The 288,358-nt window shown below is 42.5% G+C and overlaps 1 protein-coding gene and 1 long non-coding RNA gene across 2 annotated transcripts; both read left to right on the forward strand.

The window, feature by feature from the left end:
• The first annotated feature begins 54,348 nt into the window (after nt 1-54,348).
• Nucleotides 54,349-165,828, forward strand: LOC137344471 (uncharacterized). Its single transcript, XR_010968367.1, has 5 exons — nt 54,349-54,431; nt 102,573-102,614; nt 125,473-125,548; nt 163,237-163,290; nt 165,785-165,828. It is a non-coding gene; the product is annotated as an uncharacterized lncRNA (long non-coding RNA).
• A 32,836-nt stretch (nt 165,829-198,664) lies between these two features.
• On the forward strand, nt 198,665-273,135 carry LOC137344469 (copine-8-like). Its single transcript, XM_068007458.1, has 6 exons — nt 198,665-198,841; nt 213,754-213,881; nt 223,811-223,913; nt 267,532-267,589; nt 269,872-269,945; nt 271,759-273,135. Exons 1-6 carry the CDS (start codon nt 198,692-198,694, stop codon nt 271,945-271,947), a joined length of 702 nt encoding a protein of 233 aa, XP_067863559.1. The 5' UTR covers nt 198,665-198,691; the 3' UTR covers nt 271,948-273,135.
• Nucleotides 273,136-288,358: the final 15,223 nt, after the last annotated feature.

The following is a 288,358-nucleotide window of genomic DNA, read 5'->3' on the forward strand; positions in this document are numbered from 1 at the left end:
GCCTGCTGCTCTTGTCCTTCCAGGTGGTAGAGGTCGTGGGTTTGGGAGGTGCTGTCGAAGAAGCCTTGGCGAGTTGCTGCAGTGCATCCTGTGGATGGTACACCCTGCAGCCACAGTGCGCCGGTGGTGAAGGGAGTGAATGTTTAGGGTGGTGGAAGGGGTGCCAATCAAGCGGGCTGCTTTATCTTGGATGGTGTCGAGCTTCTTGAGTGTTGTTGGAGCTGCATTCATCCAAGCAAGTGGAGAGTATTCCATCACATTCCTGACTTGTGCCTTGTAGATGGTGGAAAGGCTTTGGGGAGTCAGGAGGTGAGTCACTCGCCGCAGAATACCCAGCCTCTGACGTGCTGTCGTAGCCACGGTATTTATATGGCTGGTCCAGTTAAGTTTCTGGTCAATGGTGACCCCCAGGATGTTGATGGTGGGGGATTCGGTGATAGTAATGCCGTTGAATGTCAGGGGGAGGTGGTTAGACTGTCTCTTGTTGGAGATGGTCATTGCCTGGCACTTATCTGGCGCGAATGTTACTTGCCACTTATGAGCCCAAGCCTGGATGTTGTCCAGGTCTTGCTGCATGCGGGCTCGGACTGCATCATTATTTGAGGGGTTGCGAATGGAACTGAACACTGTGCAGTCATCAGCGAACATCCCCATTTCTGACCTTATGATGGAGGGAAGGTCATTGATGAAGCAGCTGAAGATGGTTGGGCCTAGAGTTCCGGAAGAGAGTTCCAAACTTCTACAACCCTTTGTGTGTAGAAATGTTTTCTAATCTCGCTCCTGAAAGGCCTGGCTCTAATTTTTAGACTGTGCCCCCTACTCCTAAAATCCCCAACCAGCGGAAATAGTTTCTCTCTATCCACCCTATCCGTTCCCCTTAATATCTTATAAACTTCGATCAGATCACCCCTTAACCTTCTAAACTCCAGAGAATACAACCCCAATTGTGTAATCTCTCCTCGTAACTTAAACCTTGAAGTCCGGTATCATTCTAGTAAACCTACGCTGCACTCCCTCCAAGGCCAATATGTCCTTCCAAAGGTGCGATGCCCAGAATTGCTCACAGTACTCCAGGTGCGGTCCAACCAGGGTTTTGTATAGCTGCAGCATAATTTCTGCCCCCTTGTACTCCAGTCCTCTAGATATAAAGGCCAGCAATCCATTAGCCTTCTTGATTATTTTCTGCACCTGTTCATGACACTTCAATGATCTATGTACCTGAACCCCTAAGTCCCTTTAGACATCCACTGTTTTTAACTTTTTACCATTTAGAAAGTACCCCGTTCTATCCTTTTTTGATCCAAAGTGGATGACCTCACATTTGTCTACATTGAATTCCATTTGCCACAGTTTTGCCCATTCACCTAATCTATCAATATCCCTTTGTAATTTTATGTTTTCATCTACACTGCTTACAATGCCACCAATCTATGTGTCATCGGCAAACTTAGATATGAGACTTTCTATGCCTTCATCTAAGTCGTTAATAAATATTGTGAATAATTGAGGCCCCAAGACCGATCCCTGCGGGACTCCACTAGTCACATCCTGCCAATGTGAGTACCTACCCATTATCCCTACTCTCTATCGCCTTTCGCTCAGCCAACTTCCTAACCAAGTCCGTACTTTTCCCTCGATTACATGGGCTTCTATCTTAACTAACAGTCTCTTATGTGGGACCTTATCAAATGCCTTCTGGAAGTCCATATAAATAACATCCATTGACATTCCCCTGTCCACTACTTTAGTCACCTCTTCAAAAAATTCAATCAGGTTTGTCAGGCACGACCTACCTTTCACAAATCTATGCTGGCTCTCTCTGATTAACTGAAAATTCTCAAGGTGTTCAGTCACCCTATTCTTAATTATAGACTCCAGCATTTTCCCCACAACAGATGTTAGGCTAACTGGTCTGTAATTCCCCGGTTTCCCTCTCTCTCCCTTCTTAAAAAGCGGAGTGACATGTGCAATTTTCCAATCTGGAGGGACAGTCCCTGAATCTAGAGAACTTTGAAAGATTATAGTTAGGGCATCTGCAATGTGCTCACCTACTTCCTTTAAAACCCTGGGATGGAAACCATCTGGTCCTGGGGATTTGTCACTCTTTGGTGCTGTTATTTTCTTCATTACTGTTGCTTTACTTATGTTAATTTTATCGAGTCCCTGTCCCCGATTCAATATTAGTTTTCTTGGGATTTTCGACTGTAAATACTGATGCAAAGTAATTGTTCAACATGTCCGCCATTTCCCCATTATCAATGACAATATCCCCACTTTCAGTTTTTAAGGGGCCAACACTGCTCCTGACCACCCTCTTTTTCCTAGTATAACTATAAAAGTTCTTCGTATTGGTTTTGATATCCCTTGCGAGTTTCTTTTCATACTCTCTTTGTGTAGCTCTTACTATCTGCTTTGTGACCCTTTGTTGATCTTTGTATCTTTCCCATTCGCCAGGATCTGTGCCATTTTTTGCCTTTTTGTATGCCCTTTCCTTATGTCTCATACTGTCCCTTACCTCTTTAGTTGTCCATGGCTGTTTTTTTTGGCAAGTAGAATTCTTGCCCCTGAGGGGAATAAACCGATTCTGTATCGCGTTAAATGTTTCTTTAAACATTTCCCACTGATCATCAGTTGTTTTACCCATTAACAGATTTGTCCAGTTTACTGCGGACAGTCTCTGTCTCATCCCATTGAAATCGGCCTTACCCAAGTCTAGAATCTTAGCAGCTGATTCACTTTTTTCCCTTTCAAACACTACATTGAACTCGATCATGTTATGATCGCTATTGGATAGATGTTCACGCACAGTTAAGCCGTTAACTAAATCTGGTTCATTATTCATTGCTAAATCTAGTATGGCTTGCCCCCTTGTTGCCTCTAGGGCATACTGCTGTAGAAAACTATCCCGGACACACTCAAGAAATTCACTACCTTTCTGACAGTTGCTAGTCTGCTTTTCCCAATCTGTATGAAGATTAAAGTCTCCCATTAAGACCACTATGCCTTTGCTACACGCTTGTCTAATCTCTGCATTTATACAATCTAGCACTTCAGAGCTGCTGCCAGGAGTCCTATATACAACTCCCACTATAGTCTTAGATCCTTTCCTATTTCTCAATTCAACCCATAAGGTCTCTGTTGGCTGCTTACCTCTCTTTATATCCTCCTTTATCATTGAGGTGATTTCATCTCTAATCACTAAGGCTTTACAAATCAAGACAAAAGGATAAGCAGTTAACGCATTCAGATAGTTCCAGCTTGCGTTAACACGTGGTATATTGAAATCCCCGTTTTGCCTGTGAGCACATCATGGGTTCTCTGACTAAAATCTACTCTTCGAAGAGCAGTGCTGAATTAATTGACACCCTACTGACCAGCCCCTTGACAAGGGAGGGGTCGGAAGTAGAGCCACCTGACTTCTTGTGGACACAGATGACAAAAGAAAGTAAGAACCACATGGCTTAGGTCAGCCCAGTTAGGTTTGGGAAGGGATCCTGGCCTAGTGAGGGAGAACTCACTCGTCTTAAATTAAGAGGTGGTCAGAACCAAAAGGCTAACCACCTCTTAACCACCTCTTATCCCACAGTCTCAGGATACAGGGTGGCACATTTATGACTGAGATGAGGAGAAATTTCTTCACTTAGAGGGTGGTGAACCTGTGGAATTCTCTACCACAGAAAGCTGTGGAGGCCAAGTCACTGAATATATTTAAGAAGGAGCTAGATAGATTTCTAGACACAAAAGGCATCAAGGGGTATGGGGAGAGTGCAGGAATATGGTATTGAGATAGAGGATCAGCCATGATTATGTTGAATGGCGGAGCAGGCTCGAAGGGCCGAATAGCCTATTCCTGCTCCTATTTTCTATGTTTCACAGAAACGCTGTTAGTCCACTAACGTGGTTTAATGTAGTGTGGTTCATTTTATTAATATTCATAAGGAGAAGTTAAATGAAGTAAATGGATTTTGATTTAACTGTCACTTTGTAATGAGTTTTGATTTAACTGTCACTTTGCCTTCTGTAAAACAAAGGAGCTTAACAATTCATAGCTGGCTGCATCTCACTCAATGTTTTCGGTCTGCCGACTGAAAGTTTGGAGAAGTGCCCGTGTGAATGACTCGATATCCAGTTTAGATCACAAGGGAGTCCTATTGTGACACCCTTGGGTTATACTATGTATGATTAGATATTGGGCAGTGTGGGCACACTACTGAACATAAGATCTGGGGATTACAGGAGTGACCACAACCACTGAACATAAGAGAATATCTAAGGCAAACTCAAAATTCTTAATGAAGCCATATTGCAAAATGGGGGGAGGTGGTGGCAGCACAGTATTGAAAACTGCCTCCATTACTAAGTGTACAAGACGAGCAGCATTCAGCAACAAGTTCTGAAGCAGCAAAATAATTTTTATTCAAAACGCCAAAGACTAAGTCCTTTCTTGACAATACCAGTCTGTCACTTTAAGCCTGAAAGCACCAAAGCAGCAGCTCAGTGTAGCAATAATATTTATCTAAAACAATGAGCTGATACCAACTAGATGTTTGGTGGATAAACATCCTACTTGGTGGATTTTGATACATCAGCTCTATTTCTTTGTATGCTAAAGATTATCCATCATTTTTCTTATCTTGAGGTTTTTTTTAATTCATTCTTAGGATGTGGGCGTCGCTGGTAAGGCTGGCATTTATTGCCCCTCCCTAGTTGCCCTTGAGAAGATGGTGGTGAGCCACCTTCTTGAACCGCTGCAGTCCATGTGGTGAAGGTGCTCCCATTTTTCTTATCTTGAGGGGAGTTACTTTCAGATGTTTTGATCCATTATCTTAGAACTTCATTGGCCATAGTTAATGATCAGTCAAGAAAAACCCATTCTGCATTTCTGTGAGGTGCAAGTTAAATCCCTTATTGAAAGGTTTTCTACATCGTTCATTTCTGGGACGTTTAAAATTGATATGATAGTGATCACAATCAAGTCTGTGATCATGACTCAAATACTTCACAACAAAAACAGGCAGTTTAACACCTCTGCCCGCCAATCAAATGTTTAATTAACACCTCTCAAAAATGTAATTACATGGTGGGGTGAGAAGCTTCTAAGCGTACAACCTGGTGTCTTAAATTTTTCTCTGGCTGCTGAAAGTTCAAGATAATGGCATTGAAAATCCATGGACCAGTGAGCCCAGCACTTATGCCAGTGTTATGCCCACCACAAACTTCTACCACTGACCTCAAAGAACTTTTTGGGTCAGGGGAGATTACCTGATTAGCTTGCAAGTGATGGATGCCTGTGCTACTAGAGATGCATCGAGAGTGCCTGCCATATGAAAGAATCAAGAAAGTCTAGCATAACTTCCCAGGCTGGTGGTGGGGGTGGGGGCGAGAAGGTGTGGGAGGGGGTTGTCAGTGAGGTGACAGGGGGTGGGGGTGAAGGTGTGGGACGGGGGTTGTCACAGAGGTGGGGTGGGGGAGGGTTTGTTGGGGTTCCCCCGGAACCAAGTTGCAGGTGGTCTCAGGGCCCCCTTTGAAAGGGAGCTGCTGAAATATTCTTTTAAAAGTTGACAAGTTCTTTGGGGTCCTGGCCATGATCTTGGCCTAGACCCTTAGTGGGACCCACAACCACCGATGGGTTGGCTGATCTGACCAAGCAGACTTTCGCCTACCATGTGTCTGGTTCCCATGAAGGCCCAGGATGTGGGAACATTGAGGTTCAGAGTCCCTGCCCCTCTTATGAAGATGGCTTTGTAAGAGGTGGGTAGAGGCTTTATTCCCACAAAGCCATCTCAAAAACTTGGGGCAATGCAACCTTCTAACTTTTGATGTTTTTTCTTGCTGTTTACACCTCTCAGTTGTTATGATGCACTCATACAATAGAATTTTTCCATAAAAGCAGAGTGAAAACTATAAGTTCCACATCATATGTGTCTGTCTCTCTTTCTCTCTCACACACACACACACACACACACACACACAGACACGGAATTTGCTCACAACAAGTGAAAATCCCTCGGACTGAAGGACGAGGTGAAATTTCCAACTCTCAATTTGAGACCCCTGTCCGAGGCATGTGGGCTCAGACCATGAGAGAGGATGGTGAGAAAATTTTGCAGGCACTTCTAACAATAAATGACTACAATTTTATGAATAATTTCAGTGAAGGAAGGAAACGGCAGCCAAAAGCAGTATGAAGAAAATATTTGAGCAGTTTGGCTCATTTTATGGTGGTTTTGGTTCCAGAATCCTACTTTTGAAAAAATTAGTCATTTGGTTGGTGATTTTTTGGTGCATGCTTGTTGCTGATTGAAAGCTTTCCTACTTGTCTAGTGAGTGGAATTGGTATTTGATAGCTTTCCATTGAGTTAAAGGTTATTTGAGCCAATCAGCATGGCTAACGTAACAGATGGTTATTTGAGTTGATCACTTTTGTTTTGGTTTACTAAAGGGAGTCTCTTTTGAGTTTTTTTTTATTCATTCACGGGATGTGGGCGTCGCTGGCAAGGCCAGCATTTATTGCCCACCCCTGATTGCCCTTGAGAAGGTGGTGGTGAGCTGCCTTCTTGAACTGCTGCAATCCGTGTGGTGAAGGTTCTCCCGCAGTGCTGTCAGGTAGGGAGTTCCAGGATTTTGACCCAGCGACGTTGAAGGAATGGTGATATATTTCCAAGTCAGGATGGTGTGTGACTTGGAAGGGAATGTGCAGGTGGTGTTATTTCCATGTACCTGCTGGCCTTGAACTTCTAGGTGGTAGAGGTTGTGGGTTTGGGAGGTGCTGTCGAAGAAGCCTGGGCGAGGTGCTGCAGTGCATCTTGTAGACGGTACACATTGCAGCCACATAAATCCTGTGGCTACAAGAGCAGGTCAGAGGCTGGGTGTTCTACGCTGGTGGTAGAGGGAGTGAATATTTAAGGTGGTGGATGGGGTCCCAATCAAGCTGGCTGCTTCGTCGTGGATGGTGTTGAGTTTCTTGAGTATTGTTGGAGCTGCACTCATCCAGGCAAGAGGAGAATATTCCATCACACTCCTGACTTGTGTCTTCTAGATGGTGGAAAGGCTTTGGGGAGTCAGAAGATGAGTCACTTGCCGCAGAATACCCAGCCTCTGACCTGCTCTTGTAGCCACAGGATTTATGTGGCTGGTGTAGTTAAGTTTCTGGTCAATGGTGACCCCCAGGATGTTGATGATGGGGGATTTATAGAATCATAGAAGTTTACAACATGGAAACAGGCCCTTCGGCCCAACATGTCCATGTCGCCCAGTTTATACCACTAAGCTAGTCCCAATTGCCTGCACTTGGCCCATATCCCTCTATACCCATCTTACCCATGTAACTGTCCAAATGCTTTTTAAAAGACAAAATTGTACCCGCCTCCACTACTGCCTCTGGCAGCTCGTTCCAGACACTCACCACCCTTTGAGTGAAAAAATTGCCGCTCTGGACCCTTTTGTATCTCTCCCCTCTCACCTTAAATCTATGCCCCCTCGTTATAGACTCCCCTACCTTTGGGAAAAGATTTTGACTATCTACCTTATCTGTGCCCCTCATTATTTTATAGACTTCTATCAGATCACCCCTAAACCTCCTACTCTCCAGGGAAAAAAGTCTCAGTCTATCCAACCTCTCCCTATAAGTCAAACCATCAAGTCCCGGTAGCATCCTTTCTGCAAATCTTTTCTGCATTGCGGTAAATCTTTTCTGCATTCTTTCTAGTTTAATAATATCCTTTCTATAATAGGGTGACCAGAACTGTACACAGTATTCCAAGTGTGGCCTTACTAATATCTTGTACAACTTCAACAAGACATCCCAACTCCCGTATTCAGTGTTCTGACCAATGAAACCAAGCATGCTGAATGCCTTCTTCACTACCCTATCCACCTGTGACTCCACTTTCAAGGAGCTATGAACCTGTACTCCTAGATCTCTTTGTTCTATAACTCTCCCCAACGCCCTACCATTAACGGAGTAGGTCCTGGCCCGCTTCGATCTACCAAAATGCATCACCTCACATTTATCTAAATTAAACTCCATCTGCCATTCATCGGCCCACTGGCCCAATTTATCAAGATCCCGTTGCAATCCTAGATAACCTTCTTCACTGTCCACAATGCCACCAATCTTGGTGTCATCTGCAAACTTACTAACCATGCCTCCTAAATTCTTATCCAAATCATTAATATAAATAACAAATAACAGCGGACCCAGCACCGATCCCTGAGGCACACCGCTGATCACAGGCCTCCAGTTTGAAAAACAACCCTCTACAACCAACCTCTGTCTTCTGTCATCAATCCAATTTTGTATCCAATTGGCTACCTCACCTTGGATCCCGTGAGATTTAACCTTATGTAACAACCTACCATGCGGTACCTTGTCAAAGGCTTTGCTAAAGTCCATGTAGACCACGTCTACTGCACAGCCCTCATCTATCTTCTTGGTTACCCCTTCAAAAAACTCAATCAAATTCGTGAGGCATGATTTTCCTCTCACAAAACCATGCTGACTGTTCCTAATCAGTCCCTGCCTCTCCAAATGCCTATAGATCCTGTCTCTCAGAATACCCTCTAACAACTTACCCACTACAGACGTCAGGCTCACCGGTCTGTAGTTCCCAGGCTTTTCCCTGCCGCCCTTCTTAAACAAAGGCACAACATTTGCTACCCTCCAATCTTCAGGCACCTCACCTGTAGTTGTCGATGATTCAAATATCTCTGCTAGGGGACCCGCAATTTCCTCCCTAACCTCCCATAACGTCCTGGGATACATTTCATCAGGGCCATTTCATCAGATACATTTCATTGGCGATGGTAATGTCGTTGAATGTCAAGGGTGGGGGTGGTTAGACTTTCTCTTGTTGGAGATGGTCATTGCCTGGCACTTGTCTGGCGCGAATGTTACTTGCCACTTATGAGCCCAAGCCTGGACGTTGTCCAGGTTTGACTGCATGCAGGTACGGACTACTTCATTATCTGAGGGGTTGCGAATGGAACTGAACCCTGTGCAACCATTAGCGAACATCCCCACTTCTAATCTTATGATGAAGGGAAGGTCATTGTTGAAGCAGCTGAAGATGGTTGGGCCTAGGACACTGCCCTGAAGAACACCTGCAGCAATGTCCTGGGGCTGAGATGATTGGCCTCCAACAACCACTACCATCTTCCTTTGTGCTCGGTATGACTCCAGCCACTGGAGAGTTTTCCCCCTGATTCCCATTGACTCCAACTTACCAGGGCTCCTTGATACCACACTCGTTCAAATGCTGCCTTGATGTCAAGGGCAGTCACTGTCACCTCACCTCTGGAATTCAGCTCTTTTGTCCATGTTTGGACCAAGGCTGTAATGAGGTCTGGAGCCGACTGGTCCTGGCGGAACCCAAACTGAGCGTCGGTGAGCAGGTTGTTGGTGAGTAAGTGCCGCTAGATAGCACTATCAACAACACCTACCATCACTTTGCTGATGATTCAGAGTAGACTGATGGGGCCATAATTGGCTGGATTGGATTTGTCCTGCTTTTTGTGGACAGGGCATACCCTTGCAATTTTCCACTTGGTCGGGTAGATGCCAGTATTGTAGCTGCACTGGAACAGCTTGGCTAGATGCGCGGCTAGTTCTGAAACACAAGTCTTCTGCACTACAGCCAAGTTGGGACCCATAGCCTTTGCTGTATCCAGTGCACTCAGTCGTTTCTTGATATCATGTGGAGTGAATTGAATTGGCTGAAGACTGTCTTCTGTGATGGTGGGAATGTCAGGAGGAGGCTGGGATGGATCATCCACTTGGCACTTCTAGCTGAAGATGGTTGCAAACGCTTCAGCCTTGTCTTTTGCACTTACGTGCTGGGCTCTGCCATCATTGAGGATGGGGATGTTCACAGAGCCGCCTTCTCACGTTAGATGTTGAATTGTCCACCACCATTCATGACTGGATGTGGCAGGACAGCAGAGCTTTGTCGTGATCCGTTGGTTGTGGGATCGCTTAGCTGTCTATAGTATGCTGCTTCCTCTGTTTAACATGCATGTAGTCCCGTGTTGTAACTTCATCAGGTTGGCAACTCATTTTTATGTATGCCTGGTGCTGCTCCTGGCTTGCACTTCTACACTCCTCATTGAACCAAAGTTGATCCCCTGGCTTATTGGTAATGGTAGTTACAGATTGTGGTGGAATACAATTCTGCTGCTGATGACCCACAGCACCTCATGGATGCCCAGTTTTGTGCTGCTAGATCTTTTCTGAATCTATCCCATTTAGCACGGTGGTAGTGCCATGGTGTTCTCAGTGTGAAGATGGGACTTTGTCTCCATTAGGACTTTACGGTGGTCACTCCAACCAATACTGACATGGACAGATGCATCTGTGACAGGTAGATTGGTGAGGACGAGGTCAAGTAGGTTTTTCCCTCATGTTGGTTCTCTCACCACCTGCCACAAGCCCAGTCTGGTAGTTATATTCTCCAGGATTCAGCCAGCTCGGTCAGTAGTGGTGCTACTGAAACACTCTTGGTGATTGACATTAAAGTCCCCCACCCAGAGTATATTCTGTGCTCTTGCTACCCTCAGTGTTTCCTCCAAGTGCTTAATATGGAGGAGGGCTGATTCATCAGATTGGGGAGGGCGGTAGGTGGTAATCAGCAGGAGGTTTCCTGGCCCATGTTTGTCCTGGTACCATAAGACTTCATAGGGTCTGGAGTCAGTGTTGAGGGCTCCCAGGACCACTCGCTCCTGACCGGTGCGACAGGACATACCCAGGGATGGTGTTGGAAGAGTCTGGGATGTTGGCTGAAAGGTATGATTCTGTGAGTATGGCTTGACTCGTCTGTGGGACAGCTCTCTCAATTTCGGCACAAGTCCCCAGATGTTAGTGAGGAGGACTTTGCAGGGTCAACTGGGCGTGCTTTGCCTTTGCCTTTGCCATGTCCAGTGCCTCGTGGTCCGATGCCAGATGGTCTGTCCAGTTTTATTCTTATTATGACTTTTTTAGTGGGCTTGTACAAGTGGCTTGCTAGGCCAATTCAGAGGGCAGTTAAGAATCTTGTTAAGAATTTTGAGGTATGATGCTTTTAAAGACTTAAATTAGTTTTAAAATGCTGTAAGGGAGAAATGGTTTTAGCCTTTTTATGCCAATACCAGACACAGCGTATAGATGAATAATGGACCATTCATTCTCCAAATTGCTTTAGAATGATGGGATGCAATACCTACTTTAAAATATATTGCAGTAGCACAAGACCCATTAACATTTGGTATGAGAGAGAGACTTGGGTGTCCTGGTCCAAGAAAAGCAAATAGTTAACATGCAGGTACAGCAAGCAATTAGAATGGCAAATAGCATGTTGGCCTTTGTTGCAAGGGGATTGGAGTACAAGAGTATGGAAGTCTTACTACAATTGTACTTAGCTTGGTGAGACCCCACCTGGAGTACTGCGTAGAGTTTTAGTATCCTTATCTAAGGATGGATACGCTTGCCTTAGAGACGGTGCAACGAAGGCCAATCATCTCAGCCCCAGGAGTTCCTCGAGGGCAGTGTCCTAGGCCCAACCATCTTCAGCTGCTTCATCAATGACCTTCCCTCCATCATAAGGCCAGAAATAGGGATGCTCGCTGATGATCGCGCAATGTTCAGTTCCATTCGCAACCCCTCAAATAATGAAGCAGTCCGAGCCCGCATGCAGCAAAACCTGGACAACATCCAGGCTTGGGCTCATAAGTGGCAAGTAACATTCGCGCCAGACAAGTGCCAGGCAATGACCATCTACAACAAGAGAGAGTCTAACCACCTCCCCTTGACATTCAACGGCATTACCATCGTCAAATCCCCCACCATCAACATCCTGGCAGTCACCATTGACCAGAAATTTAACTGGACCAGCCATATAAATACTGTGGCTACAAGTGCAGGTTAGAGGCTGGGTGCTGGGTATTCTGTGGCGAGTGATTCACCTCCTGACTCACCAAAGCCTTTCCACCACCTACAAGGCACAAGTCAGGAGTGTAATGGAATACTCTCCACTTGCCTGGATGAGTGCAGCTCCAACAACACTCAAGAAGCTCGACACCATCCAGCCCGCTTGATTGGCACCCCATCCACTACCCTAAACATTCACTCCCTTCACCACCGGCGCACAGTGGCTGCAGTGTGTACCATCCACAGGATGCACTGCAGCACCTTGCCAAGGCTTCTTCGACAGCATCTCCCAAACCCGCGACCTCTACCACCTAGAAGGACAAGAGCAGCAGGTACATGGGAACAACACCACCTGCACATTCCCCTCCAAGTCACACACCATCCTGACTTGGAAATATATCGCCGTTCCTTCATCGTCGCTGGGTCAAAATCCTGGAATCCCTTCCTAATAGCACTGTGGGAGAACCTTCACCGTACGGACTGCAGCGGTTCAAGAAGGTGGCTCACCACCACCTTCTCGAGGGCAATTAGGGATGGGCAATAAATGCTGGCCTCGCCAGCGATGCCTACATCCCATGAACGAATAAAAAAAAAATTGTACTTAGCTTTGGTGAGACCCCACCTGGAGTACTGTGTAGAGTTTTGTTATCCTTATCTAAGGACGGATATACTTGCCTTCGAGACGGTGCAACGAAGGTTCACTAGATTAATTCCTGGGATAAGAGGGTTGCCCTATGAGGGGAGGTTGAGTGGAATGGGCCTATACTCCCTGGAGTTTAGAAGAATGAGAGGTGAACTCATTGAAACGTATAATATTATGATTGGGCTTGACAGGATAGATGCTGAGAGATTGTTTCCCCTGGCTAGAGAGTCTAGAACTGGAAGGCATATTCGCAGGACAAGGGATCGGCCACCTAACACTGAGGTGAGGAGGCATTTCTTCACTCAGAGGGTTATGAATCTTTGGAATTCTCTACCCCAGAGGGCTGTGAATGCTGAGTCGTTGTGTATATTCATGGCTGGATATTCCGCCAGGACTACTCGGCTCCAGACCTCAATTGTATCCTTGGTCCAAACATGGGTGCGAGCTAAATTCCAATGGTAAGGTGACAGTCACTGCCTTTGATGAAAAGGCAGATTTAAACTGAGTGTGGCATCAAGGAGCCTTGGTGAAACTGAAATCAATGGGGATAAGAGGAAAACATTCCAGCGGCTGGAGTCAAAACTGGCACAAAGGAAGGTAATTGTGGTTGTTGGCTTCCAATCATCTCAGCACAAGGCTATTGCTGCAGGAGTTCCTCAGAGTATGGTCCTAAGCCCAACTATCTTCAGCTGCTTCATCAATGACCTTCCCTCCAGTATAAGGTCATTGGCTGTGCTTATTCACTGATGATTGCATATTGTTCAACTCCATTCACAATTCCTCAGATAATGAAGCAGTCTGTGCCTACATGCAACAAGACCTGGACAATATCCGGGTTTGGACTGATAATTGGCACGTAACATTTGCGCCACACAAGTGTCAGGTAGTGATTATCCCCAATAAGAGAGCGAGCCTAACCACCATCCCATTGACATTCAGTGGCATTACCATTGCTGAGTCCCCACCATTAACATCCTGGTGATCACCATTGACTAGAAACTCAACTGGACCTGCCACATAAATTCCATGACTACTAGAGCAGGTCAGAGAATATGTATTCTGTAGCAAATGGCTCACCTCCTGAGTCCCCAAAGCCTCTCCACCACCATTTTTTTCATTCATTCATGGGATGTGGGCGTCGCTGGCCAGGCCATCATTTGTTGCCCATCCCTAATGCGCTCTAATGTACCTCCAAGGCACAATCAGAAACATGATGGAATACTCTCCACTTGCCTGGATGGGTGCAGCTGCAACAAAATTCATGAAGCTTGACATCATTCAGGGAAAAGCAGTGTGCTTAACCTGCACCTTATCCAGTAGCATAAGCATCGACTCCATCCACCATTGGCATACTGTGGCTGCCGTGTATACTATCTATACGATACACTGCAGCAACTCGCCAAGGCTTCTTCAGCAGTACCTCCCAAAACTGCAACCTCGACCACAAGAAGGACAAGGGCAGCAGGTGCTTGGGAACACCATCACAGTCCATTCTGACTTGGACATATATTGACGCTCCTTCATCGCCGCTGCGTCAAAATCCTGGAACTCCTGACCTAACAGCATTGTGGAAGCATCTTCGTCACATGGACTGCAGCGGTTCAAGAAGGCCCACCACCACCTTCTCAAGGGCAACTAGGAATGGGCAATAAATGCTGGCCATGCCAGTGATGCCCACATCCTGAGAATGACTTTTTTTTTAAATGGCTTGTAAAAAATGCGCATTAAGTAACAAATAGTTTAAAAGAGATGGTTGCAGTGGCAATATAACAAGTTGATTTATTCATGATATTTTTTCAATATGCGCAACTAACTAAAAGGCTGATTTTAACTTTTACTAGTGGCAAAAAGCAGCCGATAGCTGACCAGCTGCCCATTATACACCCCGACTAATTTTCCATTCCATTGAAGTCAGGCGGGGTTTCCAATAGGCAGCCGATCCATCACCACCCATTTTTTTGCCATCATCAATGGTCAAAATTAGCCCTTAATATTTTAAATATTGCACTGTGAAGATAGCGGAGATCACTGAGTATTAAACGAGCACCCCTGTGATAAGACCATTTGCATTTTTCTCAAATTCTAAGTTACATCTCCAGAAATGTGGAAGGTTTGAATTTGAATAGATCAGACACATAAGGGAGAATTTTAACTCCCGGGTGGGAAGCCTGCCTGGGGGTACCCATGGGAGGCCTGGCCAATATTAATTTCCAAGCCTTGTTTACATCCCGCTGGCCAGCTGCCCACCTGAAACATGTGTAAAGAGGCAGCTGCAGGCGAAGATTGGATGGCCCAGATGCTGCCTGTCGGTACTCAGTTAAGTGACAGGGACGGGCGGTCAACAGGGTCTTGTAGGTGGGAGGGAGGCTGGGGCAGCAGAGGCCCAGATTTTCCTTGTGGGGCCAGGAGGCGCACTCTTGCTCTTCCGGGCCCTACAAAGATAAGTTTAAAGCCTCTGCTTCTTCCCTGACAGCGCTCCGTATGCTGTTAAAATGCCTTCGGGGTTCCGTGTACATCATAGGATCCCAGTTAGCACATATTAATGAGGCTCCTGTCTGAGTCAGGCTGGTGCCTCAGCCACCGGCAAAAACAGCCAGGTTAAACCTGCTATGGGGCGAGAATGGAGTTGCAAGTAGAGACGCTCGATTTTAACTCCTGTTCTGCCGGTTTCCGCTGGTTTAAAATTTCTCCCCATAATCACAGATGCTTAGATGTTCCTCCCCTTCCTGATTGCTAGGAAAATAGATGTGAGAATAAATAGTCACTGGGGTGGCATGGAAACATTATCAATCTGGTGAACAGAAAGTATGAATAATAAGCAAACATGAAGTACTTGCTACAGTATTTGATATTGGAATCCAACAGAGCAATGGAAAGTGCCTTCACCTTTCTAGGGTATTGCTGGAAGTATGGTAAAGTGCATACACAGTGTAGAGGAGTTAAAAAGTAAAATTCCATATTACTCAGTTTGTTTAGAGGATGTCCATATTGGAACAAAATTTGATTTTTTAAAATTCAAACCACTCCAATTTAGAACTATATAAATTGATATAGAATATTACCCTGAGCTCACCGATTATTAATAATAGAATGTGCTGTAATGGATAAAAAATTGTACTATTATTTTTCATTATTATTAAGAAAAAATTGTAGTCATAATAGGGTGCAATTCTTTTACCTTGGCATGCCTGCCATCTTGGGTATGAAGCAGTCCAGGGACTTTGCAGCTGTGCTTTCCTGCATTTAGCAAAAACTCAGCAAGAAGTGGGTTTTAAAAAAAGAAAAGAAAGAAGTGGCTCCCAAATAGTCTAGAAATAGACTAAACACACCCACCAGTACGAGGAAACAGATGTTCTCCACGGGGGTCTGCTTGACTGACATATGTGGAAAACCTTCACTTCACTAGTTCAGATAAGAAATTGCTGATCCATAAGTATGTATGGAGGAGCCATGAAATTACATTTTCTGGCTTTATTATATTGGGCCGGAAATTGCTCATAAAATAATGGTGAGCCTAACAACACTCACCGTTATTAATGGGCGACTGCACATGCACAGTCAAATGCGGAAATCCAGAACTTGCTCTTCCTGTTTCCTGTTGATTTGACAGCTTTGTGTTAAAGAAATATCACAGGCTGGAATCAATGGACCAGTGCGAACTTGCTCAGCTGGAAACTGAATAATTTCGCCAGAAAAAAGGTGCGCTGAATTATATCGGGCAGAAATCGCTTGGGAAATGAGCTCAACAGCGCTCTCTGCTGTTAGTGGTGAAATGGAGGAGCAATTTACAGCGTTCGCACATGCGCAGTGAAACATGGAAATCTGGATCTTGCTCCTAGTGGTTTGCCAGCGATATAGCAGCTTCATATTAAAAGGCCATTGCATGCTGCAATCAGGGAAATCATTGAAAAAGCACAAACTTGCTTATCTGCCCAGCTGGAAAGTAACTAACTACGTCATCAAACAGGTACGCTTAAAAATACAGGTCTAAACTAAGGTTTAACAGCGTAATAAGTCTCTTAATGACTGCCAAACAACCTCTTTGCCACTGAAAATTAACTTTTTTAAAATTTGGAGTCTCATTACTCCTGATTTTAATAGTCTTTGGACATTTAAATAAAAATTTTAAAAATGTTAATTTTTATTTTTTTGCTTTTTTTTCTGTCTCTTTTATCTCAGTCTTTTAATCTTACCATCTCTTTATTTTGATTTGTCTATCTGATTTTATAATACATTTACTAATCTTGGCTGACACTTCCTGGTTCTTTGTCTGCGCGGTTTGTGAATGAGTTTCACTTCCTGGTTTTCACAGCGTGGCTTGCTTCAAGCTGATTGGTGGAGGGGACACAGAGATCCTTTCCTCCTCATACAGCTCGGGAACGATCGCTGCACTTCTTGCAGGTCTCAATTAAAGCAAATTGGTGCCCAGAAGCCTACAAAAAATTTGTGGGTGAGTTAGTTACTTACGAGGGGTGGGCAACGTCCATTCGCCGCTTAACACAATTTCTTGCCCAATATTGACAGTAACCCTTGAGGACAAGGATAATCTTTCGACAACAAAGGTAAAATAGGTGGGATAGATGCTAAAATTAATTAAAATTGGGTATGATTCGACCTGGCTTGTGTCACTGCAGAAAAAATGTATTTTGTAGTTAGCAGAAGGCAAGAATTGAATTTTTTGGAAATGTGACAATGCGATTGTTGCAATTGTGAGAATGATCAATACTAATAATATTTTATTATTATGAAAAGGATGAATGGATACACATAGCCCTTTTCTTGCAAATACCAATCTTCTTAGTCTTAATATTTTCATGTTTATTATTGCTTTAAATTCAAATGGTGGTATCTTAAATATTCCAAACCTCCACCTAGCTTCCTGTCATTAAAAAGTCCTTGCTAGCCCAATTGATTCAGTGGATAAATTCACTACATTAATTCCAAGCCATACAGATCCAAAAGGTCTCAGGTTTGAGGCCTATTCCACGTTGAGTTTTCTGATCCCAGCCATGGCAGTGATGGATGTTGCATCCTGTGGGTAGTACACACTGCAGCCACAGTGCACCGGTGGTGAAGGGACTGAATGTTTAGTGTGGTGGATGGGGTGCCAATCAAGCGGGCTGCTTTGTCCTGCATAGTGTAGAGCTTCTTGAGGGTTGTTGGAGCTGCACTCATCCAGGCAAGCGGAGAGTATTCCATCATACTCCTGACTTGTGCCTTGTAGATGGTGGAAAGGCTTTGGGGAGTCAGGAGGTGAGTCACTCGCCGCAAAATACCCAGCCTCTGACCTGCTCTTGTAGCCACAGTATTTATGTGGCTGGTCCAGTTAAGTTTCTGGTCAATGGTGACCCCCAGGATGTTGGTGAGGGATTCGGCGATGGTAATGTCGTTGAATGTCAAGGGGAGGTGGTGCGACTCTCTCTTGTTGGAGATGATCATTGCCTGGCACTTGTCTGGCGCGAATGTTACTTGCCACTTATCAGCCCAAGCCTGGGTGTTGTCCAGGTTTTGCTGCATGCGGGCACGGACTGCTTCATTATCTGAGGGGTTGCGAATGGAACTGAACACTGTGCAATCATCAGCGAACATCCCCATTTCTGACCTTATGATGGAGGGAAAGTCGTTAATGAAGCAGCTGAAGATGGTTGGGCCTGGGACACTGCCCTGAGGAACTCCTGCAGCAATGTCCTGGGGCTGAGATGATTGGCCTCCAACAACCACTACCATCTTCCTTTGTGCTAGGTATCACTCCAGCCACTGGAGAGTATTTCCCCTGATTCCCATTGACTTCAATTTCACTAGGGCTCCTTGGTACCACACTCGGTCAAATGATGCCTTGATGTCAAGGGCAGTCACTCTCACTTCACCTCTGGAATTCAGCTCTTTTGTCCATGTTTGGACCAAGGCTGTAATGAAGTCTGGAACCGAGTGGTCCTGGCGGAACCCAAACTGAACATCGGTGAGTAGGTTATTAGTGAGTAAGTGCCGCTTGATAGCACTGTCGACGACACCTTCCATCACTTTGCTGATGATTGAGAGCAGACTGATGGGGCGGTAATTGGCCGGATTGGATTTGTCCTGCTTTTTGTGGACAGGACATACCTGGGCAATTTTCCACATTGTCGGGTAGATGCCAGTATTGTAGCTGTACTGGAACAGTTTGGCTGGAGGCGCGGCTAGTTCTGGAGCACAAGTCTTCAGCACGACAGCTGGGATATTGTCGGGGCCCATAGACTTTGCTGTATCCAGTGCACTCAGCCGTTTCTTGATATCACGTGGAGTGAATCGAATTGGCTGAAGACTGGCTTCTGTGATGGAGTCATATGATTGGAGTCATATGAAGATATGTTTGGGAAGGAAACAGAAAGATAGTTTATATCTTATACATATTTTAATCACTATAAGCAACATTTTAGAGTTGATTTAGTGGATATACATAATGATACTTTGATATGATGTTCTATGTTAAGTGAGTATATTTTTGATAATTGCAAGTGGTGCTAATTATAAAGATATTTACTTAACAGGAATAAGCTGTTGTTGGAAGGTAAGAAATACAGTTGGATCCACCCCCACGTTTTACATGGAAGGTTGTAAATGTTGATAGGAATTTGAGCTGCTTAAATTTATCTGAAGCTTAACGATTGGAAGACAAATTTAGACCCTCTTATTGCAGTTGCATTTGATGTGTGTATATTTTCCCTCGGTTGAGTCACTAACATCCTCAAAAGTGTCATTTCTGCATGCAATTTCCATCAACCAGGTAGTTTGCTTACAACAAATCTGCAGTTGTCAGGTGGTCACCCTAATTCAGTCTCAGTCACAAAAGAACAGCTAATTTTAGTCACTAGTTTGGCTTTATTACTGTTTTGGTGTTTCAAGCCTCTTCAATGAACAAAAATGTATCATCTACAAGAGCATAATACTCAAGTTTTTCATTTCCTACATTTTGGATTTCAGTTTACAGTTTTAAGTTCAAGAAACTGAAATAATAATTATGCTCACTGTATTTTCTTATAGACAGTTTCCTAGAAGTGAAGGGAATTAGGGGTTACGGGGAGCGGGCAGGAAAGTGGACATGAATTTAGATTTGAGGTTAGGATCAGATCAGCCATGATCTTATTAAATGGCGGAGCAGGCTCGAAGGGCCAATTGGCCTACTCCTGCTCCTATTTCTTATGTTCTTATGTTCTTATTTTCTTATACTTATGATTCTCTCCTAAAATTATCTGACTATAAAGCTCAGTGTGGCCTAAACAAAAATAACTTTAGCATAACATAGGAATTGCTCGACGAAAAAAGACCAAGGTGTATCTAGTTTGCCTTCTACCATCCCAGTAGTTGCATGATACTATGATAACATTCGTGCCAGGCAATGACCATCTCCAACAAGAGAGAGTCTAACCACCTCCCCATGACATTTAATGGCATTACCATTGCCGATTCCCCAACTATCAACATCCTGGGCGTCATCATTGACCAGAAACTTAACTGGACATAAATACTGTGGCTACAAGTGCAGGTCAGAGGCTGGGTATTCTGCAGTGAGTGACTCATCTCCTGACTCCCCAAAGCCTTTCCACCCATCTATAAGGCACAAGTCAGGAGTGTGATGGAATACTCTCCACTTGCCTGGATGAGTGCAGCTCCAACAACACTCAAGAAGCTCGACACCATCCAGGACAAAGCAGCCCGCTTGATTGGCACCCATCCACCACCCTAAACATTCACTCCCTTCACCACCAGCACACCGTGGCTACAGAGTGTACCATCTACAGGATGCACTGCAGCAACTCGCCGTGGCTTCTTCGACAGCACCTCCCAAACCCGCGACCTCTACCACCTAGAAGGACAAAGGCAACAGGCACATGGGAACAACACCACCTGCATGTTCCCCTCCAAGTCACACACCATCCCGACTTGGAAATATATCGTCGTTCCTTCATTGTCGCTGGGTCAAAATCCTGGAACTCCCTACCTAACAGCACTGTGGGAGAACCTTCAGCACACGGACTGCAGCGGTTCAAGAAGGCGGCTCACCACCACCTTCTCAAGGGCAATTAGGGATGGGCAATAAATGCTGGCCTTGCCAGCGACGCCCACATCCCGTGAACGAATAAAAAAAAAGTTGTTGATCATAGCAATCAATCTCCATCAATTAATCTATAACAGACCCAAAAGTTAGTAATTTAGTTGCATGACATAGGATTGATTTTACAAAGTTCTGCTCCCAGTGCAGAAGCTATCACTTTGGGTGAGGATGCTGGGAATTCGAGTGCTGAAGTAAATGGGCAACACAGCATCTTCCACCCATTAAAATTAATTAATGGACAGAAAATCATGTAAAAGCACTGACCTCCATGCCAGAATTTCCAATATATGATCCCAGTCTGCATAGCTCCAGGCCAGGAATGTGAATTTGTAAAATCTACTCTGAAATATTTATGTTTTCCCCAATGTACAGGAAAATGTGCTCAAGTTACATCATTCTTGAATACTTTTGAAACTGTCAGAATTGCTGGAGTAACAGTTCCTACCATTAGAGTAGCGAAGCTTTAAATGCTGAATTTAAGACTGCAATGTATATCTTCATTGTAATTTTTATATTATGACTTTATTAAGATTGACATTTTGCAAAACCAGGCAGTTTTGTGAGGATATGGTGTACAAATTATTCTCTGCACAGTTCTTGACCCCATTTCATTATACACAGGGTTTGCCTTAACACAATTTGAGATGAATAAGAAAACAGACTTCCCTTTCCTTAAATTGCTGCATGCAGGGTAAAACTACATGTCAGAGTTATTTAAATGTAATCTGCATGATTTTAAAGCTATAATCTCACTACTTGTAGGGAGAATCAACATGAATGAAGATTCTTCCAATACTACACTATGTTTTGAATAACTTGATTCCAATCAAACTTAATTGTATTTTTTTTAATTCAGCTTACCAAAAATTAAAAAAAACTGAAGCCTCCTTTCCTACAGTGATAACTGGTATATCAACGTATGGCCTCTCCCAATGGCTCAGTGAGTGTGTCCAGTGAGAATCTGAACCGAAGAGTCCAGGAAGGTCCTTGCTGGCACATACACCCAGGACTCTGTTCCTCCTACCTTCAGTCTTCTACATTAGGGCTTGGAGATCTGAATTGGTGAAATTTTGCATTCCTCTTCACTGGCTTGTTGACATGCCCTGCTGCCATATTGGTACTGATGTTGTCATTATTCATGAAAAGTGTGATAAAAGGATTGAGGAGAAGTGCAGTGAAGTTATCTGAGAGTGAAGTGAGAGAGCCAAGTACTGTTCCTTTCTTAACTGGTTGTCCCCCACCTAATGCTGAGGCATGCAGACTGAACTTAAAGGCTGCACCTAAGTTTCCCTCCACTTAAGCTACTTACACTCGCTTCAGATGGGAATTACACCAATGGCTACTTCAGTGTGCATAGAAGTGAGCAAACCCAGGGAATTCTCGTGTAAATACCTCTCCAGGCCACCTGCAGATGTAAATCTTTTCTCATTGGCACAATAAAACTGCACCCACATGGAAATTTGGGGCCAATATATATTTTTCTTTTAAGTTTACTTCTGCAGCTATTTGCATAGTGGAGCCTGCCAAATAAAGTTTAAGACTCAACAGCAACAATTTCTATTTATATCGTACCATAATGTAGAAAAATGTCCCCAGGCACTTCACAGTGGAGTGAGGGGAAAAAACTGACACCAAGCCAAAGGAGATGTTGAATGGTCTAACCAAAAGATTTGTCAAAGAGGTGGATTTTAAGGAGGGTCTTGAAGGAGGAGAGAGAGATGGAGAAAGAGAAGAGTTTGGGAAGACAATTCTCGAGAGAGAGGGACTAAAGTGGCTGAAGGCATGGATGTCAATGGTGGGATAAAGGGAGGGGTTTGCATAGAAGCTGGAGCCAATGTAGATCAGCAAAAACAAGTGTGATGGGCAGTAGAGTTTTGGAATCGTTAAAGTTTATGGAGGGTGAAGAATGCAAAGCCAACCAGGAGAGCATTGGGGTAAGTGAATCTATGGGTGACAATGACATGCACGAGGGTTTCCCCAGCAGATGAGCTGATGGAGGAGCAGAGATAGGCAACATTACGGAGGTGCTAGTAGTTGTTGTCTGCAATACCACTACTACTACTAATACTACTAATACTACTACAACAACTTGTATTTAACCTAGTAAAATGTCCCAAGGCTCTTCACAGGAGCATTATCAAACAAAATTTGACACCGAGCCACATGAGATATTACGACAGGTGACCAAAAGTTTGGTCGAAGAGGTAGGTTTTAAGGAGCGTCTTGAAGGAGGAGAGAGGCGGAGAAGTTTAGGGAGGGAATTCTGGAGCTTGGGGCCTAGGCAGCTGAAGGCATGGTCGCCAATGGTGGAGCGATTAAAATTGGGGATGCGCAAGGGGCAAGAATTGGAGGGGTGCAGAGATCTCTAGGACTGGAGGCGATTACAGAGATAGGAAGGGGCGAGGCCATGGAGGAATTTGAAAACAAGAATGAGAATTTTAAAATCGAGGCATTTCCAGACCGGCAGCTAATGCATGTCAGCGAGCACAAGGGTGATGAAAGAATGGGACTTGGTGCGAGTTAGGATGTGGGCAGCAGAGTTTTGGAAAAGCTCAAGTTTATGGAGGGTGGAAGATGGGAGGCCAGCCAAGAGAACATTGTAATAGTAAGTCTAGTGGTAACAAAGTCATGGATTAAGGTTTCGTCAGCAGCTGAGCTGAAGCAGGGGCAGAGACGGGCAAGGAAATGGGTTCTGAAGCTTGGCTCAGGGTCGAACAGGATGCTAAGGTTGCAAACAGTCTGGTTCAGCCTGGGACAGTGGCCAGAAAAGGAATGGAGTCGGTGGCAAAGGTATGCAGTTGTTGATGTGGCTGAAGATGATGATATCAGTCTTTTGGATATTTAGCTGGCATTATTTCCTTCAGTGTGTTTAATGAGAACAGACAATGAAGTATCTTTTGATTTCTCTACTGGTATTCACTGGTGCACAATTGTTACATCCTACTATTAGATGATTCTTGAGACTAGAGGATCCTAGTTTCATTTTCTTTTATTTAGGCCTGGAGTTGACAGGAGGATGGATCTGTAAGTGCATGTGATTTGACAGTGCCTAAAGGTGTATTTACATTGGGAACCACCAGACTTGGGAAACGATTGATGAACAACCTTCTCCATGTTGATTTGCTCATAAGTGAAATTATTTCTACATTCAGTGGTTCCCTGCTGTGTAATCTATTTATATCATGATGCTGACAGTGAATACAGGCATACTAATCGCTTTTTGAAAAGATAAATTCAATTTTAAGTGGAATAATACCTAACTATGCCAGTGAAACAAGGATTGCTGCTATGGTTCCTCTGTTAATAGTTACAACTATCTTGGAGACACTTTAAGAATGTAAAACGGAATATTTGTGTGTTAAAATCCCAGGTGATGTAGGTGGTCAGTGAATGATAGCGTGCTGGAGAGGATGTTTGCAGAGGTTACACTCAATATTTTTCATTAATTAATAACCTGGTGGTGAGATTTATTTCAAGCAAGACTTTTGGAAAACTAACTCTGTCTCATGTAACCTCAAAGCTGACCTCTTCAAAATCCTCAACTCAGATTATTGGTTTCTGGTTATGAGAGATAGATTCTTACACATAACTTTGAACATACACTGAACAGTTAGCTGCTCTGGTTTATGCTTGGAATGAATCACATTGACCATATCACAAATCAAAGTCTGCTGTCAAGTGAAGCAGCAAACCTTATCTGAAACCACCCATCAGTATCAACCTGACTGGGTTGAGCACAATCTTTGTGAACCGAATGAAGAGCCAATAAATATTCATGCACTCTACCCACGGGAAGGAATACCAAAGAAGATGCAGGATCTGACAGCCAATATACTGAGGAGGAGACTGAGTCAACATAGGGCAAGCCCATCATCACCTTTGTAGCTTCCAGAATCCCTGGCCAGAAGGACTGGAATGATGGGCGGGGTCCAAATGTGTGAATGTTTGAAGCTATAGCCCTTCCAATATTTATCTGATGGCGTAGACTGAAATTCGTGGAGCATGTGTGGGGCTTACTGTGTTGTATTCAAGGTATTAAGCTGGATTTTCCTACATTTGGACCCCGGTTTTTGGCTGTAACTAGAGTCTGCGGGTCACCACCAGTATGCTGACACAAATATTTAATGGCAGATTTTCTTCTGCTCCCACGTAGGTCAGACATGTTTGGCTGCTACACCTCCGCCCTGCCACATGTTAAAGACGGCAGGTGGGTAGGATTAGGCTAGGGCAGTCTGGCCCAGCTGGCGTTCTGTCATGAGGCTAGGCATTAGTTTAGGGTCGTGAGGGTACAGAAATGTTGTCATTGTGAGAGGTGGCATCATGTTCCACTCCCATTGCAAGACTGCCCCGCTACCGAGCTACAGATCAGCACATTCACTGGTCTGCGGTAGAACAGATCTAGGAATTGTGATCCGATTGAAGCCCCTATCCATACAGTCTCCCAACCTGTCCAAGACAGAGGAGATGGTTGATCCCAGCATCTTGAGAAGAGCTATATATATACTTTTTAAAAAAATCTTATACATTTACAAGTATAAACCCTTTTGGATTTTATAATAAAAATGGCTAATGCTTCAAGCATCCTTAATAGGTCCACTCATATCCACACTGAAACTAAAAAGGATTGAGGACAGTTTTCTCCTCAAGGTGAGTAATATTAGATTTACAAATGCCAGATGCAGCAGAGAAACCTGTTACAGTCTAAATATTTGGACTTCTGACCTTGTAAATATAGAATTATATTCAAATGTCCAAGTAACTTCTTGAACTGCAGTGCTTATTTTATTGCATCGCCTCCCATTGTGCATTAGATTGATGGGTCATAATAATAATAAATACTTTAGAAGGTGTTGCTCTGCTTCCCCCCCCCCCCACCCCCACCCCCCACGTTTGCTTCCCTGACTTGCAGTTGAAAAATGTGTCTGCATTTCTGTTGAGAACAGGATTCCAGCGATTAGAAGTGGGGAGATGCACAAGTAGCACTGCAGAAGAGACAAAATCTGGCCATATATTTGCTACCTCTCATACCATCATGCCAAAGGCTATAAAACTGATCCGGTTCCTTTCAGAATGATGTGTCTTCTTGGGCCTGGCAACTAACACTCTAGCACCAGTTTGGAGGCCAGTGGGGGAAGGGATCGCTGCAGTATGCTTATATTGCTACTGGGGGAATTCAAGCTCATCGTACTGCTGACAGGAATACTGCCCACAGTTTATGAAGCCAGTGCAGCTTGAATACTTGGTATGGTTGGTGAAATTCTGTGGGGAAATCAATCATGAGATAATAAAGAGGATTATTAGATCTGATTTGTGAATGTTGAGCCAAGTTGTTGCATCATAGTTTCAGACTACAAATTGTAAATTGTAGTAGCTGTTAAATGAAGTGTGCAAATGATAAATCTTACCCAGCAAACCATCCTAACCTTGTGATTAAGTAAAAGCACCATGATTAATTGAGTAAATTGTGATTGGTTTAAGAAATACACATTTAAACAACACTGTATTAGCAGAAAGATTAGCATTCATAAAAAGTGCAATGGTACATTTCCAGAGTAAGATACTGTGGGGTCCAAAATCCTCGGCATCGGTCTGCCAGCAGAACTGACCTCCACTCCTGATCCCAAAGATATATCTGGGGACAGGTCAGGGTAAACCTATTTGCATGCTGTCAATGAGCATCTGTGCCGATGTAGACATTACTTGGGAACCCACTACGAGGGGATGGGGCTATCCATTCCTTGGGCTGCTGATGCCAGCGGCACCACATGATTTTTGGACATTAAGGCCAATCAGCCCCCTTAAAGTTATAAGGGGGCTGATAGGAATTTAAGTTGGCATTCGTTTGGAGGTCTAGTCAAGTACCCAAGCTTCAATCCTAAGGCAGGCCCGACTTCCACTGCTGAAGTGACCTATGTGCCTCTTATGCCCCACTTCCACTGGGGCTGAGGATTTTTGGCCTTTGTTTGCTTTCTTCATATTGATTTGTGAGCCTTAAACTAGAGAGTGAGTTCAAGAGAGAAGGATGGAGGGGGGCAGAATGGGAACTGAAAAATATAACCAGATAAGAGTTGCTTTAATTTATTAAGCAAATTACTATGAAGTGAGTCAATGTAATTGGGCTATTCTCATTTTTTTAAAAAGTGAACAATGTGTATTTGTGATAAATTTGGTTTATTCCTGTATCCTAAGAAGCTGCCCTTCCCCCCCACCACCCTTCTCTGTCATCGACATTACTTTTCCTGTTTGGAAAGGTAGGATGATACATTTGCTAATATTCCCATGAGCAGTGTTGGTGCTGCTTTCCTGTCAACCCAACTGCAGATATGCTTGAACAATGCAGGAAGGAGTCAGCAGTGAGTTTTCCCTCATTGGCCTAGACGGTGCAGCCAGTGCTTGAGAAACTTGCTTCCTGGCAGTTGCTTGTGAACATTTACAGGACGATTTACAGGCTCTGAAAAAATGTGAGTTCCTTTGAATGCTGGAAAGTATCTCTAGTTTCTTTTATCTGCTCAATGCAATGCTAGAGACATCACAGCATTTTGCTGAACGCATCACAAATTTTGTAATGGTAACATTTGAAAAGTCAGTTTAATCTCGGTGGTGGGGAGGCTGTTAAAATCGATAATCCGGGACAAAATTAAAGCACTTGGACAAGTTTGGATTAATAAAGGAAAGCCAGCACAGATTTGTTAAAGGGAAATCAGGTTTACCTAACATGATTGAGTTTTTTGATGAGGTACCAGGGAGGGTTGATGAGGGCTATGCGGTTGATATTGTGTATATGGACTTTCAAAAGGCGTTTGACAAAGTGCCACATAATAGGCTTGTCAGCAAAATTGAAGCCCATGGAATAAAAGGGGCAGCGGCAGCATAGATATGAAATTGGCTAAGTGACAGGAAACAGGGAGTAGTTGTGAATGGTTGTTTTTCGAATGGAAGGAAGGTATACAGTGGTAGTCCCCAGGGGTCGGTACTAGGACCACTGCTTTTTTTGATATATATTAATGACTTGGACTTCAGTGTACAGGTCATAATTTCAAAATTTGCAGATGACACAAAACTTGGAAGTGCAGTAAACAGTGTGGAGGATAGTAATAGACTTTAAGGGGACATAGAGAGGCTGGTGGAATGGGCGGACACATGGCAGATGAAGTTTAATGCAGAGAAGTGCAAAGTGATACATTTTGGCAGGGAGAATGAGGAGAGGCAATATAAACGAAATGGTACAATTCTAAAGTGGGTGCAGGAACAGAGAGACCTGGGGGTATATGTGCACAAATCTTTGAAGGTGACAGGACAGGTTGCGAAAGTGGTTAAAAAATCAGACGTGATCCTGGGCTTTATAATTAGAGGCATAGAGTACAAAAGCAAGGAAGTAATGTTGAACTTTTATAAAACACTGGTGCAACCACAACTGGAGTATTGAGTCCAATTCTGGGCACCGCACTTTAGGAAAGATGTGAAGGCCCTAGAGAGGGTGCAGAAAAGATTTACTAGAATGGTTCCAGGGATGAGGGAGTTCAGTTACGTGGATAGATCGGAGAAGCTGGGGTTATTCCCCTTAAAGCAGAGAAGATTAAGAGGAGATTTGATAGAAGTGTTCAAAGTCATGAAGGGTTTAGATAAAGTAAGTAAAGAGAAACTGTTCCCATTGGCGGAAAGGTCGAGAACCAGAGGACACAGACTTAAGGTGATTGGCAAAAGAACCAAAGGCGACATGAGGATAAACTTTTTTACGCAGTGAGTGGTTATGATCTGGAATGCGCTGCCTGAAAGGGTGGTGGATGCAGATTCACTCGTGTCTTTCAAAAAGGAATTGGATCAATACTTGAAGGGAAAAAATTTGCAGGGCTACGGGGAAAGAACGGAGGAATAGGACTAACCAGATTGCTCTTACAAAGAGCCGGCACGGGCTTGATGGGCTGAATAGTCTCCTTCTGTGCTGTAACCATCCTATGATTCCTGGAAGTTTTGCAGTTCATACTGGTTTTCATTTCTGAACACTATGGGGCTATTTTCGAGTCACTACTGCCCCGTTTGTGCTTAAGAATGCAGCGGAACCAATGTTGCACATCTGGTCGAACGAGTTCCCATCCATCCCAATTTTCAGGCTTACCTCAATCCCGCCAGGCACAGCTCCTGCCTGAAACAGACACAATGCTTTTACGTTTATGCTAACTAGGATTAGATGATGCAGCCATCTTCATCTCTGCCCACCTGGCTACTGTGACTTACTGCTTCCACTCACCAACCAGAGGTGGTACAAGTCGGGAGGTGGCCATTTCTGGCAATATTTAAAGGGATCCTCACCTGCTCTCGGGTAAAGCTACCAAAATTTTGGGAGATGTTTTGCTTGCATTGGTTTGTGGATTTTTTTCAAGCTGCAGTAAATCCACAATGATCTTTCCAGGTTTTATGGATTTTAAGCTGAATTTTTGAATTTTTTGAGGAGAGAGAGATTTTTTAGTTTGATCATTGATTTTTGGAATCATAGAATTAAGGAAATTACAAGCGAAGATCATACATCTCATTGGTGTTTATTCAGATTACAGTTATTGACAGAAAATTATTTTATCTTACTGATTAAATTTGAATTCTTTACACAAAAGAAATCCCTCTAGTAGCAAAATATATATGTTAAAAGCTATGAAGATTTTTTTTTAAGAGAGCTCATTTTCCCCTCTAATATCATATTGATGCTCCCCTGGTAGTTATGCTCAATGGTTGAATAAATGCTGACATGTATCTTACTGGTAAACCTTTGTGCTCCAGATGCCAGGTGTTTGGCTGTTCCTTGTATAGAATCATAGAATCATAGAAGTTACAACATGGAAACAGGCCCTTCGGCCCAACATGTCCATGTCGCCCAGTTTATACCACTAAGCTAGTCCCAGTTGCCTGCACTTGGCCCATATCCCTCTATACCCATTTTACCCATGTAACTGTCCAAATGCTTTTTAAAAGACAAAATTGTACCTGCCTCTACTACTGCCTCTGGCAGCTCGTTCCAGACACTCACCACCCTTTGAGTGAAAAAATTGCCTGGACCCTTTTGTATCTCTCCCCTCTCACCTTAAATCTATGTCCCCTCGTTATAGACTCCCCTACCTTTGGGAAAAGATTTTGACTATCTACCTTATCTATGCCCCTCATTATTTTATAGACTTCTATAAGATCACCCCTTAACCTCCTACTCTCCAGGGAAAAAAGTCCCAGTCGATCTAACCTCTGGATGACTTCTGTCACATTCTGGTTACATTATTAAAAACCTAATATCGGACAAAGTTTAAAAAGGTGGTAAGATAATGCAGTAAAAGGGTTAATATAAATTTTAAATTTCATACAAGTCAGAATATTTGAAAATGTAATGTACCAATATACCTTTTATTTTAACTGTTTTTGTCCTTAATAAAGGCCGTAAGGCTGTTGGTTCCAAAGTATAATAGCTTTATTAAGAAGTTCTAACAAGTAACAAAGAGGTTAAAATACAAGAGTACAATTAAGCATACTGGTGAAATCGATACAACCTGATGAAGCTGATCACGTAACAAGGACCTTGGGTGTGCACCCCCCCCCCTCCCCCCCCCACTGAGTCCTTATCAATGGGAGTCCAGCCATGCCCCGAGAATGTTCTGGTTAGTTACCGAAAGGCACTGCTCCCTTGATTCCAGATGGCACCAAAGGTCCCCTATTGATGAGCCCTTATCTTCACATCAATGAGGAAATCAATGCAATAGTGAGGAAGGATATTAGCTCGGAAAATCACGATGTGGAATCTGTATGAGTGGAGCTAAGAAACACCAAGGGGCAGAAAACGTTGGTGGGGGTTGTCTATAGGCCCCCAAACAGTAGTGGAGATGTAGGGGAGGGCATTAAACAGGAAATTAGAGACGCATGCAAGAAGGGTACAACTATAACCATGGGTGACTTTAATCTACATATAGATTGGTCAAACCAAATTAGCAAAAATACTGTGGGGGAGGAATTCCTGGAGTGTGTACGTGATGGTTTTCTAGACCAATATGTTGAGGAACCAACTAGAGAAAAGGCGAACTGGGTATTGTGCAGTGAGAAAGGATTAATTAACAATCTTGTTTTGCGGGGTCCCTTCGGGAAGAGCGACCATTACATGATAGAATTCCTCATTAAGATGGAGAGTGAAGTAGTTGAATCCGAAACTAGGGTGCTGAATCTAAATAAAGGAAATTACGAAAGTATGAGGTGCGAGTTGGCCATGATAGATTGGGGAACTTTGCTAAAAGGGATGACGGTGGATAGGCAATGGCTAATATTTAAAGAATGTGTGCAGGAATTACAACAATTATTCATTCCTGCCTGGCGCAAAAATAAAACAGGAAAGGTGGCTCAACCGTGGCTTACAAAAGAAATTAGGGATAGTATTAGATCCAATGAGGAGACATATAAAATTGCCAGAAAAAGCGGTAAGCTTGAGGATTGGGAGCAGTTTGGAATTCAGCAAAGGAGGACAAAGAGATTGATTAAGAGGGGAAAAATAGAGTATGAGAGTAAACTAGCAGGGAACATAAAAACTGACTGTAAAAGATTCTATAAATACGTCAAGAGAAAAAGATTAGTGAAGACAAATGTAGGTCCCTTACAGTCAGAAATGGGGGAAATTATAATGGGGAACAAAGAAATGGTAGAACAATTAAACACATACTTTGGTTCTGTCTTCACAAAGGAGGACACAAATAACCTCCAGAAATGTTAGTGAACCAAGGGTCTAGTGAGAGGGAGGAACTGAAGGAAACCAGTTTTAGTAAAAAAAATAGTGTTAGGGAAATTAATGGGGCTAAAGGCTGACAAATCCCCAGGGCCTGATCATCTACATCCCAGAGTACTAAAGGAAGTGGCCCTGGAAATGGTGGATGCATTGGTGATCATCTTCCAAAATTCTATGGACTCTGGAACAATTCCTATAGATTGATGGGTGGCAAATGTAACCTCACTATATAAAAAAGGAGGGAGAGAAAAAACAGGGAATTACAGACCAGTTAGCCTAACATCAGTAGTGGGGAAAATGCTAGAGTCTATTATAAAAGATGTGATAACAGAACACTTGGAAGGCATTAACAGGATTGGACAAAGTCAGCATGGGTTTATGAAAGGGAGTTTTTTGAGGAGGTTACTAGTAGAATAGATAGGGAAGAACCAGTGGAAGTGGTGTACTTGGATTTTCAGAAGGCTTTTGATAAGGTCCCACACAAGAGGTTAGTGTGCAAAATTAAAGCACATGGGATTGGGGGGAAGTATACTGGCATGCATTGAGAATTGGTTGACAGACAGGAATCAGAAAATTGGAATAAACGGGTCTTTTTCCTGGTGGCAGGCAGTAATTAGTGTGGTACCGCAGGGATCAGTGCTTGGGCCCCAGCTATTCACAATATATATCAATGGTTTGAATGAGGGAACTAAATGTAACATTTCCAAGTTTGCAGACGACACAAAGCTGGAGTGGAATGTGAGCTGTGAGGAGGATGCAAAGAGGCTCCAATGTGATTTAGATAAGTTGGGTGAGTGGGCAAGAACAAGGCAGATGCAGTATAACATGGATAAATGTGAGGTTATCCACTTTGGTTGTAAAAACATAAAGGCAGATTATTATCTGAATGATGATAGATTGGGAAAAGGGGAGGTGCAACGAGACCTGGGTGGCCTTGTACTCCAGTTGCTGAAAGCGAGCATTCAGGTGCAGCAAGCAGTTAGGAAGGCGAATGGTATGTTGGTCTTCATTGGAAGAGGATTTGAGTACAGGAGCAGGGATGTCTTACTGCAGTTGTACGGGGCCTTGGTGAGACCACATCTGGAGCATTGTGTGCAGTTTTGTTCTCCTTACCTGAGGAAGGATGTCTTTGCCATGGAGGGAGTGCAACGAAGGTTTACCAGACTGATTCCTGGGATGGCAGGACTGACGTATGAGGAGAGATAGGGTCGACTAGGCCTATATTCACTAGAATTTAGAAGAATGAGAGGTGATCTAATTGAAACATATAAAATTCTAACAGGACGAGACAGACTAGATGCAGGGAGGATGTTCCCGATGGCTGGGGAATCCAGAACCAGAGGTCACACAGTCTCAGGATATGGGGTATGCCATTTAGAACCGAGATGAGGAGAAATTTCTTTACTCAGAGGGTAATGAACCTGTGGAATTCTCTACCATAGAAGGCAGTGGAGGCCAAGTCATTAGATGTATTTCAGAAAGAGATATTTATATTTCTTAATGCTAAAGGGATCAAGGGATATGGGGAAAAAGCGGGAACAGGTTACTGAGTTGGACAATCAGCCAGGATCATTTTGAATGGCGGAGCAGGCACCAAGGGCCGAATGTCCAACTCTTGCTCCAATTTTCTATGTTTCTATGATTCACATCTTCACACCAATCATAATAAATCTCCGAATACTCCCTTGTACATTTCTCCGGTGATACTACCAGCTCCCTAATGATTAGTGGCCTCTTGGAGGCATCTTCAAGGAAATCACAACAAGGTTATAGATGACTCCCTTTATATTACTCCACAGACCAAGCCACCAGGTGCTCATTAGTCAAAAGGAAGGCCTTCTCTTTCACAAGGTCATTAAAAAGCTTATTTTGATAAAGACATCAAGCCCCTTGTTCACAGCTAACTAACATGTATATTACTTTAACATAAGGTTTACAATAATGTAGTAAGCTTGTATAGTGCTTTTCTTACATGGAGCAAAGATGCTGTGCACATTTAGTTCAGTAGGGTTGATTAAATGCATTAGACCATAACATGTTGTGCTGCTGCTGTACTTTTTTGAGTGCCAGCTCGGGCTCAGTGATAGCACTCGTGCCTCCTAGGCAGAAGGCCCCACTCCAGGACTTGAGCACATAATGTAGTCTGACACTTATGTGCAGTACTGAGAGAATGCTGCATTGTCGGAGGTGCCATCTTTCAGATGAGACGTTAAACGGAGGCCTTGTCTGCCTGTTCAGGTGGATGTAAAAGATCCCACGGCATTATTCAAAGAAGAAAAAGGGAGTTTATTCTTCATTCAGCACCAACAGACAAAAGACTAACTGGTCATTCCTCTCATTGTGGGATCTTGCTGTGCACAAACTTGCTGCCGCGCTTGTCTTGCAAATCAACAGTAATTCAAAAGTAATTCATTGGGCGCAACATGTTTTTGGACAGCCTGAGTACTTGAAAGGCGCTATATAAATGCAAGTTTTTTCTGTTTTAACCCTTCAGAATGCCAGTAATATTTTTGAAAAATATTGAAAATAAAATAAATTTTGGATTTATTTTTAGCATACTGAAAATAAATGAAGGTTAATGCAGTTCTAAATCTGCTTGACATTAAATCTGCTTCTACCATTGCCGTTAGCAAACACTTGCAATGGGAGGAAATTTACCGCTCAAAGAAAGGAGCTGTTTTTGAGGTGCATTTTGATTGTGATTTTCTTTCTGACATCGGCACACTGTTACTTGCTTCAATGTGTGAGACAGTCCAGCTGTCAGATGTCTCTACAGACAATGCCATTCTTTGCTTGATCTGTCAGATGTCTGTTTGAGCAGTATGATTAGGCTGCTTGTGGCCAGTCTTCCTTTCCTCCCACACATTACCCAGCAGAGGCTAGAGGAAGATTGAGCATCAATGTCAATTAAGATTCAAATTCAATCTTGGGTCTCCTAGTTGAGTCCAGCCCTTCAGTATTATACATTGATATTGGACTGTCATTGATTTACAGACATGTTATCGAGTTATAGGGTTGGGGAGTATTTCAGGTTTAGTTCCTGGAACAGCCTGAATCAAAAATTCTGTCATTTGAGCAGTAGGGAAAATGATCACTGCAGGGGATATTTGATTGTGCAGTATATTGTTGTACTAAATGCTATGCAGTAAATTATGAAACACATGATTATGCCTATGATTCCCCACATAACGAACCCAGCCCATCAGGGAAGGTTCATGCAGAGGTGACATGTTGTTCCCTTAGTTCATGCAGAGGTGACATGTTGTTCCCTTAGTTCATGCAAAGGTGACATGTTGTTCCCTTAGTTCATGCAGAGGTGACATGTTGTTCCCTTGCAGGGACGGGAGGATAAATTTAAAGACGGGTCAGCTCATGCATCTGAGCCCATCATTTCTATTCCCCTTTTTTTCCCCTTTTTCCTTTTCTCTTTACCCCTCCTAGGTCCCTCTTTCCTGTTATCTTGCCTCCTTTCATTTCTCCCCTCTCGGCTAATCTGCCCACACAAATCCCTACCACAACCCTTCAGCACTCCTCGACCTTCCTATTCTCCTGCCACCGTCCAAGGCTAGACTGCCTCTTAGATAAGCCTATAGTTTTCCTCTGTGCCTCTCCTGGCATCCTCCGAAAGGCCCATCGAGGCGCTTATCATTGCCTCCTTATGAGCAGCAACCCCAACTGCCCCTTTCTACTATCTCATTGACTTTCCACCCAATGCGCCCGCTAGGGGCTAATCTTGCCAATCTCCTTCCCGTCCTACTCACCCCTTCCAGCGCTGACCCTGTGGAATCTGCCAGCGAATCAGGTATCACCGCCCCTCTCCGCATCTCCCTCCAGAATGTCCGTTCCCTTGTGAACAAGGCCCTTGCCATCCATGAGCTTATTGTGGATGATTGCATCGACATCATGGCCTTGATGGAAACCTGACTGACGGGTGATGATACTTTCCTCCTTAATGAAGCTTCCCCACCTGGCTACATCTTCCACCACTTGCCCGGCCCAGACTGCAGCGGTGGTGATGTGGCCCTTATCACCAATTCACACCTTGGTCTGAACCCCTACTCCTCTGGCACCTTCTCTTCCTTTGAGCATCTCACCTTGTTTCACACTTCTACACGCAAAGGGTGGTAGAAGTTTAGAACGCTCTTCTGCAAATTGCAGTTGATGCTAGCTCAATTGTCAATTTTAAATCTGATGGATTTTTGTTAAACAAAGGAAATAAGGGATATGGGGCTAATGTGGGTATATGGAGTTAGATCACAGATCAGCCATGATCTCATTGAATGGCCGAACAGGCTCGAGGGGCTAAATGGTCTTCTCCTGTTCCTACTTTCCTGTGTTCCTATGTGACTGCAATCACGGTAAACTATCCCTCCTCATCCTTCTCGACCAGTCTACAGCTTTTGATATGGTTGACCACTTTATCCTCCTGCAACGTCTCTCCGCCGTCGTGCGACTGAGTGGAACTGCGCTCGCCTGGTTCCATTCTTATCTATCCCGTCGTAGTCAGAGAATCACCTGCAATGTCTTCTTTTCCCACCCCTGCACCGTTGCCTCTGGAGTCCCCCAAGGATCTATCCTTGGCCCCTTCCTATTTCTCATCTACATGTTGCCCCTCGGTGATATCATCCGAAAGCACAATGTCAGATTCCACATGTATGCTGATGACACCCAACTCTACCTCACCACTACCTCCCTCGACCCCTTCACTGTTTCTGATTTGCCACACTGCTTGTTCGGTTCTGGATGGGCAAAAATTACCTCCAACTGAATATTGGGAAGACCGAAACCATTGTCTTTGGTCCCCACCGCAAACTTCGTTCCCTAGCCACTGACTCCATCCCTTTCCCTGGCCACTGTCTGAGGCTGAACCACACCGTTCGCAACCTTGGCGTCCTATTTGACCCTTCCGACCACATATCTCCACCATCACCAAGACCGCCTACTTCCACCTCTGTAACGTTGCCCGTCTCCGCCCCTGCCTCAGCTCATCTGCTGCTGAAACCCTCATCCATGCCTTTGTTACCTCTAGACTCGACTATTCCAATGCTCTCTTAGCTGACCTCCCAACTTTCACCCTACATAAACTTGAGCTCATCCAAAACTCTGCTGCCTGTGTCCTAACTTACACCAAGTCCTGTTCTACCATCACCCCTGTGCTTGCTGATCTACATTGGCTCCCGTTCTGGGAACACCTCGATTTTAAAATTCTCATCCTTGTTTTCAAATCCCTCCATGGCCCCGCTCCTCCCTATCTCTGTAACCTCCTTCAGCCCTACAACCCTCCTAGATCTCTGCGCTCCTCCAATTCTTGCCTCTAGCGCATCCCCGATTTTAATCACTCCACCATTGGCGGCCGTGCCTTCAGCTGCCTAGGCCCGAAGCTCTGGAATACCCTCTCTAAACCTTTCCACCTCTCTACCTCTCTCTCCTGCTTTATGACATTCCTTAAAACCTATATATTTGACCAAGCTTATGGCCACCTCTCCAAATACCTTCTTATCATAGAATCATAGAATGGTTACGGCACAGAAGGAGGCCATTCAGCCCACCGAGTCCGCATCCGTGCCTTATGTGGCTAGGTGTCAAATTTTGTTTGTTAACGCTCCTATGAAGCACTTTGGGATGTTTTACTGTGTTAAAAGCGCTATATAAATGCAAATTGTTGTTGTTGTTAAGCACTTCTCCGTCACCAGCTCAGAAATACCATAAACTGTAAGCTGGTTAAAATCCTGTACTCTCAATTAGGCTAAACAGTGGCTTGAACAATCAAGTAAAAGCACAGAAAAAAAATCTGAAGGTTTTTTAAAAATATCTTAAGCATGCACTGTGGCAGACGATCTATCCATTGTAGTGTAACAATTTTTTAAAATCACATTTTCTTTTTAAAAAATTTACTCGAGTAAATGTAACTTACATCACTCTTGAATACAAAAGGATAAGTTTTATGTATTTACACTCCCAGCACAGGACTTTGCATGTACACGGTCACATATTGGGAATTCAAACATGACGGTCAGCAGGCCTTGCAGGGTTTTTCATCCATTAAAATTATTGTGAAGCCCTGACCCAAGAGAGCGAAATTTTAAAATCTACCCTCGTCAGTCCATTTACTGATACGTGAAATTGTTTTCATGACATAATAGAGACGATTTTCCAGTTGGCAGACTGGCTTCTCCTGGCATGTCTGCAGCGTGTGGAGACTGGAAAATTGGGACTCCATTGATTTTGCCTGATTCCACCCCCCCACCGCCCTTGAAAGCAACCAGTCCCACCTGCCGTTTGCTCTCGGACATTCTGTGAGCGCTTTATTTCTGCAGCATCCTGCTACTTTTTGTGTCCGGAGTATTTCCCGATTTTTGAGTGGAAGTACCACCCATTGTTCATTCACTTCAGATATTTAAACCGGTCAACAACAGAAGGCAGTTGTTACAGAGACACGGGGGGGTAATTTTAACTTACCCCACCTGTCGGGAAACTGACGGGATCGGGTGGAACACCAATTTTACACCCTGCCCAATATAACTCTCCATTGACTTCAGTTTCCCGACGGGCGGGTTAGGTTAAAATTATCCCCACAGGCTTTTTTCTTAAAACGTCTTGGTTGGATTTTAACAGGTTTTTTTTGGTTTGGATTTTCACTTGTTTTTTTGGAGCAGAACGTGAAGGAAATCTTTGTTAGCAGACAAGCATCCAATTCATTGCTTGTAATATCATAGAAAAAGGCAACTGTGCAGAAGGTATTTCAAACAGGAAGATCCTTAAAGAACAGGGGATCTGTGAAGTGACTTCTACAATACCAACTTTCACTCTGCATTAGGGAGTGCTGAGATACCTAACTGCAAGCTCCAGAGTCCAGTGCCATTGGGCAAGTGAATTTGAAACTAATGCACTTTAATAATAGTGATGCAAGATGAAAGAGGACATTTACTGTCACCTTATTCTGCACCAGCAGAAAGAAACTCTCTGGACTAGGTGGTAATAAAGTAAACACAATTTATTGTCCTATAGTGTATTTTGCCCCAGTGTTCCCCCTTGGTGATAGTGTATGTTTTGTCAGTTCAATGTCCTAATGTTGCACTTTTTCTGGGTACTTCCCCAATGGCATGAGTAAGTGAGAGGGCTAGCGCCTGGGTGTCAGTCCCTTACAATTCACGTGGCCCAGTAACATAGAAACATAGAAAATAGGAGCAAGAGTAGGCCATTCGGCCCTTCGTGCCTGCTCCGCCATTCAAAATAATCATGGCTGATCGTCTAACTTAGTACCCTGTTCCAGCTTTTTCCCCATATCCCTTGATCCCTTTAGCATTAAGAAATATATCTATCTCCTTCTTGAATACATCTAATGACTTGGCCTCCACTGCCTTCTGTGGTAGAGAATTCCACAGGTTCACCACCCTCTGAGTGAAGAAATTTCTCCTCATCTCGGTTCGAAATGGCATACCTTGTATCCTGAGACTGTGACCCCCTGGTCCTGGACTCCCCAGCCATCGGGAACATCCTCCCTGCATCTAGTCTGTCTTGTCCTGTTAGAATTTTATATGTTTCGATGAGATCACCTCTGATTCTTCTAAACTCTAGTGAATATAGGCCTAGTCAACCCAATCTCTCCTCATACGTCAGTCCTGCCATCCCAGGAATCAGTCTGGTAAACCTTCGTTGCACTCCCTCCATGGCAAGGACATCCTTCCTCATTTAAGGAGACCAAAACTGCACACAATACTCCAGACGTGGTCTCACCAAGGCCCTGTACAACTGCAGTAAGACATCCCTGTTACTGTACTCAAATCGTCTTGCAATGAACGCCAACGTACCATTCGCCTTCCTAACTGCTTGCTGCACCTGAATACTCGCTTTCAGCGACTGGAGTGCAAGAACACCCAGGTCTCGTTGCACCTCCCCTTTTCCCAATCTATCACCATTCAGATAAGAATCTGTCTTTCCTTGTGTCCTGTCATGCAATTGTCCTGCAACTGATGCCGCCACATCTGATGCTGCAATGTCTGACTGGTGCTGCTTGCTTTCTGGTGCATGTTTTGTTCTTTGGGGGAGGGATGGAGCTGGATGGGCCAGATGCGATGTTGTCTTGAGAAGCAGTAGCCTCATCCATGCCTTTTGCACTCATGTACCTGCTGCTGGGCACTCTCTCAGTAAGTTCACTTACTCAATGTGAAAGCAGACCTCTGAATACTTATGAAGGCAGTGAAGCCTTGTCCTGATGGCAGCAGGCTACTGATGGGAACACCATCACCTCCAAGTCGCACACCATCCTGACTTGGACATATTTCACCATTCCTTCATTGTCGCTGGGTCAAAACTCTGGAACTCCCTACCTAACAGCACTGTGGGAGTATTTTCACCACATGGTCTGCAACGGTTCAAGAAGGCGACTCACCACCACCTTCTCAAGGGCAACTAAGGTTGGCCAATAAATGCTGACCTTGGGCACGACACCCGTATCCAAGAATAAATTTTTAAAAATGTATCCATCCACCTGATTCCCCAACATTCCCCAGGCAAGGGAACCTATTGAAAACTGGAGCCCAAAGCCCTTATAGCAGCAGTTTGAGCATTCATGAGAGACATTCCTACTGGGTTTAAGTCCTTTGTTGTAGGGACTCTGCTGCAGATGCTCCTGCAGTTTCCACCACGGGGGAGCTGCAGTTCATGCATGACTGCACACATGTGGCTGGCGTATTTCTCTGCAATCACCACCAGACATCCATTTCATTCACAAAATCCCTCCCAGTTGTGAAATGTTATTTACATGAAACATGGAGATCACTGTGCAAACACTGCCACCTAGAATGCAACCTCAGCAGAGCTTTGTGTTGACAAAACACACGTAATCTAAGTAGGCAGGCCATTGTTCTAATATAGAGGAATTGTTGGGCCATGGTAAATTTATCGATCTGGAGTTTTTAATTTCTTTTTTTTCCAAATTGTTACTTCAGATGCGTCTTCAGGGTATTTAATTTTGATTCAAATGCTCCAGTAATTAATGTACAGCCAGTGTTAAATACTGGCATATTTTAAATCATCATGAATGAAAAATTAGCTCAGGTTTTCCAAATATGAAAGCCCTGTGGGGACTGCCTTCTATTCTGGATTAAAATAATGATTTGACCTAGTTTATCATTTGTTGAGAATAAAAGAAAGAAGATTTTTTTGAAATATCAATTTCAAAAAGTGTCTGATCTTTAATAGTGAGGTGCTGCTCAGCGGTGGATCTTAAGGGTTGTTTAAATAAAAGCTCAGTAGCCCAACTGAATCAATACTGTCTGACAGATTTCCCCCCAAAATGCCTTAGGCACACATTAGAGAATGGGGTAGAGTTTCTGCGAGATTGAATTGGTTTTATCAGCGCAATCTGCCCGAACCAGCGCGAAAGAACATGGAAAATCAAGCGTAAGTTACGTCAACCGTAAATCGGGTTTGTGCAATCTGGTTCAAAAATGATTGTGCCAAAAGCTGGCCCCGCCCACAAAACCGGCCACGCCCCCAGATCGAGATAACAAGGATGGCGAGTTTCCACTGGTTGCACCCGTTAGTGGCCGTTTGAGGAGGGCCTTCAAATTACATTAGTTTTCTTCGGCACACAGGCACTAGTAGGCACGTTTTAAATGTTTTTACATGTTAAAAAATATTTAATTTAGTAAGAAACTGACGAGTGTACACCAATGAAACTAGTAAATGGTTCAGTATAGTTTTTTAAGTCATTTTCAGTCATTTAAAATCAGGTTACTCACAGGTGGAGGACTAGACACTCTTATTAAAAATGCTTAACTTTTGTGATAAATCCATTTTCAGCTGTATTTATAAAACTGCACCAGGTTACTACTCTTTAATACATGAATGAATATTTTTTAATGCAAAGAAAAAGAAACAAACAATTACATTCTATTACGCGTATCGATTGTGCTGGTTCATGGAACATTTTACGTTTGTGATTATGCACATACATTTTAGCAGAAACTTGAACTGTAACCTAACCAGTGCAATTTCAAGTATAATTTGCGCCCAATTTGTCAATTGTGCCCAAAGCGCCATACTTTATATGTTTAAATATACCCCCATATGTTTAATAGATATTAATGCAGTGGCATATTTTGTTTATGCAGAATCTGCAGCAAAGATCCATTCAGGAGGTCTGTTGGCATAGTTGTATATTGGTATAGGAGTGCCATGCTTCAGGATTAGGTTGACTTTGGGGGGAGCAGTTTGTTGGTTTAGGGTACAAAGTGATTTGCCTATCTTGTCAGGGGTGACATTGAGTTGTGTCATGATTCTTGTGGCGCTTGGAGCAAGTGGCACTGTACAACCATCTTCCCTTTTGTGTTAACCTATATCTCCATCTGTGTGAGCTTTTAGGAAGAGCTTTCAGACTTCTAAGCATTCTCCCAGCCGTAAGTGGAGGTCATACATCACTCACTCTGACTGACCTATATTCCACAGATGCTTAATCAAACATAAATAAAACCACAATTGTTTTACCTCAGACAATGTAAGTGTATAAAATGACCTATTCTTTGGATAAACAGCTTCAATATCCTCCTTAAAATAAAGGGTCCTTTCTTAAATGTGCATAACTTCTGAAGAGCAGTAGAGACTAACAAGCTAGCAATTCCTCTTATTCTAGTTACAGTCCTCCTGAATTCTTTTGGAATCTTGGACCAAAAATGGATTATGGGGGCAGAATTTCCTATGCATGTCTGTTCCTACAGTAACAACAATGATTGCCAAGATTTCTAGAGAAAATAGTGCAGATATTTTTTGGAAGAATCTTGACAGCCATTTTGTTGCAGCTTATGAACGATCAAATATTTCAAGGTCTTAGCTGGTAGGTGTTACAGTTTTCTTCTGGAACTACTAACTTGAAACCAACTAAGAAAAAACTCAACAGGAAAACACATCTTAGTGTATTCAGTGATGTTACACAACCAGTTTCCAACAATTGCCAATAAATTTACAACTTAGAATGTTCCAAGGAAGACTAATATATACTTTGTAGCAGGACCCCTATACATACTGGTAAAGAGTATTCTCTCCAATCTAGACATGACAAGAACCTATTAGTCAAGTTCATTACAGTAGAAAACCTGTTCTGCACAGAGAAAGAGAAGTTAGATGGGGGTGAGGTTATTTTTCCATCTACGCTTGCACATAAATCAATTTTTATTCTTTCCTATGTATATGTTTAAAAGTGAAGCAATGAAGAGAGTGCTTTTCCAAAAAGATAATAACCTTAGATGGTCCATAACAATATTTTGCTTCTTAAAAATAATAATTCTTTGAAACTTTAATGCACATTTATGTTTGAGGTTTACATTCTGATTACATTGGGCCAAATCTTGCCGGAAAAATAATAGTGTGTTAATGACGCACACTGTTATTAATGCGCAAATCGGCCAGCAAATTCAGGGGATTAAGATATATGCCGTGAGTTGCGAATTTCCAGAACTTGCTGGTCGATTTATGCCACTCTGCCGTTTGCTTTGCACAAACGGCATCTCGCCCTTAACCTCCCCATTATTTTTAAGAACTTGCTGGATTTGCACATTAATTGCCCATTAAACTCACTGCAGAAAGTTAGGGCTGATGCTTAAGAATTATAAGTAACCTTTTAATGACATGATAATTGTTAGTGCAATGCCAAACAACCTCTCTGACCTTGAACAAGAACAATTTAAACTGTTCAATCTCATTCCTGCATGTAGTAAATTCTTAAAGATTTAAAAATGTTCAAATTTAATTTTTTAAAATTTCTTTTCCTTTCTGTTTCATTTTTCTCTTTCTCTTAATCCAACCTTTCTTTCCTTCACTTTATTTCTTTTTCTGTACCTGATTTGACTCTAATTCACCCCCCTTCTCCGTCGTTCCTCTGTTTCTTTCTCAATTCTTAAGTTGCATTGGTTAAGGAGATACACTGTTGGTCCCGCCTATCACTAAGATTCCTAGATGCCTCATAGCCCTCACCACGCCGTGAAGAACCTTCACCACACTGACTGCAGCGGTTCAAGAAGGCGGCTCACCACCACCTTCTCAAGGGCAATTAAGGATGGACAATAAATGCTGGCCTTGCGAGCGACACCCACATCCCATGAATGAATAAATTATCAGCTCGCACTTCCAGCAATTTAAGGTGCAAAAATTTTTCGAGCTGAAGACTGCAGGAAAAGGTCTATCTAACAGCGTTCACCATGAGATGCCCTGTTCCAGCAAGATTTGGCCCATTGTATTCACCTGATAGTTCATACATTAATATCTTACACACTGACCAGGCTGTATGTACTTGGGTGTTGTTGTGTGAAAGGAAGCCTGAAGTGTGAGTTTTTGGGTGGGTGTGCTGGGTAAGGTGTTCCCTTATAGTTTTAACAGTGAATGATGACATTATTGGCGGAATTTGCTCGGATGAGTTATAAAATTAACACCAGTAGGTAGAGCCATTAACTCAGCATGTTTCAGCTGGTGTGTCATTTCAACTGTGCATGTTAATTCAACATCCTCACATTATTCAACACTGTAAGAGCTCCAAGACAGCTCCCTGTTGATGATATTAGCACTTGCCATTTAACCAAAAAAGGTTTTTATTAAAAAAGGAATAAAAACGGTATGAGAATAAAAGGATGTTGCCTAAATGGTTTACAAAGGATTACAATTTTGAAATAATGCATTGATGGTGAGATTTTCTCTTTAAGGGATATATTTTCTGATTTGTGAAGTTTAGTTATCAACGCTTAGCAAGCTTGTACTTCCTTCATTTGTGCTCTGCTTTAAACAGATGTGATCCCTGAAATTTAAGTATAAATCCTTTGCATGTTCACACCACATTGCTGTCTACGGTATTTATAGGCAGGTATTAACACATTTAAAATAAGCTGGTTAATGCCTGCCTAAAAGTAGCTCACAGTGGAATAGAGTATGAAGAACCTAAGCCTTTGTAGCTGAACTTCGCCAATTGGAAAATATTGTACTAAATGTTCAGTACAAATCAAGTGTCTTCATTAGTTTTAAAATGGAGGTCAAATTTGAATGAATTCTGATTATTTTTTCCAGCCCTTTGTACAAATACAGTAAGAATATTCGGTGCACAGCTACTAACGAAATGTTAATATTCCCCCAACACATTGACTTATTTTCTGTATATATCTAAAGTTGACAGTAGGACTGCCCCAGTTATAATGAGCACAAAGGTTTGAGCTTGAAGTCACAATTCCTTCGAATAGAGACTCCATTCATTATTTTATTTGGTTTTATTTCTCTTTTTTTTTGTTGCCTATTCCGTGCAGTACGATTTTTGAATAAAATTTTACTACTTGTACCCACACTTTATCTTCATTTTCTTGTCAAGCTCGTCAAATACAAATGTTATCATCTCTCTGCCGAAGGAAAATATTGCCAGAATTTTCACAAAATTGCAGTAACAAGTCGCTGCAAAAAGCAATGGGCTTATTTAGCTGTGTTTTATTAAAAATGAATCATACTTCTCCCGATGCTCATTGAATTTACCCAGTGTGTAGTTGAGCCACACAGATAAGAAAATCCTAGGTTGATCCCTGGTTTGTGCTGAGTTTAGCGGATTTTAGACAGACTGGCCTTGCGGACCTACAATTTGCTTTACCCCTGTAAATACTAGAAAACGATGGTAGTTGGTAATTAATTAACGTTGCTTGAATTAGGGAGGGGCACATTGGTCAGGGTTTGTGCCACTGATCGTTCTCCAGCAACCACTGCTTGAAGAGCTCATCAGTTGTGTTCAGGCAAGGACAAGGTTGGCTTGAATGTGATGCTCCTGTTGTTTAGTAACCCGCTGACAATCACTGTTGAGGTTCACAAGTGAATACTTGGATGAGTTATTGGAGGGTTATCAACAACCATAAGTCATTGCCTTCAGGAAAGGAGGGACCTGGGAGAAAGTTGGTTGTAGAAAGCTAGTGAGGAAAAAATAGCAAAACTACATTGTCCTGCTATGTAGGCTCGAGGGGCTGTATGGCCTACTCCTACTTCTACTCCTTACGAAGCTTTGTTAGTGTCACTTCACTCATACTGGCACATTGAGCATGACAATAGATGAGATTCCTTTCTCTAATTTTATACTTCTTCCTAGGTAAATAGCTCACTCTCTCATTAATAAATAGTTTACAAAAATACCCTGAGGTAGCATTATTTCAATACCAGATACTTTTTCCATCATGTGCAAATCCTCAATAATAAACCCTTAAACAATGAATGCCTCATGAAGGGAATTCCAATTGACCTCTGGATCTTTTGATTACCCATAGGAATAGCTTCAATAAGTGTGCCTCAAAGGGTTTGCCACCTAAATCCTGAACCTTTTGACTTTCTGGGTGAATAACTTCAAATTCTGCAGCTATGCACGCTTTGCAGCTGCTACCTATATCATAGAGGAGATGTTAATTGTAATTTTGTGAATAACACTAAATTTAGATGGGATGTTTCAGCTAATATATGTTTGTCTGGTTCAGTTGGGCAAAAATAGAAATTTGTTATTTCAGGGACAAATTGTTGTGTAAAATTGAGGAATTACCAGTTTTCTACAATTGTGAACTTGAATCTGACGAGTTGTGCTGTTGAGTCATGTCAACTGGCTCTGTTGGTTCAACTATTGATTTTAATGAGTTTAAATTGATTCTCAGATTTCTAAGCATGGGCCCCGATTTTAGAATGGAGGTGGGATGGCAGCTGGGGAGGATGAATGGGCGCGTGAGTAACACGACTAATAAAATGGGCTCGAATTTAGCAGGCCTGCGGGTTCCCAGCGGGTGGTCCTCCGGGAGCGTGGTCAACACGCTCGGCGAAATTAGTGGGTTGCCCGCGCGATCGTAGCAGGCAACACACTAATAGGAATCAATTACCTGCTCCTCCGGGGTCCACGGCGCTGGCCTGCGCGTCGGTCGGGCTGCGCATGCGCAGTACGATCTGTCAGCTGGAGGCTCTCTAGTTAAAGGGGCAGTCCTCCACTGACAGATGCTGCAACCAATGGAACAAATTGCAGCATGGAGCAGCCCAAGGGGAAGGCTGCTCCCAGTTTAATGATGCCTCACCCCAGGTATCATCAGATGGGGTGAGGAAGAGGGGGAGGACACAGATCTTCCACCCGGCGGGCGGGAGGAAGCGGCCTGCCTCTGCCACCAAGAAGGCCTGGCTCGAGGTGGCAGAGGGGGTCACCTGCGCCACCAACATATGGCCCACCTGCTTACAGTGCAGGAGGCGCTGCAATGACCGCAGTAGGTCAGCCGCAGTGAGAACACGAAGTCTTTCCCCTACACTCCGTCTGCCACAACACTGCCCCCACCCCACATCTCCTTCGGCACCGCCAACACTATTCTGTAATATCACCCTTCATACCCACTCAAACCTCATCCTCATCTTACCTCCACCTACTCACCTCGCCAGTACTCATCCTGCCACTAACACGCAACCCAATCCTCATACAATCTCATTGCTCCATCCCACACTCACCCTCTCGTGCATCTCCCTCACGGCCAGCCTCACTCAACCTGCCACCACCTGTGCTGCAGCCACAGGGCATGTATCACATATGTGCAGTAGGCAGCGTAAGGCAAACGTGTCGTGAGCATGAAGGGGGTGCACAAGGGTGTCTGAGGGTTTGTCATGGGTGTTACCTATATTGAATTTCAGAGCAACAAACAGCACACATTATATTGACACCACCACTGCCATGTCTCCGCGAATCCTGTCCGTTGTGTCCAATAATGCCCGCTCCTGGGTATCACTATGAGGACCCACCACTGATGCCACCCATCGTGTTACTGCAGAGTAGGTGCAGGTGTATTTGCAGGGCTCGTCCGCGCAGACGACTGAGAGACATCGGCGGTGTAGCCGGCTGCACCCTGGAAGGATGCGGAGGAGAAGGTGTGGAGGGCAGTGGTGACTTTGACAGCGACAGGTAAGCAGTTGGTGCTGGGGCCAGCCAGGAGCAGCTCGGCATGAAAGAGCCTGCAGATCTCCACGACTACATGTCGAGCGAATCTGCGCCTCCCTGTGCACTGCTGCTCGGAGAGGTCCGGGGAGCTGCGCCTCGGTCTGTGGACCCTGTGGCGAGGGTAGTGCCCTCTGCGATGCGTCTCTCTCTGCGGTAGCCCTCCCTCCTGCTGTGCAGGTGGGCGTGCAACAACACCGTGTTGGGGGGATCCATGTCTCTGCGGCGGACGGCGTGGACTGCGAGGCTGCTGGGGCTGGTCATGCTCTTCGTCCTCCGAGGGTGTCCACACACCACCCATCTGGCAGGTGTTGGTCTGAGGGGTTGTGCAGGGTAGGTGGGTGGTTCCTCGGACTGGGGCTGCGGTTTCGTGTCCGTCTGTCCTCTGGCTTGGCGGGGGGTGGTGGGGGGCAGGGGTTGCCCTATGTGACGCGGTGGCCTCCTGCGTGGGTGAGGGCTGTCCCCCGTGGAGTGCACCTTGGCACCTGCCACAGGCTGCTGGCTGCAACACGCCTGGTTGGAGAGAGACTGTTTCCCCCAGTGTGTGAAGCTCACTGCCTTGAACCTAAAATCCCACACTTCCTCTTTTGACAGCTGATTCAGCTCATTAACTGACCTCAACAAGCAAGGTAAGTACTCTCAAGTGGAACCCCGCTGGCTTTAATTGCCTGCGGGATTCCCACCAGCGGGGCTTGCGCGCGCAGCCCCGCACGTCAGCGCGGTACCCGGAAGTGGCCGGGATTTCGTCGCGATCCGGTCACGTGACCGGATATCGGGATTTTCTGGGCCCCCCCGCTGGAAACCCGCCGGAAACCCGACGCCAAAATCGAGCCCAATATGTCCGTTTCGCACGCGATAGCAAGTGAATTCGTGCCACTTATTGTGGCTTCTGGGTTTGCCGTCCAAAAGCTGCGCAGTAGGTGGACTGTGCACCGGCATCACAGGCTGTCAGCTGGAGGAGCTCTATTTAAAGGGCCATTGCTCCAAACGCTGGAGCGAAGACCCAGAAATCACAATGGAGCAACACGGGGCAATGCTGCTCCAAGGTTCAGCGATGCCTCACTGCAGCAGCTACTTGACGGGGTGAGGAAGAGGAGGGAAATCTTTTGCCCCGGGAGGAAGTGCCCTGCCTCTGCCATTAGGAAGGCCTGGCTCGAGGTGGCAGAGGAGGTCACCAGCAGCAACAACATCCCCTGCACCTGGATACAGTGCAGGAAGCATTTCAATGACCTAACTAGGTCAGCAAAAGTGAGTACACTTATTGATTCTCCTACATTCCGTCTTCCACATCACCACGTCCACCCCTCCATCCCCAACTCATTCTGCACTGCTAAGACTACTCTATCACATCACTCCTCACACCCACTTAAGGCTCATCCTCAACTTACCTGCACTTCCTCAGCACGTCCTCACCTCCCCATTAGTCACCCCACCACTACCACTCAACCCAATCCTCATCCAATGTGATGGCTCTGTCTCATACTCACTTTCTGATGCACCTCTTTCACGGTCAGCCTCACCCAAAGCAATGCATTCATTGGTTGGCCACTTCACCATCACTCACTCACACGTCTGTTCTTTGTCCCCTTCTAGGAGAAGAGTGTACAAAATGCACGAGAGTGGGCGAGGACTGGAGGGGGGGCCACAAGTAGTGGTCCTCATAGACACGGAGCAGGAGGTGCTGGAGATCAGCTGCACGCTCGAGTGCCTGTCCATCGGGGACGGCGAGACTGGCACCCCACAAACGTCTGGTGACACAACTTTAACATTCATCACACACATGAATTGATGTTAACAATGCTTGCCATGTTGAACACCTCAGAATGCTCATCGCAACATGATACATCTGTAATGATGTTTAATTTTTCCTTCTATTCTCTCACAGGCCCTTCAATTACCACAGTGACAGCAGAGGGCGATTCCTCAGAGGACCTGCTGGCCTCTGAGGGTGCACCATCACATCATAGCAAGCCATCTACCAGCGCAAATACTCACACCTCGGTGGGTCCCGGTAATCAGTTAGTTAGGTTGGCACCTGGTGAGTCACCACACACAAGTGAGCACGAGCAGACACTGGTGGCAGGGGCAGCTGTGGAGAATCACGTCGGTGGGAGCACTCCTATCCAGGCTCTGCTCAACTAGACACAGATGCTGAACCCCGGGTGCCATCCTTTAAAAGGAGAATGATCGAGGGACAGCAGCACATTTGCAAGATACTGGAACAGGTGCCATGCGCACTCTCCACAACAGCGCAGAGGATGGAGGAGTCCAACTCCTGCATGAGTGGAATGGTGGCACAGGTACGGGAGGGAATCTCTGAGATACTGTCACAGGGACGTGAGCAAGTGCCTGAAATAGTGTCGCAGGTAAGTGCGGGAATGTCTGAAATGGAGAGAAGGCCAGCCTCCATTGAGCTTCAAGCACAGCTCACAAATGAGTCCATTCAGGCCCTAACAACGGTTGTTCAGACTCAGGGTGAACAACATTCTGTGGCCTTAAACAGGCAGGCAGATACTTTACGACTTGGCTTCCAAGGCCTCATACATGTCCTCTAAACTGTTGTCCAGCAGGGTGGTAGAAGTGATGTGGGCATGGTCCATGAGAGGAATGATGGCGAATGGGGACATGGAAGTGGGGACGCCACTTGAAGCACTCCCACGTCTCATCCGATACCCCCCAGTCAACCAGTACCTGCAATACTGCCTCCTCTCCAGGTGGCCGAGTCTGCCACTGCACAGGTGCAGTTGGAGCAGTCTTTGGAGGGGCCCTCATGGGCTCCAAAACTCAGAGCGCGTAGGCTGGAAGCATCTAAGCAGTCAAGGTATGGACATGAGCGACCTGCCACTACCTCTGCTGCAGCCACAGGGGATGCACCACGTAGAAGTAGTAGGAAGAGAAAGGCTAAGGTTTTGTGAGCACGAAGGGTATGCACAAGGGTGCCCGACAGATGGTCATGTTTTTCATTTATATTTGTTTTTTGTTAAAGTCACATTTAATGTTATCATTCTCACCACTAATGTCATGTTTTGCCCATTCTTGACTGGCTTTTGTGATAGGGCCCTTTCGTGAAGTTCACCATGAACGGCGACACTTGATGCCACCCATTGGGTCACTTTACAGTGGGTGTATGTGTGGTTGTAGGACTGTTTTGTGCAGGGAGGGGTGGCGAGGCTGGTGATGTTACCCGTCCTCAGATGTAGCGGTGAATGCAGCCATGGCGCCCCTCCAACCTGATGGTGTCAGTTTGAGGGGGTCTGAAAAGTTGGTAAATATGTGTGAACAGAAGAATTGTGAGTGGAAAGTAAGACTTTTCAGTGAAATCACAAAGATCTCCCAGTCAAAAGTTTGTCTGAAAGAGCTGAGTGCCCTGCTGCAATAACTCACCTTTTATCCCCTTCTGTCAAACAAGCATTTGAATGTCCAACTGGCTGCTGGCTGAAACACGTCCATGGAGTGTTTCCCACAGCACGGGAAACACGCTGAGGATGTTTGAAAATCGGATCCCTGCCTCAATGTGCACAAAATTAAGTACTTCAAGTATCTAAATAACTCTCTTAACTGTCATCCCGTCGGCTTGAAATGCCTGTGGGACTTCCGCATTTGTGAGGTGCATGCGCACCCAGATGCGTCAGTGGGGAACCTGGAAGTCTGTGGGTTGGAGCCGGGTTCCGAACCCGCTCAGGATTTCCCCGATTTTCGGAGGCCCCCCCCACCCCCAATGCACCCGCTACTTCATTCCAAAATCAAGCCCATGGTCTTCATTGAACTACCCAAATGGAGATTAGGTTAATCACCCCAAGGGTTTTTTTTTGCTATGGCTGTGGCTCTGTTTCCTATTTGTCAAGAATTAGTTCATATGCTTTACAATTTTCTTTTCTCATATGGACTTCACTCACAGAATGGCACTTTGGTGTGAAAGGTTAATGATTATTCAGGGATGAGATAATGGAGGTGCAAATGGAATATAGGTTAATGCTGTCCAGGAGGCATTTTCTTTGTAACTTTGTGGAACTAATGGAGAGATAAAGCAGTCGGTGATGCTTGCCTAAAGTATGCTTCTCTATTGTTTTTTTCCCATTCTAGGATGTTGCAACTATGCAATTCTGTGCCAATAAACTTGACAAGAAAGATTTCTTTGGAAAATCGGATCCTTTCATGGTTTTCTATCGAAGCAATGAAGATGGAACGTAAGTATCAATTTTAGATTCGTTGAGGAATTTAACAAAGTTTTTAAATCAATATTTCTTTTTAAAAACTAAAATGTTAAAAAGAATTAACAACCTTTTATTGTTTTCTGACAATTGATTTCTGTACTTTTAAATGGTGAGTGCTGGTATTAATGGAGTATGTTTGAAGGACCTACTGAGTTCACCTGTTTGATGGAACTCTCCAGACTTTAGGATAGATTTTCTAATGGCCAGTTGGAGATATTGAGAATCTTGTGTGGTGGGCTTTGTGCCACTAGAGTTACACATAGTATATGACCCTGCTAAATCTTAGGGGGTGAGGCATCATTATCCTTACATTGTAAGTTCCTGGAGTGTCATATGCCAGCAATTGGGAGCTTGTCATTTTGGGGACTAAAAGGCTATTTCAAAGGAAACACATTTTTTGGTGGGTAAGACATCTAAAATCATATGGAAAGTGGAACAGAGGTGTGCATGAACAGTAGGATTTGCAGATGCCACAGTAGAGGTAATGTGAAAAGAAGTTTGGCAGAGAAGCGTCCCTGCTTGGCACTTCAGGGCAGCCTTTTCACAGGAGAGTGATACAGAGGACATGGAAAGAGATGGCATTCCTAGTGAATGCTGTTTGTAATCCCCAGAGGACCTAGCAGCAAATGCACAAGTTCAGAGGGCTTACCAAATCACCTAAGATAAGACTATACACCATTACCATGTCCCAAATAGATAGGCAAAGTTTGCCTGCCACAAACTCTTTCTTTCCACTCAGATTAAATTACAACACTCTGAATATTGACTATGCATGCCCATTCTGCAGCAGGACACACATTGCAGTTGTAACCTATACCTAAAACTCTTGCCAGACTGACATCCTTAAAGAGTTTACTCCAAAAAAAAATTCAAACAATGATGCATATACATGTACTTACAGCCATGATGGTTTGCAGGATGACCACTTAGCTGTCCCTGTCTGCACTCTTGACGCTTCTAACCTCTTAACTCCGCTTCCCTGTTTGCAAGACAAGGTGGTGCATAACAGAATGGAACAGGCGAATGAGAAGAAGGTCCTGTGATGTGAACCCCTGGACTTCTTTCCAAGAGACCACAAGGCAAATAATTGGCGTGCCATGCATAGAGTGGGGGAGAGTGAGATTTGTGCCTTCTCTCAAGGGCAGGGCTAGTTCTACCCTTTGTGTGTTCCTCCTTCTCCTCCTACTTACGCACTCACAACCCACCAGGCATACACTCAAGTACATTGTCAAACAGTATGTTCCCATGTAAGTAATATTTGAAAGGTGTCATTCAGACAGCATTCTAGCTTTTGTTACTCTTCTACTCCTGTAGGGGCGGGACAGACTTGGTGGATCAGCTAATCTTGTCCTGCCTGTCATTTTCATATGTTTATATCCCACATGAAGCAGTAACAACTCTGTGACTCCTAAGAAACCAGCATAGCACCTTGCAACACCCACTCCACCTGTCACAAGTACCCGCACCAATACATCCAGGGGAACTTGGATAGTCAGTTTCAGGTGGGTGTACTGAGTGATACATAGAGCACAAGTGAGCAGGATCAGGGGTGATGACAGATAAGCAGCAGAAACTTGCTGACAGGAGTGCCAACGTGTATCATTCACCAGCTACAGAACCCTAGGATTCAGACCTCATGATTACAGTGTTTCAAAGAAAGATGCTATTTGAGCACAAACATTTTATGGAGTCATTGTGAATATGCAACAGTTTGATGGCAAATGTGGAGGCGTTCGGCACTAGATCTATGCACTTGTGTAGAAAATCTTCTCTACATGGCCGTGGGGCGTATGGCAACACCAGGGCCTTCTGCAGTAGAATCGGTGACTCACATCCTAACCCAGTTGGAATATCTCACATAAAGGTTCAGTCTGCTGTTGTAGAGGCCTTAGATATATACTTGAAAGGAAAAATTTGCAGGGCTATGGGGAAAGAGCAGGGTGTGGGACTAAAGGTTCAGACTGCTGCTGCAGATAGCAAACCTCAAAAAGGCTACCAATGTAAGATTACCAAATATCAGCTAGATAGCCCAACTTTGTCACACATTGTTGCCCGTCAAACTATTGTTGCCAGTCAATGGAAAACACTCAGGCAATCTTACAGCTCTTTCACTGGTTGCAATGCCTGCCCACATTGCAGATGCAACTTACAACTGCAAGATTTCTGCGCTCCTCCAATTCTGGCCTCTTATGCATCCCCGATTTTCACCATTCCACCATTGGTAGCCGTGCCGTCAGCTGCCTAGGCTCTAAGCTCTGGAATTCTCTCCCTAAACGTCTCCGCCTCTCTACCTTTCTCTCCTCCTTTAAGATACTCCTTAAAACCTACCCACCTGCCCTAATATCTCCTTATGTGGCTCGGTCTCAAATTTTGTTCGATAATGCTCCTGTGAAGCGCCTTGGGACGTTTTACTACGTTAAAGGCTCTATATAAATGCAAGTTGTTGTAATGGAAAGAAAATAAAACAGGCTCCATTTTGGGCCTACAATCCTCTTCAAATTTTTCATTCTGCCCAGGGAATGCTTAATGCAAAAGTGGTAAAGATGGAAATCTATACCATCAAATCTTAAAAGGGCTTCACACCAAAAATCCTTCTAAACAGGCAGACTAGCTTGAAAAACCTGAATCTCTACGTGTATTTGTATAAAAATATTAAATACATCTCCCCCTCCTCCTTCCCCCCCCCCCCCCCCACCACACACACACACACACACACACACACGCTATATATAATTAACAGTTGAATTTATAATGTATTTCTTTCTGTTTTCAGCTTCACAATTTGCCATAAAACTGAAGTGGTGAAAAATACCCTGAATCCTGTGTGGCAGCAGTTCTGTATTCCAGTGCGAGCCCTCTGCAATGGTGACTATGATAGGTAAGGTCATAGAATTGTGGCTTCTGAGTGCTGGTACATAGAATCAGTACATAAGAAAGTGAATAACTGGTCACGACTTGTCCAATGGAATGGTATTTTTGAAGTGCAGGAGGTCATAATTGAAAGTGAAGGGAATGAGTTAAGATGATGCTATCTGTGATTTAATTCTAGATTAAATATGGAGTCCCGTTCTAGACATTGTATATAGTTTGCTACAAGACAGCAACAGATTGAAAGATTGAGATGACACCCGCCATCAGGTTTATTAACGTCACCTCAACATTGAGTTGGTACTACTTTGAAACACGCAGTGTAATTCGGTATAATAGGTAGAAATGGAGTAATGCTCTACCATTTTTCCTTTCACCGTTTCACCTTTTTCCATTTCTTTGCTTTGCAACTGGGGGTCTCGAGGCAGACAGACAATGATAAACAACAGGCTGGTGAGATTGAATTAGGTGATTTCGCAAGTGATGTGAGGAAAAGCTATATTGAATTTCTGTAGGCACAAATTCCAGTTAATTGACCACCTGCCTTTTTTATATCTCACTTTTTATACTAAACAATTAACTGAATTATATTTTGCATCATTTATTATAGTACATGAATCTCATCTTTCTACAGCAGCAGGTTAAAATTCCAATAGCAATATGAAGCTGTTTCCATTTTTCAATCTTTTCTATTTTACTCTGCATTGCTGTTGGGGGACGAATCCTGATAATGAAATTATGTTATGCTGCTTGAGATTGTTTTCTTAGTCTGTATCATTGCAAATGGATTCTGTGTTCATTATTTTAACAGAAGGAATGCGATAACTTCTGTAGCTAACAAGAACTTAGAGTTAGAATGCATTTTCACTACTTCAGTAAGAACGTTGTTACTTTTAAATAAATATTCATAGATACTGCCGACTTGGTATATATATGGGGAATATGGCAATATTCTTAAGATGTATTTAAAAGAATATTTTAATACAAAGCAAGTGTCCCGTTAACTACAATTGCATTTGAATTTTGCACAATTTTGAACCCTTCATAAAAGATTAACTGAATTTTAAACAGGATTCTTATTACAGAATCTATTTGTTGCATGAAATCTGAGAAATCACAATTTTGAAGAAGAGCCTGTACATGCTAAGATGGTGCAGTATCAGAAATCCATGTTTAATGTGGAATCACACTTTTGTATTAAAGCTGTTAATATTTGTCCCTGCTTTCTTGGAAGCCAATATTCTTTTTTTCAACTACCTTGAACTTTCCAGTTAAGAGTGTTCATGTGAGTCACTGATAAATGTAGTGCATTCCGTGAGGGGAATTGGCAAAGTAAGTTTTTCATAGCGGGTACAGGGAGTAGAACTGTAAAATGGAGAAAATATTTAGCAAATTATTTAAAATGCTATTCTTGTTGTAGAAGGTTGTAGAAAGTTGCAGTAAATTGTCATCCAACACAGTTAATGGAAAAGAAGTTGACGTAGTAAAAAAAAAATAGGGTTGGACATTTATATGTTACAGGAAGCTGAGAGAATTGCAAGGCTAAAATTAATGTAAGCGATGCAGTGTAAAAGAAATATAGGTATGAGATAGTGTCAGAGAAGTGGATATTACAGGAATATAACCTGGATTGGTTAAATACCATTTTGTTGTCCTTATTTCATTATGTTCGTCAAGATGGGAAGCACAAAAGAAGCAGTAAGACATTGTATGAGAAGTAATGGAGTAGATTTTCATCTTTACCACTTGGCCATTAAGCATCGTCTTGGCCGGAACTGAGAGAGGAGAATTGGGCAGGGAAGATTACACACCCGCAGTGGACTCTGCCTGATTTCCTTCCATTTAAATTTGGCAATTCATCAATTTTAAAGTTCTCATCCTTGTTTTCAAATCCTCCATAGCCTCGACCCTCCCTATCTCTGTAACTTCCTCCAGCCCTACAGCCCATCTCTGCGCTCCTCCAATTCTGGCCTCTTGCGCATCCCTAATTTTCACCACTCCACCAATGGCAGTCATCCCTTCAGCTGCCTAGGCTCCAAGCTCTGGAATTCCTTCCCTAAACCTTTCCACCTCTTTATCTCTCTCTCCTCCTTTACAATATTCCTTAAATCCGACCCACCTTCCCTAATATCTCCTTATGTGGCTCGGTCTCAAATTTCACTCGATAATGTCTTTTAAAAAGCATTTGGACAGTTACATGGGTAAGATGGGTATAGAGGGATATGGGCCAAGTGCAGGCAACTGGGACTAGCTTAGTGGTATAAACTGGGCGACATGGACATGTTGGGCCTGTTTCCATGTTGTAAACTTCTATGATTCTATGATTCTAATGCTCCTGTGAAGCGCCTTGGAACGTTTTACTATGTTAAAGGCACTATATAAATGCAAGTTGTTGTAATGGAAAGAAAATAAAACAGGTTTCATTTTGGGCCTACAATCCTCTTCAAATTTTTCATTCTGCCCAGGCAATGCTTAATGCAAAAATGGTAAGGATGGAAATCTATACCATTAAATGACTTCTTTATTATCTTTTTAAAATGTACCCAATTTTTAAATAAAAATGGGTGTTGTTACTGGGAATAGGATGGGCCAGAAATCGCGCAGAGAGGTGAGGCAAATTACTTACTGCGGGCTCTGTCGCTTTGAATTGCTTGAATTTGAACTTTAAACAAAATGTGCGCTATCAACCCAGCCTCTGGGCAGCGTGAGGTGCCGTGCGGCTGGAAAAGTGTGTGAGGAGGAGACACGTCCACAGAATCTGTCAGGAAGAGAAGTCACGCCCACAGGTTCAGGCTGTGTTGCTCAAGCAATGACTTCATTCATTTAAAGTTGGTATTCTGTATGTCGTTGTAAATAAAAACATTTAAATTTACTTTTAGTAAAAAGCCAAAGAAAAAATTGAAATTTTTAAAAGCTAATTTTTAGTTGTTTGACTAGTCTTTTAGACTAACATTAAGTCTGTTAAAACTTAGTTTAGACCTGGTATTTTTAAGCCTACCTGTTTGGTGGTGTAATTGGTTACTTTCCAGCTGGGCAGATAAGCAAGTTGGCGCTTTTTCAATGCTTTCTCTGATTGCAGCGTGCGATGGCCCTTTAATTCAAGGTTGTCATATTGCTGGCGATATGACTAGGAGAAAGTTCCGGATTTCTGTGTTGCACTGCACACGTGCAAACGTGGGAACTTGCTCCTTCAATTCACCACTAAGTACTGAGAGCGCTGTTGACCTCCTCCGTTACTTCGGGATCGATTTCTGGCCCGATGTTTTACTACTTTTATGCATATCAACATCAAACACTCCTTGATCATACAGAAAAGATCACCTCAGTTTGTCAGTGTGTCATTTAAATTTCCCACACCATCCATCTTTGTGAGCTCTCTAATGCTGCACTTGTATTACAGCTCTGCCACATACAGCATGATCAAATGATCCAAGTCTTTAAAGTGCTGACAGGCATTAATGATTTAGATATTTGATTTTGAATGCAGAAGGAGAGAACACGTGGCTTAATGTTAACAAGCTTAAAGTAAGATGAGAAATAAGAGATTTTTTTCTCCACGGAAAAAAAATCATGGGCATGATTTTGACACTTAGCCGGGAAGAGGGCAGGGGGGTGGTCTAATTGCGGACGGGCAACCTGGGAGGATGGGTTTCCAGGACGTCCTTACGATTTTGACGTAATGATGTCTTTTTTTTGTCGGTTTGCCGTCCGATTGACTAGCCTGATTGACAGGCTGGTCTCAGTCAGACAGGAGACCAGCCAGGGAGAGGACGTGTTCAGGAAAGTCTTTGTATGGATGGGGAGGGGGGGGAGGGGCATTGGTAAGTATAGGTTGGCACAGGGGTCATCAGTCATGGGGGGAGAGATCAGAGGTCAGTCACGGGTGAAGGGGGGTGTCAGGATTAGGGGTCTGTGATCGTTTGGGGGGATCTGAGTCGGGGGTCCGTGATCGTTAGGTGAGGGTCGCTGCAGGTAGACTTGTTGGAACTAGGGGAAGCACTCCTTCTCCTTCAGGCTGTGCCAGACAGGCACCTATCTGTTAGTCTCGGGCTTTCTCGCCTCCTTTCACGAGGCATAAAAGAGAAGGCCCAGGAATCCTGACCCCCTGGGATTGAAATTGGAAACTGTGGGAGAATGAAGGCCCAAAGCCTCCTTGAAAGGTTTTAAGGCCCGATCTACCTCCTGGGAGCGGGTTGGTCACCCACCCCTCGTCCCGCCCTGGTGAAAACTGGAAATGGGCGGGTTGGGGGACGGGTCTGAAATGGTTGCAATTTTGAATGCCCCCCCGCCACAACCCACCTGTTTTTCACTGTTAAAATCGGGCCCTATATGTGGGACTTCACAACATGTTGATTGACTTTCTTCAAAAAGAAGTTGATAAAATATCTGCTTGAGAATGGGATTAGAAATTATGGGGATATTTATAGACTGATGTGACCATATACTCTATGGGACACAACGGTTCCTGCATTGCTAGGGGAGATGGTGTTGTCGATGAAATATGGCAGGTCAAATTTTAGTTGTGAAAACAAGAAGTAGATAGATATTCTGGAGTTAATTAAATAACATTTGGGGCTCAGGGTATATCTGTACAGAACTTTCCCTCCAGAAATAAATAGATAGGGAAAGGGTAGATTGTACACCATGTTCTGGAAGCATCACAGACCATGTGCATAGCAAGCACCCCCTTTCTTTGACTGAAAGTGTATCTTTACCTGTCTCAATTTATTATGCCCATAGATTGAACAAAAAATGTTCATCATTGTACTTTGACTTATGGGATCACATGCTGCCACGTGGAATCCACAACTTTAGAAGGGTAGAAGAATAAATATTATGAGAACTTAGATAATAAACTTATCACCAGATTTATGGACAGTGTTAAATGCTAACAGCAGGTTTACAGTAAATACAAACTTTACTATGCTCCTTGGAATATTGAAAACAACATAAACCTAGCCTGTTAAACATGGTTCCTTATGTCTTACACTGTTCACTCTCACAAAGTCTTTGGACGCTGTATCACTATTGGTTTCAGAATGATTGCTGACTGGGAGAATGTCAGCCTCAGAGCTTATATATAAAATAAATCATTTAAAATCCTTTGAAGTAAACTTTCTATGATTCTATTCTATGGCCCCGATATTACCAGGGAGGCGGGTTGGCAGCGGGGGGGGGGGGCGGGGGGGGGGGGGGCGACTGGGTGCGTGGGTAACCCGCCCAGTAAAATCCATCTGTTCCCCTCGTAATCGCGGGTAAATTGAAGCTACTTAATGTGGCTTCCAGGTTTCCCGTTGGAAACCTGTGCAGTAGACGGACTGCGCACCCACATCACAGGCTATCAGCTGGAGGAGCCCTATTTAAAAGGGCAGTCCTCCAATGTCTGATCCTGCAGCAAAGAACCACACAGCAGCATGGAGCAGCCCAAGGGAAAGGCTGCCCCCAGGTTTAATGATGCCTCGCTCCAGGTCTTACTGGAAGGGGTGAGGAGGAGGAGGGAGATCTTCTACCCAGCAAACAGGAGGAAGTGGCCTGCCTCTGCCACCAAGAAGGCGTGGCTCGGGATGGCAGCAGAGGGCAGCAGCAGCAGCAACGTCTCCCGCACCTGGATCCAGTGCAGGAAGCGCTTCAATGACCTAACTAGGTCAGCCAAAGTGAGTACACTTATTCATTCTCCGACACTCCGTCTTCCACATCACCGCCTCCACCCCATGATTCCTTCTGCACTGTCAACACTACTCTATCACATCACTCCTCACACCCACTCAAACCTCATCCTCAACTTAGCTGTACTTACCTCCCCAGTACTCATCCCACCACTACCACTCAAGCCAATCCTCATACAATGTCGTGGCTCTGTCTCATACTCACCCTCTGATGCATCTCTTTCACAGTCAGCCTCACCCAAACCATTGCATTCAGCGGTTGGCCACGTCACCATTCCTCACTCACTCGTCTCTACTTTCTCCCCTTATAGGAGAAGAAAGCCCAGAATGCACGGAAGAGGGCGAAGACTGGAGGGGGGCTGCAACATCAGGTCGTCCACACGGAGCAGGAGGCTCTTGAATTGAGCTGCACCCTCTAGTGCCTGTCCGCCGAGACTGCCACCCGACAAATGGCTGGTGACAGAACTTTAACATTCAGCACTCACAATAGCAAATGATGTTAACTTGCCTTGCCATCTTCAACACCTCAACACCTGTCAGCATGCTTAATATTGCCTTCTGTACTCTTACAGGGCCTTCAGCGACTGCTGTGATGGTGGAGGGCGATTCCTCAGGGGACTTGCCGGCCTCTGAGGGGGCATCGTCACATCTGAGCGAGCCCTCCACCAACGCAGATACACACACCTCGGTCCCCGTCCTCACTTATTTGGGGTTACACATGGTGAGTCACCACACACACGTGAGCATGAGCAGACACTGGTGGCAGAGGAAGCTGTGGAGAGTCCGCCTCGGTGGGAGCATTCTTCTCCAGGCTCTGCTCAGCTGGACACAGATGCTGAACTCTGGGGGCCATCCTTTAAAAGGAGAATGATCGAGGGGCAGCAGCACATTTGCAAGGTGCTGGAGCAGGTGCCACGCGCACTCTCCACAATCGCGCAGAGGATAGAGGAGTCCAACTCCTGCATGAGTGGAATGGTTGCACAGGTACAGGAGGGGATCTCCGAGATACTGTCACAGAGACACGAGGGCATCTCTGAGATAGTGTCGCGGGTAAGGGCGAGAATATCTGCGATGGAGGGAAGGCTAGCCTCCATCGAGCTTCAAGCACGGCTCATCAATGAGTCCATTGAGGCCCTGACAACGGCCCTTCGGATTCAGGGTGAGCAACTTTCTGCTGCCTTAAACAGGCAGGCAGATACACTAGCATTGGCCTTACAAGGCATCACACATGTCCTCCAAACTGTCATCCAGCAGGGTGGTAGGAGTGATGTGGGTTAGGAGAGGGATGATGGTGAAAGGGGACTTGGAAGTGGGGACGCCACTCAAAGTGCTTCCACGTCTCACCCGTTGCCCCCCTCTCAACCAGTACCCACAATGCTGCCTCCTCTGCAGTTGGCCGAGCCTGCCCCTGCACAGGTGCAGGTGGAGCAGTCTTTGGAGGGGCCCTCACGGGCACCAAAACTCAGAGGGCATAGGCCCAAAGCATCTAATCGGTCAGGGTATGAACAAGGGCAACCTGCCACTACCTCTGCTGCAGCCACGTAGGAGTACTCGTAAGCGTAAGGCGAAGGTTTTGTGAGCACACACGGGATGCACAAGGGTGTTTGACGGTTTGTCATGTTATTTATTTATATTTGATTTTTGTTAATGGCACATTAAATATTATTATTGTCACCACTACTGCCACGTCTTGGCCATTCTTGACTGGCTTGTGTAATAAGTCCCTTTCATGAGGTTCATCATGAACACCCACACTTGATGTCTAGTTGCACGACTATTTTGTGCAGGTGCCTGTGGCGCAGCACTGTGTTGTGGAGCTCCACGTGGCAGAGGTGGACGGTGTGCCTGGCGAGGCTGGTGATGTTGCTCGACCTCGGATGAAGTGATGAATGCAGCTAGGGTGGCCCTCCCCCCATCCTGACTGTGTGAGTTTGAGGGGGTCCGCAAAGTAGGCAGATGTGTTTGCACAGCAGAGTTTAGGGTATAAATTAAGCATTTTGAGTGGAAAGACAATGGTCTTGCCGTCAAAACTTTGTCTGAAGTTGCCTGCTGCAATAAATGAGGTTTTCCCCCCCACTTGTCAAATAATCCTTTGCATCTCCCATTGGCTGCTGGCTGAAACACGTCTGCTCCAACAAGGAGTGTTTCCCACAGCATGGCAAACACGCTGAGGATCCTTCAAAATTGTACCCCTGCCAAAATCTCCACTCAATGAGGTCTGTCAAGTACCTCAAGTATCTAACTAACTATCTAAAGCAGCATCAGTCCTGCATTCGGGAGCTGCGTGCACACCCGAACGCATCACCGGGGAACCCGGAAGTCTGCGGGTTGGAGCGGGGCTCCGAACTCCGGGATTCCACCATTTTAGGAGCCCCCCCCGTCCCCAATGCAACCGCTCGGCCATCCGAAAATCGGCCCCTATAAGTACATTGAAACCAAGGACATTAAAAATGTATCTCTCATAACTACATTATGTGGTTGATCAGTCACAGGATTCAAAACAGTGCTTGCCCACACAAATAGAGCTGCCACTTATAGAATGGTTGAAAGACATCTCAGCCTGTGTGTCAACACAGGTGTCAAGCTGACCAAACTGAATAGAACAATATTTAAGCAGATAGGCATCAGGAAATGCTTCTTAGGAATAAGAATAATTTCCTCAGGGTCTGGGACAGAGTTCCGACATAATAGGGGTGGGAGGATTGGCAGGGCAAGAATTCGAGTTGGACCTGGAAAAAGTGGCTATCCACCCTGAAGATGTTACACTGGGAATTTGTGCTTGGGTTGGGGTGGGAAAAGTTCTGTCCACTGCATTGATGGCCTGATGTCATTAAGGAGGTAAAACCAGCAGTTTGGCATCACACACTGGAAATGCTGCTGCTCCCGCTCCCTTTGCCCCAAGCAATCAGTTGTCAGCAAGTTACCAGCATCCAGGTTAATGGAGCAGCAGAAGCGGGGTCCACGGGGGTCTCCAGGCCTGAGTCTTGTCCTGGAACATCCCAGAAGACTGCAGGCAGCCGCAATGAAATCCATTCTCTTATAAAGGGGACCGATTTCCATCATTTTTGGCATTTTGCACTGGTTGTACTGGCTTCTCAATGAGTGGTTGTCAAGTGCCATATTTTGCACTGTCCCCTTCTAGTAGGGTGTGTCCATAATGGCACAGGTACCCATCTACTTCATTATAGTTACCTGATCCCAGATATTCAGACAGGGTCAGGATCTAAGTCTGCCAATGGAATGTAATCCTTGTTCCGCCCACAGTTGTGGCAGCAGAATGGCTTTGAAGTGACCTTTTACATAACAGATCATAATTTGTATTCTCAGCAGCTTAAAGAAGCAGCTAACTGTACCTAATGTTTAAAGTGACTGCCAAACCTCTGTGCAAAGGTATTAAAGTTTGTCGGCTTTATTATTATTTTGTTATTATTATTAGAAATGTGATGAGGACTCACTATTCTTCACACATGGTCTGTGAAAAGAACATGCTGAATAGGCTAAATAGCCTTGCGTTGTTCCATACTTTGTGTTATAATGCACTGCATTAATCTTGGAAGACTACAGTGGCATTACTGCAGCAAATTCCAAATTTTTGAGTCATAGAACATTCTCAAATCGTGCATCATTTTAGTCAACATTATAAATGTACAGAAAATTAATTTCTAAATGCTAAGAGTATAAATCATGAATATTTTCAAAGCTGTAATGGGCTTTCAGTACTCAAATGGCAAGAAAAGCAAACTTAGTGGTTATTGCACTACCTCTGTTTTAATATGTCAATAGAGTGTGGTTGTCCTCGCTTCTATGAGACTCATTATTACACCAAGATTCTGCTCTTTCATGCAGTATACTCCAGGATACATGACTGTGCTGATATTGGTGTTCAGTTCAGAATCAATTGTATGCACACCAGATGAATGGAATTTGTGGAAATTTCAATTGAAGGGGGCACTTCTGTTCAAACATCTATTAAATATCTCTGGATCCATCGCATGGAATAAAACATGACAGCACTTTTAATGAGTCAGAGAAGTACACGCAGGTGTTTTCAGTGGAGAATGGAGATATCAGTGGGTTTCACAGGTTTAAAAGCCTTGGAAACCAAAAGCTCCAAAGGTACAGTGACATTTGGTATTACTTCACAGGAGTGTAATAACAGCTGGAGTCCCCTGATACTTGTGAGGCAATGTCTCTTATACAGAAATGGTGTCTAGAATTTTAGCACTGTAACAATACTTACATTGTGCAAACCCACAATTGAGCAGAGCTCCTTGTTGATGCTGGAGTTCCTAAGTTCACAGCTTTTATTAATCAGTGCATCATCAGAACAAACTGGCTGAAGAAATAAAAAAAAATCTGCAGTATAACAAAGATGTGCCAGTGTCTGTAATGAAAGTGTCATTAGACCTCAAACCTTATAATCCCTGCATATAGAATGGTAAGGAATTAGCCTAGGTATTCTGTAGTGCATAGGAAGGGACTGAGAAATTACACTACATGCACAGAAGGAAGAAACATGACAAGTTAATATTATCATTGTATCATAGTATGGTACAGCACAGGAGGAGGCCATTCGGCCCATCGTGCCTGTGCCGGCTCTTTGTAAGAGCTATCCAATTAGTCCCACTCCCCTGCCCTTTCCTCATAGCCCTGTCAATTTCTTCCCTTCAAGTATTTATCCAATTCCTTTTTGAAAGTCATTATTGAATCTGGTTCCACCACCCTTTCAGGCAGTGCATTCCAGATCATAACAACTCTCTGTGTAAAAACATGTTTCCTCATGTCGCCTTTGGTTCTTTTGCCCATTGCTTTAATTTTGTGTCCTTTGGTTACCGACCCTTCTGCCACTGAAAACAATTTCTCCTTATTTACTGTATTGAAACCTCTATCAATTCTCCTCCTAACCTTCTCTGCTCTAAGGAGAACAATCCCAGCTTCTCCAGTCTCTCCACATAACTCAAGTCCCTCATCCCTGGTACCAGTCTAGTAAATCTCTTCTGCACCCTCTCTAAGGCCTTGATGTCCTTCTAATATTTATAAGTTATTATTCTGCTTGAACAACAGCAGCTTTCCATAAATATTAATCGATCTCCTATGATGAATCAATATTAAGTGTAGTTTTTCAGTAAAGCAGAGTTCAAGGATGGGAGATAATTGGACCAGGAAGTGCAGACATAATTCAATCCCCATTTAAACATCTGTCTGAATTTTTATATAATACTTTCATATTATTTATAGTTAAACAGGAAAACTTACAGCAATTTGGGAAGTAGAGTTGGTTGGAGCACAGGAGTTTCTCTGCAATATAGGCTGTGGAGCTGCAAGACACAAAACAAAGGCACCACAATCCCACTGCTGGCAGGAAGGTGCAATTATAATGTGACAAGTTTACAAAGGCGGTCTCCAATATAAATGTGCATATAGGAATTCATAATAAAAAAAAAGTTGACACGAAGGTGTGAAAAAAAATGACAATGGGAAATAAGATTTTGTAGACAGGAAGTGTTTGCAGACATAAGATTTTTAATATGTTATAGATGTAACCTCTTGATGTTTGTTAAGTATATTTTTTTAACAATTGGCGATTGTTGAAAAGCTCCACCAAATGTGTTGTTCCAGCTAACCATTTGTAATCATGGTGATTTGCAAGTGAAGGATGCCCCAGCACATTGGTAGGAATTCTTGACACTACATGCCTTTTTATTCATACGATGTATTCTGGGATATGGGGGTAAATTTTAACCCAGAGCGGGGAAGAGGGCGGGAGGGCAGTGGGGAATTCCTGACGAGAAACCCGAAAGTATGGGTTTCCCGGACTTCCTTACAATTTCGATGTAAGGACGTCTTTTAATTTTTTTGGCAGTTTCCCGGCTGACAGGCTAGCCAGATTGACAGGCTGGCCGTCAGTTGGACGGGGCAAGAGCCAGGAAGCAGATGCCAGCAGGTAAGTATTAGATTGGGGTGGGTGGGTGGGTGGTCGGTCGGGGGTCATCGGGGGGAGGTTGGGGGTCATCGCTGGGGGTTGGGAGTCATCGGGGGGATTCATCTAGGGGGTCTCAGATTCATTGTGGGTCCGGTCATGGGTCACCGGGGGGAGTCACGGGGGAGTTGGGGGTAAACGGAGGAGTCGGGAGTAATCGGGAGGGTTGGTCATGGGGGGGGGGGGGGTCAACAAGGAGGGGTGATTGGTCATGGGTGATTTGGGGGGGTTAGTCGTCAGGTAACCTGGGGGGGGGGGGGGGCGGACATCATGGGTGGGGGTTGGTCAAAGATCGTGGGGTAATTGGAGAATCGCGTGTGTGGGATCATGGCAAGTAGGCTTGTTAGGCTTGGGGGAAACACTCCTGCTCCTCAGGGATCACAAGCTGTGCTTTAAAGGCACTTACCTGCTGATCCGGGCCTCCTCTCACTTGGCATCAAGCAGAAGGCCCAGGAATCCCGGCCCGCAGGAGTTCAAAATAAAAACCCTGTCAAAATGGAGGCCTGTAGCCTCCTTAAAAGCTTTCAATGACTCCTGAGAACGGGTTGGTAGCCCGCCCCTCGACCTGCCTCCATTAAAACCGGAAGTGGGCGAGTTGGGGTCAGGTTTTAGATTTTATCATTTTTACCTTCCCACCCGCCCCCAACTCACACGTTCGTGGCATTAAAATTTAGGCCATGATACCTGTATGAACACGAGCTGTATGCAGAAATGAGAATTGATATTATGCACCTATTACGGAAAGTGGCTTGTAAAGGATTCAGAAGGAGACAAAACCAATCCGGTGTATAGCGAGTATATTTTATTAGTATACATTCTTCAATTCTTCATACAGACAATTGTCACTTCCAATTGTAGAGATAAAAAGAATAAAAACTACAAGTACTAGAAATCTGAAAGAAAAATGGAAAATGATGCAAATACACATCAGTTCTGACAGTATCTGCAAAGAGAAAAGACAAGTTCATGTTTTGGATGTAGAACCTATTCTTTCTCATTACAATTACTTGCAAACCTGCTATGTATTGCCATTATTTCCTGTTTTTATGTCACTTCCACTTGGTCAGGCATGACTGAATAATTAAAATTAATTCTAGTCTTGCTGCCAACATTTAAGTGACAATTCACATTTCGGCATTCATTTTGTTCTTCACTTGTATTAATTAACACTTTGTCATGGAGTGAAAATATTCACACTTGCACAGTAAATTTTAATCTTCTATTTGTGTTTATAATTTCTGTGCATTTCTGTGTTGATCGTTTTGAATTGCTGTTGCATTTGATTCTCTGTGCTTTCTTGCCGACAAAACGTTGTCTTTTCATACAATGTATTTTGTATGAACACGAGCTTTGACATTTGATATTACGAGAAATGACATTTGATATTATGCACCAATTACGGAGAGTGGCTTGTAAGGGATTCAGAAGGAGACAAAACCAATCTGGTGTATAATGAGTATTTTATTAGTATCAAATGTAAAAGAATACATAGCAGCAATAAGTTAACAAGCTGACTCACTAGCAAAACACAATTCTTACATGCAAGAATGACCTAGTACTTCAACAAGTTAAAGCGATTAATACAATTGAAATATTATTACCTGATCTTGCTTAGAGGAGTGTTGACTTCCGGAATTCTTCCTGGTCTACCTCAACATTTGAGACTTTATGTCCTGTCTTTATATTTTGTCTTATCTCCCATAATCCTAACCTTGTCTTGTTATCCGCATTCTTACAGTCTAGTCGTCATCCCTTTGTCAATAGCCTATTGTGGGGGATTGATAGCTGCTACTAACCTAAATTAGGAGGAGGCATCCTTGAGGGGCCTTGGCCAGTTGATTAATGAATGGTGTTTCTACAATAGTTATCCTTGAATAGCCAGCTGGGTTTCGTCTGCTATCCTTCTGAAACGGTTAATGATTTTTAAAAGCAGCTACAAAGCAAGCTGGAATTCTTGGCCTGTTTAAAAAGCATGCTGGGATACTTGGCTTTCTGTAATAATGTAATAATACCTAAATAACCATCTTTTAGGCATTCAAGGCTATATTTTACAGGCTAATCTGCTGATGAATAGCTTGTTGCTAATCTTTTCTGGATTTTTAGCTAATTTGCAAGAAAAAGGTAATGCTAGTTGGTTTATCTTAAAATCTGCCAACTAAACGAAGCAAAAAGATTAGTTGCCACAAAACAGACAAAATTTCATGCAGGGACAATGGAACACAACTGTAAATAGATTATTGGAACCAATAGTCATGTATTTAGCTTTGAGTAACAGAACTTCTCTTTCTTTCTGCACTGCATCCTTTGATGTTTTTAAGAACCTTTGAAGAACAAAGTGTATGCATCAGGCTGATCTTCACTGATGAATAGGCAAACAGGGCCCAGTGACACAATCAGGTTGACAGTCAGAATAGATCAATTTTAAAAAGAGAGTAAAAAAACAATGGTATTGGGCTATAAAAGAACACATTTTAGAGAGATAAAAAAGTTGGCAGATCAAACAGCAGAAAACAGTGGGAAATGTGATATGACAACTCTATTGTGTGTATTGCTGCAAATTTTATGAATAAAGTATATTTTTTGAAAAAAAATATTTTAAGTACAAGATGGGTAAGGTATAGATTCCAACCAGGAATAAAGAGTTTGCATAAATGCCAGAGTTTCACAAATAAATAAGACATTGGGTCAAAAATAAAGTCTAAGAAGGCTGCATACAGTAAGGTTATGGCTAGTAATACAGAACAAAAATGCCAGAAGCACAGAAGAGAAGCAAAACGGAAGGGTTAAAGGAAAAAAATGAAACCAAAAAGACAGTCAGCCGTGGCTCAGCTGATAGCACTCTCATCTGAGTCAGAAGGTCATGGGTTCAAGTCCCACTCCAGTGACTTGAGCACAAAATCTAGGCGGACACTCCCAGTGCAGTACTGAGGGAGTGCTGCATTGTCAGAGGTGCCATCTTTCGCATGAGACGTTAAACCGAGGCACCATCTGCCCTCTCAGGTGGACATAAAAGATCCCACAGCACTATTTCAAAGAAGAGCAGGAGAGTTCTCCCCAGTGTCCTGGCCAATATTTATCCCATAACAATCACGTAAAAACAGAGTTATCTAGTCATTATCACATTACTGTTTGTAGGACCTTGCTAAATGCTGCCTCGTTTCCTACATTACAATGGTGACTGCACTTCAAAAGTACTTCATTGGCTGTAAAGTGCTTTCAGACATCCTGTGGTCATGAAAGGCGCTATATAAATGCAAGTCTTTCTTTTAAAGATTAGTAGAAAAGGCTTTTACAAGCATGACAAAAGCAAAAAGATAGTCAAAGAAGGGGTGATACCACTAAGGGATGCCTAAAGCTTAAAGGAACGGCAAAGATGTACTTTACCTCTATTTACAAAGGAGGGTGAAGGAAGCAGTACCAGTGAAGAATATGGAGGACCAACTAATAGATATATACATTTTTAAAAAGTAGGTTAGTAGTCAAATACCCGGGTATTAACCATAGTTTTCCAAAAATCTTTGGAAGCAGGATTGTATCAAAGGTCACAAGGTTGATGAATGCTATTCCCCTGTTCAAAAAAGACAAAATGAAAAAGCCAGATATCTACAGACAATTTAACCCTACACCAAACTGTTAGAGACCATAATAAGGGATAACATTAGTGAACACTTAGAAAGATATGGGCTAATCAGAAACACCTAATGCACATTTGTAAAGGGCAAGTCATACTTGACTAGTTTAATTGAATTCTTCAAGGTAATTGCTGATTGTATATTTGGATTCTCAAAACGTGTTTAACAGATTAAGGCCCATGGTATTAAAAGTAAAGTGATGGCATGGATAGAGGAATGACTGAAGGATAGAAAGAAGAGAATAGATTTTTTTTTAAAATTAGTTCACGGGATGTGGGCGTCGCTGGCGAGGCCAGTGTTTATTGCCCATCCCTAATTGCCCTCGAGAAGGTGGTGGTGAGCCACCTTCTTGAACCGCTGCAGTCCGTGTGGTGACGGTTCTCCCACAGTGCTGTTAGGAAGGGAGTTCCAGGATTTTGACCCAGCAACAATGAAGGAACGGCGATATATTTCCAAGTCGGGATGGTGTGTGACTTGGAGGGGAACGTGCAGGTGGTGTTGTTCCCATGCGCCTGCTGCTCTTGTCCTTCTAGGTGGTAGAGGTTGCGGGTTTGGGAGGTGCTGTTGAAGAAGCCTTGGCGAGTTGCTGCAGTGCATCCTGTGGATGGTGCACACTGCAGCCACAGTGCGCCGGTGGTGAAGGGAGTGAATGTTTAGGGTGGTGGATGGGGTGCCAATCAAGCGGGCTGCTTTATCTTGGATGGTGTCAAGCTTCTTGAGTGTTGTTAGAGCTGCACTCATCCAGGCAAGTGGAGAGTATTCCATCACACTCCTGACTTGTGCCTTGTAGATGGTGGAAAGGCTTTGGGGAGTCAGATATAAATGGATGTTTCCCATATTGCCAAGCTGCAGCTAAAGATCTGTATGGAGATGTCTTTTATTCTCCATATATGCATAAATAATTTGAATGAGAACATAAAGGGAGTAATATCTAAATGAGCCAATAATACCAAAAATAAAAGGGAGTATGGCAAACTGTGAGGAAGGTTGTGAGAAACCAAAGAAGGACAAAGACTGATTAAGGAACTGGGCAAATATATACCAATGCAGTTCAATGTAGATAAATGTGTAAATAATAAATTTTAGGGAAAAAAAAGCTACTGGAAATATGCCTTAAACAGTAAAATTCTCAACAGAGTGGAGGATCAGGGGTATCTAAGGGTGGAGATATGCCAATCTTTAAAAGCAGAATTGCAAGTAGAGATAACCATAAAAAGGGTGACTGGAATCCTGGGTCTTGTATACAGCAGCATTGAATGCAAAAACAAGATGCTGATGAATGTATACAAGACGTTTGGGACACCATATGCAGGTTTGGGCACTCCATTATAGAAAGCATATTGGAACTATGGAAAAGGTACAACATAGATTCACTAAGATGGTACAAGAGATGAGATGATATAGTTATGAGGAGAGACTTTAAAAACTAGAGCTGTATTTACTGGAGAAGATTAAAGGGAGATCTAATAGAATTATTGAAAATTATGAAAGGGTTTCAGAGAGCAAATAGTGAAAGATTATTTCCACTAGTTGTCGTATCAGTAGCATTTAGGATTGGTACTAGGCTCATAAAGTTAGAATAACTTTTTTTCACACAATGGATTATTAGTATATGGAATGCACTACTACAAGTGATTATTAAAGCCTGGTCAATCATGATTTTTAGGAAGGAATTATATAAACACTTGAAGAAGAAAAATCCCAATGGTGAGAAAGCTGAATCGAGTACTGTATATATAAACATTAATCAAGCATACTTCAGAGACTGTCATTTTTGCTGTCTGTTAGTTCAACTTCAGACTAAACCAACAATCAGGTTTAATACCTCTTGTAATCCAGTTCTACTAATCATATTACCAACATTCATTTCTATACAAATATATTTTTAAAAATGAACACACAAAATGATATAGAACATAATTCTTTGTAACTATTCATCTTTGAATGGGGCCTTTGGTTCTAACCTGCTCCTTAAACAGTTGCTCAGTTGGTAGTCCTTGCTTGCCCTGCTCTTGCTTTGCAATGTCTTACATGTTACACCCTTTGCTTTTCTGATGCTGACTTCATGTGCCATTCTCCCATTCCCATTATAGCATCGGTGGCAGAACTTTCAGTGATTGTGTTTCTGCGCTCTGGAATTTTCTTCCTAACCTTCCGTCTTTCTACGTCCTACCCCACTTTCAAAAGTTTCCTTAACACTATCCTTTTGGACAACTTGTGCTTGCTGTCCATTTCTTCCACCTCCCTACTTTTTATTTGAAATTCTTTGGGACACTTCACTACAGTAAAGGCACTATATAAGTGAAAGTTATTGATCATATAGCATCTTTTTTAAAGATGGGCGGCCTCAGTGCTTTTGCTGGAAGTCTGTTCCAGAGCTACTAAAATTGACAAGCTTCAGGCAAAACGAGTAACTTTTTCCTAATCGCAAGTCTTGCCTGAAGCTTGTCAATTTTAAATCTGTGTCGTCCAGTCCTGTGTTCCTGATCTAAAGCTTTTACATGTGTGAGGCCTGCAGTAGTCACATCGGGTTCCTGCAGCATGGCAAACTGGCAACATTAGTGTGGTTTTTGCGCAATGGAAAAGCAGGGTAAGCTACAGAGCCTCAACAAAGAAGCGAAAATGCTGACTACAGTATAATGGGCAGACGTTCTTGTCACTTTGGTCCTAGTAAATAGTTTATTGATGTGGCAATATGGTGAGGAAGACAGACATTCTCTTTTTGAGTTGGCTAAAATAATTGTTTAACAGCTTTACTGTTAGTTTTGAAAGCTAGACTGAATATGTATATAAAAAGCATACTCTTTTCTGTGCTAACATTACATATAATGATCTAATTTGCTAAAGATCCTACATGATCCAAGTCTGATTGAGGAAGAAAAAAGCTGCAAAGGAAAGCTAAGTCTATTCTGAAAGATCTGTATCACTGTAAAATGGTATAATGTAGAGAGGCTCTGTTATATCAAATGAAATATAATTTCTTATTCCTGAACAATAGCACTGCTAGTGTACATCATCACATAGGAGTGCTTATATGTTCACACACTAATTACAGGATTCTGGAAATGATATCCTTGAGATCAGAAAAGCAAAAGGATATAATGATAGTGATTCCTGATATTTCGAGCTGTTCTGTGTGTTTGACTTGATGGAGCTATGTAAACTCTTCTTTTGTGTAACCAAACACAAATTCAGTTTACTTGCTGTAAGGAGTGAAGCCCTTGAAGGGGAATTCACATCCAATTAAAGGTTTTGGTGAAAAATTCATTTCATTTTTGTCTGTGGATTATTACTGTAGCAAGTGGATGACTCTGGTAAGGCCACATATACTACCAATTCTTAGGTCTAGTAATTGTTTTCTTTCCAATGGAGTGGCTTTCTAGGCCACTTCAGAGAACTTTAAGATCAACCATGTAGTGTGGGGCTGGAATCATGTGTAGGCCAAACCAAATAAGAGCAACAGATTCATCCCCTGATCATTCTGCCAGCCCACAAATTACGAGGTTTATTGAATTCAATTTCACAACTTGCCATGATGAGATTTGAACTCTCAACCTTTGGGTTGTAAGTACTATACCCATTACATCACCACATCAATTAAATGCATCAGTGCATGGAATAGGGAAGGAAAAGAAACCCAGAATTTCCACTCCTATCCATCGACTCCATGCTGGAAAGTAGAAGTTGGGTGAGGAAGACAGAGTGGACAAAGAAGCCAACATAGCTGCACTATTGTTATTGAAAAAGTATTGTCCATGCAGTCTCAGGCTGGTCATTAACAAAAGTTACTGAATAGCAAATTCTTTTAATGCTCATCAATAATTAAAGTTGAACCTTCTCTTCTCCAGAGTAAACAATCCCAGGCTCTTCAACCTCTCCTCACAGCTCAGAGGCCTTAAGTTGGACATTAATTTGCTTTCCCTTTTCTACACTGATTTCAATGCCTGGATATCCTCGCTGTAGGGCAATAGCCTGAATTGCACATTACACTTCAGACGCGGCCATTGCAGTAAGCCAAACGGTAGATGTATTTACAAATTTCTGGTCCTAACGTGCCAATATCCGTCATATAGAATATTGTTGTTGAATTTCACTGGAGAAGATGCCAATCCTTATATAAGGGCTGATTTTCTGAATACGCAGTACAGAGCTACTCTTGCCAGTAGCACAAATCAGGAAATGGAAAGCCGGCACGGACACGATGGGTCGAATGGCCTCCTTCTGTGCCGTCAATTTTCTATGATTTCTATGGTAGATACGTTCCCCATGATCTTCCATCCGTTAAAAGTGTATCAGTGATTTCCTGAATGTACACTTACAGCAGGCGAGGCTCCATGTTGGAAGTGCACATTCAAAAAAGTGTCCCTAAAATATCTCGTTCTCCAAATATTAGAATGTAAAACTCATAATTGTGCCCCAAACTGATTACTAACCGTGAATAAAGAACGCCCAAATTTTTCTCCCAACCCGTAATCCTTTTACATTAGTCACATGTTTCCAATAGTATAAGCTTAAATAACAGCCATTTACCAAAGAGCTGTTGGCTCCCCTTTCAGTGCCATTTGGGTGTACACATCTACTCTTGCTTATTCCTGAACCTTAATAACTTCCATCTGAGTTAGCACTTCTGTCTCTGCCATTGTGTCAGTGTGTTGCTGCCAGTGCTCATTATGATGTTCATTAATTAGAGGCCTGTTGCTGTAAATAGTGCTCTACTGTAGTTTAAATTGCTACTTGCTGTGTGAGGCAGCTGTCCTTCTGTTTCCTGAAATGGTGGACCCACAGGAAATTCATGGGCTCAGCCTCCTCTTTTGTGACAGTTTCAGAATGACAGAAATTTTTGTCTACAAGCATTATTGTGCCCCTTTAAATTGTCAGTTCTATTCTAAATTTCCATTGATCCATTCAGTTGAAATATCTACTTAATGGTTGTCCCACCAATGGGATGGAGTAGCTGTAACACATGGTCCAGCTTTAGCACAGCCTGTTGTCTAAGGGGCTGCATAGGTTAATGGCTGACTGAATCACACATCAACACAACAAAAAACAAATATTGCCCTTGAAAGAAAAAAGTCATGTAAGATAATTGTTTCTTCTATCTTTGTGTTATTTTGTGCAGCCATTTATAGTATGAAAACTTATGATCAAGGTTACGTCACTGCAGGTTTTTCCACAATACCTCATTAATACAAGTCTACGGATTGTTGCTTGTGTGCTATTTGAGGGTTAACTGTGAGTCACAAAGTTTTTTAAGAGAATTTACTCCTGCTGATTTACTCCATACTTTTACTGTTTACAGTCTACAGGCTTTCCCACACAGTGGGTCAAGCAAAGAAAAAGCACTGAGTTGTGAACTATAATTAGGAGTGAATAAGTGCCAGACATGGCATTGGGAAAGAAAAGGCAATTTGTTACTTTGTAAAATTGGAAATTGTATGTTACTGAATAAGGAAAGCCAGTTTGACAGGCCAGGAGCTGCGACCCCTTCTGCAAGGACTCAAGGAGAGAAAGTGCACAAGATAGTTTTAAGCAGGCAGCACCAAGCCAACCATTACAGTCTTCCATGCCACCAGAATCCCAGCAGGCTGCCAGCCAACACACTTAGTCCCTTCAAAAGAAAATCCCTTAGAGTAAGTATCACATAGCTGAAATAATGCAGCTGTAGCCAACAATAACACGTTGCGTAATAAAAGAAATAGTTGCCCTGCACTAGATTTGGACATTGCACAGAGTATTTATTAATCACTGGTTACAATGTAGCTAGAGCCTCAAATGAAAAGTTATGCAGTGGATGACAGTCATTCTGAAATTCCTGGTACTGTAAAGCTGCCCCTAATCAGTCCGCCCATCACTGGTTCAAGATACTAATGATAAGTTTGATCATTTTGGTTTTAGCATAAGATTCATTGTTCTGTGTTCTGATTCTCTCTGTGATTAGCACACAAGCCATCATGAGCCATAAAGTAGCCTTAATCTCCTTGGTATCAATCTTCCATTTTCATGGAAGATTGATACCAAGGAGATTAAGGCTACAAGTAAGAATATCACAAATGATAGCCTTAAAATAAAGCATCATTGCTACTGGTGACATGCCATGACCATGAGATTTTAAAACTTTTTTGGGTCATATAGGGCACAGTATTATGCACAAGAGCCTGACTCTATCCCAGTACTATTACACCATGTATTTCTGTCTTCTCAACAATCACTAGGATCAAATCTGTGAGAGGCTAGTTCTTATTAGAGTTAATTAGTCAAGAGAAATTCTCCTAATTTAGTCTCTCAGTATCGAGAAGCCTCCTTTGATCCCCTGCCTTCCCTCCTTAGGTTTGTGATGTCTGTTATGCCACCTAATATACCAAAAAAAGAAGCACCTACAACTGCTTGGTGTCAAAACATAGTAATTTAAACTTAATCTTTGTGGAAAGCAACTATATGTATCCAGAGTTCACCACCTTCTATTGCCTGGCATTGTCCTCACTGCAGTCTCACTCCAGCTGGCTGCAAGGGCAGCAGTTGGGGAAAATCCCACTGCCAAATCATGAAGAAGATATGTGATAGTGAATGACCTGTGAGAGGAGGAGAACGATAAAAGGAAATACAGGGCTTCATTGCGGTGGAGTCTCTAAAGTACGGTTGCCCCCTCAAGGGGCAATTTTCAGGAAGGTTCTGCTTGTGGAAAAATTGCAGCAACTTGTTCTGTATTCACTATTACGGTAACATTTTGTCTGGCAGAGAAAATTTGCTCTGAGGCAGATTAAAATCCTCAGCAGTGCGTACTCTTCCAATGTAATTTTCACATTTTAATGTTCTTCCAGTGGCAGTCACAATTAGTGAGTGCTGTGATAATGATCTTGATCCAGGTCTACCAAGTGTCCTAGCTAGTCTTACATGAGCGATTGCTGTGTGCAGTCCTCCCATCACAGGATTATGATGCCTCACATGTATTGATCCTGGAGAGCAAGAAAATGCTATAGCAATGAGGCTATTCTAGTGTTCAGAGTCTAGTTAAAGTTAACTATTAAGACTATGGATCTTAAAGCTTTAATAGAGAGCTTTCACTACTACTGTGAAAGCTGGAAATAGTCATTTACTTCACCAGATAAGACTGTGTGTAAATGAACACCAGGGGCTCGATTTTACAATAGTGGCGGGTTGGCAGCGGAGGGGGTGAAGTTGCGTGTGGCAAACCCGCATGAACCAAACGTACTGTTTCCGACGAGATCGCACGTTGATTGATAGTGATTAACGTCCTCTCCTGGTTTCGCGCCCGGCAGCCAGCCTGATTAACAAGCTGGCTGCCATCAGGAGCTGCAACGCGAGGTGGGCGGGGTGGGGGGGGAGAGAAAGAGTGAGACGTCATCCGGCACTGGAACGGAAGACCTGGGTAGGGGGGGACAATGGAAGATCCGGCACTGGACTGGAAGACCAGCGTGGGGGGGAGCAGAAGAGGACATCGGGGGAAAATCGGGGGGGGTGAAGAGGGGGACATCATCTGTCATCTCGCCATCTTTATTTGCCGACGGGACTTCCATTTTCGGGTCGCCCGTGCGCACACAGGTGGATCCCTGGGAAACTCGGATGTCGGCAGGTTGAAGCCGGCTTCCAAACCCGAACGGAATTTTCGCGATTTTCGGAGCCTCCCCCCGCCCCCAAAGCACACGCAATTGCCTCCGAAAATCACCCCGAAGCTGTCTGTGGGAAACTTCAGAGGAAACCAGGTACCAGATGGTTTGATTAATCTTTTGCCCCTATAGGCAGGTCAGATGGCCCATTTGTATATGAATATAGTTATGGACTTCCACCAGAGAACTTAACGCTAAAGAATTAAAAAGCAGTATTGCCGTGGATGCAGACCTGTGAGCTTCCTGATTTTGACTTGTCTTCTCTTTTACTCATTTCAATCTTTGTGGTGTTCAGTGTTATGTCCAAATAAACACTCGAGTTTATGTGGTAGTAACTAGCTGCTTTTATTTCCATACCCCCCAGAATATTCCATCAAAGAGTAAAGTATTAGAAGAGAAGACATTGGAGTGTAATTGCTACAATGTACTTACTCCCATCTAGTGTTCAGTTAACAATATGCAAGTCTTGGCCCTTCCCTTTGGTTTCTTCGTGTAAAAATATGTCTTGCTTACTCTCACTGCCCAGCAAGGAAAAGCATTTGCAAACCCTAGAGCCAGAAGAGAGAATGAGAAATACTGAAAAAGGGAGACAAGAGAAAGGCAGCTAAAAGATCAGAATGATATGTACAGATGGGGGGAGCATTCAACCTATCCTTCCATAGAAACCTATGATCCTTGACATTGCAGTATTTAACAACTTGTTGGATGACTCCATAGCTTTTGCCTCCACTACCCTACCCAGATGACCATTTCAGGTATTGATCATTCTTTGCGTGAAGACGTATTTACTGGCGTCAGTCCTGAACTTGCATTTTACCGTCTTGTACCTATGTCCCTTTGTCCTGCAATCATGGTTTAATTTGAAATAATGTTCAGGATTAACCTTTTCTATTCCATATAGAATCTAGCAACTTCCCTCCCATTCACCTCCTTTCAAGGCCAAGTTTTCCATCCTTCACTCATAACTCTGTCTTCTGACATAAAGATCAGCCTTGTGACCCTTCTATGCACTGACTAAGAAAGAGAAGTATACATTTACATAATTTATCCATCATTCCCAGTGGGTCATATTATAGATCAAACTTTTCACATTTAACCATGTTTGTTTTAGGAATGAGATAATGCTTCAGGTATACGCCTCACTACTGAAAATCTCACACTTATGATTTGTGCAATGTTGATCACTTTGATCATGGGATATTCCTGCATTGTTGTTTTCATTTTGTCGGTGTAAACTTCCACCTATAACACAAATGCACCAGCTGTTGTGAATTTATTTTGCATGCTGTACATTTTCTCTCCATTTTATCCCTTTGCCCCTCTTGATAATCCAATATATGTACCCATCACTATTCCTACTCCACCACCCACTCACCACTTCCCTGTGTTTTCAACATCAGTCACAATAGCCTTTAATCCCTTGCACTATTTCTCCTATTCTGCTCAGCAGCATAAATCAAATCTGCCTGACTGCTTCCCACCTTACACTAGCCTGTACCTTTACCTCCAGTATGACTGTCTGCTGCTTTTGACTGATGATACTGAAATTCAATGTTTCCTTACATAAAACACCTTCTTTCTTCTCCATCCCTTCACTTCATCGATTTAGAAACAAAATGCATGTATGCCTTTGAGTGAAATGGATTTTCAAAGCTAAAGGCAAAAGCCTTAAAATAATCTAGATCCAACATGAAGGCCATAATGTGCTGTATGTTGTAATTATTTGTCTCAGAATTGGTGTTATAATTTAATTCTTTTTCACTTTGCAGATAATAGGCACATTGGGGTAGAAATTGGTGTTAGTTTCGTTCATTTTTCAGGCATATAACGAGCACATAGGATACCAGTTTAGCAGTGGGATGGCTTGTGCCCCATTTGCGCAGTGACAAATTCATCAGGCCCATTTTTTAGGAGTCCCAGGTGGCCGCCTAAAACAGGCGTTGGGTACCTTGAATATGTAAATTAGGGGCCTAATGGATATTAAAAAACCCATTTGACAAATTGGTCACCTCATGAGTGGGGCAGACACGGGCCTGCTCCACTCGGGATTCTTCAACGGTCCCCACGGCCGCCAACCAAAGGTAAGTTATTGAATTTTTAAAAAAATCTTCCTATAGAGCCATGAGAAGCAGGACTGCTCCCCCGACTCCATAGGAGGACCAATCGCCACAGCCTGCTCTAACCCCCATTCCCGGGATTTACCTGAGGGCTGTTGCCGGTGAAGCAGGCAGCCCAAAATTGAGGTCTTGCTTGGGGCGAGCTGCCTGTGGCCCCAAATATATAGATAAAGCCTGAGGACTAATTTGTATCAATCTCGCTTCGGGCGCTTGCTGCCTTCGCAGCGTTGAGTCTGCACCCGATCGCAGGCCCAGATTAATTTCTATTCCACTTTCTCTGTTGTCAGCTCTCTTTTTGGAGCTGAGTTAAAATTTGAAAATGTACACAGCACCTGGAAAGGAACCAAATAATTGCTTGACTGGCTACATATAACCTAAGAAGGTTGGTCATTTATTTGAGACCCAGAGCTGCCAAATACATTAAATTGCTTGTCATGGGTATAATGAGTGTAGGCAGTTTTCAGCCAAGCTGCCAGGATCAGGAGAACAAAGCAGTTCATCTTGGCTTGAGAGGGAACAGAGCAGCAAAAACTGACATACGTTTTTCAGGTCTATTGCCCACAAGTACCATTAGCAGTTGTTTTGGAAAATCCTGGGTATTGACATTCCTGTCTTCTTAGCTGAATGAGATAATGTGAACATAACCAGTTCTTTAAGGGAAGAAAAGTACACATTCTGAGAATGTTTATAGCGTCCTAATAATACACAAAATAGAATAAATCCCCTGGACCTTATGGCCTACATCCGAGGGTTCTAAAAGAGGTGGCTATAGAGATAGTCGATTCATTGGTTGTGATCTTCCAAAATTCCCTAGATTCTAGAACGGTCCCAGTGGATTGGAAGGCAGCAAATGTAACACCACTATTCAAGAAAAGAGGGAGAGAGAAAATAGGGAACTACAGGCCAGTTAGCCTGACATCAGTCGTAGGGAAAATGCTAGAATCCATTATTGAGAACGTGGTAACAGGGCACTTGGAAAATCATAACATGATTAGGCAGAGTCAACATGGTTTCATGAAAGGGAAATTGTGTTTGACAAATCTACTAGAGTTTTTTGAGGATGTAACTAGTAGGGTAGATAAAGGGGAACCAGTGGATGTAGCATATTTGGATTTTCAAAAGGCATTCGATAAGATGCCACATGAAAGGTTGCTACACAAGGTAAGGGGTCATGGGGTTGGGGGTAATATTAGCATGGATAGAGGATTGTTTAACGGACAGAAAACAGACAGTAGGAATAAACGGGTCATTTTCAGGTTGGCAGGCTGTTACTAGTGGGGTGCCACAAGGATCAGTGTTGGGGCCTCAGCTAAGTACAATCTATATTAATGACCTAGATGAAGGGATCGAGTGTAATGTATCCAAGTTTGCTGATGATACAAAGCTAGGTGGGAAAGTAAGCTGTGAGGAGGACACAAAGAGTCTGCAAAGGGATATAGATAGGTTAAGTGAATGGGCAAGAAGGTGGCAAATGGAGTGAAATGTGAAGTTATTCACTTTGGTAGGAAGAATAGAAAAACAGAATATTTTTTAAATAGTGAGAAACCATTAAATGTTGGTAGTCAGAGGGATTTGGGTGTCCTTGTACATGAAACACAGAAAGTTAGTATGCAGGTACAGCAAACAGTTAGGAAGGCCAATGATATGTTGGCCTTTATTGCAAGGGGGTTGGAGTAAAGAGTGAGGGAATCTTGCTGCAATTGTACAGGGTTTTGGTGATGCCTCACCTGAGTACCGTGTACAGTTTTGGTCTCCTTACCTAAGGAAGGATAAACTTACCTTAGAGTGGGTGCAATGAAGGTTCACTAGATTGATTCCTGGGATGAGAAGGTTGTCCTATGAGGAGAGATTGAGTAGAATGAGCCTATACTATCTGGAGTTTAGAAGAATGAGAGGTGATCTCATTGAAACTTATAAGATTCTGACAGGGTAGATGCTGAGAGGCTGTTTCCCCTGGCGGGAGAGTCTAGAAATAGGGGGCATAGTCTCAGGACAAGGGGTCGGCCATTTAGGATTGAGGTGAGGAGAAATTTCTTCACTCAGAGGGTTGTGAATCTTTTGGAATTCTCTACCCCAGAGGGCTGTGGATGCTCAGTTGTTGAGTATATTTAAGGCTGAGATCGATAGATTTTTGGACTCTAAGGGAATCAAGGGATATGGGGATCGGGCGGGAAAGTGGAGTTGAGGTCAAGATCAGCCACAATCTTATTGAATGATGCAGCAGGTTCGAGAGGCCGTATGGCCTACTCCTGCTCCTATTTCTTATGTCCTAAGAAGCAGTTTTCTTGTGCTGGATCCAGATGTTATGGAATTAAAACTTGTTACATCGAAGGACAGGTTCCAGACCACCAGTAGCAACAAACAACTGTTATATGCAATCTTTTGCATGTCTAATGGTTTAAGAGCAGTTGAGATTTCTACTAACTGGGCACAGACTCTTTTTATTGGGGAGGATCTGTACAGGCCGGGATGGTAGGAAAAGCACTGCTGTGGGCACTACTATTGAAAATGGAGTTGCCGCTTAAGGCTGTAATGTAATATAAATACAGCATCAATTTTTATACCTGAGAAACAATCAATAGATCTGCCGCTTTACATTGCTTTATTTGGGTTTAAAATCTTTAACTGTTAGACAGAAAGGGAAGAAGCAATAATGGAAGGCAGAGAAAGCAAGGGTGAAAAATAAAAAGGGCCATAGTGCAAAATAAAACTAAGATGACTAGCAAACTTAAAAAGACAAGTCTAAAGGCATTGTGTCTTAATACGCGGAGCATTCGCAATAAGCTAGAAGAATTAACAGTGCAGATAGATATTAACGGTTATGATATAGTTGCGATTACGGAGACATAGCTGCAGGGTGACCAAGGATGGGAACTGAACATCCAGGGGTATTCAATATTTAGGAAGGACAGGCAAAAAGGGAAAGGAGGTGGGGTAGCGTTGTTAGTAAAGGAGGAAATCAATGCAATAGTGAGGAAGGATATTGGCTCGGAAAATCACGATGTGGAATCTGTATGGGTGGAGCTAAGAAACACCAAGGGGCAGAAAACGTTGGTGGGGGTTGTCCATTGGCCCCCAAACAGTAGTGGAGATGTAGAGGAGGGCATTAAGCAGGAAATTAGAGACGCATGCAAGAAGGGTACAACTATAATGATGGGTGACTTTAATCTACACATAGATTGGTCAAACCAAATTAGCAATAATACTGTGGGGGAGGAATTCCTGGGGTGTGTACGTGATGGTTTTCTAGACCAATACGTTGAGGAACCAACTGGAGAACAGGCAATCCTAGACTGGGTATTGTGCAATGAGAAAGGATTAATTAACAGTCTTGTTGTGCGGGGTCCCTTAGGGAAGAGCGACCATTACATGATAGAATTCCTCATTAAGATGGAGAGTGAGGTAGTTGAATCTGAAACTAGGGTCCTGAATCTAAATAAAGGAAATTACGAAAGTATGAGGTGCGAGTTGGCTCTGATAGATTGGGGAACTTTACTGAAAGGGATGATGGTGGATAGGCAATGGTTAATATTTAAAGAACGTGTGCAGGAATTACAACAATTATTCATTCTTGTCTGGCGCAAAAATAAAACAGGAAAGGTGGCTCAACCGTGGCTTACAAAAGAAATTAGGGATGGTATTACAGCCAAAGAGGAGACATATAAAATTGCCAGAAAAAGCGGCAAGCCTGAGGATTGGGAGCAGTTCAGAATTTGGCAAAGGAGGACAAAGAGATTGAATAAGAGGGGAAAAATAGAGTATAACAGTAAACTAGCAGGGAACATAAAAACTGACTGTAAAAGATTCTATGAATATGTCAAGAGAAAAAGATTAGTGAAGACAAATGTAGGTCCCTTACAGTCAGAAATGGGGGAAATTATAATGGGGAACAAAGAAATGGTAGAACAATTAAACGCATACTTTGGTTCTGTCTTCACAAAGGAGGACACAAATCACCTCCCAGAAATGTTAGGGAACCAAGGGCCTGGGGAGAGGCAGGAACTGAAGGAAACCAGTTTTAGTAAAAAAAAATAGTGTTAGGGAAATTAATGGGACTAAAGGCTGACAAATCCCCAGGGCCTGAGAATCTACATCCCAGAGTACTAAAGGAAGTGGCCCTGGAAATAATGGATGCATTGGTCATCATCCTCCAAAATTCTATAGACTCTGGAACAGTTCCTACAGATTGGAGGGTGGCAAATGTAGCCCCACTATATAAAAAAGGAGGGAGAGAAAAAAACAGAGAATTACAGACCAGTTAACCTAACATCAGTAGTGGGGAAAATGCTAGAGTTCATTATAAAAGATGTGATAACAGAACACTTGGAGGGCATTAATGGGATTGGACAAAGTCAGCCTGGGTTTATGAAAGGGAAATCATGCTTAACAAATCTACTGGAGTTTTCTGAGGATGTGACTAGTAGAATAGATAGGGGAGAACCAGTGGATGTAGTGTAATTGGATTTTCAGAAGGCTTTTGATAAGGTCCCACACAAGAGGTTAGTGTGCAAAATTAAAGCACATGGGATTGGAGGGAATATACTGGCATTGATTGAGAATTGGTTGACAGACAGGAAACAGAGAATAGGAATAAACAGGTCTTTTTCCTGGTGGTAGGCAGTGACTAGTTTGGTACCAATAGGGATCAGTGCTTGGGCCCCAGTTATTCACAATATATATCAGTGATTTGGATGAGGGAACTAAATGTAACATTTCCAAGATTGCAGAGGACACAAAGCTGGGGTGGAATGTGAGCTGTGAGGAGGATGCAAAGAAGCTCCAATGTGATTTAGACAAGTTGGGTGAGTGGGCAAGAACATGGCAGATGCAGTTCAACGTGGATAAATGTGAGGTTATCCACTTTGGTTGTAAAAACATAAAGGCAGATTATTATCTGAATGGTAATAGATTGGGAAAAGGGGAGGTGCAACGAGACTTGGGTGTCCTTGCACTCCAGTCGCTGAAAGCGAGCATTCAGGTGCAGCAAGCAGTTAGGAAGGCGAATGGTATGTTGGCCTTCATTGCAAGAGGATTTGAGTACAGGAGCAGGGATGTCTTATTGCAGTTATACAGGGCCTTGGTGAGACCACATCTGGAGTATTGTGTGCAGTTTTGGTCTCCTTATCTGAGGAAGGATATCCTTGCTATGGAGGGAGTGCAACGATGGTTTACCAGACTGGTTCCTGGGATGGTAGGACTGACGTATGAGGAGAGATTGGGTCAACTAGGCCTATATTCACTAGAGTTTAGAAGAATGAGAGGTGATCTCATCGAAACATATAAAATTCTAACAGGATGAGACAGACTAGATGCAGGGAGGATGTTCCTGATGGCTGGGGAGTCCAGAACCAGAGGTCACACAGCCTCAGGATACGGGGTTTGCCATTTAGAACCGAGATGAGGAGAAATTTCTTCATTCAGAAGGTGGTGAACCTGTGGAATTCTCTACCACAAAAGGCAGTGGAGGCCAAGTCATTAGATGTATTCAAGAAGGAGATAGATATATTTCTTAATGCTAAAGGGATCAAGGGATATGGGGAAAAAGCGGGAACAGGGTACTGAGTTCGATGATCAGCCATGATCATTTTGAATGGCAGAGCAGGCCGAAGGGCCGAATGGCTTACTCTTGCTCCTATTTTCTATGTTTATATGTTTCTATGTAACTGTTGTCATAAAAGGTGGTGATTCAGATGCAATGGGCCCGATGTTACCAGGGCTGCGGGTTCTCGCCCCGGGGGCTATCGCGCCCGGCGAAATCAGTCAGCTCCCCGCGCGATCGTAGCATAATTAGATCCACTTACCTGCTCCTCCGGGTTCCCCAATGCTGATCTGCGCGTCGGGTGGGCTGCGCATGCACAGTAAGATCTGTCAGCTGGAGGAGCTCTATTTAAAGGGGCAGTCCTCAACTGGACAGATGCTGCAACAAACAGAAAAAATCACAGCATGGAGCAGCCCAGGAGGAAGGCTGCTCCCAGTTTAATGATGCCTCACTCCAGGTATCAATACACGGGGTGAGGAGGAGGGGGAGGACAGAGATCTTCCCCCCGGCGGGCGGGAGGAAGCGGCCTGCCTCTGCCATCAGGAAGGCCTGGCTCGAGGTGGCAGAGGAGGTCACCAGCACCACCAACATATCGCCCACCTGCATACAGTGCAGGAGGCGCTCCAATGACCTCAGTAGGTCAGCCAAAGTGCGTACACTTACTCTTTCCCCTACACTCCGTCTGCCACATCACCGCCCCCACCCCACATCTCCTTCTGCACTGCCAACACTACTCTGTCACATCACCCCTCATACCCACTCAAACCTCATCCTCATCGCACCTGCACCTACTCACCTTGCCAGTACTCATCCCGCCACTACCACTCAACCCAATCCTCATACAATCTCATGGCTCTATCTTGTACTCACCCTCTCGTGCATCTCTTTCACGGCCAGCCTCACTCAACCTGCCACTACCTGCGCTGCAGCCATAAGGCTTGCATCACATATGTGCAGTAGGCAGCGTAAGGCAAACGTGTCGTGAGCATGAAGGGAATGCACAAGGGTGTTTGAGGGTTTGTCATGGGTGTTACTTCTAATAAATTTCTGACCAACTCACATTACATATTATATTGGCACCACTACTGCCATGTCTTTGCGAATCTTGTCTGGTTTGTGCAATAATGCCCTTTCCTGAGGATCACTATGAAGACCCACAACTGATGCCACCCATTGTGTCATTGCAGAGTGGGTGTATGTGTATTTGCAGGGCTCTTTTGTGCAGACGGCTGAGAGACGTCGGTGATGTCCCCGGTTGCACCCTGGAAGGATGTGGAGGAGAGGTTGTTGAGGGCAGTGGTGACTTTGACAGCGACAGGTAAGAAGATGGTGCTCGGGCCAGCCTGGAGTAGCTTGGCATGAAGGAGGCTGCAGATGTCCACGACTACATGTCGATTGACTCTGAGCCTCCGTGTGCACTGCTGCTCAGAGAGGTGCAGGAAGCTGGGCCTCGGTGTGTGGACCCTGTGGCGAGGGTAGTGCCCTCTGCGACGCATCTCTCTCTGCGGTAGCCCTCACTCCTCCTGTGCAGGTGGATGTGTCACAGCACTCTGTTGGGGAGCTCCACGTGTCAGAGGTGGACGGCATGGATGGCGAGGCTGGTGATGCTGTTCGCCCTCCGAGGAGGTCATGACTGCAGCTACGGCGGCCCCCATCTGCAAGATGTACATCTGAGGGGGTCCGCAAGGTAGGTACATGTGTCTGGACACCGGGGTAAGTGTGCAAATTGGTGACTTTGACTGTCAGGAGGAGGGTGGTGGAGGCCAAACTTTGTCCCAAGTGACAGAGTGGCCTCCTGCAATGAGTGAGGGTCTCCCCCGCCCCACCTGTCAAATGGACCTTTGCAGGTGCCACAGGCTGATGGCTGCAACAGGTCCATTTGAACTGGGAGTGTTTCCCCCAGTGTGGGAAACAGTCCCAGTTTGCTCTAAAATCCCACCCCTCCTCACATAATCCCTTAATCAGGTCAGTTAATGACCTGAACAAGCCAAATAAATACCTTCAAGTGGCATCCCGCTGGCTTTAATTGCCTGCGGGATTCCCACCAGCGGGGGCTGCGCGCGCACGCCGGCGCGTCAGCGGGGAACCCGGAAGTGTGCGGGTTCGAGGCGGGCTCCGGTCCCGCTCCGGGATTTCCCGATTTTCGGGGCCCCTCCGCCAGGAACGCACCTGTTAGCGGGTGCTAAAATGCTGCCCAATAGGTCCAATTTTAACTTGGGGAGAGAGTGCAGCTTGCAGAGTTCGAGGTGAGCGGCAAGCTCTCATGATGGCATGACTGGGGAGATTTTCAACTCCTGGGCCTCGTTTCCACGTTGAACGTCCAACTCCTGCCTGAACTCGGCGGCAATCCATACTTCTTCGGCAGATGGGAACAAGATTTCGAGCGGCAAGATGCCGTCGCCGGGGACCCGAGGGAATGGTCCCTGGCAGTAAGATAATGGGTCGGGGGCACCCAAATGTGATTATGGGAGGGGGAGGGAAACCCAGGGAAGGGAGATCCAATTTTTTTTGATAGGGCCTGGAGGAACACTCGTGCTCCTTCTGGCCCATTAGGTAACCATAACAAATTTAAATTACCTACCTTCCTCAGGCTCTTCTGGCCCTGCTCATGCTTGCTGCCAAGTTTCACTGGTGGGGTCCGGCACTCTGTGTGACTTGCGCACTCGGCAGTTAAAATCACATTGGGGTCCTAGATTGTGCCATAGGACCCTGAAATTTAGATATTATTGAGGCTCCCTGCCTGCCTCTGCTGGGAGCCTTTCTCAAATCCAAAAACTGCGGCGGGTGGGAGCACATCGGGAATGCAGCAGGAAACGTGCAGCCACCATTTTAACCAGCCACCCTCCTCATTCCCGTTGGGCGGGCAGGGTTAAAATCGAGCCTGATGTGTTGGGAAGCCATGAACTTCTTTGTGATATTGCCAGAAGGTAATTTTTAAATGCATTTGTTTAAAATAGAAAGTCTTACTGGTTGCATTGTTGCAATGTTTATTTAATGGATTTCTGATGTAAATACGGAAACTTGATGTTATCTCCAGTGTTACTAGGATAACTGAGTGCCTGTGCAGAATGACACATTGCAGAAAGAGCTTCATTATCTACTCAGTGCTGTATGGATTTTGGGTTTGTTTGGTTTTCAAGCTCCACAAATACAGCAGAAAAATAATGTCATTATTTGGCTTAACCTTAAAGAACCATGCACATTAACACACAACCCAGTCTAGTTGGAGTAGACAGTGATGGATCATAACCCAGCCCTAATTGAAGTGTATTTGTGATGTGGAGATGCCGGTGATGGACTGGGGTTGACAATTGTAAACAATTTTACAACACCAAGTTATAGTCCAGCAATTTTATTTTAAATTCACAAGCTTTCGGAGATTTTCTCCTTCCTCAGGTAAATGTAAATATTTGGTAAGACGTTATTGCTGTGGTACTGATGAAAAACTGCTGGGTTTACACCACTATTGTATGGTAATAGCTCAGAGCAATGGGATTTTTCACTGTCTAGCAATTAGTAATGGCTAACCAATTTTCAAAAACAATTGCTGATGAGTATCAAACTGCAGACCTATAATGCATTTACCCTTTTACACTTAAAACATATGAGGTTTGTTGTCTACCACTGGCGGAATTGAGACTGGCACAGTTTTTCTTATTTTGCAAGTGACATTTACTGATTAAATTTAGTAACTTATTTTGCAGCTATTTAGTGTGTGAACATTTAACCGAATACTTCCTGAATTTTCCTGATCATGCCATGGTGCTATTGTTTGTATAATGAGAGGCGGGAGAATCATTGTTACCAAAATCACTGAGAAATGGACTGTATAGAAACTCTTTTCCAAGAGTTTTGCAGAACAGGAAGGTCCTTAAAAAGAGACAGGATCTGCAAAGTATATCTCACAATACCAACTTTCGAGCAACACATGGATGTACAACACATCTGACTGATGCATTGGTCAGGGTAGCCAGCTATTTCTTCACCTCTCCTGCTGATTAACAAGAAGAATGTGTCATGACTGCCAATGTCACTACACAGCTGCATTTCCCAAAGTACAGGGGGTTCTTGATGGAAATCAATAAGTTCTGCTCCTCCTCTGGCACCAGCACGTGCTCCTTCTCCAGACTGACATTTCAGTGCAGTGCTCGGGGAATGTTGCATTGTTGAAGTTGCCGGCCTTCAGGTGAGCATTAAGCTGAGGCCTTGCCTGTCTGCTTCATGGACATAAAAGGTCCCATGGCACTATTCAAGGAAGAGCAGGGAGTTCTCCTGGTGACCTGGCTAAAATTCATCCCTCAACCATCAGGAACCGATTGGTCATTTATCTCATTTGCTGTTTATGAGCCCTCGCTGTGCGCAAATTAGTTGCTACATCTACCTACATAACAACAGTTGCTACACTTCAACAACGACTTGCATTTATATGGAACCTTTAATGTTAAGAAACATTCGATGGTGCTTCACAAAAGTGTAAGGAATAAATGGACATCAAAAGTATCCAAAGAAGAAACAATTAGGAATATTGACCAAAAGCTTGATCAAAGAGGGGGGTTTTAAGGAGAGTCTTAAAGAAAGGGAGGGTTTAGCAATTTAATTCCAGAGCAAGGAGCATAGGTGCCAAATGGAGGAGGCGATGTACACAAGGCCCGAGTCAAAGGAATGGAGAATTTGGGAGGTGGGTGGGGAAGAGTTGTAGCACTGGAGGAGGTTACAGAGATAAGGAGAGGTGAGACCATGGAGGGATTTAAACACAAGGATGAGAATTTTAGCAAACAAATTGAAATGCCATCCTATTTAGTTTCCTCTGTCGTGTTATTTGAATTGCACTAATAATGAATTCTGGAATAATATCGATAGCTACTGATATTAAATGTCACTTTTCATGTCTAAATTATCATTTTTGATTCATGATTATTCCTTGTACACCAACAATTCTGAGTGGTGAAATTACTGGTCATGTGGAAAGAATAAATTGACATTATTTCTGCACAATGTTTCTTCAGATCTGATTGACATCCAAGATGAACAGAGATAATTGAATAGAATAAAAGCTTCACTCTGTAATCCTTTATCACATGTACATCTTTCCACTTTTTCAATTTTCTTGCAAATACATTTTATCAGCCTAACTGCCTTCCAAGTATCTACCCTTCAAAAAAATGTTATTGTGTCTTAATTATTAAGGGTAATATGACTTACGGAATAATTTTGCCCACGTAGCATTCATATAAATATTGTAGTTGCTGCGTTCCCACTCCCCCCACTGCTGTGTGATAGTCTGCTTCCTCGTGCATCAAAACATCCTCGTTTAACCCTCCTACAGTCGGGCAATGTGTAATGAATGTGTTGGTTGTGTGGCTGGTGTATTTTGTATATAATCACTCTGTTCAACACAAAGTGAAAATAGTGGTTTTTGACCCTTAAGCAAATGAAAGTTTCAGAAAACCTCCTGTCTCTCATTCTCTCTCTGGGATGACCAGTTTTATTTCTTTTCAGCTCACACCCTGTGATGCTGAAAATATACTGGAACTTAAGTCAAACAATTATGCAGAGAAATCTAGGCATACTAGTACTTAAATCATTCATCTAAAGCTCTTGAGGGTGAAATCATACTTTCTCAGGAGCGCAAAACGGACGGTAGCAAATCGGTTGCCCGTTATACACCCACCCGATTTTTCTTAACAACGGGTGCGCGATTTGCTATCGCCTGTTTTGCGTTCTCGCCAAAGTTGAAATTCGCCTTTATTGTCTCCCGGATTTATTTTTATTTCAGTTGTTCTGAAATGCACTCATCTGCCAAAATAGCAGAGAAGAATTTTAGAAGGGCATATTAAGCACTTGTAAGCTAATATCTCGCTGCATAATTTCAGTATTTTTGCCATAATATTATAAGTAATGTATTTTACTGTTCGAGTCTTTAACCAAAAAGATTGTAAGGTGGTTTGTTCCAAAGTATAATGGCTTTATTAAGAAGTTATAATCAGTGACAAAGGTGTTAAAATACAAGAGTACAATTAAACATGCTAGTAAGATGAATACAACCTGGTACAAAGTTGATCAGTGTCCAAGACTTCGATGTGCACTTTCGAAGGTTTTGGTTAGTTGAGCGGCCCAGCCTCACTCCAAGAACGTTCTAATCAATACTTAAAAGCTCCCATCTTTATATGTCTTAGGGACAATTAGCTCTATTGGTCTCCTGTCAATCATTTTCTCTGTCCCATAGGGCAGTCCTACTCCCTTATACACACAACATTTGGCTTTACCACCTCCCTCATGATTAGTCACTTGCGAGTTATCAGTCACCCTTATCTCTGTCTAAAGCACCTTGTACTACTACCAAAGTATGGATAACTCCCTTTACCCATGTTATGAACAGGAGATGAGCATGACTCCAAATGCTTATTGCTCAACGAGGCCCTCTCTTGCACAAGGTCATTAAAAGCTTGTTTTGGATAGACAGAAAGCCTTTGTTCACAGGGAGAACTGACATAATGCTTTTCCCTAACAAGGTTTACAGTATTATACAGAAAGCTTGGATAATGCTTTTCTCACATTCCCTTCTTCTGAGTCTACAGGGGAAACCCTTTAGACTCACATTCCCGTCCCATCCTTAGGTCTCAGCTCAGTAGCGCAATACATCCATTTGCACATTCAGCTTTTATACATTGAGTATACTACATAAAGATTAAAATCTGTGAGAGAATTCTAGCCCAAGGGTGTTGTATACTGTTTCCCATCATGCGTGATTTGAAAGGGTAAATGTCCCCTTTTCAATGTCAGCATTGTGTTGTTTCATTTCAGTCTTTCAATCTTGATCTCCAACAGCCCTTGGTGACCTCACATGGCCTTATCTAACGTTCTCATCTTGTCAGCATCACATGCCTCTCTGATCCATTTGCTCTTCTGGTCTAACGGGCTGTGGACTTCCGACTGTCCCAAGAGCTCTAACTTTTGGGTGCAGAGTGCCCTATCTTTATACTATTCAGCTGTCTGGGCTGCACATATGCATCTCTGGTCTTATCTCCTAGCCGTAAATAATCTAACCCCCATGCTGATTCTGTGTTCAACTTTAGATGAACTGCGCCATGTAACGTGACTACCTCATCTTTTATCTCTGCTGTGTACTTACAAGCTGCTTTTGTTCACACAGTGACAGCATCTTTGTTTCACCCAGCATCACCCTCTTGCTAAATGCCTCAATGCTACATGAGATGGGATCATTGACTATGCTCAGTTTAAACCATATTCTTACATCTCCAACCTTTTGAACCTGAATGAAACTACTATGGGTCAATTTTCACCTTACCCCATAACTTTCTTCTCTGTCTTGTCTAAGATCACCTTGAGTTACATTTTATTAACATTATCTTTACATAAACACACATAGACAGATACATATTGTATCTGTTTCATTTGGTTAATCATACACATTGTGATATAGACAAAGAAAATCATAATACACTGTGTAGAAAACTACAATGTACCGTATTATCAAGAAATCATGGACTTAAAAGATTCTCCAGCTCTCCTTTTACTAAATATTATTTTTCCCTAGCCCTTAGTTGTTCCAATTTCATTGTTAACTCAAAGGAACCTAACCCTGAATTTTGGAAATTCAAATTTCTATGTCCCTCCTTACTTTAATTTCAATCCCTCTGATAGGTACCAGTGTTTAACTCTAACCTGATTGTTTCATTAATTACTTAGTTTCTCTATGGAGCACATGTCAATGCCTTGCTTAAAAGGTTTTCTCACTCTTCTGAGCCACATTAACCATTTCATATCATGCTGTTGTCAAGTAACTGAGCATGTCTGAGACCTGTTCTTCAGTGCATTTTCTTCATGTATTTCCGCATACTAGTTGTCTCACACACAACATATCACAGGTAATGTTCTTGAATATTAACTTTCTGCTGGCCAGTTTCTTCTTCCTCATGGTATTGGCAAATGTGTTTTCCATGGCACACTTCATATGTCCGGCAAGATTCAATCCTGTAAGAACAACTGCTCTGTTTGAAGAGTGGTTTAAATAGCTCACTAGGTCATAGGCTTTTGTAATCATGTTCTTCATCCTGGTCTCCATTTCCAATGGCAATGTACATTTGTACCTTTCATGTCCATTGTAGCCATTCTTGGGCTTTCAGGTTATCTTAATAAAAGATTGGGGGGTCTCTGGAGGTTTTTGCTTATGTTCCCCTGTATGGTCCCGATGTCTCAGGTAATGGCCAGGCTATCGAATGCAGTTTTCTCATTGTTTAGTGTAGGCAAAGACACAAACCTCTCCAAGAGAAAACTATCAATATATAACTCTTCTCAACTTCTGACTTTCACTAGATTTTACACTTATACTAGATTGATATCTTTAGTAAATCATGCCCAGGTGATTTATGTTACTCATGGATGCACTCACACATCTTTCCCTAACTCCTTTGGTTTGGTTCCTGAAATTCACCCATAATCTCTGAGGGCGATGACCATAAAAAAATTCCAATTTGGTGGTGTAATTTTCCTGTTTCTATCTTACATCCTCAACCACTTCCTCTCATCAAATTTTATACATCCCATTATTATTACCATTTCATCTCATGCATGACCCATGGAGGAACTTTACTGTCCAATACAATATTTACAGTCCAGTCCAATATCAATATATTTTTGTTTATTTTACTTAAATTCTTCTTTGACCGCTTTTCATTTCCCAAAATATCCCACTACATTGTGCCTGAGTCCATTCCATCATTTCAAAATGATCCCAATTCCAGAGAGCAGTATTGTCGGACTGACAGGGCTTGTCAATGTTCAATTTTATTTCCTCCCCAAAATACTTTCATCCTTGATACACAGCATTGGGCAGGAGCCACTTAGACTCCACTTCTTTTATTTTAAAATATAATTTGATTATCCCCTTAAACTACAGGTAAATTTTCCCTTCTTGAGTGCTTGAACAGCAACTCGTATCAATTTATCTTATCAATTCTAATTTCAGAAACAAATTATGTCTAGGCTTGGTTTTACAGCAGAGACAAAAGTGCTTGGAATTACTTTTGAATGTACCTTCCCCCTCCTTTAAGCACTCTGTCTCAGAAAATAAATGGGTTAAAGCAAAACAAATCAGGAAAAGCAACTTAGATCAAGGCTATTGATTGCTATTCCTTCTCTATGTAATTTTGAATTTCAAAATCCAAGTCTTAATCCAAAACATCACCGCCAGTGTCTGCAGATAAGTTCTTAAATTCTTAACATCACTGGATCGCTCCGTAACTTTGTTAAGCCACTTTTATGTCAAGGAACTACTCTTGGTAATCCTGCACCATCAACACTCATGCAGTCCCAAAAACCATAGCTCCCCGCTTTAAAAGGAAAGAAAAAATGAAAATCCATTGGCTCTTCTTGAGAGCCCAAAGGGTTAATTTGTCAATTCATTTTTTAAAGAATAATCCCTTTAACTGAAACAAATCCAGAAAAACAAAACATGAGAGAGACTGCCTAGCTTCTCTGTCCTATCTCTCTCTGTCTCTGGAACTCGCAGTCTGTCTGAAATTAACCCTGTCTATCCCACACACAGATGTACATAGGACGGCTGACTTTGGAGTTTCCAACTCCAAGTCCTACTCTGTGTTTTTGATTGATTTCATTTATTCGCTCAGGTAAGGAGGGTTCAGAATGTTCGAGCTGCCACTCCAATCCCATGTTATTAAAGGCCCATAGCCTTTGAATGTCATTCTGGAGTTGGTGGAGGTGGTGGAGGTGGTCTCTTCCTCCTCAACTTGCACATTGTCATCATCCATAAGCCATAAAAGAATGATAGGAACGATGGCATGTACCGTTTCAGTATCCTGCCCCTGCTACTTCTTTATCTGGTTAATATGTACCCATCTATCCCTTTTATCAGCTTGAATTTTATACACATTATTACTCAATTAGTCTATTATTAAGAAGGCTCCTTCAAATCTCTTTGCCCACTTTCCTGTGACATTGTTCAGTTTCACCATCACCCTGTTCCCCACTTCAGGACCCTTAACATAAGGACTGAATTGTGCCGGCACTTATTATTGTTGCCAATTGATAGGGCGGAACTTAAGTAAACCTGTCCATGGTCACACTCTTGTGTTGCGGTCCAGAGAGGGCGCCGCCGAGCCAAATCTCTGGCAACCGCATCCGGCATCCAGTCATGACTTCGAACAGAGTATGTCCCATCGCTCGGGAAGGGGTACCACGAAACACCCCAAACCTTACCAACCTCTCCCACTGCCTTGATAACTCGCTGCGTAAGGGTATGATCCATACACTCGACCGTCCTAGCTGCCTGAGGGCTATATGGAATGTGAAATGCACCCCTGAAGACAGGGGGTGTTTCACTTTGAACTTTGCAGACAAACATCTTAAAAAAAAACTAGTGCAGTCCAAATACTAATTTTATCAATACAGAAGAAAGGGTTAATTAATTCTTGCTTGTCAAAGCCTTAAGAGAGTGGGGGAGGAATTAATCACATTTGTTTTGAAGACGTTCAAATTAATTTGTAACCAGAGACAATCTGCAACTGTAACTTGTAATTCTTTAAAGATGTATTTCATCTTTTTTTTACAATTAAATCTCATTTTAAAGTAATTAGCATTTAAATAGTTCAACTACAAGACATCTCCAGATTGTTGCCATTTTCGTTTCTTCGGTCACTTTTTTTTCTGATCACGGTCAATCTCAGGATCAGAAGTGATGCTGTCAGTTTCCCAACAGCTATCATATTTCAATACAACCAATATCATTAAGCCAATAGAATGTCAAAATATTCAGACATCAATTCATGTTCACAGTTACTCAACACAAAAGAGAAAAACACATAACGAGCATTAAAACGGGGGGCGTAGCCCACAACAGCAAAAAGAAAGCGCTCACAATTAGGACAGGCTTTTTAAAGAGACAGTACACTGAAAACAAAAGAACACATTGTGTTGTTTGAAACACTTTCCCTTTCTCCTTCTTGATTTCATCACAGACTACCCTTTTTCACTTAAACTATATTTCAATTTCTGATGTTTGTGACTTAACCCCATACTGACTCACACTTTGAGTCCTCACCCAAGCCTGGTGTAGCGAAGGTCCCTCCATCTTTCACTTGCTTACTGTTCATCAGAGCTTGCAAAGCAGCCTGATCTCTACTACCTCCTATTCCCACTGCTTTCCAAACGGCAGCAATAGTATCCACCCATCCCTGCCTGCCTTCTCATATCCCTGACGACAGACACTTGAATACCTCGGGGCTACAGGCACATAGTATCTTTTGCACATTCTCTCTGTCGTCACTGCCGTTCAATTCAACAGTTTGATTTATTGCTGCTATAGAAGATACTGGGTCTTCCCTGACTTTTATTTTAGGGATAGCTTTCACTAATTCCTGTAATTGCATACCCGTATAGGAGATCTCTATGGTCTGTGTCACATTCTCTGCAGCGTTTTCAACATATGTCTCTGCACCCTCTGGTAGCTGGGCATCTCCCTGGGCCCAAATTCTCCCGACCTCCCGTTTGACTGTACGCGTGGGGGCCATTCTGGGTATCGGGTCCCTCGGACCTCGATCGGGATAATGATCTCGGTCGTCGTCGTCTCCCCAGTAATGCTCTGTCTTTTCTGCGAGGTCATCCCTGTCTATACCTTCATTCCCACTATCATCTCCCTCAGCTACGCCACACTGACTTATCACATGTACCATCCCCCTGTGGGATTTCAGTTGTTTATGCTTTAATATCTCTATTATAACTATCATGATGGGGCCCCTTTTGGGGCACCTCTTTCTCTTTTCTCATAATTTTGGCCATAGTTTTATTTTCATTTTCTGTCTTGCTATGCTCCTCCTCCTCCTCCTTTCTGTGCTTTATCTTTTAGCATTTTATATTTAATCTGAACTGCCTGCAGTTTGTCCTTTAACCTTTCCACCTCTGAAGCTGAAACAGCAGCATCCCTGCTTTCCAACCATTACCTTTGATCTTTTCCTCCTTCAGTTAACTCCTTCACTTGATCCTCAACCTCACAAAGTCTGACAATTTTTGACTAATAAAGCACAAGTTCCTAGTTTCTCCTGAATATACTTCTTTGTTTTATCTACCAGAGATTTTGCTGGTGATTCTTCCATCTTCCCGTAACTATCAATCTCATCTGCCATGGCTAAAAACTACCCTTCCTTTTTAAAAAAAAATGTTAATGATCCGTGAGCCCGTGCGAGGATATCTTTCGCCATGTTAACCAGCCCACTGCTCAAAACTGTGAGCCTGTGCGAGGATCTCATGCCACATTAACCAACCCGCCCCTCAAACTGTGAGTTAAACAACCCACCGCAGTATCGCCTCTGGACTATTACACAGGTATCTCACGACCAAAAACACATGATCCCAACTTTGCCAGTTCACCAAGTACAACAACCCAAATACTTATACTTTGCACAAACCAACACCTTGCGCCTCACATTGGAGCGCCAATATGTAAGTAATATATTTTACTGTTCGAGTCTTTAACCAAAAAGGCTGCAAGGTGGTTTGTTCCAAAGTGTAATGGCTTTATTAAGCAGTTATAATAAGTAATAAAGATGTTAAAATACAAGAGTACAATTAAACATGCTAGTAAGAATGAATATAACCTGGCACAAAGTTGATCAGTGACCAAGACTTCGATGTGCACTTTCGAAGGTCTTGATTAGTTGTGCGGTCCAGCCTCGCTCCGCGAAGGTTCTAATCAAAACTGAAAAGCTCCCATCTTTTTATGTCTTAGAGACAATTCGCTCTGTATGGGCCTCCCATCAATCATCCTCTCTGTCCCATAGGGCTGCTATCAGTCCTACTCCCTTATACACACAACATTTGGCTTTACCACCTCCCCTATGATTAGCTGCCTCTGAGTTATCAGTCACCCTTATCTCTGTCTAAAGCATCTTGCACTACTACCAAAGTATGGATAACTCCCTTTACCCATGTTATGAACAGGAAATGAGCATGACATGAAATGCTCATTACTCAAAGAGGCCCTCTCTTGCACAAGGTCATAAAAAGCTTGTTTTGGATAGACAGAATGCCTTTGTTCACAGGGAAAACTGACATAATGCTTTTCCCTAACAAGGTTTAAAATATTATACAGAAAGTTTGTAAAATGCTTTTCTTAAATATTAACTTTAAACTACTAAATTAAACACATAAACACCATTTTACATACAATAAAAATGTGTAAACAATTCAGCTGTGCTTGTCCTACCTTCCCATTTTCCTCCTATTATTCCCCTCTCTATTGTCTCAGCACATGTTTTCATTTTAATTTTGCTCTTTTTTTCCTAACCACTACGGTCTTGCCAGGAAATTCCTTGGAGATTCTGCTGATCACCTGCCATAGCTCCAGCAGAAAATGAGCAGAAACCCTGGCTACATCGCGTAAATCGGGGCTTCTGCCATTCTTCTGCCGAAGTCATGGTGACCGATTGGGAGAACCTTGGCAAAATTCCCAGCATCTATTCTACTATTCTAAACTTTTCTTCCCAGTTTATAAAATTTGACAAACTTCGACTTTAATCTCTGCTTTTCTGCTTGCACCGTCCATTTCTTTTTATAAAAAAAGGTTTTCATTGGCTAAACATTTGCTTGAAAGGCAAATTTTCCAACCAATTCAACACCCATATTCTGAAGATTAATAGAATCATAGAAGTTTACAACATGGAAACAGGCCCTTCGGCCCAACATGTCCATGTTGCCCAGTTTATACCACTAAGCTAGTCCCAGTTGCCTGCACTTGGCCCATATCCCTCTATACCCATCTTACCCATGTAACTGTCCAAATGCTTTTTAAAAGACAAAATTGTACCCGCCTCTACTACTGCCTCTAGCAGCTCGTTCCAGACACTCACCACCCTTTGAGTGAAACAATTGCCCCTCTGGACCCTTTTGTATCTCTCCCCTCTCACCTTAAATCTATGTCCCCTCGTTATAGACTCCCCTACCTCTGGGAAAAGATTTTGACTATCTACCTTATCTATCCCCCTCATTATTTTATAGACTTCTATAAGATCACCCCTAAACCTCCTACTCTCCAGGGAAAAAAGTCTCAGTCTATCCAACCTCTCCCTATAAGTCAAACCATCAAGTCCCGGTAGCATCCCAGTAAATCTTTTCTGCATTCTTTCTAGTTTAATAATATCCTTTCTACAATAGGGTGACCAGAACTGTACACAGTATTCCAAGTGTGGCCTTACTAATGTCTTGTACAACTTCAACATGACATCCCAACTCCTGTATTCAATGTTCTGACCAATGAAACCAAGCATGCTGAATGCCTTCTTCACCACCCTATCCACCTGTGACTCCACTTTCAAGGAGCTATGAACCTGTACTCCTAGATCTCTTTGTTCTATAACTCTCCCCAACGCCCTACCATTAACGGAGTAGGTCCTGGCCCGATTCGATCTCCCAAAATGCATCACCTCACATTTATCTAAATTAAACTCCATCTGCCATTCATCGGCCCACTGGCCCAATTTATCAAGATCCCGTTGCAATCCTAGATAACCTTCTTCACTGTCCACAATGCCACCAATCTTGATGTCATCTGCAAACTTACTAAACATGCCTCCTAAATTCTCATCCAAATCATTCATATAAATAACAAATAACAGCGGACCCAGCACCGATCCCTGAGGCACACCGCTGGTCACAGGCCTCCAGTTTGAAACACAACCCTCTACAACCCCCCTCTGTCTTCTGTCGTCAATCCAATTTTGTATCCAATTGGCTACCTCACCTTGGATCCCGTGAGATTTAACCTTATGTAACAACCTACCATGCGGTACCTTGTCAAAGGCTTTGCTAAAGTCCATGTAGACCACGTCTACTGCACAGCCCTCATCTATCTTCTTGGTTACCCCTTCAAAAGGGTTACCCCTTAAGGATCAACAAGGTCATCTATGTGCGGAACCACAAGAGATGGGTGAGATCCTGAATGAATATTTCACATCGGTATTTACGGTTGAGAAAGGCATGGATGTTAGGGAACTTGGGGAAATAAATAGTGATGTCTTGAGGAGTGTATATATTACAGAGAGGGAGGTGCTGGAAGTCTTAACGCGCATCAAGGTAGATAAATCTCCGGGACCTGATGAAATGTATCCCAGGACGTTATGGGAGGTTAGGGAGGAAATTGCGGGTCCCCTAGCAGAGATATTTGAATCATCCACCGCTACAGGTGAGGTGCCTGAAGATTGGAGGGTAGCAAATGTTGTGCCTTTGTTTAAGAAGGGCGGCAGGGAAAAGCCTGGGAACTACAGACCAGTGAGCCTGACATCTGTAGTGGGTAAGTTGTTAGAGGGTATTCTGAGGGACAGAATCTACAGGCATTTGGAGAGGCAGGGACTAATTAGGAACAGTCAGCATGGTTTTGTGAGAGGAAAATCATGTCTCACGAATTTGATTGAGTTTTTTGAAGGGGTAACCAAGAAGATAGATGAGGGCTGTGCAGTAGACGTGGTCTACATGGACTTCAGCAAAGCATTTGACAAGGTACCGCATGGTAGGTTGTTACATAAGGTTAAATCTCATGGGATCCAAGGTGAGGTAGCCAATTGGATACAAAATTGGCTTGACGACAGAAGACAGAGGGTGGTTGTCGAGGGTTGTTTTTCAAACTGGATGCCTGTGTCCAGCGGTGTGCCTCAGGGATCGGTGCTGGGTCCGCTGTTATTTGTTATTTATATTAATGATTTGGATGAGAATTTAGGAGGCATGGTTAGTAAGTTTGCAGATGACACCAAGATTGGTGGCATTGTGGACAGTGAAGAAGGTTATCTAGGATTGCAACGGGATCTTGATAAATTGGGCCAGTGGGCCGATGAATGGCAGATGGAGTTTAATTTAGATAAATGTGAGGTGATGCATTTTGGTAGATCGAATCGGGCCAGGACCTACTCCGTTAATGGTAGGGCGTTGGGGAGAGTTATAGAACAAAGAGATCTAGGAGTACAGATTCATAGCTCCTTGAAAGTGGAGTCACAGGTGGATAGGGTGGTGAAGAAGGCATTCAGCATGCTTGGTTTCATTGGTCAGAACATTGAATGCAGGAGTTGGGATGTCTTGTTGAAGTTGTACAGGGCATTGGTGAGGCCACACTTGGAGTACTGTGTACAGTTCTGGTCACCCTATTATAGAAAGGATATTATTAAACTAGAAAGAGTGCAGAAAAGATTTACTAGGATGCTACCGGGACTTGATGGTTTGACTTACAGGGAGAGGTTAGACAGACTGGGACTTTATTCCCTGGAGAGTAGGAGGTTAAGGGGTGATCTTATAGAAGTCTATAAAATAATGAGGGGCATAGATAAGGTCGATAGTCAAAATCTTTTCCCAAAGGTAGGGGAGTCTATAACGAGGGGGCACAGATTTAAGGTGAGAGGGGAGAGATACAAAAGGATCCAGAGGGGCAATTTTTTCACTCAAAGGGTGGTGAGTGTCTGGAACGAGCTGCCAGAGGCAGTAGTAGAGGCGGGTACAATTTTGTCTTTTAAAAAGCATTTGGACAGTTACATGGGGAAGATGGGTATCGAGGGATATGGGCCAAGTGCAGGCAATTGGGACTAGCTTAGTGGTATAAACTGGGCGACATGGACATGTTGGGCCGAAGGGCCTGTTTCCATGTTGTAACTTCTATGATTCTATGATTCTATGAAAAAACTCAATCAAATTCGTGAGACATGATTTTCCTCACAAAACCATGCTGACTGTTCCTAATCAGTCCCTGCCTCTCCAAATGTCTGTAGATCCTGTCTCTCAGAATACCCTCTAACAACTTACGCACTACAGATGTCAGGCTCACCGGTCTGTAGTTCCCAGGCTTTTCCCTGCCACCCTTCTTAAACAAAGGCACAACATTTGCTACCCTCCAATCTTCAGGCACCTCACCTGTAGCTGTCGATGATTCAAATATCTCTGCTAGGGGACCCGCAATTTCCTCCCTAACCTCCCATAACGTCCTGGGATACATTTCATCAGGTCCCAGAGATTTATCTACCTTGATGCGCGTTAAGACTTCCAGCACCTCCCTCTCTGTAATATGTACACTCCTCAAGACATCACTATTTATTTCCCCAAGTTCCCTAACATCCATGCCTTTCTCAACCGTAAATACCGATGTGAAATATTCATTTAGGATCTCACCCATCTCTTGTGGTTCCGCACATAGATGACCTTGTTGATCCTTAATCTGATCACTTTGTGCATTTCTTTTGTATATAAAATCTCACCCAATCTTGGATGGCCCACTCAAGTTATCCCCATGGCTTGGCAGCACTTAGACAAGTAAACCTGTTTGCAGTGCTTAAAGGGGTTAATAGTTATCACTGGAAAATGCTTCTTTCATAATTAGGTCCCAACAATTCCCCAAAGTCTGATTCATGTGGCATAATGATCACAATTTCAGTGGCTATAAAGACAGATTCTAATCACACATTTCAGACAGCCTCTTTTTTTCAGATTTCTGTGAAGAATTTTAACTTTAACAGGCAATTATCTTATAATTAACTCATCTCCAGTTTGACGTACGTTACTAATTAGTTGCTTTTTTCTTTACAGAACGATCAAGGTGGAGGTATACGACTGGGACAGAGATGGCAGGTAAGAATTGGAGTAATGCATTTTAATGACACGTGAAATAAGGAGAATAATCCACTGGAACACTATTATATTTTTCTGATCAGCTGATCAGCCAAAAAGCCAGGTTCTGCTACATTCTGCATCTTAATTGGTATCTTGTGAGCTCTGGAAAGATCATATACCATCTGGTGTGCAGCAGTTTCTGTGTCAGGCTGGCAGGTATCAATGTGATTACCATGAGTTCTGCTGTGTGTAGCTTCTTAATGTTAGGCTTACTGCAGCTTGCAGATTAACTATTGCACGGTTCAGTGTAACTCACAGTATCATCATATGTGTCACTGTTGCTACTGAATACTTGTGGTAAAGGAGTTCCGATCAAATTTTCAAGTACAGTATCTGTTGGCAATCTAATTTTTTCTTGGTCTTCGCCTATCAGCTTATTTTTTTTTAAAACTATATTTCTTCCATGATTATGTTACCATTAGTATTAAATATTAAAAGAAACACAAGGTTAAAAAAAGGGGTTAATGCTGTGTCGATCAACTCCTTTTAATAAGTAATGGATCAATATAAGTAGGAATGGGATTGAAGGTTATAGTGGTAGACTGAGATAATCAAATATTATGCAGAACATAATGGTTCTTGTGCTGCTAGAACCAAGGAAGTGTCTGGAAAATAACTCTGAAAAGTAACTGTGTATCCCTCCCTCAGTTCACTCCACCATTAATAGCCATCTAGGCCACATGCATTGGAATACTCCCCCTAAACAGCTCTGCTTCTCAATCTCCCTCTCCTTATTTAAGACCCTCGTGAAGCCCCACCTCTTTGACCAAGCTTTCGGTCAACCCTCCTAATATCGCCTTCCCCTGGCTTGGCGTGCATTTTTGTCTGTGAAGTGCCTTGGGACATTTTTCTACGTTTAAGGCATTACGTAACTGCAAGTTGTCGATCAGGATAGATATTCTGGGATTCTGCTTGGGTATTGGGGAATTTCCGTTTGTGCTGTTCGTTCTTTCACTACTGTACTGATGCTTTCAAATCTCTCCCATCATTAAGCTCACTAATTTCTGATCTGTCATGAAATTCAATATTCACCTTTAGATTTGAGTCTGCAGTTGTGGAGTGTTGCAAACATTTACCATCAATGGTCTTTAACAAGGAAGCAAAAAATCTGATTTATTTTTCTACCTTCTCACTGGTCTTTTTACTTCATTTTTAATGGGGTAGTATTCCTCAGTACAGATTAAATACAGATGAATCATCTGTTGGTGCTTTTTCTCAATACTATACCATTTTTTTACTCTGTTAAAATAACCCATACACTAAACTTGGTACAGTGTCATTTCAAAGCTTCAGAAACTGCAATAATGAACTTTTCAATGCGTAAGAATGTAAAAAAAGATCATCATCACACCTGAAGACAGCTTTGACAGGTTTCTCTTGATCCTTTTACAATTGATTGAGGTTACCTTCATCTGATAGCCATTACCATACATCAAACTGCACTGCTCTGAGCTTGAGGTGAATCCGCCATGTTTCACCTCAGGCTGAGAATAGTGCAGTGTGATATTTCAATTTTCTTCACGAAATTAATAATTTTCTTCAACATTTTGACAAGTAATAATATACTTGGATTTGTACTGTTAAGGAATTGAGGGCAAACTGGTCAACTGAAGGATGCAGTTTGTGTTTTCACTGTTCAATCATTTGATCATTTCCCTAGTCTAGAGCATATGCTAGGGTGTTAATGTTGAAATAATTGTTATGATTCCTACTACAGTGAAAGGATGCTGTAGCTTGTGGCATACGAAATGTAGGTTGAACAGATATAATCAATACCATTTGAAAGAGGATCCTGTATGCTGTTTTTTAAAATGTTGTTGCCATTAGCAAACTCTGTGTGCATAGCATAAGTGTTTGAGCATGCTGGGTTGATCTAAAATTTAGTGAAAAGTCAGTGTTTCTAGTGCAAATCACATGGGAAGAGTTTAGTCTGCAGCAGTGAAAGATTTCCAGTGGCAATCAGGGCAGCGTTGTGATGCACACTGTTCTTGGCCAGTTCAGGAACTATATCTGCCCGTAGCATTCCCCAAAGGCCCAGCCTTTTCAATAAACAGGAAGCATAAAGGGATTGTTTAGTAAACGTTGGTTGATTTCCTACCCATATTTTTCTTCATGTTCCAGTACCCTTGTGCTTTCCACTGTTCCTGTCTGAAAACATGCATAGGTAACCTTATCCACAACTACACCCATTCCTCCTTTAGACCAGATATTACATGGTTCACAAGAGCACAATGGGGTATTGTCACATCCCTGGTTTATACTGTCATATAAGTTGACAGAGTAAGTCAACTCCCATGAAAGTAAGGCATTCAGACTGTTTAAAGAAGTGACTGCTAAACCCAAAGAAGTCACTAAACCCAAAAAGATATCTATGGCAGACCAGAATTTGTAATACTGTCCCTCTGAGAAGCACTTCGCCCCTGTTTGGCAATCGTCAGGCAGACTGTTTGAAATTGGGAACTCCCCATCTTGAATAATGCAATGTTTTTAAAGCAATTAAATTCAGAAAAGTATATTAGATGAGTGTTGTGTTTTCAGATTTGACTTGATCATCAGATAGTGGATGCTCAGTATAAACTGACTCGAGGTTCAGAAGCATTACTTATGTGACTGTAACATAAGTAAGTGCACATGTTGATACCTGTGCATATTTACTGTCACTTTGGCCATTGTAACACCTCATTAACAATCTCTGAGGATATGCAGAATTTTACAATGACAGATCTGGGGCGTCATTTTAGCACCCGCTATCGGGTGCGTTCCTGGCGGGGGGGCTCCGAAAATCGGAGAATCCCGGCACGGGACCGGAGCCCGCCTCGAACCCGCGCACTTCCGGGTTCCCCGCTGACGCGCCGGCGTGCGCGCGCAGCCCCCGCTGGTGGGAATCCCGCAGGCAATTAAAGCCAGCGGGACGTCACTTGAGAGTATTTACCTTGGTATTTCAGGTCATTAACAGACCTGATTAAGGGATTAAGTGAGGAGGGGTGGGATTTTAGAGCAAACTGGGACTGTTTCCCACACTGGGGGAAACACTCCCAGGTCAAATGGACGTGTTGCAGCCATCAGCCTGTGGCACCTGCAAAGGTCCATTTGACAGGTGGGTGGGGGGGGAGATCCTCACTCATTGCAGGAGGCCACTCTGTCACTTGGGACAAAGTTTGGCCTCCACCACCCTCCTCCTGACAGTCAAAGTCACCAACCTGCATACTTACCCCGGGGTCCGGAGACATGTACCTACCTTGCGGACCCCCTCAGATGTACATCTTGCGGATGGGGGCTGCCGTAGCTGCAGTCATGACCTCCTCGGAGGGCGAACAGCATCACCAGCCTCGCCATCCACGCCGTCCACCTCTGACACGTGGAGCTCTACAACAGAGTGCTGTGACACATCCACCTGTACTGCAGGAGGGAGGGCTACCGCAGAGAGAGATGTGTCGCAGAGGGCACTACCCTCGCCACAGGGTCCGCAGACCGAGGCTCAGCCTCCTGGACCTCTCTGAGCAGCAGTGCACACGGAGGCTCAGAGTCACTCGACATGTAGCCGTGGACATCTGCAGCCTCCTTCATGCCAAGCTGCTCCTGGCTGGCCCGAGCACCATCTTCTTACCTGTCGCTGTCAAAGTCACCACTGCCCTCAACAACTTCTCCTCCGCATCCTTCCAGGGTGCAACCGGGGACATCGCCGATGTCTCTCAGTCGTCTGCGCAGAAGAGCCCTGCAAATACACCTACACCCACTCTGCAGTGACACAATGGGTGGCATCAGTTGTGGGTCCTCATAGTGATCCTCAGGAGAGGGCATTATTGCACAGACCAGACAGGATTCGCGAAGACATGGCAGTAGTGGTGCCAATATAATATGTAATGTGAGTTGGTCAGAAATTCAATATAAGTAACACCCGTGACAAACCCTCAAACACCCTTGTGCATCCCCTTCATGCTCACGACACATTTGCCTTACGCTGCCTACTGCACATATGTGATGTATGCCCTGTGGCTGCAGCACAGGTAGTGGCAGGTTGAGTGAGGCTGGCCGTGAAAGAGATGCACGAGAGGGTGAGTATGAGATAGAGCCATGAGATTGTATGAGGATTGGGTTGAGTGGTAGTGGCGGGATGAGTACTGGCGAGGTGAGTAGGTGCAGGTAAGATGAGGATGGGGTTTGAGTGGGTATGAGGGGTGATGTGACAGAGTAGTGTTGGCAGTGCTGAAGGAGATGTGGGGTGGGGGCAGTGAAGTGGCAGACGGAGTGCAGGGGAAAGACTACGTGTACTCACTATGGCTGGCCTACTGAGGTCATTGGAGCGCCTCCTGCACTGTATGCAGGTGGGCGATATGTTGGTTGCGCTGGTGACCTCCTCTGCCACCTCGAGCCAGGCCTTCCTGGTGGCAGAGGCAGGCCGCTTCCTCCCGCACGCCGGGAGGAAGATCTCTGTCCTCCCCCTCCTCCTCACCCCATGTATTGATACCTGGATTGACAACACTTCCCCCTGGGCTGCTCCATGCTGTAATTTTTGCTATTTGTTGCACCATCTGTCAGTGGAGGACTGCCCCTTTAAATAGAGCTCCTCCAACTGACAGATCTTACTGCGCATGCGCAGCCCGCCCGACGCGCAGATCAGCAGTGGGGAACCCGGAGGAGCAGGTAAGTGGATCCAATTAGTGGATTGTCTGCTACGATCGCGCGGGAAGCAGACTCATTTCACCGGGCGCGTTACCCACGCACCCGATAGCCCCCCCGCCGAGAACCGCAGCCCTGCTAACATCGGGCCCCTGATCTTTAAGTTTGTTCTTAATCTCTTTGTACTGAGTTAATTTTTGTTATTGTCATTAGCAGAAGTTTATACATTTAGGATCTGTTTTTTGTAGCAATGTGATTAGTGTGCTAGTTTGAAAAACTAAAACAATGATCTGTGCATTTACCTTTGGTGCCATGAGTTCAAGTATTATTCTTTGAAATACATTATCAAGGAATGTAAGGAATCTTACAACACCAGGTCATAGTCCAACAGTTTTATTTGAAAATCACAAGCTTTCGGAACTTTCGTCCTTCATGTCCTGACGAAGGACGAAAGCTCCGAAAGCTTGTGATTTTCAAATAAAACTGTTGGACTATGACCTGGTGTTGTAAGATTCCTTACATTTGTCCACCCCAATCCATCACCGGCATCTCCACATCATTATCAGGGAAGACAGAGATGTTGAAAGAACTCTGCATTACAATTGATCTGTACCATTTCAGGCCTAAGAATGTTTTCACATCAAATAATATGAAACCATTCTTCTCCCATTTAAAAAAAACAGGATTTTCAGTTTACTCAAATGACACTGATAAAGCTGAGTGCCTTAATTTTTTGCTCATCACAAGAGAGAACGATCTAACAATTAAAGTCCTTCAGCTCGTTTAACCTCACCTTTCCACGATACCGACCCAGCCATATTCCCATCATTGCATCCAGCTGTTGTTAAATGAGCTCAGTGTCCAAACCTGCAATCCACATCTTTATAATATTAATCATTCTAATTGTATAAAAAGTTCCAAGTTCCAAACACTGGTTTATGAAGCATTCTTCTTTTGTGAAGCCCTGATGAAATCAGGTACTCAAAGGGTTAAAATAAATTAGAAAGTATTCCTTGCTGCCAGTCATGAGTGCCACAAAAAGCTCATTTTATCTTTCCAAGTCTCTATGTATGACGGCATCAACAGTCTCAGCCACTGAACATAGCCGTAATAGCTCAAACAGAAGAATAAAACGCCAACATACACAGGTTTGACAAGTACTTTTCAAAGTATATTAAAGAATATAAAATGAGAATATTATAAGGCAGATGAGCTCCTGCCATCACATATAAATAAGCTTTTTGGTGTGCGTTATACTGAAATATCATGATTTAGAAAACTACAAATTTTTATGATAGTGTTTCTGCTATCATTGTTAAAGTTGGCAGGTCTCACTTTTTCAATTTCATGGGAGAAATGCTAAATCCATCATTACCATATTAATATACTAACAAAGAGAAAAGTAGATTTGTTTTAATATTAGCATTCCCGTTTTCTCTAAACCTTTTTCAACATAGCTGTTCATTTTCATGATTTCTTCTGAACCGAGAAAGCATCTGATAGTTTTTGGACTTTGGTGTTATTTCCTACAAACGCTGCTCTGGGGCTTAGATCAGTAAGAGGTGCATTGAACACAATGCATGGTGATGACCCTTTTCAGAAGCAATGAAACTAGTCAGAATATTATGCTTTCCAGATCACTTCAGTTGCTTTTAGGTCTTTCACCTCCAACTGTGGCAACCTGAAGTACAGCATAATTGCTGTTTTTTTTCACCAGTTAGAAACATTACAACAATAACTTACAGTTATATGGTTCCTTTAACATAAAAATGTCCTACTCGAACGTTGTGATGATCTATTCACTCCATCTCTGTCTTCTACAATGAAGGTGATGTCATGATTGTGTCTTCCTAATGCTTCACAAATGGAAATGGACAGTTAGCAAATTAAGTTTTATTTGATTTTATAACATTATGGTTCTGTATTTTTCAGGGTACTCTGCTTAATATTGTATAACCATTTCTATTTGAAGCAGTTTTACAATGTGCTGAAGATCCCATTGCTATGGAATCTATCTCGTTTTCATTGTCCTGTGAATTTTAGAGTGTAAACCGAGAACCAGCAGTTCTTGGGCATAAGTATGATCATGACTTTAGTTTTCTGGACTTGCCTGTGAGTCAGAATGTTATAGGTTCAAGCCCCACTCCAGCAATCTGAGCACACAAACTAGGCTGACAATTCGGTGCATTACGGAGGGAATGCTGCACTATCAGAGGTGCCATCTTTCAGATGTGATGTTAAACCGAGGCCCCGTCTGCCCTCTCAGGTGGGTATAAAAGATCCCATGGCATTATTTCAAAAAAGAGTTCTCCCGGTGTCCTGGTCAATATTTATCCATCAACCAACACCTAAAAACAGATGATCTGGTCATTGATTTCATTGCTGTTTGTGGGGCCTTACTGTGCACAAATTGGCTGCCATGTTTTCTACATTACAACAATGACTACACTTCAAAAGTACTTCATTGGCTGTCATGTGCTTTGAGACGTTGTGAGGTTGTGAAAGGCACTATATAAATGCAAGTTTGTTTGTTCGTTCATGGACTAGACTTTCTCTGCTGGTTGGGGAAGGACTCTACAAGCCAACAATGTGAAAAGTGCAATGCTGTACAGGTGGGATGAGCATTCAGCTTAGCATGGTTGAAAAATATTGTGGCCTGTCCTTCCCCACCTCCCCCCCACCACCTTCATCAAGGTGGTTGTTTAGGCTTACCACTGGCTTCACAGAAAATCAACAGCCCTTGAGGTGGTCCTGCATGCTACATGAGGCACTTGTGTCACCCCATTTATATTGCAGCGCTGCCTGTTGAAGTCAAGGAGAGGATAATCAAAATTGTGTGTTTCTTGTATTGTTACATTACTTTAATAACAGAGGCCGGTTTTAAGTGCCTTCACCCAATGAATATGGGGCGGTAGCAGCCTGTAAATGACAGTGGGTTACTTAGCACCCTGTTTACGCTGGAAGTCCAGCTGCCGCCTTCTTGGGTAGGGTCCTGGGAAGGGCAGCTGGAGTGCCCACCTGTTTTAGGCAGGAGGCCACTTGTAATATGTAGGATCCCAATTGCAAATTTGAGGTACAAATGGGCAGAGCATGCACCGCCAACAGTCCACCCATTTGTACCGTGGTTGAACAGCCTAACCAGCAGTCCTTAAAGGGACCGCTGGAGGCCACACAAGAAATGGCCGGAAATAATTTTAACTTTTATTTTTGTGGGATTAGGAGAAGCAGGGATACTTCGGCTTGCTGTGAGCACGTGTGAGGCACCCTCCAGGATGGCCTTCCCCTCCCTCCAAGCTCCAACTGTGGCCGCAGCTCAGTGGAAACGTGTATATGAGATAGCAACAGGCGGGCGCATTCTGACTGCCTAAAATTAAAATGATCCCCACAGTTGTTTTTTTATCCACAATAAACACATTTTAAACAATATGTGTGATTGGATAGGAATGTCTCATGCACTCTGGGAGGACATATAATACATTTTTGTATAGAAATTTAAGAAGCAATTTTCATTAATTAAAGAGAAAAATGGCTGCAATTAAAACTTCACAGGTCAATGTTGTAATTTCCTGACAGTTCAGAGAGAATGAAACATAGCACGAGTTGACACTTTTTCTGTTAAGATGTTAATGTTGCTGAAATTGGAAAATTATCCTGAAGCACTCTCATTAACCAGACTGAGGAAATCAATTAGCAGATCTGAAACGAGCTCCAGCTAATAGATGCCCAGGCAGCTATGTCATAGTGCAAATGTGTAGCGAATGCCAGGACTAGAATAACTGTGCTCTTTATGCATATTACATTGCTTGGCATTTCTGAATTTAGCTCAGTGACACACTCCACCATCTACTACAACAGTTTTAATTGCTCCAAAAACTGCAATAAAATTGCTTGACAAAGTTTATAAGGGAACTTTAACTGCAGTTCTGTGCCTTTCTTTTATTAAAACAGATGACAGTTACATAAATGAAGCTGTTACTGATTTCTATTAACACAGAGAGATCTCCTTTTTAATTTGGGAATTGTACCACTACCTGTATTCTTTTTGTCTTCACAGATGGAGAGTTGAAGTTGGTTGGTGTTTTGAAGTTGTGCCAGATGCAAATGATTTTATAATTGCTGTTATTCCACATTCCACATTCCCTGTACAGTAGTTTACTGACAAATGCTAATTTTCACCTCAGAATTGACTTTAATTGACATGGAGGCATTGAGTAACACCACAAGTCCCAGTTTATTTATCTTAGCTCCAAAAGCATGTGGTTTGAGCCAAATGGGTTGCTTTTAACTTAAAAGACAAGGGGGTCATTGACTATCAGCAAGAGTTCCAGTTTATTTACCTTGGCTCCAAAATCATATTAGTGCGGGTCGCGTTTAAAAATAAACAAAACTGAAACTTAAAAGGGAGGCACGTGATAAAATTAGAGCTGACGTTACTACAGAAAATCAAAAGGAGTATAGAAAGTGCAGTGGGGAGGTGAAAGGAGAGATAAAAAGGCTGAAAGAGATTATGAAAAAACCATCAGCAGATAATGTAAAAGGAAATAGTAAGAAAGAACTTGCATTGATATGGTGCCTTTCACGTCCTTAGGACATCCAAAAGTGCTTCACAGCCTTTTAAGTACTTCTTGAAGTAAGCACTGTTGTAATGAAAAAAGATGCTGAGCACTGTTGGGTTGGGTTAGTGCAGACACTGACTGTCCCTGTAGCTGATGTCAGTCTGGACAACTTCAGGGTCTCCATCCAACCTAACATGTTGTGTTTGGAGAGAATGTTTGAAAGTATAAAATGTGATTTTTCCTAAACAAGTAGATTTTTGATAAATGTGAGAATAATGGAGGAAGTCTTTGCAATGAAAGGTATCCTCCATAAAATAACTTGCTGTTACCTTCTTACCATCTTTCCTTTTACCTTCTTCAGTTTTATTTCAGTAGATGTCCTTAATGTTTTTTCTTCAATATTCTCTGCTCAAGTAGTTAGTTTTAAGTGAGTTAAACTATAAAATATGCATCATTTGTTTTACCTTTACATTCTTTTGAATACTGTATAAATAAATACTTCATATAAATCAAAAGCAGGTTCCTGAAGAGCATGAAACTGACAGAGGAATGGGGACTGATGCCGAACAGACTGGGCTTTCCCCTAAGTGGCAGACAACCTTAACGCTTTTTTCAGTGCTAGTGCTTTTTTTTCAGCTTTTGAAAATGCATGCATGAGATATTCTCAGAATGCACAACTCTCCGATTTAATACATGAGACTTGACAGGGCAGAAACAATGTGGGAGTCAGAACATTTAGGTCAAGACTGCAGTGTTTTCCCCAGCATGAGCCCTTCACTAGTGCATGCACACCCACTGCTACTGGTCCAACATTCATACCTGTCTAGCATTATTAACTAATGTTCACATTTTGTTCTAATAAGTGCAGTAATCTCTTTACTGACCGGATCACTTTTAAATCGATTCACATGCCTGGAGATCACTGATAGTTAATGTTCTGAAACTGATCTGAAACATACATATAGATTATAGGAAAGAAAACATGGCACCTTTAAACAGTTCAAATGCTTATTTCCTCAGAGATGATTTCACAAAAAGCTAATCATTGGGATTACACCAAGGAGATATCAGTCATAAAAACAATGTTAATGTCACATATCTTTTGGAAACTTTTTAACAGCACTTATATTTATATAGCAACTTTAACAAAGAGAAATGTCCCAAAACCTTTCACAGATAGAATTACATAGAATGTACAGCACAGAAACAGGCTATTCTGCCCAAGAGGTCCATGCCAATGTTTATGCTCCACACGAGCCTCCTCCCTCTCTACTTCATCTAACCCTATCAGCATATCCTTCTATTCCTTTCTCCCTCATGTGTTTATCTAGCTTCCCCTTAAGTGCATCTATGCTACTCGCCTCAATTACTCCTGGTGGTAGCGAGTTCCACATTTTAACAACTGTTGGGCAAAGAAGTTTCTTCTGAATTCCCTATTGTATTTATTAGTGCCTATCTTGTATTTATGGTCCCTAGTTCCGGCCTGTCCCGCAAGTGGAAACATCTTCTCCATGTCTATCCTATCAAACCCTTTCATAATCTTTTCGATCTCCATCAGGTGACCCATCAGTCTTCTGTTTTCTAGAGAAAAGAGCCCTAGCCTGCTCAATCTTTCCTGACATGTATAACCTCTCAGTTCTGGTACCATCCTAATAAATCTTTTTTTGCACCTTCTCCGGTGCCTCTATATTCTTTTTATAATATGGAGTCCAGAATTGTTCACAGTACTCCAAGTGTGGTCTAACCAAGGTTCTATACAAGTTCAACATAATTTCTTGGCATTTCAATTCTATCCCTCTAGAAATGAACTCCAGTGCTTGGTTTTTTTTTTATGGCCTTAATAACCTGTGTCGCTACTTTTAGTGATGTGTATCTGTATCCCCAGATCCCTCTGCTCCTCTACCCTATTTAGACTCTTATTATCCAAGCTGTATGTTGCCCCATTATTCTTCCTACCAAAATGTAATATCTCACACTTATCTATATTGAAATTCATTTGCCAATTACATGTCCATCCTGCAAGTTTATTAATGTCTTCCTGTATTTTGTCGCCGTCCTCCTTGGTATTAACCATAAGCCCCAACTTGGTTTTGTCCGTAAATTTTGAAATTGTGCTTCCAATTCCTGAGTCCAAATCATTTATATAAATGGTGAACAAGAGTGGGCCCAGCACCGATCCTTGTGGAACACCACTTCCCACCTTTTGCCAGACTGAGTAGCTACCTTTAACCCCTGCTCTCTCTTTTCTTTTTTGTACGCAGCTTGCTATCCATTTTGCTACTTATCCCCTGACTCCACATACTCTGACCTTAGTCATGAGTCTACTATGTGGTATCTTATCAAAGGCCTTTTGAAAATCCAAATATATTACATCTCCTAAATTACCCTTGTTTACCCTATCTGTTACTTCTTCAAAGAATTCAATAAGGTTGGTCAAGCATAACCATCCCTTTTGAAATTCATGCTATTTTTTATTATATTTTCGGTTTCTAGATTTTTTTTATTATATCTTTTGAGTGAAGATTCCATTACCTTCCCTACCACCAGCATTAAGCTAATTGGTCTATATTTCCCTGGACTGGTTCTATCTCCCTTTTTAAACATAGGAATCACATTGGCTGTCCGCCAGTCCTCTGGCACTATTCCCTTTTGTAATGAATTTTTATAGATATGTAATAGTGCCTCTGCTATCTCTTCCCTAACTTCTTTTAAATTTACACGGATGCAATCCATCGGACCAGGGGTCTTATCCTCTCTAAGTTTGATTAGTTTATCGATTATCTTCCCCCTTTCCATCTTAAATATCTTTATATCTTTTTTGATCTCTTCTTTTAATGACATGCCCACCATATTAGTCTCCCTGGTAAATACTGAGGCAAAGTAATTATTTAATATTTCTGCCATTTCGCTGTCATTACCTGTGGGTTTATCATGTGTCCTATCCCTATCCTGATTTTTCTTTTGTTATTTATGTGTCTGTAGAATATTTTACTATTTCTTTTTATATTCCTTGATAATTTAATTTCATAGTTTCTCTTTGCCTTCCTCATTTTTTTTTAACTTCTTTCCTAACCTTTTCATATTCCCTTCTGTCATGCTCTCCGATGTTGTCTATGTACTTAGTGTATGCCTTTTTCTTTAGTTTCAATTTCATCCTTATTTCTTTATTCATCCATGGTAAATCATTACTGGCTCGTTTGTTCTTGCTGTTTAGTGGGATATACTTCTCCTAGACTCTATGGGGGTGATTTTAAACCCCAAGAATGGGTGGGTTTGGGGCGGGTGGGAGGTGAAAATAGTTGTTTTTTTGGGTCGCAACCGCAAAATTTTTGGACTTTGCATTCCCAGTGGGAAGCCTGTACTTTTACGTATTGACATTACACCCGGAAATAAAGACGGGTTGCAGTCACGATTCTAACCACTGTTGGAAACTCTGATTATAATCAAACAATTAATTAATAAGGACATATAAATGCTTATAAGTGGGTGGAAATTCATTTATTATTTATTTGTAGCCAGCTAAGCAACCTAGCTGACCAAAAAGTATCTGTTACTAAGGTTTGAGGCAGTGAAATTCAGTCATCCCACTATTTTTGACATCTAAAGCCAACAATAATCTGAACATTATGAAAACAAGATGGGGGAAAAATTCGATAAGGATCCGTTTTGGGCGGTGGTAACGCGATGTGCTACCATCCTGCGCCCAATGGACCCTGTGCAGGCAGAACGCGGGTTTGGACCCAAGGGAGCACTTACCTGCAATCGGCGTTCCTTTCCAGGCCTTGCACGTAGAATCAATGCAATTTGCACTTTCCACCATCAGAGGGAGTGGGCAAGATGAGTGAGGTCAACTGTCAAGAGGCTTCTCCTACCAACTGCACCATGCACTACACCCCCCATCCCCCACATACCAATAAACTCTTTCCATCAGTCGTCAACTCTTCCAATCAGATGCTTCGTCTCACCCTTACACATTACCACTGTTTTGAGCCGCCCACCCACAACTCACAGCCCACACACACTGGAAGCTATTCAACCAAGACAGGCACATCACCCATACACACGTCCCGCTTTATTGCAGGAGAAGGTGGCGCATATCAAGAGGCAGCAAGCGGCAGTGGCATTTAGCCCTTCAAGCCTGTTGCGCCATTCAATGAGATCATGGTGGACCTGTGACCTAACTCCATATACCCGTCTTAGCCCCATATCCCTTAATAGCCTTGGTTCACAGAAATCTATCAATCTCAGATTTAACATTCACAAGTGAGCTAGCATCAACTGCTGTCTGCAGAAGAGCATTCCAAACGTTACCCCATTTATTTATTCACAGTAGAAGACACAAAAAGCATACAAAAATAGTGGGGAACCAAGGGGTAAATGAGAGTGAGGAAGTTAAAGTAATTAATATCAATAGAGAAAAAGTAGTGGACAAGCTAATGGGACTAAAAGCAACAAATCTCCTGGACCTGGTGTCCTACATCCGAGGGTTCTAAAATAGATGGCTGCAGAGATAGTGGATGCATTGGTTGTGAGCTTCCAAAATTGTCTAGATTCTGGAACGGCCCCAGTGGATTAGAAGGTAGCAAATGCTACCCTGCTATTCAAGAAGGGAGGGAGAGAGAAAACAAGGAACTACAGACCAGTTAGCCTGACATCGGTCGTCGGGAAAATGCTGGAATCCATTATTAAGGAAGTGGTAACAGGGCATTTAGAAAATCATAACATGATTAGGCAGAGTCAGCATGGTTTTATGAAAGGGAAATCGTATTTGACAAATTTATTCGAGTTTTTTGAGGATGTAGCTAGCAGGATAAATAAAGGAGAACCAGTGAATGTAGTATATGTGGATTTTCAAAAGGCATTCGATAAGGTGCCACAAAAAAGGTTGTCATGATGTGGAGATGCCGGTGATGGACTGGGGTTGACAATTGTAAACAATTTTACAACACCAAGTTATAGTCCAGCAATTTTATTTTAAATTCACAAGCTTTCGGAGGCTACCTCCTTCCTCAGGTGAACGATGTGGAAATGAGGATTTCGAGGATTTCATTTCCACATCGTTCACCTGAGGAAGGAGGCAGCCTCCGAAAGCTTGTGAATTTAAAATAAAATTGCTGGACTATAACTTGGTGTTGTAAAATTGTTTACAACAAAAAAGGTTGTTACACAAGGTAAGGGGTCATGGGGTTGGGGTAATATATTAGCATGGATAGAGGATTGGTTAAAGGACAGAAAACAGAGAGTAGGGATGAACGTATGATTCTCAGGTTGGCAGTCTGTAACTAGTGGGGTGCCGCAAGGATCGGTGCTTGGGCCTCAACTATTTACAATCTATATTAATGACTTAGATGAAGGGACCGAGTGTAATGTATCCAAGTTTGCTGACGATACAAAGCTAGGTGGGAAAGTAAGCTGTGAGAAGGGCACAAAGAGTCTGTAAAGGGATATAGACAGGTTAAGTGAGTGGGCAAGAAGGTGGCCGATGGAGTATAATGTGGGGAAATGTGAGGTTATTCACTTTGATAGGAAGAATAGAAAAACAGAATATTTTTTAAATGGTGAGAAACTATTAAATGTTAGTGTTCAGAGAGAATTGAGTATCCTCGTACAAGAAACACAAAAAGTTAGTATGTAGGTACAGCAAGCAATTAGGGAGGCAAATGGCATGTTGGCCTTTATTACAAGAGGGTTGAAGTACAAGAGTAAGGAAGTCTTACCACAGTTGTACAGGGCATTGGTGAGACCTCACCTGAAATACTGTGTACAGTTTTGTTCTCCTTATCTAAGGAAGGATAAACTTGCCTTCGGGGCGGTGCAACAAAGGTTCACTAGATTAATTCCTTGGATGAGAGGCTTGTCCTATAAAGAGAGGTTGAGTAGAATGGGCCTATACTGTCTGGAATTTAGAAGAATGAAAGGTGATCTCATTGTAACATACAAGATTATGAGGGGGCTTGACAGGGTAGACGCTGAGAAATTGTTTCCCCTGGCTAGAGGATGTAACTAGTAGAATAGATAAGGGGGAACCAGTGGATGCGGTGTATTTGGATTTTCAGAAGGCTTTCGATAAGGTCCCACACAGGAGGTTGGTGAACAAAGTTAGAGCACATGGAATTGGGGATAATATACTGGCATGGATTAAGAATTGGTTAACAGACAGAAAATAAAGGGGTCTTTTGCAGGTTGGCAGACTGTAACTAGAGGGGTACCGCAGGGATCGGTGCTTGGGCCCCAGCTATTCACAATCTATATCAATGATTTGGATGAAGGAACCAAATGTAATGTTTCCAAGTTTGCTGATGACACAAAACTAAGTGGGAATGTGAGTTGTGAGGAGAATGCAGAGAGGCTTCAGGGGATATAGACAGGCTAAGTGAGTGGGCAAGAACATGGCAGATGGAATATAATGTGGAAAAATATGAAGTTATCCACTTTGGTGGAAAAAACAGAAATGCAGAGATTTTTTAAATAGTGAGAGATTGGGAAATATTGATGTTCAAAGAGACCTGGGTGTCCTTGTACATGAGTCACTGAAAGCTAACATGCAGGTACAGCAAGCAATTTGGAAGGCAAATGGTATGTTGGCCTTTACAACAAAAGGATTTGAGTACAGGAGTAAAGATGTCTTACTGCAATTATATAGGGCCTTGGTGAGACCACACCTGGAGTATTGTGTACAATTTTGGTCTCCTTATCTAAGAAAGGATATACTTGCCATAGAGGGAGTGCAACGAAGGTTCACCAGACTGATTACTGGGATGGCTGGATTGTCGTACGAGGAGAGATTGAGTAGACTAGGCCTGTATTCTCTAAGGTTTAGCAGAATGAGAGGTGATCTCATTGAAACATACAAAATTCTTACAGGGCTCGATAGGGTAGATGCAGGGAGGATGTTTCCCCTGGCTGGGGAGTCTAGAACCTGAGGTCACAGTCTCAGAATAAGGGGTAGACCATTTAGGACTGAGACGAGGAGAAATTTCTTCACTCAGAGAATGGTAAATCTTTGGAATTCTCTACCCCGGAGGGCTGTGGAGGCTCAGTCATTGAGCACATTTAAAACAGAGATCGATAGATTTCTGGATATTAAAGGGATATGGGGATAGTGCAGGAAAATGACATTGAGGTAGAAGATCATCCATGATCTTGTTGAATGGTGGAGCAGTCTCGAAGGGCCAGATGGCCCACTCCTGCTCTTATTTCTTATGTTTTTAAGTAGAGAGTCCAGAACTAGGGGGCATAATCACAGGATACAGGGTTGGCCATTCAAGACTGAGATGAGGAGGAAATTCTTCATGCATAGGGTTGTGAATCTTTGGAATTCTCTACCCCAGAGGGCTGTGGATGCTGATTCATTGAATATATTCGAGGCTGAGATGGATAGATTTTTGGACTCTAGGGGAATCAGGGGATATGGGGATCGGGCGGGAAAGTAGAGTTGAGGTCAAAGATCAGCCATGATCTGATTGAATGGCGGAGCAGGCTCGAGTGGCCATATGGCCTACTCCTGCTCCTATTTCTTAAGTTCTTACAAGAAATGTTGTTCGAAAGATTTCTGTCTATGAGCAACACCAGAGAGATCAACTAGATTGAAATAATTTTGAAGCAGTTCAGAAGCTTTGGGCTGGAAATTGCTCTTAAAATAAAGGTGATGCTAACAGCGCTCACGGTTGTTAATGGACAAATCAAAGAGCAAGTTCCAGCAACCGCACACATGCAGTAAAACATGGAAATCCGGAACTCGCTCTTCCTGATTCCTTGCTGATCTGAGAGCTTCGCGTTAAAGGGATAGCGCAGGCTGGAATCAATGGACCAGCGCAAACTTGCTCTCCTGTGCAGCTGGAAACTAACTAATCTCGCCAGAAAGAAAGGTATGCTGAGTTATATCAGGTCTAAACTAACTCTTAACAGTGTGGTAAGTATTAATGACTGCCAAACTATCTCTCCAGCACTGAAAATTAACTTTTAAAAATGTGCAGTCTCATTATTCTTGATTTTAATAGCTTTTGGACATTTAGATTTTTTAAAAATTAAATTTAAATGTTTTATTTTTTTACCTTTTCTTTCTGTATCTTTTATCTCAGTCTTTTAATGTTACCCTCTATTTTGCTTTCTCTATTTGATTTTATAGTACATTTACTAATCTTATCTGACACTTCCTGGTTCTTATGCTGCATGGTTTGTGAATGAGATTCACTTCCTGGTTCTCACAGCGTGGCTTGCTTCAAGCTGATTGGTGGAGGGGACACAGAGATTCTTTCCTCCTCTCACAGCTCAGAGAAGCCCAGAAACAATCACTGCACTTCTTGCAGGTCTCAATTAAAGAAAGTTGGTGCCCAGAAGCCCACAAAAAGTTTGTGGGTGAGTTAGTTGCTTGCCAGCAGCGGGCGACATGTGCTCAGTACAATTTACGGGCCACTATGTTCAAGTAAGAATACTGAGTAGGCTTTGTGACAACATAAATCTTTTAAGAACATACATAAGAACATAATGAATAGGAGTTGGAGTAGGCCATACAATCCCTCAAGCCTGCTCTGCCATTCGATACGATCATGGCTGATCTTCGCCCTCAACTCCACTTTCCTGCCCAATCCCCATATCCCTTGATTCCCCTAGAGTCCAAAAATCCATCCATCTCAGCCTTTAATATACTCAACGACTCAGCATCCACATCCCTCTGGGGTAAAGAATTCCCAAGATTCACAACCCTCTGAGTGACGAAATTCCTCCTCATCCAGTCTTAAATGGCCAACCCCTTATCCTAAGACTATGCTCCCTAGTTCCTCGATCTTTTATGATCGTCTATCGATCCCTCCACCCAAGCACATCTCTGCCCATAATAATGGCCTCACCCCAAGTTATAGAGCTTTATACGCGAGTTCCTGCAATTGTGCCTGCTCAGAGGCTCTCTTCAAATTATGACCAGGTTTTCAGGCACAGCAGGAAACAGTCATTTTCTAGTGTTTTAATGCATTTTTTTGAGTGTTTTTAAAATATTGGCCTCACTGAGACCTGCTGTGCAATTTCTATTTCTTTTAATTGATTTTTATGGCACAAGTGTAAGTCACATTAACAATTGAGAGGCTTCCCCGATTGCAAGTTCTTAAACATGCTGTGGTTGATGTACATGAATGATAGTTGAATAAGTTGAACCTTTAATTCTCATACTTAAAGGAGAGAAATATATTGGGCCCCAATTGTTTACGCTGATTTATGCCCATTTTACGTTCAGGTGTATTCTAATGAGATTTGCGGGAAATTTGAGTGTAATGTGACATCAGCAGAATTGACGCATTTTCTGGTCTGACTTCTGGGTTACGCCCATAGAGGAAATTCCAGGCCACACAGGTTTTAATTTTAGAAGTATGAATATTTTAGCCAACAATTGGAAGTGATCTCAATGTTCCATCACTTTTTCTAATTACTGAATAAAACTGCAAATAGTAATATTAATTTAATTGCCTTTAATTAAGGCTTTTAACAAGCGTTTGACATTACATCCCATTTAATTGCATAACGTTTAAATGCTTAACCTGTTAAACTGTGTGAGATTCTAAAGTGCCAATTCTTCCTTTGGTTAATTCTTTTGCATAATTTGCTCATTTGGAAAAGATTTTTGCCTCAGGCATGAATTTCACCAGTTTATTTGTTGCAAGCATTTGCATTTGGACGCATGCAAGACATTGTGATCACAAGTTCCTTCAAAACTCTTCATTGTTTTGTGTTCATAATCATAGCTCAGATACACAAACTGCAATGGCACTAAAGGGATCATGTTGTGCAGTGAAAAGGCACTTATTTCAATGGAAGTTGTTTAATCAGTGAACCATAAAAATTGACATTCTTGAAGATTGATTTATTCCAGCCGCATTATGGTTCCATTAATAGACAAAAGAACAAGGCTGACAGTTTAGTCAAACATCATGAGTATGAGCACTCTCAATCTTCACCATTGTCTGCTCAATCAGTGATTATTTCTGTGAGATGGATAAAATTGTGCATTATTGTGAAAGCGGTAGTATAACTCGAGTCAGATAAATGATCTGACTCCCAAGTGCCAATGTTAAAATAGACTGCCAAACACATTTCGCTTTTGAGGAGCACAATTTCGGGGCGTAACTCTCTACTAGGTACTTCCTATTATTAATGGTGCTCTCTTTTATCAGCTGAACACTGTACCAGTCTTCAGCTTTATCACAAAGTTTCCTCCATTCAGTAAATTTTCAGTAGAAACATAAAAAGAATTATAGAATCTGCAGCACAGAAACAGGCCATTCGGCCCAACTGGCCCATGCCCATGTTTATGCTCCACATGAGCCTCTTCCCACCCTACTTCATCTAACCCTATCAACATATCCTTCTATTCCTTTCTAAACATTTGAGGTAATTTCAAGAAAATATTTGTCCAATTTTATTCTTGCTTTTGATGAATTTTACAGATTTTTTTTTACTTTCTTTTCTTGTCTTTCTCTCAAGATTTTCTTTTTCCATTAACTGACAGACCACAGCTGGCTGCTTCTGATTTGGTGCTGATGGTGATGTCACATGATAATGCTGCATTAGTTGTATACTGCAATTGGGTAATGGGCAGTCAGTGTATCAGCAACATATGCCACAGATTATACTCTGTGGTGTAATTATCAGTTGGTCACAACACAGGAATTAGATTAGATTATTGTTGTAGTTTATTTGATATCAGTATGTCACAATCAGTCACATTAACTAATCATCTGGCAACTCTCTCTTTCCCAGATAAAAATTAATTCACGTTGTGCCTTTTTTAAGGTGGTAAGGAGACATACCCTCATAAGATACATCAAGGAACTTGAAGATACTATCTCTGAGTAAAGTATTTTTGTCAAAGGATAGTACTCCTGGTTTTGCAGAAACAAACAAGACTTAATTATTCATGATTGTAATGTCCATGATTTCTCTTTTGAACGGGATTATAACAGCTCAACCTTTTGCTTATCTCTATTGATTTAGTTTATGTGGTTGCATGCCAATACATGTTTGATTATGACCTATCTTACAGGAGACAGTATTGACAGACCTATCAGGCTTGTTTCAAGAATGCATTCTGACAAGATATATCCTTGCCATGTGTGGAGAAATACTGGATACATACAGTTAATGATTGTAACATTATGATGAATTGCTTATGAAAATCCACCAAGTAAAAACAGACTTGCATTTATGAAGCACCTTTTCAAGTCTCTCAGAAACATCTTGAAATCATGGATTACTATGAAGTGCAGTGACTGTTGTCATTTTAATCAGCAAACAACACTGGACTCAGGGTTGCTTTACAACAACAACAACTTGCATTTATATAGCGCCTTTAACATAGTAAAACATCCCAAGGCGCTTCACAGGAGCATTATCAGACAAAATTTGAAACCGAGCCATGTAAGGAGATATTAGGACAGATGACCAAAAGCTTGATCAAAGAGATAGATTTTGAAGAGTGTCTTAAAGGAGGAGAGAGGGGTAGAGAGGCGGAGAGGTTTAGGGAAGGAATTCCAGAGCTTAAGGCCTAGACAGCTGAAGGCACGACTGCCAATGATGGTGTGAAGGAAATCGCGGATGCACAGGAGGCCAGAATGGGAGGAATGCAGAGTTCTTTCAGGGTTGTAGGGCTGGAGAAGGTTACAGAGAAAGGGAAGGACAAGACCATGGAGAGATTTGAACACAAGGATGAAAATTTTAAATTTGTGGCATTGCTGGCCGGGAGCCAATGTAGGTCAGCGAGCACAGGGGTGATGGGTGAATGGGATGTGGTGCGAGTTAGGATATAGCAGCAGAATTATAGATGAACTCAAGCTTATGGAGGGTGGAAGATGGAAGGCCAATTAGGAGAGCATTAGAATAGTCAAGTCTAGAGGTAACAAAGGCATGGATGAGGATTTCAGCAGCAGATAAGCTAAGGCAGGGATAAAACGGGCTTTATTACGGAGGTGGAAGTAGATGGTCTTGGTGATGGAGAGGATATGGGATCGGAAGCTTAGCACAGGGTCAAATTGGACGCTGAGGGTGCGAACAGTTTGGTTCAGCCTCAGACAATGACTGAGGAGGGGGATGGAATCGATGGCTAGGGAACAGAGTTCATGACGGGGGCTGAAGACAATGGCTTCCGTCTTCCCAGTATTTCTGCTTATCCAATACTGGATTGTGGACAAGCAGCTGAGCAGTAAACTGTTGAAAATTCCAATGCGCTGCTCAGCTGTATATTTTGTTCAATGGAAGTTGAATGTCTCAACATTACATGCAGAAATGGTCAAAACGAACCAAAAATTTCATGTAAATATAACATTTTGAGTGTAAACTGCACAAGCAGCTGATGCAGACAATTTGCAAAACATGCATTTAATTTTACTCTTTTTGATGTTAAAATGCACAGGTTGATTTCAAAATCCGGAGATTACTATTTTGGAGAACTGAGCTTTATAAATTCAGTGCTCTGTTTAATTTCCTACATTTTTCCACTCTCCAGAGCTGGATTAATGTCCTTGGCCATTGCTAGACAAGTTAAGTGGCTGATAAGACAGTTAAGGGGCATGAAATGAGCATTATTTCAGGCGAGTCCTTAATGACCAGTTTCCTGTAGAAATCCTGTAGAATTAATTTACCCAGTGGAAAACTGAAGTAATTATGATTTTTATTCATTCTTACCCAATTTCTTCAAATGGAAAGGGTCCCCTATGGTTATAAATGTTCTTTCTGTGAATATTAAATATTTAAAAACTAAATATATTTGACATGACACGAAATGCATCTTAAAACACAAAGTACCTACAAAAAAGGCTGTAAATATTAATGCTGAATATTGGAACATATAATGTATGGAAATTCAATTGTTTTACTGTTCAAATAATTCTCTGACCCTGATTGCATGATGCAACAGAATTGGCACTGTAGTTGTCAAATTCAGATTTTTGACATCAAAAGCTGTTCAGCCTTTGAAATTTCATGTCATGAATTATTGTGTTTCAAACCTTAAAGCTGGTTGTATCAATATCGGTGTACTTTTGTATCCTTAGTTAAGTACAGGAGGTTTCCTGACAGTTCCCTCTGACCTATAAGTGTTTCCACAGTTGACAATTGCATATAGTCTGGTTGAAATGGCTGAGTAGTAAATTCCATGGGCTGAATAAAATAAGGGTGTGTTCAGTTTGTACACGCAAACTCCTACAAACATTGCAGTCCATTTTTTAATCATAACAATTGATATTGTAGTTCAGTAAGACTCTCTCTTTGAGGTATTTATGTTCTCTCATTTACTCTTCCTAATAACCTCCCTATGTCTGTGTAATGCTTCAATACAGTGTGTCACCATGCTGCCCTTTATTTTAATTACCAAGACATGATATAAATAAAATAACCAACTGAGAGTGATGAGATATGTGAAAATTATCCAATCAAACTGTGAGAAGCACGTGGTTGAATGGCTGATGCATCATACATTATGTCTCCTTACTGTGATTCATCAAATTATGTTTGCAGATCATACTTGTCCTCATTGGCTATTATTAATAAGCGCCGAGCTAATGCTTTGTAAAATAAGTTTGCACTTGTTGCATTGCTGTTGTTTACTGCTGGGATGGAACAAAATGCAGCTGATACTTTCCTCTTTGTGATTTCAGCCATGACTTTATTGGTGAATTTACAACAAGCTATCGAGAACTTGCCAGAGGACAAAGTCAGTTCAATGTTTATGAGGTAAGCGTATCCTACTGATTCCAGTATTTGAAATCAACTCTGTTTAAATGCCCAAAAGTTGTATATTCATATTGTATCTTAATTTAATACACTTTCTCAGTGCAACAATTTGAATTTTAGTTTGTTTGCTCACTTTCAGCACAGTACAAGTTGTCAAGGAGGGTTTGGGGGGCGGAGGGGACGACGACTATATAGGATGAACCCAGTATTGATCGAGCAATAAATTAAAGACATCCCACAGGAAATCTTGATGAAATGCTTTCTGAAGGACACACATAATGACAATTTATAATATAATGCCTAACATAAATTAACTAAAGATACTACATTGATACACTTGATTAAATTGCTATGACTCCTACAATTAATATGCTGCAGAATGCCAAATGCTAATAGGATCATTGCTAGCCAGATTTCAGAACAGAAGGAGACAGAGAAAAAAGTGAGTAGAACAGATTGTGTGACAGTTTGTGGTAGGCAGGTCTGAATCTTGAGAATGTATTTGAATTGCCAATGGAGCTAAAGAGGAATGGGAATTCCATTGCGTAATAGCAGAGGTGAATATGATGCGTGCGTCAACATTAAAGAGTGGGATTGAAATAGCTTGCATTTAACCATTCTATTTATGCTAGTTCCCTAATGTACTGGGCATGAATATCCCAAATTACTGAATTGGATGTGTAAGACAACAGTAAAGAGTAGGATTGAAAGAGCATGCTTTAAACCATTCCATTCAGCTCACCCATCGCCCCCAAAAAAACCTACAGAGGCTATTTAAAGACTCTGAGGTTTCCACTTCCATTTTCCATCCAGAAGTCTATTCAAAATATTAATTACTCTTTGTGTGAAGAAATTCTTCCCAACATCAGTCCTAAATTTCCTTTCACCAATTGGAATCCCACTCTCTTATCTTACTGCTATGATGTACCTTGAAGTAATACTCAGGATTTACCTTTCCTCGAACATTTTATATCTTACATACTTCTGTAAGGTCCTGTTATGTCAAAGCTGAAGAGCTTCAGTTTCCCTGCTCTTCCCTCATAGCTCAGTCCTCTGACCTGTGGATCAGCCTCATGGATCTTCTCTGTATTGCCTTCAGAGCGTGAATGTTTCCTTTGTGTTTTAGTGAGCCAAGACTGGACACAATGCTCAAGGTGTTGTCAGACCAAAGAACTATACGATTCAGCATGACCTTGTCTGTCTTATTTTCTACTGATTTGAATCTAGAAATGATAGTTGCTGATATTAGCGGATAAATGCTTAACATGATAATATGACATTCCTCACTGCTATTTTAGTGGCGATGTTAACAGGTTTAAAATAAACAGATTAACATCTATGTTAAAATAGCAGACAAAGGAACTCACCAGTAGTAATCTCTAAGCTTTAGTACAATATTATCTTGATTGCAGTTATAGTGACTTGATATGTTAAGTCCAAGTCTACTTATAACCCTATATATTCTTCATCTTCACCATCACAATTTCTACTAGCCATGGAGTATGTGTGATGTGATTTTTTTTTACTTGCCAAGTGTAATATTTTACACTTCTTTCTGAATTAAATTTGATCTGCACTGTTCCTAACCCCTTAATTCCCTTCACCTTCCCCTCCCCTTCCCTCTTCCTCTTTTTTCCCACTTCCTGTGCCCAGCAAACCCTCTCCTCCTTCCCCCCCCAACCCCACTTGACCAGAGGATTGCCCTTAGCCATGTTTCTGTGTATGCATTGCAATGGGGGATCTACTAGTTGTTATGAAATAGTGTACCCTCCAACTCAATGTAATCAACACTACAGGGTATCTGCTAGTTTTTAAATATATATGTATATATATGCACAATTTCGGAACTTTGCTCAGTTTTGCATCAATATTACAAACACTTAAAGGGACTGTCACCATTTAATGCATACATACTATAAAAAAGCAAGTCAGAAGTACATTCAGTGAGGATATTCATCCTTCTTCACTAAAAGAGTAGCTGCCAAAGTACCAGGACAGAGCCAAATTCTTATTTTTGGCAATTGGGTCTGGCATGATTTACATTGATAAGAATCTAGTTGTCAATTGTAAAAGCCTATGAAATGTGAAGATATTCTTGATACACCAAATAAAAAATTATTGTCAATCTGTTTAGTTTAGACCTTGTTTTACTTTGTACAAATATGTACCCCCTTCAGTGCCATAGACCACTGTATAAACTAGAGCAAAATGGCTCCATTTGATATTTAGTGGTCAGTAAGCTTGAAAAACAGTCAGATATCAGCACAATGTGCCTGCTGGAACAATAGTTTAGCAGATTCTGATCATGCTAGTGAGTAGATTCAATGAAACTGTATTAAAGACTTCGAAGCTACGTAATGGTTAAAGTTGCATTACTGCTTCGAGAGAATGTTCTGGAACAGGTTCAATTCTTGGAACAGTTTACTTCAAAAAGCCTACTATAAAGCCACAATTTTGGAATGCTTAACAAGTTTACACTTCAGCAAATATTACATCTGTTAAAGAGCCATTGATTTCAATTTGAAAAATTTTAAAATATTTTTTATTAAATAAATTAGTGACGACAGTTGAGATCAGCAACGTGATAATGTCATTGCAGCTGCCTCTATTTATAAACAAGGTACCCTCTCTCCTCCGGGCCCTTGTGCTTTCAAAAAGAAAATGATTAAAACAAAATGTACACAATCTTTGGTACAACTCTGGATAAAAAAAAAGTTTTAAAAAATAACCTGGAATTTAGACCGGCCAGTAACATTACCATTTAATGATTTTCCTCCACGCATTAGAACTGCCAATAATGAGTTACGCCTGTTACAAAATTGGTCTAATTAGAAGTAAACAAACACCAGAGGAACTTCAGTCAGATACTTTTGTGACTGGAAGCCTTAAATAGCTGGAATGTAAAGTCAGTTGAATGCTTTGCTAATTATGTAACTGTAATGAACCAGTTCCACCGACACAGGCTCCAATTTGCCTCATTGGAACATCCTATAAATCTTTTCCCAAAGGTAGGGGAGTCTATAACGAGGGGGCACAGATTTAAGGTGAGAGGGGAGAGATACAAAAGGATCCAGAGGGGCAATTTTTTCACTCAAAGGGTGGTGAGTGTCTGGAACGAGCTGCCAGAGGCAGTAGTAGAGGCGGGTACAATTTTGTCTTTTAAAAAGCATTTGGACAGTTACATGGGGAAGATGGGTATCGAGGGATATGGGCCAAGTGCAGGCAATTGGGACTAGCTTAGTGGTATAAACTGGGCGACATGGACATGTTGGGCCGAAGGGCCTATTTCCATGTTGTAACTTCTATGATTCTATGATCCTGTTAGCGCCTGTTTTCAAGGCATAACAATAAAGCAAAAGTGGACAGAGATTTGTTGCCCCAGGTCTCCATCTCAATAGTTGTTGCATATTTCCACAAGGCGGGTGGGGGGAAGCACAAGGAAACTCCAACTTGAAACTGATGGGAGCTTCATTAGCATTTACATAATGTGGGAGCACCATTCTAATACCTCTCACATCTTTTTCCACTGTCAGCCTCACGTCTACTAATTTAACCATCATTGATGCATATCAGGCACAGCATGTATAGGAACCTGCACTCGGGGAAGCTTTTCAATTTTTAATGTGACTTATACTTATGCCATAATATGCATTAAAAGAAACAGAAAATACAGTGCAGGTCTCAGTGAGGATAAATTTTAAAAAACACACTCAAAACTTGCAATAAACACCAGAAGAATTACTTTCTTTCCTGCTGCGCCTGAAAATCTGGCCGCAATGTGAAGAGACCCTCCGAAGAAGCGCAATTGGAGGATACTCGCATTTGAGAGTTGGGAGTGTGGCCAGTTTTGTTGGCTCGTTCAGGTGGACGATTTGATGGATGGCTGTAAAAGATCGAGGAGACTTCAGTGTATTGTAGTTACACTTACGTCTAAAACACCGTGATCTTTTAAGCCCGTAATTTGTTTCAGCCCAGATTACACATATCTCCGGGTGCAAATGCAGAGGAAACTCCAGGCCAGTAAAAGCTACAGATAGGGTAAAATCTCTTCTGCAGGAAGAAGGAAAATGGTATAAGCAGATAAAAGATAAGTTCAGGACTGATGTCAAGCAGCACTTCTTCATCCAAAGAGTCATGAATGCTCAGAACAGTCTTCCAGGTAGTGTAGTGGAGGAAAATCTCTGGAATCATTCAAGACAGATTCTGTGCTGGAAAGTACTTAGGTTTCTAAGGGCAAATGAACTAAATGGGTCAAATTTGGTCCCTCAGCTGTACTTATTTTTAGTGATAAATAAATGTAATCAAATGTAACTTAAAATCTGAGTAACTGTAGGAAACTGATTTCCCTTGAAACTCTGTAGGCGGAATGGATTTTTTTTTAAATGAAAGCATTAGAATGTACATCTGTTTGAGAAACATTTACCCAGAGAGTGGTTAGAATGTGGAACTCACTACCCCATGAAGTAGTTGAGGCAAATAGCATAGATACATTTAAGGGGAGGCGAGATAAAAACATGAGGGAGAAAGGAATAGAAGGTTATGCTGATAGGGTTAACTTTGGTTAGACCACACTTGGACAACCGTGCACAGTTCTGGTCTCCATACTATGGAAAGGATATAGAGGCATTGGTGAGAGGCAAAAAAGATTCACAAGGTTGACGCCAGAACTGAGAGGATATACTTAACAGGAAAGGCTGAACAGGTTCGGACTCTTTTCTATGGAAAAGAGAAGGCTGAGGGGTGACCTGATAGAGGTCTTTAAGATAATGAAAGGGTTTGATAGGGTCAACGTGGAGAAAATGTTTCCACTTGTGGGAGAGTCCAAAACTAGTGGTCATAAATGTAAAATAGTTGCTAATAAATCCAATAGAGAATTTAGGAGAAGCTTCTTTACCCAAAGAGTGGTAAAAATGTAGAATGCACTACCACAAGGAGTAGCTGAGGCAAATAGCATAGATAGCTTTATGGGGAAGCTAGATACGCAAATGAGGGAGAAAGGAATAGAAAGGTATGCTGTTAGGGTTAGATGAAGTGGGGAGGGAGGAGGCTCTTGTGGAGCATAAACACTGGCATGGACCAGTTGGGCCGAATGGCCTGTTTCTGTGCTGTACGTTCTATGTAATTCCATGTAATTTGTAAGGATTGTAATCGTGTATTTTCAGCAAGTCCAAAGGAACTAATTAATGACTTTAGTCAAATAATCAGATGTATATGATCCAGAATTCGGACACTGAAAAAGACTTGGTTTAAGTTTTTTTTTAAGTGCACTCTATATAATTTAAAGATTCAGACAACCAATTTGGACATGCAGGAGTAAAATTATACTTTTGGAGGTAGATGTGCAGATACGTCATACGTCTTTGAAGCAACCTGTATTTCATTACTCGATAACATCATTCTTGCAAACAGCTGCCTGCTGATGTCAATTAGTAGGTACTACTGAAAACAGTTCTGTTTTTACACATGACAGCTCCTCAGTCAATCACATTCTAGTCTCCAGTCGTAGGCTATAATTCCATCTCTGAGAGGATACACTTTATTCTGTGCTGTTTAGATTTCACTCCTCACTGAGAGTTAAACAGGGCTGCATTTTAAAAATCCATTTTCTCCCCTGAGTTGTGTGAAGTATTCTGGAATCTGCACAGAGATTGGCAGAGCTTTGCCGAAACGTACAGCCCTACATGGAGACGCGCTGTGAGCTGTCAGCAGGTTTTCACATTAATGTGTATTTCTTTGTAAATCCTTCCCTCTGACGTGGAAAAAATAGTGATGATTAGAAAGTGTCTAAAACCTTTGTAACAAATAGTGATGCCAAAAGTATTGCAATAGGGCAGTTATTGATCCTGAGCAAATGTTATCAAGAGATTGTGTATGAGGACTATTTCAGGAATTTTATGTCCTTGAATTCACGAGGAAAAATGTAATCCATAATGGCCCAGAATTTGCTGGAGTGGGGCACCTCGTGGCAGGCACGTGAGTTGGGTTTTTATCCTCACCCTTCAGCTCCGATTACTTTCGCTCCGCAAATTGCTGGAGGTGCAAATTGATAACAGGGCATCTGGGACCTTGGTGAATGATGGGGCCAACAGTTTATCTCCCTAACCAATGACATTTAAGGATAGAGAAAGGAACAGAGCGAACGACGGAGAAGGAAATAGGGTGAATTGGAGTAAAAATAGATACTGAAAGAGAAATAAAGAGAGGGAAAGAAAGTTTGGATTAAGAGAGGGAGAAAAAAAGAAACAGAAAGGAAAAATAAGAAAAAAAAAATTAAATTTAAAATAAAAATCATCTAGGAACGATTTACTACCTGCAGGAGTGAGACTCCACAGTTTCAATTGTTCCTTTTCTGGGCCTCCGAGGTTGAGTAGCATGTTAAGACCATTAAACACCCCATTAACAGTATCCTTGCGTCTGGAAACAGCAGCCCTAATTTTCTGCAGCGAGTTTAATTCATACTTACAGTGCAAATCCAGCAATTTCTTGAAACTCACGGGTAGGTTGACAGCGAGCTACCATTTTCACGAGGCTAATGGCGGAGTGGCGCAAATCATCCAGCAATTTGTTGCAATTCATGCCGTATCTCTTCCTCATCACAAATTGCTGTGTTTTTTTTACACTCTAATAATGGCATGCGCATTTAACTTGCCGTTTTTCCCCAGAAAATTCTGTGCCAATATTTGTGTCCCCTAAGTAACTATTATCAGGTTGAATAATAATATAAATCAAAACAAGAGAAACAAATTACACTCTTTGACTTGCAGGAAATGTTTATATTGATGCACTATTTTGGGAAGGGCTGCTCAAAGGTCCCTGACATATAGCTTCCACAATGGGATGTGAGTTATGATGGCCTTTGCAACAACCTCTGAATCATGCTCATGTCAGAAATAAGGCTGTTCAGCATCTGTTGCCTGCATTCTATCCTGCACCATCCCACTCACCCGTCACCACTGTGCTCGTTGTCCTACATTGACTCCCAGTCCCCCACGTCTCCAATTTAAAATTCTTATCCTCGTGTTCAAATCCATTTAAGGATTCCCACCCTTTCTCTGTCACCTTCTTCAGCCCTACAACCCTCCAAGAACTCTGCGTTCCTCCAACTCTGGCCTCTTGTACATCCTGAAATCTCTTCACCCCATCGTTTGCGGCCGTGCCTTTAACGTTCTAGGCCCTAAGCTCTCGAATTCCCTCCCTAAACCACTCTGCCACTCCACCTCCCTCTAACATCCTCCTTAAAACCCACCACTTTGAAAGAAGCTTTTAGTCATCCTTCCTAATATCTCCTTTGACTTGGTGTTGACTATTGTCTGATTACTCCTCTGTGAAGCACCTTGCTTTCATTCATTTTTCCGCATTAAAGGCAAGTTGTTGTTGTAATGCAACATTCCTAACAATATTTTAAGATACATCCCCTTGTCTGTTTGTCTGCACTACGAGGTTGTTTTTACTTGGCCTAGCAAGTTATTATTGAAAGTAGCAGCAACCTCTTTTAGCTCATTACATGTTAATAATAGAAGTCTCACAACTTTCAAAGGACTGAAAATTTACGATAGAGACTTGGAATATCCAGAGCAACTAATTATTTTTGCACTGACAGTGAAGACTTTTGCAATATGGATACACAATGCACTCCAATTTCATGAAAATAACTTTAGCTTAAATTAATGCAGATAGAACTGATGCATGAACAAAAAGCAGCTGTTAGTCAGCAAAGTGTGCCAGCAGCAGTAAAAATGACACAGTACTGTTGGCAGAATAATTATGCCATCGTACCTTTTGGGTGATTCTGCTTTGGATTATATTATGAAAATTTAATGTGGCCAATTTTAAGAAGGGTATTCCAGGGAGATAGTTGCATTACTACCTCCCATTCCCTGCAGCCATTCCTTACTGGCTCTAGCACAACAAGAGATATGGCTCAGAGTACAGCAAACTACATTTATGTTTCATTTGCAGATGGCTTCAGATGGCTCTAACATATCCACAGCAGGATCCGAGCTGCAGTTTATCATTCAGCCATAACTGCATCCAAGATTGTGCTTGTTACACATATTTAGTTGATATTTTACATCCAGTACTTATAACTCTCACTGCAACTAGAATTTTTTTTAAAAATATGTTCAATTGGATTAAATTAATAAAATCATTCTTTCAGACACAGTATATGTGCAGCATTGACTAATTATGTTGCTGCTTTTGGACATTCCTCCTCCCTGTTAGGTGCTTTCTACAATCCACTCACTTCCTCCAATTGAGCAGTTTCTGAATCCTCAAAGGTCCTTACTGAAGTCCCAAGTCAAGTCAAGTAACAGAACTCCTAAATTATAATGCAGTCTACTCCTTTTAATTCAAAGTTGCTTAATTCAAATTATCTGATTCACATTTTTGTTACACTAAATCCCCACTTTGCTGTGTTATTTACTTTGTTCAATTCAATTTTTAGCGCAAATAACAACCTTGAATTATCAGAAGTAGTCTGTAATCACCAGTGAAGCTGAATGTTTACAAGGATGTAAAAACCAGAAATTTCTACTTAATTGGTTGCAAATTAGAAAATACGAACTAAGAGTACAATATTTAAACGAGCATCAGCATCAGTGTAAATGTGTTTTACTGCTTTTTTATATTTCAAAATATACTTTATTCATAAAATTTATAAAGGTACATACAATACAGTTCAAGTCACACTTCAAACAATACAATACAGGTCATACAATTTGTAATGGTACATACAGTACAAATTCAACAGTCCTGGTACAATCAATACAGTTACGCACCATACATTGTACATACAGTTCATGGCACACTAGGGTGCCTCATTTCATTACAGTCATTACAGGTTACAGATACAGTACATTGCGTTATATTCTGATGCTAACACAAATACATTGCTACTACCAGCTGTACAAATTTCCTCCCTTATCCATATCTGCACATCAGCACTGAGGCGCCACTGCTAGGCCATTCTGGTCATCACTAGGACTAACTGCTCCAGCCACCTTAAATGCTAGAATGCAAAACAAAATAGATACAAAGCAGAAAAACATCACTGTGTGCTAATCAAAAGTGGATTAATATGTTTATTATTTCTAGTAGTCTCCCCGGGCCATGCACGTTTTACAGATTAGTGGGTGTGTGATCCAGGGATGAAAGAAAGAAAGACTTGCATTTATATAGCGCCTTTCACAACCTCGGGACGTTCCAAAGTGCTTTACAGCCAATGAAGAACTTTTGAAGTGCATTCATTGTTGTAATGTAGGAAACGTGGTAGCCAATTTGCACACAGCAAAGTCCCACAAACAGTAGCAAAATAAATGACTAGATCATATGTTTTTTTGATGTGCTGGTTGAGGGATAAATGTTGGCCAGGACACCAGGAGAACTCTCTGCCCTTCTTCGAATAGTGCCGAATCTTTTACGTCCACCTGAGAGGGCAGACAGAGCCTCGGTTTAACATCTCATCTGAAAGACGGCACCTCTGAGAGTGCAGTGCTCCTTCAGTACTGCACAAAAGTGTCAGCCTAGATTATGTGCACAAGTGTCTGGAGTGGGGTTTGAATCCATAAACCTTCTGACTCTGAGGCAAGTGCTACCACTAAGCCAGGAATGCAGCTTACGTTAACTCATGGCATGGGGGTTGATCTCTGTGAGTTCCCAGTGATGTTTAACAATACTTTCCAACTGGAAAGAATTTGATTGCATGAAAATACTATCTTTGCACTCTAGTCCTAATTGTGCATTATGCACGTTGGTGTTACACTAGCCACTAAAATTAGTGCTTGCACCAAAGGAAAGGGAAATAAGGCTCACAATGACTACAGCATGCCCTATTGTGGCTACTTTTGGAAACTAAATGAGAGTGATGCTGATCTTTTAGGATAATTGAAACACAGTAAATAGGAAATGGTCTTGTTTTGTAATGTGCTGTTTACTTCATCTATCTTAGCCATGAAAGGGCTAATGTTCCTGTCTTTACTAAATTTAGCAAAACATTAGACAAATAAAAAATGGTGAAATGCCACTTTTACTTACATTTTTTTTTACTGAAGTTAGCAAAGACAAGACTTTGAACCCCCTTATTCCTCCTTTCAATTTTTTTCCAGACCTCATTTTAAAGTTTTTTTTATATTAAACTCCACAAAATGATCACTACCACATTGCAATGTAAAATACAATGAAGGTACAACAATCTTAGTATGGTGCCACAGAGAACGTACCATGTTCCAAGGAAGCAATTCAAGTAATTATGCATTGGAACTGAAAGTAAGAAAAAGGAAGGTGATGGAACTCAAGGAATGGTATTGAGGGCTATATCTATCTGGGGCATGGTTATTGACAGCTTGACTTGTTGAAAAAAGTTGGTAGATTGTTCAGGTCTATCCTACCTGTCATGGCAAGGTTTAAGACTCTGAGAGAACAGAGAAGATTGATTTTACCAGCACCCAGTAGACTCACCAATCAGCGGGGAAGCCATGGTTTCTGGAATAGATCTCACCTGAATTGAAAGGCAAATATAATTCATCACATGATGTCAGACTGATTTACTGAAAGGGAAAACCCTGAATACAGTATAACTATGTTTGAAGAGCTAGTGATTGCTGATTCAATAATTATGAATTTCTAATTTAATCACTCAATTTATCGGTGATATATTAACACAGTAATATTTAGTTAATATTGGGCCAGATTTTGCTGTCAAAATAAGTGAGGCTCATGCGCTCACTGTTATTTATACGTAAATGGTACATCAACTTCAGGCGAGGAGCAGATGCGCGGTGAAATGACAAAATGCAAAAGTTGCTGTCTGGGTTGCCCCGCTCCGCTGTTAGCTTCGCAAAAATGGCATTTTGCTGTCTCCCTCAGCGTTGACATGTATTGAATGTCGTGAAGTTGCTCTATTTGTGCAGTAGATATGAACTAAACTTGCCACAGAAAGTTAAGCCTTGTCATTTCGAGCGTAAGTGCCCTTTTAACGATATGATAATTGTTAATTACTGCCAATCAATTCCTCTGGCACTGAAAATTAACCTTTTCAAGTGTGGAGTCTCATTCCTTTAGGTATTAATTGTTGGAGATTTTAAAAATGTCCAAATTTTAAATTTAATTTCTTTTTTCTTACTTTTCCTTTCTCTCTTTTTTTCTCTCTCTCTTAATCCAATCTTTTTTTCTCTCTCTCTTTATTTCTCTTTCTGTGTCTGATTTGATATTGAACTCTAATTTACACTTCCTTCTCAGTCCTGCTGTTTATTTCTCAATCCTTCAATCTCATTGATTAAGGAGATACCCAGTTGCTTGTCCTGTTCACTCAGGTCCCAGATGCCCTGTTTCCCTCACTGGGCCGTTATCAGCTCACCTTTTCAGCAACTTAGTGGGCAAAAATGTTTTGAGCTGAAGGGGGCAGGGGCGAGTCTAACTAACAGCAGGTGCCGTTAGATGTCCTGCTATAGCAAAATTAGGCCGATTGTTGAAGTAATATATTGTAAACTGGAAATTTTCTGTCAAAATATACACCTGCTTCAAAATTGGAATAACCTGTTGTTTGATACACATTTATTTGATCCAATAGATGCTGTTATTTTTTGAAAGTTTCTGGACATACAGCCTACTTAGAAACTTATTTTAAAATATGTACTTCTGCGGGAAAGTTTTGCAGTGGAGTCGATGGCCCTGATATTAACGGGGAGGCGGGATGGCAGCTGAGGGGTGATTGAGCGCGTGGCTAACCCGCCCAATAAAAAATGTCCGTTTCCCACGCGATTGCGGGCCAATTGGATCCACTTAACGTGGCTTCCGGATTTGCCGTCCGAAAGCTGCGCAGCGGGCGGACTGCGCACCCGCATCACAGGCTATTAGCTGGAGGAGCTCTGTTTAAAGGGGCAGTCCTCCAATGGCTGCTCCTGGAGCAAACACCCACACACCACAATGGAGCAGCACAGGGGAAAGGCTGCTCCAAGATTTAGCAATGTCTCACTCCGGGTGATACTGGATGGGGTGAGGAGGAGGAGGGATGTCTTCTACCCGGCAGACGGGAGGAAGTGGCCTGCCTCTGCCAACAAGAAGGCCTGGCTCGAGGTGGCAGAGGAGGTCACCAGCAGCAGCACCTGGATCCAGTGCAGAAAGGGCTTCAAAGACCTAACTAGGTGAGCCAAAATGAATACACTTACTCATTCTCCTACATTCTGTCTTCCACATCACTGCCCCCACCCTCCAACTCATTCTGCACTGCCAACACTACTCTATCACATTACTCCTCACGCCCACTTAAGGCTCATCCTCAACTTACCTGCACTTCCTCAGCACTTCCTCACCTCCCCATTAGTCACCCCACCACCACCACTCAACCCAATCCTCAAACAATGTCATGGCTCTGTCTCATACTCACCCTCTGATGCATCTCTTTCACGGTCAGCAGCACCCAAGCCAATGCATTCATCGGTTGGCCACATCACCATTACTCACACATGCATCTGTACTTTTTCCCCTTATAAGAGAAGAGAGCCCAGAATGCACGGGAGAGGGCGAGGACCGGAGGGGGACCACAACAAATCGTCATCCTCACAGATGCCAAGCAGGAGGCGCTGAAGCTGAGCCGCACCCTCGAGTGCACCCTTGAGTCTGTCTGGTGACAGAACTTTAACATTCAGCACGCACAATATGAATTGATGTTAACATGCCTTGACATCTTCAGCACCTCATTATGCTCATCGCAACATGACACATGTGATGATGCTTAATATTGCCTTCTGTTCTCTTTCAGAGCCTTCAGCGACCGCTGTGATGGCAGAGGGTGATTCCTCAGAAGACCTGCTGGCCTCTGAGGGTGCACCGTCACATCTGAGCCAGCCATCCACCAGCGCAGATACTCACACCTTGGTGGGTCCTAGTCCTCAGTTAGTTGAGGTCGCACATGGTGAGTTACCACACACATGTGAGCATGAGCAGATGCTGGTGGCAGGGGCAGCTGTGGAGAGTCCACGTCGGTGGGAGCACTCCTCTCCAGGCTCTGCTCAGCTGGATACAGATGCGGAACCCTGGCGGCCATCCTTTAAAAGGAGAATTATCGAGGGGCAGCAGCACATTTGCGAGGTGCTGGAACAGGTGCCACGCGCACTCTCCACAATAGCGCAGAGGATGGAGGAGTCCAACTCCTGCATGAGTGGAATGGTGACACAGGCACGGGAGGGAATCTCTGCCATACTCTCAGGGGTAAGTGCGGGAATGTCTGCTATGGAGGGAAGGCTAGCCTCTATTGAGCTTCAAGCATGGCTCACAAATGAGTCCGTTCAGGCCCTGACAACGGCCGTTCGAACTCACAGTGAACAACATTCTGCCGCCTTAAACATGCAGGCAGATACGCTAGCACTAGCCTTACAAGGCTTCACACATGTCCTCCAAACTGTTATCCAGCAGAGTGGTAGGAGTGGCTGTGGGCCTGGTCCAGGGGAGGGATGATGGCGAAAGGGGACATGGAAGTGGGGACGCCACTCAAAGCGCTCCCACGTCTCACCCGTTGCCCCCCTCTCAACCAGTTCTGCAATGCTGCCTCCTCTCCAGGTGGCCGCGTCTGCCCCTGCACAGGTGCAGGTGGAGCAGTCTTTGGAGGGGCCCTCAAAAGTACCAAAACCCAGAGGGCATAGGCCCAAAGGATATAATCGGTCAGGGCATGAACAAGAGCAACTTGCCACTATCTCTGCTGCAGCCACAGGGGATGCACCACGTAGAAGTAGTCGGAAGCGAAAGTCAAAGGTTTTGTAAGCATGAAGGGCATGCACAAGGGTGTTTGATGGTTGGGCATGTTTTTTATTTATATTTGCTTTTTGTTCAACTCACATTAAATATTATTATTGTCACCACTACTGCCACGTCTTGGCCATTCTTGACTGGTTTCTGTAATAAGGCCCTTTCGTGAGGTTCACCATGAACGCCGACACTTGATGCCACCCATTGAGTCACTACAGTGGGTGTATGTGTAGTTGCAGGACTGTTTTGTGCAGGGAGGGGTGGGGGGTGTGGTGCTGGTGTGGGCGCTGCTCCATCCAGGTGGTGTGAGGACTGGACTCTTCACACTGTCTGATGTTAGGAGAACCGTTCACATATCAGTGACTCCCTGGCCTCACGAGCAACCAGATGAGCCGCTGCTCTGCCCATGCTCCTGCTCCTCCTCTGCCTCTTCCTCCTCCTCCTCAATGTGGGTGGCAAATGTGGATCGGGCCTCCTCAAGTGGCACCCCTCTCTGTTGTGCCATATTGTGCAGGGCACAACACATGACTATAATGTGTCCCACTCTGTCTGGTGCGTATTGAAGCGCTCCCCCAGAACGATCAAGGCACCTGAAGCACATCTTGAGCAGCCCTATAGCATTCTCAATTGTAAACCTGGTGGCGATGTGGCTGTCGTTATATCGACACTGTTGCTCGGTGATGGGCTTCCTCAGAGGTGTCATGAGCCACATGTGCAGGGGGTATCCCTTGTCCCCGAGGAGCCAGCCCTTAAGGGTGTTCGGTGTGTGGAAGAGGGGCGGGATATTGGATTCCCAGAGGATGAAGGAATCGTGGCAGCTGCCAGGGAATCTGACACACATGTGAAGGAATCTTAAGTGGTGGTCACAAACGAGCTCAGTGTTAATGGAGTGATAGCCCTTCCTGTTGATGGACAATCCTGGCTCGTGTGGAGGTGCTCGTATTGCTATATGGGTGCAATCGATTACACCCTGCACCCTTGGGAAGCCAACCACAGTGTGAAATCCCACTGCCCTCTCCATCTGGCTGAGGTTGTCCACGGGGAAGTTGACGTAGTGTGAGGCCCTGTGAAACAAGCCGTCGGTGACCTGCCTTATGCACTTGTGTGCAGACGACTGAGAGACCCCAGCGATGTCCCCGGTGGCACCCTAGAATGATCCGGAGGTGAAGAAGTTGAAGGCAGTCGTGACTTTGACAGCGATAGGTAAGGAGATGCTGCTCGGCCCAGCTGGGAGCAGCTCGGCATGAAGGAGGCTGCAGATGTCTGCGACTACCTGGCGACTGACTCTGAGCCTCTGTATCCACTGCTCCTCAGAGAGGTCCACGAAGCTGAGCCTCAGTCTGTGGACCCTGTGGCAAGGGTAGTGCCTCCTGCGACGTCGCTCTCTCTGGTGTTGCCCTCTGTGCTCTTGTGCAGGTGCCTGTGGCGCAGCACTGTGTCGTGGAACTCCATATTGCGGAGGTGGATGCCGTGCCTGGCGAGGCTGGTGATGTTGCTCATCCTTGGATGTAGTGGTGAATGCAGCCATGGCGCGCCCCATCCTGATGGTGTGAATTTGACGGGGTCCGCAGAGTAGTTAAATATGTTTGAACAGCAGAGTTTTGGTTGGAAAGTAAACATTTTGAGTGAAAACACAAAGATCTTGCAGCCAAAACTTTGTCTGAAGTGACAGAGTGCCAAGCTGCAATAAATGACGTTTTCTCCCCTGGCTACTGGCTGAAACACGTCTGTTGCAACAGGGAATGTTTCCCACAGCACAGGAAACACGCTGAGGATGTTTCAAAATCGCACCCCTGCCAAAATGTCAAGACAATTAAGTACTTCAAGTAGCTGACAAACTATGCAAAGTATCATCGACTATGATATGCAACTACCTGGCAACTGACTCTGAACCTTCGTATGCACTGCTCCTCAGAGAGGTCCAGCTTTAATTGTCGGTGGGACTTTTGCATTCAGGAGGTGCGCACGCACCCAGACGTGTCACTGGGGAATCCAGAATTCGGTGGGTTGGACCCCTTGATTCTTGTTGTACAAACGATTGTGCTGCATTTTTCACAGTGATGTCTTATTATTACCAAACGTTTAGTAATTTCATTTATTCAATTTTTTCCTTTTTTTTCTCCCATCTGCACTTGAAGTTGCTGCCTCGTGGTTCTGTCAATGCCAGCAGCCCTCCAGCACCTTTCCCAAGTATCCATTCTTCGTATTTGAGCCCAGAGAGTGAATATTAGTGGGCCATTCAGTCACGATGGGGACATTCAGTCAAGTCTGATATACAATGCTCCAGGCACACACTTTCCAGAAGAGATCATTAGATAAGCAATCAGGAATGAGAACCTGATTGGGGTCTTTTACACTATAAATACTCTAAAGGTGTAGTTCACAGCTCCCATACCTATAATACCAGTACTTTTTAAATCTACTCTTCTCTGGCTGACATTCAAACTGACTGATGTGTAATACTGACCTCAATCCAGTCGCTCAAATAGATGAAGTATTCCACGCTGATCAATGTTCTGTGTGTTGGTTCATTCATCTAACCTGTAACTGCTAGGTTACAATAATAAGTTAGGAAGCAGTTTAATACCCTGTAAATATTGACAAGTGATTGACAGTAACCATTATATTGTAGGAGCAGGTCATTGTGCTGATGCCCTGCACCACTGAGAGAGGAGCAATGCTGTGGTGCACTCATATATGAATTTCAAACAAATTGTTTTTTGTCCCTTCATTGCATGTATTGTCTGCGGCCATTTTACTGGTTGTGTCTGAGTGATATCCCACTTCAAATAAAATGTCATGATGTTTTTAGCCAATTGCAAATTGGATCATAATGCATTGTGGTCAGGATGCGCACAATGCCCAAGACTCTTCATATCCTGGGTTCACAATTACCGTTGTTCCATTGAGCACCTAATGGAGGCCAAGTGTTTCCTGACTGGATCTGGGTGCGAGAAGGAAAATCAAAGGGAGAGCAATTCCAGCCAGTCTTTCATATCTTCACACAGCCTCTCAGCCTGCATGGTGCACGTCAACCCAAGAAAGAGAAATAAAATGGTTTTCATTTTGGTGGACAGAACCATGGAATCTTCTGATGCTTATTCACCCCAATAGCTGGTCACATAGTGAAATACTGTTCTCAAATGGGCTGTCTAGGGATCCTTCAGTATAACCTGTTCCTCCTTGGTTTCCTGAAACATGTCATTGGCCATAGTTAATTTAGCGTTTAGGAAAGAACTTTTTGTATATCAGTTAATTTGCTTTATTCATTGCTGCTATTACTTTACATCAACTGCAAAACTCTCTTTATCCAGAGCCTATGCTTCATCATTTGGCTTGTGTGGGTGTGCTCTAATTAATATTTTTCACATTTTCTTCATTCATTCTCGAGTATACCCTGCGCAACTTATACCATTGTGCTTATACGCACTCTACCCATTTTGGCAATCATTTTAAACACAATGGGGGCAATTTTCATTCTGAGCATTATATGGGTGGGTGGAGCTTATGCAGTAGGTACTCAGAGGAGTCAGCATGGGACCACTCAATTTTGGCCCTCGGTTCTAATTAGAATGTGGTTGGTGGGCTGCTAGTGCGAAATGCGTGCTCCAATATTCAACTTGCTGACCTAGGGGTGGGAAATCAGGCAGGACGGCTGGTTGTGTAGAGCCCACAACAGCACCTTAAAGGGGAGGTAGTAGCGTCAAAAAGAAAAAGAAACAGGACTTTGGAGCAGCAGGTAACATGTATGCCAAACTCACAGCAGCAAGTATATCTGAAAGCCTTTAAAGTGCAAAACCCACAATGACTGCCAGAAAAATGTATCCCAAAGCTCCATCCAGCTTTCCTTGACCGCAACTGAGCTTCCCTTTAATTAGCGCTGGAAATAGCCGCCATACTTGTACTGTTCATGGTTTATGAGCGGGAGCAGGAACTGGTGGTAATCAGGCAGGCCAAGGCAAAAATGGCATTGGGGTCTTAACCATGATTTACACAGATTTATGAGCCTCCTGCCTGTTTCCAATGTGGAGTCGACCTGCCAGAATGGAGGTCCACCTGAAAATCAGGACAGACAGCAACACAGCAGTAAGTTGTTGTAACTACTTGCCTCTTGATTTTTGGTTCCACTACTGCCCTATTTCTGAGTGCATGAAAATCGCTTCCATTAACTTAAAAATATGTTCTACACAGAGGGAGGGGCTGAAAATCCTCATTCCTTTTGGCGATCTCTCACCATGACTCCATCAGGGATGCAGTGGAAAGACTTTCCTTGCCCAGGAGTTTCCTTTGACCTAGGTCTGGGATGAAGCTCCCACCTGACCAAAGAGAAGGATTGTCCAAATTTCGCTAAAATTGTTTTGAACGGCCCCTTGGCAAGGAGCCACTGAAGGTGCAGAAAGGAAGTTACTGAAGGGGTCCCCACATCTCCCCCTCCAGCCCAGCCACCAACCCTCTATTTTGCAGCCCCTGGGAGCAGGGTGGTGCTTGAGAGGCACCAGACTCCCATTGTAACTTTGGTGTGAGTCCAGCAGGACTCACCAGAAATGGCAGAATATCTGGTTGTGCTGTTTGTAGGATTTTCCACCCAGTCTTGTAAAGAGACGAACCTCCACCTGCTCCTTATTAGACCAGCGGCATCAAGGGGACAGCCCTGAGGGTGGGGACTCCCTCTACCCGAAGTTCATACTTTCCAAGCTCAATTGGGAACCAGCACTGTACTAGAGGCTGGTATGCCAAATGAGATGGGGTGTACCATCCTCCACATGGGTACAGTTGAGCCCCATTGGCAGGGCAGGTGGGTCCATGTATAGGAGTGGCCTGGACCCCTGAAAAAAGGGCAGCAGATTTGATTAATTATTAATGAAACAGCCCCATTATACAAGGGATTGAAGGGGACAGGGCGAGGGTCTCGGGAGAGCCTGGGCTACCCTCCCTAATGGTTGGTAAGTACCAGATTTCTTTGGCTGTACGGGACAGCGATGCGCCCGCTGGTCCTAGGCAAATGAGATGTGCCCTTGCTGCAAACTCCAGCACAGTCAATGCTGCCGGGATTGTGTCCTGTGGATCTTTGGGACCGTGATAATTATTGAAGTTTAAAGAGTTAAACTATACAATACAACAAAATATTAAAGTTCATAAATTAATCCTCATATGATTTTTCACAATGAAAGATAAGTGTTTTTTTCTGTTCGGATTTGTTTGTAATATTGTGAGGTAAGTAAAATTAGATTTCTTATATTAAATCCAATTGACACAGTAATTCATTATTAGCAAAGTCACAAACCACAAAGGGCCATCATACTGATTCCCATGGCTTTCAGAATATTGTTTTTTGTGACAATTGCCAGCCTTTCAGTGCGTCTCAGTTGTCAATGCTGCATACCTAAAGGATTTACTTGATTAAACTGTCAGAACCTTCCAAAACATAACACATCAGCAGCTGAAGTAGCTATGAAATACTACATTCATAAATAGCCATCTAAAAATGCCAGTGTACTGCAGTATATCAACAATCGTGAGGCCAAATTTCCTGGGTGCAAAGGTCTGGAAAAATGGGGGTGAAGATCCATTTTAACAGGTGTCCACCTCTTTTGCATTTCCTGGAATTTAAAGGGCATCCCCTGGTGGGGGGTGGGGGGTTGGAGTGGGGAGGGGCAGAAGGCACTGGCCCATCACAGAGGTGTAAATGAGGTGAGCCTCCTGCTTCACTTTCTTTCACTTTGTCCCATGGTACGCCCCAGCAGAGTAGCGCCTTAAGAAACCAGATGGTTGGGCTTGCTTTAGAACTCCTGCAGATTGGAGGGTTTGTGGAGGGCCTGGGTGCAGCCTAAAGGTTGAATGGGCACGTTGTCTTTTCAATAGTTTCCACCCTCTCAGTGTCTGCCTTGGCTCAGTGGTAGCACTCTCACCTCTTAATCAGAAGGTCATGGGTTCAAGCATACTCATGACATGAGTACAAAATCTAGGTTGACACTTCACGGCAGTACTGAGGGAGCGCTCCACTGACGGAACTGCCATCCTTCGGATGAGATGTTAAACTTAGGCCCCATTTTCCCTCTCAGGTGGACATAGAATATACCATAGCACTACCCGAAGAAGAGATCTCTTGATGTCCTGGCCATCACTTACCCCTCAACCAACAATATTAAAATAGATTTGCTGGTCACTTACGTCATTGCTGGCTATGGGACCTTTCTGTCTGCAAATTGGCTGCCGTATTTTCCTAAACTATGACAGGGACTACACTTCAAAAGTACTTCATTGGCTGCAAAGCACTTTGGATCATTCTGTAGACATGAAAGGCACTATATAAAATGCAAGTTTGTTCTTTTTTTTTACTCCCAGACCAATATTCAGGCCTCTGGGCCTCTGACTATACTCAAATTTCCTCTACTTTTTGCTTGTGCTAGGCCCTCCCAGGAGGTGGGCCTGTGCCAAAGATGCCCTTGGACCATCTTCATGCCCCAGGGCAGGAAACAGTGGCACTCCTGAGCAAGGACAGGTACAGTGCAGTTCATGGAATTCTGCTCCTGTCCAGCACTGGGGCAGAGGTGCACCAGGAAAATTGGCCTCTGAATTTTTATCAGTCATTTGTATGTTGTCAAAATTCAAGTTTGTTTCCTATTATACATATTATGTTCAGCTATAAGTGGACGTCTCCCAGATACCATCCCAGCATTCAAAAATAAGAGGTACACCAATTTTATTGGCCACATCTTTCCCTAGTTCTGACCCATTGGTGATATTTTCCCCCCTAGTGAAGAGACAAAGTGGGTGCAGCTGCTATCTATTCACTGCCAAAGTTCACATCACCAGCTAGTAGCAGTCGAAACCAATATTTATGAACCATAGCACAACACTAAACATCACATCTTCTGGGCCTCTCACCTATCCACAGGTATCTTACTATATATTTAAAAATTACTCATCTGCACTCCGACAAGCTACTTAGAATCATAGAATCTTACAGCATGGAAGGAGGCTATTCGGTCCATTGTGCCTATGCCAGCTCTTTGATAGAGCTATCCAATTAGTCCCACTCCCCTGCTCTTTCCCCATAGCCTTGCAATTTTCTCCCCTTCAAGTATGTATCTAATTCCCTTTTGAAAGTTACTATTGAATCCTTTCAGGCAGTGCATTTCAGATCATAACAAATCGCTGCATAAAAAAAATTCTCCTCATCTCACCTCTGGCTCTTTTGCCAATTACCATAAATCTGTGTCCAGATCATTGTAGCCCGATCTGCATATTTAAATATGGACCCCACCGGTTTCATAGTATGCTGTGTATTGTTGTCAAGCATATCCACAGGCCAGGAAATGGATTCAGTCTCTTTCCTGATCCCTTTTGAATACCTCAATGAAGCTCCTGGCTGTTTTGGATGGAAGCTTCCAACGCCCACCCCAGGCCCAACCACACAATGGAGTGGGGCAGGAGTAAGGCAGCAATCTGGCTAACAGATTTCTAATGGATTTCACGGTCTGGTATGAACTGTCCACGCTTTCAAATGGGATGTGCTGACCGGTAACAAGAATCCCTGCTACTGAAAAAGGGCTTCTATCCAAAATATCTGATGCATAGTTAGCTTTGATTAGCAGTTTTAAAGTATACACCATGGAAACAAAGGAAAACTGAAATTTAATTTGGCCATGGATGAGCATTTGTTTTAAATCTCATAGTTTTAACTAAATATGTGTATGTATGTGTGTGCGTATTATATATATATATATATATATATATATATATATATAAAAAATCTAGATTGATTGTGATGTGATGTAATCTGATTTTCTTTGATTCTTCTCACTGTCAAATTCCCAATCTATATATGGGCAATGAGGCCATGTTTTGCAGATTATAGTGCGTGACAGTTCTAGGTCATCATTACAGGAGGATGAAGGAATTGAAGCAATTTATGTCAAGTGATATTTCTTCACAATACAGTCTGATTAATAGTAATAACATTGATAATTTTCAGCCACAATATCTTCTACCAACTATTACTGATCATAGCATGTTTGTAAATGTGATCTGTTTATACCATGCTTGAACTATTTATTCCAAATCATAATGTGTGTATAATTTGCTCTACTAATGCTGCCGAGGATGTGATGTTACTGACAATGTATGAAACTGGATGATTCCCTATTTGCTTCCTTTTCATTAGTGAACTTTCTCTTCAGGTCTCTTTGGGAGACATACAAAACATATAATTGCAAGACACATGTCATAGAGAGGAGTTCTATATGGTTCCTCCATTACTGTAAATCATAATTATTAGTTATAATCAAAGAATATCATGTTGAAAGACTTTTGCACTTGGGTTGAAATTTTAGCATAGATTGTAACCCATCCTTTTGTTTCTGATGGCAAGTTAATTCTTTCGATCCATTTGTCCATTTACTTTTATTAGTTTTGACTTATCCCAGTGTAGACTAGCCAAAGGGAGACTGATTTGAAGAGAGAACATCGCAGCAATTCAGAATATAAATGTTGAGGCCCACTGCAAGCATAGTGTGAGATACACAGTAAAGTACATTTTCCAATTGGTTATGCCCAATTAAAGGGCATAGAGTGGGTAGATATCTGTTTTACCAGATTTTGGCTCATTTAGCACCCATCCAATTTTCCAGGGGGTTTTGTATCTGTGCCAGAAATGCTTGCCAATTTGCAGTTAATTATATAAAAATTAGGCCCCAAAGATGTTATTTAGATGTCCATGCAATTTTCCAGTGTTTATGCTGGTATAGTGCTCAGTCAGCTACCCGCCCATGTAGGACTGCTCAAGCGTGCTCTTTGTGAAAGTGCCTTTAAAGAGACCTATAGTAAGATTCATAACACAATTCTGAGGCTAATCTGAGCCTTTTTAGTTTTTTTTTTCCTGTTTCCACAGTTGGTCAGAAGGCTTTATGTTCTGTCATTGCATTTGTTTTGGTATATCCATGATATTTGAAACAATGGGTTGCCATTGAGGACCCTCATGTGTTTTTGGATGAAGAAGAGGAGAAGTGATGGAGGGATGTCAGGCAGGTCAGGCTGCACATGGCAGAATTTTTTTTTATTCGTTCATGGGATGTGGGCATCACTGGCAAGGCCAGCATTTATTGCCTATCCCTAATTGCCCTTGAGAAGGTGGTGGTGAGCTGCCTTCTTGAAACGCTGCAGTCCATGAGGTGAAGGTTCTCCCACAGTGCTGTTAGGAAGGGAGTTCCAGGATTTTGACCCAGCGACAATGAAGGAACGACGATATATTTCCAAGTCGGGATGGTGTGTGACTTGGAGGGGAACGTGCATGTGGTGTTGTTCCCATGTGCCCGCTGCCCTTGTCCTTCTAGGTGGTAGAGTTCGCGGGTTTGGGAGGTGCTGCCGAAGCAGCCTTGGTGAGGTGCTGCAGTGCATCCTGTGGATGGTGCACACTGCAGCCACGGTGTGCCGGTGGTGAAGGGAGTGAATGTTTAGGGTGGTGGATGGGGTGCCAATCAAGCGGGCTGCTTTGTTCTGGATGGTGTTGAGCTTCTTGAGTTTTGTTGGAGCTGCACTCATCCAGGCAAGTGGAGAGTATTCCATCACACTCCTGACGTGTGCCTTGTAGATGGTGGAAAGGCTTTGGGGAGTCAGGAGGTGAATCACTCGCCACAGAATACCCAGCCTCTGACCTGCTCTTGTAGCCACAGTATTTATATGGCTGGTCCAGTTAAGTTTCTGGTCAATGGTGACCCCCAGGATGTTGATGGTGGGGGATCCAGCAACAGTAATGCCGTTGAATGTCAAGGGGAGGTGGTTAGACACTCTCTTTTTGGAAGTGGTCATTGCCTGGCACTTGTCTGGCACGAATGTTATTTGCTACTTATGAGCCCAAGCCTGAATGTTGTCCAGTTCTCGCTGCATGCGGGCACGGACTGCTTCATTATCTGAGGGGTTGCGAACATCCCCATTTCTGACCTTATGATGGAGGGAAGGTCATTGTTGAAGCAGCTGAAGATGGTGGGGCCTAGGACACTGCCCTGAGGAACTCCTGCAGTAATGTCCTGGGGCTGAGATGATTGGCCTCCAACAACCACTACCATCTTCCTTTGTGCTAGGTATGACTCCAGCCACTGGAGAGTTTTCCCCCGATTCACATTGACTTCAATTTTACTAGGGCTCCTTGGTGCCACACTCGGTCAAATGCTGCCTTAATGTCAAGGGCAGTCACTCTCACCTCACCTTTGGAATTCAGCTCTTTTGTCCATGTTTGGACCAAGGCTGTAATGAGGTCTGGAGCCGAGTGGTCCTGGCGGAACCCAAACTGAACATCGGTGAGCAGGTTATTGGTGAGTAAGTGCCGCTTGATAGCACTGTCGACGACACCTTCCATCACTTTGCTGATGATTGAGTGTAGACTGATGGGGCGGTAATTGGCCTGATTAGATTTGTCCTGCTTTTTGTGGACAGGACATACCTGGGAAGATGTCATTGTTGTAGCTGTACTGGAACAGTTTGGCTAGAGGCGCGGCTAGTTCTGGAGCACAAGTCTTCAGCACTGCAGCTGGGATGCCTGCCAGTGCACTCCCACCCACATTTACAGTAAGGGAAATGGAACTGACTATGCAGGCTGCAGCTCAGCAGACTGCCAGATGCAGAGTTGTGCCACCTCCTGCAAGGCTATCTGCAGCTAACATGTACCGTAGGGACAGCAGATGTGCATTCAAGTCATCTTCCTATGCTTCCTTCCATACATGCTGCAAAGCTGTTGTTATGAATTCAGGTCTGCTGTTGATAACTTTTTGGGTTTAGTGGTATCAGTCACTCCCTTAAGCCATCTGAGCATTTTTCTTTTTAGGAAGTTGATTCACAATGCCCTATGTCTACTTATGTGATAGCATAACCCAGGGATGTATCAATAGCACCTCCTTGTGGCCTGAACTAGATATCTGTGTCTTTTGCATATGTATTTTTTGTAGCAACTGAAGAGATAGAGCAACTATCATAATTGCTTTTATTTATTTCAATCCCTATAACTTGTCTTCACATAATATAAAATAATGAATACCTACACTTCCCCATATCAGTGGGTCATCCTACTTGACATAAATGGAATAGGGGAGATTTGTCTGAGTTTGCATCCAGGCGCACCAGATTATTTGGGCACAACGAATATCAGAAAATTGGGTAGGTCAGAGCACGTGTCTGTAAAAAGGAAATCGAGCAGATTCTTTTACATGTGTGTACTTCAACTCGCCTGATTTTCTGATATTCGTTGTACCCAGATGATCCGATCCACCTGATCATAGACCTAGGAAAATCTCGCTGATAACTCCTTTGCATTCTGGCCTACAGTCCAGGGTAGAGCCTTTTCTTTCAGCTGCCTCTTATCTTGTTCCGAACTTATCTTTTCGAGGGCCTCTTTCTTCACAGATAAAGATCAAAGGGTTTTCCAACACAATTGGGTGAAATTGGTCATGGACGACAGCACAAAACGGGCGATAGCGAATTGGCAGCCCGTTTTACACTCGCCCGATTTTCTTTCTCATTGAAGTTAATAGTAAAGATAATCGGGCGGGGTTTAATATGGGCAGCCGATTCGTTATTGCCTGTTTTATGCTGTCGCTGAAGACCAATTACACCCCTATGAGTGTGAGGTGTTTTTTTTCAATTATCCAGGTTAGATAATGATTTACTTATTGTTTAGTATCTGAGGATAACAACTTCTATTGGCATGTTAACCACCTTTCATCCAAGAGCCCTTTTTTTAAACTTGTGAGAATAAACTTTTGCTTGAAAAAAGAAACATTAAAAGTAACTCAGCTTTTCAAAATCTTACTGTGGAAATATGGTCAAAAATCTTTATACGTAACAGCTGTCCTGTGGGAAGGATGCCTTGGAGTGGAAAGCAGGGCAATCATCCTCAATATCACCTCATTCTCCTCCACCTCAGCTTCATTAGCTATCAAGGGGCTGGGTTGTTGAGTATCTATATCATTTGGCCATAAAGTTCATTTTCTGCCTTCATAATGTGCCAGCCATTGAGTCTTGCAATGTATTTTTGTCACCCAAACACCCTTTACAAAGGTTAAAATATAACAATGTTCACACCCTTTGTAATTGTTCACAACATCTTTATTTAGATATGCAGCCATGTACCTTTTAAGTGGCCACATCACATTAAAGTTACTCATCACTCCTTCTAAGCAACCCTTTGCTACTTACACACAATTTCTCACTGCGCTCAGGTAAATTCACAACATCAGGTCTTACATGGGCCTGAAAGTCACTCACGTAATGTAAATGAAGCTCATTTTACAAAATTCAGGCAAAGTCAGTAGACCACTTGATTAAGGCCAGATTGGAAAATTTACACTAGTGTGTCTTGCAGATACAAGAGATATAAAAAACAACAGTGCAGTGGTAATGTAGGGCTGGTGTGCATATTACTTGTAATGGAGAATCTATATAAAGATATTGCAATATATGCCTTGATACAGACACCATTTTGTTCGTTAATGCACCATTTTGCATTGCTACCTAAAAGTGTTTATTTAATCCTTAACTTATTGTAATCTGTGACATTCCATTTGTTTTTTTGTAATTTTTTTTTCTTCCTCAGCCCACCCACTATGCTCTTTATGTTTCCCAGTTTCATGCACCACCTCTTAACCAATAGGTAGGGCAGGCAATTTTTCCTAGACCTCCAAATATAAACTCTTGAGCCAGGGCTAGAAGACTCGACTACCAGTTTCAGTTATCTCCTTCAAGCGAAGGTTTCTTGGCTGTGCTGAAATAAATATAGCCAAGATCAGAAATAACTTGCCATACAGGGAATTGCAACAGGAATGACTGACAACTTTTCCACACAGCAAAATGATGCACTAACAAAGTTCCCAAATGTTTTAAATTGTGTCCTACAATGTTATTTTGAAGAGTTGAATGTACCCAGATAAAATGACTAAAGTTGAGAACTGAATGTGTTCCATTTCTAAAACCAATAGTCAACTGTTAATGCCTGTATATTAATAAGGTTGTTTTGATAACACAGGCAGCGACTCCAATGGGACATGTCAAAAGTAGCAAGACTGGGTCACTCAATCATTTCAAGGTGAATTACATTTCCTTAAACACTTTGAGGAATACAGTTAGTATTTATCCATCAACAGAAATCAAAATGTCAATAATACTGAAAGAGACCAAAGCTCAAATGCAATGAGTGAACAATTACGTACGTAATGGCATGAACCTTTAACCTTTCCCTTCTACTAACACCTTGTCCATAATGATCAATTCCTACTTTAGAAGTAAGACTTCTAATAACTGTTTGCCTGAACATTGAAAGTTATATCCAAAACATTGCAGTCAGTATTTCTGAGCAGATGTAGGTTGTTGTCTTCTTTGTGTCTTGAATTCTGGCCCAATTTTATTAACAAAAATTATTTTCAAAAATATCTAAATATTTTCAGTTATTTTACCTGTTTAATGCCCATTCCTTGAGTGCAAAGGTCAGAAAAAAGGGGATGGAGGCCCATTTTGCTGAGTTTCTGCCCTTTTCATAGTGCCCCAGGATTCCCAGCGCTCTATCCAAGAAGCAGAGAAGGCAGTACACCCGCAATAGGTGCAGGCCCAACATACTCATGTAAATGAGGAAGGAGGGGCTGCTCTCACTATCCCACCACGTTTTTCTAGAAATATAGCCCAAGAGCATCCTGATGCAGGGACAACCCAAGAAAGTTGATGGTGGGCTTGCGATGGGATCTTCCCGTCAGACCAGAGGGTCTGAAAGGGCCCAGCAGCAAGTTGAAGAAGATCTCAAAGGTAAGTGGGATTGCTTTATTGTGCTCTTCCATCAAATCTTCAGGCAAGCAGCAGCTAAAAAGCCCTGGGATCAGGGAGCTTAGTGTGCTGATGTGCTCCACTTTCCTCCCCTGTTGGGGAGGCCCTACAAGGGAGTGGGCATGTGCTGCTGGTGAAACCAGGTCTACAACAAATGTGAAAACAACCAGTCAATAAGCAAAAGCTACTAATAAAAAAAAAGGAGCCAATTAAATTTCATCAAATATTTTTGTATGTATTTTAAATGGTTACACTAGTTATATTTTTTTATTTGGAGGGAGGTTCTGAATAAAAGTCATGAACTTAACAATGTCTATTTAAGCAGAGCTTTTTAGTAATACTGAGTGCTGTTGCGGAGATATTTGGTAAATTGGTTTGGTCTTTTCTTAAGTTCTGTATTTTCTGATCTTCACTATGAAAATCTGTACCCTGAACAGAGGGGACTTCTGCTTATTTGATATTCTAGGCAAAAAGCTGTTGTCCTATGCAGATGTATTTATATAACTAGTATGTGATGAAACACATTTAATTAGCTAACTGCAGTGGGTGAAGAAGGAAAACATTATTTACATTCCATAAATTATTTAAAGAAAGTGACTTCACTGTATGTCAGGGGATCTCTTACAGACTTCATTGCAAATCATGATCGTGGAGATGTGTAGACCTCATTCTTGCAACAATGTAACTTCTAAGTCATCATGAACAATACCTTGGGAGATATGTTTATATCTAAAAAATCACTCAACTACCCCTCCTGGTCCCATGGCATTTAATATTGTGAATGGTTCCCTTTTCACTGGTAACAGCACTCTCCCCTTCAAAACCACCGTTAATACGTCCCTACTCAAAAAAAATCTCATTCTCAACTCATCTGTCCTCCCTAATTATCACCCCATCTCTAGCCTCCCTTTCCTCTCTAATGCCCTTCTGTGTTAGGAACAATGAAGGACAGGAAAAGACCGTCTGATCCATTCAGCCTGTGATGCCTTATGCATCATAATATATACCCCACCCAAAAGCCATATGAACTCCTGGGAGAGGAAAAAAAGCAGATAAAAACACAAGCCAACTTGGGGGGAAAAAATCTGGAATATTACTCTCCGACCCCCTTAGTCCAGGAAACTACTTGTTGCTTCTCAACTCTGCCTATTTCTCCAAAAACTCCCTGTTTGAATCCCTCCATCAATGGCTTCCACCCATCTCACAGCTGCAGACAAGTCTTCCTTGGCTTCTCAATAGCGTTTGACGTGGTTGGCCTCTTCACTTGCCTCTCCTCTGTTATCCAGCTCTGTGGGGTTGCCTTTGTGTGGCTCCACTCCTACCTATTGGGACAAAGCCAACGCACCTCCAGCATTTCTGGAATTCCCCAAAGATGTGTCCTTGGCTCCTTCCTCTCCCTTATCAATATGCTGCCAATTGAAAACATTATCCTGTTGGACTGCCTGTCCAATGTCAAGGCTTGGATAAGTCACAACATCCTTCAGCTGAACATTTGGAAAACTGAAGTCAACATTTTTAGCATCCGCCATAAATTCTGCTCCCTTACCACTGATCCCATACCTCTTCCTTGGCAACTCAGTCAGGTTGAACAAAACCATGCATAACAATGGTGTCATGTTCAACCATGAGCTTAGTTTCAAACCCACATCCTTTTCATCACCAAGATTCTATCACCTCCAGTGCTGCCTCAGGCCCTTTGTCACTTTCCAATTGGATTACTCCAATGTTTTCCTTGCTGGCTTTCCATTCTCCACCCTCCATAAACTCCAACTTGTCCAAAATGCAGCTACTCGTATGCTGTCCTGCACTATGTCCCACTTGTCCATCATCTCCCCATCCTTGAAGATCTACACTGGCTTCCTGTTCCCTAATGCATTAAAATCCTTCAGCCCTCTCCACAGCCTTGTTCCTCTGCTACCTCTCACTCCTTCAGCATTACATCCACTCCCACACCCTTTAATCCTCTTACCCTAGCCTTCTGTGCATCTCTTCCCTATCTTCATCCCACCATCTGTGACAAAGCCTTCAGTTATCTCAGTCAGAATCTCTGAAACTTCTTCCTAAATCCCTCTCCCTCTACTTCTCAAAACCTATCTTTTTGGCTCTACCTTCAGTCATCTCATTTAATCTCTTTCCCATAGATCAGTATTTGTACCTTTTATTTCTCTGTAAAGCTTGATGTTTTCCACATCAAAGGTGCTATATAAACACAAAAGTTGTTATTGTTGCCAATTAATTCATGAGAATCCTGTCTATCTCTAGACTTAGATAATGTATTTTATTCACATATTGGATGCAGCATTGTTAAATTGTGTTTTTGAATATAATATTGTTAAGATCACCAAAAAAAATTAGCTTCAGTAGAATTATTAGGTTAAAAAGGACCTTGATTCAGTTTGGCAGTTCTTACATTTTCAAGTGGTAGTTTAGATAGCGTTTGCTTAAAATTTTGAAGTTTGCTGGTTGGGAAGAATTGCAATATTCTGAGGTGTCTCATTGTCTGGAGAGAACTTTTCATTCCTGTCTAGCCATTTTCTGATCAACCTCCTTGAGTCACTCCAACCACCCATACATTTATGTTTGTGAAGTAGCTCACCAGAAGTTTCTTCGGGTCCTGGTTTTTGAAGTAGTAACAATTCTTTTTTCCCATGATGATAGCTCTTTTTTCTTTTCCCCTGCAGCATTACTTAAAGTGCAAGTGTGAATCAATTCTTGCTTTTCTTCTTGTCTTTACAATGTTCCAATTGGAAAAATAGGCTTGTACTCTGGAGAGTATTTTAAAACACACCAGCTTTGTTCATGTCAAGGATATCATTCAAATAATAACTCTTACTTTGTTGGCAATTTTTCATTCCAGTCAGTCACAACATTTTCTTTTACACCTGCACTTTCGCTACTCATAGTGAACACATCATTGTCTGGAAATTCTAGCCAGACCATTGCTGGGAATTGCACATGCGGGAGCTGGAAACTTGTGAGTCCCTCAACTTGCTGGTTTTCTGCCTACTCTGTGCTTTAAATTCCGGATTTGGTTGACTGTTGTAGCGCATGCCCTCACCACCGATTCAAATCTGAATCTAAATATTGGTTAATGTGGGAGTCTATGAATTTCCTGGCAGTGCAATAATTTCACTCATTTCAAGTAGATGTTAAAGGCTAGCAAAGTTTTTGCATCTTGGAAACAGATCTTCCAAAGTTGCTTTTCAGCTTTTTTGCTGTCATGAACTTCCAAGGTAAAGGAGTTGCTTTCAGTGCTGCTCGCTTAGTGGATTTAATGGAAGATTACAAAAAACAGATGTACGCATCACTGTGTCCAGTGTACTTAGCTGCTTCTCGATGTCTTGTGGAGTGAACCAAATTGGCTATGTTGATCAGGAGGAGGTCAAATAGGGTCATTCACTGAGTACTTTAGGCTGAAGTCACTTGAAAATACTCCACCCTGTCTCTTGTACTCACATGCTGGGCTTCACTGTAGTTGAGGACAGAGATGTTCATGGAGTTACCTCCTCCTCTTAGTTGCCTGATTGTCCACCACCATTCTCAATTGGATATGGTAGGGTTAGAGAGCTTTGCTTTGATCCATTCATTGTGGAACTTAGCTCTAAATATAGCTTGCTGCTTTGGTGCTTTGTATGCAGATAGTCCTGTATAGCAGCTTCATTAGATTGGTACTACATTGTATGATGTGCTTGGTGCTGCTTCTTTCATGCTTTTCTACATCCCCATCAAACAAGAATTGGTCTCCCAGCTGATGGTAGTCAAGGAGTGAGGGATGTGCCAGGCCATTTCATTACAGATTATGGTGGTATACAATTGTGCTTCTGCTGATGGCCCACAGTGCCTCATAAATGCCCAGTTTTGGACTGCTCGATCTACCCTTTCACTGTCCCATTTAGTACAGTGATAGCATAGCTTGCTGCTGGTAATCCTGCATGTATTCCATGGAATAACTAGAATTGAAAACATGGGATTTGTTTGATTTTGGTATCTCAAAGCCTTCCAATATATGTTTATTTAGGGAATTTACAGGCCATAGTTCTTAAATGCAGGTTCTGTTTCCTGTTCATTTCTGTCACACATTCTGTAACGATCAAACTGGTTGACAGAAACTGATGCATTAAATCATGAATTTACAGCAAAACATTAGTCGTGCCTCTTTTAATCCTTATACAGCACAGAAGTGCAAACATTATCAGAAAAAAAAACGAATTGAAATCCTTTGTCCCTGCGAAAATCAATTTTCTTTGGCTATGCAAGAACACTATGATAGTACTGTGCATTTGGGAGTCTTGATTGATTATTCCCAAAAACCTGATAGATTTCCTTCTGCCTTTATAAATTTCACAATCATTCATTAGCTCGGGTAATTCAATAAGAAGTTTCCCTCTCTAATAATAATAATAATTTGTTTTTATGTTAATGTTACATTCTTATTCCATGATAGATTTAATTTTTTCTTCCAGACCACAATAAGTAAAATGTCAGAAAAGGAGAGAAATTGCTCGATTTTTTTTTAGAAAGTGCCAGAAATTTTTTAAGTTGTAAAGATTGAAAGAAGTAAGGCTGGAAAGTTCTTTTTTCCAGAAAAGAAGCTTAATTTTGCGTTATCAATCCATTACTTCAATGCACTGATACTAAAACACAAGCAACAAATTCTGTTTTGAGGCAGTAGGTTCCCATTTAAGGTGAGGATGATTGACAACAATGGCTATCGCTGCTGCTCAGAATAACTAGGGATATACCTCCAGTGTACTAATGTCATCACTGTACCACCAACAAATGTAATTCTCAATGCTAGGCATCATATTGAGGTTTTATTTTAAAGTTAACCTCCTCTCCAGAATCTGTACAAAACAGCTTCTAGAAACATTCATAATACAGTCTTTACACTCTCAACAAATCATAATGCTGAGAAAAAAAATCTATTCAAATAAGCAAACAAGTTATTTTGCTGCTTTTGAGTCATACTTATTACAGATTATCATTTGGTAATTGTGAAGTCAAATATGCCTGCAAACCCGCTCCCGACCTGTTGGCCTCCATATCATTCCTGCCACCTTTGGCAAATTAAAATGAGGCCCCGGCGACCAAATTGCCCAAGCCCCACGCTGGGGCCGCCATGGGCACTTCTCTCCTGCTCCGGCCCTCACACCATGCATTAAAGTCGGGGCTCGGGAATTTCCTTGGAGTTGCTCCTGCCCTGCTGCTATAACTTCACCGAAGGTGCAGCAGAAACACCGTTTACATGACTAAACAGGGTTTCTGCTGCATTTCCAGCAAATTTACTGTGGCAGAGCGGGAGCAGCTCCAAGGAATTTCTGGGCTAATGTAAATGATGTATTGGTTGGCATTTTCAAAATATTTTACTTGAACTTAATTCTCTGCAGTTTTTTGCTTAAACTGCTTACTTAAAATTTCATATTGCAAAATGAAACTTCCATAATACATATACCACTGTAGCATTATGAAATTATATTTCACTATCATTCATTCTTTGCTTTCCTTTTCTTTTATCTATTGTTAAGTTCCTACAAGAATTCATGTTTACCATTATATTCAACTGTAGTATTATATTAGCGGTGGATTTACTTCATTTTTAACCTCAAACACTTCAGTATGTATGTAGTGGTTCAGTAAAATGGAACCTTAAGGCAACTGGTGAGAAGCTTATTCCCCAATATAGATGCGGAACTGCGGTCTAATCCGATTTTAAAGGAAAGAACCTTTCATTTAAGCAGTGTAGAGTCAATTATAAACAATATTGGTTTTGAGACAACATAGTCTATTGAACAAAAGCTTGGTCCATTAATTTCCAAAGTCAATGTAATTGCTCCAGGGCCTTACTAAATGCTTTCATTACAGGGGAGAGGACCGCATTCAAAATGCAAAGAGATACTTGTATAAACTCTCTTAAACTTGTTTATTACTAAGATGGAAAGTCAGAGGATGAAAGCGTTCGATTTTATGATATGTGCTCTGGGACGTGCAAATTGGAATTATTATCCTAAGATACTTAGATGGGATAGAGAACGTAAACCCAAAATATTACTTTTAGATGGGCCAGGACAGAGGACATAGGTTCAGGATTGTGACAAAATGAATTTAGGACAGATGTTAGTAAGTATTTCAACAGCTGGAGCCAGAACATTGAACTTATTCACATCTAGATGCTGTATGAGGAAGATGGTAGTATTGGTATTCTGAAAGGTTGAAATCAAATGGGCTGAAGGGCCTTCTTCATCGAAACCTTTCTTGTGATTACAAGGCAGTATTGTCATTGAAAAGGTTCAAGGGAAAACGTAAATCACAGGACACTATAATAGCCTTGAAATTGCTTGTAGGTGTCCATTTGTATATGCTGCAGAGTACTATGGGACAGTTGTTTCTTATTTATGGTCCATTTTTCCTGGAATTGGGTATCTTAAATTCTTTCGTTGGTTAGGATACTCCATGCATTTTAAGGGTAATCGCTTTCACACAGAGCTAATAATTGTGATGTGATCACAGCAAGTTTATGCAGCAATAATCAACAATTGATTATCAGCAGGTAGTGTAATCAGAACATATTATAAGTATCATAGCATTTAGAGAGATATTGGGCTAAAAATTAGTTTTTGCATGTTTTCGGGTGCATAAACAATGGCATGCAGACAGTGTGCATCCCAACCGGGGAAGCCCAAGGCTCGCCCAAAATTGGGCATATTTGCAATAATTTGGGCGAGCTGCCAGTGCCTGTCGCATCTCCAGAGGAAGCTCTGCCATTGTAAGGATTTCAATTTCGGGCCATTTGCTGTGCCGGCAGCAGCTCTAAAGTAAGTCCTTGGAGGTGTTGGAAGGACAATGTCGGGGGGGTGGGGGGGCGATCGCGGGCTGACAGGGGCCCTTGAGTGCTGTGGATTTGGGAGGAGCACACTTGCTCCCCCTGGCTCCACAGGAATATTTTTTTTTAAACTTAGGCCACAGTGACCGCTGAAGAATCCTGAGCGGAGCAGGCCCAGAGCGTAACCTCTGTTTCAGGTGAGCGTAAAACGGGCACAAAGGTCCAATTTCCACCCCATTATTTCCCTGCATGATAATACTCCAGCTCAAACTATGTTATACAACACCGCGGCATTTCAATTGACATGGTTTGATCATAGCAGCACACACTCCATGCATATATGTAAGTGTGTAATATATATATTAAAAGTGAAATACAGACTGGAATGTTTGCTCAAGAATGTAATACAGCTTCAGCTTGTGATGTTGTTAAAATACTTGCCTTTCACTCATAGTTCATATCATCTCAGCCTCTTGTAAAACACTGCAGTCGGAAGTGAAATTAACAGGAGAATGAGCCACTAATCAAATTGCATTCTAAGAAATCACACGTTGCAAATCGACACACTACGATTGAGTTTGTGGCTCATCGATTACAAAGCAAAAGGACACATTCTACAGTTCTCATTAAAAGAGGAATTTAACTTATTTAAGATTATCCTCTACCCCTCACACATGAGGGCCTGTTAAAACTTGTAGCATTTTTTCCATAGTTCCACACATATGATGCTACAGTCAAGCCTTCATGGTATAATTATACTGTGCACAGAATACAATAAATGTGAGAGAATTAGGAAAGAAAAGGTAATCAAATCCTTTAGTTGGGAATGTGTGATACATTTCACAAGGAAATGTGAAACTTGAAGAATGATTGACCTAAAAATGTTTGTCACTGGACTGCTCATGAATTCCCAAACCAGTTGACTAGTAAAACTGTTTTTCTTATCTCAAAAGCCTCCCATATAATATCCTCTACATATCACACTGTTGAGCATGGGTTAACCTTCATTTATAATGCACATTGTCCTAAAGTACTGGAAATAACATGATTTTTCCACACCAGTGAGATCACAATGAAGTTAACTAAACCTAAAGTAAATGCCCATTAAATAAAATGAACCCGAATCTCCTTGGAAGTTCTGCCAGACTCCTGATTGCACTGGTTCTCTGCCATTTTAGGGATTTTCGAGCAATTTTTGGGCTGCCTTATAAGGAGTGGAAGCTATGTCTGCCCCGAACAAGGCAAGTGATGCAAAGAGGGTAGAGCTGGGGCCAGGGACTCCCTGGCTGGAAGTTCCCAGGCATTGGAATGGAGGTCAGTATGCCCAGTGAGATGGGGTGTACCAGCCCCTAGATGGGTATATGGGCCCCCTTCAAAGTCCAAGCCAGGCAAGCAGCCCAAAGAATGGACAATTTTTTTTGTGTAAACATTTCTGGATCTGTGTAAGGGGCCAAGTACACAAGTACTTTAACAACATCACAAAAAGGAGTTGACTGGGATCTTGGTGGGGGTGGAGCTGACTGGGATCTTGGTGGGGATGGAGCTGGGGCTGGGCAACGCCCAAGTGGCAAGCAGGTGCTGGATTTTCCCTCTACATGGGACTGGCAAGTAGGTGCTGGAGATGCACCCACAGCAATGCAGGCACCAACCAGCCCCATGCAAATTAGGTGTGCTGTTACTGACCTACAAACTCCAGTGGGTTCAGTGCTGGAGGGTCCTGGCAGGTGAGATCCTGGCATAATCACCAGGGTCGCTTCTCATGGATTTTGTTTGTTTAAGCAAAATCCATAACAGGATTTTTTTCCCCTCCAATTTTCTCCACTCTGTTCCCAAAAATATTGACCCCTCAGTGGCTTCTACATGTGACAGTCACCTCCATTACCTTATTCATATTAAGGACTTGAAAATGAATACTGGTAGGCTGTCCAACTGTGGAGGACATCATAGCCAAGCCTGAGCTTGATCCCAGTTCGCACATGCACTTTAATTATGGGTCTCTGTATAGTGATCAGAAGGAGATACACAGTTTTCCTTTCCCTAACTAAAGGGCATGTGATCAATGTAGTCCCTTACCACAGCTCTGTTAGAGTGCGTACAACTTATTGCAGCACAAACCAAGAATCAATCCTGGGACATTTCTGGCCTCTATGGTTCAGAGGCAGATATTTTACAAGTGTCAGCTTAGCTTAGGTGGTAGCACTCTTGCCTTTGATACAGAAGATTCTGGGTTTAAGTACCTGAGCACATAATCTAGGCTGACACTTCAGCTGCATTGTTCAAGGTATTGTCTTTTAGATGAAACCAAGGTCCCTTCGACCTGATTAGGTGGATGTTGGAATTATTGAAAGAAGAACGTTGAGTTCTCCTGGTGTTCTGACCAACATTCCTCTGTCAACTAATGACAACGAAAACATATTAACTGGGCATTTATCCAATTTGTCGTTTGTAAGATCTTCCTGTGAGCGAATTGGCTGTTGCATTTGGCTACATAAAAACGGACCACATTTCAACAGTAATTCATTGCTTGTGAAGCACTTTGGGTCATCTTGAGATGATGATAAATTGCAATACATGTGTGATTTATTTCTTTATCTCTAAACCATCAGTAAAGCTAGTAGAAAGTTTCAAATAAAATACTTTATTAAAATTTTGATTTTTTTTTTAAAATTTCACCTTAGAAGACTGTGATTTGGGTGGAGGGGGCTCTGACTCATGCATTGAGTTATTAAATCAGTCGTTTACTCATGACATCCAGATTTGAATCCAGTCTGGACTGATGGAATGAATGTGCCCTAAACATTGACTATAAGAATTTGATGTGAAATACGTTTGGTTGGGGAGCCTCAAGCCATTTCTTAGTTGTTAATGTGTGTTCTTAATTAGTCCAAAATTGTCTTAATTTGGCAGTAAAATTTGAAATCTCTGTGATGGGGCACAGGACAGCTGGTGTGGGAGGTGGAAACATCACACTCATACAGTGGAGATGCTCTTATGTGCTTAGGGTTAAGCCACATTGTGTTACTCTGCAAACCCCTGCGCTATAGTTAATCTGAGAGTGCTTGATGTTGACTATGCCTGCTCAAAGTATAAAGTTGTTCCATTTCTCAGCACTAACATACCTCCCCTTGATAAGCGCAATCCTTCATTTAAACACGCTGACTACAACCTACCTATGACCTTCCTTGCAAATTATAGAGTCATCCACTTGTGGAAATTATAACTTTATGACACAGACTGCATGAAGTATCCTTAATTGAACTAACTGTTTCTACTGCTAGTTTTGAGTTACATAAGTTATGTTTATTTTCTTATTTATATATAGGTAATAAATCCAAAAAAGAAAATAAAGAAGAAGAAATATGTTCATTCAGGAACTGTGAGTACTATTCTGTTGAGTTTCCCTGGGAATTCCCCAGTGGATTTTCTCGGCCATGGTCAGCGGAGATTCCATTGTCACTAATGACATAGCGAGAATGCAATGCTCTATCAGCCTTTGGCTTACAATAGGCTAGCAAATTTACTCCTCTAAAATGGTTGAATTGCAATTATTGAAAAAATAGCTATTGGGAGAAGAAATGAATATCTGGTGTTTATGTTGGTATAAGTATGTTTGAACAGACTTCCCCCAGCTGTAAGAAGGGAGGTATAGTTAATTGTCCCAACTTAGACACAATCAGAACAAAGGAACAGGAGTAGGCCATTCAGCCCTTCCAGCCTGTTCTGCCATTCAATTAGATCATGGCTGATCTGTATCTTAACTCCATCTACCTGCCTTGGTTCCGTAACCCTTAATACCCTAGCCTAACAAAAATCTATCAATCTCGGTTTTGACATTTTCAATTGAACTAGCCTCGACAGCTTTTTTTTTGGGTTTGGGGAGAGTGTTCCAAGTTTACCTTGTACAGCAATACCTTGTACTCAACCCCTACTAAAGTCCCTCTAAGGTGTTTGAAAATAAATCGTTCAGTTTAAGTCATACAGTATCCTGAACAAAAAGCAAGGTATCTCCCATTGAACCTTATCATAAAAATCTTTTCCATTTTATATATGTAAATTAACAAAGGAAAACAATTTAATTAAAGGGATATACCAATGAAAGATATGAAAATTCATTAAAATATTGAATTCTGTTTTGGAAAGAAAAAGAGGCATTTTTGCACTTAAAGTATCTCCTTCACTTTAAGGTATTCTGAGATATCTGAAAATGAACTGTGCTGTGAATATTCCAATTAGTTTGTGTTATCTGCAGAAAACAATTTTACTTGCCATTAGCTAGCTCATAATTGTTATTTAACATGTAGCATAGTAAACTGTATCAACAGTCCTTTACAATTCCAAGACTACTGAATAGCAATTGGGAAACAAAAAATGTAATTGATTAGATAATAATTACAAGGTATCTGTTTGCTCTGATTTTAATTTATTGAGGACTGTTGTAGCAACCGTCTCGGTCACCATTCAAATCACCCATGCTGAGTCCAGAGGGCCTTTCGTAAGCAGAGTTTATTCAAGCATATGCAGGGGAGAGCCTTAACAAGCCAAGGGTCTCTCCGATTAAACAATTTCATCAGGCTTTATACACAGTACGGTTGATACTGACAGGCAGCAGTCTGTTGGCCTCACACATGTGACCAATCAGGTCCCGCCTATACCTTGCCCATAGTCATCATGGAGTCTCGCACGTGCATGGGAGCAGATGTTCCTATTATCCCAACTGTCCCTGTTATCTTAACTGTCTTAAGCTCTTACTTCTGCCTTTCTATGGTTTACAATTCCCCTTATCCGGTGTCCGAGGTCTCCCATTATCATCATCTTAGTCCATTGTTCTTGTTATTACAAGGTTTCGTGAAAACATGTTTATGACAACTGCTACGGTTAAACTGCTGATATTATGCTTTAGTCCTTTCAGGTCAAGCTTCCCATTATGCCTTGCGGCCACACTGGTTGTCTCATAGCTAGCATAACTTCAGTATACATATAAAGATTATACACTCACACCTCTTACATCAGCATTAATATTGCAAAGCCTGTAATTCTTTAGTTGCCGCAACAAAGACTGAGCAGAGAAGGTAAGGGGAAATTTAATAGAGGTGTTCAAAATTATGAGGGGTTTTGATAGAGTACATAGGGAGAAACTGTTTCCACTGGCAGGAGGGTCTGTAACCTGAGGACACAGATTTAATTTATTTGCCAAAAGGCCAGGGGGAGATGAGGAGAAATGTTGTTACACAGCGAGTTGTTATGATCCAGAATGCACTACTTGAAAGGGTGGTGGAAGCAGATTCAATAGTAACTTTCAAAAGGGAATTCAATACATACCTGAAAAGAAAAAAATCTGTCTGGCTATGGGAAAAGGGATGGGGAGTGGGACTAATTGGATAGCTCTTTCAAAGAATCGGCACTGTCACGATGGGCCAAATAGCCTCCTTCTGTGCTGTATGATTCTATGACTGTTTAGGCCTAAGATAAAACTCATTGCCATTCAGGTGTGGTACCTGGCTTTTATTGTGTTTGTTCCTTGAGTGCACAGATACAGCAGTGGTGCGGAACAATGAAAATACTGAGGCTGAGTGAAATATATGTGTTTACTATGGGTTATATATTGTTGCACAGCCGATCCAAAATCTCCTTCAGGCCTACCTTGAAATTTAATTTCAAAATTGCTGCATGTAGTATAAATAAACATGCTTTAAGCGAAAGCGCTTTCTCTATTTCATTAAATTTAATTTTAGGGGGAAAAAGCAAAGCTGTATTTCATATCACCTCAGGTTAACTTTTTGGTGCTGAGTACTTTTGCTAAAATTAGCCCAGTATGATATCTTTGCATGAAGAATCTTCTTCAACTCACCATATTTCCCATTTCTCTTCAGGTTACTTTGTTATCTTTCACAGTTGAATCTGAGCATACATTCCTCGATTATATTAAAGGAGGGTGAGTAGAATTTGAAATTAGCGGGATACAGCTATAATGTAACAATATTGCTGGTTATGTCTTGCTTTAATTGCAATAGTGATCTATGTTCTCTGAGGAAGAAGAACCAGAAGAACATAAAGTAACGCATGGGCTGAGATGCTCAAGGCTTTTTCAGTAACATTCACTGACTGAACAGACATTTAACCTGGTGGGCATGATGTTTTGATCCTTGATAAACAGCCTCGATCAGCTAACGAGCTACGTAGAACTGTGCCTTAAATTGAATTCCATGACAATTATCTGTAATACTCATCAAATCAGAAGCTCCTCTAAGAACTGGAATTTAAATCAATTTATATAAAATTCAAAGTTTGATTAATTTAATTTAAGATAATTGCTTTTATTTTAATGCTACTCACAGTCTAGGCTGGTAGCCAAGCTATGATACATATCAGGAATCAGCCGATATATTTTACAAAAATAAAGCAAACTGTATGAATATAGGTGACTATATTTCAGCTTTGATTTATATTTAGATATATATTGTTACATATTTAGGTGTTTTTAGTGTCAGCCTGTCTCAGGTTATAGCCACAAGACTCACACATTGCAGATTCAAGCCCCACTCCAGGACTTGAGCACATAATCTAGGTTAATATTTCAGTGCGGTATGGATGTAGTGCTATATTGATGGAGATGCTTTGTTTTGGTTAAGACGTTAAATTAAGGCCTGTCTGCCTGTTCAGGTGGCCAGAAGAGGTGGCATGATTTGAAGAAGAGCAGGATGTACTGATAACTAACGCCACCAAAAAAATAGATTAACTGGTCATTCATCTCATTTGATATTAGTGGGACCTAGCTCTGCATTATTGATTATCATATTTGCCTGTATAAGAATAATTTTGCACTTTCAAAGTGATTGGTTGTGAAGTACTCTGCGACTTCCTGGGAACATGATAAGGTGAGGTATAAAAGACAATTCTTTCTTATCTATGAATCTCTGTGTGTAGAACTAAATGGTTATGATAGAAATGTTCAGTACAGGAAATTATCTTTTCTTTAGAAAGGCCATTCTTGAATATATTTAAGTTGTAGTTTAAATTCAGAATGATCTTTTTTCTGCAATATTTAATAGCAATTTTAACTAAGGGATATTTTGTCATGGGAGTGAATTGAGAGGAATACTATGAGAACAATTTATGAGACGATGTGACTTGGTGACCCAGACTTCATAAAGGCATTATTAAAATGACATGGGCAATGAAAGGTTATCGTTGTGAAGCAAGGCTCAAAATATTAGTTTTTTTGGAACAGGGGATCAAATTAAGGTTTTCAAGATTGAGAGGTTTTGAGAGGCTAAATTGTGATATATTGTTTCCACTATGTTGATGAATCAGTAAGAGAGGGGACATTGTTTTCGGATTATCATTAGAAGTTCAAAGGGGGAAGCTGGAAGAAATGTTTTCACACAGAACATTAGAACGTAGAATGTATTACCACCAGAGGCTATTGAGATATGAGACTAGAACACCGTTTAAAAGGAAATTGGATAAGTATTTGAAAAGGAAGAATATAAACATAAGAACATAAGAACATAAGAAATTGGAGCAGGAGTAGGCCAATCGGCCCCTCGAGCCTGCTCCGCCATTCAATAAGATCATGGCTGATCTGATCCCAACCACAAATCTAAAGAACACAAGAAGTCGGAGCAGGACCCGGCCACATAGCCCCTGGGCCCTCTCCGCCACCCACAGGGCATTGACCGATCCGAACTCAGCTTCATGTCCAATTTCCTGCCCGCTCCCCATAACCCCTAATTCCCTTTACTTCTAGGAAACTGTCTATTTCTGTTTTAAATTTATCTAATGATGTAGCTTCCACAGCTTCCTGGGGCAGCAAATTCCACAGACCTACCACCCTCTGAGTGAAGAAGTTTCTCCTCATCTCAGTTTTGAAAGAGCAGCCCCTTATTCTAAGATTATGCCCCCTAGTTCTAGTTTCACCCATCTTTGGGAACATCCTTACTGCATCCACCCGATCAAGACCCTTCACAATCTTATATGTTTCAATAAGATCGCCTCTCATTCTTCTGAACTCCAATGAGTAGAGTCCCAATCTACTCAACCTCTCCTCATATGTCTGCCCCCTCATCCCCGGGATTAACCGAGTGAACCTTCTTTGTACTGCCTCGAGAGCAAGTATGTCTTTTCTTAAGTATGGAGACCAAAACTGTATGCAGTATTCCAGGGGAAAGAGCGGGGAAATGGGATTAACGTAAATAGCTCCAGCTAAAGAGCCGGCACAGGCACGATGGACCAAATAGCCTCTTTCTGTGCCGTAATTTTTATGAAACTATGATCGCAGTGCACACAACATGAACTAATCCTCATCTTTAAGTGGATCAGATGGTGAATCAAACTGTCTGAGTTTATTTTTAAACTAGGTAGACTGAATTACATGGAGAAGATTCTTTGCTCAGGAATTAATAATATGGATCCATCTTTTTTCATGTTTTTTGATATCTGTTTAAGATGTATTAATGCAAATTTTCAATCAAGGTGCTAGCTCTCCATTATACACATTCAAGTAATTTCATGACCACAGGAAACTATTCCACAATAATGAGACTTCCCACAGAGCATAAATTGAATGGTAAAGAGAAAGTCTCACAATCAGCACCACTTGAGAAAAAAATCAGCCACTGTAAAATGTCATTAACTTGAATCTAACTTTCTATTTTTGTACATTTCTGATGCTCTTTTAAAAATATTTTTATTTAAGCGGGTAATACTGATAACTTGAGGGAGTTGTAATAGCATACGCAGCTAAAATAACATTAGCAAAGGCCTTTGGTTTGTAACTAAGGCCAATGTTGTTCAGCTTCAATACAATGTTGGGCTTAGATTTTCATCAAATCAGTTCTGCACTTCCCCTCCCCCTCCTTATGATTCATCAGCAGTCCCTGTTCAAATAAAAACACTCAACAATCAAAAGAATTAGTTAGAATCCAAAAAGGTCAGTTAATGATAATTATTTATTTTGATGAAGTAAGAGCCATCTCTCTCACAAGGGTGCAAAATAAAATTCATAATGGCCAGGAATCCACTCCACAAAACTGCTGATTATCTGGCACAAGTTGACAGTAGCTTAGCAATCTCATTGCCAGTGATCGTAAACAGAAAACATGGTAAATGCTATTGGAAATATTTATCCAACAAATGGACCCAACATCATAATGCAGTCCTAACTGAATTATTTGGTCAGATCAACTCTGAAATGTATCTTTAATATAATGAACCAAGATGTATCCATTACTCCAACCACTTCCTTGAATTAAGCGGCAGTTTATAAATCATTTCCTTTAGTTTACTGTGCAGTATAATGACCTAAAAAAGATAGATTTTTCCCTCAACATAATTACACAAATCATTTTTACTCGGGCACCGATATCAGTCCTTAACTGAATTTACACTGCCTCAGTTGACAAAATACAAGGTGCTAAATAAACAAAGCTTTGAAATTTGTCCTCTAGCTTTTCTGCAAATAATTTTGAAGGAACATCTGAAAAAGATTTGTGAGAGACTAAGAAAAACATTTTATCATTGGTACTGATATATCCTGGGAAATTATACACACTGCACATGCCCAGACTATATGACATGCCTTCAGCTCACAGACTAATCGGTCTGGGCAAAAATATGGAGGTGGAAATTCGTTTTGTCCTGTTTTCAGGCCTGAAACAGGTGGCATGCTAGGAGCACGTATCAGAAATCAGAGGCCTGAGGCTCACCCGAAATTGGGCCTCAGGCCTCATCAGCATGTTGCCGTTGAGCTGCGGACACTAATCGGGCTTCCAGAGGCATTTCAACAGTTCCACGATGACAAAGTTGAGCTGGCTGCCTCCCCGGCAGCGACTCTCAGGCAAGTCCTGAGGTGATTGAGAAGGGGCCAAACTTCAGGACTGCTCTTCCCAGCTCCATATTCAGGTAAGTATTTTTTTGAAAATTTTTGGCAAGTAGAGTTCTTGCCCCTCAGGGGTATAAACCGATTCTGTATCACGTTAAATGTTTCTTTAAACATTTCCCACTGATCATCGATCATTTTACCCATTAACAGATTTGCCCAGTTTACTGTGGACAGTCTCTGTCTCATCCCACTGAAGTCGGCCTTACCCAAGACTAGAATCTTAGCAGCTGATTCACATTTTTCCCTTTCAAACACTACATTGAACTCGATCATGTTATGATCGCTATTGGATAGATGTTCACGCACAGTTGAGCCGTTAACTAAATCTGGTTCATTACTCATTACTAAATCTAGTATGGCTTGCCCCCTTGTTGCCTCTAGGACATACTGCTGTAGAAAACTATCCAGGACACACTCGAGAAATTCACTACCTTTCTGACTGTTGCTCGTCTGCTTTTCCCAATCTATGTGAAGGTTAAAGTCCCCCATTAAGACCACTATGCCTTTGTTACATGCTTGTCTAATCTCTGCATTTATACAATCTAGCACTTCAGAGCTGCTGCCAGGGGTCCTATATACAACTCCCACTACAGTCTTAGATGCTTTCCTATTTCTCAATTCAACCCATAAGGTCTCTGTTGGCTGCTTACCTCTTGTTATATCCTCCTTTATCATTGAAGTGATTTCATCTCTAATCACTAAGGCTACTCCTCCCCCCTCTTCCGTTTTCCCTATCTCTCCTGTAGACCTTATAACCCGGTATATTTAGTTCCCAATCCTGACCATCCTGCAGCCATGTCTCATTAATGGACAGGGGAATGTCAATGGATGTTATTTAGATGGACTTCCAGAAGGCATTTGATAAGGTCCCACATAAGAGACTGTTAGCTAAGATAGAAGCCCATGGAATTGAGGGAAAAGTATGGACTTGGTTAGGAAGTTGGCTGAGCGAAAGGCGATAGAGAGTAGGGATAATGGGTAGGTACTCACATTGGCAGGATGTGACTAGTGGAGTCCTGCAGGGATCAGTCTTGGGGCCTCAATTATTCACAATGTTTATTAATGACTTAGATGAAGGCATAGAAAGTCTCATATCTAAGTTTGCCGATGACACAAAGATTGGTGGCATTGTAAGCAGTGTAGATGAAAACATAAAATTACAAAGGGATATTGATAGATTAGGTGAATGGGCAAAACTGTGGCAAATGGAATTCAATGTAGACAAATGTGAGGTCATCCACTTTGGATCAAAAAAGGATAGAACAGGGTACTTTCTAAATGGTAAAAAGTTAAAAACAGTGGATGTCCAAAGGGACTTAGAGGTACAGGTACATAGATCATTGAAGTGTCATGAACAGGTGCAGAAAATAATCAATAAGGCAAATGGAATGCTGGCCTTTATATCTAGAGGACTGGAGTACAAGGGGGCAGAAATTATGCTGCAGCTATACAAAATTCTGGTTGGACCGCATCTGGAGTACTGGGAGCAGTTCTGGGCACCGCATCTTCGGAAGGACAATTTGGCTTTGGAGGGAGTGCAGCGTAGGTTTACTAGAATGATACCCCAACTTCAAGGGTTAAGTTCCGAGGAGAGATTACACAAATTGGGGTTGGATTCTCTAGAGTTTAGAAAGTTAAGGGGTGATCTGATCGAAGTTTATAAGATATTAAGGGGAACAGATAGAGAGAAACTATTTCGCTGGTTGGGGATTCTAGGAGTAGGGGGCACAGTCTAAAAATTAGAGCCAGACCTTTCAGGAGTGAGATTAGAAAACATTTCTACACACAAAGGGTGGTAGAAGTTTGGAACTCTCTTCCGCAAACGGCAATTGATACTAGCTCAATTGCTAAATTTAAATCTGAGATAGATAGCTTTTTGGCAACCAATTGTATTAAGGGATATGGGCCAAAGGCAGGTATATGGAGTTAGATCACAGATCAGCCATGATCTTATCAAATGGCGGAGCAGGCACAAGGGGCTGAATGGCCTACTCCTGTTCCTATGTTCCCATGTACCTTTTTGGAGGTGGCCTCCAGCGGTCCCTTTAAGGACTGCTAGTTAGGCCACATGTAGACATTGTTATCCTGAATAACGCAGGCCCATCGCCGGCTATGTTCAGGGCAGCCCAATTTTGGGAAGGGGGCCTCAAACTGGCGTTATGTCCCCTATTTGCATGTGCAAAGAGCCTAACGCCTGTTTGACAGACAGACCCCTGACGCTCAAATGGGAACCTTTACCAATATGGCAGGCAGCGCACTTCCGGTCCGGAATCCCTGTGCGCACACCGCCCACCATATTGGACGCTTAGGCACCCATTTTATAAAAAGGGCACAAGACTGTCTGGTTGGCCTTGTTCTGGGTTTTAAAAGATATGGTGCTTCTCGATTTAGAGGAGGAAGAGAAGTTCTTGATAGAACAAAAAAGACAGGTGTGATCACATCTTAGGTATTATAAATGCACTCATCCTTACTCTCGGGCTTGTATTTTCTAAGCCAGACAGATCTGCTCTGTGCATGTCAGAGGAGGCCTGTCTTTGGTATCTCCTTTTCACAATGGCTAGTGATTTTGAGTTTTTCTGGAGTTAAGATTTGTTCCCTTTAATTTTGTGCCGCCTTATTGTCCAAGCAGAAGAGTTGTTTTGAGACACCAAAAATTGAAGGAGCACAAACACAGGCAAGTGCCCAACCTGCAGGATAACTGTCAGTAATTGACCATGCATCATGCAGCTAGGTTGTGTTTCAATGCTTTGATGTGTGAAGCCTATGGAAGATGCAATTGTGACTGGAGTTTCACTGTAACATTGCAGCTTGACAGTGGGCCCTGCTGAGGTAAAGGTGTCCATGAGATAGAATGATAGAACTGTAAGGTTGTGGGCAAGCAGTAAATGTAAAATGAGTTAACAGGCACCCCTTGGTACTTGGTGCTGTTGCCTAGTCTTACATAGTCACATTTCTTAATGTACTACTGTCCTCCAGGGGTGTGCCCTGGAATGCCAAACAGGATAGCCCTCCTTGCACCCACCTCTTACAGTAGCAGATCCATTATTTGCCAGACATCTAACATGAATTCAGGTGCAGTGCTGCTTTGCCACTTGCTCGTAGCCTCTGTTTCAAGCCTCCATGTTAGCTATTCCTTCCTTTTGGCTTTGCTCATCACAGCTCCCCATTCTGCCAGCACACACTTTGGTCCACGCCATGCAATCTGGGCCACACTTATGTTCAGATTGCAGTAGCAGCCCTATTGTTTAGGCAGAGTGAAGGCAGCTTTCTTCCAATTTGGCTGTGCTCTATCTGGTCTGGGAGCACTTGATAACACAGGATGAAAACAACAGATAAAGCGTTCCATTCCTCAGAACAGACACCTTGTTAAGCACACAAATACACTCAGCGATACAAATTAAAAATGCTAGCAAGGCGGTACTGGTACACTGCTCAACCATGTCAGAAGAATATTTGTTTTTGATGGCTTGTACCTGCTGAGACAATAATGCTTAGAGCAGGAATTAGTGATGGTTTGCTCCAAAAATTTCAATAAATCAGCAACTACAACTATAATCATAAAAATTACAGCACGAAAAGAGGCCACTCGCTCACTCTGCATGTGCGAGTGCTACCATTTCAACTGGAGAAATTGAATCTAATTCCATTTCCCTGACCTTTCCCTCTATCCTTTCATAAAAAGTCCTTTTGTATTTTAAGGCTGTGCACATCAGGGGCTCGAATTTAGCAGGCCTGCGGGTTCCCAGCGGGTGGTCCTCCGGGAGCGTGGTCAACACGCTCGGCGAAATTAGTGGGTTGCCCACGCGATCGTAGCAGGCAACCCACTAATAGGAATCAATTACCTGCTCCTCCGAGGTCCACGGCGCTGGCCTGCGCGTCGGTCGGGCTGCGCATGCGCAGTACGATCTGTCAGCTGGAGGCTCTCTAGTTAAAGGGACAGTCCTCCACTGACAGATGCTGCAACCAATGGAACAAATTGCAGCATGGAGCAGCCCAGGGGGAAGGCTGCTCCCAGTTTAATGATGCCTCACCCCAGGTATCATCAGATGGGGTGAGGAGGAGGGGGAGGACACAGATCTTCCCCCCGGCGGGCGGGAGGAAGCGGCCTGCCTCTGCCACCAAGAAGGCCTGGCTCAAGGTGGCAGAGGGGGTCACCTGCGCCACCAACATATGGCCCACCTGCATACAGTGCAGGAGGCGCTCCAATGACCGCAGTAGGTCAGCCGCAGTGAGAACATGAAGTCTTTCCCCTACACTCCGTCTGCCACAACACTGCCCCCACCCCACATCTCCTTCGGCACCGCCAACACTATTCTGTCACATCACCCTTCATACCCACTCAAACCCCATCCTCATCTTACCTCCACCTACTCACCTCGCCAGTACTCATTCTGCCACTAACACGCAACCCAATCCTCATACAATCTCATTGCTCCATCCCATACTCACCCTCCCGTGCATCTCCCTCACGGCCAGCCTCACTCAACCTGCCACCACCTGTGCTGCAGCCACAGGGCATGCATCACATATGTGCAGTAGGCAGCGTAAGGCAAACGTGTCGTCAGCATGAAGGGGGTGCACAAGGGTGTCTGAGGGTTTGTCATTGGTGTTACCTATATTGAATTTCAGAGCAACAAACAGCACACATTATATTGACACCACCACTGCCATGTCTCCGCGAATCCTGTCCGTTGTGTCCAATAATGGCCGCTCCTGGGTATCACTATGAGGACCCACCACTGATGCCACCCATCGTGTTACTGCAGAGTAGGTGCAGGTGTATTTGCAGGGCTCGTCCGCGCAGACGACTGAGAGACATCGGCGGTGTAGCCGGCTGCACCCTGGAAGGATGCGGAGGAGAAGGTGTGGAGGGCAGTGGTGACTCTGACAGCGACAGGTAAGCAGTTGGTGCTGGGGCCAGCCAGGAGCAGCTCGGCATGAAAGAGGCTGCAGATCTCCACGACTACATGTCGAGCGAATCTGCGCCTCCCTGTGCACTGCTGCTCGGAGAGGTCCGGGGAGCTGCGCCTCGGTCTGTGGACCCTGTGGCGAGGGTAGTGCCCTCTGCGATGCGTCTCTCTCTGCGGTAGCCCTCCCTCCTGCTGTGCAGGTGGGCGTGCAACAACACCGTGTTGGGGGGATCCACGTCTCTGCGGCGGACGGCGTGGACTGCGAGGCTGCTGGGGCTGGTCATGCTCTTCGTCCTCCGAGGGTGTCCACACACCACCCATCTGGCAGGTGTTGGTCTGAGGGGTTGTGCAGGGTAGGTGGGTGGTTCCTCGGACTGGGGCTGCGGTTTCGTGTCGGTCTGTCCTCTGGCTTGGCGGGGGGTGGTGGAGGGCAGGGGTTGCCCTGTGTGACGCGGTGGCCTCCTGCTTGGGTGAGGGCTCTCCCCCGTGGAGCGCACCTTGGCACCTGCCACAGGCTGCTGGCTGCAACACGCCTGGTTGAGGAGGGACTGTTTCCCCCAGTGTGGGAAACTCACTGCCTTGAACCGAAAATCCCACACTTCCGCTTTTGACAGCTGCTTCAGCTCATTAACTGACCACAACGAGCAAGGTAAGTACTCTCAAGTGGAACCCCGCTGGCTTTAATTGCCTGCGGGATTCCCACCAGCGGGGCTTGCGCACGCAGCCCCGCACGTCAGCGCGGTACCCGGAAGTGGCCGGGATTTCGTCGCGATCCGGTCACGTGACCGGATATCGGGATTTTCGGGGCCACCCCGCTGGAAACCCGCCGGAAACACGATCCCAAAATCGAGCCCCAGGTTCTGGGAAAGCAGTGCCAATATTACCTCTCTGCTTTATTCTCCTTTTTTAAAGTATATATTGAGTGTGCTGTTACACTTTTCTAAGTCCGTTAGAGGTTGCACTGGGTGTTCTCCACCCCTCAACAGCAAAGTATCCAGCCTGTGCCTTTGCAAAAGAATCAATGGGCCGATTTCACTGTGAATGGTGAACGAATGGCATTAGTGGTTTGTTTAGACTTGCACTTGCCCATAGACCTTCTATGAGCTTTTGCACGACAAGTTCCTGAAAATTAGAAATCCAAAAAGTACGGCGCCTTCTACAGGGCATCTGGGACGTGTGAATAGGGCAAGCAGCTGTGTATCTCCTCAACCAATCAGGTTGAAGCATCGTTAATCGCAGCGCAGAGTCTGAACCAGGAAGCGTAAGTTAGAATGGTGAATTCAATTTCAAATCAGGTACAGAAAGTGAAATAAAGAGAGGGTAAGAAAGACTGAATTAAGAGACAGAGATAAAAGAGACAGAAAGAAAAAGTTTTAAAACTTTTATTTTTAATGCCCAACAATAACAGTGTTCCAGTACAGCTACAACACTGGCATCTATCCGACAATGTGGAAAATTGCCCAGGTATGTCCTGTCCACAAAAAGCAGGACAAATCCAATCTGACCAAACACAGCCCCATCAGTCTACTCTCAATCATCAGCAATGTGATGGAAGGTTTCATCGACAGTGCAATCAAGTGGCACTTACTCACCAATAACCTGCTCACCAGTGCTCAGTTTGGGTTCCATCAGGACCACTCGGCTCCAGACCTCATTACAGCCTTGATCCAAACATGGACAAAAGAGCTAAATTCCAGAGGTGAGGTGAGAGTGACTGCCCTTCACCTCATTTGACCGTGTGTGGCACCAAGGAGCCCTAGAAAATTGAAGTCAATGGTAATCGGGGAAAACTCTCCAGTGGCTGGAATCATACATAGCACAAAGGAAGATGGTTGTGGTTGTTGGAGGCCTATCATCTCAGCCCCAGGACATTACTGCAGGAGTTCCTCAGGGCAGTGTCCTAGGCCCAACCATCAATCCATCCTTCCCTCCATCATAAGGTCAGAATTGGGGATGCTCACTGATGATCGCGCAGTGTTCAGTTCCATTTGCAACCACTCAGATAATGAAGCAGTCCGTGCCCGCGTGCAGCAAGACCTGAACAACATCCAGGCTTGGGCTGATAAGTGGCAAGTAACATTCGTGCCAGACAAGTGCCAAGCAATGACCATCTCCAACAAGAGAGAGTCTAACCAACTCACCATCCCGTCAAATCCCATCAACATCCTGGGTGTCACCATTGACCAGAAACTTAACTGGACCAGCCACATAAATACTGTGGCTACAAGAGCAGGTCAGAGGCTACGTGTTCTGCGGTGAGTGACTCACCTCCTGACTCCCCAAAGCCTTTCCACCGTCTACAAGGCACAAGTCAGGAGTGTGATGGAATACTCTCCACTTGCCTGGATAAGTGCAGCTCCAACAACACTCAAGAAGCTCGACACCATCCAGGACAAAGCAGCCCGCTTGATTGGCACCCCATCCACCACCCTAAACATTCACTCCCTTCACCACCAGAGCATCATGGCTGCAGAGTGTACCATCCACAGGATGTACTGCAGCAACTCGCCAAGGCTTTTTCAACAGCACCTCCCAAACCCGCGACCTGTACCATCTAGAAGGACAAGGGCAGCAGGCACATGGGAACAACACCACCTGCACGTTCCCCTACAAATTACACACCATCCCAACTTGGAAATATATCGCCGTTCTTTCATCGTCGCTGGGTCAAAATCTTGGAACTCCCTATCTAAAAGCGCTGTGGGAGAACCTTAACCACACAGGCTGCAGTGGTTCAAGAAGGCGGCTCACCACCACCTTCTCAATGGGCACTAAATGCTGACCTTGCTAGCGACGCCCGCATCCCGTGAACGAATAATTAAAAAAATTAAAATCTGAAGGAATGAGAATCCACACCTGTTAAAAATTAATTATCAGTGCCAGAGGTTGTTTAGCAATTAAGACTTACCACGCCATTAAAACGGTACTTAGACTTGAAATGACCTGACTTTTTTTGGCGAGTATAGTACATATTTATCAGGTAAGTATAGCAACTTCATGCCGTTCAATACATTTGAACGGGGAGCCAGATGGCGAGATGCCATTTTTGCACAGTTTACAGAGGAACATCGCATCTCGTACAGTAACTTCCGGATTTCTGCGATTAACTGCACATGTGCGGTCACCAGAGGCTACTGTCTGATTTGAATAACGGTGAGCACTATTAGCCTCACCGTTATTTTTACAGCAAAATCTGGCCCAATATTTCAATTTATTATTTGGTTTTTAACGATTTTCCCCTCAAAATCCTTTTTGAACAGTTGTCATTACTGCTGTTTCTGCCATCCTAGCTTCCATAGTGTTGCACATTGTTACAGTTCAGAATAGAATAAAGCCTTTTGTGTTACTATGAAAGCATTAATAATCTTTTGTTTATACTAAGGAGGAAGTGAAACAGATAATTTTATACAGAATATATTGTCCTCCTTTGTTCATAATGGTTGCAAGGCCACACAGGCAGGAAGACATTTTCTGAAAAATTTAGCCTCATATATTCCCAACATTCCCTCAGTAATTCAAAAGATTAGATATTGATCCTGAGCCATTTATAGAATCAAAGAATGGTTACAACAGAGAAGGAAGCCATTCGGCCCATCGAGCCCATGTCGGCTCTTTGTAAGAGCAAGTCAGTTAGTCTCATTCCCCCACTCTTTCCCCGTAGCCCTGCAAATTTTTACCCTTCAAATATTTATCCAATTCCTTTTTGAAAGCAACGATTGAATTTGTTTCTACCACCCTTTCAGTCAGCGCATTCCAGATCATAACAACTCGCTGCCTAAAAAGTTTTTCCTCATGTCGCCTTTGGTTCTTTTGCCAATGACCTTAAATCTGTGTCCTCTGGTTCTTGACCCTTCTGTCAATGGTAACAGTTTCTCTTTATTTACTTTATCTAAACCCTTGTTATGGTATCACAATGCAAACATGCTGAGGCACTGAACCGGCTCAGTACATTTGGCAGGCTGACTGGGAAGGATATAGTTTCAAGATCAGAATGCAAAAACCCATGGAAAAGTGGGTCTCAGCTGCCAATAGTCCTACGAAGGCTTGTCTGATTACATTTGCCAACGACATCGATCTGCACATCAGGAGTTGATGGCATTGGAATAAGAAAAAAGCGTCTAAAGAAAATAATTAGGCTTAACAGGCCCAAAGGTTTCCAGGAAACACAAATTGTGCCTGTTTCACGATCGTGTCAGATAGATAATCCAGTTTTATTTGGGTACATACACTCATCATCAAAATGAGGATACCAAGCCTGATTCGGATAACTGATCAATTTCTATGCATGGTGCTGAGATTTCAGATGTTGTGCTGTTGATAAACAGAAAAATACAAAAGTATACATTTCTTTTTAATCAGGTCGGATTTCAAAATCTAAACAGTTTCTATGAGCAGTGCTATTAGTATGCACACAGCACACCCTAATATCAGACAGACTGACGAAATACCTAGTTTAAACTGTCTGTAGAGCTCCTCGATGGATTACAAATTCAGCAGTTTACTAGCAGTACAAAATACAGAAGTAAAACAGTGTTTTATAGATTCCAACAGAAGATCAGTGTGAATTATGAATTAGCCCATGGTAGTTGAATAAATTATTGCTCAAATTTACCCCAAAAAGAAAAGGGTGCTGTCATTTTAAAATAAAATTTTAAACAGATTTTGTGCTCCCATCATTTTCTTTTAAAGTAAGAATGCCAAGCTAAATTTTGGACTAGTCAAATAAAGTAACTAGGTATAAGCCTGTCTAACTTTATTTGCATTTGTTATTTTCATATACTTGAGACATTTTCTGTGCATTTTATTTCGCACATTTATTGTGAAAATGAACACCGGAAATATAGCATGAAGAAGCTAATTACAAGTGATCCATTCTCTAATGGGTAGAATGTAGTACTGCAGGGGGTAATGTTATATAACTACAATACCCAAACGGACTACAATGTTGTCAGAGTCGTACATCTGTCGACCAATGGTCCAGTATGTACGTTAGATTATCTGTAACTGATTTATAGATGTTGTTTAATGATAATAGTCGGAAACCGGATGCATTTAGTATGCATACCAACATTTTCTATTCCACAAAAGGACTAAGAGGAAAATCACTGCATGGATTAATAAGATTCATTTCAACAAAATGATTCAGATTACTCCTCCAGGGTTTAACTTTACTGCTGGAGTTTATATTATTTGTAGGATTAGTGATATTACATGAGCAAAAATTCAAGATTTTATTTGGTTCCATTAGTTGTATAAGTATAGTATTACACTGGGAGTGTGTTTATCTTTACTCCAACTGGCATGACTGCTGAATAGAGCCATAGGTTGGCTTCTTACGATTACGTCACAAGTAATCCTCCATCTGCTTCACACCAACTAAATCCAGCTGAAAAACAGTGCACTTGCTCAGAATAGCTGCAGAAAATATTATTTAGTGCCAATAAAAAAAATCTGGGAGAATGCGCATTCTAAAATACATATACAGGAAGCAATTGGATATGAAATGCATTTTCATGAGTGGCTTGTTGGTCTGACTCACCTGTGAAAATAAAATTCATATCCATCAATTTAAATTTAAGTTTTAGAGTGGGAACTCTGAGCTGTTGAGTAATACCTGCTATAGTTCTGTGATATGCCACATTAGGTACTGTTACTGTGGTATTTTGCTACGGTGCATTGTGGCCCCTTCACATATGCCATCACAGCGCCTTGGGATACTTTCATTTTGATTGTACTCACACATTGTTTATATGATCAATGTAGGAACACATGCAAAATGTAAAATAAGTATATAAGTAGAGCGCAGAATCGATGCAAAAATCTTCTGAAGGAATTACCTGCCGCTACTGGGTGATCTGTGCTCGCAATAAATTGAATCATGGAATGGCACAGAAGGAGGCCATTCGTCCCATCGAGCCTGCGCCGGCTCTCTGCAAGAGCAATCCAGTTAGTCCCGCTCCCCAGCTCTTTCCCCATAGCCCTGCAAATTTTTCTCCTTCAAGTACCTATCTAATTCCTTTTTGAAAGCCACATTTGACCCTGCTTCCACCACCCTTTCAGGCAATGCATTTCAGATCCTAACCACTCGCTGCATCAAAAAAGTTTTTCCTCATGTTTTTGGTTCTTTTGCCAATCACCTTAAACCTATGTCCTTTGGTTCACGACCCTTCTGCCAGTAGGGACAGTTTTTCTTTGTTTACTTTGTCTGGACCTTTCATAATTTTGTACACCTCTATCAAATCTCCTCTCAACTTTCTCTGCTCTAGGGAGAACAATCCCAGCTTCTCCAGTCTATCCACATAACTGAAGTCCCTCAACCCTAGAACCACTCTAGTAAATATTTTCTGCACCCTCTCTATGGCCTTCATATCCTTCGGGGCCATCTGCCTTCCCCTCCCCCTTCTTCCCAAAAGTCCTTAGCTCACCTGCCAGCCTTGTCTCTCTATTTTCCCCAACCAGCCAGTGACAGGACATTGCCAATAACAAGATTAAAGGCTGTGCTCTCTCTTCCTTTTGTGTTTTAGTGAGTATTTCAGTGTAAGTACTCTAGTCAACGTACTATTTCAGTATCCATAAAACAAGTGAAAGGGCCACTATAGTTTTAATCAAGCCCTGTCACTTGCAGTATGGGTTCTGAGGACCGTACCACCTCCAACTCATACTGTCTTGCTGCATCTCACTGGACACCAAGAGAAAGGGAAGAAACAACACAGAATATGAACAGTCACAGCTGGGTGAACTGTGAGCAGATTAAGAAAAACAATAGCTGAATAAAGAGACAGAAATATGCAGAAACAGGGATATTTCCTCTCCCCTCCAAAGTAATTTATTTCTGTGTTGTTCCCTCTTCTCTTGCTCGTGATGGATATTGGCAGCTCTCCTATTGGCGGGGATGGGGGGGGGTGCGCAGATAGGGAATTCATGGCAGAAGTGACACCATTTAAAGAGGAGGCACACTTTGCCTATGTTGCATGTTTCTGTGCTTGAATGTGGAGAATACATTAAGACAACATAATGGAGGTCCTTGTGGTGGAGATCAGCAGGAGGAAAGAGGTCCTATTTCTGTCTGATGGGAAAAGGGTGCCAAGGCAAATAGCCGGGCAAAAGTGGGCAGAGGTGTCCGAGCAGGTGAATGTGCCTAGCATCGTGCCGTGGATCTGGCAGCAGTACTGAAGAAAATTCAATGATTTGACTGGAGCTGCTAAGGTAAGACTCCTCTTCACACCTTTCTTACTCTTTGTTCAGCCCTGCACCACCTGTAACCGGAGCACTCAAGCCTTCCCTCCCCTGCTTCCCATCCCTGTCCTCAATCACAGCAGCATACTTCATGGCACCTCCTTCTGCTGTCACTAGCACACACTGCCCCCACTACTGCCCTCATAGTTGCCCCCCTCACTTCCGCACACCTGCTGCTTCCATGCACCATCCAAACTATGCTACCCTAAAGACACAACTTGGTAGTGGGCAGGCCAGAAGTGTGGCAGGTAGCAAGGCCAGTGGATACAGGGTGTTTGGCCATACTACCCTCCTTCTCATTGAACGCTCTGCCATGAGCACAGGACAAAATGTTCAGAGAAAGCCCAAACTGCAAAACAGCATTCAATAAGCTTTTCCAGTTTATCGCAGAACCAGTCAAAAGGATTCTGTTTCTGATTGATGCCATCAATCTTTACTAATGAATTGAGACAGTGATAGAGTTCACTTGTTGTGACACCGATGACAGCTGTCAAAGGAACAAAACATTAATTAAAGATCACATTTATCAAACCATTCTGTCTTTATCACCTTGTAAGAGTGCCTCACCCAATACACTGCTTGCTACACATATACTGCTGAAAGTAAATGTGCCATATTTCATTCCATCAGATAGCTGACATAGACAGGAAATTATTCTTAGTTTGGAAATAGTTTATCACGTAAGAAACAATTCAGATATTAAATATTGTTAGACGGGATAGAAAAAGATACCACAGTTTGTGGTGAAATCATTAACACATGCTCAAAGAACACATTTACAATTATGTTATAAATAATAATCAGCAGAAATCCTACCCTGATATTGTCTTTTTTCTGACAATCTAGTTTGTGGTTGATACCTATAGGCAGTACTTTTGGTATGCTTCAGATAATTAAACAAATAATTTTAATTAAAACAAGCAGCAATCTAGAGTAAAAATATTTATTTGGAGTAGGGCCAATATCAGTGAGTTGAGAACGGATCTGGCTCGGGTAAATTGGAATCAAAGATTGGCAGGCAAAACTGTAATCGAACACTGGGCTGCCTTTCAAGAGGAGATGGTTTGGATACAGTCTCACAATGAGGAAAGTTAGGGCAACCAAAGCCAGAGCTCCCTGGATGATGAAAGAGATAGAGAGTAAGATGAAGCAGAAAAGGGGGGCGTATGAAAGAAGTCAGGTTGATAATACAAGTGAGAACCAGGCTGAATATTGATAGTACAGAGGAGAAGTGAAAAAGGAAATAATAGGGGCAAAGAGAGAATATGAGAATAGACTGGCAGCTAACATAAAAGGGAATCCAAAAGTCTTCTATAGGCATATAAATAGCAAATGGATAGTAAAAGGAAGGGTGGGGCCAATTAGGGACCAAAAAGGAGATCAATGCATGGAGGCAGAGGGCGTGGCTGAGGTACTAAAGGAGTACTTTGCATCTGTCTTTAACAAAGAAGATGATGCTGCCAAACCCACAGTAAAAGAGGAGGTAGTTAAGATAGTGGATGAGGTGAAATTTGATAAAGAGGAGGTACTAGAAAGGCTGGCTATACTTAAAGCAGATAAGTCACCTGGTCCGGATGGGATACATCCTAAGTTGCTGAGGGAAGTAAGGGTAGAGATTGCAGAGGTACTGGCCATAATCTTCCAATCCTCCTTAGATATGGGAGTGGTGCCAGAGGACTGGAGAACTGCAAATGTTACACCCTTGTAAGGATGAACCCGGCAACTACAGGCCAGTCAGTTTAACCTTGGTAGTGGGGAAGCTTTTAGAAATGATAATCCGGGACAAAATTAATAGTCACTTGGACAAGTGTGGATTAATAAAGGAAAGCCAGCACAGATTTGTTAAAGGCCTGCCAACCTGAAAGTGACCCGTTTATTCCTACTCTCTGGTTTCTGTCCGTTAAACAATCCTCTATCCATGTTAATATATTACCCCCGACCCCACGAGCCCTTATCTTGTGTAACAACCTTTCATGTGGCACCTTATTGAATGCCTTTTGAAAATCCAAATATACTACATCCACTGGTTCCCCTTTATCTACCCTGTTAGTTACATCCTCAAAAAACTCTAATAGGTTTGTCAAACACGACTTCCCTTTCATAAAACCATGCTTACTCTGCCGAAGCATATTATGATTTTCTTAGCACCCTGTTACCATGTCCTTATTAGTGGATTCCAGCATTTTCCCGACGACTAATGTCAGGCTAACTGGCCCGTATTTCCCTGTGTTCTCTCTCCCTCCTTTCTGAAAAGCTGTGTTACATTTGCTACCTTCCAATTCCACTGGGACTGTTCTAGAATCTTGGGACAACAGATACAAAATATTTGTTTAACGTCTCAGCCATTTCCTTATTCCCCATTATAATTTCTCCTGTCTCAGCCTCTAAGGGACCTACGTTTACTTTTGCTACTCTCTTCCTTTATACGTACTTGTAGACGCTCTTGCAATCTGTTTTGATATTTCTTGCCAGTTTACTCTCAGATTCTATTTTCTCCCTCTTTATCAACTTTCAAGATTTAAGATGATTGACAAAAGAACCAAAGGCGACATGAGGAAAAACATTTTCACGCAGCATGTAGTTATGATCTGGAATGACCTGCCTGGAAACAGATTCAATCTTGGCTTTCAAAAAGGAATTGGATAAATACTTGAAGGGAAAAAAATTGCAGGGCTATGGGGAAAAAGCGGGGCAATGGACTAACTGGAGTGCTCTTACAAAGAGCCGGCATGGGCTTGATGGGCCGAATGGCCTCTTTCTGTGCTGTAACCATTCTATGATTCTATGAAAACTACTGTAGTTCTTGTACTGTGAAAGAAACATGGGGCCCGATGTTACCAGGGCTGCGGGTTCTCGGCGGGGGGGCTATCGGGCGCGTGGGTAATGCGCCCGGTGAAATTAGTCAGTTTCCCGCGCGATTGTAGGATCCAATCCACTAATTGGATCCACTTACCTGCTCCTCCGGGTTCCCCAATGCTGATCTGCGCGTCGGGCGGGCTGCGCATGCGCAGTAAGATCTGTCAGCTGGAGGCGCTCTATTTAAAGGGGCAGTCCTCCACTGACTGATGCTGCAACAAATAGCAAAAATTACAGCATGGAGCAGCCCAGGGGGAAGGCTGCTCCCAGTTTAATGATGCCTCACTCCAGGTATCAATACATGGGGCGAGGAGGAGGGGGAGGACAGAGATCTTCCTCCTGGCATGCGGGAGGAAGCGGCCTGCCTCTGCCACCAGGAAGGCCTGGCTCGAGGTGGCAGAGGAGGTCACCAGCGCAACCAACATATCGCCCACCTGCATACAGTGCAGGAGGCGCTCCAATGACCTCAGTAGGTCAGCCAAAGTGAGTACACGTAGTCTTTCCCCTACACTCCGTCTGCCACATCACTGCCCCCACCCCACATCTCCTTCAGCACTGCCAACACTACTCTGTCACATCACCCCTCATACCCACTCAAACCTCATCCTCATCTTACCTGCACCTACTCACCTCGCCAGTACTCATCCCGCCACTACCACTCAACCCAATCCTCATACAATCTCATGGCTCTATCTCATACTCACCCTCTCGTGCATCTCTTTCACGGCCAGCCTCACTCAACCTGCCACTACCTGTGCTGCAGCCACAGGGCATGCATCACATATGTGCAGTAGGCAGCGTAAGGCAAACGTGTCGTGAGCATGAAGGGGATGCACAAGGGTGTTTGAGGGTTTGTCATGGGTGTTACTTATATTGAATTTCTGACCAACTCACATTACATATTATATTGGCTCCACTACTGCCATGTCTTCGCGAATCCTGTCTGGTTTGTGCAATAATGTCCTCTCCTGAGGATCACTATGAGGACCCACAACTGATGCCACCCATTGTGTCACTGCAGAGTGGGTGTAGGTGTATTTGCAGGGCTCTTTTGCGCAGACGACTGAGAGACATCGGCGATGTCCCCAGTTTCACCCTGGAAGGATGCGGAGGAGAAGTTGTTGAGGGCAGTGGTGACTTTGACAGCGACAGGTAAGAAGATGGTGCTCGGGCCAGCCAGGAGCAGCTTGGCATGAAAGAGGCTGCAGATGTCCACGACTACATGTCGAGTGACTCTGAGCCTCCGTGTGCACTGCTGCTCAGAGCAGTCCAGGAGGCTGAGCCTCGGTCTGTGAACCCTGTGGCGAGGGTAGTGCCCTCTGCGACGCATCTCTCTCTGCGGTAGCCCTCCCTCCTGCTGTACAGGTGGATGTGTCACAGCACTCTGTTGTGGAGCTCCACGTGTCAGAGGTGGACGGCGTGGATGGTGAGGCTGGTGATGCTGTTCGCCCTCCGAGGAGGTCATGACTGCAGCTACGGCGGCCCCCATCCGCAAGATGTACATCTGAGGGGGTCCGCAAGGTAAGTACATGTCTCCGGACCCCGGGGTAAGTATGCAGGTTGGTGACTTTGACTGTCAGGAGGAGGGTGGTGGAGGCCAAACTTTGTCCCAAGTGACAGAGTGGCCTCCTGCAATGGGTGAGGGTCTCCCCCCACCGACCTGTCAAATGGACCTTTGCAGCTGCCACAGGCTGACAGCTGCAACACGTCCATTTGACCTGGGAGTGTTTCCCCCAGTGTGGGAAACAGTCCCAGTTTGCTCTAAAATCCCACATAATCCTTTAATCAGGTCAGTTAATGACCTGAAATACCTAAATAAATACCTTCAAGTGGAATCCCGCTGGCTTTAATTGCCTGCGGGATTCCCACCAGCGGGGGCTGCGCGCGCACGCCGGCGCGTTAGCGGGGAACCCGGAAGTGGGCGGGTTCGGGGCGGGCTCCGGTACCGCGCGGGGTTCTCCGATTTTCGGAGCCCCCCCCGCCAGGAACGCACCCGATAGTGGGTGCTAAAATAGAGCCCCTCATGTCTGATTCTTGTAGAATTTATATCCATTAAGGAATCCAATTTGAAATGTTATTATAGATATATATCTTGAATTAGCAAAGGATTGTGTTAGTTACATTAGTCCTAGCTCACAGTTATCCCGCATAAGCCTCAAATAAAATTTTGAGTCTTGAATATATTGAATACAATCAATAGAATAAAAAGCTGTAATATAATCGAACAATTCAAATGGCATTGTAAACCTCAACAGCAAGGCTCAAGTGGTATCATAATGGTTATCTGATCCCCATGATTGAGTTAAAGCCTTGCAACATCCAATCCAACCCAGCTATTATTGTTTCTAATAACCTGTTGTCTGTGTGAACATTTTAACTTAAATCAAGCTCACTTGCTATGAGTTCCTGGGTTACTGACATTGTGACAAGAATGACAGTCGGATACCTTTTTGATGTAAGTAGTCACAGTACCATGTGGCAGGCAGAAAATGAGATTGATTTTCCCTAATGTAACCTATTTATATTGGCCCCCAGTTTCCTGGATCGTGCTTGCGCAGAAATTACACCAAAATTTAAGGCACTTTCTGTGCCAATCTTGCCGACAGGAACTTACGTCTGAATTTCCCCATGACTTCATTTGCCTATGCTGAAACGTAAAAACTGGCGTAAAACAAGCGCAAACGTGGCAGCACCAATAAGGGTAATAGTGAGTGGGCTACTGTCTCCTGCCATGGAGCTTCATTCTCAGTGACTCTCTCTTCTGCTGCTCCTCATCCTTTTCTATTGGGAAGGCCATTCCAGCTGCTTAGTTCTTTTGAAAGCATCGGGTGGGGGTGTGGAGTGTGGGTGATGGTCCAAAAAATGTTGGGTGCACCAAGACTGGCAGAACTTTGATTAAGTATAGTGCAGGTCTCAGTAAGAAAAACTCAAATAATTGCAAAGAAAATTGCTATCGACCTCCAGAAATCTCAATTACCTTGATATCAGATGACTTTGGGCAGTGCTACACCAGCGCATTATTTGCATAAATGCAGGAAACTCACATGAGCTGGTCTTTTGCATGGGGAGGTGGTGGAGCTTGTAAGTGAACAGACAGAAGGTTTCAGCGGAGATATCTTGTAAACGGCGCAAACAATCAAGTAAATTCATGGGTAGTGATGTTTCAGCATATAACCAACATAACTCAGTTACACATGAATTTCCTCAGGAAAAAAGTGATGCAGCCCTCCTCTTATGTAGTAGTTATGCTGAAACTTTCCAGGAAATTTCGAGCCATTAAATCAATATGGTTGGTTTATTTGCAAGATTTAAAAAAAAATGTATGAATCTTTGTGCCTGTTGAGATAAGAGGTGTTAATGCTGCAAAATGGAACACTATCTCATTTTGGATGCCCAGTATCAGATTTTGGCAATCCCACGTGCTGAGTTACAAGCAGAATTAAGCTCCCTTTACTCTGCCCTAACAATGTGTGCACTTGCCCTAACTTCACATGAGTATGTACCAGTTACATGTTGCATTTTCTATTTCTCACATCAGAAACCTTGTGGCCTTATTTGAGTAAAAGTGCCAATTTAGTACCCAATTAGGAGCAATTTTATGTTGTGGGCACAGGATTACTAGTAACATGGTTGAGACTGGCACAACTTATTTCATACATAGGATCCTTACAACCAGCGGAGGACACTTTGATGGCATCAGCATAAACTATGTTCAAAACTAGATCCTAGAAGTGAAAGGCGAATGTGTTAACACATCGTACCATCGAATCCCCTGTAAATTGTTATTTCAGGTTGTTTGTACGTATTTTGCGTCTTTTCAGCTAACTTTGTGTCAACATTTGTTTTTATTAACAGCTGTCATCAAATTGAGAAATAAGCTGTTGAATTTTTTGACATCTGCTGTGTACAAAACGCCAGAAACCTAAAGATTGATGCCTGCTACCTAAAAAAAAATCCAATGATTTGTCATCATAATATAAACACAAACAGATATCGTCTGCCAAAAAATTGGAACACCTAATTTACCAATTAGTTTTCAGAATTTGTTAACAAATTCACTGATCTTGCCAACTAAACAAACCATCACTCTGCTATCAGATCCAGTGACCTAGTCATTAAAGCAACTAAGCACATTAACAAACTAATTGGCCATCAGTGACTTCCTGTAAATATCAAGTTATGCATTCAAATTGTCAGTCTTGCTCAGTATAAGATCTGCGTCCTGATCAATCAGAGTGCAATAACAGCAGGTCTAAGAGTAGCATTTGAGGGAAAAGAAGATAAAATGCTCTGGCAGTCATATCTGAAAGAAAAGCAGTAAAAAATCAGAGAGAGAAGCAAATGATGATAGAGGGAGAGACAAAAAGACTCAAGTGCAGAGAAGCAGAAGGGAGGAAAAGAGACAGACAGAAGAGGCAAGACAGGGAGAGAAACAGTTAAGTGAAAACAGCATGTACAGGTAGGAGAGTGAGCATATTCTTCACTTACCATGAGCAATGCCAAGGAAGATTGACCAGTAATATTTTTTTTAAATCTTATGTCAGAGTGCACTTCTTATCTGTGCCATTTGACTCCCTGTGTTGTGTTTTTGTCACAGCTTTTTGTGTCGACTATTCCATTATAAATTCCTATGTCCACAGTTAGAATGGAAAAGACCTATATAAACTCGTCACTAACAACTTGGTTGTGCAATCTGGCCATTGGGTTCACACAATTCTTTCAAAATGTTTTCTGAAAAAAATTTTCCAGTGCTATTTTTTTTTCCTCAACAACTCAAATTTCTAATGTCCAAAATAACAGTTTAACCAAAAATTAAAACTCAAATAATGACATATTGTACAATAACATCATATTTATGATGTGGAGATGCCGGTGATGGACTGGGGTGGACAAATGTAAGGAATCTTACAACACCAAGTTATAGTCCAACAAATTTATTTTAAAATCACAAGCTTTCGGAGATTATCCCCTTCGTCACCTGACGAAGGGGATAATCTCCGAAAGCTTGTGATTTTAAAATAAATTTATTGGACTATAACCTGGTGTTGTAAGATTCCTTACATCATATTTATTGTCATTTGTGCCTTTTTATGCCTTCATTAAAGTTTTTACTTGAAAGCCACAGCCTCTTCCAAAAGCTAAATTTGAATTGTGCCGTCTGAGCAGGTGCAGTGTACCTAATTTCCCAAGATGCAACAGTACCATTCAGTCAGCTATACTGAAGAATATTTTGCTTCTAGCTGTTTATGATCGAAAGGTTTTTAAAGTATTTGTAGGAAAGCTAGAGGACAAATTTCAAAAGCTTTACTAAGTTAAAATTTATATCTAGTGTTTTTAAAACAAAAACTGTGTGTGAGAGAGAGAAAAAATGACGTTGAGGGGCCTTTCTTCATTTACTGCTACTTGGATTTTAAAAAAAAACCAATTGAATTTTGAAGCTATCTAGTTACATCACTTGTTTGGCTGACAGTTGGAAAAGGTCAATGATAATTGCTTACACCCGTGAGACCGAGATTCTAATTTCTAACACCTGTGAGACAGTCGGAGAGAGAGAGAAAAACAGAGAAAAGCACAAATAGAGGGAGATGCAGACAGTTTCTATCCTTATCCTGATTTGATTTTTTTTTTAAGTTACATTTTGAAAACAGGTAGAAAGTAAAGAAGGGAAGAAGCTCACTGGTTGAGGGTGAGGGGCCTCTGGAGTCTTTTCAACTGCCTTGGGGATAACGAGTGAAAGCGGAGGGAATGGACAGAGGGTTTAAAGTCAAGGTGAGTGACGGCGGTAAATGGTTGAGGGAAGGATGAAGGGATTTAGGTAATTTAAAGGTGGTAGGGCTAGTGATGGAGGAGATTGTGTAACAGGAAGAGGAATAGGTAGTGGGAAAGTAAAGAGGTAAAGAACAGGATGGGGATGAGCATGAGTGATCGGAGGAGAGGTTGGACATAAAACTACCGAGGGCTACATTTTCCCCACAACTCCCAACCTAAATACAGGCTACAGCCGTTTGGTGGCTCCTTTTCCCACATCACCACGTCATACCACTTATCACCACGCACCTGAAAGGAAAGAAAAAAATGGATGGTTTTCAAGTGGAAAATCTATCCTCATGTGTCACACTTACAAATTTACATAAAATACCTTCAGATTGATGTCAGGATAAATCGAAAAGTAATTAGCTTCAATTAACCTCAGAGTGTGTTTATTAAATGCAATAAGACCTTGTGGCTTTAACGAGACAAGTCAGTTTACACACAATTCCCTTTTAGCAGCAAAATGAAATATACTGTGTGTAGCATGATGTAATGCTCCTATCCTTAATGAATAACATCATCACTGACTGCTGAGCAGTGCTGCAGGAGATTCACCACTATTTAAAATGGGGCCACATTTAATCGCTGTTCCACCAGACTCCTGACGTAATTCCAGCGAGAGTCCCGTGCAATGGCTCAGAAAAAGTCGAGACCCAGATACATTGGATTGGAACCTATGTTGTGATTTCCTTCACCCCCGATTAGAAGTGAAAAATCTTTGTAAAAATCAATTTTTCTATCGGCCCTTCATCAAGTCTCTGGGGGCGGGAGAGGTTGGGGCGGATTTGGGCACCAGGTGGCAAAGCAGCATAGGGCAGGCAAGAACCCAAGATGCACCTACAATGCTTCAAGTACCCACTATCCCTGTGCAAATCAGAGGCTTTCCCATTCTCCATTAGATTTTCATCTTCTCCACTTCAGCAGTAATCTGGCAGAGCAGATCGCATGCCCTCTTCTTGGGTACAGTCCTCCTCCTTTTCAAAACCTGTTATCACCCTCTCCTCAAAGACCACACCCTCGACCCCTCTATACTTGCATACTATCACCCCATCTCCAAACTCCCCTTCCTCTCCGAAGACCTTGAACATATTGTCACCTCGCAAATCTGTGCCCATCTTTGTTGCAACTTCATATTTCAATTTCTCCATTCAGGTTACTGCTCCTGTCACAGCACCTAACAGCCCTAATCAGTGTCACAAATTACATCCTCTCTACTGTGACCATGGTTCACTATCCCTCCTCGTTCTTCTTGTCCTCTTTGCAGCCTTTTACTTGGTCAACCATACCATACCATTCATCTCCAACGCCTCTCTTCCATTGTCTAGCTCAGTAGGACTGCTCTTGCTTGGTTCCACTCTTGCGTATCTGATCATGATCAGAGCATCTCTAGCAATGGTTTATTTTACCGGCCTGTAACTGTTATCTCTGGTGCCCCCCCACAAATATCTATCCCTAGCTCCCTCCTCTTCCTCATCTACATGCTGCCCCTCGGTAATATCATCTGAAGACGTGGGGTCAGCTTCTACATGTATGCCGACGACACCCAGCTCTACCTCTCCCCCACCTGTCGCAACCCCTCCACTGCCACTGTGTTTTCAGACTGCTTGTCTGATATCCAGTCTTGGATGAGCCACAATTTACTGCAGTTAAGCATTGGGAAAATTGAAGCCCTCTGCCACAAACTCTGTATCCTCGTCACCAATTCCATCCCCATCCCTGGCTACTGTCTCAGGTTAAACAAACCTATTTGATCCCGAGCTGAGCTTCTGACCCCATATCCTCTCCATCACAAAGACTGCCTACTTCCACCTCTGTAATATCTCCCACCATTACCTCAGCCAATCTGCTGCTGAAACCTCACCACACCTTTGTCACCCCCAGATTCCACTATTCCAATGCTCTCTTCTCTGGCATCTCATCCTCCAAAACTCTGCTGCCCATATCCAAAGCCACCCCAAGTCCTGCTCACCCATCTCCCCTGTCCTCCCTGACCTACCAATGTCTCCAATTTAAAATTCTCATCCTCATGTTTAAATCTCTCATGGCCTCGCTCCTCCATATCTTCATAATCTCCCACAGCCCTCTAGAAGTCTGTGTTCTTCCTACTCTGGCCTTGTGCATCACCCCTCCCTTCACCCCAATGTTGGTGGTTGTACCTTCAGCCATCTAGGCTCTACACGCTGGAATTCTCTACCTAAATGCCTCTGCCTCTCCATCTCTCTCTCCTCCTTTTAAGAACCTTTTTAAAACCCATCTCTTTGACCAAGCCTTTGGTCACCCCTCCTAATAATTTCTTCTTTGGCCCGGATACATCTGTTTCTGCTTACGCAATGTGAAGCAACTTGAGTTGTTTTTCTATGCTAAAGATGTTATATAAATGCAAGTAGTTGTTGATGTGTGACTAGGTGGCTTTTTGTCATCTGCCTGGCTGCACGTCCTGCTGTATGCCTTGAATAGAACAATGGCTTAAACAGCAAACTATCACAATGGTACTTATGTGGAGCCATCTCTGACAATAACGCACTATGTTCAGGAATATAAATGATGCCCCCCGGATGATTAACCAATTAACATTTCAAACCACTATTGTGTGAGACAAAAAAACTTACTCCTTCCCCAGACAACTCTCTGATCTGAGCTGCTGCCTTTGGTAACCAAGATACTATGTGTGACTTTGGGTGTTAAACCTTTCCATGCTGATTCTCACAATGAAGAAATACAAGTAAAAAAACAATTAACACTGGAAAAAATATATTTTGTTACACAGGTATATCATTGACTCTCAAAGGAACAGAACTTTAACAATCTGCTTATGTCACAATTACAGGTTTGACAATGTAGTCCTATCTACATACATAGATATCTGCAAATTTCAAGATCCATTCACAAGCAATGATACATAATATAAAGCAACAGCATTTTTGTTCATAAGAAGCATTTTACATATAAAACACTATAACCTAAAATATCTGCAATGCATGTATAGAGTAAGTCATGCTTACCAACCTGTGCTCTCAAGATAAAAATCATGTAATTGATGTTTACCTACTTCAGATTGTGCAGATTACTGCAGGTATTTTTGCACTTGTAATTGAACTGAAAGAATGAACTTGCAGCTTATCACACCGCTCAGAAATGCCCCACAGAACTTTGCATACAATTAATTATTTTGAGTTGCAGCCAATTTTTCCGTAGGTGAACGCAGCAGCCATTTTACACACCAGGTCACAAGATCATAACATAATAATGGCTGAGGAAAACCATTCAGACCATTTGATTGATTCATCCAGAGAGATCCTAATGCTGACCCCCCCCCCCCCCCCCCCATCATTGTAACATCCAATTCCATGATTCCATCTGACATGATTCCAGGGATTTTGCCTCCACTACTCTATCTGGAAGTTGATTTCACAAGTTGATTACTCTTTGTGCAAAGGAAAATTTCCTGATATCTGTCCTAAAAGTATCTTTCTTTAGTTTGAACCTGAGTCACATTGAGCATATAACATAAGAACATAAGAAATAGGAGCAGGAGTAGGCCAATCGGCCCCTCGAGCCTGCTCCGCCATTCAATAAGATCATGGCTGATCTGATCCTAACCTCAAATCTAAATTCATGTCCAATTTCCTGCCCGCTCCCCGTAACCCCTAATTCCCTTTACTTCTAGGAAACTGTCTATTTCTGTTTTAAATTTATTTAATGATGTAGCTTCCACAGCTTCCTGGGGCAGCAAATTCCACAGACCTACTACCCTCTGAGTGAAGAAGTTTCTCCTCATCTCAGTTTTGAAAGAGCAGCCCCTTATTCTAAGATTATGCCCCCTAGTTCTAGTTTCACCCATCCTTGGGAACATCCTTCACAATTTTATATGTTTCAATAAGATCGCCTCTCATTCTTCTGAACTCCAATGAGTAGAGTCCCAATCTACTCAACCTCTCCTCATATGTCCACCCCCTCATCCCCGGGATTAACCGAGTGAACCTTCTTTGTACTGCCTCGAGAGCAAGTATGTCTTTTCTTAAGTATGGAGATCAAAACTGTATGCAGTATTCCAGGTGCGGTCTCAACAATACCTTGTATAACTGCAGCAATACCTCCCTGTTTTTATATTCTATCCCCCTAGCAATAAAAGCCAACATTCCGTTGGCCTTCTTGATCACCTGCTGCACCTGCATACTAACTTTTTGATTTTCTTGCACTAGGACCCCCAGATCCCTTTGTACTGCAGTACTTTCCAGTTTCTTGCCATTAAGATAATAACTTGCTCTCTGATTTTTCCTGCCAAAGTGCATAACCTCACATTTTCCAATATTGTATTGCATCTGCCAAATCTCTGCCCACTCACCCAGCCTGTCTATATCCCCCTGTAGGTTTTTTATGTCCTCCTCACTCTCTACTTTCCCTCCCATCTTTGTATCATCTGCAAACTTTGATATAAATAGTAAAGGGGTAGTAAGAGGAGGGGTGGGGTTGATTAAGGACCAAAAAGGAGATCTACACATGTAGGCAGAGGGCATGGCTGAGGTACTAAATCTGTACTTTGCATCTGTCTTTGCCAAGGAAGAAGATGCTGCCAAAGTCACAGTAAAAGATGAGCTAGTTGAGATACTGGATGGGCTAAAAATTGATAAAGAGGAGGTACTAGAAAGGCTGGCTGTACTTAAAGTAGACAAGTCACCCGGTCTGGATGGGATGCATCCTAGGTTGCTGAGGGAAGTAAGGGTAGAGATTGCAGAAGTGCTGGCCATAATCTTCCAATCCTCCTTAGATAGGGGAGTGGTGCCAGAGGACTGGAAAATTGCAATTGTTACACCCTTGTTCAAAAAAAGGGTGTAAGGATAAACCCGGCAACTACAGGCCAGTCAGTTTAACCTCAGTGGTGGGAAGCTTCTAGAAACGATAATCCGGGACAAAATTAATAGTCACTTGGACAAGTGTGGATTAATAAAAGAAAGCCAGCATGGATTTGTTAAAGGCAAATCGTGTTTGACTAACTTGATTGAGTGTTTTGATGAGGTAACAGAGAGAGTTGACGAGGGCAATGCAGTTGATGTTGTGTATACGGACTTTCAAAAGGCGTTTGATAAAACGTCACATGATAGGCTTGTCAGCAAAATTGAAGCCCATGAAATAAAAGGGGCAGTGGCAGCATGGATACGAACTTGGCTAAGTAACAGGAAACAGGGAGTAGTGGTGAACGGTTGTTTTTCAGACTGGAGGAACGTATACAGTGGTGTTCCCCAGGGGTTGGTACTAGGACCACTGCTTTTTTTGTATATATACTAATAACTTGGACTTGGGTGCACAGGGCACAATTTCAAAATTTGCAGATCACACAATTCTGGGCACCGCACTTTAAGAAAGATGTGAAAGCCTTAGAGAGGGTGCAGAAAAGATTTACTTGAATGGTTCCAGGGTTGAGGGACTTCAGTTACGTGGCTAGACTGGAGAAGCTGCGGTTGTTCTCCTTAAAGCAAAGAAGGTTAAGAGGAGATTTAATGGAAGTGTTCAAAATCATGAAGGGTTCAGATAAAGTAAATAAAGAGAAACGGTTCCCATTGGTGGAAGGGTCGAGGACAGAGGACACAGATTTAAGATGATTGGCAAAAGAACCAAAGGCGACATGAGGAAAACTTTTTTAAGCAGTGAGTGGTGTTGATCTGAATTGTGCTGCCTGAAAGGGTCGTGGAAGCAGATTCAATCGTGGCTTTATAAAAGGAATTGGATAAATACTTGAAGGGAAAAATTTGCAGGGCTACGAGGAAAGAGCAGGGCAATGGGATTAACTGGATTGCTCTTACAAAGAGCCAGCACAGGCTCGATGGGCCAAATTGGCCTCCTCTGTGCTGTAACCATTCTATGATTGTTCTACACCCACAGTTTAATTTAAGGTAATATTCCACAGTAACTTTTTGTGAACCTTTAACAATCTTGTATACATCTTTAAGATCACTTTTCAGACATATCCGTTCCAGGCTGAAAAGCCCAAGTTCCTCCAGTCTTTTCTTACAACTTATACTCCTGACATTGATGATTAGCCTCATGTCTCTTCTCTGCACTACCTCCGGCATTTGAATGTCTCTTGTTTCTTGGAAACTGGAACTGGATGCAGTATTCAAGGTGCAGCTGGACTAGAGTGCTATCAAGTTTGATCATTTCCTCCTCTGACCTATATTCCATTGTTTTAGCAATGTAGTTCAACATCATTTGGCTTTGTTGATTGCTGCTCTGCATTGGTTGGACTTGTTTAGCATTGCGTCTATTAAGACACGTTTACTAAGATCCTACAATTAGGAATGATATAAATGGCCAATTAATCTGTTTTTTAATGGTGTTACTTGAGCCAAGAATGTTGGCCAGGACCAGAAAAAGCCTTGCTCTTCCGAAAAATGTCTTTAACCTATACCTGAACCACTGGAACAGGTAGATGAGGGCTTAGTTTACCAATATTGAAGTAAAAACTAACAGAATCATATCCAAGAAATATATTTGAGGTAATCCTTTATTTCTCTCTGTTTAATCTTGCAGAACTCAAATAAATTTTACAGTGGCTATTGATTTTACAGCTTCTAATGGTAAGTACTTAAACCTCTGACAAATCTCCACTACTTAGGGAATTAATGTTACTTATATAGGGGGTTACTAGTTACTGATTTATGGCTTTGATTGACAGCTTTTCCATTGATTAATTAGACATTAAGCTATGTTTAAACATGCATTAGAATGTCCTCAAACTAAAAAAAAATCTTAACGTATTTTTAGTTCTTTCATATTGGTCCTGTTTATATCTGTTGTACAATTTACTGAGCTCCATTGGATTGATGCTGTTTAATACAATTATACAGAAAAAAATATATAAAGGATTAATGTCAAAACAAAAGAACATATTGGGGGTGATTTTAAACCCCAAGAACGGGTGGGCTGGGAGCGGGTGGGAGTTGAAAATAGTTGTTTTTTGGGTCACGACCGCAACCCGGCTTTATTTCCGGGTTTAATGTCGGCACGTAAATGTGTGGGCTTCCCGCCGGGAATGCAAAGTCCGAAAATTTTGCTCTTGCGACCCAAAAAAGCAATTATTTTCAACTCCCACCCGCTCCCAACCCACCCGTTCTCGGGGTTTAAAATCACCCCCATTGTGTGAGAGACAGAATTTAAAAGGAACTAAGTTGCTTTCCTAATTCCAATGTTACACAAAAATAAATATTGGAAGTGTTTAGGAAAACCCGTTTAAAACTATTTGCTGACATCGGCATTTTTTGTTTTGGTAATTTGGGTTGCCGATTAACTGCCAACGGCTGATGGGGAGAACCCTCGAGGAAATTCCCAGAGATGATCGTTTATTTAAATGTATTTGAAATAACTACCCATTAAGCTTGAGTAAAAATGGTTATCTGTTGATAGACTTGATAGAAGTACTTCCTGCTGTCGTAATGATGAGAAGGCCACTGTTATATTACCATTTTTGCCTCAGTGATATTATCTTACCTAAAAGTGTCGGCTGTTACTGTTAATTTTCCTTTGATTTGTACCCAGGGAAGATTTATTCACTGGAGGCAAAGTGCAGGCAAAAGGGGCCGAGACCCTTGTTTTCTTCTTGGATCACTGGCAGGCACCGATTTCGAGGGGTGTCCAGAAGAAATGGGCCTTAGTCCCTGTACTCAGGCCCACTCTGATTGAGAGAGGCTGGGTACAGAGCTTAATGGCGAACCTTCCTGCCTCACTTCCAGCTGTTTGGCGTTGCCAGGTTCTGACCCTGTGTCAGGGCACACCAGGCCAAGCAAATGACCTGAGCCTGTGAATCAGGCAGGTTCAAATCTGGCAGGGCATGATGCTTTTGTGTTCACTGCACCTGGCTAGCACCCTGGCACAGGGGCCACAGGAAAATCTGCCCTAATAAGAGTTAATGGGGCTACTTTATTAATATTTATACAATTCAGTATACTTTCACAGGTATAATTGAATAACCTAACAATTACAGAAACTTAAATAACTATATCATCAAATGGAAAGTTTTTTTTAATGGATTGTTACTCTCTTTATTTGTTTCATCAGGAAATCCGTCTCAGTCCACATCACTGCACTATATGAACCCTTACCAGATGAATGCATATGCAATGGCACTGAAAGCAGTGGGCGAAATCATTCAGGATTATGACAGTGATAAGATGTTCCCAGCTTTGGGGTTTGGGGCTAAACTGCCCCCTGATGGAAGAGTTTCACATGAATTTGCTTTGGTAAAATATTTTAATATGCTATTTTTGTTATCTAGGGTGTAATATGAAGAGTCAAATGCTACATATCAACAACAACAACTTGCATTTATATAGCGCCTTTAACATAGTAAAACATCCAAGGCGTTTCACAGGAGCATTATCAGACAAAATTTGACACCGAGCCACATAAGGACTTATTAGGACAGGTGACCGGAAGCTTGGTCAAAGAGGTAGGTTTTAAGGAGCGTATTAAAGGAAAGAGAGCTAGAGAGACAGAGAGGTAGAGAGGCAGAGAGGTTCCCCATTGCTCCGAGAGGTGTGCTCTCCGATCTCCCACCAATCTGAGAGGTGTGTGCTCTGATCTCCGACCGCTCTATGAGGTGTGCTCTCTGATCCCCCATTGCTCCAAGAGGTATGCTTTCTGATCTCCCACCGTTCCGAGAGGTGTGCTCTCTGATCCCCATTGCTCCGAGAGATGTGCTCTCTGATCACCCACCACTCCAAGAGGTGTGCTCTCTGATCTCCCACCGCTCCAAGAGGTGTGCTCTCTGATCTCTCATTGCTCCAAAAGGTGTGCTCTCTGATCCCCATTGCTCCGAGAGGTGTGCTCTCTGATCCCCATTGCTCCGAGAGGTGTGCTCTCTGATCCCCATTGCTCCGAGAGGTGTGCTCTCTGATCCCCATTGCTCCGAGAGGTGTGCTCTCTGATCCCCATTGCTTCAAGAGGTGTGCTCTCTGATCCCCATTGCTCCAAGAGGTGTGCTCTCTGAACCCATTGCTCCGAGAGGTGTGCTCTCTGATCCCCATTGCTCCGAGAGGTGTGCTCTCTGATCCCCATTGCTCCGAGAGGTGTGCTCTCTGATCGCCATTGCTCCGAGAGGTGTGCTGTCTGATCTCCCACCACTCAAAGAGGTGTGCTCTCTGATCTATCATTGCTCCAAGAGGTGTGCTCTCTGATCTCCCACCGCTCCAAGAGGTGTGCTCTCTGATCTCCCACCGCTCCAAGAGGTGTGCTCTCTGATCTCCCACCGCTCCAAGAGGTGTGCTCTCTGATCCCGATTGCTCCAAGAGGTGTGCTCTCTGATCTCCCATTGCTCCGAGAGATGTGCTCTCTGATCTCTCATTGCTCCGAGAGCTGTGCTCTCTGATCTCCCACCACTCTGAGAGGTGTGCTCTCTGATCCCCATTGCTCCAAGAGGTGTGCTCTCTGATCCCCATTGCTCCAAGAGGTGTGCTCTCTGATCTCTCATTGCTCCGAGAGGTGAGCTCTCTGATCCCCATTGCTCCGAGGTGTGCTCTCTGATCCCCATTGCTCCAAGAGGTGTGCTCTCTGATCCCCATTGCTCCAAGAGGTGAGCTCTCTGATCCCCATTGCTCCGAGGTGTGCTCTCTGATCCCCATTGCTCCAAGAGGTGTGCTCTCTGATCCCCATTGCTCCAAGAGGTGTGCTCTCTGATCTCTCATTGCTCCAAGAGGTGTGCTCTCTGATCCCCATTGCTCCAAGAGGTGTGCTCTCTGATCTCTCATTGCTCCGAGAGGTGTGGTCTCTGATCCCCATTGCTCCAAGAGGTGTACTCTCTGATCCCCATTGCTCCAAGAGGTGTGCTCTCTGATCTCCCACCGCTCCAAGAGGTGTACTCTCTGATCTATCATTGCTCCAAGAGGTGTGCTCTCTGATCTCCCACCGCTCCAAGAGGTGTGCTCTCTGATCTCTCATTGCTCCGAGAGGTGTGGTCTCTGATCCCCATTGCTCCAAGAGGTGTACTCTCTGATCCCCATTGCTCCAAGAGGTGTGCTCTCTGATCTCCCACCGCTCCAAGAGGTGTACTCTCTGATCTATCATTGCTCCAAGAGGTGTGCTCTCTGATCTCCCACCGCTCCAAGAGGTGTGCTCTCTGATCCCCATTGCTCCAAGAGGTGTGCTCTCTGATCTCCCATTGCTCCGAGAGATGTGCTCTCTGATCTCTCATTGCTCCGAGAGGTGTGCTCTCTGATCTCCCACCGCTCTGAGAGGTGTGCTCTCTGATCCCCATTGCTCCAAGAGGTGTACTCTCTGATCCCCATTGCTCCAAGAGGTGTGCTCTCTGATCTCTCATTGCTCCGAGTGGTGAGCTCTCTGATCCCCATTGCTCCGAGGTGTGCTCTCTGATCCCCATTGCTCCAAGAGGTGTGCTCTCTGATCTCTCATTGCTCCAAGAGGTGTGCTCTCTGATCTTCCACCACTCCGAGAGGTGTGCTCTCTGATCCCCATTGCTCCAAGAGGTGTGCTCTCTGATCCCCATTGCTCCAAGAGGTGTACTCTCTGATCCCCATTGCTCCAAGAGGTGTGCTCTCTGATCCCCTTTGCTCCAAGAGGTGTGCTCTCTGATCCCCATTGCTCCAAGAGGTGTACTCTCTGATCCCCATTGCTCCAAGGTGTGCTCTCTGATTCCCATTGCTCCAAGAGATGTGCCCTCTGATCTCCCACCGCTCCGAAAGGTGTGCTGTCTGATCTCCCACCGCTCCAAGAGGTGTACTCTCTGATCTATCATTGCTCCAAGAGGTGTGCTCTCTGATCCCCATTGCTCCAAGAGGTGTGCTCTCTGATCTCCCATTGCTCCGAGAGATGTGCTCTCTGATCTCTCATTGCTCCGAGAGGTGTGCTCTCTGATCTCCCACCGCTCTGAGAGGTGTGCTCTCTGATCCCCATTGCTCCAAGAGGTGTGCTCTCTGATCCCCATTGCTCCAAGAGGTGTGCTCTCTGATCTCTCATTGCTCCGAGAGGTGAGCTCTCTGATCCCCATTGCTCCGAGGTGTGCTCTCTGATCCCCATTGCTCCAAGAGGTGTGCTCTCTGATCCCCATTGCTCCGAGAGGTGTGCTCTCTGATCCCCATTGCTCCAAGAGGTGTACTCTCTGATCCCCATTGCTCCAAGAGGTGTGCTCTCTGATCTCTCATTGCTCCGAGAGGTGAGCTCTCTGATCCCCATTGCTCCGAGGTGTGCTCTCTGATCCCCATTGCTCCAAGAGGTGTGCTCTCTGATCTCTCATTGCTCCAAGAGGTGTGCTCTCTGATCTTCCACCACTCCGAGAGGTGTGCTCTCTGATCCCCATTGCTCCAAGAGGTGTGCTCTCTGATCCCCATTGCTCCAAGAGGTGTACTCTGTGATCCCCATTGCTCCAAGAGGTGTGCTCTCTGATCCCCTTTGCTCCAAGAGGTGTGCTCTCTGATCCCCATTGCTCCAAGAGGTGTACTCTCTGATCCCCATTGCTCGAAGGTGTGCTCTCTGATTCCCATTGCTCCAAGAGATGTGCCCTCTGATCTCCCACCGCTCCGAAAGGTGTGCTGTCTGATCTCCCACCGCTCCAAGAGTTGTGCTCTCTGATCTCCCACCGCTCCAAGAGGTGTGCTCTCTGATCTCTCATTGCTCTAAGAGGCGTGCTCTCTGATCTCTCATTGCTCCAAGAGGTGTGCTCTCTGATCTCTCATTGCTCCACGAGGTGAGCTCTCTGATCCCCATTGCTCCAAGAGGTGTGCTCTCTGATCTCTCATTGCTCCAAGAGGTGTGCTGTCTGATCTCCCACCGCTCCAAGAGGTGTGCTCTCTGATCCCCATTGCTCCAAGAGGTGTGCTCTCTGATCTCTCATTGCTCCAAGAGGTGTGCTCTCTAATCTCTCATTGCTCCAAGAGGTGTGCTCTCTGATCTCTCATTGCTCCAAGAGGTGTGCTCTCTGATCTCCCACCGCTCCAAGAGGTGTACTCTCTGATCCCGATTGCTCCAAGAGGTGTGCTCTCTGATCTCTCATTGCTCCAAGAGGTGTGCTCTCTAATCTCTCATTGCTCCAAGAGGTGTGCTCTCTAATCTCTCATTGCTCCGAGAGGTGTGCTCTCTGATCTCCCATTGCTCCGAGATGTGTGCTCTCTGATCTCCCATTGCTCCAAGAGGTGTGCTCTCTGATCCCCATTGCTCCAAGAGGTGTGCTCTCTGATCTCCAATTGCTCCAAGAGGTGTGCTCTCTGATCTCTCATTGCTCCAAGAGGTGTGCTCTCTAATCTCTCATTGCTCCAAGAGGTGTGCTCTCTGATCCCCATTGCTCCAAGAGGTGTGCTCTCTGATCCCCATTGCTCCAAGAGGTGTGCTCTCTGATCTCTCATTGCTCCGAGAGGTGTGCTCTCTGTTCCCCATTGCTCCAAGAGGTGTGCTCTCTGATCCCCATTGCTCCAAGAGGTGTGCTCTCCGATCCCCATTGCTCCGAGGTGTGCTCTCTGATCTCTCATTGCTCCAAGAGGTGTGCTGTCTGATCTCTCATTGCTCCAAGAGGTGTGCTCTCTGATCTCTCATTGCTCCAAGAGGTGTGCTCTCTGATCTCTCATTGCTCCAAGAGGTGTGCTCTCTGATCTCCCACCGCTCCAAGAGGTGTGCTCTCTGATCCCCATTGCTCCAAGAGGTGTGCTCTCTGATCTCTCATTGCTCCAAGAGGTGTGCTCTCTAATCTCTCATTGCTCCGAGAGGTGTGCTCTCTGATCTCCCATTGCTCCGAGAGGTGTGCTCTCTGATCTCCCATTGCTCCGAGAGGTGTGCTCTCTGATCTCCCATTGCTCCGAGAGGTGTGCTCTCTGATCTCCCATTGCTCCGAGAGGTGTGCTCTCTGATCCCCATTGCTCCAAGAGGTGTGCTCTCTGATCCCCATTGCTCCAAGAGGTGTGCTCTCTGATCTCCCATTGCTCCGAGAGGTGTGCTCTCTGATCTCCCATTGCTCCGAGAGGTGTGCTCTCTGATCTCCCACCGCTCCGAGAGGTGTGCTCTCTGATCTCCAATTGCTCCAAGAGGTCTGCTCTCTGAACTCCATTGCTCCAAGAGGTGTGCTCTCTGATCTCCAATTGCTCCAAGAGGTGTGCTCTCTGATCTCTCATTGCTCCAAGAGGTGTGCTCTCTAATCTCGCATTGCTCCAAGAGGTGTGCTCTCTGATCTCCAATTGCTCCGAGAGGTGTGCTCTCTGATCTCCAATTACTCCGAGAGGTGTGCTCTCTGATCTCTCATTGCTCCAAGAGGTGTGCTCTCTAATCTCTCATTGCTCCAAGAGTTGTGCTCTCTGATCTCCCACCGCTCCAAGAGGTGTGCTCTCTGATCCCCATTGCTCCGAGGTGTGCTCTCTGATCTCTCATTGCTCCAAGAGGTGTGCTCTCTAATCTCTCATTGCTCCAAGAGGTGTGCTCTCTGATCTCTCATTGCTCCGAGAGGTGTGCTCTCTGATCTCTCATTGCTCCGAGAGGTGTGCTCTCTGATCTCCCATTGCTCCGAGAGGTGTGCTCTCTGATCTCCCACCGCTCCAAGAGGTGTGCTCTCTGATCTCCCATTGCTCCGAGAGGTGTGCTCTCTGATCTCTCATTGCTCCAAGAGGTGTGCTCTCTAATCTCTCATTGCTCCAAGAGGTGTGCTCTCTGATCTCTCATTGCTCCGAGAGGTGTGCTCTCTGATCTCTCATTGCTCCAAGAGGTGTGCTCTCTGATCCCCATTGCTCCAAGAGGTGTGCTCTCTGATCCCCATTGCTCCGAGGTGTGCTCTCTGATCTCTCATTGCTCCAAGAGGTGTGCTGTCTGATCTCTCATTGCTCCAAGAGGTGTGCTCTCTGATCTCTCATTGCTCCAAGAGGTGTGCTCTCTGATCTCTCATTGCTCCAAGAGGTGTGCTCTCTGATCTCCCACCGCTCCAAGAGGTGTGCTCTCTGATCCCCATTGCTCCAAGAGGTGTGCTCTCTGATCTCTCATTGCTCCAAGAGGTGTGCTCTCTAATCTCTCATTGCTCCGAGAGGTGTGCTCTCTGATCTCCCATTGCTCCGAGAGGTGTGCTCTCTGATCTCCCATTGCTCCGAGAGGTGTGCTCTCTGATCTCCCATTGCTCCGAGAGGTGTGCTCTCTGATCTCCCACCGCTCCAAGAGGTGTGCTCTCTGATCTCCCACCGCTCCAAGAGGTGTGCTCTCTGATCCCCATTGCTCCAAGAGGTGTGCTCTCTGATCTCCCATTGCTCCGAGAGGTGTGCTCTCTGATCTCCCATTGCTCCGAGAGGTGTGCTCTCTGATCTCCCACCGCTCCGAGAGGTGTGCTCTCTGATCTCCAATTGCTCCAAGAGGTGTGCTCTCTGATCTCCATTGCTCCAAGAGGTGTGCTCTCTGATCTCCAATTGCTCCAAGAGGTGTGCTCTCTGATCTCTCATTGCTCCAAGAGGTGTGCTCTCTAATCTCGCATTGCTCCAAGAGGTGTGCTCTCTGATCTCCAATTGCTCCGAGAGGTGTGCTCTCTGATCTCCAATTACTCCGAGAGGTGTGCTCTCTGATCTCTCATTGCTCCAAGAGGTGTGCTCTCTAATCTCTCATTGCTCCAAGAGTTGTGCTCTCTGATCTCCCACCGCTCCAAGAGGTGTGCTCTCTGATCCCCATTGCTCCGAGGTGTGCTCTCTAATCTCTCATTGCTCCAAGAGGTGTGCTCTCTGATCTCTCATTGCTCCGAGATGTGTGCTCTCTGATCTCTCATTGCTCCGAGAGGTGTGCTCTCTGATCTCCCATTGCTCCGAGAGGTGTGCTCTCTGATCTCCCACCGCTCCAAGAGGTGTGCTCTCTGATCTCCCATTGCTCCGAGAGGTGTGCTCTCTGATCTCTCATTGCTCCGAGAGGTGTGCTCTCTGATCTCCAATTGCTCCAAGAGGTGTGCTCTCTGATCTCCCATTGCTCCGAGAGGTGTGCTCTCTGATCTCTCATTGCTCCGAGAGGTGTGCTCTCTGATCCCCATTGCTCCAAGAGGTGTGCTCTCTGATCTCCCATTGCTCCGAGAGATGTGCTCTCTGATCTCCCATTGCTCCGAGAGATGTGCTCTCTGATCTCCAATTGCTCCGAGAGATGTGCTCTCTGATCTCCCATTGCTCCGAGAGATGTGCTCTCTGATCTCCCACCACTCCGAGAGGTGTGCTCTCTGATCTCCCATTGCTCCGAGAGATGTGCTCTCTGATCTCCCATTGCTCCGAGAGATGTGCTCTCTGATCTCCAATTGCTCCGAGAGATGTGCTCTCTGATCTCCCATTGCTCCGACAGATGTGCTCTCTGATCTCCCACCACTCCGAGAGATGTGCTCTCTGATCTCCCATTGCTCCGAGAGATGTGCTCTCTGATCTCCAATTGCTCCGAGAGGTGTGCTCTCTGATCTCCAATCGCTCCGAGAGGTGTGCTCTCTGTTCTCCCACCGCTCCGAGAGGTGTGCTCTCTGATCTCCCATTGCTCCGAGAGGTGTGCTCTCTGATCTCCCACCGCTCCGAAAGGTGTGCTCTCTGATCTCCCACCACTCCGAGAGGTGTGCTCTCTGATCTTCCATCGTTCCGGGAAATCAAAGGTGGTTAATTCTTTACAATCTCATACAAAAGCAGAAATGCTGGAAACGCTCAGCAAGTCAGGCTTCATCTATTGAAGGGCTATGCCTGAAGCATTAACATTTTCCTTTCTTTTTATTTATAATTTCAATTGACTAAAGGAAACCAGGAATAAAAATCAGGTACAATTAAAGTAAAAAAAAATCAACAGGATTTAGTCAAGCTTCAGCTCTGAGAGAGTAACTGCTTTTTAAATTAAAAACATTGAAAGCAAATCATGCAACAAAACAAAATACTGTAAAATCTGCTAGCAGTATTACAAAGAAGGGTAATTATTGCTCAATTTTGAAATGTAACAACTGCATTTGATTGAATGCTATATTTGTGCACCTGCTTGTGGTACTCACGACAAGTTGGCTGTACTACAACTCCAAGCTCAGTGCGAAAAACATTTCCAGGGTAATTATTGGGTGGACTCCTGAGAAGGATTTTTTTTAATCCTGGCAATCTTGCTGTCAGGAAAATTACATTTTTGATTAGGACCTGGCTTGATTGAAGCGCACTCTTCTCCTACATCCACAAGCTCTAAAACCCAAGAGAGCAAGCAGTAAAAAAAAATGAGATGGTTTTGGTCACAAATCTACAGAGGTTACAAGCTACCTTTGCCTCCACTGTGAAGGTCAAGTTGTGATCACATGGTGGATTGTTGGAGACAGCAGTTTTCAGGAGCCACTTAACGCCGTTAATGCATAGAAGCTTTGCTATGCTTGAATGGTCTGTTTCTGTGTTGTAACTTCTATGTATAAATCTCTGAGAATTATTTAGTCTCTCAGGGAGTGGGAGCTGCTGCTGCCGGGCAACTCCATTGGTGAGAGCTGTGGGCGGCTCATGGCTCCACTTTTCATCCATTGAATGGAGAATGAAAGAGACACCCTAAGTTGTTGTGTTAACCGTGGTTCAGTAGGTAGCACTCTCGTCTCTGAGAAGGTCATGGGTTCAAGTCCCACTCCAGAGACTTGAGTACAAAATCTAGGCTGACACTCCCAGTGCAGTACTGAGGGAGTGCTGCACTGTCGGAGGTGCTGTTCTTCAGATGAGATGTGAAACCGAGACCCCGTCTTCCCTCTCAGATGGACATAAACGATTCCATGACACTATTTTGAAGAAGAGTTCTCCTGATCAATATTTATCCCTCAACCAACCCCTAAAACAGATGATCTGGTCATTATCACATCGCTGTTTGTGGGAGCTTGCTGTGTTCAAATTGGCTGCCGTGTATCCCAACACTATAACAGTGACTACACTTCAAAAATACTTAATTGACCGTATAGCGCTTTGGGATGTCCTGAGTTTGTGGAAGGCGCAAGTTCGTTCTTTCTTTCTAAATACAGGCAATGCACTTCTCTACAGGGTAGAAGAGAAAATCAGAAAGCTTTGTTACTCCTTCGTGATATTGCCTATTTCCTAGCTACAGGTTTAAGATTAGCACTGGGAAAAGCCTGAGAGCAGATCACATTCACACCTTCTCAGCTAGAGAATATGAAGAGAAAATAAAATCAAATAAGAATGGGGGAGAGAACAAGGGAATATTTCTATATTTTAGTTACTGGTACAGTTTCCGCAACACAGCTATCATCTTATGTTATCCTGCAGGGAAATTTCATTGATAATGTTGTCATATTTGCCAATTAGGACAGTAAGATTCTTTTCTTGCAATTTTTATTCAGATTAACAATGCTGCAATGAACTGAAACTCTTAAGATTTCATTAGGGAGACTGAATCCAATTTTATTTTCCTTTTAGCAGCTGATTATATTTTTGCATTTACTTATGACTGCTCCGAGTGTACTTTTTGTTGGAAGTCCATTCAATTATATGTTTTGTTTATTACAACGTTCATGAAAAGATTCAAAGAATCAAATAGTAAGTCCTCCAGTAGCATGGCAGAGACTAGGGGCTCGATTGTCGGACGTCTGAGCGAGTGCATTTGTGGCTGGGGGGGCTCCGAAAATTGGGGATTCCCGGGGCGGGTCCGGAGCCCAGCTCCAACCCATCCACTTCCGGGTTCCCCAGTGACTTAGATGCCCGCGCAGCCCTCGCATGCGGGACTCCCGCCGGCAATTAAAGCTGGCGGGATCCCACTTAAGGCAATTACTTTGAAATTTCAGGTCGTTAGCAGACCTGATTTGTAGGATATTTTAGGAGGGGTGGGATTTTCATCTAAAGTGAGAGTGTTTCCCGTACTGGGGGAAAAACTCCCAGTTGAAATGGACGTGTTGCAGCCACCAGCCTGTGGCAGCTGCAAAAGTCCATTTGACAGATTGGGGGGAGACCCTCACTCATTGCAGGAGGCCACTCTGTCACTTTGGACAAAGTTTGGCCTGCACCACCCTTCTCCTAACACAAGAAATCACAAACTTGCAACCTCAACCCCGGTGTGCAGACACATGTACCTACCTTGTGGACCCCCTCAGATGTACATCTTCTGGATGGGGGCCGCTATAGCTGCAGTCATGACCTCCTTGGAGGAGGAACAGTATCACCAGCCTCGCCGGCCCAGCCATCCAACTCTGACACGTGGAGCTCCACAACAGTCCTGTGACACATCCACCTGCACAGCAGGAGGGAGGGCAACCGCAGAGAGAGATGCGTCGCAGAAGGCACTACCCTCGCCACAGGGAATACAGACCGAGGCTCAGCTTCCTGGACCTCTCTGAGCAGCAGTGCACATGGAGGCTCAGAGTCACTCGACATGTAGTCATGGACATCTGCAGCCTCCTTCATGCCGAGCTGCTCCCGGCTGGCCCGAGCACCATCTTCTTACCTGTCACTGTCAAAGTCACCACTGCCCTCAACAACTTCTTCTCCGGATCCTTCCAGTGTGCCAATGGGGACATCGCCGGCGTCTCTCAGTCGTCTGCACAAAAGAGCCCTACAAATACACCTGCACCCATTCTGCAGTAACACAATGGGTGGCGTCAGTTGTGGGTCTTCATTGTGATCCTCAAGAAAGGGCATTATTGCACAAACCAGACAAGATTTGCAAAGACGTGGCAGTAGTGGTGAAAACAATTTTTTATGATTTTTTTTTTAAAAACAAACAAAAGTAAATCAAAAACATGACATTTTGTCTTACACACCTTGTACATCCCCTTTGTGCTCACAAAACCTTTGCCTTACTTTTACGGGAACCCCTATGTGGTGCTACCCCTGTGGCTTCAGCAGAGATAGTGGCGGGTTGCTCTTGTCCATGCCCTGACCGAGGAGATGCTTTGCGCGGACGCCCTCTGGGTTTTGGTGCCCATGTGGGCCCCTCCAAAGACTGCTCCACCTGCACCTGTGCAGGGGCAGACTTGACCACCTGGAGAGGGGGCAGCATTGCAGGTATTGGTTGAGAGGGGGGCAACGGTGAGACGTGGGAGTGCTTTGAGTGGCTTCCCCACTTCCATGTCCCCTTTCACCATCATCCCCCTCCTGGCCCAGGCCCACATCAGTCCTTCCACCCTGCTGGACGACAGTTTGGAGGACTTGTGTGAAGCCTTGGAAGGCCAGTTGTAAGGTATCTGTCAGCCTGTTTAAGGCGGCAGAATGTTGCTTACCCTGAATCCAAACGGCCGTTGTCAGGGCCTGAATGGACTCATTGTTGAGCCGTGCTTGAAGCTCGAGGGAGGCTAGCCTTTCCTCCATCTCCGACATTCCCGCACCTACCCGCGACACTATCTCAGAGATGCCTTCACGTCCCTGTGACAGTATTCCACTCATGTAGAGGTTGGACTCCTCCATCCTCTGCGCGATTGTGGAGAGTATGCGTGGCAACTGTTCCAGTACCTCGGCAATGTGCTGCTGGCCCTCGATGACTCTCCTTTTCACGGCTGGCCCCCAGGGTTCAGCATCTGGGTCCAGCTGAGCAGACCCTGGAGAAGAGTGCTCCCACCGACGCGGACTCTCCACAGCTGCCCCTGCCACCAGGATCTGCTCGTGCTCACATGTGCGTGGTGACTCACCATGTGCAAGCCCAACTAAGTGAAGACGGGGACCCATCGAGGTGTGTGTACCGGCACTGGTGGATGGCTGGCTCAGATGTGACGATGCACCCTCAGAGGCCAGCAGGTCCTCTGAGGAATCGCCCTCTGCCATCACGGCGCTCGCAGATGGGCCTGCAAGAGAACAGAAAGCAATATTAAGCATGTGGACAGATGTTGAGGTGCTGCAGATGCCAAGTGATGCTAAGATCATTTGCTATCATGAGTGCTGAGTGTTAGATTTCTGTCACCAGCCGCTTGTGCACTCCCAGTCTCGGCGTCCGCCACGGACAGGCACTCCAGCGTCCGGCTTATTTCGAGTGCCTGCTGCTGCTCCCCGTCTGTTAAGACCACCTGGTGTGGCAGGCCCCCTCCAGTCCTTGCCCTCTCCCGGGCATTCTGGCATCTCTTCTCCTATCAAGGCGAAACACAGAGGAGTGATTGAGTGATGGTTGCATGGTGACCCGCTGCATGTATTGGTGTGGGTGGGGGTGAGCGTGAGGGAGATGCATGGGAGGGTGCTTGTGAGACATAGTCATGAGATTGTATGGGGATTGGGTTGCGTGGTCGTGTTCGAATGGGAACTGGGGCGGTGAGTAAGTGCAGGCAAGGTGAGGATGATGGTTGAGTGGATGTGAGGAATGATGCGAGAGCGTTGTGGTGGCAGTGCAGAAGGAGTTGTGTGGTGGTGGAGGTGATGTGGAAGACGGAGTGTGGGAGAATGCGTAAGCATACTCACTTTGGCTGACCTGGTTAGGTCATTAAATCGCTTCCTGCACTGGACCCAGGTTCTGGACACATTGCCCCTGCTGGTGGCCTCCTCGGCCACCTCCAGCCAGGCCTTCTTGGTGGCAGAGGGAGGACACCTCCTCCCATGCGATGGAAAAATAATTTCCTTTCTCCTCCTCACCCCATCGAGCAGCACCTGGAGTGAGGAGTCAGAGAACCTTGGAGCAGCCTTGCCTCTGGTCTGCTCCATGATCCAAAATTGGTTGTTTGCTGCAGGAGGAGCATTGGAGGACTGCCCCTTTAAATAGGGCTCCTCCTGCTGACAGCCTGTGACGCGGGTGCGCAGTGCGCCCGCTGCGCAGGTCTGGAACGGGAAACCCGGAAGCCATGGTAAGTACCTTCAATTAGGCTGCAATCATGTGCGGAGCACCCCGAATTCATTGGGCGCGTTACCCACACACTCAGTCGACCCCCCGCTGCCAACCCGCCTCCCGCCTAATATCGAGCCCTAGGACTCTGATATGCTGAGTTGCCGCTTCACTGGCGAGTTTCCTGGGGAGCTTGTTTGGGGCAGAACCTCTTTCCACCCCAAACACGGTCACCTACCTCAGGAGATATGTGACCAGGAGAGGGATTTCCAAGCTGGGAGCTTCCTTGGCCCTGGACTCAGTCGCGTTGGGAAACCAGTTTGCTAGAAGAAAGCATTCATACCAGCCCACTCAGTGGCGGATGTGGGGTCTTTCTGGAGGTCCAGGCCCAGGTCTTGGCAGTTTTATTTCAAATTCCCTTTTTCGTGCTTTTTTCAAATAATGACTGGCCTATTGTATTTCCAGCATTTTCTGCTTTAATAATGGCCCTGAATTTGCTGGTGGCGCTCAAGTTATTTATGCGCAAATCATACAACAACTTCAGACGAGGACAGATGCAGGATTAAACACGAAAATTCAGAAGTTGCTGTCTGAGATGCGCTGCTCTGTCGATAGCTTCATGAAAACGGCATCTCGCTGTCTGACTCACCATTCAAATGCATTGAACGGCGTGAAGTTGCTGTATTTGTGCGATAGATATGAACTAAACTCACTACAGAAAGTTAGGGCTTGTCCATTTCAGTCTAAGCACCCTTTTTAATGGTGTGATAAATCTTAATTACTGCCAAACAGCTTCTCTGGCACTGAAAATGAACTATTACAAGTGTGGAGTCTCATTCCTTCAGCTTTTAATTGTTTTTGGAGATTTAAAAAAATTAAATACGTTTATTTACTTTTTCTTTTTGTCTCTTTTTTCCCTCTCTCTTCATCCAATCTTTCTTTCCCTCTCTTTATTTCACTTACTGTACCTGATTTGACATTGAATTCTTTATTCTAACTTACACTTCCTGGTTCAGACTCAGTGCGATTCATTTCACAATCCTTCAATCTGATTGGTTGAAGAGATACGCAGTTGCTTACCCTGTTTGCACAGATCACAGATGCCCTGTAGAGGGCGTCATGCCATTTCCATCTCTCATTTCCAGCAAAAGATCCCATGGAAATTAAAAGGTCAAGGGCAAATCTAACTAATGGCAGGCCCAGTTCATTGACCAGCTCCAGCAAATTCTGGGCCATTAGTTTGCCAGCATTCGTTCTTCTCCTTAGTTGCTGTATTTTCAACAGTGACATGCATTTTTAGATCAAGCCCCTGTCTGCCTGTTCAGGTAGATGTAAAACATCCCATGGCACTATTCAAAGAAGAGCAAGTGAGTTCTTCTGATGTCCTGGCCAACATTTATCCCTTAACCATAATCACCAAAAATAGAACAACTGGGAATTCATCCAATTGCCGTTTTAGGACCTGTTGTGCTCAAATTTTGCCTATACAACAATACTGAATACAATATCAAAACAACTTCATTAGCTTTGAAACACTTTGGAATGTTCTGAGGAATGAAAAGTGTAAAATAAATTCAACTTCTTTCTTCTTTGTTTCTTAACAGCCCAAACAAGAGGTTCTGATGAGGTCTTAAATTTTATTCCTTTGATTTGCTTTCAAGTCGGCCTTATCAGAAATATATGCTGCTTGGTGCATTTTCATTTCAAAATTGTTTTTCTTATCACTGTAGAGTCTGTTTCTTTGATGTTGAGGTTTCCTGATGTCCTTTGAATTGAAAGTGGAGATAGAGGATAAAATGAATTAATTTTCTGATGTCAGGCCTGAATGCATTTTAAGTAGTCACAGGGCCTGCAGTAATAGGACTCTTTTTTCCACCGTAGATTTTTGGAAGTTTCTCATCGAATATATATGATACAATACATGCTAATTGGTTTAATATTGCATACTTGCATATACAGCACATAGATTCAATAATATAAATCCTCTAATAAAGCTTTTTTTAAAAATCGTAATTCGGTGTATGTGGAAAATCTTTAAGGTTGAGATCATTTATTTTCCAGACTTGTTATTTCATGATGCAAATTCAATGTGACACAGATACATTTCAGTGCTTTAAAAACAGCTTACTAACAAATGTCATTCAAACACAGCAGGTCGAACTGAATGACGTAATAGTGCCAAATTTAAATTCACCATTCGCTGTTTTTTTTAAATTTAGTAATGCTGAGTGGTATTTCAGTAATGGTATCAGAGACTATTGTTAAACGCTATAATGAAATAGTCTAGGAGTTGAAACATGGACTAAGCTGTGAGGTAGATCTGTGGCAAAAATGGGTGAATAAGTGATTAAAATAAATAAATGGAAAATAATATTTTTACAAAAATGCAAAAATGCACCCTCAAACAGTTATTAGAAAGAATTTGTGTTTCACAACAATCTCCAATTGTATTTTGTTTCCTTTGAAAATCTTATAGAATGGCAACCCTGACAACCCATATTGTAATGGTATTGAAGGAATTCTGGAAGCTTATCACAGAAGCCTCAAGACAGTCCAACTTTATGGACCAACAAACTTTGCACCAGTGATTAATCACGTGGCACGGTAAAATTAGCATCTTTTTTTGCACGCTGTTTAAACAGTCTTGTCTTTTTTTTTGCATCCATTTTAGATGGAAGAATCATGTAAATGTAAATAGGATCCAGAGATTCATCTGGCTCAGAAATGTCAGTGCATAGTAATATACTGAGGTTAAAACGTCATTGGAAATCTGTTGTAATATTTAACACTATAAGAATTACATTACCATTGAATCTTTCCGAATAGTCATGTTTTCTATCATGCATCGATAACTGAGGTAAAGTGCAGTTTCCAGCAGTGATTAAAATTGCAGTGCTTTGAGTTGTGAAAATTACACTGGTGGTGTAAAAGGGAACACATCTCCCTTATATAGTGTATATTTTAGTCCCATCAGTATAATTGATAGGCCTGCATTTGAACCTGTGTGGAAGTGAATAACTATTGGTGTTGTCGACTTCACAGCAACATCTATATATAGTAAAATTCTTGCATACACTTCCTTTCCACAAATTTTACTTCTTATTGTCACAAATTGTGAAATTGTGGTCACACAACATTTAATATTGAAACTGTGTATGTAAACATTTATAATAGGAACTTCCAATAATAAGTTTCCTGTCACCTTCTTTGATGAACTAATCGAATCACTCAAAAAAAAAGTCATCTGTCAATTTTTTCTCAATAATTAAAATTTGTAATGTCTAAGGTAAGATTTTAAACCATTTTTCTGAGGTAGGTTTGAGACATGTTATTGGATTAATATATTGAGGACTCTGCTTCTCACCAGTCAATACCTGATTTAGCTGCTGTCACTGGATATAAGGAGACTTGTCCTAAATCTTATCTTTTGAATCCAATACTGAAATAAAAACATCTACAAACAATAAATATTAATCAAACAACCACCTCTATGTAACTGGACTGTGGAAGAAGCAATCTCAGCAGTTTAATCTAATGAAATGTAAATGAGTTGTAAAAGAAACTCTTCAGTAAATTCAGATGTGGCAAAATGTAACTTTATGTTTTCATCTTTGAACCTTAATAGACCTAATAAAAGGAGCTCTCTGAATTTTGACTTGATACAGCCAATTAAACTCTATTTTGCTGTAACTGTCCTTATTCTGTTTCACCACCTAAATAGAGAATTAGGAAATGGAAAAAAGCAAACTTAGGCATAATTCTAATCAATTATCATATGTGGTAAATTCCCATGTTTTCAGCTTCAATATGACATGGCAACTTAAATTCTCCTTTAGTTCTCATTAACAATGAGATATTTTCACTGATATTTCTGATCAAGATGAAGCATTTTTGTCTATCATGAATTATTTAATGGATTCTTTCTCATTGGTCATGGGTCATATAGGGTTAAAATTAGGACTAGTTCGCTGATTCCTCAAGCTGTACAGAATAACATGGCAGTCTTATAGACCGTAAGCCATTTTATGGGCATTAATGTGCACCTGTAGGATGTTCCTGCAGAACAAAAAGCAGTTTGAAATGCTAATATATTTAAATGTGAACCCCTTATCACTATTCTGTTCCAGCAGCATTCCTGATTGCTGTCTGGACAAGTGTTAATTTCCTGCAATCACAGCTCTCCAGCTTCAACGGGTGCTAGAGGGTTTCCTAACAAGCAAAAATCCTCTGCATCTGATATCCTGTGGATCTTGTTTAAAGTAATTGATTTGATTGACGGCCCTATCTGATTTGAAGACTGAGTCACACTAATGAGAGCGGTAGCACCAGGATTCCTTGCAGTCCATTTGAGAAACAGCCCTATGGCCATCAGCTTTAAGCTGTGGATTTATATTTGACAGCCTATACCCCACTTACTCAAAGAATGGCCTATGAGTAGCAGAAATGCTGCAAGATAGGAGGTCATCATATTTTTTTTTATTCGTTCATGGGATGTGGGCGTCGCTGGCGAGGCCTGCATTTATTGCCCATCCCTAATTGCCCTTGAGAAGGTAGTGGTGAGCCGCCTTCTTGAACCGCTGCAGTCCGTGTGGTGAAGGTTCTCCCACAGTACTGTTAGGTAGGGGGTTCCAGGATTTTGACCCAACGACGGTCCTGGATGGTGTTGAGCTTCTTGAGTGTTGTTGGAGCTGCACTCATCCAGGCAAGTGGAGAGTATTCCATCACACTCCTGACTTGTACCTTGGAGATGGTGGAAAGGCTTTGGGGGGTCAGGAGGTGAGTCACTCGCCGCAGAATACCCAAAGAGCCTGCACCCGCCTCAAAATATGTTTTTTCCGAACACCTCAAAAGGCAGTGGCACTGGAACAGCAATACAAAAAGTTGACATTTTTTAGATTGTTTCAAACATTACAAATTTCATTGGCAGTCAGAAGCCAGTACTCTGCAATCTATTCATGTGTTCTGAGTACATGTGCATAATCCTTTGTCTTCTTCCACTTCACTGTGGTGCAAGCTGACAGTATAACTGTAGTTCCCTCTTCCCATTGATGTTGAAAATATAGCTGATGCTACATCACTTGGTTCAGTAGAACACCAACATTATTAAGTATTTGGAAGGAGGGGACAGCCACTTTTTCCAAACTCTACCATCACCACCAAACAACCTCGTCTGCCAGAAGCAATAAAGTACCAGCTAAACTTTTGTCTGTTTATCCAGTGAACAAACATGGGTTTACACCAGAGGAAATGCAGCCTCATTACTTCATGGCATTTAGAAGCAAAAATTTAATATTACAAGGATACAGTTCAAAAGATTTATTCTGTATACAACATCATAATAGAAAGTTAGAATGTCTCAGATTAAAGAATTTTAGGAGTTAAGATTCCTTTGTCCCAGGAGCTCAGTGATATTGTGGCAATGGTTATAGATTAGCATTGCCATTATCAAAAGAGGAGACGAGTGAGGATAAATGGTAGACAATGTGACCAAGATTTTCCAATTAACATTATTTTAGCACCTGCATTAAACTATATTATTTTGAATTTTTCCAGTGGGAAAATCTGTGCCTTAATTTAGTTCCATCCTGTAAGAACGCGACAATAAAGTTCCAATGAAGCACTTGCTTTAAATCTCATGGAACTAATATTCAAAAAGTGCTGACAACACGAGAAGTCCAAAAGCCTGGAGATGCCCAACTACTGCCATTGCACTGCGAATATGGCAATATATGTAGAATGAATTTAAAATGAAGGATAAAGACCAAATGCCGCACTGTATACGTGCAGCTACCCAATCAAAATCATATAATTGGGAGGGGGGGGGAATCGTGATTTGTTTTTGTGCACACCTGAGCCCTTTAGATTTGATACAGATGTTACATTATTTTGAAGCTTGTCCTTCCTAGTCGAGGTTAACACACACATAATTTAGGGCCTGAAAACATACGTCCACCAAGAAGCACCAACTGTTCAAAATTGAACCTGAAAGGAACACAGCCCTAGCAGTTTTTGTGAGTATTAATAATTGTTGCTAGTTCTTATAGGTGACAGGCAGAAATAAAGCTGGGAACTGAGGCTTGGTATTTTTTAAAGGAGTATTTGTACCAAGAATTTTACATTTGCAAGCCTCAAATTCTTGTGTATTTAATAATCCCCAAAATTCAATCTATTCAAAAGCTTCAGTTATGAAAACTACAGTGGACTTTTGATGCTCTTAAACTGTCCCTCCTTACCTAGCAGTAATTTCTGACTTGCAAGTTAGCAATTTTTGATGACAGTGTCTCTTTAGTAAACATGGTCAGGATACTATCAAGTCGTATAACACCAGGTTATAGTCCAACAGCTTTATTTGAAATCACAAGCTTTCGGAGCTTTGCTCCTTCGTCAGGTGAGTGCAGGGTTCTATAAAAGCACAGTTCCATAAAATGCTGTGCTTTTATGGAACCCTGCACTCACCTGATGAAGGAGCAAAGCTCCGAAAGCTTGTGATTTCAAATAAAGCTGTTGGACTATAACCTGGTGTTGTACGACTCCGTACATTTATCCACCCCAGTCCATCAACCGGCATCTCCGCATCAAGGATACAATCACACTGATGTCATCTATTGGTCTATAACCAGTCTGAGCTAATTTTGTTGATTTGATCTGTCTGTGTGCTGTCTTGAGAGAGTGCCTGTGCATACTAATGTCTCCCCTTTCAACATTTTACCACGTTGGACTGCAAAGAACAAATCCTAAATATCCTCAAATCCCAAATCTCACTCCCTCATCTACGTACAGAAAATGGTTTATAAAGTGGCAAACAAAAGCTTGCTCAATCCCAAGTGCGAGAACACCTCTCCAGACTAGTCCATTACCAAGTTGGCTCCTTCAAATATAATGTCATGTTGTAATTGTGATGTGGAGATGCCGGTGATGGACTGGGGTTGACAATTGTAAACAATTTTACAACACCAAGTTATAGTCCAGCAATTTTATTTTAAATTCACAAGCTTTCGGAGATTTTCTCCTTCCTCAGGTAAATGTTTACCTGAGGAAGGAGAAAATCTCCGAAAGCTTGTGAATTTAAAATAAAATTGCTGGACTATAACTTGGTGTTGTAAAATTGTTTACAAATGTTGTAATTGCATTATGTACAGAAAGAGCAAAACACTGCAACAGAACCTCAGCAACAGGCTGATCTCCCACCTGAAAATATCTAATGCAAAACTACGTTAACATACTTTAAGAAAAAGCCATTGCTAATGCAACCCAGTCTTCAAAATATATCCTTGACATATTTTCTGGTGTATCATTCAATAGTTGGATGCAATTTAAAACACTAGTCAGACGTCTAATTCTCATTTATTCCAGATTCTTTGTCTGGGCCATTAAAATATATTTTCAATCACCATCACTCTCATCTCCTATAATCTTGGATATTTCCCTTTTAGAGATATAATTTTTTTTTATCTTATTAACTTTATAAAGTACATAGGTAATCTGGCATGAAGTGCGTTCTGTAAAAAGAATGAACAAAATACTTCAAATAGCTTTCAACTTGAAATGTTCCTGTTTGCCAGCATACAAATCAATACAATTTATATTCTGCATCTAGTCTGGATAAAAGTTGGCAAGACTACATCTTTTTACATATTCAAAGCATGAGGATCTTTAGTCCAACTCAATTAGGAATTGAGTAGAGCAGATTTTCCAGTCTGCACGGCCAGTGGCACCAACATGAAACAGCAGACTATTTGGTCTGGAAATCGGGCAAGAAGGCCTTTTGCCACTCCCCACTGTATATTTACTAAGGACATTTTTCCAACTGGATTATATTTCAAAAAAGAGCTTCAAAATGGTAATAATACTGTTACAAATTTTGAACCTGCACCAGATATTCCCTCAAGTTCAGCATCTCGTTGCTTCCGTACAATTAGGAGTATACCCTTACTGCCCAATATCTAGTTGTATGATAGTATGACCTCAGGGCAGTAACAATAAGACCCCTTGTTGTGTACTGGATATAGTAATCTTGCACATGTCCCCATGTACATTTCTCCTATCTTTTAGAAGGTCTACTGAAAAGCACCCTGAGATGAATCCAATTTTAAACCAACAAACATGTTTATTTTACATGCAGTATATGAATGAACAGAATACAATTTTCAGTGAAATTCAATCTATTTAATACCACTCCTCATAACATGAAAAATAACAAAGGACCTCACGCTATGCCTGTTAACCAGCTAAACTCACTTTACAGGCTGAAACTCATCACCACCGACCTTTTTCTTACGTATGTGTTCATATCTCAGCCAGAAGACTTTTTCCCCTCTCTCTCTCACTGATTAGAAAGTGAGACCGTTCTGGCTCATTCATTGTTTTACATTTGCTGAAGACTGACTTGTGAGTAAGAGTGAAGCCAAACACTTAGCCTTTGACTCCTCCTTCAGCTCTCTGTGTCAAGCATTCAGTTTGTCAAGCTGACAGTCAAGGCTACCCACTTGTCAGAACCCTTCCCCTCATCTCTGGTATGAGAGTCATGGCAGCTACATTGCCTGTTTACCTCAGACTCCTCATGTGCTAAATGAAGGGAAGCCATTCTAACATTGCAGGTGCAAATACTTTTTGATTGAGCTAGCCCCTCCCCCTGTTATTGTCTCAAACTAATATGCTGTTATGAGTATACACCATTCTGTTAACTTCTTTGACTATTACCCCGGAAGAAGTTCTGAATCAATATCCTGAATAACTTGTGTGTGCTACTGGGAGTTAACCCCATGTGAATCAAATTTAATTTCACAGCAGCATCATAATATAAATTAACCTGATAACTCATCAATAAAGCAAAAATTTTGAAATACGACAAATGCATTCAAATCACCGATAGGCACAATTTCCTGGGTTTCTCACTAGGAATGCACTGAGCCCATATAAAATGGGTGATGCTGAAAAGGCACACTCTGACCTTTGAACAACTTGTGATGTTTGAAGTACAAGTATAGATACCCAGGTACCTACTTTGCATCCCAACTTGTATGTGAGTAAATGAACATGCGCCATGCACCTAGATACTGTTGATACCTTATTTTGTAGGCAATAGCAGAAATGAGGTTACCCTGGGGACAATATGCCACCATTGGTTCAGCTGTGGCTCAGTTGGTAGCATTCTCACTTCTGAGTCAGAAAGTTGTGGGTTCAAGTGCCACTCCGGAGACTCGAGCACAAAATCTAGGCTGACATTCTAGTGCAGTACTGAAGGAGTGCTGCATTGTTAGAGGTGCCATCTTTCAGATGAGACGTTAAAACCGAGGCCCTGCCTACCTTCTCGGGTGGATATAAAAGATCCCACGGCATTATTTCAAAGAAGAGCAGGGGAACTATCCCCGGTGTCCTGGCCAATATATACCCCTCAACCAACATCACTATAACAGATTATTTGGTCATTATCAAATTGCTGTTTGCGGGAGCTTGCTGTGTGCAAATTGGCTGTCGCGTTTCCTACATTACAACAGTGACTACACTTCAAAAAAAAAACTTCATTGGCTGTAAAGCGCTTTGGAACGTCCTGAGAACGTGAAAAGCAATATATAAGTGCAAGTCTTTCTTTTTATTGCCATGTTCTGATGCCCTGAACTACAAAATTACAGCATCAGAACCCTTGTCACCAACAGGACAAGAATCCCAGGTGGCATTCATGCTATTATATTCCTTATTTGGGGATTAATATTGAGCAATTGAAGGAGGGGCAACAAATGTTCCCTATTACTTCTGGAAGAATATGTGCCAATTCCTTGTGTTAACTGTGGAAGTATGCAGGAAGCACAGTTAAATATTCATATGACAAGATATAATACAGGATTGTTCATTTGAATGCAACATGTTTTAAGATGCATGTCATCAAGTATCATTATTAGGGTTATTGGTAGCTGATACATATAGCGATAACAAGGCCTGATATTCCTGCTCCTGACCCCTTGCCTGGATGCTGGACAGGTGGAGTGCACCTGAAGTGATGTTAACTATCCAGGCCTTGCACAGGAAAATGGGGGCAGAAATAGAATTGCAGCTGTGCCATTAGATGCCAGCCATTGGCTGCTGGACTAGGAGCTTTCTAGCTGCTATTCCCCAACAGCAGCCAGAACACCTCTCCATGCTCAAAGAAGCATTGAGAGGTTGCAGGAGAACGGGAGAATTTACTTTGGCGGCCTCTCTTGCCTTGCTACCTGACCTCCTCAGACTCTGTGGGGTTTCCAGGCACAAGTCACTCCATCAGCTTCTTTGGGAACACCTGAAAGTGGGTGCCTTGTCAATACAACAATGGGGAAATGAGGCCAAAAGGCTGGAAATGACCTTTCCCAACTCATTTAAATGGCTTCCCAGGCAAAGGCCCAGGACTATGTTTCTGAGGAATCCCCGGGTATCCTATAGCAATGTAAAAGGGGCAAAACCCAGTATAACATGTCTTGTCTTTTCCTGTCCATAGCGTCTGTGAAATGAGCATCCCCAGGTGCTGGGAAGAATGATATTGGGGCCAGAATCATTTGCTTTATTCGGTCTCATACTACTGTATTTGCTCTGCACTCATTTTTATGCTGCACAAAAGTCCAGGCTTTTAGTTTGCCTTGTAGTATTTACAACTTGTGTGTCATTGAGTCCATTAGATAATCATTGAAGACATGTTGGATCAAGCTCTTAAAATTAGATTTTTTTTAACCATTTCTAATAAGTTTTCAAGTGGCAATAATTCAACAAGAAGAATTGGGCCTATGTTTCAACTTGTCTATCATCTGAATGTGTCTCGTCAAAAGGAAGGTGCCAATGACAGTAGGTCTGATAAAATCAGCAATGCTTTGGACTATGACACATAGAAATGGAACCTGAGCCCAGGCCTCTAACCTGTTCAATAGATCATCAATCTTCGTGCAATTACCCACTCCATCAACTGTTAATATTGTTAATTACGTACTAGTCAAGAACCATGTGGTGGTAATGTTAAAAAGTAATAACTTTATTAAGAAGTGGGCCTCGATTGTCTTAAGCCAAAGTATTATTACTAGCTGAGTGCACCCCTAGTGCAGTTTATCTCACAGAACATCACACATTCTTACACTTCACTACACAAATAAACATAGTTCAGTATATCTTGCCCCTTAGTTCTAGACCTGTACTAACCCACTTTTTCCACGCCAACTGTTCTCACACTGAGTTTTTTTTCCCCTGGCTTTGCTTTTCCTCCACAAATGCAAAACAGCTCACTCCCATACTTTTTTTCTACTCTTGCTTCCCACAACCTCAATGATGCACCCAACGATTCTGCTTCCTCTTTTCCCTGCTCAGCTAATTGGACCACAGATCCTCCTTTTTATAGTTCAGAGACATGGGGCCTCTGATGGTTGTATTTCATTATGTACTCAAGAAGAGGTCAGCAGCTTGCATTATACAATCTATCAAAGGCTGGTTTGTGACCTGTGCAGCTTGTTTTTCTTACTCTAATTCTTTTCAGACTCTCCATCTTTTCTACTGTTTATGTTTTTCTTTCTTTCTAATGTTTTCTCAAACATCTTCCACTGTTCTTTCTCATTTTTCCTCTTCTTTCAGTATTTCCTTTTTTGCAAGATATCTGGCTTTCACAAAAAAAGATAGATGCAATTGCAGAATGAAATCCTCAAAAGATCAATAAAAATCCTGGAATCCTATGTAATAAAAGCAGACTTTGACTCTTACGGGTCACTGTAAACCAATGGCCTACTTGCTTATGTCTGCATTTTCTTGTCCCCTACATTGCTTATGCCCAATGTTTTTGTGCATCATACCCACCCCCCCCACTTTCCAATCTTCCTGGCTGTCAATCATGCTATTTATCTGCTCTCTTTTCTTTCTCTTACCTGTTCAACTGTGTAGATGACAACTTCTGCTATCAAATTGAGAATCAAAGCATACTACTGGGAATTACAACTATTCCTTCCTCCCCTGTGAGGTGAAACTGAAACTGGTCCATTCCCAGTGATGAGAATAAAACAGTTTCATAACCAAGAAAAGGCCCCATCTCTTTGTGGCATCTTGATTCTCATTGTGAGAGTAACAGTGCCTAATTATGGGGGAAGATTGGACAGGAATGAGGCACATTGGGATTGAGGGCATAAATGATTGGCAGACAGCACAGAGGCAGATTGGCAGGAGAAGGACATTGAGGTTGAATCTCCTAAATCTAGGTTTTAAAAAATAAATCCTTCCTGCATTCCATATGGAATCTCTGCAGCAATTGGAGCACTGTGCATAATGCCTAGCCAAGAGGGATTCACTACATACTGATTAAGTCAGGTTCTCACCTTTTGAGGCCCAGCAGAATGAATCATTTGAATGAAGTGGACCCTTATTTTGTGTGGATGTAAATGATTGTATTTTATTATGTGCTGCTCCCAGAGAGAGGTCAGTAGCTTGCATTACGCAACCTGTCCAAGGCAGTCGGCTATTTATGAACTTTACACAGATAGATGTTCTAATTAGTGGTGTCATTTTCTAATAACCCCTTCGTCTGGTTTCTACAGATACGCAGCAGCAGTACAAGATGGCTCACAATACTTTGTTCTGCTCATTATAACAGATGGAGTTATCTCCGACATGGCACAGACTAAAGAAGCTATTGTTAATGTAAGTTCTGGTTTATTCCTGTTATTCTAGCAGATCATATTCAGTGTGTATTGAATGCTACTGAGAATCATCCATGAAAACATTTCACACTTCATATTGTACCTACACTCCAAAAAATGGAATCTAATACCAAACCATAGTGAGGTTTCTTGTTTTATTATTTGCTGGAAATAAGCCTGTTAAAATAAGACTGTATGAGTACAATGATGCATAACATTTTGAAACATGTGGATTAACCCCTTTGACAAAAAAAAATAGTCAACCCAATGTTTATCTGAAACATTTCATCACCTTTCCTCGTTTCTCAACTCAATTCCCAATTATTATTTTAGTTTGGCAATAACATTTGATCCTTCTCTTGCTATTTAGTAGTTTGATTTCTGGTGATGAAAAACAATGGTCCATTTTACATGTGGATGGTGCATATTTGGAGGGAATTTAGACAACCAATTGGTACACCTGTGCAAGTGGTAGCTGGGTAATTCACTAACATCTGAATATTTAGTTTTTAAAATATGTGACTTGTGATAACATTCTTTATAAACTAGGTGACAAATATTATGAGGTAGAAGTGAAGCCTAGTAGTTTTGTAGAAACTTACAACTCTTGTCTTTTATGTTTTCTTACTGAGAAACTTAAGTAGGGTTGCCAGTTCTGATTTGATGTATTCCTGGAGTTCTGATCACGTGATGCCTGATCATGTGACATTTGATCATGTGACGCCCAGTGACATGACATCTGATCACATGGCATCTGGCTGCAGTTTGCGAATGTATTGCATTATTGCCCCACAGTTTGCAATGCAATCTACACAAGTAGATGATGCATACAATTTGTAAAACTTGGATTATAGTTTAATCTTTGTTCACTTTAGTTCTTTTGTAGTCCTACTTGACCCTGAGATGAGCTTCTGACCCCATATCCTCTCCATCACCAAGACCGCCTACTTTCACCTCCGTAATATCACCTGTCTCTGCCCCTGCCTCAGCCCAACCACTGCTGAAACCCTCATTCATGCTTGTGTTACCTTCAGACTCGACCATTCCAATGCTCTCCTGGCTGACCTCCCATCTTTTACCCTCTGTAAACTTGAGCTCATCCAAAACTCTTCTGACTGCATCCTTACTCACACCAAGTCCCGTTCACTCATCACCCCTGTGCTCACTGACCTACATTGGCTCCTGGTCCAGCATCGCCTCGAATTCAAAATTCTCATCCTCCCTATCTCTGTAACCTCCTTCACCCCTACAACCCTCTGAGAACGCTGCTTTCTTCCAATTTCTGCCACATCTGCATCCCCAATTTCCTTTGCCCTACCATTGGCAGCCGTGCCTTCAGCTGCCTAGGCCCTAAATCTCTGGATTTCCCTCCCTAAATCTCTGCACCTCTCTACACGTTTAAGACACTCCTTAAAACCGACCTCTTTGACCAATCCTTTGGTCGCCTGTCCCAATATCTCCTTATATGGCTCGGTATCAAATTTTGTCTAGTAACACTACTGTGAAGCACCTTGGGACGTTTTACTACATTAAAGGCGCTTTATAAATGTAAGTTGTTGTTGTTGTAGATCTTCTTTACTTTGGTCAGTGTTATATGCAGTCTGAAAAAAGGAAAGCCTAACTTGAAATAAAAAAAATGAGAAAAAATAGATTTCAATGTATTTTCCTTCACTTAGATTTATATTTTTTGAGAGATCCCAAGTGGGACATCAATCTTTATTGATCCCTTATCCATGCTCGTGTCCCTTGTTTTCACACTTTTGAAACTATTATGATGGAGTGTTTCTGAATGCTACCACATAAAATAAAGTAAGGTCCTTAAATATGCAATTCTGATACACTGCAAATTTTTATCGTCGTAACTTGATTCTGAGTCAGCTCTGGTATGGATTAATTGTAATGTATTCAAGTCTAGTTTCTTTGTCTGTTCTGATCCATTTTATTTTAAGGTTACTCAAGGCCTCCCTCATGAACACAATGTTTAGCTGCTCACAGAGGGTTATCAATAAAATATATAGAGTAGTCTGGACTTGAGACCAGCAAGAAGATAACAGTTGTTAAACAGGCTGCAACTGGAAGAAATTTGGGAACGTATCACATGAAGTAAAGTAATTCTTAGTCAAGCATGGTGTTTGACACTCATGTTAAATTGATAGATACTATATTAGGTGTAGTGTAAAACCTTAAGGGTCTCAAGCTCTTTTTCAGCCTTTGCTAGCAGGGTTCCCCATTTTGCCTTTCACAGTTATTGGCTGCTGCTCAGTTCAGTTCTACAGAAAACCTGTCTGCATGGGTGAAAGTAATGTATATCTAAGGTGATTATTCAGCTTCATTTCTATAGTATTCAATATACAGACAAGTTGATTCTTTTCAAATTTAAAAAATTCAGCTCAATTAATTACCACAGGAATGTTGAATTATCGTCTGACTCACAAAACAACTTCTTGTGAAGATCTGACACAATTTCAACATTATGCTAATATTGGATCTGATCTAGTAATTATTTTCTTCCATGACAGAACATGAAGCTTCACATCTTCTTGCTGAAAAACCACTCAGAATGTGTGATCTAATAAAATAACTTGGTTATTACCCCCAAAGCTATATTGACTCAATGTCTGTGCTGGCCATAATGTTTTAGCATCTACTTTAATTTTCCCTTTGTCATTTTACTATTGAGAGCGAAAGAAGCTAAAAGTACCCCCAGAGATAAATTCAATGGGACTCATTTGTTGCATAATTGAAAGGCAATTTTTGGTAAAATAACTAGAAGTTCTCCCTTGCTTTTAAATTGTCATTAATTGTTCACTGCCAGAGAATTAACCCTGGAGGCTATTTTATGATCTCTCTGTTCTTTTACATAATATATCCTGACCTGCCTTCTGAATCTTCCGTGCTACCACGGTCGCTGGGGGGGCAGGGGGGGGTGGGTGGGGGAGAGGGCGCAGAGATTGAGTGGGTGGAAAGTTCATGAGTATCTCATTTTTGTAAGTCATTTAGGCTTTCCCAATGAGGCATCTCTTATAGTAATTCACAATAGGTATAGTCGTCAGTGAAAAATGCTATCTTGTCAAAGAAATCTTGACTGCTAAGGAAAAATGAAAATAAGCTGACAATTTACACCCATTCCTCTTTGTGAAGAAATCTTAAATAGCAAGCCTTTTTTTTATTCGTTCATGGGATGTGGGCGTCACTGGCGAGGCCGGCATTTATTGCCCATCCTTAATTGCCTTTGAGAAGGTGGTGGTGAGCCGCCTTCTTGAACCACTGCAGTCCGTGTGGTGAAGGTTCTCCCACAGTGCTGTTAGGAAGGGAGTCCAGGATTTGACCCAGCGACAATGAAGGAATGGCGATATATTTCCAAGCCAGGTTGGTGTGTGACTTGGAGGGGAACATGCAGGTGGTGGTGTTCCCATGTACCTGCTGCGCTTGTCCTTCTAGGTGGTAGAGGTCGCAGGTTTGGGAGGTGCTGTCGAAGATGCCTTGGCGAGTTGCTGCAGTGCATCCTGTGGATGGTACACGCTGCAGCCACAGTGCGCCGGTGGTGAAGGGAGTGAATGTTTAGGGTGGTGGATGGGGTGCCAATCAAGTGGCTGCTTTGTCCTGGATGGTGTCGAGCTTCTTGAGTGTTGCTGGAGCTGCACTCATCCAAGCAAGTGGAGAGTATTCCATTACACTTCTGACTTGTGCCTTGTAGATGGTGGAAAGGCTTTGGGAAGACAGGAGGTGAGTCACTCTCCGCAGAATATCCAGCCTCTGACCTGCTCTTGTAGCCACAATATTTATATGGCTGGTCCAGTTAATTTTCTGGTAAATGGTGACCCCCAGGATGTTGATGGTGGGGGATTTGGCGATGGTAATGCCATTGAATGTCAAGGGGAGGTGGTTAGACTCTCTTGTTGGAGATGGTCATTGCCTGGCACTTGCCAGGCGCGAATGTTACTTGCCACTTATGAGCCCAAGCCTGGATGTTGTCCAGATCTTGCTGCATGCGGGCTCGGACTGCTTCATTATTTGAGGGGTTGCAAATGGAACTGAACACTGTGCAATCATCAGCGAACATCCCCATTTCTGACCTTATGATGGAGAGAAGGTCATTGATGAAGCAGCTGAAGATGGTTGGGCCTAGGACACTGCCCTGAGGAACTCCTGCAGCAATGCCCTAGGGCTGAGATGATTGGCCTCCAACAACCACTACCATCTTCCTCTGTGCTAGGTATGACTCCAGCCGCTGGAGAGTTTTCCTCCTGATTCCCATTGACTTCAATTTTACAGGGGCTCCTTGGTGCCACACTCGGTCAAATGCTGCCTTGATGTCAAGGGCAGTCACTCTCACCTCACCTCTGAAATTCAGCTCATTTGTCCATGTTTGGACCAAGGCTGTAATGGTCGTGGCGGAACCCAAACTGAGCATCGGTGAGCAGGTTATTGGTGAGTAAGTGTCGCTTGATAGCACTGTCGACGACACCTTCCATCACTTTGCTGATGATTGAGAGTAGACTGATGGGGCAGTAATTGGCCGGATTGGATTTGTCCTGCTTTTTGTGGACAGGACATATCTGGGCAATTTTCCACATTGTCGGGTGGATGCCAGTGTTGTAGATGTACTGGAACAGCTTGGCTAGAGGCGCAGCTAGTTCTGGAGCACACCCTGAATTTCCCTGTTTCTCTGCTGTACATTCTATGTAACTCTATACAATTCTAAATTACATCTCCCTGTGTTTAAAAAATAAATGAAAAGTGGGTAATAGTGGACCTGTTGCAAGGTAACACATAGAAGTGGAACAAGTGAGATTGATTCTGAACATGGTAAAAGGTTCACTTTGTGTTGAGCTAAGGATAATCCTTATCCTTTACTTTTAATACAGGCGGACTCAAGAGATAGACGTCTGATTAAAAACGTTAATTAATAAACACACTAATACAACCCATCACATGCAGTATTCATGAGATCTACGTTGATTTTCCCACGAACAAGGAACTCATCGAGGATTCGCAAGCTGAACCTTCTGACTGCTCGGTCTATGCAGGACTAGTTAGAGTTCCTAAAGTGCACTGGTGAACTGTACATTTATATGGTTATTATGTAAGGCAAGCATAAGGTTAGTACATAAGCACGTTCCTAATGTGTACAGTCAGTGCAGCCCAGAAATTGCTTAAAAAAGAACAGTGATTTTAGTGGCAAAATCGAGGAGCAAGTTCCGGAGTTTGCACATACGCAGTGAAATGCGAAAATCTGGAACTTGCTCCTCTTGGTTCGCTGTGATAAGATAGCTTCGAATTAAAGGGATATCGCCAGCTGGAATCAGTGGAAACAATGGAAGAGCGTCAACTTGCTCATCTGCCCAGCTGGAATGTAACTAATGTTGCCACAAAACAGGTACACTTAAAAATACCAGGCCTAAACTAAGTTTTAACAGCATGGTAAGTTTTAATAGCTGCTGAACATCTAAAAATTAACTTTTAAAAATGTGGAGTCTCATTATTCCTTATTTTAATAGTTTTTGGTCATTAAAAAAAAATTAAAATTAAAAAATTAAGAATCTTTTTGTTTACTTTTCCCTTCTGTCTCTTTTATTTAATTTGATTATTTCTTACCCTCTCTTTTTTCGCTGTCTATAACTGTTTTTACAAATGATTTTAGTGTTGTACTTCACTTCTTGAATTTTACGTTGCAATCTGTCAACTCTTTGCATCATGTCAAAAATGCTTGGTCAAGGCAAGAGAGCAATCCTCTTGCTTCTCTCATGAATCCAAGCTTCGCTGGAGCTAACGCTGGGCTCTTCCCCGCTTCCTATTCGAGGAAGTGCACCCAGTAAAGACCGCGGTAGGTTAGTGGGTTAGTATAAATCTATGGAGTGGCGAGCACTGTTGGTTTGCTGCTCCGAGCAATTTCTGGGCCAAGAATATGTAAGTGCATTAGTAGTCACACAAACCACTTCACCCTCTTGCGCATGCTCATTAGTGTCATTTTCTGTTTATTGTTCTCTGGACATTCTATGAACATGAATGATCTCAGTTATCCTTCAGAACCTTAATTTCCTTATCTCTCTAGATATTTATTACAGAGAAGTTTATTCTTGCTGTACACCCCCCTGTTGTTCACCAGACCTTCTGGTGCTTATACATCAATTAACATTCCATTCTCACATCAGCCTAAACCTAACTGCTGGGTCTTGTGTTACTGTGTGTCCAGAGTGTGATCTAACCCAATTTAATCTTTACTACTATTATAATCGAACCATCTACATAATGCTAGCTATTCTATCTTGCTTACTGACTCTTAAACTTTTCATCCTAAGGGTAATTTCTTGCAGGTAGTGTCTGGAAGCAAGGCCCCATTTACAGCTTATGTTAGCACTGATTCTCTTCTGGGTTTAAGGGGTAAGGTATAAAACTGGTACACCAATAAACTGGAGGTGAGTTTTTACATTGGAATGTTATTAGAATGTTTTATTTCAGAAAATTTGCCCTGAAAACAATTGATGCCCTGTAATCAAAGAGAGCTAACTATACCAATACTTTGCATAACTAAGTGTTACAAAGGCACTATTAAAGCAGCATGCAGCCTGAAAGGCTTTTCATGAAAGGGGATCACTATAATTGCCTGCAGGAAAACCTATGGAGAAACAAGGTACCAAGAGATTATTTAAGTAATCAAATAGCCTTGACTCTCCTAATAACTATGTTTGGAATGGTTGCTCTGTGGCAAGCAGCATGTATGTTTTAATAAAAAATATTGTTTGTCAGAAGAGCCTGCAATATTCCAGGCCATTATAACAATCTTCCACTCAAAACAGTTGAAGAAATCCACCTCTATAGCAGACATGAATAGCTTTTATTTTCAAAATTTACTACTTAATTACATAGCCATTATAACTTTGCATAATTTTAAAGTACAGTTTTGTTACTAGACTACTAGTCACTTACAGTTCTTATTTTTTGTATTGGGAGCATTCAGTGGCCAGATGGAAATTGCTCCCTCAGATTAAAATGGGACACTAGCACAACAGGTCACAGATTCAAGAATAAGTTTAGTACTGATGTCAGGATGTCACTCGACATGAGACTCGTGTTGGTGCCACTAGGCTCTCCAGGCGTGGCTCTCATGCAGCTTGCAGCAAGCTAAATGAAAAGCTGCTGCGAAGACTTGTTTTTAGCAGGTCTCCTGGGCTACTGGTCTTGGTAAGTCCTGGCAGTTTTATATTTGACTTTCAGTTGCTACATGTAATCCCATGCTTCGGGAACCCGCTGCATTAATGTATTATAAAAATATCTAAGGAGTAGCAACGTCTAGAGTGGATTCTGACTAGGGTAGTGGAGGCAAAAGTCCTTGAAATTATTCAAGGAACAATTGGATGCCGTGGGCTCTTTCTGAATAGATGAGCTGGATTTGGCCTTTCTTTTCCAAGTCCATCTTATGATCTTGTGACAAAAGCTTAGGCTCAGTCGATCAATCATTGCATCCAACTCATTCTTGTTTTCCAGCCCCTGCACCTGTCCTCCCCAAATTTTCAGCTATTTTTCCTAACCTCCTTTTTGCTTTCCCTTGCATCATGCACTGTTCCCGAGCTGAGGGAACAGAAAGGTGCCCTGCTCCCAAGCCTCTGCTTGTTTGCAAAGCTGCTTCCAGATATTTGCCTTGGTTACTTTATAGCCAGCCTCCAGGAAACAGACTCCAAGCTGACCTATCATCTTATTTCCCTTTTTTCCCTTTTGGAGGCTTCGGAGACTTCTCTTGTCGCTTCCGTGGCTGCCTGGATAAATCATCAACTCAACATGTTTGAAATTATAGGTGTAGATTTGTATCTTGCCACACCGTGGTTCATTGGGACTCATCGGCCCTCCCTATCTCTGTAACATCCCCCAGCCCTACAACCCTCAAGATCTCTGTGCTCCTCCAGTTCTGGCCTCTTGCGCATCCCTGATTTTCATCACTCCACTGTTGGCGGCCATGCCTTCAGCTGCCTAGGCCCTAAGTTCTGGAGTTCCCTCCCTAAACCTCTCCACCTCTCTACCTCTCTCACCTCCTTTAAGGCACTCCTTTTTCACCAAGCTTTTGGTCACCTGTCCTAAATCTCCTTATGTAGCTTGGTGTTAGATTTTGTCTGATAATGTTCCTCTGAAGCCCCTTTGGATGTATTACTATATTAAAGGCACTCTTTAAAATGCAAGTTGTTGTGTTGGGACAGCTAACACAAAGTACCACAGCATTGCCTTTTAAAAAAAACTCAATCAAATGTTTTAGCACTTGTTTTCAGGTGTTCATTATTTACTTAGTATTTTCCTCACCCCCCATTTTAGGTTCCCAGCTGATGGGCAGGAACCTGTTTCCCAATCCTTGAATACCATTCTTTTGTAGGCTTGCAGGTAACATGTTGATTCAAGATTGTATCTCTATCAATCCATAGCGTAACATGTCCACACAATTTGCTACCAGCCCACCAAAAGCTCACTACTTTAATATACTCAAAAGTATCAATAATATTTGATTACAAGCTTAAACACATATGGTTGAAATTCCTGTATGCAAATTAACTAGTTAACTTGTTAATCCCCTTAAAACAAAATACATCACACAGGAATTTGACACAATTGCGATAAGCTGTATGGTGAACAGACCACAGAAAAATATCAAGCCCCTGCTGAGTTTTTTTTGTTGCCCAGACTGCACTGGGCAATCTATATATTCTGGGATCTAGAAAAACCATTCTGAAAAGTTGGTAGAAACATTTAAGTTTGAACAACTGAGACATATACTGGATAAAAATATTCTCAATAAGCTTAATGACAAGAGCATTGTACAATAAATTATTTCATTATTTAATAGATCATTATCTATGTATTCTGAAAAAGGTTTCCCTGTAAACTGAATGCTATTATAGCAGAATGTACAGATTATTTTCCTTTAATTTTGCACATCTATGAAATTCTCATTGAATATAAGCTTGTATGTGCATGAACAATGTCATAACTTATGCCCAAATTAACATGGGCCCACCACAAGTCTGAAACTCATCCAACCCTCCATTATTGTAACTGTCACTTTCAGGACAATATTATTCATGAAAAGAACCAGACTTCCTCTTCATTTTAATTTCTTGATGCTTAGGTAAAATTACTCCTGCTGTTATTCTGTTTAAGAAACTAAGCCTCTGCTGATATTCTTAGTAATATTGCAACATTCACTGTGAGTCACAATTGAAAGCATTTCTTGTCAAAGGACAAAATTTGCCTGTCTTGGCATAATCCTGCAGGGCTGAATTTTATGGATTCAACCAGAAAACACAACATGGCTTGTAGCGATTGTCAGCTCATATAATAGAAACGTACTTGTAAAGAAGTAGCATTATTATACTTGGAACTCAAAATAATTTTGCGTGTACAATGTCCAATGTTAAATCGGCACTTAAGCCAGAATGCACACCCAGTGCAATTAAGGCTAGCAGACTCCCTCAGCAGGCAATCCTATTCAACTCTGGCATTTACCACCGTGATTCTGCTTATTATGCTGTAAGCTTAAGGCCTTAGCTCTGCTTTTCTGTTTTTTATTTCTATAATGACGAAAGCAACCAAGTGTGAAACGAATCACAAGTCTCGCACTCCACTGTTAATGGCTGCCTTGTAATATTGTTAAGCACGTAATTACATTTGAAGAAAAAAAATGGATGCTTAAATTATGTATTTTTTAGTCAGCTGGGTGTCTGACATGCATGGATGCCCATCATCGTACTTAAGAATCACCAAGCCAAACTACTGAGCAATCCACATAAGTAGAGTTTCTGTTTGGTTAAATGTGGAGTGCATATTCTCTCCCTATATAGACACACCCTAATTACTTATGTCTAAAGAACATAGGCAAAGATTGGCAAAGCTAAAGCTTAGGCCTCCCTCAAGTGTGTTTAGGGATACTGCTGGAGTTTAACCAGCTAAAGCTACACAAGCAAGGAACATAGGGCATTAGCAGATATCCCATTGCTTGTCCATGAGAGAACTGGCTTGCATGGTTATCTGGAGCCATGGAAAGAATCCCAGCCCCCAATGACAGATTTGTCTCTTCAGATCCCATCAATGACCTAGGCTGGTTGGTCAATCATCAAAAGCATTCTAAGGTTCTCCAAATCTATTGCAAAAGATTGATTCAGTTCCAAACTCTCATTGATAGGTTCACACTATCTTGGAACCAACTCAAAGCAGTACCGAATGAGTAATGCACTGTCAGAGGTGCTGTCTTTCAGGTGAAACATTAAACCGAGGCCCCATCTGCCCTCTCAGGAGGACATAAAAGATCCCATGGCACTATTGTGAAGAAGAGCAGGAGAGTTCACCACAGTGTTCTGGCTTACATTGATCCCTCAACCAACATCACTAAAACAGATTATCTGGTCATTACTGTTTGTGGGACCATGCTGTGCGCAAATTGGCTGCTGTATTTCCCACATTACAACAGTGACTACACTTCAAAGTACTTCATTAGTTGTAAAGCGCTTTGGACATCCTGAGGTTGTTAAAGGCACTATAAAAATCTAAGTCTTTCTTTTCTTTCAGTGCCAGAGACTCCACTTACTTGTCCCTTCCCCATGTTAATAGTAATTGGCCATTTGTTAGCTGATAAAGAATTACAAAAAATTGCAAGAAAGTACCGCTCAGAAACAGGCCAATTGGCCCATCAGGTCCATGCCGGTGTTTATGTGAGCCTTCTCCCACCTTCTGCATCTAATCCAATCAACATATCCTTCTCCTTAAATGCATCTATGCTAGCTGCCTCAACTATTCCTTGTGGTAGCGAGTTCCACATTCTTACCACTCTCTGGGTGAAGTTGTTTCTCCTGAATTCCCTGTTGGATTTATTAATGACAGTCTTATATTTATGGTCCCAAGTTCTGGTCTCCCCCGCAAGTGGAAACATCTTCTCTACATCTACCCTATCAAACCCTTTCATAATCTTTAAAACCTCTATCTGGTCACCTCTAGAGAAAACAGCCCCAGCCTATTCAATCTTTCCTGATGGGTATAACCTCTCATTTCTGGTATCATCCGAGTAAATCTTTTTTGCACATTCTCCAGTGCCTCTATATCCTCTTAATAGTGCGGAGACCAGAACTGTTCATAGTACTCCTAATGTGGTCTAACTGAGGTTCTGTACAAGTTTAACATAACTTCTCTGCTTTTCAATTCTATCCCTCTAGAAATGAACCCCGCTACTTTGAGTGATTTGTGTATCTGTACCCCTAAATCCCTCTGCTCCTCTACCCCATTTAGACTCCTATTTTCCAAGGAGTATGTGGCCTCCTTATTATTCCTACCAAAATGTACCACCTCACACTTATCTATATTGAAATTCATTTGCCAATTACACGCCCATTCTGCAAGTTTATTAATGTCCTCCTATATTTTGTCGCAGTCCTCCTCAGTATTAACCAAATCCCCAATTTGGTGTCATCTGCAAATTTTAAAATTGTACTCCCATATGCATGTTCAAGCCCTCACGAAGCACACAGCAGATACTAGGAGTTGCTCTGAAGCACAATTCACAATAACAAGTGGAAGTGTATTCCTGCTATTCTCTGCACCATGGACCCACACTGTACCCCATCCAGTTGTAGATTTGGAGCTTCAGCAGCAACTGCTTTTGCTCCACAACTCAATCAAGGTAAGTATCAAATATTGGATATTTGTGTATGCCCTCCAGTAGCCATCATCCCAACCCTCAAAATTTCCTATTCAACAGATATCTATCTACCTTCAACATGGTGGAAGAATCTTGTGACCTGCCAACCAACTGAATGTTCTAAACATCCAAGTTCATTTTTGTGAACCAGGATTACGTGTCATCAGCAGCTTAATGCAGGTCCTCATGTATGGCTTTTGGAACAGATACATGCCCACTATGAGGCTGCCTACCCCTTGAAGTTGCTGTGCAAGAGGTCAGTGTAGGCCCTTTTTTTGTCACAGATCCAACTCACGGCTTAAATTATATTGATTCTGAGTATGTGAGTTACGATTTGTTATTTAGTGCTCAATGCTTCTGAATCGCCAGTGCAGAATTAATTTTTATAAAATTCTTGAGATCTGCTTCAGGGGAATAGCTTTTTGCTCCTTATTTGAATGACCTTTTTGACTGGCTGGTAAGAGAAGTAAAAGTAAAATTTAGATTACTAAGTGACTTTTCAACAAAAAAAAACAGAAGCAGCCACTGTGAAAGATGCCCATAAATATAGCTTAGTACAAACAGATGATGCTTTCTGGATACTTGAAATGATTGGTTTTGTAGGTTCTTTGGCAATTTGCCCACTGAGCCTTGAACCCACTCATGATTCATTTTTTGCTTCTAGCACAGATCAAGCTGTTTGTCAGTTTCTAACTCAATGGCTTCAAAATTATTATTTTTTAAGTATGATTGAGCTAAAGTGTTAATTTCACATTAACAAAATCAGTTATGTTTAAATATGAGTGCAAATTATGTATACCATCTGTGTTATTAAATGGGAATATGAATTAACACTGAAATAAAATATTGTAAAATATCATCAAAATTTGATTGCTGCTCAAGAAAATTCATATTGGAGTATTTCCGGTGCCAAATATGCAGAAACATATTTAATCATAAAAATGAACATAAATTTGAGAAACATTGCATGTTAATGCTTTAGCAAAAGAAAGAGTTTAATAGTTTATTACAGAATACACTGGCATCTTATTAGATTGCTATCTCACTTTGAACTTTGTTCTTTATCCAGTACTAACCAAAAATGCTACTTGCATGAAGTAATTTGCAAAGCCAATCTCCAGTATGCCTTTTGAATTTTCAATAATATTATTGTGGCATGTGTCGTGCTTGCAAATATAGCAATGCTGTATTTTTGTGCTGCTCTATTGAATAAAATTGAATCTGTTCTATAGTGTAGGCATCCGTGCTTCATGAAATGCAAATTACGTTAAATGTATTGGGCCGGAAATTGCTTTTAAAAGAACGGTGAGCTCAACAGCGCTCACCATTGTTAGTGGCCAAATGAAAGAGCAAGTTCCGGCATTTGCACATGCGCAAACAAACACTGAAATCTGGAACTTGCTCTTCCTGGTTTGCCAACGATCTGTCAGCTTCGCCTTAAAGGGATATCACCAGCTGCAATCAACAGATTCAACGGACATGCGCCAACTTGCTCTTCTGCCCAGCTGGAAACTAACTAATATCGCCACAAAACAGGTACGCTTAAATATACCAGTCTAAAGTAAGTTTTAAACTGCGCAGTAAGTCTTAATGACTGCCAAACAACTAAAAAATTAACTTTTAAAAACGTAGAGTCTCATTACTCCTTATTTTAATAGGTTTTGGTCATTAAAACATTTTTTTTAAATTAAAATTTTCCTTCTGTCTCTTTTATTTAATTTGTTTATTTCTTACCCTCACTTTTTTTTGCTGCCTGTAACTGTTTTTACAAATGATTTTATTGTTGTAGTTTTCACTCCCTGGTTTTTACGTTGCAGCTTGTACTTCAAGGTTTTGACTCTTTGCGGCTTTTCAAGGATGCTGCAATCTGATAGGTTGAGGGGAAAAATCGACCTTCTCACTTCTTCCATGGGTCCTAGCTTCTCTGGAGTTAACGTTGGGCTCTTCTCTGCTTCCTATTAGAGGAAGTGCCCTCAGTAAAGACCCCTGTAAGTTAGTCGGTGAGTTCGCCGCTCAGAGCAATTTACAGCCATAGTGTTTAAGTCAATTTGGATTTTTAATTTGCTCAATAAGTTACAGCAGTTTTTACCTGATATATAGTTTTTGTGGCACAATTAACAACATGAATTTGCAGCAATACCTAGTAACCTACCCCTCATGTAAAAGTAAGTGATTGGAGAGCTTGGTATGGAACAAAATCTAGAAGTTAGGCCAATGCACTAAATGTTTGCTCCCTGCTCCAATCCAATGGATTGATTCTTGTCCCTTTATCGTATTTTACTGTTTCGTTGTCAGGACAACAATGCTGTTTTATCAAAATTAGTATTTGATGGCTAAACTGGTTAAGGCAACAGGAACTGAGCAATCTAGAGCAGACGTGTCTCAGGTACAATCCCAGGTCAAAATGAAGATACTGATCACAGTTTTGTGAAACAAACAAATACCTTTTTCTGAGGCTCGGTAAAATCATTTCAGTTGAAAATTCCAGTCTGAAATTGATGTCAAAGTGATGCTAAAAAAAAATTTAAAATTGTGGACTTGTGTTCATTTTTTTCATTAATTCTCATTTGTCTCTGAGTTAGCTGATCAGTTGGCTTCACTGCGCTGGGCAAAGGAGCGGAAAATCAACCAAAGTTCATGCTCCTGATTTTTATCTTGCAACCTTTGCTGGATGTGAGTATATATAGTTGTCAGGTGAGGACAGGATTGGGCTATGCTTTGACACCTTCATGGTCAAATAGCGTGCTGATACATGAAAAATGGTCACTTGAGGGAGTTACTCCCCCCCCCCAATCACAAAACCCCTGCAGAACAGCCCCAAAAGCCGATCTTGCCACCCACCTGCTGTCATCAGACAGCCTTGGAACCATGCAATTTTCCCACCACTTCCCGTCGACTTCCCGCCTGGAACTGATGGGAAGTCAGCCCATGGGATTTAAATGAGGCCCAGGAATTGAAATGCTCTGGGGTTCACCTCCAGAGCAACAGGTGAGTTTCTAACATACTGCTACTCACCTGCAGCAAAACCGGCTCGGAGTTAAAATCGGGCCTATTGTATCTTTTGTTTTCTTTTAACTGATTGTAGAAATAATCCCACAATTAGTGTTCAAAATTGCACTGTTGGATATTAGTGACAAAATGAAGATACTGGCCATAGTTTTGTGAAATAAACAAATACCTTTTTCTGAGGCTGTGTAAAATCATTTCAGTTGAAAATTCCAGTCTGAAATTTATGTCAGAGTGATGCTAAAAAAAAATTTAAATTGTGGATTTGTGTTCATTTTTTTCATTAATTCTCATTTGTCTCTAAGTATTTGTTTTAGTTTTGTCTAGCAAAGGATTTGCTCCATTCACAATGGAGAAATCATTAATATGAAGACCAAAGATCTTTGCCTTTGTTAATCATGCTGGGAGGAGTACACTGCCATTTGATTACCATACTGTAAATACCACTGTCGTATATCATACTGTGAGTAGCATTCTGTGATTTAATTACATAGATCTCCCCTGAGGCCTCAGCAGGTTTACACAGTGTATATCTGAACTGTACAGACCTTGAAGGTCCCAGGTTTGATTCTCATTCTTTGCTGAGTTAGCTGATCTCATGCAGGGCAGCAGTCGAGGCAATATAATTGGTTTCAGTGCTCTCGGGTTAACTCCTGAGCAGTATTCATGTGTCCTATTGGAAGCATGCATGTGTGGACATTAGGTGGAGACATGATAAGACGAGGCTTCCCACAAAACCCCTGCTGATGCTCACTATCAAAGCTTACGGGTGAAACATGGCCACTTGTGTGAGGCACCAGAGGACACCTATGGTACTGTGGCTTGGCCAGGAGTTGATGCCCTCTGGAGAAGAGAAAAAAATAATTACATCGAGTAGAATTGTTTGGCCCTAAATATTCTATTGATGATCTCAATGGTCCTACTAGTACAATCAGCTCATAAATTTTGAAGCAATTTAAATTCTGGTGGATATATATTCTTCCTCATTTCCTTGTCTTCCACATACCTTAGGATAAATTTATTACCTAGGAATGGTTTAACTTAAAATTTTTCCTTGCGTGTACCTTGGGGAAATGTTTTCTTTGGTACACACCCGCACCCAATTTCAAATTTTTATACCATTGTAGGGAGTTTCTAGAAAATGTATGTCATCTAAAGCCTCTTTTTATTATCTTCTACTGAAGCATAACTTTGAAGAGTTTGAGGATTGTCTTCCTCACTCTAGTAGGACACATTGACAAAGAATAAAATGTTGGGAACTGACCTTTGAGGATGGATGGCTTTGTTCAGTGCCCCACCACTGGGCAACCTTTGGAACTCAATTTGCAGTTCAAATCTAAAAAGAAGCACAAAGGGCGAGAAATTGGGATGTTTAGTGCCCGTTGTTTCGAAGCTACGTGGCCTCCCAAAGTGCCAAGATGATGTCTTGGCTGCACACGCACGTTTCCAGCATGACTTGCACCGGACGCCATGTTGTTATAGGTATTAGTGCATGCACAAATACCGAATGCCGGCAGCGTATAAAGCAAGGAAAAAATGGATACAATCAGTGTGCAACGCTGATTTAAAGTGATAGACACCATTTTGGGACTTAACCCTCAACTCAATGCACAGTCTTAACCACGACCATCTGAACATGTCTTAGAGTGCTTGGAGGACACCCCACCAGCGCTATTTAAAGGGACCAAGCAGGATTTACAGTTAGTGGTTGGATTATTGCTTCTGGCTGCTGATGCTTTTGTAACTGTTTTTGGAGGTCTCCTAGACTTGAATACTAGGACACGGGGACATAACCGAACATTTAGAGCCAGGACGTGCAGGAGTGAAGTTAGGAAACGCTTCTACATGCAAAGGGTGGGAGAGGTTTGGAATGCTCTTCTGCAAACGGCAGCTGATGCTAGCTCACTTGTGAATTCTAAATCAGAGATTGATAGATTTCTGTGAACCAAAGGTATGGGGCTAAGGCGGGTATATGGAGTCAGGTCACAGGTCCACCATGATCTCACTGAATGGCAGAACAGGCTCGAGGGGCTAAATTTCACTACCACTTGCTGCTTCCTGTTATGTGCCACCTTCTCCTGCAAGAAAGCAGGACGAGTGTCTGGCTGATGTGCTTGTCATGGTTGAATAGCTGCTAGCGTGTGTGGCCTGTGAGTTATGCGTAGGTGGCTTGCAACAGTGGTAATGTGTAAGAGTGAGAGGAAACATCTGATTGGAAGAGTTGAGTTCTGATGGAAAGAGTTTGTCGGTATGTGGGTGATGGGGGGTGTGCTGTGTGGTTGACCTCACTCACCTTGACCACTCATGTCAAAGCATTGAACTTCTTCCTGCACTGCATCCATGTTCATGGTGCTGTGCGCCTGGCATTGACTTTGTCCCCCGCTGCCTCCCACTGCCTTTTAGGCATATGTCTGGAGGGCCTCTTGCCACCCCCCCCCCCCCCACCGGTGGATGTCCCTCCTTCTGTCCACCACTTGCACCAAGGCCTCTAGTGCATCAGCAGAGAACCTTGATGCACACACTCTCGCAGGCATGCTACCAACTTAGATCTGCAGATTGGTGAGATCTGGCATGCAGATTGGAGGATGTGGGATTTAGTAGTGCGCAACCTTTATTCAATGTTTTAACATAACTCATCAGTTTGTAAACATAGGGGTGGGACATACATCTGTGTTTTGTGTGTGCGATGTCTGAACTCCTTGCAGACTGCAGACTGTTATTTTTTAGCAAATAACAGGTACCGGCTACCTTTAAGAGATTTTTTAAGAGACATCCTCCCTTTAAGAGAATGGAGCTCCTCCTGCTGGTAGAAAGTGCACATTTGCTTCAATCATCGTATGAGGCCGAAATTTCAATGCTGCTTGAAGGTGAGCACTGAGGCCGGACAAAGTTCTCGTCCTGCCTGCGCAGGGGCCATTGGGAGCAGATTAATAGCGGATCAGACTACCAACGCCCAATAGTAGGCCTTATTCAATTTTTTTTCCCCCCCAAAGTCCCCAGTTCAAAGATTTGTTTATCAGAAGGGAACATTGTAGCAGTTCAGGAACCAATCTTTAAACAAGGGCACTAAGTTGGGGCAGGCTGCTTACTGCCTCTTCTGGCAAGGAAGAATGCAGAAGGTTCTTGTATGACCTAGTTGTCTTCCTTAGGCTGTACTGTTGGGTCTCTGTAGTGGGAGATACTGAAGAAGCTCTAATACCACACAGAGTTGAAGTTAAGAATTCGAATCCTCCAGGGCAAAAATGTAGATGTCATGTCCAAGTCCTTTCAAAGTGGCTTTGATCAGCATTTTGATCAGAAGGACGTCTGAAATGCAAACTACTAGCCTAAAGACTGCAATTTCCCAAACTCACACCCATGGTTCAAACAGGGTCATGAATTGTTAGTTGATGTTTTGAGACTGTGGATCTGAAGTACCTGCAGACTTTGTTAATGTTGTCTCAAATCCTCCTTTCCTCCTTATCAAGGGAAATATTGTACTGAGACACAGCAGATGCTGAAGCTGAGAAAGGCATTTTTGCTGGAACTAATGAGAGATAGTAATGAGGAATCTAAATTATATGGAAAGGTTAAGGAAATTGGGCATTCTCATATTGGACAAGATGCGACTTTGAGGTGACCTATTAAAAGTATTCAGAATTATAAAGGAGATTACATTGATTTGGACAAATTATGCGCACCAATAAAGGTTTTAAAATTTAAGTAATTAGCAGCAAATGAAGAACTCAGGCAGAGCTATTTTGCACAAATGGCTATGGACATATGGCATAAGTTACCAGGGAAGAACATTGAGGTAAATATTATAAATGGGTTCAGGAGAACCATATGGTGAGGAAGCAGATACTGGGGATGAGAGCATTTAAAACAGAGGCAAGCTGGTTGGGTTAAATGGGCTTTTCATGTTTGTAATATTTCCTACAGTTCTGATCTGTACTATGAAGTCAATCTTCAAAAGCAGATTAACAAAAAAAAGCTTTGCTGTTTTATAGATCCACTTAAAAGCATTTCTCAGTATTCTCAGTATGTCTCAGAACATATATAAGTGCAATTTATTTATGGCTGTGTATAATATAAAATAGCTGGTACTTACTTTTATCGTAATATCATTTTTACAGTAATATAATCTGCTTTAAAGTAGCTGTAAATAGTTGGATTATGAAATCCCACCAAGAAGTAGTATAAATTACCTCAAATACTAAATTTTGTTTGTTTCCAGCTGACTTACTATTAAAAGGTACCAGTATATCTGTTCCATGATTTCAATATCAAAATATACATGCCTTTCATCTGATATGTAAAGTAATCATCCTCAAGCTGGATATTTGATGTTACCTCCATCATTCATTGGAGCTAATGATTTTTTTGAAGTCAGTGTGTCTGTACTCAGCTTTGAAATGAAGATGAAAAGGGATTATATTATCCTAATATACCTCAATTAAATATCCATTATATATCCTATAGAAATCATTAGTGATGCATTAGTGGTAGCAGCTGTAGCATAAAAAGAACTTAATATTTATTAAAACATATGTTCAATTTTAAACCTTTAGCGTGATTATTGTTATGTTATTGAGGCAAAGCTCATTAGATATTACATGCTGGAAAATTAGCTTAATAGCTATTAGCTAGGAAGAGAGTGAAATTAAAAGAACATATATAAGTGCAATTTATTTATGGCTGTGTATAATTATATACTGTGGATGTTCTTTAGAGTCCAGAGTAGTAGTATCCCTTTCTGAATATCTAGTAGAGAATAATAAATTCTATAATTGTAAGTGCATAGTCTACAGAACAAAATAAAACAAGGCCTTGATTACAGAGAGGCTTGAGTCATAATGAGTACAATAATTAAAATTTTCCCTTTTTAAACATTGATTGTGAATAAATGAGACTCATCACTCAATGCTCAATCATACATGAAAATTTATTTCTGACACTCATACTTTCTGCAATAAATGATAAATTCTTATTCAGTCCAACAAAAGCTTAGTGCTCATTCTTTGCACCATATTAATGCAGATTGTTGTTATACCAAACCTTACACCCATAGTGAGGATAAAAGGAAGAGAATTCAGTAAAAGTCCAAAGTGTATATCAGATGTTATGCTGATAAATGGGTTCACAACTCAAAAGTCTGTCTACTGTGGGACATTAATTAGCCTTCTCCTTCACCAAGCATCTCCATTACATCATGTAATGAAAGGAATCATTATTAATTAAACTGCAAATAAAACAATGATCGATAATAGAAAAAGTAATTAACCAAAATATTATTACAAAGTAAGTATTTAGAAATGATGAATATAAACTCAAATTACAAAGTGTTTTTCTATTTGTAAAAGAACTATGGGGGGCTAAATTGGGCTGTGTAGCACACATTGTGTATGGCACTACGTGGACTCCTAAGCCCCAAAAATGGTGTCCAAGATGTGCGCGCACACTTCCGGCATGATGTGCGCAGGACGTCCCATTGGTGAAGGCGTTTGCACACGTGCACCTAACAAAGGCCGGCAGAATGTAAAGTAGGAAGATTATGACCTTAATCAGTCTGCGACGCTGATTTAAAGGGACCGCTGCTATATTGGAACTCCATGCTCCAGCCAGCGCACAGTCTTAACCTCGCACAGGTGAACAGGTCTTAAACAGCATGGAGGACCCCCTACCAGTGCTATTTAAAAGGATTATGCAGGAGTTACAGGTTAGTTGCTGGATATTGCTTCTGGCTGCTGATGCATTTGTGCCTGTTTTTGGAGGTCTCCTCTACTTGAATACTAGGACTAGAGGACATAACCTAAAAATTAGAGCCAGGATTTTCAGGAGTGAAGTTAGAAAACACTGCTACACGCAAAGGGTGGTAGAAGTTTGGAACTTTCTTCTGCAAACGGCAGTTAATGCTAGCTCAAATGTTAATTTTAAGTCTGAGATTGATAGATTTTTGTTAACCAAAGGTATTAAGGGATATGGGGCTAAGGCGGGTATATGGAGTTAGGTCACAGGTCAGCCATGATCTCATTGAATGACGGAACAGGCCTGAGGGGCCAAATGGCGTACTCCTATTCCTATGTTCCTATGTTCCGATAATACGCTACAAGCAGTGGGCTGGCTAGCTAACAGGCAACAGCAAGGGTACTGGCGGAGTGGCAGAGGTGGGAGTAGGAATGCCGTCATCCTGAGAGAGAACAGCAGGTTCATGTTGCATGGAGTCACTGCAACTTGCTGCCTCCTAGTATGTGCCACCTTCTCCTACAAGAAAGCGGGAAGTGTGTCGGTGATTGTCCTGCAAGATGTTTGGGTGATGTGGCTGTCATGTTAGAATAGCTGCCAGTGTGTGAGACCTGTGAGTTGTGGGTGTGCAGCTTGCAACAGTGGTAATCTATGAGAGTGAGATGAAGCATCTGATTGGAAGAGTTGAGTACAGATTGAAAGAGTTTGTTGGTAGGTGGGTGATGGAGGGTGTAGTGCGTGGAGCAATGGATGTGGTTAGTGGTGCAGTTGGTCGGACATGCCACTTGTCAGTTGAACTCACTTACCTTGACCACTCGTGTCAAAGCATTGAACTGCATCCATGTTCATGGTGCTACGCTCCTGGCATTGACCTCGTCCCCTACTGCCTCGGGAGCATGTCTGGAGGGCCTCTTGCCCTCCTGGGGATATAGGATGCCCCTCCTTCTGTCCACCTCTTGCACCAAGGCCTCTAGTGCATCATTAGAGAACCTTGGTGCACACTCTCTCGCTGGCCCTATACAAACTCAGGTCGGCAGAATGGTGGGGTCTGGTGTGCATATTGAAGGATGTGGGATGTAGTTGTGAACAACCTTTATTCAATGTTTTGAAATAAATCAACAGTTTGTAAACATAAGGATGGGACCTGCATCTGTGTTTTACTTGTGCGATTTCTGATCGCCATTCAAACCTGTATCTTATATTTTAAAAATATAAGAGTCCCGCAAACTTTAAGCAGCCAAGTTGTTGCTCATTAAAAATTCCAGAGTTCCCATCATCACCATGCTTCTTTATATTGCAAACAATTTTACAACACCAAGTTATAGTCCAGCAATTTTATTTTAAATTCACAAGCTTTCGGAGACTTCCTCCTTCCTCAGGTAAATGAGGAAGGAGGAAGGAGGAAGGAGGAAGTCTCCGAAAGCTTGTGAATTTAAAATAAAATTGCTGGACTATAACTTGGTGTTGTAAAATTGTTTACAATTGTCAACCCCAGTCCATCACCGGCATCTCCACATCTTTATATTGCAGCACAGATTCACGTCACAATTGACCTCCAGCACTTCCTGCAGCCACAGTGCAACTCCCTTTTAAGAAGTGCAAGCTGCCTTTAAGTGGTGCGAGCCACTTCCGATATCTGGGCCCCCTGCTGGTGCATGCAGCCACTCAACAGCACAGGTAACGCTGGCTGCACGCAGCAATCGCTGAAATCACCAGGCAGCACGAATATTACGTGCTGCGTACATCTCAACGACTGGGCGCAGGTTAATCATGCACCGCGATCCCAGTGTCTGTTTTCGGGGGTTAACCAATTTAACCCCCTACATATTCTACTATAATCAAATGAAAGGAATATACTTAAAACACCTGTAGAACAATTCTACACGTGTTTTAAGAATATTCACTATTGACAACAATAGATTAAGGATTTATATATACATCAACATTTTGGGCAGCACTTTTATGGTGCAATAATACAATTTTTATGTAAGTCAGCAGCACCGAGCTTTACTACCTCATTGTAATGTGTCTAAATCGTGAAAGGACACAGCCTTGCATATGTTCTTAACTGCCTTTGAAATTTTAAATGCCAGTAAAGTGCTATTTAAAGCTTGAAAAGCTACATTAAGCTGTAATCAGGGTACAGCTAAATAAATAATTCTTGTACATCAATAGCTCTGTTCCTGTCCCAACCCTCCCCTCCCCCTCCCCTTCCCCTAGTCCTGTATAAATTATGCTGCCTATCCCATAACTTCTAGTATTAGTACAGCCAATTAGCACAATTTTGGCCACCACTGGTCATTCAGTAAAGTTCAACACTCTTACTGTTTTTTTTTAATTTGCTAACTTCTTAACTTAAATTTTCCTTTGACTTTTTTATGTTTGTTTGACTCTCCTTCAATTTGTCATCAATCCTTCTGTTCCTGGTGGAGGAAAGGAGCACCAGAACATCGGGACTTAATATTGGACAACCCCTGCTGTTGACCCTGCAGAATAAATTGCACCTATGGCCCCATGGTAACTTCCAGTGGAGGAGGGCCAGCCAATCCTTCTGTCCACTCTCCCCCTCCACCCAACACTACTTTTTGCATCACGTTTGATGGTATCTGAGGATCCCTTGGCGATCTTGCAAGACATGCCTCTCTTACGGTCAGTAGTACATCAGCCTACAGGAAGCAGCCATATGTTTGTATGTGGGCCCCACTATCCCATTTGAATTTGGGGCCTATCTTTGATGGAGCAGTAGAAGAAACCATTGTAAAGCTTCAAATCTTTAGCCAGTCCAACTTGTTGACCCCCCCATGAAGCAACAAGGAGCTGCTTTGAAATCCTGCCAGGTCCATATGGTGGGCACCCCAGTAATACTGCCCTACTGCACTTCCAGTGCAATTGCTACATTCATATGTTCATCTAGTGTACCCTTTTGATGTTCTAGTACTTGTAACTAATATGTGTTTATCATCAAGACATTTGTCCAATTTGGCCTTAAAGAGGTCTAATCTACTTGCCCTTATAAACTCCATTGAAGAGCTATTCTAGAAACTGACTACACTCTCAATGAAGAAATGCTTTCTTGCTTACTTCCTGAAACTACCTCTTTTCAGCTTATACTCACATCCCTTTGTTCTGCTGTCTTGTACACAATCAAAGACTCCTGACTAACCATTTACATCCCTGACCTTATTAGTTTGAATACCTCAATCTTGTCCCTTTCAGTCTTCTTTCCAACAAGAAGAGTCCCAGTTCTGTGAGTCTATGTGCTCATCTACATCATTCCTATAACGACACTTCCAGAACTGTACATATGGCTCGGAATTTGCTCCAAAAATAACAGAGAGCCAAACAGTGCTCACCGTTGTTTAAGGGCAAATGGAAGAGCAGTTTCTGGCAAGCATACATGCGCAGTCAAACGCATAAATCCGTAAGTAGCTCTACCAGTTGCCCTGCTCGTTTGAAAGCTGCACAGGAAGGACAGCTTGCTGGTGAAATGAATGGACCAGCGCAAAGTTACTGCACCGTCCAGCTGGAAACTAACTAATCTACACAGAAAAAGGTACGCTGGGTGTTTAGGTCTAAACTAACTTTTAATGGCATGGTAAGTTTTAAAGAATGCAAAACAACCTCTCTGGCACTGAAAATTAACTTTTAAAAATGTGGAGTCTCATTCCTTCCGATTTTAATTGTTGTTGGACATTTTTTAAAACATTTTAATTTTAATTTTTTTTTACTTTTTCTTTCTGTTTCTTTTATTTCTGTCTTCTAATTCAACATTTCTCACCCTCTTTATTTCACATTCTCTAACTGATTTTACATTGAATTTACTGTTGTAGCTTTCACTTCCTGGTTCTGTGCGCGGCTTGTCAAAGATGCTTCAATCTGATTGGTTGAGGGGACAGAGAGATCCTTTCCCTGCTCACACAGCTCACAGATCCCCGGGAGAGGATGCTACACTTTTTGCAGCTCACCATTAGAGGAAGTTCCCACACGAAACCCCATGGATCCTTTGTAGGTAAGTTCAAATCTAAAGAGTGTCGGGTGCTGTTCAGAGCAAATTCAGGGCCAATAACTCCAGGTGTGACCTAACCAGCACTCTCTACATTGCAGGATAACATCCTTGGATCTATACTCTATTCCTCTTGTTCATTCCATTTGCTTTTGACAGCAGGCAAACATTGGCTTGATGTCTTGAGGGATCTTTCTACTATAGCTCCTAGATCCCTTTCCTGATTCATTTCTGTCAGTATTTCCCACTAATCCTGTAGTCGCTCAGCTTATTTTGTATCCTTATTGTGTGATGATCTCTGGGGCCTGAATTCAAATCCAACCCAAACTAACAGACAAAAATCTTGTTTGTTTGCTGCCTATTGTAGTCATACATAAAATACATTTGAGCAATCTCAACCCAGTTCTAAATGGGCATAGGCCTACAGCACATATATGCACCTAATTTGCCATGAGAAAAGCCCAACAGTGGCAATTTTTAGCATGGCCAATACTCATGATTCTCAAAGGGAGTCCAAATGAAAGTCTCAAGGTAGTGCTGAATGGAAGTAAAGAAGTCTTCTGTGATGCCTTCAGCTCTGCTTTGGTGGTACTTTGGAGTGTTGTTTGGACACTGCATCAGGTCTACCTTTTGAGACTCACAAGTGTTGGTAATACTGAATTTCATTCAGACGGACCACAAGTACGACGAACGTAGGAAATGAAAAATGGCACACTAGTGCAGTAGGGTATGTTTGTTTGAAGTTGGGATGAAGGGCCATTGTTGAGACAGAATACAGGGAGTTTTAATTTGCATCTAGTCTGTGGCATAACTGCCCTCTGAGTGTTTGATGCTGACACAAGATGATTGAAAAGGGAAAGTGTTCCATTTCATGGCGCTAACATCATTCACCTTGATGAGCACAAATATTTAAGGAAAAAAAACAACTGAAAAGGGGGAACATTCCACTCCATGTGATCCAATTTTAAATAGAGGATAACTTTAGATTATGAAAATATAAGACAGTGAACCCAGCCCTTCCATGAACAGTGTGCACACTTGTGAATTAGCCACCAGTTGTAGCTAAATAAGCACATGTAAAATTCGCAAGAAGAGAAACTTCTATGAAATTTGCCCTTGACCCCAGATGATAATGGAATGATAACTCCAGGGTATCAGGCTAATATTTAAGTTCTATTATTCAGCCCTGTACTCCATAAAAGACATTTATTTTTGTTTTATTATTTTCCAATGTTCTCTATACCTCCTCTGACTCATGCTGGATATGGTTCTGCAGCTATTGGCTTTGCTCTGGTACCTTACGCAAGTGGCTATTTTTCATAAATGCGCCTAGACAGTGAGTGTTGGCGGCCTGTTCAACCATCGGGAGCCAAACCCGAATTTTTTCTAATCCGATAGGTTTCCTGTATGCACTTTCAAACAAGAGTTGCTGGATAGCAATCAAGAGAGGGAATGCGTGTTAGTTGCCTTTAGCTATGGCCATTGAAACCATCTCTACCACCACATTGGTGGAGATCAACTAACTCAGCCCAGACTGAGGGATCAAACCTGGGACCTTCCTGGTCTGTATGGCACAGTTCCATGCTAGGGACTGCAATCACCAATGAATACTCTGAAAACAATTCTAAGCTTCAGCTTTAAGGGACGATTTTAACTCTTCCCCGAGTGGTGGGAAACGAGCCGGGAGGCAGTTAAAATGGAGCGAATCCATTTCCCACTCTGTTACTGCTATTCTGAGATTTTAATGCTGCTGGTTTTGGCAGCAGGTGAGGCCTCCGCCAGACTCCGGGGGAAGCCTCTTTAATAAATACAATTCATATGGAATTTTACCCCACTCCTTACCGGGCTGCCTGCCATGGCCATCCCTCCAGTTGAAGCTGCCGGGAATCCAGCGAAGCCCTCTAATTTTTTTAAAACTTTCCTTAGTGGGGCCTAGAGGAGCACTCCTGCTCTTCCAGGCCCCACTAGGAAAATCTGGGCCTCTGCTACCACAGGCTTCCCAACCACAGGACCCTCGCAACCCCGCCCCTCCTGGACTTACCTTGCCACTGGCAGCCTTCTCAATTTGCATCCTCCCCCGCCGGCCAGCTGCCGCTTTCTACCAGAAACGGCGATGCAGTCAAAATCTGCCGGGCCTCCAACTCGCACTCGCATGTGGGAATGCCATCCGCAACCGCTGGCTTCCCGCCGGGAGTTAAAATCAGCCCCCTGTAAACCCTGTGAGTAATATTTTTTAAAAAGACATTCATGCCTATAACCAAACCCTAATGACCTCCTCATAGCAGAAACGTTAAGGAGTTTTTTTCTATGTCTGAATACATTACTTTGAATGAAACTTCATCCCAAGGCAAGATTTTGAAATGCATCTTTGATCATCTTCATGATTACTCACTCAAGACATTAAGCGCAACTTCCTTTCTATGACCTTATTCTGAAAAATATTCAGTAATGTTCTTGATCAAATAACTTTCATCTTGCAGTTAGGTTTTATAATTATTTGAATAGTCTTAACGATAATCTTAGAACTGGTTCACAAGTGGGTGTTTGAAGATCTTCTCAAAACAATTTAATGATCATTTTTGGGGTTCTTTCCATGTCACATGTGTATACAGTTTGATTATTTATCAGTTAACTAACAACATCAATAAGAATGATAGATTAAACTAATTAGGGCAGTATAATCATCAGAGGGACACAATTCCCAGTATCAATGTAACAATAATTACTCGTGCATTTTGGAAATAATCAATGTAGTAAACTCTTCAGCCTTTATTCCTATCCCACAATGGGATTTCAGTGACATTAATGGAATTGGATATTTTATTAAATAAATGTTTGCGCAACGTAGACATCTCAGACTATAACCTCCGAGCATTGAAGAAAATACAGAAGAACAAAAATTTGCATTTATAGAGCACCTTTAAAGTAGTAAAGATTCCAAGGCACTTCACAGAGGAGGAACAAACGCCAAGCGTAGTAGAAGAGTTAGGAGAGGTGTACAAAAGATTGGTTGAAGAGATGGGCTTTGAGGAGGCTTTCAAAGGCAGGGAGAGAAGTAGCAACATGAAGAGCTTAAGGAAGGGAATTCCAGCAAGTACAGCTGAGATGGCTTATGGTTCTGCTATTGTTAGTGGAACAGAGGGAGAGGGATGCATAGGAGACCAGAGTTGAATAACCAAAGGCTATGGGCTGGAATGCAGAGCTAGAGAAGGTAACAGAGGTAGGGTGAACAAGGCTGTGCAAGGACCTGTTAAAAAAAAAGACAGGGCAATGGGTGAGTAGGACATAATGGGGGACAGGATACAGATGGTAGAGTTTTGAATGATTAGAGGTTTGATTAGGGTTGAGCTTGGCAGCCAGCAAGGAGGGCACTGCAATCAATGTCTGGCATTTAAAAAATGCACGGAGAAGGGTTTCAACACAGCAAGGGTGAGGTAAGGAAAGAGGTGGGTTTTGTTGTGGAGGTCGAAGTAAGTGGTCTTGATGATAGATAGAATCAGAAGCTCAGCTTGAAGAGAATACTAAGGGTGAGCAGCCAAGGACAAGTTGCAGTCAGGGGCAAGGGTACCAAATGTTTGGTGGAAGCCGATTAGGATCGCTTCAGACTTTCAGAAGTTCAATCCAAGAAAGTTCTTGTTCATCCAAGACTTGACATTGGACAGGAAATGTTACAGCACAAAGAGGTGGTTGTGAATTCAAAAGGTGGCAGTGGAAAGGTACAGTTGGGTGTTGTCAGCATGAATGTGGAAGCAGACCTTATGGTTATGAATAATATCACTGAGGGGCAACACATAAATGATGTAAAGGAGCAGGCTGGGCATGGAACCTTGGGATACTTCCAATGCATAAAGGATAAGCCACTGCTGGTGATGTTCTGGCTGCATTGGGACAAGTAGGAGTGGGGGCAGCCCCACAAAGGTGGACCACAGAAGAGAAGTAGTGAAGGAGGTTGCAATGGTTAACCATGCCAAATGCCACAGGCAGGTTGAGGAGGATAAGAATGGATTTACTTTACATCACAGTCACAATCACAAAGCGGATAGCATTGATGACTTTAACAAAGGTAATCTCAGTGCTTTTGATTGAAAATTGGACTGAAGGGTTTTGAACAAGGAGTAGTGGAAGACTTGAGCTCAGAGCTGGGTGGTGATGATTTGTTCAATGAATTTAGAGAGGAAAGAGAGGCAAAAGAACCAAAGGCGACATGAGGAAAAGCTTTTTTATGCAGCGAGTGGTTATGATCTGGAATGCACTGGCTGAAAGGATGGTGGAAACAGATTCAGTCATGGCTTTCAAAAAGAAATTGGATAAATACTTGAAGGGAAAAATTTGCAGGGCTACGGGAAAAGAACAGGGGAATGGGACTAACTGGATTGCTCCGACAAAAAGCCGACATGGGCTTGATGAGCCAAATGGCCTCCTTCTGTGCTGTAACCATTGTATGGTTCTATGAAAATACAGGCCAGAGGGGTTGAGGATGTGCATTTTCAGGAGAGAGTTGATGACAGCAGTTTTTCAGGGGAAGGAAATGGTATCCTTGCAAAGGGAGTAATTAACGATGTTAGAGAGCACAGAGGCTAAGAAAGATAGTCAAGTGGTTAGGAGTTATGGGGATTGAGGGAGTAGGAGATAAGTCTCTTAGAGATTCGTTTGCTGAGAGATAGGGTGAAAATGGGGGAGGAGCTATAGAATGATATGTCGTCAGGTCTTAGGTGAGGGAATGGCTTTGGGGATCAAGGTCAAGAATGGGACAGGAGGAAGAAGAGGAGGAAGCTGAAACAACTGCATGGACAGTACAATATTGATAAAATATCTAAAAGTTCTAAGCATTTCCAGTCTGAAAATGCATTAATTATTACTTAACCAATAAATAATAAATTTTAGGAGGGTTTGTGTTACACAAACATTCAGTAGATATTGTATCCTCCCTTTTCACTAGATATTACATAATTGCTTCACAACTGGGTGACTGACCATCCCTAGAAAGCTTGTGCGGTTTCTCTTGTCTTACTTATGCCACCTCCTCACAGCCTGTTCCCCGTAACCAGGAGTAGTGCTGTCACCTTCAAGACGCAGTTGATAAAACATGACAGGTTGAGAACCAGAAATAACACTTGGCATTTATATTTTTTTACAAGCAGTATGACCTAGCTGACTTCTTCAAATCCGCACCGTAGGACTCTGCCTGTCCTTACTTCCCTCTTCTGAAATTCAGTAGTGACTGTGGGATGCTACACAAGACTGTCATCTCTGTTAAACTTCCCTGTCATTTAAGGAGTATGTAAATCTCCCCCTGTCTGTATTGTCAATCGTCTGGTGGTCTTCTGCTGCATGGATGTTATAATTAGTAGATCGCAACTCAGCATCTCCAGGGTACAAAGTTAATTAAACCATTGAGTGCTGAATTCATCTCACAGTTCGCAGCATGGCTTTTTCTTACTGCAAATTATAGAACAGGGAATTTTCACAATTTGTCTAAGAAAGAAGAAAAAATTGTTTGTCTGTTGCCACCAGAAACCCAGTCAGAATTAATTTAAGAATTTGAATAGCTAAAATACTTTATTATATGCATCATTTCCTCATGCTTATGATCATAATTCAGACATTTGGAATCACCCATCTCATGCAGAGTGATCCAGAGAAAATATTACTATTACATGGAAGATTCTCCTAAATGATCAGTTAGCTCCAGCAACTCCCTTCATGCTACTTGAAGTAACTACATAAACTCACAATGGCAAAAAATTGCAACTAATACAACCAAGAGAAGTGAAGATACAGGAACTCTAGTCCATGATCTGGTGTATAATAGACCTAATAGAATGTGCCTGCCATGGGTGAATAGCTGGTATGAAGTGTGTCAGATGTGAGGTGTGGATAAGTGAGGGTTACAAAAGTGGTGAGTGTGTCACTCTAAGAAGAAGGAGGTATCGTGAAGTGATTGTAGGAGAGTGAAGGGAAGCAGTGGAGGGAAGTATTGTGAGTATTGAGTAGTGTGGCTGGGGGTGGTGGAGGTGTGAGCAGAAAGTAACAGAGCAATAATGTTACCTTGACAACTCTGGTGAGGTCATTGAACTTCTTTCAGCATTGCAGTCATGTTCTGGGAGCTAAACTCCAGTCATTGACCTCCTCTGCGATGTCTTGCCATTGGCAGTGGAGGTGTTGCCTAGCGGGCTTTCTGCCCCATGGGGGAAGAGGATCTCTCTCCTCCTATCTACTGCCTGCGCCAGGGGCTCCAAGGCAGTAACAGAAAACCTTGGTGCCCTCCCAGTAATTGCTGCAGCCATTTCTGCACACATGCTGTCTCCCTGTTGTCTGCAGCCAGAGTACATCTCCCCTTTAAGAGATGCTAGCTGCCTTTAGGTGGTGTCAGAGACTCCCGATATATGGCTCCCCAAACAGGCATGCAGCCAAGGAATAGCGTAGATAGCACTGGCTGCACACTTGACTCATGATAATGTGCAGGCAGCACAAATATTACGTGCTGGCTGGGACAACGCGATTAGTCCCATGCGCGCCCGTTTTTGGGCGCGATCGAATTTCTAGGCCAGTGAATGTAGAAAATCTTTCTACTATATTTACAACGTCACGAATACAATTGCAACCAGAGGAAACCTTCCCTCAGGGAGAATTGAGTTCTGAAAGCATTAATACTGCTGTTTGTGGTACTTAGAAACTCTCTTTACCAATCCTTTTTCAAGAAATTGATTCCTAAAGTAAACTCATCCTTCAAAATTGCATCAGGATGGTATGTCACAGGCCAGAGTTCTTCTGCAAGTAAAGCATGTTGCTTAGCAGTGAATGAGCAGCTGATACACAGATCTATGTGACAGCTCATTTTCCTCTTCAGCAAGTTTTTACAAAAGGAAGCAGGAAGGCAGAATTCTATTTAAGCAATAAAGATGTGGATGTCTACAGCTCGTTAAATTGAGGATAAGCTGGCCAGCTGGGACCAAAGGTCAAGCTTAATCTCATCAGTCATGTAGTTTTCTTTCCACTTGGCAAATCAATACATATTGGTACTGTTACCAGTACTGAATGATACCTCCAGGGTTTTAAATAACAATTTCATCGTCAACGTATATTTACCTTGTTTCTAAATATTGAGATATTTATAGTAACCGAGATTGTCTCTACTGTGACATCAGAAGATCAGTATGATGTAATAAGTACTAAGTCTATTTATATGCTATAACTAAATGTCAGTTTAAAGAAAGCAGTTGAAGCAGAGACCATTGATCTTTTAAGGGTAAGTTGGGTGAATATTTTAAGCAGTGAAAGATACAGGCTCTACGGGGAGAGAGCAGGGTAGTGGGATTAGTTTTGGATTGCTCTAGCAACTTGATGACACAAACGTGATGGGCCAACTGGCTTTTTGTTCTGTAAATTTCTATAGTTCGACAGATCTAGGAAGCCAAGGTTTTACACAGCCTGGTTCAACATAAGCAAACAGCAAGAGAGGGGGATAATGTAAGCAAAGGAAGTTTTTGCCAGGAAGCCAATGATGGTTTCATTTGGTGGAAATTCTGGCTCATCCACAGCTTAATGTGAGTCAGGCAGTCTAATAGCACAGATGCAGTCACTGGAGGTGGTGAAGAGGTAGAATTGGGTGTTGTCGGTATACATACAGAAGCTGGTCCCAACATGGATCAATAAAAGCAACAATGCGGATATAAGGCTGAAGACAAGAAGCATCAGGCCAGGACAAGGATGGTCTGTGCAAACACAACACTGCAGAGAAGTAAGTAACTCCATGAACTCACAATGGCAGGAACATTTGCAACTAATACAGTTCAAAGAAGAGAAGATACAGGAACTCTAGTCTATGATCTGGTGCATGATAGACTTCTAGGAGCCAACCATCTTTGGGGGCCACATCTCAGCATAAGTGCTGGGACAACCGTTCACTGATCCCAGCAAAATTTATGGGGCCAAGGGGAGGTTCCTTGTTTTACATACCTCAGGTGGATACCTAAATACCCGAAGAGGCCACAAACTGCAACAGAAGTATACCAAACGGGAGGGAGGGTGAAAGAAAACAACACAACACAACAGAAAGAACTCTTACCTGACCCAAGTGGCCCAAAATGTAACGGGGCTGCATTTCAAAATTTAAAAAATATCCCTTCATCTTCAGGGGACAAGGATCCAATTCCAGAAAGGACCCTGTGATGCCAGCTTTGGCAGCCTGGTATGCCTGGTCCCATCACAGCTAATGATGGGACCCTAGAAACTGACACCCACCCACCTTAAGTCCCTAACAACAGTGCAGATTTTCACTCCTCCAGCCTTTCCCTTTTAAGGATATTCCTGTTCTACAGAACTCTTGGAAAGAGTTTCTGCACAATGCATTTCTCTGAGATTTTGGTAACAATTTCAAGATTTCAAAATTTAAGAAATTGTGTGAAGTAGTCACATTTAAAAATTTCACACGCCAAATTCAAAGGCTGAAGTTGAAAAGTAAATATTATTTCAGTCTGCACATTATTGTCCCTCATTCATTTAATCCAGATAATGGGCCAGAAATTGCTCCATGCAGCGAATGAATGGCACTCGCCACTCCATAGATTTATACTCACCCACAAACTTACCATGGTCTTTACTGCGGGAACTTCCTCTAATGCGAGTTAACTCCCATGAACGTAGGACCTATGTGGCTGATGAGAGGATCTCGCTCTCCCCTCAACCAATTAGGTTGCAGCATCATTGAGAAGCCGCGAAGAGTCAAAACCTTGCAGTGCAAGCTACAACCATAAAATAATGTAAAAACAGTTAGAGACAGCAAAATAAAGAGAAGATAAGAAATATCGAATTAAAAGACCGATAAAAGAGACAGAAAGAAAAAGTAAAAACATAAAAAAAATTAAATTATTTTTCTTTTTTAAATGTCCAACAACTATTAAAATCGCAATGAATGAGATTCCACATTTTTAAAATTTAGTTTTCAGTGCCAGAGAGAGTGTTTGGCAGTCATTAAGACTTACCACACTGTTGAAGCTTAGTTTAGACCTGATATAACTGAGTGTACCTGTTTTGTGGTGAGATTAGTTAGTTTCCAGCTGGGCAGAAGAGCAAGTTGGCGCTGGTCCATTGATTCCATTGATTGCAGCCGGCGAGGTCTCTTTAACGCAAAACTGTTAGATCGGTGGCGAACCAGGAAGAGCAAGTTCCAGGTTTCCGCATAAGGCTGCGCACATATGATCGCCAGAACTTGCTGTTTGATTTTGTCACTAATAACAGTGAGCGCTATTAGGTTCACCATTATTTAAAAATAATTTCTGGCCCAATATTTTAATTGTTCCAAAAGCATCTTCTTAAGAAGGATCAGAAAATGGGAATAAATCATGCCTTTTAACCAGTACTGAAAGTAGGTTTACTGTGTTTCAAAAGAACAGGTTTCTGTTGAAGAACGTCCTTTGAAAACATCCATGTGTATATTATCCACCCGCCTTACGATTTTTAAAATTTACTATTAATTTGACATACATAGCAGTTTCCATGATTACTCACCAATATAACAGCATCTACTGATATCATCCAACAACCCCAATTGTTGCCCTTTGTACACGTCTGACTCATGTTGGTCAATCAATGGCGATGGCTGCAAAGAAGTTCTTGGCCTCAACCGCCTACCATCGGAGTTTGGAATTGCATAGTTTTAAGACACTGAAAAGGATTTAGATTTGATGTTTCTCTATAAGAAGGAGCTCCCCGTATACTTTGAATTAGTAATGCAGAACGAACAAGAAAACCTGAAGCCCATTTATCTCTTCAGACCTTTGGGAAAACTATTTAAAGCTGTTACGTGCATATCATATAATGATACAATGTTAAAGTTTTGCCCATGGAGCTCTCATTCTAATAAGAGCCGTAGAATCAGTCCTTAGAATTAAAAAGGTTAGAGCGAAAGACCAAGTCATAAATCTCTGCTGATTGCTGATCTTAAGCTATGAACGGCCGTTTTCAGTGGAATATATGATTCAGGTTTGGACTCCTCATTTGGTATTGTGAGTGGTATTCAAGTTCGATTTATAAATAGAACTAGTATTAAAACTAAAAAAAGTTATTTCAATTTTAATAACACCAGATTTTCTGTGCATAAACTTAACATCCAAGCCTGATCTAATCCATGCAGGTCCACATTCTAGCAGAGTCACACAATAGCATGATCCTTGGCCGATTCTTCCACCATCCCTAGCCCAGGGATCAAAGAGTTTGAACAGGAAACTGAAAATCAATACTGTATCCATTTTTTCACTATTGTGAACTCTTGGCTTTACCTCCATCCCAACTTTAAAAGCCTTTCCAAAACATCTTTTCAACCAAGCTTTCAGTCCTAACCCTCCCACGAAGGCTCCCTTTCACTTTGAAATGCTTAGGGATATTATGCTATGTTAATGGCACTATTTAAGTGCAAGTTGTTGTTGAGCTGCAGTAGCAGACTTCCAGGCAGCAAGGCTTCTTTGATATCCTCAGTTTCCAAAGATGCAGGACATCATTCATTGAACACATGCCCATTCATTCTCCATCATGCCAAGCCATGCCCTGAAATAATAGAGAAGTAGATTATTCAGTTAGTGTGCGATATCAATCTGAGCAGCCTCCACATTAATGCCAAGTACTGTGAAAAATGACATGACTTTTATATCCTATGAGAGTCCAACATTCAAGGTCTGTTCCACAGAGTTCGAAGGTTGGTTGCATGACTCTTGGGTGATTCTAGCTATCCTCTTCGACCTCTGCTGATGATTTCAGTTACTGTGACAACCAATAGAGTGCTGGAGTGCTACCTTGGGGCGCATACCAAAAGAAGTTTGCTCTTTGAGCAGTGTTTTGGAGTTTTGCAGCATTTATTTTGTTGCCTGGACCACCCCAGAGATGGTGTCTAAGTTAGTGATGGTATGATGCATGCTCCTTAATGCAATCGAGAGAGGCATGCAACATGCAAGACACTGATGAGTTGCAGCCTTCAGGGATGATCAGGGAGGAAGGAGCTGAGAACATGGCTGCTGTGAACAAGTCTCTACTGCGAAGCTGATAGCAGAATCAGCAAATAATTACCAGATTCTTCAACTGAGCTCCAACATTATCACTACTGAAATGTTATGCTGACAATGATGACTGCCCACTCTATTTGTCTTTAGCAGCACTGATGCTGCTATGCAGTTTACTGGAAAGATATGATCCCTCACCGCAGCTGATGGCTGCCAAGCATTTCCCAACAATGCTTGGAAGAAATTAGCCATGTGTCTGTGAAGGTCAACATGTGCCAACTTATTTCACCCACAAAACTAGCTTGCAGTATGTCATTGTTACTATGGAGGAAGTATAGATGCTAGTATGTGTAAAGAAGGGACACCAAGTGCTTAAAGTATAACATTTTTAATGTGAACAGCACCCCGTGCTTACCTTCTGCAGCTGAACTTCTTATGGATGTTCTTCTTATGTATCTCTACCTCAAACCCCAATGTTAACAACTTATGTGTAGGCACTGCTATGTAAACCAGAAGCAAGGGCTTGGATAGTGTTTGGATCTGCATGAGCAGGGACCTTTGTGGCTTCAAGAGCTCCTGTATTTCCTCCTTGAGGCTCTCCATTCTTCCTTCCCGAGTCAAAGCCTTTCTTGTAGGTATTTCCTGAGAGATTGAGAAGACCGAGGTATGCAGACCCAATAAACTCAAACAGGCACTCTTCCCAGGAATGCAGGAGTTTCTTGTGGTTACAGCTATTGCCAGTCTCCACACTCTTGGATTGTTTGCCACCTTGCCCACGACAAGTGGAATGATGGCAAGATCATGATGGCACAAAGGTTTGACTTTTCATATATTTAAACTATACCGAACTTGTCATTTTTCCACTTGGTTCCATTTTGCCACTGATAATTCTGCACAAGCTAAACAGGAATATCAAGATTAGTTGGCTTTCCCACAGTTGTATCATGTAATTGTGCTCTGCATTGCACGCAAAGTGCTCAGCTGTTCCTGCAGTTTTTTTTATAGCTTATGTTCATTCATTCATGCTGAACCATCTCTTTATATAGTAAGACTCTGAGATGACAGCTTCACTTGCTTATTTTGACTCACCCGCCCTCCTCTAAGGCATAATATTTGTTACCTGTGGTCAAAGCAACAGCAGTCATTTTGGCTGACCAGCAAGAAGTCTCTGTCCATGATATTGCACATTGCATAGTACTTTTTGCTTTGGAATCTCTTACCTAGATGACTTTTTTATATCCCCAAGTTTTTTTCCACACCTTCATTACTGTCCTTATATATGGGGGCATCATTTTAGCACTCTGGGTCACCTGCTCCTTGGCACAAAATTGCTGAACATTGATAGTGATGTAACCTGACACCTCGAAAATGATCCACTGGCAAGAGGCTAAAATCTGTAAATCACATTTTTCTTTTCTGAGGAGCTTGCATACAAATACTCAAACTTCTGCTCTGTACAGCTGCTTTTATGTGACTTATTGTGGCTATTAAGACATTTATTAACTGTTAAACAGCCCACATAGTGGTATTTTTTTTGCCATTAAGTGTGAGTGGTACAGGCAGTAATCAGTGGTCAGACAGACCAAGGTCCAAATCTGCGTCATGTTGGTGGCTGCCAATTTCTGTTGTTACTAGATTTGCCATTATCACTACCAGTTTTACACTATTGCACAAAGTCAAAATTACCTCTCTGTTTTTAAAGGCCAAATCTAATCATTAAGCTAACATACAATTATCAACTGTGTCATTGTCATTGAATCCAATAGGAAAAGCAAATTACTTCCAACCTAGTAGAGACATTTTATTGCAAATGATTTAGATTCTATGATTTTATCATTCTAATCACTGGTGCCTTTGAAAATAATATTCAACTAATGCAATTCTGTAGGAAAGTCTTAAAAAAAATGGCACTTAAAAAAATACACGGTTTAGTAAAATGAGAAAGCAACTTAAACTTATCTTTATTGAATAAGTTCATCTGTCAGCTGATATGTACCTCTATAATTCAGTATTGGATGTTGCCTAATAAAAGTTAACCTGTGGCTACGGTCTCGAGTTAATTTTATTTCCCTGATGTCCTAACATGTTGTTTTCTTGCATTCAGCTGTCTTGCTCTGTCATAAGTCTGTCCCTCTCTCATTTTTGTCCCTCTTTAGCTTTCCCATCTGTTCTTCCTTACAATTCTAACCCAATTTATATGTAGTTCCCTGATCTGATGCTGTGCGACACAAGTGACACTAACGTTCAAAGGTACGAATTGTTCAATTATTCAACCTCTGGACAAAATAGGACACGACGAATATTTTAGAGAAGATGACACAAAGCAAATCAAAGGTTGCAGTTATATTATAGTTACTGCGTTCAAACCAGTAGCTATATACAGCAATGATCAGTTGGCAGATCCAAGTTGCATTGCCGATTGTGCCTTGCTCTGAGCTCAATGACGGTGGAGCTCTGTGCATGTGTGCTTGGATGCATGCAAATAACTCCATTCTCCAGATGGCTATTTGTTGATGCTCTAGGGAACTAAAGAACAGGCAGGAGTTTTTTCATAATATTGAAAGACCAAAAAATAAGTTTTTAAAATCCCAGGGAGTCCAAGGGACCCTTTGGGCAATTTTAGAACACATTTAACACCAGACTGGAGTGCAAGCTCCAAGCAGTGGCGCTATCACTTGTAGGTGACCTTACATCTTTTGCTTGAGCGCATTTGAGAGTGACGTTGCTGATCTGACGCCCAAGTTATACTGGTACATTTGTATTGTAGCTCATCTAAAGCTGCTTCACACTGGCATAAAAATGGCAGTATAACTCCACCCAAAGACAATAGGTCTTATCACCAAACTATGGGGGTAACTTACAACTTATCGCCAGAGCATAAAATGGGCTGGGCACTTTTATAGAAACAGCCCGATTTTCCTTTGCATTGATTTTAATGGAAAGAAAAATCGGGCAGTGTTTATAATGGGCGCCCAACCTGCAACGCTCCAGCGGTAAGTTGAAAATTGCTCCCTATGTGTTTGTAAGTGGTAGTTTACAAAAATTCAATCTGTTGTGAAGTTGTTTATAGAACTCATAAGCACAGTTACGTGGCTCTGCTCCAGTGGATGATTAACTTTTCATTCATATTGGGCTCAATTTTCCTGGGAAATTGAGGGTGTGTTGGGGGCGGGGGGCTCCGAAAATCGGGAAAATCCTGTTCGGGTTCGAAACCCGGTTCCAACCCACAGACTTCCGGGTTCCCCACTGACGCGTCTGGGTGCGCGCGCCTCCCGAATGCGGAATTCGCACCGGCAATTAAAGCCAGCGGGATCACAGTTAAGCCAGTTATTGAGATAGTTTAAGTAGTTGAACTACTTAATTTTCTCCACTTTGAGGCTGAGGTGTGATTTTGAAGCGTCCTCAGCGTGTTTCCCGTGCTGTGGGAAACACTCCATGTTGCAACAGATGTGTTTCAGCCAGCAGCCAGTGAGATATTCAAATGCTTATTTGACAAATGGGGATAAAAGGTCACTTATTGCAGCAGGGCACTCAGTTCCTTCAGACAAAGTTTTGGCTGTAAGATCTTTGTGTTTTCACTGCAAATTCTTACTTTCCACTCAAAATTCTTCTACTCAACCATATTTAACTGCTTTGCGGAGCCCCTCAAACTCACACCGTCAGGATGGGGGGGGGAGCGCCATGGCTGCATTCAGCACTATATTCGAAGACGAGCAACATCACCAGCCTCGCAGGCACGGCATCCACCTTCGCTACTTGGAGCTCCACAACACAGTGCTACACCACAGGCACCTGCACAAGGGAACAGAGGGCAACAACAGAGAGGGGCACCACTTGAGGAGGCCCAATCCACATCTGCCATCCACACGGAGGAGGAGGAAGAGGAGGCGGAGGCGGAAGAACCCATGGGCAGAGCAGCGGCTCACCTGGCTGCTTGTGAGGCCAGGGAGTCACTGATATGTGAATGTTTCTCCTACCATCAGAAAGTGTGAAGAGTCCAGTCCTCTCACCAGCTAGAAAGAGCAGTGCCCACACCAGCAACCACCCACCCCCCTCCACTCCCTACACAAAACAGTCCTGCAGCTACACATACATCCACTGTGAAGGGACCCAATGGGTGGCATCAAGTGTCACTGTTCATGGTGAACCTCGTGAAAGGGGCCTCTCACCAAAGCCGGTCTGAGCAGAGCCTGGAGAGGAGTGCTGCCACTGATGTGGACTCTCTACAGCTGCCCCTGCCACCTGTTTCTGCTCGTGCTCACTTGTGTGTGGTAACTCACCAGGTGCCAACCCCAACTAACTGAGGACTAGGACCCACCAGGGTGTGAGTATCTGCGCTGGTGGATGGCTCGCTAAGATGTGACGGTGCACCTCAGAGGCCGGCAGATCCTCTGAGGAATCGCCCTCTGCCATCACAGCGGTCGCTGTAAGAGAACAGAAGGCAAAATCAATCATGATCACAGATGTGTCACGTTGTGATGAGCATACTGAGGTGCTGAAGATGGCAAGGCATGTTAACATCAATTCATATTGTGTGTGATGAATGTTAAAGTTATGTCACCAGACTTTTGTGGGTTGCCAGTCTCAGCGTCCCCGACAGACAGGGACTCGAGGGTTCGGCTGAGCTCCAGCGCCTCCTGCTCCGCGACTGTGAGGACAACTATTTGTTGCGGCCCCCCTCCGGTCCTCACCCTCTCTCGTGCATTCTGAGCTCTCTTCTAAAAGGGGAGAAAGTACAGACGCGTGAGTGAGTGATGGTGACGTGGTCAACTGATGAATGCATTGGGTTGGGTGCGGCTGACCGTGAAAGAGATGCATCAGAGGGTGAGTATGAGACAGAGCCATGACATTGTATGAGGATTGGGTTGAGTGGTAGTGGTGGGGTGACTAATGGGGAGGTGAGGAAGTGCAGGTAAGTTGAGGATGAGCCTTAAGTGAGCGTGAGGATTGACGTGATAGAGTAGCGTTGGCAGTGCAGAATGAGTTGGGGGATGGGGGCGGTGATGTGGAAGACGGAATGTAGGAGAATGAGTAAGTGTACTACTCACCTTGGCTGACCTAGTTAGGTCACTGAAGCGCTTCCTGCACTGGATCCAGGTGTCGGAGATGTTGCTGCTGCTGGTGACCTCCACTGCCACCTCGAGCCAGGCCTTCTTGGTGGCAGAGGCAGGCCACTTCCTCCCGTCCACCGGGTAAAACACATCCCTCCTCCTCCTCACCCCATCAGTAGCACCTGGAGTGAGGCATTGTTGAATCTTGGAGCAGCCTTGCCCCTGTGCTGCTCCATTGTGGTGTGTGGGTGTTTGCTCCAGGAAAAGCCATTGGAGGACTACCCCTTTAAATAGAGCTCCTCCACCTGATAGCCTGTGATGCGGGTGTGCAGTCCACCCGCTGCGCAGCTTTCGGACGGCAAATCTGGAAGCCACGTTAAGTGGCACCAGTTGACTCGCGATTGCATGGGAAACGGACATTTTTTATTGGTCGGGTTACCCACACACCCAATCATCCCACCTTCACTCTAATATCGGGGCCATCTTGTTTGCTGTCCTCCCTTCTTTACAATTATCCCTCATACTTAAGTCCTGTCTATGTGCAGAAACTTCTGTTCTCCCAACTTAAGAAGTTAAACAGGTAAAGAAGAATTTACATTTGCACAGCACCTTATGGTCCCCTGAATGCTTTACAGCCAATAGATTACAGCTAAGGTAATTCTGAAAGCCATTTTTTTTACAAGTATTTACAAGAATGCAGCAAATAGATGATCAGTCCAATGTTAACTGCTAGATTATAGAGTGCCGGCTTTTATCAAACCACTAACTGAAAATTCAAAACACAACCTAAGATTAAAAATATGATTTCTAGATTGCAACCTCTTTATACTCTTGTTTATTTCTGTTGACAGTGCCTTATTTATGGTGATTTTATGGGGAATAATCAATAATTACACATTTCCTAAACCATTGCAATTAGTATTGGTAACAGAATTCTTTATTAATTGGTTCCTTTTTAATATAGAACTCCTTCTGCATTCAATGTTTTGCAAGACATTTTTCCCCTTTAACAGCTCTTATCTCCACAACCCCTGTTAAACAGGAAAATCTGAAAGAAACTATAGAATGTGCCCCATTGATGGTCTTGCTGTGCACTTGACTGTGTAAAGTTGCTAATAAACAAAAAACTTCAAAAATAACCCTGAAGCAAATCACAGTGTTTGAACCAAAGTTTATTTAATATTGAAGGCTAGAGCATGTTCACATAACAACAATGCAATCTTCTGATCTTCTTCTAACTTAGTATAAATCCCTTCTGCAAATTTCAGGAAAATTCTTCAATTTCGCTATCAGTCAGTACACAACCAGGACATGATCTGTGTTAAAGATGCCCTGAGCAATTGAAAATCTTATACAATGCCAGTACTTTAGCAGCTCCCTCTACAGACAACATGGTATCACTATACCTTTATCCACTGTATTCAAATAATGTCATTCAACCCCAGAAAATATAGAACATAGTTATAATACCTGCAGGCACTGGTATATAGAGGATAATGAATGCATCTCAATAAATTACAAGTCAGTAATCCCGTTACACATGAACTGTAATTACTTACTGGTCCAATGGGATAGCTGATGCTTGGCAGTCTAGAAGTTGGTGTCTTTTTGCTCTAGTTCACTCATAGTGACTGCATATCCATATTCCCTGGTGGCTTCTGGCTGATTATTCCTTCTGTATTGCATATTCATCCTCGCTCATCAACAAACTCATCTCCTGAAGAGTGTAGTTAGAAGTTTCAGTTTGTCTTTTGGTTTTGCAAATGGATTATAATGGACTTTTTAAAGCATGTTTTATGCTTGCAGTTATAAATTTTTTATACTGTACATGATTTTTGCTCTTGGGGGAATTTGTGCTTTCCATGAAAGAGGCAGAGAACCGTTCAAGGGCAAATCAACCTTAGTGATGCCTGTGGTTGAACTGAAAGATCATTTACAGAACTTTCAATTTAAAATAAAATAAATGGGCTAACACCTGGGTAAAAAATAATACATATACACAAAAATAATACACAATCTATGATAAGTGGGTAAAACTTTGCCAACTACCCTGGTCTGTCCTAATAATGGGGCAGCATTGATTTATGCAGCACCTAGGTTTTTAAAACCAAGCTGTTGTTATAATTGTTTTTTAATGATATTCTTATTACAGTCACATATTACATGCAAGGCAGCTTGAAAGGTTCAAGAACTTCCTGTCCAATGTTGCACTGTCACATTTAAAATAAAATAGACTGGTCCTCAAAAAATTGAACTCCAATTGCCTGTGACTAATGTCAGAAATAATACCCAAACTGACACATTTATTGCCCATTTTGTTAGAATTTATGTTCGCCTACATTTAATTATTTTTTGTTTAATTTATAATTTCAGTTAATGTAGTTTATTTGGAATACTTAACCTTTAGACAGTTTGAAAATTGATTTGAATTGCACAGTGGCTGTACATGGCATTTTAATGGCTAACATTACAAGTCTAATTTTTTGATTGACAGTCAACAATTTAATTAGCATACACATACTGGTGTGATGAGAGCAGTTGGGCCTGACTGGGCCTTCGCACTTTAATTAAATTGAAATTTTACCACTTTCTATTGAATTCTTCAGCACGTGCTATTTTAAAATAAAGCCAAGCGCTGTGATGCCTTTGTGTGTAATACACTACAAATGTAGTACAGAGCCATAAAAAAACAAAAGGTCCCAGGTTTGATTCATGGGCCTAGAAACTGAATCGCACAGCGTATGATTTTCAGGTGAAAAAAAGGCACTAAAGGGACCAATATGGCATGTGGCATTCACGTGCTCATTCTGCGCTGGGTACGCACCGCACGCCATATTGGTTAGAGCGCCTTGTAGTCATCCAGGATGCCCATTTGAAAGAGGCATTGGGCCCATTGCCTATGCAAATTGGGGCCCTAATGCCTATTTCAGACACCTTTCCGAAATTGGTTCGCGACTGATAGCATGCGCCGGGTATGATGTGGTTAGTTTTCTCAGGCACACAGTAGCCAAGCCGTCAGTCTTTAAAGGGACCGCTAGAGGCTACCACTAAAAACGTAAGTAAAAAGTTGCATCATCAGGATACAACCACATCAATCCTCGGAACTTTACCCTAGATTGACTCCACTATTCAAATCCTAAATTTGTTGTATTATTTTTCTCATTATGTAGGCTGCTAAGCTTCCTATGTCAATTATCATTGTTGGAGTTGGACAAGCAGAATTTGATGGTGAGTACAATTCATATATTTTTATTGAAATGTTTCTTATAAACTAAAACTAAAAAGAGGAATCTGTAACGTGAATTCATATAGCATTTGATGCCAAGCATGCACAGTTCTGTACCTAAGAATATGAAGGAAAATTCTGGAACCCTGGGAGAAGCAGCTCCTCATTGTGTAAGTGCTGATTCCATTAAGAATTCATCTCTTTTTCTTAATTGAAAAAATTCCTTTTATTTAAGCTCATGAGCCTGTGAAAAGGGGTAAATGTGCTTCATAAATAGAGACTACCTTCATGGGACAATTCAATTATTCACCTTTAGTAGTGAGCAATGTACCATCAAATTCTGCTAAGATTATATGTTGGTACAAAATGAAGCTTAATGTATGATTTTATCAGTTTTACCCATCACTCTACTACTTCAGGACTATGATGAATTTATGACTGTCTTAAAACTTGAAACAATTTAAAATAATGATCTCCATCATCTCCATTAATGATATCATAGTTCAGTTGGTAAATGCATCATGTGTGACACTGAGCTATGTTGGTCAGGATGGTTCTCGTGTTCCAATCCTAGTCTGTCCTGATCTCAGTTGTGACAACCTTGTGGAGACTACGTACAGCCTTAGTATCACTGGTCTAGGCAAGGGAAATGAAATCAGGCCAAGTTCCTCCTCCTGATCACTTTCAAGTGTCCTATGCTAGACATTGGATGAGGATAGGATCATACTGGGCTGGGTGACCCCCACAGTCAAACTGCCTGCCAACACTCACTGTCCAACTCTCGAGCATGAAGAATGGCTATTTGGATGAAGTAGAGAACAAGGGGCAATCAAAGAAAAGACAATGATGTGAGCAAACTAGTTCATTCAGATATGAAGGAGATTGAGATCACAACTCATTCTCAGTGTATAATTCTTGATGCCAAAAGAGGGGCAGTGCTTTTAGATCCCATATGTACTGAGATCTGAGCTCATTCATGTATGAGCTTACATTAATCATTGTGCTATTGAGCTGGCATTCACCTTATGAATTGTTCATGTTCGGCTACCTTCCATTTCCTGTTACTAAGTTATGCTCGGGCTATATTCAACAAAGAATGTAAAGTAATGTTATTTTTACAGTGGTAGGGATTCCACTTCAATTGCATTGCCTTCTATTGATGATATAAAAGGTAACAAGGCTTCAGTACTTTATTCCAGCAGCCAATCAAAGCCTCAAACCTCAAAGTAAAACAAAACGACTTCATTATAGTTTTGCCGGAAAAAAATTGTGACTAGTATTGTACAGGCTCACACGTAAAGAATAGTCACTAGGGCAAGGTACCTGAGACCTACTAGTGTCCATGGAACTGTGACATGAGTCACTTCCTTCAGTAGAAGACAAATGGGGGGGAGGGGAACTGGAGACAAAAATTGTGCCGTAAACCAAATTATTTTTTAATTCAAATATATTTACTCCTGTGCCTGTGTTAAATGGAACATAAGATTTTTGATTTTTTTAATTTGTGTTCAGTGATGAACAATATTTCACTCCTAATTAAAGTTTAGCTCACTACAATCTCAAACGTATAAAGCATTCTAACATAAAGAACAAAGTTCTATGTTGTCAAATAAATGTGCCTCATATCTGCTACATAGGTCTAATGTAGCCATACACTATACCCTGTGTGAAGGAGAGAGATATCCTGTTCATCTGCCAAAAAGCTCCAAACCAGTCATTAAGAGGTTCATGATACTGCATAGATTGATTCGCCCTACGATTGCTCCCTTCACGGCTCCTCCCCCACCCCCTGCCCCACTGATGACCACGGTTAAGTTAGGGAACTCACCAAATAAGGAATCGAGGGAAGAATCCATGTTGTTGTACCATATGGCGCAGTACCTACTGCTCTAACACACTGCATTACTAGGCCATGTTAAATTAATTACATTTTTAGTGAATAAGGTGTTAAATGTTCTAGCCAAATCTGCTGGATATTTAAAAATGCCCATGTTTTACATGACAAGTGCAATAAGATAATATTCTATTCTGATATCAGTAATTGATTTATGGGATGTTTACTACCCATAACACAAAGGGATTACTGCAAATCTAATTCTAGTCAAATCAATCTCTGCAGCATTTCCTGCTTGCTTACTGGCAGGTGAAATTAAGTATTCTGCCAACACAGCAAGTGCACCTGAACCATACAACATTGTGGACCACAGGGGATCTTGTAATCTGCATATAACTTTGTTTCTCCAACTTATATTTGCTGCAAAATAATGTTATTTATTGTTTGTAGCAATGGTGGAATTGGATGGAGATGATATCAGAGTATCTTCACGAGGGAAACTTGCAGAGAGAGATATTGTGCAGGTATGTATATGGACATAGAAGCAGCATAGTGTGTGTGAGTATTATACAATGGACTCAGGTGGCATGTTCCTCACCATTAAGATTACAAAGCTGCCTGCAGATGCCAGAGTCAAAGTGTAGCTTGTGTGTGTTGAAAATGCTGGCTCCAATGAGCTAGTGGCAACAATGCCATCAAAGGGTACACAAGAGCAAATATTGGGCCAGAATTTGTGGAAGTGAGGCATCTCACGGCGTGCCCGGTTAGTTACACTTTTTACTGCACCCTTCAACTCAAAATTATTTGCCCTGGAAGTTGCTGGAAGTGTGAGCTGATAACGGCATGGCCAGGGCAATGTGGCATCTGGGACCTTGGTGAATGATGGGACCAACAGTGTATCTCCTTAACCAATGAGATTTAAGGATTGTGAAATAAACAGTGGAAGGACTGAGAAGGAGGGTGAATTAGAGTGGGTGAATTCAATGTCAAATCAGGTTCAGAAAGAGAAATAAAGAGAGGGAAAGAAAGATTGGATTAAGAGAGAGAAAGGAAAGGTAAGAAAAAAAATTAAAAACTTAAAATTTGACATTTTAAAAATCTCCAACAACAATTCACTACCTGAAGGAATGAGACGCCACACTTTTAATTGTTCGCTTTCTGGGCCAGAGAGGTTGATTGGCAGACATTACCAATTATCACATCATTAAAAGGCTACTTATGCTATTAATTACTAGACTTAACTTTCTGTGGTGAGTTTAATGGGCAATTAATGTGCAAATGCAGCAACTTCATGAAACTCTCGGGGAGGTTAAGGGCGAGATGCCATTTTCACAAAGCTAACGGCGGAGCAACTTGTCCAGTGATTCGCAATTCACAAGGTACATATGTCTTCCTCGCCACAAGTTGCTGGCCGATTTGCACATTAATAACGGCGTGCGTCGTTCACACACCATTATTTTTTCAACATATCCAGGTGTCCAATTCCGATCACCAAAGAAAGGGAACTCTCCCTTTAAGATTGACTTCGATAAAACAGATGAGACGAGAAAATGTTTTACAAGCTATTTAAACAGAATGATATGAGCATGTCAAAAGAAAGAACTACAATAAAAAAGATAAAATAAAGCATTAAGAAAAAGGGGTATGAGCAACCTAGCAATGACTAGGTGAAATGTTAGACAGGAAGAAATAAGTTAAAATTGGCATTTAGTTATGCACAGAACAGATTCCGAGTACAGTAACGTATAGATAATTCATGGGGGATCATTTTCAACTTCACTGTCTGGGCAGTAACCTGACGGAGCAGATTGCCCACCTGTTGTAGAATGATCCAATTTTCATCCTTATTGAAATCAGTGTGTGTAGATGAAAATCAGGTGGGTTCTACAATGGGTGGGTGATCTGCTCTGCCAGGTTACCACCCACATGGTGAAGTTGAAAATTACCCTCATAGTCTTTTGAGGTGCTGTAACAGAAAAATCATGACCTAAACCAGGCACTATTTAATATAATAGAGTTGGACTATCAAGAAATGATCAAGAAATATTCTGGTACTTTGGCATTGTGTGACAATAAATGCAATAACGCATAGAGAGGTATAACAAAAAAGGTTGTTCCATTATAGACAGCATTAGTTAATTTCAAAGCAGCAGTGACACTATTCAAAGGATACATTTTTTTTTAGTGTCATTTTATATTGTTTACATAATTTTGGTAATTTTACTAGCGCCCTCATTACCCGTTGAGAATAATTTTGCTTAAGGTGGCAAAAGTTTGATTGCAAATAATCTTTCTTCTCCACAAAATAACGTGCCATTAAATATTATTTCCTTGCAGTTTGTGCCATTTCGTGATTACATAGACCGCACGGGAAATCACGTGCTCAGCATGGCTCGACTGGCTAAGGACGTTCTAGCTGAGATCCCTGACCAGTTTATTTCCTATATGAAGACTCGAAGCATCAAGCCCAACCCTGCCCCACCACCATACACACCTACAGGCCTTGGTGTTCACACACAGATCTGACAGACACCATTTCTGGGATACCTAGACTTGCCACGAGTGGCTTGTGATGTTTGATGTGTCGACTACTCATCTGCTGTAGTCAGATGCCAAGAAAGCAGAACATCTTAAGATGTTTCATGTACTCAATTGTAAGATTTGTTCTACAAATACAACTTTAACTGCGTAGAAGAAATATATTGTTGAGTGATTGAGGTTGACCAAAATAAAGGGACCACAACTACATTCTTTGAAGAACACAGAATAACAAAGAAAGTTGCAAGACAGACTGGAAAAAGTTGTGAAGACTTGTGTTACAGAGTTTCATAAGGGAATAGTTATCAGTCCATCCAAGGAGTGAAGCCAGCTAACAGATATGGAATATAGTGAGTAGAAAATGCAGGACCAATTGAGGTCTTGCAAGTGGTTTACTTACTGAATATTTTGATGACATAGGTACTGTTTGAAAATTGTCATGTTTTGTCTCTTGAAGTTTACAAATTGATTCTTTCTACAATTTAAATGGTTTATATAACGCAGAAACTCCTTTAGGCAATCGTTTGGAAAATCAGTAGGAATTTGTCATGTTTCATTGTTTGCTGCATCCACTGGTGTTTTTTTTGTAGGTTGTGTGATTAGTTTGAGAGTTCCTTTAGGCCAAATAAGTTCAATTTTAAGGGGGTTATATAATGCTCAATGTAAATTCTGCGACCTGGGCTCAGCCAAACCTTGCAGATATGATCGATGTGAAACTAATTATAAAGAATTATATATTTGATCTTTTTTAGGTGCAAAAGGAATCCCTTCCACTTGATACAAAGGGCGGAACTTTCAACTTCCATGGCGGTGTAAAGCAGGCGGTAGCAGATTGACCACCTGTTATACACGTGGCTTGATTTTCCTTTCCATTGACTTCAATAGAAAAGAAAATCGGGAGGGATATATAATGGATGGCCGATCCGCTAGTGCCCGTTTTACACTTCCCCGCTGAAGTTCAAAGTTCCGCCCAAAATACTTAAATTTCTCATTGTGCTTGATACAATTTTGTCTATGGTCGAGGGCGGATTATACTAAATCAAACATTTTATTTTAATGATGGGTTCTAAATTAAGGAGAGTCAGCTCAATACATTAATTTCTGCCATCAAGTCCAGTCCCAATCCTGTAAAAATAAAATAATATCCTTCTCTAAAACAATGACAATCAACAATTGGACTGTAACAAACATTTTGTATGTAGACTTAGTTAGAAGCACAATTTCTGCACTAGAAACACTGCAGCATAATTACACTAATGTGTAGCTTGTTTTGAAACTACCTTTAAACAGCAAGGGTTTATAATTATAAGAAAATTCATATTTTATCCTGAATACTGTCTTGTTGGTTTGAGATGTATGTGTGTCAGTTCCTGAGAACAGACCTCTGTTCTGTGGTCTGTCTTCTTTGTATCTCATAATCAAACCTTTCTATTTTTGACACTTCATAATACTTTCCATATAAGATTTCTGTTGCTTTCCCACAGGCCCATAAACAATAATGGCAGCTGTATAATGCTGTTGTCATCTTAGAATCAATTTGACAATCTGACTTATCAAAGATACATAAATGATGATGAATATAATGGTTTCAGCTTTGCTACTTTTCATGTGCAGTCTTTGTAGGACAACAGAACAACAGTGTAGTAAAGTGCCAAAAAAAACTGGTTTCCCCTTATTTCCAGAATGAGTTGCTTTAGATAACAATAGGGGATGTGCCTAATGTAACTCAACACTGCCCGTGCTGTACAAAGACACTGCAAGTCCTGATCCTTATTAATGCACAAGACATTCAGTTTTCTCACAGTGATAAGGATTGTCACTTTGGAAGGGGAAGTACTTTCATAAAGTACTGCTTGTCTGAAGTCTGTTGCATAAAAAAAACCTGCTGAGTAGATCTTTTCCCTGAAAAATGGTGAGCAGGCCTTGTGACCTTCCATTATCAAGTCGCCCGACAGGATAAGAGCTACATAGATGACATATTCGATCAATCTCTTCTCCACCTACCTACTATGGAGAGCTAGAATCAGCATAATTCTCACAGTTGGATACTGATTCTGCTGCTGAAACACATATCAAAGACTCAACTACTTTTCAAGCCATCTCTAAGGCGTTGATTTTAACCCTCCCCGTATGACAGCAGGTGAGCAGTTAAAAATGAGTAGATTACTTACCCGCTTGGAACTCAACCCTTTCCTGTTGTCTCTGATATTAACCTGTGGGGTTTTGCAGGTGGATGAGGCGCCCAACTAAAGTAGACGGGAGCCTCATGAATTGATGTTTCTCGGAGTCTTATCATGCCAGTAGGTCCATGATGGCATTTTAATTGATGCCTGATCAGGGAAGCCACCGTTGCTTTTCTGCCAGGCTGAAACAGCTCAGCAGCTGGTGGAAAGAATGGAGAGGCCTTCCATGTAAATCAAAACATTTCTCTTGTGGAACCAGGAGGAGCAGGAGTGGAATTGTGGAAAGCGATGTAAGTGAGAATAAGTGAAGTTATTTGCTATAAACATCCCATGGTTGAAACTGTTTTCACATCAGTATGAATGAACAGTCTAATTTTAGCACGTGTAATAATGCACTAAAATATAAACGTTCATCTAATTATGTTCTCATCTCATCAGTAGCTTTCACCTCTCTGCATGAACACTTGTGGCTAGAAGTTGTCAAAGGTATTTGCAGTCAAGGCCAAATGGTTCTGTTCAAAGCTCATTGAAATCTTGCATGCTGTAGGTGTGTCATCCTATTTCTTAATGTGACTAATCAACTGAATGAGTCAATTCTTACCTTCAGTGATGAGATTTGAATTAACTGTCACTCTTTGTTAACACTTATTAAGCAGATTATAGTATCAAAGCAAAAAAAAAGTTTGTTAAAGCTTTAATGAATGCTGATATGAAAGGCACAGTCAAATATGAAATGTTATTGTGCTCTGATATTTGAGAACTCAGACGATAATAATGGTTGGAAGAGCTTTATGTGACATGAGTTTTGTTACCACAAATGATGTTTTGCAGCAGTGAATTTGACCCATGGAAATGTTGCTTCCAAAGTTCTAACTGCAAGCTTTTTCATAAAGGCAGAGCAGTTTGAGTTACTATAAAAATGATTGCAGCGTTGCTGATAACTTTTGAGCTGCTCGGGAAACTGGTAAAAAGAATGAAAAGAAATCAAACAACCCTGCTCTGTCCGCCAGTCATGTCAGCTATCTGGCTGTTCATGCTTTACACACAGACATTTTCATTAATCTGCAATGTTTTCAGGTTTTCTAGATTTGGAGTACATCAGTGAACAAGTTCTGATTTTATTTTTTATGGTACCCCATTAAGTCGTCTTGTGCCTTTGCTTATAGCAATGCACTGTTCTTTGGACAATATTGACATACTGCATGGGTACCAAGTAAGAAATTTAACAGCCCTAAGGTCACTTAGATTGCAGGGGATGCTGATTTCTAAATGTTAAACCTAAACTCTAGTCATTGACTACTTAAGTCTTCCACTGAAAGCATTATTTATCATTTCCATGACATCTACCACACTATAAATCACTTTTTCAACAATTGTAGTATAAAAAGGGGGTGATATTGTTTGGATAGTAGCACAAAACAGGCAATAGTGAATCGGCAGCCATTTTATACCCGTCCAATGATTTGGCGTGTAAAACTCACTGCCGATTCACTACCACCTGTTTTGCGCTACCGGCCAAGACCAATTTCATCCCCAATGTGCACACAATAATATGTAATGAAGATACAGCAGGTAAAGGCCCAGATCTTCCACTTTCCAAAAGTTGAGTACATCTTCGGTGTAGCAGGACTTCAGGCCACCACACAAATGCACTCCTGACCCCAGCCAATCTAATGGCCGCAGAATTCTGAAAATATTTTGGGTGGGTTCCCCCGCCTCTACCAAGGAACCCACTAGCAGTTGGTGCAGAGATTTGCTATGGCAGACCTCGTAGCATTGCTGGCACCATAGCAACACGACGCCAGGGGTAGACAGGCATCCCTTACATTCATCATTGCTATAGACCAAATGGTAGAAATATACCATCCAATGTATTTTCCATCATTTAAGTATGCTTTCAATATGTCTGCCCATATATGGGTGAATGTATAGAACACCACTGGCGGGAAAACAGATAAATATGAAAATGGGACATGGCAGAACACATTTCCATCACATTTTCTGCCCGTACCCACCCCAGTTCTACCCAGAAATTGTGGAGGGAAGGTAGAAGATCTGCACCAAAATGTTTCGATCAGAATGATTATAACATTTTTTTGACATAAATTAAAATATTTGGGGTTTTTTCTAATAAATGGAGAGAATTCATGAAAAAAGCCAGTATTGGCCTGCTTGGATTACATTTCATATCTAAGTCTGTAATGTTGGCCCAGACTAGCAAAAAAAAGTAGTTTTCCAGAGCAGTTCACAATCTAGAAATGTATATAATTTAGGCAAGGGTCTAGACGGCTATTAGAGAAAGGTAGGCTTCGTCTTAGCTAGCCGGGTTAGATTACATGCATCCTTGAAGTAAAAAGACTGTGTTGTCCCCTGTCTGGCTTTTAGTCTTTTATCTATCTGTAATTAACTGATTTTGTGTCAGCTGCTAAATGTTTCTTTTCCTACAATGCTTTAAAAAATGTTCAAAATTCATTATTCTAGCTTTCTAGTCCAATATTGAGATGGAGTCACGTCTCAAAAAGATCAAAATGGTCAGACTGATTTCTGGAATAGGTTGATTAGATTGAGTGAATAACCCTTTCTTATTGCTGCATTTTTGTGTTCTGATGAAAGGTGAATTCTAAGCTGCCTGCCCTTCACAGTTATTCTTTTACATAACTGGTATAGTTTATAGTTTACACCATGTATATCTGCATCGCAGTGGCTGAAACCTATTCTGGAACCTGTTTTACTCAGAATACTGACTTGAATGCTAAGCATTTAACAATGGTTGAAAGTCCTTTGGAAATCAGCATCCCTACAATTCAAAGTGACTGGGAGCACTGCAATTTCTTCCCAAGTACTTGGGCAGTATTCTCAAAATTGTACTTATTGTTCAAGGCATAATATACGATTCTTGACCCACTTAATTCTCTCTTTCATTAGTTCCCACTTTATTATGATCAGCTCTGTATGACCTCTCTTTCTTCCCCTTCCCATTTGCTGTTTAAATCATATGAATGAAAGGTGGAAATATCTGTCAAAAATTTGGCTCATTTTGGATATTCTGTGAATACAGAGCACACTTAAACCGATATTGATCCAATGAACAAATTGGTCAGCAAGGTCAAATCCAAAATTACAAGTAAAGTCAGTGTGACTTTCCCAAATGAAGCAAATGGCAAGCAAGGTGTTTGTGTACGACGAAAATATTTCATTTTTGTTCAACAAGGGAAAAGAGAGAGTTCTGAAATATAAATCCAAAGCGAATACTTTCCTAAAGGACTCCAAAGTTTCATTCAGTTGATCTTAATGAATCCTGCCAGTAAATGTGTGTTTTGACAGTTACATTTAGTGAGAACAAAAATGAGCTCAAGTGAGGGAATACTAAATTGACAAATAACCAGAAATTTCTAAAAATATAATGGAATGAAACTTCATTTTCAACTCGAGGGTTGGAATATACACATGCACACACACACACACACACACACACACACATGAGTCATCCTTCATGCCAATCAGATGTTTTTCATTAACAATTACTAAATAGTTAATGAAATAAACGCATGGAGCTGAAGAGTTGCAATAGAGAACCTTTCTCATCTACTGAGAACAATTCCCTATCAAATAATGGATAACCTGAGACTGAAGGCCAGGTTGTACTTATGGGATTCCAATTATGTGTAGGAGTATTTTCTTCTGGTTACAAGTATAAATGGAAAAGTTGATGTGTGTATAAAATAGGTTTCTCCATTTTATTCTTGCATCAACCTTTTTGTTCACATTAGCAACCAAAGAAATATACACTGTTATTACAACCACCATAAGAGCTCTGACACTGGAGGAGGATACAACCTGTAATTTTCTCCCTGATGTCTGTTATTTTCGTATAAGATAATACTGATCATATTATTAAAAAAAAGACAGTGAATTGTGGAAATCTTAAATAGAAACAGAAAATACTGGAAATACACAGCAAACGTCTTGGTTAACATTTTGGGTGGCACCCTTCTTGTTTTTATACTGATTATATTTCGTTATAACCAACTCCTACTTATCATTTTGTAAACTTGCAGTGATTGTGTTATTAAATGTTAAACCTTCAGTATGCTACCACACATCACCAGCACGGAACACACATCATTATCCACCATGACACTTCCTATAGGCAAAAAGAGCACAGAATTGAATAAGACCATCCCCATGTATTCAACAATGAAATAATGGAAAGATGTGAGTGATTTTGAAGTTGGTAGTTTTATCTCAGAGTTCAGTTAACAGCTATAAACCACTTATGCATTGCTTTTGTAATTTATGATATCACATGAAGCTCACAATCGATCACCGCCTTGTACTTGCTCCCGGATAGCTGATTATTTTTCAATTTGATCGATCTTGTGTATTGAATATTAAGGTCAAACTTACATTAATTTTGTGAAAGCTCCTGTGTTTCTTGCCATCTTCTTGCCTTGGAATATTCCAGTTTCCAAGTGCAAAGCAAAATCATATTTAGAGAAGATGTTTTACAACTTTGTTCTACAATTATTGCAGATTTATCATTACTATCCAGTGAAATTTTATTCATTATACCTTACACATCTGGTATTATATTGCTGCTGAATATGAGTAAGGATAAAAGTAATCACTAGTTTTTGACTGGTATGATGTGAATTGTCTGCAACATATTTGATGACAACTAATGAGATATATATCTTTTAATTCTTTTAAGAAAAGTTTGTTGATCCCCATATAAACTCATTGGGATCAACAAAATGGTGACAGGAACATGAGGAGCAGTATTAGGCCCGTCAACCCTTCAGGCCGACTCTGCCAGTCAATTAGATCAGGGCCGATCAGCACTTCAACTCCATTTTCCCACCTTTGCTCCATATCCCGTGATAACAAAATCTATCGATCTCAGTCTTGAAAGCTTCAATTGTCCGAGCATCCACAGCCTTTTGGGGGAAGAAAGTTCCAAATTTCTATTACTCTTTGTGTGGAAAAGTGCTTCCTGATTTCGCTTCTGAATGGACTAGTTCTAATTTTAAGATTATGGGCCCGATATTAGGATGGCGGCGGGTTCTCAGCGGGGGGGTCGACTTGGCGCATGGGTAACGCACCCAGTGATATTGGGGTGCTCTGCACGGAATCGCAGGCTAATTGGAGCCACTTACCTGTGCTTCCAGGTTTCATGCTGGAAAGCTGTGCAGCGGGCGGACTGTGCATGCGCAGCATAGACTGTCAGCTGGAGAAGCCCTATTTAAAGGGGCAGTCCTCCACTGACTGATGCTGCAGGAAATAGGAAAAATTACAGCATGGTGCAGCCCAGGAGGAAGGCTGCTCCCAGGTTTAATGATGCCTCACTCCAGGTATTATTGGATGGGGTGAGGAGGAGGGGGAGGACAGAGATCTTCCCCCCGGCGGGCAGGAGGAAGCGGCCTGCCTCTGCCACCAAGAAGGGCTGGCTCGAGGTGGCAGAGGAGGTCACCTCATAGAGTCATAGAGTCATAGAGTCATACAGCACGGATAGAGGCCCTTCGGCCCATCGTGTCCGCGCCGGCCATCAGCCCTGTCTACTCTAATCCCATATTCCAGCATTTGGTCCGTAGCCTTGTATGCTATGGCATTTCAAGTGCTCATCCAAATGCTTCTTGAATGTTGTGAGGGTTCCTGCCTCCACAACCCTTTCAGGCAGTGAGTTCCAGACTCCAACCACCCTCTGGGTGAAAAAGTTCTTTCTCAAATCCCCTCTAAACCTCCCGCCTTTTACCTTGAATCTATGTCCCCTTGTTATAGAACCCTCAACGAAGGGAAAAAGCTCCTTAGTATCCATCCTATCTGTGCCCCTCATAATTTTGTACACCTCAATCATGTCCCCCCTCAGCCTCCTCTGCTCCAAGGAAAACAAACCCAATCTTCCCAGTCTCTCTTCATAGCTGAAGCGCTCCAGCCCTGGTAACATCCTGGTGAATCTCCTCTGCACCCTCTCCAAAGTGATCACATCCTTCCTGTAGTGTGGCGACCAGAACTGCACACAGTACTCCAGCTGTGGCCTAACCAGTGTTTTATACAGCTCCATCATAACCTCCTTGCTCTTATATTCTATGCCTCGGCTAATAAAGGCAAGTATCCCATATGCCTTCTTTACCACCTTATCTACCTGTTCCGCCGCCTTCAGGGATCTGTGAACTTGCACACCAAGATCCCTCTGACCCTCTGTCTTGCCTAGGGTCCTCCCATTCATTGTGTATTCCCTTGCCTTGTTAGTCCCTCCATAGTGCATCACCTCGCACTTTTCCGGGTTAAATTCCATTTGCCACTGTTCCGCCCATCTGACCAACCCATTTATATCGTCCTGCAGACTGAGGCTATCCTCCTCACTATTTACCACCCTACCAATCTTTGTATCATCAGCGAACTTACTGATCATACCTTTTACATTCATATCCAAGTCATTAATGTAGACCACAAACAGCAAGGGACCCAGCACCGATCCCTGTGGTACCCCACTGGCCACAGGCTTCCAGTCACAAAAACAACCTTCGACCATCACCCTCTGCCTTCTGCCACTAAGCCAGTTTTGTATCCAAAGTGCCAAGGCACCCTGGATTCCATGGGCTCGTACCTTCTTGACCAGTCTCCTGTGGGGGACTTTATCGAAGGCCTTACTGAAATCCATGTATACCACATCCAATGCGTTACCCTCATCCACACGCCTAGTCACCCCCTCAAAAAATTCAATCAAATTAGTCAGACATGATCTTCCCTTGACAAAGCCATGTTGACTATCCCTGATTAATCCTTGCTTCTCCAAGTGGAGACTAATTTTGTCCTTCAGAATTTTTTCCAATAATTTTCCTACCACTGATGTTAGGCTCACTGGCCTGTAGTTCCCTGGTTTTTCCCTACTCCCCTTCTTGAATAATGGTATTACATTAGCGGTTCTCCAGTCCTCTGGCACATCCCCTGGGGCCAGAGAGGTTCTGAATATATGTGTCAGAGCCCCCGCAATCTCCTCCTTTGCCTCACACAGTAGCCTGGGATACATTTCGTCCAGGCCTGGGGATTTATCCATTTTTAGGCCTGCTAAAACCGCCAATACCTCCTCCCGCTCGATGTTAATATGTTCGAGTATATCACAGTCCCCCTGCCGTATTCCTATGTCTACATCGTCCTTCTCCATAGTGAAAACAGATGCAAAAAATTAATTTAGAACCCCTCCTACATCTGCCGGCTCCACACACAGATTGCCATTTTTGTCCCTAATGGGCCCTATTTTTTCCCTAGTCATCCTCTTACCCTTAATATACTTATAAAATATCTTAGGATTTTCCTTTATTTTGCTCGCCAGTGTTATTTCATGGCCCCTCCTTGATCTCCTAATTTCTTTTTTAAGTATCCCCCTGCACTTTTTGTACTCCTCTAGGGCTTCCTCCGTCTTTAGCCTTTTGTATCTGCCAAAAGCCCTCCTTTTTTTCCTAATCCATTCTCGTATATCCCCTGACATCCAAGGTTCCCTGGAGTTCTTGGAACCACCCTTGACCTTTACGGGAACATGTTGCCATTGTATGGTCTCAATCTCCCTTCTGAAAGACTCCCATTGCTCCGATGCGGATTTTCCTACAAGCAGCTGATCCCAGTCCATTTTGGCCAGATCCTGCCTTATCCTATTAAAATCGGCCTTCCCCCAATTTAGAACCTTTATTTCCGGCCCCTCCCTGTCCTTTTCCATGACCACCTTAAATCTCACCGAATTATGGTCACTGTCACCAAAGTGCTCACCTACTAGCACTTCTTCCACTTGGCCGGCCACATTCCCTAGAATTAGGTCCAGTACCGCCCCCTCTCTTGTAGGACTTTCTACATGCTGGCTCAAAAAGCTCTCCTGGATGCACCACCAACATATCGTGCACCTGCATACAGTGCAGGAGGCGCTTCAATGACCTAAGTAGGTCAGCCAGAGTGAGTACACTTACTCATTCCCCTACACTCCGTCTGCCACATCACCGCCCCCACCCCACATCTCCTTCTGCGTTGCCAACACTACTCTATCACATCACTCCTCACACCCACTCAAAGCTCATCCTCATCTTACCTGCACTTACTCACCTCGCCAGTACTCATCCTGCCACTACCACTCAACCCAATCCTCATACAATCTCATGGTCTATCTCACACTCACCCTCTCATGCATCTCTTTCACAGTCAGCCTCACTCAACCTGCCACTACCTGTGCTGCAGCCACAGGGCATGCATCACATATGTGCAGTAGGAAGCGTAAGGCAAACGTGTCGTGAGCAAGAAGGGGATGCACAAGGGTTTTTGAGGGTTTGTCATGGTGTTTACCTATATTTAATTTCTGATCAACTCACAGTACATATTATATTGGCACCACTACTGTCACGTCTTTGCGAATCTTGTCTGGTTTGTGCAATAATGCCCTTTCCTGAGGATCACTATAAAGACCCACAACTGATGACACCCATTGTGTCACTGCGGAGTGGGTGTAGGTGTATTTGCAGGGCTCTTTTGTGCAGACGACTGAGAGACGTCGGCGATGTCCCCGGTGGCACCCTGGAAGGATGCGGAGGAGAAGTTGTTGAGGGCAGTGGTGACTTTGACAGCGACAGGTAAGAGGACGGTGCTCGGGCCACCCGGGAGCAGCTCGGCATGAAGGAGGCTGCAGATGTCCACGACTACATGTCGAGTGACTCTGAGCCTCCGTGTGCACTGCTGCTCAGAGAAGGCCAGGAAGCTGAGCCTCGGTCTGTAGACCCTGTGGTGAGGGTCGTGCCCTCTGCGACGCATCTCTCTCTGCCATTGCCCTCCCTCCTGCTGTGCAGGTGGATGTGTCACAGCACTGTGTTGTGGGGCTCCACGTGTCAGAGGTGGACGGTGATTCTGTTTGTCCTCCGAGGAGGTCATGACTGCAGCAATGGCGGCCCCCATCTGGAAGATATACATCTGAGGGGGTCCACAAGGTAGGTACATGTGTCTGGACACCGGGGTAAGTGTGCAATGTGGTGAATTTTATTGTAGGAGGAGGGTGGTGGAGGCCAAACTTTGTCCAAAGTGACAGAGTGGCCTCCTGCAATGAGTGAGGGTCTCCCCCCACCCCCCCCCCCCCACACCTGTGAAATGGACCTTTGCAGCTGCCACAGGCTGATGCTGCAACACGTCCATTTGACCTGGGAGTGTTTACCCCAGTTCAGGAACAGTCCCAGTTGTTTGCAAAATCCCACCCCTCCTAAAATGTCATGTTAATCAGGTCTCTAAACGACCTGGAATAACTTAATGATTACTTTAAGTGGCACCCCGCCGGCTTTAATTGCCGGTGGGAGTCCCACACGTGGGGGCTGCGCGCGCATGTCAGCGCGTCACTGGGGAACCCGGAAGTGGGTGGGTTGGAGCTGGGCTCCAGACCCGCCCCAGGAATCCCCGATTTTCGCAGCCCCCCCGCCACGAACGCACCCGCTCGGGGGTGCAAAAATTGAGCCCTGTGTCCCCTTATTCTTGATTTCCCCACCAGAGGAAATAGTTCCCCCATATCCACCCTTCCAAGTCCTTTTAACAATTTAAACACCTCGATCAAACCATCCCTCAATCTCCTATGCTCAAGGGAATACAAGCCAGGTTTATATAACCTGCCCTCACAATATAACCTTCCAAGCCCCAGTATCATTCTCATGAATCTGCGCTGCACCCCCTCCAATGTCAATATCTCCTTCCTGAGGTGCAGTGCTCAGTTTTGAGCTCTTAATATGAGTCTGATGAAGCGTCAGCAAGGAACAGCAAAAAGATTTGTTTCGACAGAGTTTGTTATAATGTGATTCTACTTTACTGTTTTCCACCCATACAAATTTACTTGAGAAATGTTTTCATTTGATCTCGATAGACTTTGTGCCATATGTACTTCACATAGAATCATTTTTTCTCTCTATTGTCCTCTCATACTTTAAAGCAGTAAAATGCTACATTAATAATCCTGATTTGGGGCAGGTAGGAATATATTAGTTTTATTCATATTCAGCAGAGATTCATAGTTTTCAAAAGGGCTTAAGGCTCGTCAGGAATCTTCCACATCATTTACTTTAAAACATAATCTGAAGTACAGTTTGAATATGCTAACAAAGCAATATCTCTTTGCTTCCGGCACAGGTATAATGGGCTGAACGGCCTCCTTCTGTGATAAGATTCTATGATAATAGCTGCAATAAAATCGTGATGGTGAAATTAACACATTTAAAAAATATAGTCAGTGAAATTCATATTATTGACTGGAGTTTCAGTACTTTCTCTTAATCTTTTTTTAGACTCTTTTCAATGTAACTTCCAAAACAGTGATACTTTAAAAAAAAATCAGTCATGCATTTAATTAGTTCATTCTTTTGTTTAATTTTGCCAAAACAAATAAAAATGGACTGGAATAGAATTATCCAGCTCCTTAGCCCATCAGAGCACGTTTAAAGTAATAATTTGCACATATTGAAAATAGCGTAATGTGTACATTTGAGGACGAGATTTTCATTGCAGTTTCCAAAACATAAACATTGTACATTATGTAACATTTAGAAAGACAGCATGCATTTCTTAATGCTGAATATTAAGAAATGTTTCGAACCACACAACATTTGTAGAATACCCCATGTGCTTGGAACAAATGTCCCCATTTTAGTTTTGTTGTAATTTTTTCAAGTCCTTGAAGGATTAATGCTTCCCAAAATTTGTGTATCAGTATTGATGTAAAGTTGTGCTGTGCGTTTTGTCAATGGACTTGCCTAAAATAAAATAAAAGATAGGCATTGCATAAATATTCTGAACCCAGGACCTGTACACCTGTTGTGACTATAGCCATCACAAACTATTGTAAATCCTTCAGACTCACATGTCTGCTTAAGTTACCATGGTAAAAGGAAATTAAAAGATCCCATTGACCAAAATGTTATAATCCCAATTTAAATATTTTGAAGACTTTAAAAAGATCCTTAAAGGTGTTGTGATGAGTTTCCTGTGCTATTTACTCAATTGTACAGGTATAAAGCTGGTGCTTCTTTGGGGCATTTTCTCTCAGTTTTACCACAGTAGTCAATGTGGCTGTGAAATCTTAATGGGTTAGAAATTACTAAAGCTGTTACTGTGACCTATTGTACAATTCTGTCGTACTGTCATTATTTATTGACAGTTTGCATGCCAGTGCCAAAATGACAGCAAGTTTTTTCAGGTCATGTGATTTTGTGCCCAACAATTTTGTTCACAAAACTTGCAGTCATTTATTATGAGGGTTATGTATATCCAAAAGCATGGGTGGTATTCATTTATTTTTATTTTTCTCTCTCTCTGCATGGCAACTTTTGAAACCAAACATTGTACTACAATATTGTGTGATATGTTGGATGTGAAGCAGTTTGTATTGTGCAAGATTGCCTTAAAAATATTAAAATACTCATTTTACAAAAACTTGTCTATTAAAACAATAAATGATCTCTGAGGGGTTTGGTTGGGTCAACAGTCTTTCTGGAAGTTAAGGGACCATACATAAACATACATAAAACCCAGATGCAAATCTTAATTAAAATTACTGAAGTGCAGAAGCTCTTAATTTTAGTAATGCTTCAGAGAAGTCATTGATCTATTGCCACCCTGTGTCTGCATATACCCAAAAGGCAAAATACCTTGTGAAAGATAAAGTTGAACGTTTTGAGATTTAAACACACCATAAGCTTAAACCAGCAAACTGTAGAGAGAAAGCATAAGGGCAAATTTTGCAAGATTCCACTCTCCGCATGAAGTCTCACGTAAGCATAGACTGGAAAATTGGGTCTTCTCAATTTTCCAGCCATTAATCTCTGTTAACCCTCTTTTCACAGGGTGTGAGGTCAAGGATATATGCATGACATTTTGGAACTTAATTTTGAATAGTAAAATATAATTGATACTGCACATAGTAACTACATTAATTCTATTTATGAAATTATATCTGAGATGTTGGAAGATTGGATAGCAAAGGTATGAGCAAAGTGGTATTAATATATTCACTAATTCTGAAGCTCCTGAACACTAAAATTCTTCAGTGTTATGTACCATATGATTAGTCATCAATTCATTACTATTAAAGTATATACATATGCCATCTTTTTAAAAACTGACAAATCAAGTGTTATACTCAGAACTGTAGCCTAATTATGTAATAGAGTTTGCCCACCATATCTCAAAAACAATTTTGTTAAAGAATTGGCAAATTAATTTTTATAAATTAAACAATATGCTCTAAGAAAATCACTCCTTGGATAACAGAATTTGACAAAATAAGTTGTACATAATTGATCCCTTTTGTGCCTTTTTATCAGTTGTGCCCCAAAACCTGAATACCAGTAATTATCTTTATGTCCAGGCCTGTGTATAAAAAAAAACAACAAATGTGAATTTGTAAAATCTTATATAAAGCTTAAATGTTACATAAAGAAAAATGGATACATGAGTGAGTTACAAAGTTGTAACCTAATTATCGGGTTCAGTACAGTTGTAGTGCAAAGCCCATGCATCATGTCTGACCCCTCAGTTTGGTAACAATCTTTAGCACACTTTCATGTGACTGTTGTTTACATCATACATACTTTTAAGGAAAAAAATTGTTACTTTGGGGAGCCTTCCAGCAGCTCATTGAAGTGCATATTGATAGCGATAGAAGGTAATTACACTATTTGCGACATTGCAGCAGTTCTAGAATTGCAGCAAATGATGGCAAAAGGCCCATCTTTCTTGAGCAATGAAACCCACTTACAATTGATTCTATAAATATTAAGTTTAAAAAAGAAAAAAATAACGGTGTTGATCATTGTTGAATTTGCCTTGTAGAACGAGACCTCTATCAAGTGGATGATGTGGTGTGAGCTGAGTCCTGAATCAATGCTTCCAATACAGCATGAGCAGCTACACTTCACCAATTGTTTGGTGACATCTCTGGAGCACTGAGTGCAGCAGTGATATGTTAATATCTTCACACATGTACAATCCACCTTTTATTTTCACTCATATGAACCATCAATTGTAGGCTGAAAATAGCACTCATTTCCTTAGAGTATGGAATTTATTATCTCAATTTGGAATAACATGATGATTAGGACTAATTCTGTACCACAGTGTTCGGTACTGGGACCACTACTGTTTCTAATTTACATTAATGACCAGGATTCAGAAACTCAATGCAAAATGGTCACATTTGCAAATTATAGCAAACTAGGAGGGTAGTGGAATTACAGAGTGAAGCCACAAACTAACAACCACCCCCCGCTCCCCACCCTCGTAATAGAAAATGCCCAAACCTTACAAGGCCCAGCACCACATTTGGAAGACTACTGATACTCCCTTCAGCCAAATCCCAAGCAAATTATCTTGATCCGCAAACAGTGCACTTCTCTCAGCATATGCACGACATACTGACTATCCCACTGTACAACTGTATTCCTCTGTAAGTACTATGTAACACACTGCACAGTGACTTTATAAAATATACGTGTATAAAAAAGCCATGTCTTTGTGCAAAGTAAAAATAAATACTTGGGAGAAAAACGTAGTCTTGGACAATATAGCTTATGCACTGCGGGAGAACCTTCAGCACACGGACTGCAGCGGTTCAAGAAGGCGGCTCACCACCACCTTCTCAAGGGCAATTAGGGAAGGGCAATAAATGCTGGCCTCACCAGCGACGCCCACATCCCATGAACCAATAAAAAAAAATGCTGAGTAACCAAAAATTTATCATAGAAACTAAAGTAATGATGTTCTTCTACAGAACCTGACATTACTAACATGCCAGGAAGTGAGAATTGTGATGTGGGTTGTTCATCCATTTTGGAATCATTAGGTTTTTCTAATTTTGTAACCCTTTAATAATAAAATAATAGCTTAAAACAACAAATATTTATGCCTGTAAGTAAATCTCTTCAGACAAGGTTGCCGTTCTTGTCTATCTTACAGATTGATTGGGACTATTATTACCTTCTAACAAATATTCAAAAGTAAAAATGTTCTAGCAGCTGGAGTTAAACCAAATGTTATTGTGATTGAAGCATGGTTCTTATTTGTGTGCTCCTTGCTGCCACTAAAATAATGGAGCCAAGAAATATCCTAATGTAGTGATTGAAAATCTTGCCTTGTAGATTCGCCACATAGCAGGAAAGTATCTGAAAACCAATCATCTGTCTGAAGCAGTCTCTTACCATTAAGCTACAGCG

Source organism: Heptranchias perlo, chromosome 27 (genome assembly GCF_035084215.1).
Source record: "Heptranchias perlo isolate sHepPer1 chromosome 27, sHepPer1.hap1, whole genome shotgun sequence".
NCBI lineage: Eukaryota > Metazoa > Chordata > Chondrichthyes > Hexanchiformes > Hexanchidae > Heptranchias > Heptranchias perlo.

Coding starts and splice junctions, on each gene's coding strand:
- LOC137344469 (XM_068007458.1), top strand. CDS start 198,692: ATGAACCCTTACCAGATGAATGCATATGCAATGGCACTGAAAGCAGTG. Junction 198,842..213,753: donor TTTCACATGAATTTGCTTTG/GTAAAATATTTT, acceptor AAAATCTTATAG/AATGGCAACCCTGACAACCC. Junction 223,914..267,531: donor CTAAAGAAGCTATTGTTAAT/GTAAGTTCTGGT, acceptor CTCATTATGTAG/GCTGCTAAGCTTCCTATGTC.